A 288,358-nucleotide genomic window follows, 5' to 3' on the forward strand; every position below is an offset into this window, starting at 1 on the left:
CTTCTAAAGATAGTTTGGGAGGTATAGACACACTGATTTCATCATTATTGAAATATCCTGTTGATTCTTTAATACCTTGGTGCTCTATGGGTTTGATCACCTCACTTGAGACAAGGTGGTCAAGAAAACCATGGTAATGAATTCATCCTGAAAAATAAGGTGGTGTTACATTGTAAGAATGGGATGAGCAAATTTAATGTAATCAGGCTCCTAAGTATTATTGATGAACAACAGAAAGAAACATAAGTCAGAATCTGGTCATTTGAGCATCAGTTTTGAAAAAATAAAGGAGACAAAAAACAGAACTATCTGAATAGAAATCCAAGCTGAATAGGGGAAGTATTCATTTTAAAACTCTGCTTTTCAAATTTTTTACATGTATTCATAATCACTCATTTAAAAATTGTTTTTTTAAATACATATAACTATTAAATCCTTGACATATACAGGACTCTGTGCTAAAACATAAAGAGTCATAAATAAGAAAGAAAAAAATCATATAATTTGCTACTTTTTGATGGCTGGACAAAAGATGAACAATAAATAGTTTGATAAGTCATTATTTTAGACAGAGGGAGCCAAAGTCTGGCTGGGCACAAAATAACCAAGCCGCCACCAAGCCTTGTAGGTTCAAACAGCAACTCTTTATTCCAGCACTCTCACCAGCACTCTACACACACTTCCCCTGAATCCACTGCCTCCACCTGACTCTGTGCACCAATTCTCTCAGAACCCAGCAGGATCCGCCCTAATCCCAGCAGGATCCGCCCTAATCCCCGGAGCAGGGTCACCTTTCAACCATTCCCTCTGGCAAAAATGCCAGGCGTCATTCTGACTAAACTGTGGCTCTCAACAAGAGGGAATGAGAAACAAGTGTAAGGGTAGAGGGGGGAAGAGACAGTTTGTACTCTAGTGAACAGATCATGGAAGTAAAGACATTTATGTATACCAACATTGTAGTAATAGAATACTTTCAAAATCTATAAAATATCAAAGTGACATTTCAAAATCTATAAAATATCAAACTGACATTTTTCTCTCTTACCAGGATTTTCTCCACTTAATATTAAGATGAAATAATTAATTATTACAAGCAGCACACCTGTGGATGCCTGTACGTTTTTGTGACTTTCTGTGTGGTGTGAAACAAGAATAGAATTGTTGGGTCATAGCTTGTGTTTGACTTTGATGTAAACCGCCAGCAGTGTGTAACAGTTCTACTTGTTATAAATTCTTACTAAAACCTTGAATTTTCTTTTTTCTCTTAATTAATCTGCTAAGAGTTGAGGATATAGATAATAGAGTTGCCATAGGAATACAATTGAAGCTTTAATTTTCCCCTACTGACTAATTATGGTGAACACCTCTTTATATCTTATTGGCCATATGCATATCTTTTGTGATTAAATGCTCCATCAATATTTTTTTCCATTTTTACCATGTTACTTATTAATTACAAACATTTCTTGATATAGTCTGGATATATGTTTCTTGTTTAACATCAGAATTATGAATGATATCTGTCAGATTTTGGCTTGCTTTTTCACTATGCTCTTGACTTTTGATGAAAGGGTGTTTCATTTGAATTAAAAACCCTTTATCAGTTTATCCTTTCTAGTTGCTACATTTGGTTATTTAAATAATAAGGGCCTGTGCTGTGTCCATGAACATATTTTCATATGAAAGCTTTATTGCTATATATTTCACATATTGTCCACAATCCTTCTTGCACTGGCTTTTGTTTAAAGTTTGAGGTAAGTAATTAACTTAATTTGAACAATATTGATATTTATTTTATCCTTAATGTGTTTGCAGTGCAAACTTTTATCTTTAAGTGTGATTCCACTTTTGTGGTTTGGTGCCTCTCTTTCAATGTTTTTAATCTATTACTTTGTAATTCTTGATTGTCTACACATTGTCTTAAATTGGTAATTATACATTGACCAGTCATTTTAGACTGCACTGGAGTGAAAGAAGCAATAAGGTGGTACATGATTTAGTCTCAGTTTCTTGTTGATTGTCTTCTCATGTTGGTTGTTACCTATTTAGCAGAGATTGAAGACACTATTCTGATTCTGCTGTACCAATTTCCACACTAATTGCTTAACCTCTGGGTTAATGACATTTTTACTTATTGCTTAGCACAAATCCAGAAGAGGAAGAGGTCAACCAGTTTGTTTTTCCAAATGGGCCCTCTGTCACATCTTGTATGATTTGGGATAGCTCCTAGCTTGCTCAAGTACTAAGGAGTCTCTGCTAACCGTATTTTACGCTTAATGCATTAGTGCCATCATAGTTTTCACTATCCCGATATCTGAATATCTGAAATTATTTTCTTTATATCTTTATGGAATTGTTAAGGACACTGTTCTGTTTCTCTGCACAACTTTAAATTTATTTGTACTTTTGACATTTATTCTGTCACTTATGGAATTTTATATGAAAGATATAATACATATATATCTATACAACATACAGATATGTAAATTGTGTATGTTCATATGCATGTATGTTGTTATGGTTCTGATATAAGGTGTTCCCGAAAAACTCTTGAGTGAGCCAATGGAGGAATGTTCAGAAATGAAATGATTAGATTATGAGAGCTATGCCCTAAACAGTGGATTAATCAATCAAATTGATTAATAATTTGAAAGGACTACTCATTTGGGTGATAACTGTAGGCACATAGGTTACAGCTAGAGAAAGTAGGTCACTGGCAGAATGCCTTTGGGATTTATATTTTGTCCCTGGTTCTTCACTCTGTCTTTTCACTTCCTGGCTGCCCTGAGGTAACAGCTTTCCTCCACTGAGCCCTGTTGCCGTGGTGTTCTGTCCCACCAGAGCAATGGAGTTGGCTGACCATGGGCTAAACCTCTGAACCTCAAGCCCCAAATAAACCTTTTCTTTTTTAAGTTGTTTTTCTCAGGTAGTTTGGTCATGGTGATGCAAAGCTGACTAAAACAAAAGTTGATACCACCCACGGCGTGGGGTCATTATTGTGACTATCCTGAACATGTAGTTCAGAAGCCTTAGGAACTGGTTTGAGGGAAGAGTTTGGTAGAATTTGGAGATTCAGGCTGAAATAAAATTCCTTCTCTGTGGAGCTTAATGGGCAATTCGGGGGTGAGGTTAGAAGACCAGAATGCTACTAGAAATGAAGACAGTAAAGACTGTTGTCATGAGGTTTTAGAGTATAATGAGGACTGTGTTGGGAATTGGACTAGAGGCCATTTGTGTTTACATTATGCCAAAGAAGTTTTCTGCATTTTTCCTATGTCCTGAGAATTTGTATGTGGCTAAATTGAAAGCTTTTGAACTAATTCATCTGATGGAAAAAATTTCAAAGCAGCCAAATATTCAGGCAGTGGCTTGGGTATCACTAGATTTTTTTTTTTTTTTACATAAATAGAGTCTAATTCCTTTTTATTTTGGTTGTATAGGATGTAGAATCACACTGGTTATGTACTCATATATGTACACAGGGTAATAATGTCAGATTGATTTTACTATCCTTTCAAACTCCATACCACTCTCCTCCATGAACTCCCCTCTACCTAATCCAAAGTAGCTCCCTCCCTTGTTGTGAATTAGCACATACATAACAGAGGAAATATTTGGTCTTCGGTTTGGGGGGAATTGGCTTATTTTGCTTAGCATGATATTCTCCATCTCCATTCATTTACCTTCAAATGCTATAATTTCATTCTTTTTTTAGCTGAGTAATATTCCACTGTGTATATATACTACATTTTACTAATCCATTCATCTGCTGAAGGGCACTTAGGTTGGTTATATAATTTACATATTGTGAATTGGGATGCTATAAACATTGATGTGGCTTTGTCACTGTAGTATGCTGATTTTAAATCCTTTGGGTACAAACAGAGGAATGGGATAGCTGGGTCAAATGGTGGTTCCGTTCCAAGTTTTCTGAGGAATCTTCATATCACTTTCCATAATGGTTGTAGCGATTTTCAGTCCCACCAGCAATATATGAATGTACCTTTTTCCCTACATCCTCGCCAACATTTATTATTGCTTGTTTTCTTGATAATTGCTATTCTGACTGGAGTGAGATGAAATCTTAGTCTTGATTTTCATTTCTCTAATTGCTAGAGATGTTGAACCTTTTTTCATGTATTTGCTGATTGATTGTATTTCTTCTTTTGTGAAGTGACTGTTCAGTTCCATAGCCCATTTATTGATTGGGTTATTTGATTTTTTTGGTGTTAAGTTTTTTGAGATCTTTATATATTTCTTCTGAGAAGAAGCTTTTTAGTTTGAATACTTCCCATTTATTGATTCTTGATTTTATTTCTTGTGCTTTAGGAATTTTTTTAAGGACATCAAATCCTAAGACAACATGGTGAAGATTTGGGCCTACTTTTTCTTCTGTTAGGCATAAGGTTTCTGTTCTAGTGCTTACGTCTTTGATTCACTTTGAGTTGAGTTTCATGCAAGGTGAGAGATAGGGGTTTACTTTCATTTTGTTACAGGTGGATTTCAAATTTTCCCAGCACCATTTGTTGAATAAGCTATCTTTTCTCCAGTGAACGTTTTTAGCACCTTTGTCTAGTATGAGATAATTGTATTTATGTGAGATTTTCTCTGTGTATTCTATTCTGTACAATTGGTCTACATGTCTGTTTTGGCAATACCATGCCATTTTTGGTTACTGTGGCTCTATAGCATAGTTTAATTTCTGGTATAAAAAACATATTAAAAAGATAGTGCACCATGATCAAGTGGGGTTCATCCCAGGGATGTAAGTTTATTTCAAATGTATGGAAATCAATAAATGTAACTCATCACATCAATTGACTTAAAGAAAATAATCATATGATCATCTCAATAGATGCAGAAAAAGCATTTGATAAAATACAGAACTGCTTCATGTTGAAAACACTAGAAAAACTAGGGATAGTAGGAACATACTTCAACATTGTAAAAGCTAAAAATACCAAACCCCAGGCTAACATCATTCTAAATTCAGAAAAAATGAAAGCATTCCCTCTAAAAACTGGATCAGAAAGGATGCTCTCTTTCACCACTTTTTTTCAACAGTTGTCCTTGAAACTCTATGCAGAACAATTAGAAGAAGGAAATTAAAGGGATACAATTAGGAAAAGAAGAATTCAGGCTATCACTATTTGCTGATGACACAATCCTATATTTATAAGATCCACAATATTTCACCAGAAATTTTCTATAGCTAATAAATGAATTCAGCAAAGTATTAAGATATAAAAATCAACACCCATATATCAAACGCCTTCTTATATACATCAGTGATGAATCTACTGAAAGAAAAATTAGGAAAATTATCTCATTCACATTAACCTCAAAAAAATACAATACTTGGGAATTAAACTAACAAAACAGGTAAGAGACCTCTGCAATGAAAACTACAGAACACTAAAGAAAGAAATTGAAGAAGACCTAAGAAGATGAAAAGACCTCCCATGCTTCTGGTTAGGCAGAATTAATATTGTCAAAAATGGCCATACAGATTTAATGGAATTTCTATTGAAATCCCAATGATATTCTTCACAGAACTAGAAAAATCAATCATGAAAATGCATTTGGAAAAATAAGAGACCCAGAATAGCCAAAGCAGTTCTTAGCAAGAAGAGTAAAGCAGGAAGTATCACAATAACAGACCTTACTGGATGCTTTTGGCCAGGTTTATTGTGGTAATTAAGAGCAGAAAACAGAGAAAAAAGATTTGAAAAACTTGCAGTTTGGCTACAAAAGCATGTGTAAAATTGGGGTCAAGGAGGTCCACCACTATATAAAAGCTAAATATTCTGCATGGATACAATAGGAAAAATGGATAGAGGGCATCTCAGAAATCACCAGGTTTCAACTCCTTTGAGAAGAGATCATGGGGACACCTTGTTCACACAGAGATGCCTAGGAGTTGTTTCCCCAGGACTTATTTCACCTTGTTCAACTGCCCACCAACCACTGCAGCCATGGTAGAAGAGGGCCCCTGGCTACTGGTGTATCTGGTGGGGCAGATCTTGGTATTGTCCACAAGGTACTGGTTCAGAGGGAATGCAGGATGCTGGGGTTAGGGGGTCACAGAGGCGTCCACCAAGATTTCAAAGGAAGTCTTAGGAGGTCAAACAATGTGTAGCAATCCGAATACTTAGAGGCTTCCTCTGAGAGAGTGATGCATGAAACTGAGAATGAAGCTGAAGCTGGAATAGAGACGGTACAAAGAGACCGTACCCATCAGTAACATGGGACAGCAGTGGAGGAGAGCTGCTGGCTAGGCACAGAGTCAGTCTAAGAAAGAGACCATGTGGGTGACAGCCAACAAGACCAAAGGGGTGGGGATCATTTCTCACCACCATGTATCCTGAATACTGGATGTGGAGCTAGAGGACCTAATCTTTGCCAGACTCTGTTTTGATTTCATTTCTTCTTTCTGTGACCCTATTCTTCCTTTTGGAATGGAAAGGCTCACTCTGTGCCATTGTATATTTGTCATGCACAACTTGACTTTAATCTTTAGAGGGACTTACAGTCAGGGGTTTGTCTTGAGTCTCAGATAAGACTTTGGGCTAGGACTTTTGGGCAGTGCTGAAACTGTTGAGACTATAGGGACTCCTGGAGATGGATTAAATGAATTTTGTATTGTGAGAAGAACTTGAGCTTTGGGGGGCCTGGGGTGAAATGCTATAGTTTGGGTATGAAGTATCCTCTGATAATTCATTGTGTGAGGCGATAATGCAAAGGTACAATGATTAGAATATAAGCACTGTAAACAGTGAATTAATCCATTTGATTAAATAACTTGAAAAGATTACTGTATTGGGGAGTAGCCAAAGGTAAACAGCGTGTGGCTGGAGGATGCAAGTCACTGGAGGCTGGCTTTTGGGATTTACATTTTGTCCCTGGCTTCTCATTCTCTGTTCCTGGCTGTCGTGAACTGGACATCTTTCCTTCTTCATACCTTCTCCATGATCTGCCTCTTCTCAGGCCCAGAGCAATGGAATTGGCCAACCTTGAACTGAATCTTTAAAATCATGAGCAAAAACTTAATTTTCCTCTTCTAAGTTGTTCTTTTCATGTATTTTGATCACAGTGATGCAAAATAGACTAATGAATATGTATAGATATTTATGTGTATAAGTATATTTATACATAGACATATATATGCATGTAAATAAATATGTTTAAACATATTGTTTAGAGGACTTTGTATAGTATATAATTCTTTGTGGACAAATTAAACTAATTAGCAAATGAAATCATTTAAATTGCATAGAAACATCATTAGAAAAGTGTGTAATTAGGGTATAAGCAGAGACTACATGTATTGAATTAAGATACTGGCTTAAATGATCAATGAAATAATGTTCCAGTATTTTTAGAGAATAAAGTAATTAGAGATATTAAAGTGACCTTGAAAAATATGTATGTAGCAAAGACTGGATGGAAGTTACTGAATTTACTTTCTGTTCCAGGACACAACATTAAATGCAAAGTTTCACCCCACTTACCATATTGATTAGTTCTTTCCAATAGAAAGTTTAACAAAGTGATGTATCATTCCCTATCCAAGGCAATTAAAGTTCTCTATTTACTCTTAACTTCTCTCTCTTCACCCCTTTACTTATTTTTTGATGTAAATAATCTACAAAACCCTTCAGATCTCAGGGACTTACCAAGCCACTTAACAGTGAGTCTGTTTCACTGAACAATAGGCCATTGAAATATTCGAACCTGTTGCTGTCATCAGATGATCTACCTCATCTAATGAAATTTCAATTTAATTTATGTATTAAGCATCAATTCATTTGAAACCACCTCAATTAATACAAATTTATTCTCAATTATTAGATGTGGAATTCAGAAGATTTATTTATATTTCACCAGCATTTGATTCATTTTATAATTACTGGCTTCTTGAAATTCCTTTATCCCCCGAATTCCAGTCTAACAGACTTCTTGGCCTACATTATAGGCTGCTTCTTTTCAGACTTTTATGCTGGTACCTTTTCTTTCCTTAAATGTTAGAGTACTGCACAGGTAAGTCTTCAACATTCCTCATGGTTACGTCTGCCCTGGATGATTTCATTCAGGCCCATCTCAGATCCCTAACACCTTTGTGAGTTCTCTTCCTCTTCACATCTCCACTTGGTACTTAAGATTATAAGCAGCATATTCAAAATAGAATTTTTATTGTGGCTCAAACTATGTCTCTTTCTAGTTTTCTCCACTTTAGTTTATGGCATTACAAGAACAACTTTAAAGGAGGAAAACTTTATCTTGGCTCATGGTTTCAGAAGTTCCGTCTATGATTGACCAACTCCATAGTTCTGTGCCCAAGGTGAGGGGGAGCACCAGCGCAGAAGGGTGTGGAAAAGGAAAGCAGCTGAGGACATGGCAGCCAAGAAGCTGAAAGAGAGCTCTGATCACCAGGGACAAAACATAAACTCCACAGTCCCACCCCCATTGACCATCTCCAGCCACACCTTAACTGCTCACAGTTACCACCAAGTTAACTCACATCAGTGGATTAATCTATGAATAAAGTTCCAACTAATATAATCTAATCATTTCATCTCTGAACATTCTTACATTGTCTCACATAGGAGCTTTTGGGTACACCTCATATCTAAATCATAACACTCCTAAGATAAAAGTCATGTCTCATCTGGATTTAAGAATTTTAAGCAAGGAAGTGATATCACCTAATTTATAATTTCAAAAGACAATGAGCTTCTAGCTAATGTTTTCTTTTCTCCCTTTTGTTATTTTGGAAAATAGAGAATGAGGCTTTTTTAACAGAAGTCAAATTATATACCTTCCCAGCTTAAAAATCCACAGGTGATTATGTTTTTTTTTTAATAAACTCTAAATCTGTACTATGATGTCCATCTTCATTTCATAACATTATCTATGAACTGGTATAAAGTTATGAAAGGATGTAATAACCATTGGATGAAAGAGTTAAATTGTAATATGCTTTTATAAGTCACAACAATGGCTCATAATTTATCAGCTAGATGAAATTTAGCAAAACACGTAGGTTGAATAATGAATCAACTAATAGTTCTATCTAGGTTTATATAGTCTATAAATCCAAATAAACCTCTCCTTTTAAAAAAATTTGTGTGAATTATATTCAAAGCAAGATATAAAAATTTCTAAATCTTCTTATTATCTATATATTTTTACCCTATCATTTTATTTCTTAATGAAACCAGAACGATTGTCCTAAATTCTATAGAGATTCTACTCTATGGATTTTGATGGATTCATTTTTGTTAAATAGGATATATTTTTCTCATCTATACATAGGAGAACATAGTCAATGCTGTATTCTTTCACCAAGAGAAATACAACTGAAAGAATGAATATTTATCATTTCTCCTTGCATAAATATTAGAACATGCTCACAATTGATTTCCTGGACATTAATATTTAGAAAAGTGTCAAAAGTATTTATGATGTATTTATCTAGTTAAGAAACATTCTTATAAGTTTTCTTATGTTCCCAATATAATCTACCAACAAAAGGAAGAAATTTTCTGAGTTTATTTCATGTCCAATATGATTGGTATTTAAAAAAAAATAAAATTATTATCAAAAAATAGAGGAAGAAACTTTGTTTCATTTTTCATACCTGAACTTTTATTTTAGTTCAAATGCTTTATTATCTGAGTCATATTATTCATAAATTTTTATGGAAATGAATAATGTAAATCAGTATTTTCCAAACTTATATGATCATTAGAAAGATATGCCTTGACAAATTAAGATTCTTGGTATCCACAACAGCAATTATCAGAATCTCTAGGGAAAAGGCTTGGGGGTCTAGATTTAAAACAATTATACCAAATAACTTTTATGTAAAGGTATGTTAAGAAAACAATTGCAAACACTAAAAAGGAAAAAATAAATTTTAGAATTTATTACTTAATTACAGAGAAAGATTATAAATTGGGATTTATAATGGCCATTCTCAATTCTGTAAAGTATAAGATGGTTATTACAGCCATTTTTATAACGAGGAAACATTATAAAAATGGTGAACAAACTCCTTCAATGGAGGCACTTGGATTCAGATCTGGATACTAAATTATTAGCTTTGAATTATGGCATGTCTTTCTACACTTGTTTTTCCTTAGCTAATAATACCAATCCTTATGAATCCAATGCTTTGTGAATCAAAGACTTCACAGGAGAAGTCTATGTCACCCCTTTTTAAATAAACCCTGCTTTATATGCTTGCCTTTGGGGTGCTTCTCTAATGTTCAAACTTCAACATATGGGGAAGTAGGACTGGTCACTGATAACCAGCTGTGTCAGTATTACTAGCAATTAGGGTGATCTGAATTTTGGAGAAGTGCTGACTATGGGCACTCTCCTCATTATAGATCTGATTCTAATTATGTGATAATTGTGTAGCAGTCTACCAGAAGTGAAAGCTCTATTTATAACTACATTATCTTCCCTGTGGTTGGAATTCCAACATAATATTTTGTCAGATGTGAAAGATACATTTCACATGTTTCCAAGTAAATTATATTTTAGATGAGTTTCCTTAAAATAGTAGCAAAAACTAGGGAGGGCCTAGTTTACCTGGGTTTGGAAAATTTGGTATACCTAATTTCAGCAATCACATAAGGAATAACTTTAGTGTGATTGGTCTGATATACAGAGCATATCTTCACAGAACTAGGATTCACATCTGTAGATGGCACTCTTAATCAAGAGACCAAACCTTTAAAGAAAACAGTATGCCTTTTTTTTTCCTAATGAAATTGAACTTTGGTCTCAGCAATTATTAATTTCCTTTTCAGTCTTTCCTTTTGAAAAGTAGAATAAAATTCAGTGATATTCCAAGAATACAAACCAAATTAGTGGAATTAGATCATGACATTGACTAAAATTATAGCTTGGGTTTTATATTTCCAAGTAATGTTGATTGAACTACAATCATATATGTTCTGAAAACTTTTAATCAGTGTTCCATGATGATTATTGTGACTATGTGAAATACCTATGGAAATATAACCAAATGAATTTCATATAAAATGAAAGTGATTTGAGTTGGTCTTAAGGCAATATGGTCTTAATGCCACCAAAGAATAAAATACACGGATTTTAAAACTGAGCTTGGAAAAATTATATTGTTTTGTTTTTAAAAGTTTTATGTGCATGTTTTACTTTTTTTTTCAAGCTGTATAACTGTTATATTACTTGTTAAGTCTAGAAAGAGGCCACGCCATTCACTGGATAGTCCAACCTTTCTCTCCTTTTATGTGATACCAGGAGTCAGAAAAACCCATCTCACCCTTTGATTTTAAAAACAAAGTTTTATTGGAACACAGCCACGTTCATTTATTTGCAAAAGGATTTTATACAGCTGCTTTTGTATTAAAGAGAGAGCAAAGACTCAAAGTGTTTACAAAGACTGCATGGAAAAACAGTAAATTTTATATTATATAGCCCTTTGCTGACATGGGAGCAATGTATATAAAAGTGGTTAGAGAGAGCTAGAGAGAGAAGGCGGGCGGGGGATAAGATTAATGTTAGAAACACACAAGCACATGCACCCACGACTGGGGATTCTCATAATTTATTCTATTTCATTCATCTTGCTTACATTTTGAAATTTATGGGGAAGGTCTTTTTCCCTATTTTTTATTTTCTTTAACATAGTTGTGTCATATTCTGAATTATTAATTTATGTATTTTTAAATTTTTCTTTTCTCTTTTCTTCCATTAGTGACTTCAGTGCCACTTTTTACTTTATTGGAAAATACAAAACAAAAAATAAAGGCTGATAGGTGGCACTGGCTTTAACATAAGACAGAAATGTTTGGGTGCATATAAACAGGGATCGCTTTCTCATTCCCTAAACTAGAAGGTAGTGAACTGAAGAGGAACATAAAGGGGAAAATGTCATTATCTGATTCCACTACTTTGGATTAGACAAAGGGAAATGAAAGGAAGGGAGCAGGGGATAGGAATAGGGAAGACAGTAGAATGAATAGGACATTACTTTCCTATGTTCATATATGAAAACAGGACCAGCGTAACTCTGCATCATGATGTACAACCACAAGAATGGGAAGTTAAACTCCATGAATGTATAATATGTCAAAATATATTCTACTGTCATGTATAATTAAAAAAAAGAAAAAGAAAAGGGTAGAAAGCTTGGGGTGCAGACAGAAGAGTCTCAATTTACAACTCTTCTATGTGAGTATTCACACAAAACCATCAATCCATTCTGTTCTACCTAGCTGACCAACAGACCTGTACAATTATCTAAGTGTATATATCTAGGTAGAAGCCCATTGAACAGATGATGTGGAACATGGACACACTGAATGCCAGTGTGGATATTGAAGAGAGCTCTCTTGTTCTTGTTCAACTAAAATAATCCTGAAGAGAACATGGAGCGAATTTCCCTATATGCTGGAATGCTGTTGGACACATTGACAGAGTTATAAGTATTTTAACTTTTTTTGCTATAATTTAATTTAAATTAAAATTTTAAATATTTATTATTTTTTTACTTTTTAAGTAAACTTTCTTTCATCAAATATATTACATTATTCTTTTATTCATAATAAAATAATTTTAAAGTAATGCTTTTAAGAATCTTATTCCATGCTTAATATAAACTTAGTAGGAAACTTGAAAGATTGCAAATTTAAAATTTTGAATATGCATACCTTTCCAGCAAAGTAACTGGTGTGCTTATATATCATCTGTAAGAATCTCAAAGCTCAGTGTCTCTAGATCTTGTTAAGTGTAAAGTGCTTGGATTTCCTCCCATGGATTCTTTTATGTTAGTTTGTGATTTTAGGGAGCCTATAAATAGTGTCCCTTCATTTCCTCCTGAGTTCAAAACAAGCTGAGAGATACATCTAGGAATTGATCAGATGGGGATGAGAATTTTACTTTTAATGGACAATCATACTGAGAGTAGAGTTTGGGGTTAGCAGGTAAATGAGTTTACTCAGATCTTACTCATGAATTAGCCAGGTATTTCCAACCTGCACCTGAAGTACAGATAATCCCAGGGCTCTGCAGGAGAGAAAGCCTCTCACCAGAATTCAGGCATTTTAGAAAAAGCTGACTTCAAAGAAAGATGGTGAGCTAATGAGGATCAGTTCCTTCTCCCAAACCAATGCTGGAAATAAATCTTCCCTCCTTTCAGGAAGAATAAATGAAATGTGAGTAGTGACCACTATTGTTAATTTATTTTAAAACTTCCATGAGCAACATTTAGAATATATGAAAAGAAGTCACCTCTATCAATACAATAGTCTGTAGTTCTTTTACAATTTGAGTCAAGTAGTTACTAATATAAAACGATAACAAGACATGCACAGTTTTCTCTACTCATATTAGTCTGCAAAAATGTTGAATCATGTTTCTGTGACTCTGAAAGGTTTGACCCTATTAAATATTGTGCTAAAGTACTGTGCATTTTAATTTAACTTAGTGAGTGAGACTATTCGGCATTTTTTATTTTTTTTTAACAAGAAAAGAATGAGAAAAATCAACAAAAATTAGAGAGATTATTTTTAGATAGAAATTTATCATTATCAAAGTGGGCAATCTTAAAAAATTACATTATAAAGTAGAAGCAGACAGTGAGACAAAGATTCTAGGGAAAATAATTTATTAAGGAAACAGAAAAAGGGAAGAAAGGTAAGATGGTCAATAAAGGATGGCTGCTTCTTCATGGGATAATGAAACTTTCACACTGGAGAGAAACTCTAGGAGCCAATATAAGACATGTGCCTTCTGTTATTCCACCCAAATGCATATGGCAGGTTAGTAGGCAGCAAGTCTTTGCAGCCAGGAAGAGAGCTGCCCTTGGGGCCATTCATTCCATGCCACATCTTGTCACAGGAACTACAGAGCTGGCTCCAGCAGCAGGAGATAGCTCTCAGGTAGGGGAGTGTGCATGCTGCTCTTTGAACATTAAGCTGATTTTTACCTGATCTGTTAAGGTTCCAAAAATTAGAAAGAAAGATTTTTATGTTTCACCTTCCTGTTTGCTCTGTATTTCTGAAAATATGTGACATCAGGTCAAAAAAATTTTTCTTCTATACCTAGTTTTCTGCTATGAAAATGGATGTCAAATTTTATCAACAACTGTATTTGCATCTAGTTAAAGTATTATATATTTTTGGGTCTTTAATCTATGGATGTGGGAAAGTATAATGACTGCTTTTTGAATGTTAAACTAAACAAGCATTCTTTGTATACATGTTCTTCATTTATTATTCATTCCGTATCTTGTTGACTTTAAGGTTTTAGCTTCAGTATTCATGAGGAGAAAGACTAGTAATTTTAAATTCTCTTAATAATCTCTATATACTTAGCATAAAGTTTATGCTGGATTCATAGTACAAGTAGTCACTCTTCCCAAATTTCAATGCTCTTTAAAACTTTAACACTGACAGCATTTTTTTTAATAATTTATATAATTTATCAGTAAAGCTTTTGACAAACTTTGAAATTGAAAAATCAATACTTAAAAATAATGCTATAAGCTTTTTCTTCTTATCATAATTAGGAGGTTGAATTTTGCTAGAAAGTCATAAAATTAGTCTATTTTATTAAAATTTTAAGTAAAAATGGGCATCATTTTATACTTTATCATAATATCTACACACATTTTTTTAAAACATTTTTTTAATTTTTGACATTGAATTTCAATATTTTTGTCTTCTCTTATATTTGATTCCTCAGTCTTAAAGTGTTAAAATATTACATTAAGAAAATTTTCAGGGGCTGGGGATGTGGCTCAAGCGGTAGCGCGCTGGCCTGGCATGTGTGCGGCCCGAGTTCGATTCTCAGCACCACATACAAACAAAGATGTTGTGTCCGCCAAAAACTGAAAAATAAATGTCAAAAATTCTCTCTCTCTCTCTCTCTCTCTCTCTCTCTCTCTCTCTCTCTCGCCTCTCTCTTAAAAAAAAGAAAATTTTCAATGTATATAAAATAGCAAAATTATATCCTCCTCCCATTTACAGAAATCCCAGTATAACTAAGTGTTAATTATGATTAGTCATGTTATCTACCCCCATTCTAGTACATTTGAGTACATTTGCATAGGTCATAAATTTCATCAAAAAATTTACATTGTTTCCTTTCACTCCACAATCACCACCACACTGTAATCATTACACCGTTTTTTTTCAAATTTTTTTTTTATGATTATCCATCCTGGAATCACTGTGTGGCATGTCTCATTGCTTAAAAGGTAAACAGCAGGAATTCATGCAAGAGTGACATAGGGATACATTTTAGTCTTCCTGCACATTGCAAATCCTGAACCTAGAATTCTCAGTGCACTTATGTTACATTGTCTATACATTGGAACGCTAACTTGCCTGGTTTGATTCCAGCACTGCAGTACTAACAGTAAGCACATCAGTTATTTGTTTATTACTTTTGTTTTCTTACTGGGGATTGAACCCAGGGGTGCTTTATCATTGAGTCACATCCCCAGCCCTTTATATTTTAAATTTTGAGACAGGGTCTTGCTTAGTTGCTTAGGATCTCACTAAGTTTCTGAGGCAGGTGTTAAACTTAGGATCCTCCTACCTCAGCCTCTGGAGTCCCTGAGATTAAAAATGAGGGCCACTAGCATTATTTATTTATATTTATTTTTTTATTTCATTTTGTTTGCCTAGGCTGTCTTTGCAGCTCTCCTGCCTCAGTCTCCCGAGTCTCTAGGATTACAATATGAGTGGCTAGGATGGCTCCTAAGATAATAAATTCAAAGATAGCAGAGCAGAATCTTCTGACACAGAAAAATATATTTTGAAAGGAATAAGTTATAGTTAATGCTGAGTACTGCCTTACCAAGGCTTATCTTTTCTACTTGTTTCTTTTGTAAATTTTGGAATTCATAATTGGCAACACTGTGGCAAAATGTCTGAAGTGTAATAGTATGACTATAAGTGTAATAAAATGACTTTTTTTAGACCATAAAAATGTCCCCAAAACTATCATAAAGAAATGATGTGTATCAATTTAACCTATTTAATTTTAATGTATATTCATGAGTATTTTTGTGCATCCTAATCTTGCACCAAAAACAATTTAATAATATGTATTTAAGTTAAACTGGCACTATTTTTTTTAAAAAAGGTCTTTATATAATTGTCATAGCCCACTGTTTTGCAAAAAGATTTGGCATAAAGTATTCCACAGTAAATATAGGATGCTTCTGAAATATAATAAGAAATCATTATCATCAAAATATTTTTAATAACAACATAATATGCTTAAACTTCCAATTGACAAACTTGTCTAAGTTTTCATCTTTCTGTGTTCACTTTGATCAAATCAGGATTTAAGAAAAAGGCCCCCACATTGTATTGGGTTGTAATGTACTTCCAGTATTCTTTAGCTATAGTTTTTACTTGTCAATTATTGTCCCCTTGTACTGTACTTATTGAATATATCATGTCTTTTATTCCATTCGATATTTCTAGGTATAGGAATTTGCTCACCACCTTCTATGCTTACTTTTACCTATTTCTGTCTTTCCTTAAATTTCTTATAAACAGTAGTTAGATTTAGTGGCTTGATGAGATTAAGGACTGAAGGAATACTTCATAGCTAATTTTGAGTACTTTCTTACCAAGACTTATCTTTTCTGTTTGCGGCTTTCTGGGGATGTTGAGAAGGATGAGCTAGTTCAGTTGTCACCTGACTGCTTTAGCCACTATAAATTTTACTATTTCCATTTCATCTATAGTTTTAGTGGCCATTGGTGTTTATTGTCTATACCCATTATATTACTGCAGGTTACAAGATACTAAAGCTTTATTAGAGATTATTAACTAAATATTTTTAGACATTTATCATTGTCTTTTGGTACACAAGTCATCTCATTTTGTTAAACTTTTAAAATTATTTCTAAGTCATGTTGAGTTTTCCAGTGATTTTTGAAAATTTTCTTCACTTGGTTTTTCATAATAGGTTTTAAGTTCATTTTGTTCATATCCACCCCAATAATGAATCAGCTAATTTCCTCAGGACCTCGACTTAATTTTAGAAAATAACATAGATGCCAGTATTCTTTATGATTTTTTAATTTACTTATTTTTCTTTGGGCTGAGGTTGTGGCTCAGTGGTAGAGCACTTGCCTAACATATGTGAGGCACTGGGTTCAATTCTCAGCACTGCATATAAATAAAATAAAGGTTCATCAACAACTAAAAAAACAATTTAAAAAACCCTTATTTTTCTTTGAATTATGGCATATTTATAAGTGTCCTTAATTTGTTTTATATGAGGATATTATCATTTTCTTTTTGTTTTCTTATATAATCATATTATAACTAGGGAGCATGTTCTATATAAGAGGCTAGCAAACTATGTCCTGTTGGCCAAATCTAGCACTCTACCATTTCTGTTTTACTGAGGTATTATTGATACCTGTCGCGACCCCTTGCCCGCAAGGAAGACGCAACTCAGGAATCTTCTTTCAGCAGTTTATTCAGGCCTTGATTAAAGTATCTTCTAGTGACCCCCTTCCTCCCGAGCGCCCAAGCACAGCCTAATAAAGCCTCCCACATTCCAATCTTAAGCCGCCACGTGGATCTTTCTCATAGGGTGGCAAGGGATAGCATGCCAACTCTCCATAAAAGGCGTTGTTTACCACAGGCCACAGTGGAAGCCGGCGCCATCTTCTAATGGCGGCCACAATCTACAACAATGGCTTACCACAGATACCCAGCTATATTCTCCCACTTTTTATCCCTCCTTCCCTCCATATTGTCTACGGCTACTTCCACACTACAATGACAAAGACCATATTGCCATAAAACCTAGGATATTTACCCTCTATGTTTTACATAAAATGTTTCATAAAACGTTTGCTGAACCTTAATAGGAATTCTGATCATTGAAATGCATTATGACTTGCTTACAGCCTGATACAATCCCACTTTGAAAAAGATTTCATGTGTGTTTGAAAAGACGATGTATCTCAAAGTAGTTGGGTTCAATGCCTTGTGTGTGTCCAGTAAGTTCCATTTACTAGCGGGTTGTTTGAAACGTTTGTATACTGATGAATTTTTAATCTGGCAATTTTATCAAAAACAGAGATTTATTTAACTATCCTATTTTAGTTCTCTACTTCTGTCTTTATTGTTGATTTTTAATGTGTTTCATCATCCTTTGCTTTTTATAATAGTTGAAACATGATTCATTTGTTATTCAATTAATTATTGACAATTATTACAAGGAGGATCCTTATAAAAGTCTGCTGTTTATTGGCAGCTTCATTATCCTACTAGGAAAATGCAAATCCCTACAGCACTTTGGCTCTATTTCCTCCCCTCCTGGGAAAAATATGCACATTTTCTTGTAGTTATTTATCCATGTAGATTTTTAACAGTCACTTTTCATTTCAATTAACTTTCCATTCTTCATTGTTCTTTCTCACATTTCTAAGATTCTAAAATTAACTTTCTGGCTGAAATTACCAAACTTTTATTATTTCCTTTAATTCAGGTCTCCTGATTGTGAATCCTCAGAATTTTTTTTTTTATGAATCATATAATGTTTTTATTTTCCTCTTATCATTAAAGGGTATTTTTCAATCAGTATAGAATTCTAATGTGAAAATTATTGTCTTTTAGCATATGAAAATATATTTCTATGGTAATCTGGCTGATATTATTACTTTGGTGAAGTGAACTATCATTCTAAATGCTGCTAATTTGATGAAAAGACAAATAATACTATGCAAACATAATATTATTAGGGGTGTGTGTGTGTATCGGGGGAGACAAGGAGAGAGTGAATTTAATAAAACTGCATGTGAATTTCTTTTCTATGTCTACTTGAAACATATTGGGCTTTTTGGAACATCTTAGATCTTGCTCATCTAAATCTTTTCTAAAATATACACTAGACATCCTTGCCCTATTCTCGGTTCATTATCTTCTTACATCCATTTTTTTTTCATGTTTTCTTTATTTGCTTCTTCATTAATGATTTACTTTTAAATATGTTTTACTACACTAATATTACTTTAAATGCATTGTTATTTTTAAATTCACAATTGGGTTCTAATTTGTTCATTATATTTATTCAATTCTACCAATTTTAGTTATCCTTTTTTAAAAATATGCTATTTCATTGTTTTCTAGAGTTAGTTCTCTCCTAAAATGTTTAATTTGGTTTTACTTCCATAAACTAAAAGCTGCATCCATTAATTTCAGTACTTGAAACATGTAAGTTTTTTTTCCTCAAATTATGTTTTATGCTCATTTCCATTTATATTTCTTTGATTTTATAAATGACTCACTTTGTCTTTGTTCTATAGCTATATTTCTAAAAATATTTCTACAAATAATGTGTAGCCTATGATCTTGTTTTCCTTCAGAATGAATATCATCATATTTTGATTAATTACTTGGTGCACTAATAATGTGAGGTCATTTTAATCCATTTCAGATGTTGAGATTTCCAACATATCCTGATGATAAGAGCTGGGATTCACTACATGCTCAATATGCTTCTTGTAGTTAACTCTTACTGAAAGAGAATGATTACTTTAGTTTTTCCTGATAATAACTTCTCTTTGATTTTCAAAGCAACACCCCTGACACATATCCAACTCTTTTAATCCTACTAGCTCTGTAAATTTGATAAATTTTTTTCTCAACATCTCATTTATTTAGAAATACCTCTTGAGGAAAGTAGGGTTAAATGTAAGCCTAATTTATTTGGATTTCTCTCTAAGTGTCACCACATAAAATGATGTTTTGTACTATTAAACCAGAAGTTACATTACCATTCCTGACATGTAAACCTACATATAAGAATATCTTCAAAAATTACCACTAAAATTAGTTATTAGTAATAACTAGTTTATATCTATCTACAATATATCAATCGTCTATGGAAAATGCTTAATATAATTTCTATTCTATTCTTCTTCAATGTTTTTATTCCTACATAGGCAGAACAATTAGTGTTCAAAATAATTCATTTCCCACAGGAATTTAGTTGCTACAGAGGTTTTATATAATACTATGATTTTTATCTCTTTTGTGAACTTTGGTCTATAAAGTTGGAACTAACATTTTTTTGTTTGCTTATTCACTTGTTTCAATTATTAACAGTGGTTTTGTTTAAAGATTATATTTGTGCGCAAAGAAAAACAAGGGAAAGGCCAAGTTGAAAAAAAATATATAAACTTTTATGATAATTTGAGGATACTTGAAGGGAAAGAAATACTTCAGATTAAGCCAGTAGCTTAATTTTTACTGACTCAAAATATAATCTATAAGGGTATTTAACATTTTACAGAGTTTGAGTTTATTATTAAGGTATACTGCCAATAATACCACTACATTTCAGTCTGTGCTTTATTAAAATTTTTGATCATGATTTTTTAACAAATTGTCATTCATGGTCATGTTCTTGAAGCCTTTGTCTTAACTACACTTGGAAGTGACTGAAAAGCAATGAGGAAACCAGAGGAAATGAGCAAACACTAAGTAATTGATTTCTCTTCTGCTTCATCAATATTTTTTGCAGAGGGTTGCCTCTGCAACTGAGGATGATGCATCCAACTGTCCCCGTCTGTTGACCACCCTCCTAATGTCACATCCTCTTTCTGTAATTAAATTATGTAGAAAAATATATGTATTAGTGGGAAATATTGGGATATTTTCAGTTATTCTAGTTTTAGAATGCCAGCAGATACTTCTCTCTCTCTCTCTCTCTCTCTCTCTCTCTCTCTCTCTCTGTGAACCAATAGTTAGAAAGAGCTCTTTATTTGAATGACTATTCTCTCACTTATGTACAATTGAAAATAATGGCTTAATAATATATTATCCATGACCCATTTTTGGTCAATCATAATAATAGTTTGAATACATGAATTTTCTGTTTCTTACTTGCTGCTGTGCAGTCCCTATATTAGTCATGAATATCTGCTGAATGAAAGCATGGCTGAATGAGTAAAAATGGATTGATGGAAAGATTTATACCAATGTCCACAGTATTTGTTAGGAAATGAATACTCTTCATCCTGGTTGCTGATCAGGTTTGCTATCATTTCTCTTTCTCTCATTGTCACACTGCCTTACAATAGGGTTCCTTCATCACAGCACTATGGATCATTTGGACAGAATAATTCTTGCTGGGGTAGGTCCCAGGCATGGTAGGGTGGTTTTCCACACCCTTGGCCTATATTCAGAAGATGCCATTGGTACCCTTCCAGTTCTGCCAACCCTAAATATCTAGAAATATTGTCGAATATCTCAGGGATGAAAATATAACTCTGGTTGTAAACCATGACTCTAAAAGTAGAGCAGAAATGGTCCAATTATGGTTAAATTTCTAAGGTTTGCCAGTAACAATCACAGCCTGCTCACACCTTTTCTTCATCCATGTTTGAGGTAGCCTCAGTGAGCAGTCATTCATCATGTCTCACTAATTTAGCGCCATTGATGAACTTGCTCTCAGTACTTGAACAAACATCTGGAAAGACTGGATGTTGAAAATCAAATATCACTTGGGATTTATTGTGTCAATGCTTCTCAAATTCTCTGTGGTGAATGACCTTTTTGTTTTTCTTTTATCCAACCCACTGTGGGCTAACATTCACCAATCATACTAATTAAAAAATGAACTCATGAAAAGAAAAGCCACAAATTTGGGTATTGCCTATTGCAAGGTCAAGTTGCTAGAAAAGAATAAATAATTTGGTTTAACTCAATTTGGAAAAAAATTTTATTTAAATTTGCACAGGGTTTATTATTTGTTTTCAGTAATTTTAAGTAAAGAAGAGAATGTAAATAGTGACCAAGGTCCTTGGATTCTTGGTCTATAAGAAAACAAAATAATACTTTCAAAACAAATAGTTTTTTGTTTGTTTATTTATTTATTTAACACTACTGGATATCGAACCCAGGGAAACTCTACCAGTGATCTATATCCACAGCCCTTATTGTAAACATTTTTTTTTGTAGTAGGGTCTCAGCTAAATTGCCAATATTGACCTCAAATATGTAATCCTCCTTCCTTGGCCTTCCAAGTCACTGGAATTATAGGTGTGTACACAGGGCCCTGCTTAAAAATAATATTTTAAAACAAAAATATAAATATATTATTTCTGCAAAGGACTATCCATTATTATTCACATTTAATAACTGAGGACATTGAGCATCAGAAAATTTAAGAAAACTTTGCCAAATTCATAGAAGTTTGTGTTCACTTGTCAATACTGGGTATTGAACCGAGGGGCACTTTACCATTGAGCCACTTCCCCAGCCATTTTAATTTCTATTTTGAGACAGAGTTAGGGTCTCACCAAGTTTCTGAGGCTGGCCTCAAACTCATTATTTTTCTGCATCAGCACCTCAAGTTGCTGGGATTATAGGTGTGCCTACTAATAGAAGTATTAATTCATAAAATCAGGTTGGTAAATCAGGTCTGAAATCAAGAAGTTAGCAATTTAGTTTCAATCTTTACAAAATGCTTCATATGCTCTATTCCCAAGTCTTTCCTAAGAAACAAAAAAGTATATGTTTTAAAAAGGCAAGAAAAGAGGAAAATAAAAAAAAAAGGAGAGAAGGAGTCAATAATGTTCCACATAGTTTGCATGATGTTCTTCTCCATCTCAGAGCAGTATAGCAGAAGTGTTGTTTTTCATAACCTAGTAACCTAAATGTTGAAGCCCTGGAGTAATTATTTCATTCTCTGGGTCTCCACCACCTGTCATCCCTTCTTTTTTTCTACTGACTACATATCACAATAGTACCCATGAATTTATCCTTTAAAGAAAAATCTTATGTGGAATAGTGAGAGATTATTTTGACACTCCCATTAACAGTAGTGGAATACTTTTAGCAACTATTTTCCACTTATCTCCTTCATGAAAACAAATTATATTTAGATGCTTGAAAAGTCTTTCCATTACTTGCTATTGCCAGCTGTTCTCTGTTCAGTGACAAGAGTCGTTTGGCACTCACATTACAGATCACATTGGTTTTGAGCCATAATAGAGATGAAAATGAATATTTAAAACAAATAAAATGTACTTCAGTTTTATATTGCAAATTCTTTTTATTTTGATTTTACATTTAGCACATAAGTGTGTGAGAAATTGGAAGAGATGAGAACAATAAAAATAACATCTTATTTCTAAATATTTTATTCTGGCATTTTTCATTGAATACCAAGTATATGTAATATAGAATAAACATATATAATAGATGTTTATTACTCTGCACAGTATTAATCTATGAGCACTCAGATGGCCAATATGATAATTATTCAGAACTCCCATTGGATTGTCAAGAAAATTTGGCCTTTGCACATTATGATCTATATATAAAATTGTCAAAATCTTGCTTATCTCTGCTTTAAAGAACATAAAAAGAGAGACTATTGATTTGGAAACATAAACATCTCAAGTAACTTTATAAGCCTTGAATATAGGTAAACAGAGTCGACGTCAAGTCCTTCTCTGATGATTCCCCAGAAGACTGCAGCCATGGCTCCCACTGTCATAGAGCCATAGATCTATAAAATCAGTGTTCTGACACACCACATTCTTGTGAGCATTAGAAGTGATTTCTACATAAAATACTGAGGAAAATATGTGGTCTGTGTGTGTGTGCGCGCCGAAAACTTAAAAACAATTGTTTCCAAAAACAAAACTTTACTTCATTTGATATTAATACTCTATTATTCAGTCAGTGTTGAACAATAAATATGCAAATAAACAGTGGTTAGATGATATATATAAAACATTAGAACTCTGGCCTATAGTGTCTGAAGCAACTAGGCTTAGAAGCCAAAACAGGACTTCTACAGCCCAGAGTCAAACCTATGCAGCAATTAGCCCAGAACTGTTAAGGAGTTGACCAAAGACTGCCACTTTTCGTATGTTTTGATTGCCCATTTCAACTGAGGACCATCCTAAGAGATTCAAATATGTTCTCCAAATCAATTATATAAGAGGCCCCACTTCTATTTATTTATTTGATACTGAGGATTGAACCCAGGATTACTTAACCACTGAACTACATCCACTACCCTTTTTTTGTTTTATTGTCATACAGTCTTACTAAGTGGCTTAGGGTCTCTGTAAGTTGAAGAGGCTAGCCTCAAACTTGCGATCCTCCTGCCTGTCTCTGAAGTGACTGGGATTACAAGAATGCACTGTCATGTGCCTGCCTAAAAGGCCAAACTAGACATTTCAACTTCTATATGGCAAAAGTCCTCTCACAGCACAGCTGAAAATCTGTCCTTTTTTTCATTATGAAACTTTCCCACTATCCTGCCAACTTTTGAGTCTCAACAAAATGCAAATGATGATGGTTGATTTACTCACTTATGTATTTTAGTTAGGAAATGTTTAAAATTTAACACAATAACACCAAAGGTCTATCAGCAGCTAGGTACAGAAGAGCATGCTTATATACCAGCAACTCTGAAGCCTGAGGCAGAAGGATCTCAAGTTCAAGGTCAACCCAGGTAAGTTAGGGAGCCCCTATCTCAAAATCACAAGGACTGAGGTGTAGCTCATTAGCAGAGTGCCCCTAGGTTTAATCCCTAGTACCCTCCCCACCAAAAAATTCAATCAGCTTCTTTACCATCTGTCATGGTGTCAACCAAATAGAACCCATACATTCCCTAAATAATGAAGTGCAAGTTAAGAGCAGATTCTCATGTCACATTTCAGAAAGGACCATTGGCTATTTATGACATGATTAGGGTTGAGCTGATGCAAAGCTTCATCCACATTTATTTTAGATTTATTTGGCAGTGCAGTGATTGCCACATAAAAAGTAAATTGCATTTTGGAGAAAAACTCCAGGGTATGCTCTTCAAAATTCAGAAGAAGAATTTGAAAAAATTGTCATCCATTTTTTTATTTAGTTGTAGGGGTTCTTTCTTCCAAAAAGAATACTAATCTGAATGGTGGTTAAAGAAGTGTTCAGTAATTGAGATAAATATATTTTGAATGTTTTGTTCTGGGATTCTCTGTAGTCATTTTAGATGTTGAGGGTCTGCATTTCATGAAAATTAAATTGAAATTATTGTAAATGATGAATGGGGAGATAATAATACATTCTTTGATAATTATAAATGATTTTGGGGTGACTTCCTTATGACCTGGATTTACCTGATTGGCCAGTGTGCCCAGATCTCAATGGCTTTTGCCTGAGATGTGCAGGTTATAGATTTACTTACTTGTTCTACAACTGGAGAGACGGATTATGTAATAATAATTGTTTCTCTTTAAACATTTTTCACAAGAAGTATTAGGATTTCATTTCTAACTTGGAGAATATTCTACATCTTTAGTATTTCTTCTAAATGGTGCTAGAAATATAAATCCTGAAGATTTCTCTTTCTGTGAATTCAGTTGGAAATGTGAACATTTGGCTAGTCAGAGGCCCATTGTAATTAGGTCTTATTGTAGTTAGATCCTATAGATGGCTGGGTTAAAGCAAATTTTCAGACAGACCAGGAAACCAGTCACTGAATCATCTAGGGAACCACAGAAATAATAACAATATGGGAAACAATTCAGATATTCTCCCAGCCATCCCATGGCTTGCTTACGTTAATTCCCTTTGGAGAATATATCATTACTAAGTTTCTGCTCTCCTCTACTAAGTGGTCAAAGAGTGAGGACAGTGTTCTAAAATTTGTTCCTAAAAGAATCTTGTTCAGTGAAAGCATCATTCTATAAAGTGATGGCTTCCTACCAAACTCCATACCTGCATAGGAGATGTTCATTTATAAGATAAAAAGATTCCACTGTGTTTCCTACATCCAGGAAATTTTCATTTTGCTTTTTCCATGTTTGAAGCTCACAGGTCAGGCTGAGAAGGAAAAATTCAAAATGATCTTTTACAGGTTTAACATTTTGTTTTTCAACTATAGTATCTTCAATTCACACTAATAATTTCCATTTTAATCACAACTCTCATTAAGAATATCTCAGTTTGCTTTGAGTAGTTATTTGGAGTCATTCATTTCACAAACTATTTTTTCCTATGCTTGTGGATAAAAAACCATAATATATTTTCACAAGAAAAAAATATACATGGCAAAATATGTTTATTTATTTGTCTACTTATTCTTGATGTTGATCTATATCTGTATATTTACCTATCTTTGTTTTACCTGTCTGGTAACTGTGTAAACAAGAAATTTGCAGGATTTTTCATCATAATACAGGTAAACTAAAAAAAACAAATTTACAGAACTTAAATGACATTTTTAAATTTAAAATGACATTTTAAAGGGCTAATAGAGTTTTTTTCTTTTTACTTTTTAAAAACAAATGTTATTGCACTGGAATAGGAAAGTGATTGATACAAGCAGATTTAAAATCAGAGTTTATTATATTGATACATAGAGAAATTCAGCCCAAATTAGCTTATACAAATAACACAACACAGTCAGGCATTTGGTAACAATGGAGATGTGTTTTGAGAAATGTGTCATCGGGTGATTTAGTCACTGTTAAAAACATCACAAGTGTACTTACATAAACCCAGATGGTACAGGTCAATCACTTGACATGGCTTCTTTGTGCAATCAAGAGACATTGTAAACCCAAGATGAATGAGACTACTGCTACTACAACAGGGCGTCTTATTTTACTGTAAATTTTTTTATAAGTAGAAAACATACACACTAAAATGATGATTAGAAAACATAGTAAAACCTAAGTTAGTAAAATATTCATTATAATTATCAATTAATATGTACTTTATATAATTGTGTCTTGTATTTTATATGACTGACACACAAAAGCATCGCCACAAATGCAGAGCAATGTATAGCACTAGGCAGTAGGATGGTTGTTACTTTTTCAGGAGATGGGGATTTTTCAGCTCCATTATAATTATCTTAATGGATCATTATTGTACATGTGGTCTATCATCAACAGAAATATCATCAGGAGTACCTTATGTATATTTACCCTTATAAACAAAAACTCCAATGATATTTGATTCCAGGTACATCCAGATCATCAATGATTTCCAGCACACAACTATATAAAGATCTGGCCCATTTACACCACCCATATCTCCCCATTTCTTTCATTTAGGTTTACTTCACTGTTGAGCAGCATTGTCCTGAAACATGGTATTCCTCAGGTCCTTACAAACTTTATAGCCAGTGGTTTCAGTAGAGAGGATTTTCGTTTTGAGTATTTAAGTAAACTGTGGAATTGAGTTTCATTTTTTCTATAAAGTCATTCTGGAACACCTGAAATAGGCACAAAAAAATGTACTCAGTGACTAAGTCCAGGCTAGACACCTCACTGGAGATGAGGTTGGGTCACCTTGACCCAAAACACATGGGTATAGATGGGAAAATGTTATTTACAAAATAAAAATTGATTAGAAAAGAGCAGAATGAAATTCTGCAGGCAAAATTAGATATGCTAGATATAAGAATCAAAAGAGAAAAATAGCTTTATACTATGGAAAGAATTTGTTTAACAGGAGTTTTGATTGAAGTTGAGAGCCTATAATGAGAATGATAGAAGGTACAAAAGTATCACTTAGAAATAACAAGCGGATTAATAGCTACTAAATGTTGTAAAGTTCAGGAAAAATGATCAGAATGACCAAATGCATCATTTAGTGATTTCTTTGTTAGGAAAGAAAAATTTTTACAGTGTTGAGGCTCTGAGGGGAATAATGCTCAAACTGATAAAGTAGCTATGTTTCTTTGTTAAACAACTCTCTAGAAATGTGATTTTAGAGTGGTATTGTTTTGTTTTATTTCCACATCAAGAGATAAATTAGTAGATTCTTTTCCTGTTAAAACCTGTTCTTATTATTGTGTATGGCTGAGTGATGTCTTCACTAGATGCTTTTTATAGAAGATAAAAAAGATTTTCCATTAAAGACTAGCAGAACTTTCATAACAGAAGTGTATTTTGGTATCTATACATCAAAGTGCAACTCAAATTAGGGAGAGAAACTCTGTGCTCTGTTCTGTGAATTTCTCAGCACTGGTGAAGAACCTCACTGCCTGGTGGATCTTGGAGGAGTAATTTAGTGCACACCACCTGTGGGCCGCACAGAGTAGTATCACCAGTGAGACATGGGAGAAGACCATTGCTTGAGGAAAGAGTAAAATGTGAGATAAAGATACTTGGGACTATATTGACAAATAGAGTTATGAAAACATTCAGATTCCTTGAAAGACATGAGAAAAGTGATTACATTGCAATAAATGAAAGATCACATGGTCAAAAATGAAAATGAAAATATGAACTTTATAGTATCATTATCAATACAACCTTATTGATTAATGCTTATTGGGGTGTTTTGATCACAATATATCACTATGTTCTGTAGGGTTTCAAATACTTAATCAAGGGTGCATGATTAAATGTTGTTATAAATATAATTCCAAAATAGACTATATTGGTTTACAATACAAAAATAATAAATTTAGAAGTAATTTGTTTAGGTTTGTTTGATGCAAGAAATTTAGAAATTTAAATATATATTAAATATTTATATATGTGTGTGCATATATATACATATATATATGTAAGAGATAGAGAGGAGGAAATATATATATATATACATAAATTTTTTCCTGTCAAAATATAAGGAGATATATCTATCCCTAAGAATTGTCTTTCAGATATTGCCTTGGCATTTTGCATGTTTTTTCCTATTGTAAACATGAATCATTATTTGAAAGAAACATGTTTTTTTAAAAAAATTATTATTTTTTAGTTGGAGTTGGACACAATACTTTTAGTTTATTTATTTTTATGTTGTGCTGAGGAGGATCAAACCCAGGGCCTCACACTTGCTAGGCGAGTGCTCTACTGCTGAGCCACAACCCCAGCCCCAAGAAACATGGTTTTATATTACAATAAATATAGCTTTTTATATTTGTATAATATTAATGAATGTAAAATGTAAAATTCTAAAATTGGACAAAATGAAATGGTTTATATTATAGTGTTGTCTACAGAAATAATTTTGAAAAAGCTTTATATACTATCTAGACTAAAATTAAATGTATGATATATTTAACTGAATTTTCAGTAATAAACAAGCTTAGTGTTCCAAGGTCATTCTCAAAGAAAATAAATGGTGAAATTCTTTCCCTTTATTAAAAGTACTAAATTTATTTTAATATTTAATGAAATTCTTCACATCTTTCTCAGGAAATGATGGATTTTTAAGCCATTTACCAATATGAACTTTGAGTTTAGTAATTATTACTGAATTGTAGAGTACAACTAGTACTTTAAAGTTACATATATTTTGGAATGCCTAAACCCCAACACTACTCTTCAGTATTCATTAAATAACAATTTTTTCCCTTTAAGTAATTTGGTTAGGTAATGCACCATCTGTTGCGTCGACTGCACATTATATAATTTTGGACCATCTTTTTGTTGTATATAATTTACCTTACTTATTTTAAGTACTGCATACTTCCAGATTTTGCAGTGTGCAATATGTTTCCTTAATGATATTTTGTCCATATTGCACTTATTCATTGAGGAGCAGCTAACTCTTCCTGTTGCACAATAGTCTTGTTGTAATTTTCAACAGTGGTGGGATGATAGCAGGAAAGTAATTCCCTTTTGGTAAACTGCATTGTGTCATTATCAATTAGTTATTAATTTTAATAAAATATCTCAATGGGTTTTTTTCCTTATTCATTTTAAAATATTAGTGTGGTGTTCTTTTCCTTCATCAATTAACTCATTGGGACATTTTAAAATTGGAAATATAAGAGAATGTGAAATATTCTCTTTTAGAAAGTTTCTGTCTATCCTGGTATTTGACAGCTGTTACAAATTATACCTTATCTTTCATCTGTTACATATTGTTTATACTTATGTATATTAAGGGATACTCAAGATGATTACTATATATATATATATATATATATATATATATATATATATATATACATGTATGTGTGTGTATATAAATATATATGTGTATGTGTGTGTGTGTGTGTGCGTGTGTGTGTGTGTATACACACTTTCAAGTTTTCTGGTGTATCATGATGAGTTTTGAGATTATACATGCTTATCAGAATAGATTAATATAATGTGGATTATTGACTGTCCTATATTTCTGCTACACGGTATTAGCATGTTAGTTTTTCAAAGTTCTATGAACTAAACATTTCAGATTTCATGTACTTAGTTGAATTTTACAAAAGCAATTCAAGTGATTCACTTATTGGATTTTCCTGTCATGTATTGTATAATGAATTGTATTTTATCTCTTCTGTTTTCTTCTGAAATTATATAAGTCTTCTTTTGCTCTACAAATACAGACAAACTCCTCAGTCATAATTCCTTTGGTTTACTGTACTAAATTGTTTAATTTTGAATATGTGTTAAAGTTGTCTGGAATTGAATACCAGACATTTAACAGTTTGGGAAAACCAAACTGCTGATTATTATTATTATTTTTGATTCTATATAATTGATGCAATTTTACCACATCACGAATTAATTTGATCTCCTATTTTAATTTTGGATTATGTTTACTTTTGTTTCTTAAAACATCAACCAGAGACTTTTTATACTGCAGAGTAACGTTTCCACCCAGAAAGCTGGGTAAAATAATTTAGCAGAACAGCTGGTTGAAGGCATTTGGGAGTGTTCAAGACAGGAAAGACATGAGGCTTCAGGATCACAAAGAGAAAATATATTCACATTAGAGTGGGTAGTTATTTTCTGCTCTTTCTTACCCAGGCATTATACATTTGCAATGTGTAGATTTTATTCTTAAGGTACTCTTCAAAAACAAGCTTAAATATATTATTCTAGTATTTATCAGAGTAGATTATATTCTGAGACTAATCATGTTTGATTTTATTATTCTTTTGGCCTTCAGTTTATGTGATGAGTAGCTGCCTTTTGTGATGGGTAGGTTTTGAAACCAGACAGAGTTTGTGCACATGACATTCATTCATCTGATGATGAAGGCGTATTTGATCACTTTTGGTTATTCTACTCTTACGGGTCTTTGCATCACTTCTTATTTACTGACAACTTGGTACTGTGTTTACAGATGCAGAATTTAGAGTGAAAGAGACTGGGATTTCATTATATCAATTTTAAAGACTAGCTTTACCAAATGGGTGGATTTTTTAATATAATCCTTCTGTCAGAGTTCTCATTTATAAACAGGAAACTTACACTTTCTACAAGTAAAAGTGGGACAACATAAAAGAAGCAGAGTGAAAACTTGCTGGAAATTTTTTTTATTATAACAATTAATGCTTTAATGAAAAACATCTTAGAATAAAAACTGGTCTCAGTTGTGACAAGAAACTTAAAATGTACTTTTAATGTATAAAACATATTCCTTTACTCATTTTACTCTAATTGTAAGAATGTGGGAAATATATATTGCTCCTAGCTGTAAAAATGCCTATATTAATTCATGTAATTTTCAATATTAATTCAGAAGGCATATAGCATAAATATATTTTTCAAAAATCACTTTACAATTGTAAGAAAGAATTATTAATGAAAATGAGACTAATTCTTTCATTATAAAAGGAGTATTTGTTTTGCCTGACAGATAATAAGTCTAGATGTAAAGTATCTAGAATAAAGCATAAATTTTATAAACCTGTACAAGTTTATGTCATAATATGCACATTCATCTGTAAATAATAATTATATCCAGGCTTATTTTTGTCTTTTGCAAGTTATGAAGCCTTAGTTAAATTAGCCAAATTAACTTCCATCATTATAAAGTAAGTTTAATAATGATGTCCTAGTAATTCCCTGCATTTGATAAATTAAAGGTATTTAATTAATAAATTTTAACACAGTAATATTACAAAATCATTTCCTTCTTATTTTGGGTATTATATAAAAGTATACTAAAAGCATTAAAAATTTTAAATCATGATAGTTTTAAGCTTCAAATGAATATTTACAATTAATCTTTCAATATTTCAAGTCATATAATTTGGGAAACACATTTTGTGTTATAAAAAATTAACACTTAGAAACTAATAACTCTCTCATTTTATATATAACCTAAGTGAGATGAGTAGACCTTAAGTGTATTTTCTAGGATCACAAAGACTATTACTGATAAGTATAAGATTAAATCTCACATTACCTCATTTCTGTTCAGCGTTTTGGCTTTATAGCTGACTGTCTCTCTTAATTTATTCTCACCATTAGGAAGAAATTGAGGTAGAGCTTTGTGATCAATGGAACCTTAATATTGACTCTAAGTAAATTTCAGTTATGCTATAATTCACTACCATCATTTCAATTTTTTTAACTTCATTTCCACAGATTTTTTGAGTGTCCAATATTTTTGTTTTAATCTTTGTTGTATTTTTTATTTACTTAAACTTACATTTTATTTATTATAACTATGCATTTTAGATGTACTCTATTATTTGCCTTTAACCAGTTAAAATATGTCTCTTATCAGTGATTGAGGAGCATAAAGGAAAAATGTTTTTTTTTCCTCTGGCAGGACGATTTCTCTGTTTCTTGCCCTCTTGATACCTTCTCCCTATTAGAGAAGCATTCTCTACTATAAGAATGTGTCAGTTTAATGCTATGACAGAAAGAAAGTATTTTTAGGAGAAAGATTTATCTACATTATAAATGTTTCACTATGAAAAATCTCAACAAGTCAATTGTACTAGTTTTGAAAGATCTTGCCCACAATGTACACTGCCTCACCATTAATTATTCTATCTTAGCCTTGATATTTGAAAATATGAATCATATATATAAAGGAATTTAAAAGAAAAAAAGAGGTAGAACAAGATGATGGTAAATTTGTATATTTGGTTCTCATTCACAGTTGGCCTCTTAAAAGACCATTTCTTTAAATTCTTTTTGTACTTGAGTACATTTATAATGACTCGGAATTGATGTACTATATCTACTCCATCTTTGAGAGGTTGGATTTATACTTCAATTTAAAATTTGGAAATGTATTGTGTATTTAATATGATATTTTCATTGCCATATTCCCTGTTGCATACGTTTTCAAACAAATTAGTTCATGAATCACCTGCTATCTAGGATACCTGGTGGGTGTTCTTCTGCTAGAATGTGTTGCTTCATCTTCTGAAATTTAAATTAAGGTGGTGTGAAGGAATGAAGTGAGAGCAATGAACATTAGCTGGATAGGATAATGAGTTTTACAAATGATGAGAGAAAATTTAAAAAAAGGATTATGAAAAAAGGAGATGAATAAAGATAATAGAAAAGGTGGCTGACTTCTTATCCATAGTGTTTTGGCTTAATATGGATTTAGAGTCTAATTGATGTGAATGCTTATATTTTAAACAAATGAGTTTTATTATTTAATGTTTTTTAAAAATCTGGAATATTCACCACAAAGCAAAAACAAATGTAAGACTTACATTTAACCTCATTTACACATTGCATGCTTAATATGTATACAAAAACACTACATTACTCTACCAATATGTTTTTAGATTTTTATGCATCAATTAAAATACATTTAGTTAAGTGGAAAAAGTAAACTTGTTGGCCAATAAGATTATATTTCAACTAGAAACATTTCAATTAATTTCATTTACTATAGCACAAATATGCTAATATCTTTACACTTTCTTATAATCCTAAAAGAATACTTAGGTTCTTAGTTGCCTTTAACATATATGCAGTTAATTAGTTTACAAATCTAACTCCTGGTTTTTAGCCTTGATACTATTGAATAATATATGCAAATTAATTATTTTATAGAACAAAAGTATCAAGAGTTTGATTACTTGTCTAACAAACTGATAGCTACCTAAAAGTTTGGCTTCCACTAGCAATTTAAATTATCTGCTGTACATATGTTATAATGAAAAGGAGGATCCTGAGGTATATTATGACACATAAAGTACATTTTTTTTGACTGTGTATTGAACCCAGGGATACTTTACCACTGGGCTACAGTCCTTTTGTTTTATTTTATTTTTAGACAGGTTCTCTAAATTGCCAAGACTGACCTCAAATTTGCCATCCTTCTGTCTTAGCCTCTCTAATTGCTTTGTTAACAGGTGTGCACCACCCTGCCTGGTACAAAGGTGCTTTACTAATGTGTTGATATAAGAACCTGCTAAACAATATCTTAAGGTTATAATTCATTAGAAAAAACATGGAAATCATTAAATGCAAGTGACCTTTTGCCTCATGCTAAGTGTTACAATTAAAAATTTCTGCAAATACACCCAAAGGCCAAAAAGGCAAACAATTTACTCATTAACTCTCTTTTTGTCTATTCTCTTGATAAGCATCCAGGCCAGTGAAAGGTTTGGACAAATGTGTAATTTTCCCTTAGGCTACATAAATTAGCTATGTCAAATGTTTACAATCAGATATCCAGATAGACCTCACTTAGACATCAAAAAAAAAAAAATAAAAGAAATTCTTTGGTTCTATTACTCTTGATTGTTTTGTTATATTCTACCAACTCATGTACAAAATATATTTGTATTTATAGATGTATGTACTATTCATTCCTTGGCTCCAGTAATACAAGACGGTAATGTTTAGTGTCATGACCTTTGACAACAGGATATATGTAATATCCATTGGGCCCATCCTTCATCTTGGTTTATTATAGTCTTTCTCTAAGCCAATACCTCAAACTCAAATTTTCTCAATGTCAGAGGACAGAATCTTATAATATTATTGATGTCTTAAGTGAAAAACATTAAAAATAAATCCTGACATTTGGAAATAAAATTATCTCTATATGTCATAAACATCTAGAAAAATTGTTTTCAAAGTGATTTTGTCCTTTAAGGATAGAAAATGAGTGATAAGAAACAGGCACATTAAAAGACATTAGGTCACATTAAGGAAAAGATAGAATATTAATGTTATTGATATTAATTATGATATTCTCTTATAATTCCAGGATAATTAAGTGTCTAGTTGTAATTTCAATACATTAACATACATACCAAATTTTTGTTATGTATGCAATCATTTAAAGCATCCACATAGGTAACACAGAATTCAAATATTTTATACTAATCAACATCAAAAAGTACTGTACAAACAAAATTATTATAACATTTTATTGAGGCTTAATTTTTATTTAAACTCAATGTTAACAAATTTATCTCTGTATTAGTTTTGTATAAAATGAAGAAAAAGGTGGAAAATAGCCATGATAAACCCTTTAAGATGTAGTTTGGGCTAATGATAAAGAAAGCAGATAATGATAATGATAAAGAATATGATAAAGATAATGATAAAGAAAGCTCTTTTCTGAAAAACAAATTTTTTTTTTAAAGAGAGAGTGAGAGAGAGAGAGATAGAGAGAGAATTTTTTAATATTTATTTTTTAGCTTTCGGTGGACACATCTTTGTTTGTATGTGGTGCTGAGGTTCGAACCCGGGCCGCACGCATGCCAGGCGAGCGCGCTACCACTTGAGCCACATCCCCAGCCCCTGAAAAACAAATTAAAATATACTTATTAAAAAAGATTTTTTAAGAGCCTGTTTTGAGAGCACAGAAGGTGCCAGAAGAGAGAGGCATGTTGATGAAAGTCAAGTACACTCATGGAAGGTTGATGGTATTCAAGACCTAAATAGGTTTGAGCCTTTATCAGTCAGGGTCCACACAGGAGTAATTTGAAAATATGAAATTTAATTTAAAAAAGAATTGTTAAGTTGATAAAAGGTACTAAGTATAAAAAAGGTGTAAAAAGAGAACACTTATAGTAATTGCATGTATGGGAAGCGGCCACTGCCAATAGGTGGGGGAGAACACTCAAGAAACAAAAATCCTGAAAAAGTGCAACCTCCAATGAGACTGAGAATTAGATCTAATTGTGCGGATGTGGTTGCACACATCAGAAGGTGAAGAAGCTTATGAAGGCTGTAATTAAGGTTGGGGAGTAGATCCCTTCCTGAGTTTCTGTAGTACTCTGGGCTGCCACCAGGGAGTGGTGGTGAGGCTTCTTTGGGAGCAGTCCGCTGGTAAACTGCCTGCTGAAGTACTGGTAATACATGGAAAGATTTTCATTGGGTTGCCTGGACGAAGTCTGAGAAGTTAATAATAAGGATGTTCCCAACACAGATAAAAAAACCCAACAACAACAACAACAAAAAAAAAAACCTACTTTTTTTACTCGTGCCATATGATACTAACTGGATTTTTTTTCCCTAGATAAACCCAGAATTGTGGTTTTATGAAACACTGATATGCTGGAGAGTAATTGGTCATATGGTTTTTCTGGTTGTGAGATTAATAAATTGAGAGACATCAGAAAGCTGAGAGACTAAATACTAAGTGATATATTAAATCATCCCATTGGCATAGTTAATGATTGTCACTCTGAATAGCATACTTGTCCTGATATAGAAATGGGTCCCAGCGACACATATCTGACAGATCTAGGGTAGTTCCAATATTGATGCAGCATCTGTCTGTTCCTGAGTCCTTTACCAAAATAAGAGGAGCTCAGAGATAGTTTAACTCATGTTTCATGGGACTCTAGGTGATTACTTGTGATTGTACAAGGGGACACACACACACACACACACACACACACACATGCAAACAGCAAGTGGCAGAGTACTATGTATGATTCCCTCCGTTTTTTGTAAAAATGAAAACCCTAAAGCAAAATGGACATCTATCTATCTATATATCTGTCTATCTATCTATCTATCTATCTATCTATCAATCATCGCGTATCCATTCATAGTTCATGTGTGCATATATATCCATTGTATTTATAAACTTTGATAAAAGTTTCCTACCTAGTGAGGGCCAGGATTCTAACTTTGCTAACAGTTACTGCACAAAAATAGAATTAAACAATGACTTCAAATGCTGTTGAGAATTTATAAAAGAGAAAGAAGATTGTAGAAAAGAAATAGAGGAAATACAAATATAAAGCCTAGCCAAAGTACCTAGTTTCCCAAAGGAACCTCCAGAGAAGTCCCAAACCTGGAGAACTATTCAAAGGTGATGGAAGGACAGGATGTTGAGAACCGTGTTTGTGAATTACAGCAGTGTGATCCTGTGCCTTTCCTCCACAGAACACAGAGCTGGGAATGGTGGCCTCTGATCTTAGGTAAAGCCCAAGATTCTTTTTTAGAAGAAATTGTACTCTGAGGAAAAGTCTAAGGAAAATGTTAGTTCTTGTGTAAATAAAAAGAGAAAGAAAGAAAAAAAAACTTAACTCAGGGACTGAGAATGAAGAAGTAGGAAGGTGAGAGAGAATGTCTTTCCCTAAGTACAATAAGTTAATGTGTTCTTCTGGGACCTTCTTTACCAGAGCAGTTTTGGGACTGTTGTCAATTGCAGTTCTCTCTAGGGTTACCTGGTGTGTCAACACTCTCGTTTACCAGAGGAGCTCTTTAGAGAAGTAGAGTTGTCAGCACTGTGGAGGTAAGACACATCAGACAGCGACAAAACTGAAGCAACACTTCTCTCATAAATATGAAGTGAAAAGCAACAAGCAACATAAGCAACAGATTTGGAGAGGTGGGAAGTGTTGGGGATTGGACTCAGGGGCACTCGACCACTGAGACACATCCTCAGTCCTATTTTGTATTTTGTTTAGAGACAGGGTCTCACTGAGTTGCTTAGAACCTTGCTTTTGCTGAGGCTGGCTTTGAACTCATCATCATCCTGCCTCAGCCTCTCTAGCCACTGTGATTACAGGCATGCACCACCGTGCCTGGCAAGCAACAGATATTTAAAGAAAAGAAGGTACATGAAAAAAACAAAAAGCAACTACCTCATATGATCAAACAGGGAACTGATTTTAAGGAAATTGAGATCGTTAGAGAAAGAGGAGAGAAGAAAAAAAAATGTTTTAAAGTTTTTCTGGTATTACCAGAAAGATGGAGAAAATATTTTACAGATAAATACAATGAGGGTGTTATAAAAATAAACAAAATAGAAGGAGGAAGAGTTCTTAGAAACCGGAATATGACTACTGATATAAAAAAATCATTAGATATAATGAACAGTAAAATGTCAAAGGTTGAATATGAAATAAAACAGAAGAAAACTGAACACAGTGCCTGCAGAAAGCCTACTGAACATTTATTTAAAAAATTTTAAAAATAGAACATAAGTCTAGAAAGAACTCTGTGCATATACTGAAATTTCTGTAAAAATTAGAACCATTTAAAATGGGGTTGAAAGAAAATGAGAGAAAAATTAGGAGGAAAATTCACAGCACTGAAAATAAATAATGGTCTTCTGATTGAATCAACACTTGATAAATAAAAAAGACTCAAAGATTCAACTTTGTAAAATAGCAGATAGAAATGATAAAAGAGAAAGGACTAAAATATTTTGGTAGATTTTTTCAAGTTATAAATTTATAAACCCAGCACTTATAGGTTAAAAAAAGTATACAAAAGTTGTTATACCTGGAGAGAAAGAATGAAGATAAAAGAGAGGGAGATATCCTATTTTTTTATTATCTCATGAAGTTCTTTGAATTGTTGTATTTGTCTTTGTGCACACATTATTTCTATGGTCTAAAAAGTTTAACGTAAAAATCAAGTGCATGTGATAGTACCATCTTCATCACTGCAATTTTTTTCTTCTTAAAATATAAATAGCTTCTACAATTTGTATGTAAGTCAAGTTCACAACTTTTTATTGATATGATGGGATGTAATGTGTACAGTGGAGCTCATGACCAGCCTGTATTCTAAATATTTTAGTTTTCTCCCGAGAACTTCCAGAGTCCACTTCATTGGGGCTGAGGGCTTTTCCTGAAATTTCTAGAGGACATGTGCTCCTTGGTGGTTTGGTTTCTGTTGTGGTGAATGAACACCTCCTGGTTTCAGCTCTTGATAAATGACTCCTGAGAGCTGGTACTGGCCTCTAATATGACAGTTTCATGGTGTAGGGTTTCAGGGAGCTTAATATCACATCCTTACTGGCTGCCTTAACTTTCAGTTTTTACACTTTCCTGTTCCTCTAACTGATCTTTCTATATTTATGAGAACTCTTCCAATTCCTGCCCCAGGGTCTTTTCTATTCTGCAATGGGGGCACATGTGGGGAGAACTCAAACTTTGACTAGGTCTGTTCCCAGAAAGCCTTATTTATATAGAAAATTTTATATATACATATGTAAATTTATATAAACATGTGAATTTATATAAGTCTATAAATATAAAATTTATATATATATGATCCATTGTGGGGTTTGATGAACATCTCATGTGAAAGAACTCTTATTAAAATGAAGAAAGTTTAACACTGAATTTCAAGCCAAGAGTTTTATGTAAGATCAAATGTTATAATTTCAAATTCTTAAGAGATGTGTCTTTTTTTTCCCCCTCAGGGAAATACATCGTTAGTGAGAAGTCAAAGGGAGTAATTCACATGAGGAGAAAAGTAGTGTAAATTCCTGAATGTGTAGTCTTCATTTTAGCCAGTCCATTAACGGGCTTCTGGTCATAAATCCCATAACATTTTGAAATAATTGCTAATAGTTTTAGAAGAGCATATGTCAAGGGGCACTGCTTTAGTCAGCTTTTTTGCTGCTGTTATTACAAGACCTGAGAAGAACAACTTTAGAGGAGGAAAGTTTATTTGGGCTCACAGTTTCAGAGGTCTCAGTCCATAGTCAGCAGGTTCCATTCCTCAGGGCTCAAGGTGAAGCAGAACTTCATGGTGAAAGAGTGTGGTGGAGGGAAGCATCTCACATGATGATCAGAAAGCAGAGAGACTAAGATTTGCTCACCAAATATGTACCCCAAAGGCACACCCCAATGACCCACCTTTTCTACCACATCCTACCCATCTTCAGTTACCGATTAGTTAATCCCCTCAGGGGATAATGCATTAATTGAGTTAAGACCCTCATAACTCAATCATTAATTTCACCTCTGAATGTTCTTGCATTGTCTCACAGATGAGCTTTTTGGGGAATACCTCACAACTAAACCATAACAAGAATGCAGTAACATGTGAAGAACACGAGGATAAATAAGAACATTACAGCTAAGACAAGAACAAAGAATATTTATGTTTCTTATTACCTCGGGTAAACCTCTGACACAGCGGAGACTAGAAATGGGTATGATGATCATCCTTCCTTTTTTTTTTTCCATTTCAACGCAGAGCTGTCAGTATTTCACCATAAAAACAACAACAACAACAACAACAAAGCTTTCTGTGGATTGCCATATTATAGTAATTTTTAATATCCTAAGAAACGTTTTTCTTCATTACAAAGAGATGTTTATTATCAATTGTTTGACAACTCTTTACAATATTACATGATTTCTTTATCTGCTAATGTGTATTATATTAATTGATTTTCTAATGCAAAAACAACCTAGCACTTTGTAAGTTAAACTCAGCTTGACTGTTGGAATGAACTGTGTACAAGCAGGTGTATTAATTTTGCTAATAATAGATATTTGGGTTAGGATAGTAGTATATACATTCCCAAAAGAGGCTGATGTACTTTCTCTACTGGCCCAACGAATATCATCTAGAAACTTCTAACCCCCACTCCCCTTAGGATTACATGTTTTGTTTTGTTTTCAAATTTGATGCATTTTAAAATATGGGTAAGCTCAACTTCAGGTAACTTTAAATATATATTTTCTTGTCTCATTTGAAAGTAATGTGACTGGAATTAAAATGTCAGTTCTGAAGTAATTTTCCCTTGGAAACATTTCCCTCAGAGACATTGCTTTATAATCTTTCAGTTTCAATGTGCTACTGAGATATGTGATGCAATTTTGTTATTCTTTGGAATCATAGCAATTCATGAAAGGAGGGCAGTGTTTACTTCTAAGGAGCTGTAATATTTTACCAAATGAAAAGATTACATTGTGTGCAGAAGTTGGTATCTTTTAGAGCAGGATTAGAGATGTGTTTGGGGAGGGGGACCACAATAAGCTTCAATGTGTCTGTAATAACTTATTTCTTGCACAAAGAAATTTATCAGAAGAAAAAATAGAAATTTACTAGGTTTAATGAAGTTGAAATTATGCTCTGGATTATTTTGTGTGTATTACACACTCATATATGCATAGGTTTGTTTACATGTGTATCATTCCCTGATAACAGAAAGACAGGTACTTCTTTGTAAACTTGTTTTTTGAAACATGATTATATCAATTTGCAAGTTTTTATTCAAGTTTAGGTACAATTAGGAACATATTCAAAATAGATATTTTCAGGAGAAAATGCTCATCAGTGTGTGAATGTGTTGATGAGACAAGAAGTTATATAAGATGAAAGATTTGGGAGATTTGGTGAAAGACTGACATGCAGAAATATGTTTTTGTACCACACTTTTTTCAAGAATTTATTAAAGGTCTAAGTCTTTGTGCTTGGATATTCATTTATAAAATGAAAATATAATCTATACAGTGTATACATTTTATAGAATACATTTTCACAAGAATATGTTTCTTTTAGCATAATACTTAAGTGACAAAGAAATAAAAATTGCATAATCAGGAATAGACTGAAAAGTTTCATCATTTAGGTTTTGGTTTCTCAACTGTTGCACCTCTGTGTAACTACAAACCTCTCTCATTTAGCCTATTCTTCTTGAACATATTATGCAAAAATTAATCTGTTCTTCACATAAAATATAACAAAAAGAGGTATGTCACTGTACTCAGTAGCTTTACTTGGGAAATACTCAACAAATAGTCTGATTTCCTATATATTATTTTACCAGTAGGAGGAAAATATATTTATCTGCTGTTTTGTGATTGCAATGATCAATGTGGGTTGTCCATATACTTTGTTACTTAATGAATCTATAGTCTTCTCATTGCTATTGTTGTCTTCTAGACTGGATCTTTTAGATTTCTAGATTTTCTATTTACTTCTGAAGCTGAAATTGTATCTTTTAAAAATCTATCTTTATCTTTTTAATGGTGTGTTTATTTTTATGTAAGGTATTATAAAAGTGAAAACAGATAAGCTTTAAATATCATCATTAAGTATAACAATATTTTGGAATACATGTTTTCAGGGTTTTTTTCAATTTGTTTATTAAAGGTTTAAAACTTTCTGCTAAGATATTCATTTATAAAATGGAAAATTTTATCCTTATACATAATGAATAGATTTGTTAGAAAAAAGTTTCATGCATAATGTGTTTCCTCGAAATATTTAATTTTAGTATCATAGGTAAACTGTTTTTAAGTCAAACAAAAACATGATTCCCAATATGTGTTTTAAAATGAATCACAAAAGTAGAAATAAAGCTAGTCTCATAGGAATCAAAACTACTATAAATCTCATCAGATTTGGAAGAAGTATCAGAGGATAAGCATAAAAGCAAAATGAAAATCATGGTACCTTGTCTATATTTTCTGTTTTGATTTTTTAAATTGTGATCTGGTCATAATAAAAATGTAATATATTTTATACTTTAGATTATTTAAATTTTATTATTTAAATGATAGCTTTATTATGTGTCTTGGTGATGCTACATGTCTTTGTTCCTTTATTCCAAACTTTATTGTCACATCACAGGTAAATTTTAGAATTAGCTATTAAGTATCATAATTGCAATTATACTGAAATTAGGAAAGATTTTAGGAAGAATGGACACATTTTTTTCCAATAACAGGCTTCACATACATTAACATTAAATTTATATACTCATCAGAGACTTCTTTTACCAAATGACAGAGAGTGGCATGCTATGTTGTTTTGTGTGGGGATGTTTGCATTTAAACAAGCAAATCCTTTATGATTTAGAGAATTTAGAAAATTGAGATAGAAAATATTAACTTGCTTTACTACTTAAAGTTAGGCCCCCAATCCTCAAAAAAAAAAAATACTCTTTAGAAAGGCATAAATCCAGGACCCATTCAAGATCTGTAAGACCTGAATTTGTTTTTTTTTTTTTTTTTTTTTTTTAGTTGTAGAGGGACACAATACCTTTATTATTTATATCTGGTATTGAATATTGAACCCAGTGCCTCACATATGCAAGGCAAGTGCTCTACCCCTGAGCCACAACCCCATCCCCTGAATTTGCTTTTTTTTTTTTTTTTTTTTTGCAAAATTTAGCAATGTGATTCATTTACACATTGAATTTTGAAAGGTATTTGCCAGAAACACAGTAAGTTCTGTAGCTGGTGTTTGCACCTGGACATTCTATCTTCTGTTCTCTTTACCTTTTCCTTTTCCTTTACCAAATTCTTTTTGTACAGAATCCTAACAAATTGTCTACTTTTTGTTTTGACCCCTCCATTATTAGGGAAGTAACATCATCTCATGAGAAAACACATATCATTTTGATCAGATAAACATTATTTTATGAAACAAGAAATCAACTTTTCTCTGACTTCTATTAAATAGTATGCATTAGTTATTTTACAGTGAAAAACCAATAAATCCAATCTCTTTTAATTTCATTGACCTGTCAATATTTGAAAATAATTTCATTTTACCATTCATTTTTTCTAAGATGATAATTTTTAACCCATTCCCAGATTTTAATATTTTTTATCACTATAGCCTTCCTTCAGATATATTCTGTTTTTATCATTGTACAACCTTAACATTCTATTCATTGACTAACTTAGTCAAGACACTTTTATTAAGAATCTATTAAATGCCAGTGCTTGTTGCTTGAAGATAAAATACGAAGCAAGGTCTGCAAGTCACTGCCTTTATGGATATTGGGGATTGAACCTAGCAAAAGACACTTTAGCTTCATAATACTGCTATTTCTCTTGTTTTGAATGGTAAATATCTATTAATGGAGACAGACTTTGTCACTATATGAGTACAGGCCAGTTCTGTATCATTCAGTTTTAAGAGTAATTTTTTTTCCACATTTTCTTATTGATACATTATACTTGTACAGAATAGTGGGATTTTTTTTGGTTACATATCTGTACATACACACAATATAACAATGTAATTTGGCCAATATTTTAAAACTATTTTCAGGACTGGCAGTTTAAAAAAATGAATAAGTACTTTCTGCATACATGAAAATAATAATAGATTTTATAAAATACCTTACACATTTTCAAAATATTACATGTATAATATTTTTTAAATCACAGAACAGTCTAAAGAGGTATAAAAATACATGGAAGCTATATACCATTTTAAAAACTAAAGAAATTGCTGTTCAGAAAAAATAAATGATCTGAACAAGCTCAGATTTGGTTATTACTATCCTATCTTCAAAACCCTAATTTAAGGATATTTTTCACTTTTCTCTGCTGCCATTTTTGAAAGAACATGACTAGTTATCATTTATTGTTTTCTCTTTTTTTTTACTTCCTTTTGTTTTTTTATTATTTCTTTTATCCACAATCTTTATATTAGTAAATACTCCATGTGAATGTAACTAAACAGTGTCATTATTAGCCAAAAATAAAATCATCATTCAACCTGCCAAGAGAGACTTGATAATGGTGTGCTTTGCAAATCATATTAACAGGAACTTAGATTCCTTGATGTAACATTAGAAATTCCCCAAATCCCCATAGGTCCAATTTCAGCTATTATCATTGTAATGCTACTGTGCTTTTAGCATTATGCATTTAGCAAGCTCATTTCCATAAGTAAGCTTTATAAACATCCATTCGCAAGTCTTACACTCACCTATAATTTTAGCAAACAGAATGGTTTATGCAATGGCAAGATGAAAATGATTTCATGCTATTTTACTCAACATGGGACTCATATATAGACAAGTGTATTGAAGAGACAGTGAGGCTTTTCTATGAGGTATTTGCCATTTATTCTCTTATTTTTAATCTTAATGTAGATTTGCAGCATACTCATTGTGTTATTAATGGGCATATCATTAGGGTTCAGGAAGTGTGTGCTTTTGGAGGAACTGAGAAACCAGGTTTGTTGACAAGTTCTTGATTCAGATAGATTATCACCACAACTCAATCACATCAGTCAAGTATATGAGAAGTGAAAAGAAAAGTGTGAAGGAATTAAATACCTCACAGTACACATATTACTTCCTGATTTTAAAACACAATTAGTAAGTAATGACACAAAGGAAAATGTAATTTGATTAAGAAGTAATAAAAAAGTATATATATATATACACACACACACACACACACACACACACATATATACACATATATATATACACATACATTTAGATAAGTCTATTTATTTGTATATATATAAACATGCATGATAAAATATTGCTATAATTTGTTTCATTTTTCCGAATTTTATTACATGATTAATGTATTAGAATATATCATATGATAGAAAGACAAAGCATGAATTATCTTTGGGAAATGATGAAAACATGTATATATATACATGTGTGTGTGTGTGTGTGTGTGTGTGTGTGTGTATGTATGTATTTTAGGGGGGATGTTTAGGGATTGAACCCAGGGACACATAATCACTGAGCAACAACCCCAGCCCTTTTTTGTATTTTATTTAGAGACAGGTTCTTGCAAAGTTGCTTAAGGCCTCTCTAAATTGCTGAGGCTGGCTTTGAATTTATAATCCTCCTGCCTCAGCCTCCCAAACCTCTGGGATTACAGGCATGTGCCACACTCCCAATTGACAATAATATTTTATCAGTAATTGAGCTATTATTATTCTGCATTCTCTTACTCCTGTATTTTATATCTATGTATATATATAAACTTTATGCAAACATGTGGTTCATTGAATAGGCTGAACTCAGTGGGATTACAAAATGAAAATGGCATTTTTAAAATCAACAATCATGACCTTTGAACCAGAATATTGCTGAGTCACTTACAATGTTCATCTCTTGCTTGGGTGATCCCATAGGGCAATAGAGAGGTTTTACCCAGGTGAAAATTCCTCAGTTAAAGAAGAGTTTCAGCTGCAAAGTTGCCATTGCATGATAACCATTAAGCAAATCTGTTTCTCTTCTGAAAAATATTTTCAAAGCAAATATCAGGCTGATTAATTATTTCTAAGTATTAAAACTCTATGCAAGATAGTGGTGAAACCGAAGTTTTGAGGTGAAGCTGTATTCACTGCTTCTGCTGGCAGGAGGGGTCTGCCCTAGCTGCAGGCCTCTGCAACCCAGGAGTGCTGCAGCTCTTAAAGGCAGGCCATGCCCTGCAGTGTTGCAGAAACCCCAGCAGCTCAAAGTCAATTTCTCTTTCTTTCAATGTTCTTGTCTCTTTTTTCAATATTCTTGTCTCTAGAATTTGAAGAATAAAATCCACAGACCAGGATGAGTGAGTATAAGAAGAGTAGGGTTTACTGACTAATAGAAACAGGAAGAGAACTCTGCCAGGACACGAGGAGACTTGATAGCAAGTTTTCTCTCACAGAGTGTGCTAGTCTGAGGGTCTGTATAATATTTAGGTTACTGCTACTGGCCCAAACTTAAGCTAACTGTGGTTTGAAAAAGTAATAATGCTGTTAGTCAGCCCCGTATCCGGCTCTGTTTGCCTTTCTTTTCTTCTGTTCTGCTTGGGGAAGCAGGAGGGTCAAGTCTGGAAGTGCGCATGCGCAGTGATGTCTGGCGCTGTGTCACTGGGTGGAGTGTACTTCTGCTGCTGTCCTCACCACTCTCTGAAGGCCTAGCTGCAGTAAGGTGACGGGTTGGCTTGCTTGGCTTACCTCTGCACTGGTAGGGCTTCAGGCCTGACATAACCTTAGGCCTATCCACCCTCCATGGCAAACTCTGCATGGAAGCCTGCTTGCTTCCTGCTTTGAGCCTACTGAGGGATGCCACTCTTACCACTTCACCAAAACCCCTGCTGCTTCTCAGCAGGCACCAGTGGGCTGGCTGAGGAGCCCTGTAGTGGTTACTGAGCTTCAGACTGGACTCCCAACTAAACCTTTCCCAAGGTATGTGATGTTATTATTTTATATTGGGCTAACTCACATTATTGAAATGCACACTGTGAAACTTTTAGAAAGGGAAATGAAGTTCTTTAGACATATTTAAGAATAGATCTCAAACTTATATAGGAATAGGTATATTATACGTCTTCTTATAAATTAAAAATAAATTTTGACAGTTGATACTATTAATACTTGCAATATCAATTAAAATCACTATCTTAAGGGTCACTTTGGGAAACCATCCGGGTGTTTAATTATTTTATGGGTAAAATGTCAAGATAAATTGCTTTCTTGGTGTACAAATGCACAATGAGAGATAATAAATGTACCCTAAGTAGATAGATTAACCTTGTGAGGAGATCAGTGTTAGCTTGAGCTTTCTCTTAATAAAATTATGAAGAAATATTTTTGAGAAAAATAGCTACTGGCAATGTATGTTTTAGTAATGTTGAAGGCAGCACACAGCGACTGGCCCTGTAGTTTTCATAGTGAACTTATGTAAGTGGTATGTGCTCAAATTAGGTACTGTGTCATCAATAGCTTTCATTTTGAAAATGTAGGCACTCAAACAAAGTGAAGACCCATTTCAATATACTATGGTTTGTAGTTAAATTTTTGTAACATTTTACATTTTTAATAAATAATTTTAAATCTCTTAATACAATAAAAGAGTCATTCAAGAATATAGAGGTATAGTTTCTTTCCCAGTAATTTCTAAAATTTAGCACAGATTTTAGAATCTTAGGAGTTATACTGCTATAAACCTTGCTAAGCATCAAACCTCAATCACAGTGATTGATCAGAGGTGTGTGAAATTTTAACACACTTTGTGTTCAGATAATAAGGGCAACTAATCTTAAAATCAAAAAAAGATGAATCTAAATGAAGTAATTCATTTATCTATAAATATAGATAGAACCATATTTATAGTTTTTGAAATTAAAATGAACAAAAAAACTGAAGCAAAATTAAAAACATCCATTGTTTTCAAACACTCATGAAATACTCATAAAAATCAAGGAGGGTTATTAAAGTTTTGAAAAACCTTAATAAATTCCCCAAACAGATGAAACCTTTCTCTTTACAATTAATTTAAAATTTTAAAAAGTAAGGCCAAAAGTGAAATCAAATAATTAATGACAGAGAAGCTAAATAAATAACACTATTGCATTAAGTATCAAAGTCTCCCTAATGTGCCCAGAGTGGTAATATGAAGAAAACTGTATTGATTTAAATTCAGTACTTAACTGCAAAATGGATTAAAAAAACAAATACACCATCTTGTAACATAGGTAAATGTTCAACATATATACAGCTTTTGAAAGTGTGAGGAATTAAATGATAAAGCAGAAATGATGAAGATTGAAAACAGGCAATCAGATTCAATAACATTTTTTTAAAAGAGAGAGAGAGAGAGAGAGAGAGAGAGAGAGAGAGAATTTTAATATTCATTTTTAGTTTTCGGCGGACACAACATTTTTTTGTTTGTATGTGGTGCTGAGAATTGAACCCGGGCCGCAGGCATGCCAGGTGAGCGCGCTACCTCTTGAGCCACATCCCCAGCCCCAGATTCAATAGCATTTTACCATTTATATAATGTATAATACTTTAGAATACAAACTTTATTTGGATGAAATAAAATAATAATTGCAAATAAAGTAGATTCATAATCATAAGTTTGAGTTTGGTATGCTTATATATTAACAAACTGGAAAAATCAGGATAAACATGCTGAGATTTTAGTAAAATATCAACATAACAGATTTTAAAAAGGTAAAAGAAATATTAGAGCAAGTTAAAAGAAAACCTACACTTATTTTGAGCGTCACACCAGGGAGTTTTATAGGCAAGGAAATTAATTAGCTATGTAAATATAATAATAAACATTTATTGGGAACCTACTGTGTGCTTAATAATATGCTACATATTAGAGTTATGAGAGAGAATAAGAGAATGTGAGAGGAGTGAAAGAAGTCATACTCTTTTGAAGTTTATAAATCTAATAAGAATATATTTGAAAAATCATAATAATGAGTGTATAATTTCCAACAATGTTAGTAATTCTGAGAAAAAAATGCTATTCTTCTCAAACTTCAAAGGAAATAATCTGGCATAGAATGATGGTTTTAAAGTCACCTCTGAGGAAGTGTGATTGATAGTGAGATACAGATGTTGAACATGAATTACCTGGGCTAGGTGAAGATCAAGTATATATGGGAGGTGTATTCGCAGAGTTCCTTATCATATGTGGTTTATGATAAAAGCACATAATGATATTATTGGTATTCCATGCCATTTTTACTTTTTAAAAAACTTGTACTTTTATTTTCATGTAGTTTTTTTTTTTTACATTTCTGGGAGAATCAGCCTCTGAGAAGTGAGATGAATTCTTTGCATTAATTATCAAATAGTAATATGACAATATATGGAAATCAGTTTTTTACAAAAAAAAGTAACTAAGCTTGTCACTTAATATCTGTGCTTTCATGTAGTTGAAATATAAATTGAGATACATTGTTGCTTTGGTTTGGGAAGTGGACATCTATGGTCTTTCCCCACTTTTCAGTAACCCATACACCCATACTGTCTTGCTTTAATGGAACTTTCATAGTATTTTTTTCAGAAAGCATGATTTTAATATGATTAAAAATTAAACTCCATGATTAAGAATTAAATTCTATCTTTAATTTATTGTTGTTTCTTTTTAAATTATGTATGAAATTGCATGAAGAATTGCTAAAGAAGCCAAATAGTTTTTTTTTTTTTTTTTTTTTTCTGAAGGTGAGCATAGAGAAATATGGGAGGACAGCAAAGAGCTGTGAAATAAGAAAAGATGGAAACTGTGTGACCTCATATTTATGAGAGCTCAAAAATAAAAAGGGAGGAATATTGACAGAAGATAAATTACTTGGTAATTGCAACTAGAAATAGATTTATTTAAAATATAGTAAATAAATGTCAGACAATTCATCAAATAGTTTCAAATAGAATGAATAAAATGAAAGTTGATGTGCTAGCTTGAGGGAGGCAAGTTGATTGACATTCTTCTGAAACAGTTTTCAAAAAGAAGTGAAAAAAAGGGCAACTAGAATTTCCATTATTAGAGGAAATATCTTGATGCTTCTCTGATACCACCATGGAACAACCCAGTCTACCTCTAATCAAACTTTTATTATAGATATTGTCTCCAGTTATGGCTTACAAAATAATATTAAAATTATTTATACTATAACTGAAGCTGGTTATATATTTTTAACCAGGATATCATTCTGCTTTCCTCAAGTGGAGTCAGTTTCAGTTCTGCACTTTTATCTGGGGCTATGATCTAACCTTTTATTTTTTTATTTTTTATTTTTATTTTTTAAAGAGAGAGTGAGAGAGGAGAGAGAGAATTTTAATATTTATTTTTTAGTTATTGGTGGACACAACATCTTTGTTTGTATGTGGTGCCAAGGATTGAACCCGGGCCGCACGCATGCCAGGTGAGCGCGCCACTGCTTGAGCCACATCCCCAGCCCCTATTTTTTTAATTTTTATTTGTGGTGCTGGCGATTGAACCCAGGGTGTTGCACATGCAACAGCTGAGCTATATCTCCATCCCCAGGGATCTGTGATTTACAAGGCTGTGTAGATCTCAGCCCTGACTAGAGTGGTGGCTAGAACCAACACATATCTCACAGGAGATAGTATCTAGAATCCCAATCCTGTTCAATCCAAGATGGAATTGGAATAGGCTATAAAGTTTGTTAAAGCTAGAAGCACTTCAAAAAGTTAATTTCCTATTGAGGACATCCTTTAAACCCACCCATAATCTTTTATGGAAATTCTAACCCTAAAGTTACAAACCATTGGCTTAGAAATGAAGTTGAATCAAGGAAATTTTCACAAATGATCATCATCAGAATTGCTGTGACCAGTTCATCAACAATGAAAGATCACAAGAAGGGACAACAGGAGAATAAGAAAAACACAAAGACATTTTTAAATAAAGGCGGGGCCAGGTGGGACACTGTCCTCTGATGGAGGAACAGTGACCCAGAGCTAGCACAGCATGTGTATTATTATAGGGTCTCATGATCAGGAAGTTTATCTATAGAAGCTCTGCAAATTGCTCAAAGCCTGTGAGTTATCAAGAGGCTTCTTGGTGCACTAAAATGTCACAGTGTTTAGAACACCTTGTGGCTATCCTGCTGAACCCGGAAAACCCCTTGTACTGGAACATGTAATAACTGTTGGTGTCAGAGCAGAGAGTCAAGGGTATTTACATACATATCCTAGCCTTTTGGCAAGGAGTGTTTCCCAGGCTTGGCTTTTGCAGGTACCACAGGATCAACTGATGACCCATGGCTCACTCTTTCTCTACTCAAAATATAATTTATTTTAGAAGTTGTAGAATTCATACTCATAGTTTATTTTGTTGTTGTTGAATATTGTTTTCTCATATAGACCCAGTATTGATGGGTCCCCCAGAGCAGGGGGAAAACATTTCACATGGTTGGTTAGTGTGCAATTGATAAAACCCTCCCCTTCCCTTCTAAGAGAAAGAGTTTTGAAGTATCTTAAAGGAAAAGACAATTACCATTCTTTAGCAGCTCTTGCTAAAATATTTTAATGAATTTTTCAAAACTTATAAAGAATTGAGCAAATTTTATGGTTTTCTATAATCTGCCCTTGTGAAACACCAGATGATAACAAGGAATGTAATTTGGAAACAAAACAAACAACAGTCTTTGGAGATATTTGGGGTTTTGTAGGTTACATGCTCTGTGCCTATGCAGAGAAAAAGCATATAAAGAATGCTTAAAATGAGTCTGAATTTTTTGGCTTGACATATCCTTCCATGGGTAATTTCTATCTGTCATGATGGGGCTTATGGTAGCCCTAATAAGACCAGCCCATGTTATTCTCCGGTGAAATGTTCAAGGGGGTACTCATTGTATTCTTTGAGCCTTGCAGGTTTTTCTCCAAATTCATGTAGATAGTAAATTAGGGTCTAGAGAATGTATTAATAAATCTTCTGTGGGTCATGAGAAAAGGATTCAACTAGTATCTAAGGAGCACAGGAAGTAATGAGGGTAGCTTTATTTTAAAATGCAGAGGTTAATCTCAGATCCCAGAGATGAACATTGCTTCAGAATTATCAACAATCCCACTTTTCCTCTATTCACAGTCTTTAATAAAGTCTCCTGGTGATAGCAAATAATATTTCCTTTCTCAGAAATATGTTTCTCAGCCTTGAAAGTGCCTTTGAATAATTAGCTACAAGCTGATCCACAGAGATTCTGATTTAACTGATGTTGAGTAATACCTGAAATTTATTTTAATAGCTTATGTATTTCAAATGTCTTAAAATAATTATCTTTACAAATGTTGCTATATAGTTATATAAAGAAACAAATACATGTATACAAAGGAGTTATTCAATTGTATTTATATGTATATCATAAGATGTTTCAAATTCACAAAGAAGCACTATATAGGACTGGTATTTCTAGCCAGAGGATGAATGCCAAAGAGGCACAGTTTTTCATTATTTACTTAAAATCTCTGCTTCTTTGGTATAAAATGTGGGATGGAATTTTACAGTGTTGGAATAGAACTGCAATTGAAAATACTTTAATATTTTGCAATAGGAAGTATTGGTATATAAGGTATGTTCAATATGTCTATTTTAAATTATCTCATGAAATTCATTGTTTCAGTTCCCAGACTCAATGTGGTGGCACCTGGAATGTTGTCTAACATTTCTAAAATATTATAAAATTGCTCACATTATCAAAAGTAGAAGCAGTCTTTTAAAATTTAAGTAGCATTTATAAAATTATTCTAAGAATTGGTATAGACCCCATAGTTATCCCTATTTGACCTCCCCATGTAGTAGAATTAAATCACCACTCATAGTTGGCTAATGGGATGAAGGCATGATAAAATTTTCCCTATCATGACAGAAGCTTTAGTAATTACATAGTTTGACTTGAGAGCTTTTGCTCTTCCTCATAGTCATGAATGAGCCAATCTGTGTGTTAGAATAGGAAGGTACGTAGAATAGACCCCTAATCAATCTGCAGACTTGGAAAAGGTAACTCATCTTCAGAATGATAGCAACCTGCAGCGGAAATGTAATGTGAGTGAAATAACAGATAAACTTTGTAGTTCTAAAAGTAGTGAGAATTGATTTTTTGTTTGTTTGTTTTTGTTTGTTTGCTATTGTACAGAATTACTCTAGCAAAATTATACATGCTTATTGAAGAAACACAGAGCTGTTAATAAAATTTTTCTTAAAATTCGATAAGTATATGGCTCAAGGGCATGTCAAACACTCTTCTTTGTTGATGACATCAGGAGTGAAAATATCTTTATTTTATAATGTGTAAACCATTGAGAAAATGGAGCCTTCCAGAGAAACTAAACAAACAGAAACAAGAGATAATGAAATGATTCTAAAACTTTGAAATTAAACACAATTCCTGAACAACAATAAGAACAAATTTTAGGAAGATATCTGAAATCATTGAGATAATACAAATCATATTTATATTATAAAATAGAGACATAAAACACTTGAAGAGAATTGACCAAGATAAAAAGGCAATAGGACAAAATAAGGGAGAAAAAATTAAGGATTACAAAGCAAGTAAATTCAAAATCAAAACTAAATTTCACATTGTATATATTAAAATACAGAGCTGAGGGGCTGGTGTTGTGGCACGTGCGAGGCCCTGGGTTGATCCTTAGCACCATGTAAAAGAAATACATAAAATAAAGTTATTGTGTCCAACTTCACCTAAAAAATAAATATTTTAAAAAATACAGAGCTAATCTATGCATATTTGATCCATGATGTGTACAGAAAAAATGAGAAGTATGAGTAGAATAAAATTAAAAAATTGATGAGAGAGATAAAACCAACAGCTTACAAATACAGAACATAAAAACACATTCTGAATATTTCTGAGAAAGAAACCAGGGTTACTGAAATATGTGGAAGTTTTGAAGAAAAATATGCTAAGCTTGGAAAAAGTAACTGAGGTGATGTAATATATTCTATTAACATCCAGAAATAAAGAAAACACTTCATTAACTCAGAAGAAAAATACATCTTCCTTCTTCTCTATAGTCCTTCGATCTGGGATTGAAGTCAGATCTGAGGCAATTGTTACCACAGTCACTGGTAATTGGTTCATTTTAGTTCAATAAGACTAAAAAGCAGACTATTTTGTTTACTTAGGGAAGAAAATCTTTCCGGTCCCAAACCAACACACACATACCCCTCTGATAAGCAAGTGCCATAATTGTTGGACATCTCACAGGCACAAAAAGAATTGAAACCCAAAATTCTCTTTGCCTAGTGGAAGGATGGGAAGATACACCATTGAGGGCATTTGTCAATGACTAAGAAGTTAGCCTTACATTGTGAAATTTATCATCAGTTGAACTAATACATTGCCTTTTGATGTAAGCTACTGTTTTGAATATTCATATTATTTTCAACCAAAGTTACCCTAACTATGACCAACTCTCCAACTGTCAACGATCCATTTTCTATTTCCTATTTGCTGAGTTTCTATTTCCTATTTACTCACTTTCTCAAAAATGAGAAAGTTGTATGATATACAAAGTCATTTAAACAAGAAACTTTAAATGCTTTTGGTAAATATGGTGTTAATACAGAATACAAATAATTTAAAAATATCCTTTGAAATAAATGCACATTGTGAAAATTTTTTTAAAAAAATTATATAACTGAATAATCAATGACAAGCATAATAAATGACTACATAGAAAAGAAAACATTCATAAAATTAGACATTTAAAATACTAAAAATCAATAATATATTCTAAGAGGAATGTGACATAAGTTGTATGTGCTCGTTTTTCTCAATACATTCACTCATAATCACTCCACAAGTTTTGATTGAGTTACATGTACTTTTCAGAGTACGCCAATAAATAGAGAGATAAAAGAAAAGTGATTATATACAGCTATATATGACAGCATTAGAGAATGAATGCACAAAATTGGGGGGGGGATAGTAGAGGTTAAATATAACAGTATTTTGAAAGTTATTTATTCTGCATCAGAAAATCAAAACTTGTATGAATCTCATAATCAGAAAAAGAACAATTTAAATAAACTAAGAATAATCATCCCAATAATATGAAATTGCTGAAGTTTTCATGCACCATACTGTCAGCTCAGGGTGGTAGAGAATACTTAAATCAGGTAACTTCATATTTAATAACCTGTTTTTTTTTCTGTGAAATAAGATAAACTTAGCATTGATTTATATAAGGTTTCTCTGACTGATAGTGAACAGACAAATGATGTAGCTTGCATTTGCTGATCCTAATATGGAACTGACTTACAGAAAAAGAAAGGAATTAAAAACCTCTGAAGTTGAATGTTTTTGGTTAATATGCAGAATGCATAGTTCATAAGGACAGATTTTATCACACAGATTTCAGCCAAACTATATTTTAATCTTTAGCTTCATTGTTGACTTTCTGGATAACAAATTCTAGTTTTAGCCATCAAGAAAGAACTTTTTCAATAAGAGATCTCTGACTCTGGTTTTAAGAGATACTAATTTTAAATTAACCACAATCATTTTATATAAGATTAACCTAAAAGAATTCATACCTGTCTTATATTGACTAAATGAAAAAGTAAAAAGAGATATGTTTATTAGAAATACAAAATGACTAAAATAGATTTAAAACCAGAATCATAAATATGTCCTTAATATTTTAATGACATCTAAGCAATATACTATGAAGTCAAGACTCATGTGTCCTGAATTTACATGATTATCTATAACAATGAAATTTAATAATAGAGTACTACTGAAAAATAAACCCTTATAAGCAGAGTCTTTCCAATGATATGAGAAATATTAATATTCTCTAAAATACCTCATAATTGAGTAAATAAAAATTGTTAATGTCCAAGTTTTATATTCAGTTTTTAATATGGTTTAATTTTTCTGCCTTTACTTATTTCCTTCATAAAATAATGATGAAACCATCAAGAGTTGAAGGGATTATAGAAAATATGTGATGAGCTTGCATATGGCAGACAAACTGAAAGGTATATAAAACTAGAAATAGTAAAATCAAGGTATTTAGCAAAGTAGTAGCACTATTACTGTACTTCCTAAAAGCAATAAAGAAAAACAAAGGGAGGAAAAATAAAGGAAGCAGGAAAATGGGGAAAAAGAAAAGAGAGAAAAGAAATAAAATTGTCCATCTTTCTCTTCTGAGATTGGAGTCAGTTGTCAGGGTACAAATATCACTCTTATATATTTTTGTGGTACTAGGGATTGAACCTAGTGCCTTTCACTTGCTACTCAAGCACTCTGCCAGACCCCAGAGGAGTTAGGGTTAGCATACAAATTTCACTCTTGTCTTCTTATGTGCAGTTGCAAATTAATCATCATAGGGATTTAAAAAATTATTTTCTTGTTCAAAATGCCCTATCACTAATTGTATATAAATTCATTTCTACTTTCCTGAGCTTCTAGACCATGCCCCAAAGTCAAAAGACTTGGACTAACAATGATGAAGCAAAAGCTAAACAAAAACCAACCATACAAACAAAACCCTAAAACTGTAAATCTGTAAATGCATGAAATTAGAATATCTTTTAGTGGTTGGCCAGAATATAGCACTTGGTGGTGCGGCAGAAATGAATAAGAGGGAGGAAAAGATTAAATACTAACTACTGAAATAAGAAGGTTAATTTCTAGATCAGGAATAAAGGAAAAACATAATTCTCTGGAGTAGCATAGAGACAAAAATCAAGGAGAACAAATCAAGAAATAGAAGATATGAAATAAAAAGAAAATGTGGCTAACCTGGACTAATAACATGGCAGGTATTTCAAAGAGGTCACAATGTTGAAGGACTGAGACTCTGAGTTGCCCATTCTTCCCTTAAAGAAACTTCTACCTGAAACCTGCATCCCACAGTTATCAATAAGAAGTATTATGGTCTATCTCTGTATTTCTGTATACCACCCAATTTATTTACAAAGGGCGATATGCATGATAGACATTTGCACAAAGAAATTATACTTTAAGTATTTAGTATGCTCCAGAATCTATATGAAGTGCTGTTGTTAAAATAAGAGGTGGACAAAAAAAGAAAAGAAAATATTTGTACTGGCTGGGGATGTGGCTCAAGCGGTAGCGCGCTCACCTGGCATGCGCGGGGCACTGGGTTCCATCCTCAGCACCACATAAAAATAAAATAAAGTTGTTGTGTCCACCGAAAACTAAAAAATAAATATTAAAAAAATTTTCTCTCTCTCTCTCTCTGTCTCTCAAAAAAAATTGTACTAACAATACCAAATAAAATATCAGAGAGGAAATCATGATATAGGTCTTGGGAGATTGATGCTTTATGGAAAGACATTTTCCTGTAAGAAATTACCACTGAAATAAAGTCTTTCCGAACATTATCAAAAGACAAATAAAGGATGAGTCTTCTAGCAAATTAAGGACCTAAGTAAGGAATTCCCAGTGGCCAGGATGAGATGAATTAGTTCACAGGAATTACACTATGTGTTGAGAAAAACAGATTTAGCTGGTGGATAGTGAAAAGGTATATGATGGGCTGATCTTATTTCAAGATAGTATAAAATTACCATTAACCAAGACCCAGGACTAATTCCCAAGTATTTGTCATATAAAGCTGAAAATCTGATATTTGATACTGAGGTTCTTTTGTGTATTGACTTCAAATTATGTGTTCTGTTCATTATAATCCACAATGGCCTCTTTCATTTCAAATAGGAAAATTTATTTACTGACTCAGGATTATAGCTTTTTTTTGTCTCCTCTGAGTTTTATATTGTTATTCTCAGTAATATACTTATTTAGATATTATTTATTTTTAAGTCTACAATATTCTCAAAGAAATTTTAAACTATTCAATGTTTATTGAGTTTTAGTCTTTCATTTGATAACCATTGAATTATTTCCTGCTGTTTATTGATCACCTACTATGTAAAGATAATTACATGGGTCATATGAAGCACAGGTAAATAAATAGAAAATGGCCTGTACTAACTAAGATATTCATTCTCTTGAATAAAAGTATCATATGGTGATAAATATCTTCTAAGGAATGTAGATCATGATGAATGCATAAAAGAGGTATAAATTTACTTATTCGAGAATTCTGAGGAGGGTGATATTTCTGGCAAACTTAAAGGAACAGCAAGAACAAGACAAATTACAGTGCTTTATATGTTTCATAAAAAGTAATCTTGAGTAATGAATTTTCTAGACAAATAGTACAAAAATGTGTGTGATATACATTTAATTAATACAGACCATTAATAATGATTATTTTTAATACTAGTCTTCTTCATAAAAGGGATATTTCTCATACTTTTTATCTATATTTATGAATGTGCAAAGTCTAGTGCTGGTCGTAAAGTAGCAAATCAACAAACATGTGCTGATTGTTTATCATAGAATCAGATTTAGAAAAATACATTTTAAAAAGAAGGAAACAAATGTTCTGAACAGTACCACATGGCTTCTGAAAGTAATATTTTTCTTAAGTGGGATATTGAGAGAAGTTAGATGGTATTTTAACATATGGCGGACATCACTGATAGAATAACAACTTTATAAAAGAGTGATACGATTGGGGTAGTGAATGGTATAAAAATGGCGACATCATGAAAGGGAAAAAAGTAGACATTTTGTACAAAATTATAATTTTGTTTCTTTCTAATGTAGAATAAAAGAAAATAACAGAAACTATTCCCAACAGTTCCATGTTTAGTGGAGTATACACTCTATGGTCTTGTTTTATTTACATCTGCTTTTTTTCCTGGAATTCCTGGTAGAATCGGAGGGGAAAAGAAACAACAATTTAATAATAAGTCTGTGAAAGTCACTGAAAAGGGAAATCAAGAGTTCTCAAGTATTGCAATGCAAGTAGCTCTATCTCAGAAAGAAATAACAGCATGAAGTTTCAGTCCCTTGGGAAAAATTACACCAGGCAGCCTGAGTGAGTGAAAACTATCCAATAAACTGTTCATGGACTTTACAATCAGTGAACTGTAAAAAAGAGACTCAATTTCCTGAATTGCATGTCAAGGACTAAATTTACATGACATACCACTTCAAGTAAACATAAGCAAGCATGCTGGTACATGAACTCCTTGGGGACAAATGGGTTATCACTAAGTAACTGCCTGACCTCCTAGCCAGAATACTTTATGTGACTATAAATGAGAATTATTGCTCAGTGAATATGTATGTGTATATATATATACACATACATATATGTGTGTGTGTGTGAATATGTATATATATACACATATATATGTGTGTGTGTGTGTGTGTGTGTGTGTATATATATATATATATATATATATATATATATATATATATATATCAACTAGATAACTATTGTCTTCCGTAGATGAATTTATCTGTAAAGTTTCCTAGAAACAGAAATAATTAAAAAAAAGAGAAAGAAAAATGTGTTACAGTAGATGGGGTAGAGAGAGGTGATGGGAGGGGAGGGGAGAGGGGGATAGGAAGGGCAACAGAATACAACAGACACTAGTATGGCAGTATGTATAAACATGGCTGTATAACCAATGTGATCCTGCAATCTGTACACGTGGAAAAATAAGAATTCATACCCCATTTGAATCAAATGTATGATATGTCAAGATCATTGTAATGTTTTGAGCAACTAATAATAATAATAAAAAGAAACAGAAATAATAGTCTTCTAGTCTTCCAGTAGTGGTTGACAAGTAAATCAGATCAACCTTCCTCCAAAAGATGGCTAGAAATGGCAGTGTGTGCCATTTCTGAGCCCAGATTTCAAAGGGGTTTCAAGTTTCCTTTCCCTTTCTTGGGATTCTATGACCATGGTTGAACAAGCCCAGAACATCCTGCCAGAGGGTGATACAATACATGGAACAGGACTAGTCAGACTAACAAAGATTGCCCTAGACCAGCGAGCCTTCAGCAACTCCTCCACATAACCTCATATGCATAGGCTAAGAATAGCCAAGAACAACCACATCTGGTCTGTACAAGAAGAAGTATAAAAGCAATGCATTTGTTGTGAGAGATAACATATAGGTATTACTATAAGCACTAAGTGACTTGAAATGCCACTGAATATTTTATACCCTAGGCCATAAAAAAAAGGATTACATAGAGGTTTAGGGAAGTGAGCCCAGTATTTGGGACCAATTTTCCTTTTAATCTGTTTACCCCTTCTTGAGAATGTAGTTGAGATGAAGGGAGGTTTAATAGTTCTTTCTACAGCCTTGTAGAGTTTAAGAGATTCATATATGGCTTATGCAGATAACAGTCTCTAATAAATTCCCATACTAAGGCAAGACAAGACCAGTGTTCATGGTATAAAATTAAGACCTTGAAGGACAACACCAGAGTCATAGTAAGTCAGAGATCAAATAACCTCCTCAGATACTTCGGTTTAAAATCATCTCAATCTTTAAAATTGAGTTACTGTTATTGAATTCTGGTTAATTCATCCAGAATCCTGACAAAAATCAAAGTATAATCTCAACAATGAAAGCAATATCACTCTGGACTTCAAAATCTAAAATTTAGATCTATCTATGTATATATGTATATACATATATACGTATATATTAATTAATACCTTGCCCTTCCCCCCTCCCCAAATTAACAAAACATAACAGAGACAGGTAATAGAATCAAAATGCAGCTGAACCAGGTATGGTGGCACACACCTGTGATCCCATCAACTTGAGAGTTCAGAGTCAGCCACTTTGTAAGACCCTCAGCAACTTAGTGACCCTGTGTTTCAAAATGAAATATAAAAAGGACTTGGGGTAGAGCTCAGTAGTAAAGTACCCCTGGGTTCAATTTGTGGATGGGGGTAGGTGGTGATGTGGAAATCAGCAGAAAGCTATAGAAATACATAGAGTAGGAATTTTGATATTGGAGCTATCAGATGCATATTTAAAATAATAATGCTTACTATGTCTACCAATATAAGAGATAGGATTATGAATGTCTGTAAAAAATTGGTCAGAGAAGTTTTCTACTTGAAAAAACACAATAATTGAAATTAAAAATTCAATGGGTGATTTAGGAGAAACTAGGTACAGACAAAAAGTGAATTAGTGATCTGAGAAACTTACTTCTATGAAAATGTAGGAGACCTACTTTTCCCAATTCCTCCTACTATATATAACTAAAAACCCTGAACATATAAAAGAAGCATAATAAGACTTTGAAAGGTATAGAAAATAGCAAACTGGAAAGGCATCTTTAGACCTAAGTAGCAACATGGTGATGAGTTCCTTAAATGTCCTTTTAACTCATATGTCCAGCATTTAAAGCAGAAAAATATGGTAGCTTAGAAATGCTAATAGCACTTAATAACGTTTCTAAGACAACCCCACTCTCCTACAAAGCCTGCATTCTGTAGCTAAAAGACTATTAAAGGTACAACCAAGCAAGGCAGAAGTCTTTAGATAATAGTTGTTATAACCAAACACCAAAAAAAAAAAAAAAAAGAAAGAAAAGAAAGAAAGAAAGAAAGAAAGAAAATCTCTGACCATACTCCTAACCCCACCAGCAAAGGCTGGGCTGAAAATTGAAATTTATACACTTGCCAGGCTATAAAAAACACTCTACGCCATGCTGAAGTTGTAACAGAGAAGGTAGATATTTAGGAATTCAAGGACATCTTACCTGAACAGAAAAAAAATGTGAATGTAAGTGGTTTTCTTGTAAACAAACAGAAAGGAATAGCTAAGCATTTTCAATTGATGAAAGAAAAGAACTGTGAACACGGCTGCATATTTTTGAAAGTATCTTTCAGGAATGAAGAAGAAATTAATATGTTATCAGAAAAAAGACAATCTGTCACCAATAGACCTACTGTAAATGAATGGCTAAACACAATTCTATAAACAAAAATGAAAGTATAAACAAAGTTTTAGATTGTTAGGAATATATATATATATATTTGACAATACTCCTTCTTTCTACTGTAAGTAGAACATTTCCATGAACATATACCTGATTTCTCAAATATTCTGTGATAAACACCAATAGTTTTTTAATAAAATTATATGGAGTATATTCTGTAACCACATGAAAACAAACTATAAATTAAAGATAAAGAAAAAGGAAAGGCTCCAATAGTTTAAATAGCAAATACATAAATGACTCATAGGTTAAAGGGAAAGTTTTAAGGAAAATGAGAAAATATGTTGGTCTGAATGAAAATGAAAATAAAACATATCAATGTTTGTGGACTATAAATAAAGAAATGATGAGAGGGAAAGTTATAGCATTTATTAGGGAAAATGAAAAGATTCAAATTAATAATGTGATCTTTTATGTCAAGAATCTAGGAATGTAAGAACAAACTAAGTCCAAACTACACAGAATAAGGAAAAAATGGTAACAGCAGAAGTAAATTTAAATTAAAAATAGGACTATAATAGTGAAAATCAATAAAGAACTGGTTCTAGGTAGATCAATAAAACTTATGACTCTTCATTAAGAAAGACAGTGAAAAAAATGATTATCAACATGAAATATTAAACAAGAGATATCACTACAGATCCTGCAGAAATAAAAATAACAATAAGTAAATAGTAAGCCTATAATCATAGGTATAAGTTCAAGATGTTAGCAGTAGTATACAGATAATTTTTTAAAAATTAGCAAGCAACCAAAACTCAACAAGGATGTAATAAATAATATATCTAGCTCTGTAACTATTAAGGAAATTGCATTTGAAATTTAAAAACTTCCAAGAAAGAAATTTCCAGTCCCATATGGTTTCAGTTAAGGAATTCACCAAATGTCTAAAAATGGATAATACTAGTTTTACACATCTCTTCCAGAAGAATAGAAGAGGAGGGGATATTTTAAAATTCATTTTAAGAAGCTTAGATTACTTTGATACCAAAACTAAAAATAAAAAATGCTTACAAACCACATATTTGAAAAAAGACCACAATTTAGAATATGTAAAGAGCTTTTAAAATTCAACATTAAAGAAATTAGAAACTTGGCAAAAGATAGGAAGGCATGTTTCATCAAAGAGGCTATCCAGATGGAAAATAAGTACATAAAATATGTTAAAATCATCAGCCATCAGGGAAATAAAAATTAAAATCACAATTAGAAATTACTAGAAAGTTACCAAAATTGTGAATATTAAAAAAAAAAAGAAAAAAACACAGATGTTGGCAAGAATTCAGAGAAACTAGATAGTACTTATATCTTACTGGTAATTGGGAAGTCAAATGACAGCCACTCAGGAAAAAAAATGGCCATTTTTAAAAAACTGAACATGCATCATATGACTGAGAAATACTCTTGTGCATTTATCCCAGAGAAATCAATACTTATGTTTACACCAAATATGTTTGTAAGTATTTATAGCAGCTTTCTTTTTAACATGCAAAACTTGGAAATGGCCCAAATATCCTTTGCTGTGTGAATGGCCAGATTGCAGCGCATTTATATCACTGAATCCTAATAACTCTTCAAATGTTTGATTTATACCAAGTATATGAGTGAATGCAAATGGATCAAAAAGCCAGGTAATAAGGGGAAGATTATCCTTCCTTAAAAGGGTTTTGATTCTTATAAGAAGAATTTCTAAACTGTAAGGGTGAAAACCACTTAAATATTTAAAAATATTATTAAAATATTAATCTCTAGTAAGTTTTGTGTACATTATAACAGTCAAATTAGACTTTAAGACAAAAGCATTAATAGGGATAACAAGGGACATTCTAAAATGATAAAACTAAGCCACTTGGAAAACATATCAACTATATATTTTTTATAAACCTAAAGAAATATATATGTTAAAGACTGAAGAGCTACATTCAAGTGGACATTTTTGCAAACCTCCCTCAGTACCCACTGGCATAGCAGACCAAATTTGCTATGGGTAAAGATGATTTGAATATACTTAGTTAACTTGATATTTTGAAAAAAAAAAAGAAAAAAAATATATATATATAAAAATACACAAAAACACAAATCTGAACACCTAACAAATTCAGAACCAGTGAGTATATCCAACAATTGACTATAAAATGTAAATTATAAAAATAGTAAAATAGATGAGCTTCATCTTTTATATCATCTCAAAACCTCTAGCCCTCCTCACCAAAGTCAATAGTCCTGCCCCATATTCCAGAACCCTATTTGTACATGTTATGACTTGAATATGAAATGCTCCCCCAAAGCTCTTTTGTTGTGCAGGATGTGACATAATTAGATTATGAGAGCTTAATAATTTAAAAGGTAACTGTAGGCTGAAGGAGGTGGAGCATTAAGGCCTCCTCCCTCCCTTCCTTCGTCCCTCCCCCCTCCACCTCTGTCCCTCCCTCCTGGCCACCATGAGGTAAGCAGCTTTCCTCCACCTCCACCCTTCTGTCATGGTTTTCTGACTCACATTGGGCCCAAGGTGAGTTAGCCAACCATGGACTGAACCTCTGAAACTGTGAATCCAAAATAAACATTCCTCCTCTAAGTTGGTTTTATTCAATATTTCATTAGCAGCAACCTAAAGATAACTAATATAGTACCCAAGATTTCATTGTTAATTGTTGAGAGCCACAGCAGAAGGGGCCCCAGCAAACTTCCAGCTGCCAGCAAACTTCCAGCTGCCAGCTGATGATTGGCTCACAGTGGTCCCAGCAACTTCTAGCTGCCAATTGATTGGCTCCTCTGCAGTGATTCTCATTGGGCTGTTTCCCTGTCCTTTCAGATCAGGGAGCTGCTCATTGGGGGACTTTTTTTTGGCTCCGCCCACGTGACCCAGCCAATCGGCCTGAAGAGCAGGAGGGGGCGGGGAGGTTAAGAGGCTTGTGGGAAGCGGTGGTGGCAGTTGGACTCTGAGGGGTTTTTTTGAGGAGCTGTGTGGTGTGGTGTGTGTGTTCTAAAAGTAAAGTTTGTTTCTTTTGACAAGTGGCTCCTGAATTGTGCCCAGCCAGACTGCGGCAGTTAATAAATAGACTGCTACCTAATATAGGGCTTTTTTTTTGTAATTCTTAAATATAAACTTGTTTTGTGCTTTCATTTTTAAATGTCTGATTATTCTTAAATATCTAAAACATCTAGAAAAGAGGAAAGATTTTAAAAATCCTTAATGAGCCTTTGCTCACCCTAACTTTGGTGTAAGGGAAAGAGTATAGCTCTGGAATCTGACTCAAATCCAAATGACATATCTATACTGCAACAATTCCATAACTTAAAGAAAAGGTACTTCACTGAACCTTGTCTTCAGATGCTAAATGATTAGAGTAGTTCTTTCAATGAACACTGTTCATTATAAACAAGTCACTTTAATCTCATATTAAAGCATATTTATGGAATAATTATTAATATATAAATAGGATATGCCTTAAATTTTGATATGGAAATAATAGCGGGACCTCAAAAAGTTGAACAACTGGAATGGAAGGAACTCTTCAAAGGAACAATCATGCATCAAAACTCATATTGGTTTTTCTTGACATGTACAGTTTCATACTTTTTTCTCTAGATCTTAGAGAAAAAATAATCTTGGAGAGCACACTGACAGACCAACGTTTGGGCCATTGCTTAGCCCAAGTCCACTTCATTGTGAGAAGGAAAACAGGTCACATTTTACAAAATGACAGCTTGGTGACATCTACTGTGGGAGTGATGAGGTTAGAGAAGTTTTCCAGTATAAGCAGAGGATCCTAACTTTTCAGTGCTGCTCTGAAAATTAATATGTCTTTATCTTCTAGTAAACATTGCTAGGTACAATGATCCTTAGAAGCATTCAGATACAACTACTAGTTCTGTTTTAGTATGCTCACCTCAAATAATTCTTTGTTTTTTAATCAAATATATCTGTATATTTCATGTATCATTTATACATGCACACCATGTATACTATATATATGCACATATATGCATATCACACATGAATAGGTATCACTTAGAAGAGATTACACAATGCAAGCATATAGATTTAATCTATAAAATTTCTATTAATATTATTTAAACTTCTTTATAGGTTATTTAAAATTGGAAATAACATTTTATGTGGCTGTTTTCTTATTCTTAATATACAAGAACCATAATTATTCGATTTACCTAAACTAACCTTCATCTTCAAAGTGGATTGGAAAATTAGTTGAACAGATTGTAAAGGTTGTGTGTAATAGTCTTAAATGGTTATGTATGCAATTTGTTTTATCCTCAAAAATGCTATCTAATTGATAATGTGTTTTTGATGTTAGCTAAAATTCACAAAGAAAATTAACAGATATTCATATGAGCATATCTTTCATAAACACAATATGCCAAATGTAAAATTCATTAAATGCTAATTATTAGAAACATCATTTGGCAAGTAATCAAGCTTTATGACATTTGTGCTTTGTGATTTTTTTTTGTACTCCATAACTGTTTTTTAAAGAAGTCTTAATAAAAGGAAAATAAATTAATCAAATGTTCAAACATAGATATCACTTATATGAGATTACTCATGAAAGAATATAGATTTAATGTATAAAATTTCTATAAATATTATCTAAACTTCTTTATAGGTTATTTAAAACTAGAAATAACATTTTATGTGGGTTTTTTAAGTTTGCTTTTTTGCACCAATATTAGACATTCAGAGTGAAATATATTGGCAAATATATTTGATTCTATGTTTTGTGATTGAGATTTTAAAGCCCTTCTTAAAGTGGATTTAGTTGTTTATAAAATAGAGGAAATAATACTATATTAACATAAATGTGTAAAATAGCACCTGAATGCTTTTTTGTCTCTATTTATTTTGTATTCACATTTGTTTTGGTTAATGACCTGCATCATTATAAAACTTGATGTTGGTCATGAATCCAGATGATGCCAACACAATTGTTTAGAATTAGTGATGCTCATGGATAAGTGTTCTAAGTTGTAAATGTTTAATTTCAAATAGAAAACTAAAGTGATTTGCAAATTTAACCTCTTTGAATTAGGGATAAAGTGTCAGTAATGAGTTACAGTCATTCAACTTTTATGCTCTTTTTCCTTTTTCATGCAATTGTGAATGCATTAATGGAAGTAATGTGAAACACATAGAGGACTCAAGCAGGCTTCAAAGGGAATGTGTTTTTCTTAACCACAAAAGTAAAATTTGCTCAAATTTTGAGAGATACTTGAGGTATTGCATTGTCTAATTCCTTGATGTTTACAGACAGCAAGAGAAAATAGAATTTGTATAGATTACTGCCTTCATTTATTTTCCCTTCATTTACTTCTAGAAGAAGAGTTTGAGTAACTGAAAGAACTTTTTTTCTGTTATTTGCTACATGCTAAATTAATTTAATTGTAAATTCCTTGATGGCAGTAGTCTTGTCTTTATATCTGGGCTTATCATTGGAAATATATATCATGGTACTTTTGTTAGGAATAGTGACTCACTCAGAAGTTGTAAATTAGTTTGTCTGATTGTTTAAGTCATTGAAAGGCATTAGCCCTTCTTCTGAAATTAAAAATACTTATTAGAAGAGTGATAAGTTATCATGTAAATTGATAATTTCATTATATAGACATGTTATTCTCTGTATAAAGATAATAAATGTTTGCTAATGTAAGTGGAACTGCACACTTAGCTAGGCAGTCTGAGAACCCGTCTGTAAACCCAAACATAGAAGTGTTCCTTCATTCTCCTGATGCATGTTTAACCTCATTAGAAAGGCTTTGAAATTATCCTGAAGTGCAGAACCAAATTGTATCTTTAAAATATAATATGGTCAGATAGTCTGTAAGGGTTACTTCTGCTACTTTGCATTACATATCTGCCTTAAACTAACCTGACAGCTTAATCAGAAGAACACAAGTACATGTTGTTACAGCATAAGGATATTAGAAGTAGAAGTTGGGACCAATTGTGTACATTCATCTGAAGGTGCATGGGAAAAATGCATATAATTGGGGTATAAAGTAGGTGATTCTTAGCTCAAATTAGCTCAGCAGAAGAGGTCCTAAAAAGACATCTGAGTCAAAAGAAGTATTAGTCTACTAATTAATGACTTAACATGTTTCATGTGTTTTATTTCTAAGCCAAGATCAGTAAAATCACATACATGAACTTTAGGAGATGGTTTTTCAACTAAAAATGCAAAGTTTATATGTGCAAATATGTGTATATGTATCTATACATATATGGAATATTCTACAGAGCAACATTAAAAAGAATAATTCCCTTTTCCTTCTGTGTGAGCCATCTTAATTTTCTAAAGTTATTGATTTCATTATTTTTGATATACAGAGATTTTTTTTTGGTATTTTTTTTCCTTGAATATCTGCAGGGAGTAAAACATTGTTGATTACTAATTTCCATTAGTATTACCATTTTTCCTAAAAAGCTTATTTCAGTAGGGTATTCATTTCTAAAATATCTTAACGTTCCGATTCTTTAAATGTAATAAATGGTTGGTTTGCAAAGAGGTAACTGACTGAGTTTGCTTTGCCAACAGTTTTGGTGAAACATATGTTGTGTTTTCTTTAGGTGATTCTTTTTATAGCTTATCTTGAGAAAGCCCGTTTTTCCCTTATCTATTGCTTGCACTTGCTATATGGTCCCAGCATGAGGTGTGGATCAGTGGTCAGGCCAGCTCAATGTCCCTGTCACTTGTCATCAGACTAAGTAACCTTGGAGGCTGGGAATTAATTTTAGGCTCTGTGCCCAAAGGCTCTGGAGATTTGAAAGAGGAAGGAGGAAAGTACGAAAAAGTGATGTCTCCCTATATTGGTTTCTATAGTAACAGGAGAATTGTTCTTGCTAAGTTATGACTTGGCTCAAGCTGATTCTTAAAATTATGTTTTTCTTTCTTTTTTTTTTTTTTTTTTGAGGAAAGGGAAGTAGTTACATCATGTGGAACTGCCTATATCTGATTGTTTCATTCTTTTTTTTAAAAAAAATATTTATTTATTTTAGTTCTCCGCGGACACAACATCTTTGTTTGTATGTGGTGCTAAGGATCGAACCCGGGCCGCACGCATGCCAGACGAGCGCGCTACCGCTTGAGCCACATCCCCAGCCCTGTTTCATTCTTAATAGATAACTTTGCCATATTAGTTGGCAAGAAATGTATTGTACTGGAGACTCATTTGAGGATGACAAAGCCAGATTCATCTGTCAAGTATCATTCTGTGCTCTACTATCTTATCTCTGAATAAATAAATGTTCAAATTGGAGCTAGTTTTTAATCATCACACAGAGGTATGGCATTAATTAAAAGAAAATCTCAGAAGGTATTGGTAAAACTGTTGTACTAAGTGTTATTTTCTTAATATAGAATGAATTTAATGTGACTTCTTTTTCAAAATTATTTTAATTCCACTTTAACTAAGTTATATCACAGTTATAATAAGGGCAAAAATCTATTCACCGAAGTTCAATTTCTATTCCTATACCAGTGTAGGTGGGACATGTGATGTTCTGTCTACATAATGTACAGAGTTGAGATTTTTTTTTTTTGATTTACAATATGGACTGCCAAAGCAGTCTGTTCAAGAACTATTTAATATAGGAAAGAAGACAAAAATATATAGGTGAGATGGCCACAAAAGAATCAATATTGTTCCTAGACAGTGATGAACAGGGGTATCACAGGAAAAAGTGGAGAGATGCGTAGTGGCCTTCTGGGCACTGTGGAAGAGCTAGTGAGAAGCCAAGGCCAAGAAAGTTGACATTACAAAATACTTGTGAAACGTTCTAATTCTGTGTTGTGACCCTTCTGGGGCTATGCTTGACTCTTACAGGGAGGGGTGAGGAGCATGTCGTGGGAAATGGCATCTCCTAAGATTAGTTTGGTCAGTGCAACAAAAGGGCCCCAAGATGGGGGAGTATCCATGCATTGCAAAAGTTAGGTTCCAGAAAAAGTAAATGTATCTATTTCTGTGAAACAACTGCTACCATATCCTTTTCAGAATTGTGATAAGCAAAGTACTTTTGTTTTTTATGCATACATTACATTTATTGATCTTAAGCAAGATGACAGGATAATCTACCTATCTGAAATGGCTATTGTCGTAAATATCTACTTCTTAACTAGCAGATAATTAGACTTGAATAGATAGTGATGCTCTTTCCCTGAGAAATAAATACCAAGAATACCAAGAATAGTTGATTAGTTAAAATACAACAGGATAATGTTAAGAAAATCAGACCTTCCCAAAATCTCAGTGGATTGCCTTCCACATTTTTCTTTCCTGTGCAAATTTCTTTTAGGTTTGGTGATTCTCCAGGGTAACTGTCTTGTGGTACCTTCAGAATTCAAGTTCTTAAAATCTTGTTGCTCATCCAGTTCAGTAGTAGGTCCCTTCATTCATGTCAGAAGAGAATAGACAGCCTGGAATACATTTATCCTCTTTAATGCTTTAGCCCTGAAATGACACTTCTGTCTATAACCAACTCAACAAAACAAATAATATGGCACTGCCTTATTTCACAGAGGCAAAGAAATGAAAGATAGTACATGGAATATTTGGTGAGCATTAATATCTTTGTAAAAATGTCTAATATAATTTTAAGGAATTATGGTATTCTACTTGTTTTATCAGATACTACAACTTATCAAGCTATCATACTAGGACAAAATATTAACAATAAAATATAATAAAAACCTTAAAATAGACCTAATGCTATATGAATGTAAAGACATTAACATTCAATGTGGTAAAGTAACTTTGCAGTGTAGTAGGGAGAAATTAGGCTTTCCATAAATGTTATTAGATAACTACTTGAAAATTGACAATGAAAAAAAAAATTGACTTAGGCTTCTGCCTTACACAGCACAACAGAATCAATAGCTGGTAAATTCAGGATCTAAAACTGTAACTAATTTGGTAAATCCTTTAAAAGAAAATAGGAAAATCACTTCAAGAAATTATAGTAGGCAAATTTTTCTCAAAAAAAAAAGGATGCCAACATTTTCAAATATTTAAAGAAAGATTGAATAAATAAAAGTATAATAAAGTCAACAATTTCTGTTCTTTTAAGAGACATAATTCACAGAGTGAAAAGGCAAACTATGGTATAGGAGAGTACCTGTTATCATAAACACACCAGCAAAGGAGTAATATCCATTATATATATATATATATATTTATATTTTAATATTTTATTTTTTAGTTGTGGTTGGACACAATACCTTTTTTTAAAAAGGAATATTTTTTGGTTGTTGATGTACCTTTAAATTTTATTTATTCATAGGTGGTGCTGAGGATCAAACCCAGTGCCTCACACATGCTAGACAAGCACTCTGCTGATGAGCCACAACCCCAGCCCAATACCTTTTAATTTTTTACTTTTATGTGGTGCTGAGGATCGAACCCAGGGCCCTGCACGTGTTAGGCGAGCACTCTATCACTGAGCCACAACCCCAGCCCATCCATTATATATTTTTAGTAAAGAGAAAAGAATGAAAACTAAATAGGGAAACAGAAAAAAGACACATCATGAGGGAAGATAACTCAATGGAGAGCAAACGTATTAAAAGGTGCTAAACTTTATTAACTATTAAAGACATGCAATGTGACACCATTCATTACACACCCAACAGAACATTGCAAATGAAAAGAGACTTATCACATGGCCTGAATGAAAATATAGATCAATGGAACCCACATGCCTTGTTGATGGAAATATAAGTTGATGACATTCATTTTAGAGAACACTTTCCCAGTATCATTTAAAATTGAACACATCCAGAACTGCTTAACTATTATTCTACTCCTTGATATAAACTCTACCAAAATATATTACATTCATAAAATACATTTTCAATAATAATGTGTTAATAGTGTACAGCAGCATTATAAAAGTCCCAAACTAGAAACAAACCAACTGTCTATCATGTAGAGTGTAGATCAGAGATCATAAAATGATTTTGGTAAAAGGCTAGATAATAAATGATTTAGCCTTTGCAGACCATGTGGTGTCTGTCAAAACTACTTGATTCTAGTGTAAAAGAAACCATAGAAAATATGTAAATAAATTAGTATAGTTATGTTCCCATAAAATTCTATTCACAAAAGAAAGGTGATTTGGTCAATGAGTTATTAGATCTCTTTCTGTTTCAGGGCTTAAAGAAATTATGCTAAAGTTAAGCAAATATTTGAAATAAATGACCATAAAGAGACTACAAACACATGCATCAATTGGAATGAATCCCATGTATATTTGACTAGAAAAATCCAGACACATTGTACAAATGTGGAATTCCTCTTATTAGCCATATATCTGTGGTGTTTTAAGTCAGAAGAGTGACTTCCCTTGTTGTGTGGGGTGTCTGTGTGTGTGTATGTGGCCATGGTTTAGATGAATGAGGAAGTTATGAGCGTAGGAGAGGAGAGGATGCTGTGGGGAGCTAAAGCATATCAATATTATGTTAAATTTTAAAAATATATTATATTTCTCTGATATAAGGAGGCTGCTTCATAGTGGGGTAGGGAGAGGAAACATGGGAGGAATAGACATACTCAAGATAGGTCAGAGGGGTTGGAGGGGAAGGGAAGGGGCATGGGGTTAGAAATGATGGTAGAATGTGATGGACGTTATTATCCAAAGTACATGTATGAAGACACTAGTTGGTATGAATATATTTTGTATTCAACCAGATATATGAAAAATTGTGCTCTATATGTATAACAAGAATTGTAATGCATTCCACTGTCATATATAAAATATATATACATACACAATTTTATTAATTCCATGGGGAAAGGTTGGTCTTGCGAAATTTGATGATTCCTACCTTCTAATCTAACACAAGTTGGTATTTGTGTTTCTCATAAGCTAATTTAAATCTGTTTCACTCAAAAAATGACAAAGGATTAAATGACCTTTAAAGGGAGATCATAAAACTAATTCTGGTCAGAATTTTAAAGATATAATATTCAATCATCTGAGAACATATAAAGACTGAACATGATTTTTTTCTTAATAATATATTGAAATACATAATAGAATAGTATTAAATAAATAAAGTTCTCGGTTCTAGTGAAACTACCGTTAACTAAAAGGAATTTTGGTGTTATGTATTCTTAATATAAAATATTTTCACTGAAATTTTTCTTACTTTAAAAAATTATATGAAGAAAAAAATTACAAGTGAAAAAGCATAAAACATCTGTAATTATATGGAGTTACAATAGTCTCTCCTAACACAAAGATATTAAATATATAGATATTTTAAAAAAATCTTAAATATATCATAAGTATATAGAAAGTTTAGGTTAAAAATTCAAATTGATTTTCAGATTTAAAAGTAAATTATGATCACAGAATTATATAAAAAAAAACAATATAAACTACAGTATAAACTATAAAAACACCAGTCTACAGCTAAAACAATGGTCATTTCTAGCTGAGGCCATTTAGGTTTGCTTCTGTTATTGGGATTTTTTTCATATCTTCTAAAATGATGATGCATTTTCTTCCTATCATAAAAATGAACAGTGAAATTTGCTTTCCCTTATATCCTTCATTTTATTCTATGCTTGGAATTTAATGTATATATATATATATGATTGTCAATCAAAGCTGCATCATATGAGAGCCCAGTCTAGCAAATATTCTCTGTGTCAGTGCAACAGGGAATGCCAAGTTGCCACACACAATATTCGCCCTTGGTGCTTAACTCAACAGTCCAAATTCATTAATCCCAATTTCATTAAACCCAAATAGATGGCTTGATGAAAATATCAAAGTTGTTTTAATTATTGCTGAAATATAATTTTAAATACAGGCTTTTGTTCTTTCATATAAATTTCAAATTAGAGTTCAATTAATTGTTGAATAATTTTTAAAATTCTTTTGAAAGACCTGTTTTTCTGTATGATTATGTAAACTTACACATATATTACGTGTGATAGTTAACATTAGGTGGCACTGTTTTCCTTTTGGAAAAAAAAAAACAAAAACAGAAGCCAAAATACAAAACCTAAAATCAAACAACTATATTTGTGCTTCTTTTGTTCGTAATAGAATCTAAAGTATTTATAAGGAGGTAACATAATTAAGTTGTGGCAGATGCTTTGGAAATGTATAGTCCACTAAAAATTGTACATGCTAGGTTTTCTGTGCAGTTATGTAATATGCTATAAAAAGAGAAACATACATACTTTAAGGTTCTGTTTCCAATGAGTATACTTCATATTTTGTTTCTATATGATCATTCTGTCTGCTTTTACACAGCTTGCAAGACAGTATCTTGCAATTGAGAGCCTTTTAATGGTAAGGGGAAAAGTTTACTTCTAAACAGACACATGAAATTTAATTTAGGTATAATAGTATTGTTGATATTACATTCATGTTTGCATTGTCATTGTTATGTTTGCTGAGCATCTGAAATCAGAATATGTTTGTTCATATTGCTTACCACTATCCTTTGAAATGGTTTCAGATTTAATTTATAGATTCTATATATAATTAATATGTTGATGTGAGCAACTGGTTTTCTAATATCTTATGTGTCGATTGGCAACAGATAATGGTAAAATATACAAAATGACATCATTAACTAGTTAACCCCCTATTGAGAGACAAAGCTACTTTTTTTGATGTTCTTTCAATGTTTATCATCTGTTAGCAGCACATTTTCAAATGATGTTCCCATTTTTGTTCTTTTCAAATTAGTCTCTAATTCCATGATATCTCTTCTAAAATGTGAATTGTTTATGGCTTTTTATCCTTAAAACATGATATTTAATTACTCTTTTTAGTGATTTTTTAAATTTAATTACTCTTTCTAGTAATTTTTAAATTACTTCATTTTATAAGTTCTTTTCTTGCATTTGTTTTTTATTATATCTAAGAAATCATTGCCTAATCCAAGCAAGGTCATAAGGTCCTACTCTATGTATTCTTCTAAGTATATTATGCACTAGTCCTCTCTTATTTGAGAGGGAAGTGCTTCAGGAACCCCAGTAGATGTCTGAAACCATGAACAGTACCAACTGCAAAATTACAAGGCTTTTGCCATCCTAAATGAGCACTGATCATAAACTGCATCCATAACTTCTGCAGTGCAATAGTAAAACTGACATGCATTTCTTCTTTCTTCTAAACAATTTCATGTATGTTGATTTATTTTTACCATAGATCTTAGCCACCTCAGCATACATTTTTTTCTATTATTAAGTTGAGAACTTTAACCTTTTCACTTAAGAAAACACTTTATTGCCTCTCTTTGGCATATCCAAATTGCCACCATCACTACTCTTGTGCTTTTTAGCCTATTAAGTAAAATAATGGTTACTTGAACATTAGCACTGCCAGACAACAAAGTTGATCTGATAAATGAAAAGGCTACTAAGTGACTAATAGCTATATAGTGTGTTCAGCACAGATTCACTGAACAAAGGTATGATTCTCCAGGTAGGATGGAGAGAGATAGCACAAGACTTCATCACATCACTCGGAACAGTATGTAGTTTAAAACTTATGAAATCATATATGTGCATAGGAAAGTTATGTCCAATTCATTCTACTGTATTTCCCATTCTCATCCTCCCCTTCCATTCATTCTCATTTATCTAATCCAACAAACTTCTGTACTTCCCCTCACTAACCTTATAGGTTAGCATCCACACATCAGAGAGAATATCCAGCCTTTGATTATTTAGGATTGGCTTATTTCTTAGCATGATATTCACCAATTCCATCCACTTACTGGAAAATGCCATAATTTCATTCATCTTTATCGCTGAGTAATATTCCATGTTGTATTTATACACATTTTCTTTATTCATTTATCTGTTGAAGGGCATCTAGGTTGGTTCCATAGTTTAGCTAAATGTGAATTAGGCTGTTATAAACATTGGTGTGGATGCATCACTGTAGTATGCTGATTTTAAGTCCTTTGGGTATATGCCGAGGAATGGGATAACTGGGTCAAATGGTGGTTCTATTCCAAGTTTTCACATACTGCTTTTCAGAGTAGTTGCACCAATTTGCAGTCCCATCAGCAATGTATGAGAGAATCTTTTCCCACATCCTTGCCAATATTATTACTTGTATTCTTGATGATTGTCATTCTGACTTGAATGAGATGGAATCACAGTATAGTTTTTATTTTTATTTCTCTAATTGTTAGAGATGGTGAACATTTTTTCATATATTTCTGACCATTCATGTTTTTTTTTTCTATGAAGGACCTGTTTTTGGCTTCTTTGCCCATTTATCAATTGGGTTATTTGTTTTGTTTGGTGTTAAGCTTTTTGAGTTCTTTGTATATCCTGGAGATTAAACTGTACCTGAAGTGCAGGTTGGTAAAGATTTTCAACCACAAGAATGGGATCGAAATTGCAATGGGTTTCACTCCATTCATATAAAATATGTGAAAATACACCCCACTGTCATATATATCTAAAAATAGCAAATAAATTTTTTTTTCAAAAAGATTGAAGTGCCATCAGGGATGCAAAAAAAAAAGTCCTTATGAAGTGTTTATTTCTATAACTTTCCATTTGATATTTAGAACTGTGGCTGACTATAGATAACTAAACTGTAATGTAAAATACCAGATTGCGGGGGCTACTGTAGTTTATTTTTTACATTTAAATCTTTGATACATTTTGAGTTAATTTTCATATGTAGTACAAGATAGGGTTTCAACTTTCTTCTTTTTATATGTTATCTAATTGATTTAGAACCAAAGTTGAAAAGATTTTGTTTCCCATTAAATTGTCTTAAAATTCTTATTAAAAATTAATTGACCTTACCCTTGATCCATTAATGACATTATTGATTTCTGTTTTTCCATATGATAAAAAAACAACAACGAAGAGTCATAAGATTTTTAAAAGTGCATAAACAATAAAAAGCCACATGGGAAATGACCTATGATCTAAAACAGGTAGAACAATTAAAACTTTAAGATTATCTAAAGCAAGATACATTGTCTTGTTTCCTATAGCTTTGTAGTAAGTTTTGAAATCAGGAAGTGTTTGTTCTTTATTTTTTCTTGTTCTTTTTCAAGATTGTTTTGTCTGTTTTAGATCCCTTGAACTTCCATATAAATTTTGGTATCTTCTTGCAATTTCTGGCAATGTAATTGGAATGTTGATGAGGATTGCTTTGAATCTGTGCATCAATTTATGGAGTATTGCCATTTTCGTAAGTCCTCTGATCCATGAATATGGGTCCCTTTCCATTTATTTAGGTATTCTTCATTTCTGTAGTATTTGTGTAAGATTCAGATTATAACCTTTGCATACCTTTTGTTAAATTTATTCCTAAGTATTTAATTTTGATGTTAAATGGAAACTTTTAGTTTCATTTGTTGTTTGCTTATTATATTGTATACAAATACATTTTTGTATATTGAGTATGCATCTTGAAACCTTGGTGACTTCATTTATTAGCTCTTATCATTTTTTGTGCAATCCTTATGATTACCTATATACAAAATCATGTCATCTGCAAATAACATCTTGTTTCTTCTTTTCCATTAGGGTTTCATTTTATTTCATTTTCTTGCTTATTCAATCTGATTAGACCCTTCAGAATAATGTTGAATAGTAGTAGTGAAAAGAGACATCGTTGTCTTATTCCTGATTTTAGGAAAAAAGTGTTCACTATTAAGTTTGTTGGCTGAGCATTTTTTTTTTTAAATAGATACTCTTTTTAGATTGAGACAGTTCCTTTCTATTCCCAGGTCATAGAGTGTTTATCATTATTGTTAACATGAAGATGTGCTACATTTTATTAAATGCTTTCTGTCTTTTGATATGATTTTATGCCTTTTACTACTTATTCTATTAATATAAGACATTAATTGTGGTTGGATATAATTTTGTAGAAGTTCAATGGGAAGTAAAATAATTACTGTATCCATATCTCTATCAAAAGTAGAAAAATCAAACTGAAATAGGAACATATTTTTAAGAAAATGAGAAGAAATTGTGAATATGAGGCACATCTATTTAATTCTAAAGCCAATGATCCTAATCCTTTGATGAAGAGCTAGTGGGAGTTCACAATGAAGACTTCATTTCAGACTACATTGATTTCCTTTAGTACCTGATTAGAATTCATAGAATTAAAAAGTATGAATGGTTTAAGCAATATTTGTCATAGTACTTACTACACTATAACATTTTTCCCTTTATTTATTTGTTCTAATCAGTTATACCTGACAGTAGAAAGCTCTTTGATTCAATGTACACAAATGGAGCAGAATTTTTTACTTCTCTGGTTGTGCATGAAGTAGAGTCACACCATTCATGCAATTATACATGTACCTAGGGTGATGATGTCTGTCTCATTCCACCACCATTACTACCCCTTTGCCCCTTCCCCCTTTTACCCCATCCAAAATTCCTCCACTCATCCCATGCCCCACTCATGTGGAATACCATCCACTTATTACATGCACTTCAGATAGTGCACTAATCTCCAGGATATATAAAGAACTCAAAAAACTTAACAGCAAAAAAAATAAATAAATAAAACATAAAGAAACAAACCAACAAGTACATGAAAAAATGCTCACCATCTCTAGCAGTCAGAGAAATGCAAATCAAAACCACCCTAAGATACCATCTCACTCCAGTAAGATTGGCAGCCATTATGAAGTCGAACAATAACAAGTGCTGGCGAGGATGTGGGGAAAAGTGTACTCTTATACATTGCTGGTGGGACTGCAAAATGGTGAGGCCAATATGGAAAGCAGTATGGAGATTCCTGGGAAAGCTGGGAATGGAACCACCATTTGACCCAGCTATTGCCCTTCTCGGACTATTCCCTGAAGACCTCAAAAGAGCATACTACAGGGATACTGCCACATCGATGTTCATAGCAGCACAATTCACATTAGCTAGACTGTGGAACCAACCCCGATGCCCCTCAATAGATGAATGGATAAAAAAATGTGGCATTTATACACAATGGAGTACTACGCAGCACTAGGAAATGACAAAATCATGGAATTTGCAGGGAAATGGATGGCACTAGAGCAGATTATGCTAAGTGAAGCTAGCCAATCCCTAAAAAACAAATGCCAAATGTCTTCTTTGATATAATGAGAGCAACCAAGAACAGAGCAGGGAGGAAGAGCAGGAGGAAAAGATTAACATTAAGCAGAGTCATGAAGTGGGAGGGAAAGGGAGAGAAAAGCGAAATTGCTTGGAAATGGAAGGAGACCCTCATTGTTATACAAAATTACATATAAGAGTTTGTGAGGGGAATGGGAAAAAAATAAGGAGAGAAATGAATTACAGTAGATGGGGTAGAGAGAGAAGATGGGAGGGGAGGGGAGGGGGGATAGTAGAGGATAGGAAAGGTAGCAGAATACAACAGTTACTATTATGGTATTATGTAAAAATGTGGATGTGTAACCGATGTGATTCTGAATTCTTTGTATTGTTTTGAATAACCAATAAAAAAATAAAAAAATAAAAAAAAAGAAACAAACCAATCAATAAATGAGTTAAGGAGCTAAACAGGCACTTCTCAGAAGAAGATATATAATCATTCAACAAATATATGAAAAAAATGTTCAACATCTCTAGTAATAGAGAAATGCAAATCAAAACTACTCTAAGATTTCATCTCACTCTAGTCAGAATGGCAACTATTATGAAGACAAATACCAATAAGTATTGGTGAGGGTATGGGGAAAAAGGCACGCTCATACACTGCTGGTGGGACTGCAAATTGGTGCAGCCAATATGGAAAGCAGCATGGAAATTTCTTGGAAAATTGGGAATAGAACCACCTTTTGATCCAGCTATCCCTCTCCTCAGTCTATACCCAAAGTACTTAAAAGCAACATACTACAGTGACACAGCCACATCAATGTTTATAGCAACATAATTCACAATTGCTAAACTGTGGAAGCAATCTAGATGTCCTTTGATAGATGAATACATAAAGAAACTGTGGTATGCATACACAATGGATTATTACTCATCATAAAAAGAGAATAAAATTAATGACATTTTCTGGTAAATGGTTGGAGTTGGAGAATATCCTGCTAAGCGTAATAAGCCAATCTACACTAAAACACTTTTAAAGAAGAAATGTATACCAGAAATTTGAACCTTAATGTGGATTATTTACAATGTGATTGACCAATGAGCAAGTTAAAATGAGATTATTAGAGTGGGTTCTAATCCAGCATGACTAGTACTCCTACATAATTCGGGAATCTAGACACAGAGACAGACATACTCAGAAGAACAGAATATGGAGACAGGAAAAAAACACCTTTTATAGATAACAGAATGTCAGAATCTAGAATAGCTTCGAACAGATTCTCCCTGACAGACCTCGGAAGGAACCAAACTTGCTGATAGCTTTGGTTTTGGACCTCTAGGCTGTGAGAAAATAAATTTGTGTTGTTTAATCTACCTAGATTGTTGTTCCCTGTTAAGAAAGCCCTAGAAATATATTATAGTAGAAACTTTGTGTTAGATCCTGATAATCTTAGACCTATTCATTTAACTAATTATTCTGTAAAATGCATGGAGCCATGCATCAGGGCCCATTTCTTTCTTCTTACCACACCATTGCACATTGTCTAAGGTTGAACTTGCAATGCTTTCTCTGGACACCAGAGCCTTCTTTGTCAAAATATTGTGAAGGGGTGGAATAGATGACCTTTGTGCACATCCCTCTACTGAGTAAAGGAGACAGTAACTAAAGAAAAGTGAGAAAAGATAACTCTGGCTTATATGTTCTATTCTAGTTTTCAGAGCTCCCCAGCAGCATTAACCTCCAGTCATCCACAGTTGTAATTGGGTCAATAATGCATTATTAGCTGCCTCTTTCTCTTATTGGTGATTTCTTCCCCTCCAAATTAGTTACACTCTCAAATCTTTGTTCAGGGTAATCTTCTATAGGAACCTAAGCTAAAATAGTCCATGTTTTCTAGATATATTGATTGTATTCTGTCAGGGTCTCACGTATCCTGAGACCTTCATAATAAAATAAGACAATCTTTGCAAGGTTAACTAGATAGTATGAATGACATTAAAGAGTGAAAAAAAAAATGATGTTGTCAAGCTGTAGTATTATTAAACTTAGAATTTGGCTGGGGTTTAGATGTGGGAGAAGCAGAAAAGACTTTCTTGAGGAAGGGACTGAATAATTTGAATACAAAACAGAATATATTTCTTTCTCTCCCATATGTGTTTGTCTTTCTATTTTTCCTGCATATGGGCATAGGCAGTATGTCTCATTAAAATATTGGCCCACTGCTCCTCTGTATCCATTCTAACACTTCTGTAGTCTCAGCAGGAAAAAAAAGACTCCTTTTTTATATTCATGGTAAAGTATCACCCATTACCTGGGAAGGAGTTGGAAGCTACTGATTGACCTGGCTCAAATTGTATGTGTTAAACGAATAGTGGACACAACAAAGTCAAGATCAATAGTCTCCTATTTTTTTTTGAAATAATGTAAAAGTAATGATAGTAGAGCTTGATCTAATGCAGGAACACCTTTGTCTATTCCTTCCAGTAGAACATACTCTAATTTGCATTTTCCTTGGTTGTAAAATAGCCTGTATGGCTTTAGGTGCTACTCTCTATAAAAGACAACATAAAGTTATCACATGAATTAACATACCCATATTGTTAGCTCTCCCAGAGTGTGCTGGCTGCAGTGTATTACACCAAATGATAAATAAATAAATACAATCCGTACAGTATTTACATTATCTGGAATAATCCAAATATTAAGATCTAAAAAGAGGTATTTATTTCAGATGAAAATTCCTTTTTCAAAGTTTATGTTCTAATTTATTATTTCATTGAACTTTTATTTTCAATTATGCATTATTTGTTCTTTGGGATGAGCATGAGTATAATAATCATGAACTTTCCCCTGTAGATGTGATTGCAGGCATTTAATCTATTTCACTGTTGACTTCATTGATTCTAGGAAAACAGCTAATTACTGAAAAGTTCCCATTCACTTTTAAATTTTCTTTTAGTATTTTTTTCTACAGGAAATGACCATTTAATGTACAACCACAGGTCTAGCAGAAAGAAGAACTTATTTTCAAAAATTTACATCTGTGTTAGGATGGTAAAATCATTCTGAACCTTATTCATACATGACTTTTACTGTCACAGTCTTCAGACCTGAATTTCTAACTTTCTGTAGAATATTTAGACATCCCACAAGTACTTTGAATGAACAGCTTTGGTCCTGACTTAATTTTATTTTCCTAAGATGTATTTTGTATCATTTTACCTATAATTTCTAATATCATTAATATATATTTGGAGAAGTCTGAAACCTGAAAATCAATTTCAATTTTATCTATTCCTTCATTCCGTATAATTTCAGAAGTCCTATCGTTTAAGAAGCTGCATAATTGGTGCTTGCCAGATACTTCACTTCTGCAGTGTACTTGTCAGTTATTTTGTAGACTGTTCCTCTACTTAAGGTTACCTGATGTTTTCTCATGGAGATGGAAATTTTGCATTTTCAACAAGCATAACACACAAGTGATCTGTCCTTTAAAGTATAGCACATTGTGGTTATGTGAGGTCATTATGTCTTATCACTGCTGATGTTAACCTCACTTACTGGTTAATAAGTTCTCTGCCATGTTTCTTCACAAAAAAAATTACTTTTTTCCCAATATAATTAATTCCTATCCTGGCATAGATAGTCTGTGTCTCTGCAAATAGTCTATTTTTACTTAATATTTTGACCACTAAAGGTTGTTTTAATCAGTGGATGTTGCGTACAAATATTATTACTGTGGTGTTCTTCAGGTAATTTTCTTAAATCTCCTACTTTCTTTCTAACTTTAATAATTTAAATTGTTTGGTTAGACAGAGATATCCATTCTTTCCCATTTATTTATTGTATTATTTATTTAAAACAGAATAGACTTGTGACTTTTATTCTATGAGATATAAACCAAAACTGATATTATATTGCTATTTTTGACTAATTATCCCAGCTCTGGCTATCAGGAATTTTTTCTTTTGTTCCTGAATTAATTAATAAATGACTTAGATTTGTGAAAGTGTTTCTAAACTGACATTGCTAAAAAATGTCATTATTTTGACACTTGTCATCACATAAGTAATTACTTTTTGGTTCATTTTAAATAGCAGATTTAGAGATCAGTTTTTGGAAATATATATTTTATAGACTTTTTTTAAAAATAAAATGTTTGATGTTAAGAAGATATGGGACCATTCAATAATAATAGTGATAACAAACTATTAATCTTCCTACATTTATTCAATGCAAGTTATTAGTATACTCAATTGTCATGAAGAAATCTTTACCACTGTTCTATATGCAAGAACATGGAACTAAATTTGCTCTCCATATGGTGTGAATTATACATTTGATAATTCTCTTTGCATTGTGACTTGGTACATAAATTTATAATTATGTAGCCTCTTCTTTTCCACAGAAAAGGAAGTAATTAAAATAATATTATGTATCATCTTATGAAATAGAATGTTCAATTTAGATTGTATTTAAACTGATCTTGATAAAGTAGATCTGGAAATAAATGAAAAGTAATTAAAAATTAAGAATAGCTTAAAATTATAAATTTCACAACTGAAAAAAAATAACAAAATATATTGTCCTACATTTTAAAATATGAATAAATATTTAATAATGTTGAAGTATAATTTTGAAAGACAATATCAGATAAGAAGATATATGAAGATTTTTATATTTCAAATTGTCATTCAACAATAAAAAATCGTAAGCTAACATAAATACAAATGACAACATGTCAGAAATTCTATAAAAGTGACAGACTTTATGAAATTATGTATACAAAATACATTTTCTTGCTTTTTCTGTCTTTTGCCCAGATCCATTTACCTACAAATTTGGATGAATATGGAATAAATGCTTGCTTATTTTTCTGTTTATCCTTTGTTCTATTTTGATTGAATAGTAATGTTTATAGAAGGATATTTTTATGCATTTTACCTACAAGGAATAAAGGATTATAATTACTAAAGTCTTATTTAATGACAGCCAAGGAAGCAGGTGGATTGTGTTAATTTATTTGGTTTCTGCCTGTGCTTTCTAAGTAGTGGTCAATCTTTTAGGAAAATAATTTGATAAGTACTTTGGGAGAAACACTCATGATTAGGGCCAAAGCTGCTGTGTAAAATTAAATGGAGAAACTTTATCAGTTGGAAAACTGAGGTGAAGTAGGTTACGTAATGTGTGCAAGGTCACACAAGCAGTAATTAGAAAGGCTAGATTCTACTTCAAGTTGCTCTTTAGAGTCCAGGGTCTTGCTATTATGGCAACCTTTAGACACATAATATTAAGTGTTTAGTGATCCCCAGTTCTCCCTTCCCTGAACAGAGAATAGTACCTTAAGTAATACTATCCTCAGAGATCTAGTAAATCTAGTAGACTTGAGTCCACTTATTTTAGTCAAAAATCTCTCCTCATCATTTCTAAATTCAACTGGTATAGGTGTCCAGATTTCATTTTGGAAAGCAGGCTTTTCTTCTTGAGTAGCATTCCTAGGTATCCACTCCTGTTAATTCAGGTTTAAGCCAGATGGCAACTTTCAAAATAAAGCATTACGTCTGTTTCCACTTGAGAACTGGAAACTTCACTTATATTGGTGTGGTTTACATCCTGGATTATATAACTTCCTATCAACTCATCATCTCAGTTTTTGACCTTGTTCAGCACAAATCTCTCCTGTTATCAGTTATAGCCATTCTAATATTCCTAGAATGAATAAATTGCAATAACCAAAATCACTGGAGACCCTGCTCAGCATCTCCTGCCTTTGAAACCTAGCATTCTCTTTGTTCAAACATATTCTCCCTTGAGCATAGGAACAGATGTGAGCTATCCATGTTCAATGGACATTTCTTATTGTTATTTTTCCAGCATTCAGCCACACCCCATCTTCTTGCTACAGTGCCTTGCTTTTGTCTTCTTGAAACTATTCTTTTTATTCTAAATGCTTCAGGCTAAGCACTCCCATTCAGTGATTGGTTCAAGCATGAGATATCTACTCAACCCAATTCAGACCAGCTGGAACCAACAAAACCAATGATAAAATTTTAGAACTCTCAGGGAAGCTTGTTGTCTCTTTTCTGCCAGATACCTTTGGGGTTTTTGCAATCCTGTGAACATCACTTTTGGAGAGACATCTGAGAAGGGAGTCAGCATAGAACAAACACAAGAGGCACAGAAAGGAAAGACATGTTCTGGGATATTGTTTGCATCTTTCTCAAGCTATACCTGAGGCTGCTTATTCTTGAGCATTTTATTGAAAGCCAACAGTGAACCTATTATTAGCATATGTTAGACTTTCTGTCATTTTCTCAGAAACATACAATACTGAAGATAGTGGCATATAATATAAGCTAGCCTGAAACTGTCCAGAACAAGCATAGTAGAATCTTTTAAGCAAGCATTGTCATTTCTTGGTAATTTCTAAAACATTACCAAAGGCATGTACCATTTTATGCCTAGTAATACTTGTTTTTCTGTTTTACTTTCTGATCAAATTGAATATCACATGATTAACATCCAGAAGATAAAATATTATGTTAAGCCTTTAAAAATTATACCTTAATTTGATTTAATTTTTAATGAAACAAATATTATAAATTAAATTTCAGTTGGTACATTTTGATACAATTGATATATATGTTGATACATCAGTTGATACATATGCTGAATATCAGTATCTATAGATAACAATCTGCTAAAAATGTGACAAGACATACTGACTGAAATAGCTTAGTAAGCTGAATGTTTGCTGAGTCATCATTATGGTAGTACATTAATTTCACATTTTCCCAAGGGCGCATATAAATCTTTGTTGGCTCTGTTATTTCAGCATCCTCTGTTTTGTAATTGTGTGAGAAAAGGCAAATAAAATGGCCAGTTGAACAGTTTGAAGGTTATTCAACCATGGCCTGCTATAATATTTGAGAAACAAATGGGACATATTAAAGTAACAAAAAGTACGAAAAAAAGATTATTTCCAATGTCCTTGAATTGTTCTCGAACCCGTTCTGTATTTGAATGTTTTCACAGGAAAATTAGCAAAGGTACAGCACATCTACCAATCTGGAATTCGACTTTCACAATGAGTTCCTAGTGCACCTAAATTATTGCCACATACCCACTGACCTTAAATCATCTACATATTTATCAAAAGCAGGACCAATACAATTTCCACATGAGAATATCTGTTGATCTTTTACCTGCCCAAGACAGGAGTGTGGCAAAAGTTCTGAGGATGCTGGACTTCACTTAACAACATTGCCTTTGCCCTGCATGGTGGTGTACCTCTGTAATCTCAGCGATCAGGAGGCTGAGGTAGGAACATTGCAAGTTTGAGGTAAGCCTGGGAATACTGAGACCCTGTACCAAAATAAAACAAAACAGCCTGGGGATATAGCTCAAGGAAAAAAAAAAGCCTGTCTTTTATATATAAACATCTCCTTCCCAGGACATTTTTTATGTTGTATAAAGTGTATTTTTCATCTCTCTATAATGTGTCCTCTTAATTTCTTTATAGTTCCTTAAGATTTACTCAGGAGCTTTCAGTGCCATCTTCAGATATAATTAACAGAGAAAGTGAGAAAAATGAGATGTCTTTAGAAAATTAAAATATTCTTTTCACAAATCTGATTGAAATGAACCCTTTTTTAAAAGTGCTATGTAAATCCTCTAAGAATATATGTAGTGTATATATAATAATAGAGTATATATGTATATGTAGTCCATATGTATGTATAATGTATAATGTTTATATATAATGTAATCAACACATTAGATAACTTGAACTTAATTTAAGTTTTTTTTTTTTTTTTTTTAGTTGTTGACTGACCTTTATTTATTTACTTATTTTATTTATATGTAGTGCTGAGAATGGAACCCAGGGCCTCACACATGCTAGGCAAGGGCTCTAGCACTGAGCCACAACCCCAGCCCAAATAACTTGAACTTTTAGTAGAAATAAATTCCAAGAATATGAGCTTGTCAAAACTTACTATGGATACTTTAAAAACTTAACTTCCAAGTTAATTATATTAATGACATTTCATTTTGGTTTTGTTTAGAAGTTCTAAATATCATGAGGACAAAACTTCAGTGTAGCAGAATATATGAATAAAGTCCATCAACTCTTCATGACTAGCATTTTTATTGATAAAATAGCAGCAGTATTTATCAACTGTTATCCCTTCAGCCACAAACTTTTAACTACTGTTGTGAAAAAAATGGTTTTAAGTTATCAGGAACAAAAATCAGACACTTAACAGAGTTTTAATACATTAGAGATTGCTGTAGACTCTCATGCTGTGGAGGCTCCTCAGCTGAAGGCTTTAAATAAGTAATAGCCAATCTGCCTCTATAAAATATTTCCTAGAAGATATGGCCTCCAGTTCTGAACACAACCAAGCAAAATGAAAGCACATTCTACAGACAGACCTCTGGGTCTGAAATATGCCAAGCTCCGGTTAATAAATAAATCTGATTTATGAGCATTAAGTGTAAAGTTTATTCATGGCTGTGTAATGGATGTTTTGCAGAGACCATTTTTACATACACAATATTTTATTTTTCACAATGAGAAGAGTGGGTTCTTCATGGGAATTGAAAGGAGAATGCTGTATTTTATATGTGCTCTTCTCCCCTTTCATTTCTGAATCAGAAATATCATTTCTCTTCATTATATGTTACTGCCTTAAGTGAAGAGAAAGATGCTGACATGAAATGGAGAGAGGAATATTTATTAGCTCTACTAGGATCTCAGAGTGAGCTTGGGGTTTTTATGTTAGCATATGTGTAGACAATAATTATGTCATTGATTAATATTTATATATAAAGATAGCATACATAAACATACACAGATAAGAGTTTTACACACATGCCCCACAAAGTTCAATTAAAGGGTGATTTACCTCCACCCCCAGTTTGAATGTTAACATTAACATTTTTCTGTTTTATTATTATTTGATTCATTTAAAGTAATATATGTATAAAATATACATAGGTATAAATAAGTACTAAGATATTTCCAGTATACCTACTACCCAGAGTAAGAAATAGAACATTTCTAAATCCTTCATGATTCTTCCCATATAATATCTTTTCTTCATTTCCAATAGGTATTTTTTAATCATGAAATTTTTTATATTGTTTCTGTGCATGTGTAATATTAGTAATTATATGTTTATATAATTTAGTACAAATTATATAATATATATAATTTAATTGAATTCAAATTATATATTATATCTATAAGTTTTACTTATATATAATTATATATACACACATAAGCATTGGTAAAATTTAGCACATTTATATTTGCTTTTGGTTATATTTTATGCATGAATAATATAATTTGCATATTAATTGGACATATTTATCATTAAATGTTATGTTTCTAAGGGTCCCTCAGAATGAATGCAGCTGCCTGTCTTTTCTCTTTATACTAGTACACTGTCCACTTGACATACTGCAAATATATTTACCCTGTTTATGGTTGTATTTTTTTTTGGAGGGGAGTTCCAGAGATTGAACTCAGAGGCACTCAACTACTGAGCCACATCCCTAGGCCTAGTTTGTATTTTATTAGAAACAGTATCACTGAGTTGCTTAGCTCCTCGCTTTTGCAGAGGCTGGCTTTGAACTTGTGATCCTCCTGCCTCAGCCTCCTGAGCTGCCGGGATTACAGGCGTGTGCCTCTGTGCCCAGAAGTTGTGTGTTTCTTTTAGTTCATGGTATTATGTGCACCTCCTTTGCTGTAGCTCTCAGAGGGCTTCTGGTAGGAGCAAGGATTATATGAATTTCTTATTGATGCTGTCCAACTGTGAAGCAGAGTCTGGAACTGGGACCAAAAAGATCTGCTCTTGCCATTTCTTATTGTTAACCAATGGGATAATCAAGAGCAAGATAACCTAGGTGATGACATTCACAGAGACTAGATCCTGACAGAAGAAAACAAGATATGAATCCGGGATGAAATGTGGGCTCTGCTTTCAGAAAATAGACTACAGGTCATGTAGTTGCAGGCCTAGACAGGAAGTGGCAGAACATGAGTAGGTGTGGGCTTTTAAGGTGATAGGTCAAAGGAAATGGATGCAAAGATGTTTAAAAGACAGCTCCATGATTAAAAAAAAAAAAGATTAACATGGAATTAATATCGCATTGGACTACTGCAGGGTGATCCTATTATTTTGTTGTGATATTTCCTTGAAATTTAGATATGCAAATGATGTGCAGAAAACTAGGTGAACTTTTAGTACATCCCCAAATTTATATTTGTGAAAGATATCATTTATAAGTGGAAGTATCCAGTGCTGACAGGGTCCGTTTTGCACTGATAAGGGGAGAAAATTATTATAAAAGAGGTAATGACATTTTTTAGATACGGTTTATTTCTCTTGGATATGCAGAAACTAGTTTAAAATACGGGAAAGGGAGAAGAAAATAAGATAAAATGGGGGGGTAATTCCATCAAAATAGATGAAGATCAGTGATATAGAGGAAAGGGATTAAAGGGGATGGAGGAAGGCAGGGATAAGGAAAGAGTGGAATGAATCTGGTCTACATGAATAAACCACAGTGAATCTCACAATAATGTATACTCACAAGACACTAAAAATAACTATGAGTAAATAGCAGAAAGATCAGCAGAGGACAGGGCAGGGAACTAGAAGGGAGGAGAAGAGGGAAAGAGGAAGAACTAAGAACTGAATTAAAGCAAATTATATTCCATATTTTAATACTTATGTCAAAAATGAATCCTAATGTTATATATAAGTAAAAAAGAATCAATAAACAGATAATTCAAAGAGGTAATGAAGAATGCACAGGAAAGGCTGGCATGCTGGAGAAGTTCAGTGGTAAGTATATGATGTAGGCCACAGCTGATGGTAAGTATATGATGCTGGTCTACCTGACTCAGAAATGATAGAGACCCCATGGCAACATTTTCACCCATAGCAAGATGGCCAAAGTTCTTGCAATAGGCAGATATATATTGTCATGGTCTTTAGGAATCCTTGACAAATGAAGTGTGGCCTCCACCATACAGCCCATTCAGTTCATCCTGCTGGCTTTTGCAAAAACCAGGTAGATAATGTTGAGATCTCAACATGCAATCATAAACTTGAGAAGGTATTTTATTCAATCTTTTTATTTTATTATTTTTTAAAATTTTACTGCTGCAGAACAACACAGCCTTTGGCATTTGGTAAGCTGCTATTCATCCTCATCCCCCATGAGTAGGGCATGTCTTGGAAATTCACCATAACCTACCAAAGACAGTAGTGTCCTTTAACTATCTTGCTTCTAGGCTGTGCTAATTCTCATACTGTCTGTCATTATATGTTTCTAGGGCATTTACACCTTAGTGTGTATATAAATCTTCTGGAGATCATGTTAAAAGATTTTGATCCAAGAGTTCTGAGGTAGGATCTGAGACTTTAAATTTCTAATAGGTTGCTTGATAATAATAACACTACTCACCCAAGAGATCAACAGAGATCTTGTCTATCTTCACAAGTGGGAGAATATCATGCTGGTGCTCTAGATTAGTAATATGATGCAAAGTGAACTTGTTGAGCAAAAACCTACCAATAAACTACCTGTGCTAATAAGCCAATTGAATGCCAGAAGATGAAAAGGAAATCTTATGAAAACTTAAGTTTCCTGCCAACCCAAAGGATGTGTTTCTGTGGTTTCAGTCATTCTATTGTCATTTCTAAAATTAAAAATGGCACTGGAGCTCAGATCTGGAGAAGATCTACAGCATTTGGTTGTCTTCTTTGAATTTTAGAGATTCATTTAGTGTTCTTAGGAGTTCTACTGTAACCTATATTTCAAGTGACTTTGAAGACTGCTAGCTTCAAGTGTGGCCTAGAAGAAGAGAGGGAGGTACAACAACGCCAGCCTCTAGGATAAGCTTTTCTGAAACTTGGCCAACATGACTCACCATGATTCTGAACAGATGAAAATACTTTTTGGATATCTCTGTTCTGCTTCCTTTGAAGAGTCTCAGAAAAGATCCATATATTTCTGCAGTAAGCTCCTTGTATAGAACTAGGTTTTGTTTTGAAAAAAAATTTCAGAAAAAAACTGAGATTCGGACTGTGGGGTTCTAATTTTCTTTGTGATGTGCTCTTCTTATTGTGAGTAGTGCTCATAAAATACACTGACTCTAAAAGCTACAGGAGGATAGCAATTCATTTTAGAGTAAAAGTGATACATTCAGGATTAGGTTTGAGTATGTCTAAAATGCACAAAAGAAATTTTATGAACAAATCACCCATTTCTTAGTTCTTGTTTTGCTCCCTCAACATATATTTACAGACCTGCCTAAAATCTTCTTAGAAAACAAAGAAATAAAGGACTAGAAGCTTTTCATAGATGGTCATGAGCAAGTTGTTGATATCAACCAAAAATAGACAGCTGTGGGATTGGACACCCACCCATAGTTCCTATGAATGACAATAGTGAAAGAAAAATTTCCCAGTTTTTGGAGCAGTATAATTGTTCTAGTTTGCATGGAGGGAGAGTATCATGAAGTGTGAATCTACTTGACTTTTTTACAGTGCTGAGTAATTTAGCTAATTAACATCCTGAGAGAGAACTCCTGGTGCATGGAAGAAAGCAAAGACCATCACTATGCTGGACACCAGCAACAGGAATCCAAACACTTCCATTCATTGCATTTGGGCTTCAATTTTGTCTCAGGTTAGTGAGAAAGAAAACATATGCAAGGAATTTTATGAAGTGAGTTTATCACTGACCAATAAGCAGAAAAGGAAAAAAGAAGTCTTGGATGTGTTATAAGCTGGTCCCTTGTTGCCATTGTGGTATGGAAGTAGGATAGCTAACTAATTTCTCAGCAAAGGTACCAGCTCAATGCACACATTGTGAGAGACACTGGTGAGCTATTCTCAAAACAAACAAACAAACATATGAACTCAATCAATGTCTGGTTTAGAGACTATAATAATAGTAGCTGGAATATACTTTTCTGAGAAACATATATTCAAAGTTCACCCCTCTTACCATTTCATGGTCATCACTCCTAATGACTTATGTAGATTTTTATTTCCTTTCCCTGTGATCTTTGTTTCTTCATGATTATATGTGTCCCACAGTTGTAATGCTTTGGCCTATCTATATTTTTGTGACTTCAAAAAAAGTTGTATATAAATTTTAAAAATGTAGCAAGCAATTTAAATAATTTACCTTTTACTTTTATTATATTTTCATGATTTTACCCAAATGGCAAAATCATGTGTTAATCATTCATACCTTGATAGAGCTTACAGGATATCTTAATATTACGCCAGTCAGTAAATAAATGCATATAGGGCATATAGCCTATAATAGAAGAAAAATATAAAAATACTTATTAAATATGGATAGTTCTTACTAAATAGAGAAGTATTTGAGAATAGAGTGCACATAAAATCAATGTAATTGAAGAGAAATTCAGGCTGCTCTGAAAAAGGGACAGTAAAAATTGAAGCATTTGAGAAGGTAGGGAAACTGAAGGAAGAGGATTAATTGTGGTTTTCTTATTGTTCATACTCTAGTCTTGATGGATCTATAAATGATGGATTTTACACATAAAATTTCAGTTTCAATGTGTTAATCAAGTTTTCTGTACAAATCCTTTATAACATTTCACCTTGATATAAAAATAGTCTCACATAGAATATCATTCATGGAATAATGGTGGCTATGACACATTTTTTTTCTCTCCTTTAAATAGGCTCAGAGCTTAAGCAACTCTATTGTAATGCAAATAAGATTATTATTATAATTTTAAATGGATATTTTCAAAAGCAGTTATTGCCTGTCAATAATGTTTATGATTATCCCAAATACTTTAATGGCTCTCTTGAGATATTGACATGGAAGGGCAAATAAATAGTTTTCAGAACAGATCTTAATGGAGGAAAATAAAATCCTGTTAGCTGTTCATTTTGAAAAATTTCCTTACGTTTGTAGATTTTTAGTGTCAAATGTGTATATATTTACTAGTGTTGTTTTCAGAAATCCTTCCATCTTCTTCTTTGATCCTGACATATTTGAGTAAGAGGATTATTATATCTATTTTAAGACAGTACTTTGAAACTGTAGCTACTACTGATGTCATTAGTTGATAATACTAACACCATTACAAATGTGAAAATTCATGCTATACATGCATAATTTAATGTGGATTACCAAAATAACTATAAAAAGGTAAATCAAAAGTAGAACTTCCTGGTTATCAGTAATTCATACAAAACATATGAAATTTTAACAGTTGAGTTAAATATAATACAGAGGCATGAAAAATAATTTGTTCCTCTAAGAAATTTTTAAAATGTGTGTATTACAATGTGTTTTCATGTGCAATCACACTGAAAAACTAACCTGAATATCTGAACAAACTATAATAATAATGATGTGTTATTCTGTCAATCAGACAAATTGTTGAGAAAGTAAAAGAATGGGGATTATTTTTACATATAGCAGTTTGTATATTTGGAAATATTTCCAATGCTTTATTTGGTGACTTTATTCTTATAGTAATCCTATGACATTTTATTATCAGTTAATATTAGAAAAGCATTTTAATGATATTTTAAATTATCATTATTTGTTTCATTATTAACCTATGATCTTGTTTCCAGTATTTTGTCTCATGTTTACTCTTTTAAAAATGTTTTTCAGTGTGGCTTTTTATTAGTTGCATTTTGCTGTATTGAATTCTGCAATTTATGGATTAATAATATAAAGTACCTAGACTATTGCTTTTTATGGGTTAAATTTATGACATTATAAAGAAAGACATTAAATAAGTATTCAATAATTTATACATAAATAAGCAGAGTATTAAAGAATTACATAGTAAATTCTTATATTAAACTGAATAATATTACAAATCAAACTGTAGGATCTCACTAAATAGCATTGCTAAGATGCATACCTAAGAGAGAGATGCAAGAAGTAAATATCAGTACTGAAACCAAGGATCAAGCACTAAAATGGATTTTTCATAATGGCAAAGGGTAAATTTACATGATATGATTAAAAAAATTTAATTTCTCTTGAGATTTCTTCTTTTAGCCATGTGTTAATCTCCAACTGTATTTGTTATTATTTTCTAGTTTCATTCCCTTGTGGTCTCGGAGAAAACATGATATGATTTTTATTCTTTCAAGTTTGTTAAGGTGTATTTTGTGGCCTAGAAGTTGGTTTATCTTAGTGAATATCACATGTGAATTTGAGAAGAACATGAAATCTGCCTCCACAGGCTGTAGTGATGTCAATTATATCCTGCTGATTTATGGTGCTCTTGAGCTCAACTTTGTCCTTACTAAATTGTTGCCTATGGATCTGTCCATTTCAGATAGAGAGGCATTAGAATAGCCAACTATAATAGTAGATTTATCTGTTTTTCCTTGCAATTTTATCAGTTTTTAACTCATATAATTTGACATTCTATGAGATGCACATATTTGAACTCTGCTATCATTGAGTCTACTCTTTTATCATTCTGTATTATCACTAAATTATTTTTTTGCTCTGAAGCCTGCTGTCTGAAATTAAAATATCTATTTCCACCTTCCTTTGATTAGTGTACATGATAAATCTTTCCCCATTACTTGACTTTCAACGGACATATGCCTTTATATTTAAAGTGGGCTTCATGGAGATAACATATGGTTAGGTCTTGTTTTTGAGTCCTTTTGGGCAATCTCTGTTTTTAAAATTGATATGTTTAGAACATTCATGTTCAAGGTGATTATTGATACTGTTGTATTGATATCTACTCCTCACTCTTGTATTTGATGCTCATTTGTTTATATTTTTGTCTTCCACACTTTTTCTGCCTTCTGTGGTTTTAATTGTGCATTTTTTGGATTTCATTTGCTTTCCTTTCTTAGCAAATTAATTATACTACCTACCACTTCTTTTTTCTAACATGTTTGCAAAATTCATTTACAACTTAGTCAAGTCCACATAAAAAAACAACACAATACTACTTCATAGATAATCACATATCTTGTTTGTTTGTTTAGGTTTGATTTTTTGGTACTGGGGATTAAACCCAGGGTGCCTTAACACTGAGCTACATCCCCAGTCTTTTTATATATATATATTTTATTTTGAGGCAGGGTTTTGCTAAGTTCCTGAGACTGGTCTCAAACTTGCAATCCTCACCTCAGCCTCTGGAGTCTAGGATGTATAGGCGTGTGCCACCATGTCCAGTGCACATATGTTATAATAACAAATCATCCATTAATTTGTCCCTTCTTTCCACCCCTTGTAGCTTTGTTATTTTCTACTTAATTATATCTAAACATATATACACACTAACATATGCTTATGTATGCTTATATATTCATGTATATATTTATAATAATCTTCATATAATTTATATATGAAAATAACACACATACACACACACACACACACACACACACACACCATACATGTGACTGTCCTGGGGAATATTCTAATATCTGGCAAGACATTTCTGGGTTTGTCAGTAAGGGCATTTTCAGAAGAGATTTTTTTTTTTTTCTTTTGATACTGGGGATTGAGCCTGGGGTGCTTTACCACTGAGTTACATCCCTACCCCTTTTTATTTTTATTTTTAGGCAGGGTCTCACTAATCTGCTGAGACTAGCTTTGAAATTGCAATCTTCCTGCCTCAGCCTCCCAGGCTACTAGGATTACAGGTGTGCACCACCATGACTGGCTTTTTAAATCTGTATACAAAATAAAGATCACTTCCATCAATGCTGGTGGATTTCATCCAATCTGTTGAGGGTATGGATGAAAAAAAAAAAAAAGGCTAAAGAAGGGTAAATTTGCGTTCTCTTGAACTATAATATTCATCTTCTCCTTAACTCAGGCATCCTGGTTCCTGCCATTCTTAAACCTTTGCACTCCATGTTTTGCTCCAGTGTACACATACTTCAGCTGACTGTCATGTGTTAGTCTAGGACTGAGAATTTTAGAATTGGCTCCCCAAGTTCTCAGACCTTGGACTGAAATTATCACACTGGCTCCCTTGGTTCTCCAGGTTTAGACAGCATTTTGTGGGTCTTCTCAGTCTCCATGATGATTCAGCCAATTCTTATAAATAAATTCTTATAAAATTTCCATATGTATATATATCCATATGTATATAATATATATATATATTCCCTATTGGTTCTTTTGTCTAGAGAAGTCTGAACAATATATATGCTTATGAATATAGACATATTCATAATTGAGTGCATTATCGCTATAACATTTTGAAAAAACTATAATCTGTTAGATAAACTAAGAATAAGAAAAGAGATTTTATTATTTCATCTTTATATTTAATTTCTTATGCTATTCATTGGATACAACAGATCCCCAATGCTGATATGTAATTTATCTTCTCTGTGAAGAATTTCTTGTCACAATTTTTTTTTCAAGATATTTCTACTGGGAACAAATTCCCTCAATTTTTGTTTGTTTTAGAAAGTCTTTGTTTCTTAACTTTCGATGGAGAATACTGCAGGGTATGGAGTTCTTTGTTGGTGGGTATTTTCCTTCAAATGTTTAAACATTTTATTCTGCTCTCTTCTTGCTTTCATGATTTCTGTAAAGTCAGATGTAATTTTTATATTTTCTCTTCCATGGGTGAAGTGTTATTTATTTTAAATGTGTTCCTTGAAGCATTTTCTTTATCTTTTTTTCATTTTTTGAAGTTTTAAACAATATACCTAAGTGTAGTGTATTTTCATTTTGCTTATTCGTTTTTGGCATTTACTCTTTTTGTTCTCGGAGATTACTTGATCTGTGGTTTAGTGTCTGATATTAGTTTGGGAATGATCTTCGTCATCAAATTGTGTGTTTTTTTCTTTTTGGTATTCCAATAAAATATGTGTGTTATAAATCTTCTAGTTATCCCCTGGTTCTTGGATATTGTGTTTGGTTGTTGTTTTCAGTTTCTTTTCTTTTTTTATTTTTTATTTTTCAATTTGCTTTTCAATTTTCAAAGTTTGTATTGAGGTATCAATTCTTTTTCAGTTGTGTTCAGTCCATTAACAAATCCATTAAAGGCATTTTCCATTTCTGTGACAGTGCTTTTGGTCTCTGATTTTTTTTTTTATTATTATTCTTTCTTACAACTTTCAACACTTAACCTTGTCCATTTGTTCTTTGATGTTGTCTGCTTTCTCCATCATGCTCACCATATGAGACACCAGTTCTTGTTCAATCTCTTTAAATTATTTTGAGGGGTTTTTTTTTTGTATGTTTGTTTTCTTTTGTTTTGCCTTTTTATGTTTTTTTTTTTCTTTTGTTCAAGACACACATTATGTACTGGATAGAAGGAACAGTGGCAAATAGATCTTTAGTAATGTTAGTAAGGTGTGGATACAGGAGAAACAGTGTATTGTCCTATAATTACATCTCAATCTTTTTTGTGAGGGGGGATATTAAACCCAGGAATTTTTACCACAGAGTCACATCCCCAGCCCTTTATCTATCTATCTATCTATCTATCTATCTATCTATCTATCTATTTATTTAGAGTCAGCATCTTTCAAAGTTTCTGATGGCCTTGCTAAGTTTCTGAGGCTGGCTTTGAATTTGCAATCCTCCTGCCCCAGCCTCCGGGGCCCCCACACATCAATTTTTTGATAAACTGGACTATAAACTTTACCAGTACTTTTTTTAGGTTTTCTTTCTTCCCTTAGGTGGAACAGTATAATTGGAGAGAGCTAGAGTTTTTAGATTTTTCTTCTTTCTCCCATTTGGAAAGCTAGAGGACCTCAAATAGGTTACTTTCTATCAGGTCAGTTTGACTCATAAAAGCCAAGTAGTTCATGATCTGATAAGATAGCTTCGCCCAAGGCCTACCTTGTTAAGAACAGAATGTTCCTGGATGTGTTTAAATAGTTCCATTTCCTCTTTTCCTGCTAGAAACATGAGAGATTTTTTTCCCCCTCTGATAATCACTTTGAGGTCCTGGTAGACTCCCAGGAGGTAAAATTCACAAAAATGGGTTTGGGTTCTTCTACGATTGGAGTTTTTAACTCTCAACAGTTTTCCACATTGAGGCATTTACAATTTAATTTCCTTCCCTGGCCCTGATTCCCACAGACATTTCTATACATGGGTTTTGGTTCTGTAAAGTTGTGAATCTCTCTGATTTTGGGGGAAGCAATTATCCCAATACTTCAATTTTTTGACAGATTTAAGAAGACTTGTTGATTTTTCATTGTGCTTAGATTTTAACTTTTTGTTAGGAGGGAATGGTGATTTCTGAGTTCCTCTTACATCCTTCATGTACTTACCAAGCGATATTTGAAAATGCTGTTATGATGTTAACTAAAATTCTAAAAAAAAAAAGGTAATTAATTTGAAGAAAATTGAAAACCTTAAAATATTAAAGAACTGTATTTAGTAACACATTGCCTATTTCCATTTATGTTAGCAGCTTTTGTGTTCTTTCCTAAATTTTAAAAATATTTACTTAAATATCTTATTGATTTGTCAGTAATATTATGCTTTCCAGTTGAACCCTGAAACATTTAAAAAGTTAAATTTTATAATTGTTTACTGCTAAAATGAGAGAAAATAGATAGTTTTTTTTTCATATTTAACCTATATCAGATAGGCTCTTTGACTCAATAAGCAGAGCTTCCTTTTACTAACATTTAATGAGCAACACAAAATTCATTTTTCCTTACATTTCAAGTATAATTTATTTGGAAATACTTTTTATTGAAAGGATAAAATAACAGATATTTCCATTTCACATTATATATTTTAAAAGCATTTTGGCTATTATGTCATCCAAAATTATATATATAATATATATAATATATTTATATATATTATATATAATATCTGTATATATATATATATATATATATATATATATATATATATACACACACACAGATTAATTAAAGGGAAAACATTAAGAAATTATCTACCTTTCCTTAGTTAATTTTACAATTGGGTAACCAAATAGTATCCAAATAGTGTGTCTCTTTATAAAATATTCCAATAAAAAATGAAATAATTAGCCAGGCATGGTGGCCCACACGTGTAATGACAGTAGCTCGAGAGGCTGAGGCAGGAGCATTGCAAGTTCAGAGACAGCCTCAGCAAAAGCAAGGCACTAGTCAACTCAGTTAGAACCCTATCTCCAAATAAAACACAAAATAGGGCTGGGGATTTGTGAAATTTAATAATCATTAATAACGTTCCCTTGATATTGATAATGTGACACATGATGACTCACATTCATTTATTTACCAGCTTAATTCAATTTTGCAGTTAATAAAGCTGAATTGGAGAGACCAGTAAATTATCCAAAGCCATATGTAGAAAGTGATAGCATTAAAATTCAAACCAGTAACACTAATATTCAAAGTTGTACCTCTTAACTACTAAAAACATGCTTAATCTTAATTTTACTGTAATTTTTTTTAATTGAGGATGGATCTCAGGAATGCTTAACCATTGAGCCATATTTCCAGCCTTTTTTTTAATTTTTAATTTTTTATTTTGATGTTGGGTCTTACTCAATTGCTGAGACTGGCTTTGAACTTGTGATCCTCCAGCCTCAGGCTCTTGAGCTGCTGGGATTATGGGCATGTGCATCCATGCTGGGCCCTAAATTTTAATATAATTCTTATATGATAAAAACATATTAAGGCTGATGCCGTAAAATGGGGATTTAAATCTTAATTTGCTGTATGTTAAAAATTAAATGCTTTCTTTAATGTTACTAATTCTATCTAAGGCCCATGTAATTTCATGAGCCTTATCTATTTGTGTTTCTCAGTGTCCTATGATTTTTCATTTGGGTTTTTATTTATTTATTTTAATCACAAAGGATAGTGTGAAAAATTGAACAAAAAGATCTAGTTAGGCTTATCTTCAGCATTATGTAGCTTCAGAGCCATTCTATTTGAGTAGTAATCTTTATATGTGTATGTTTACCTAAAGTTTGTCCAAAAATAGTTTTAATCTACTTTATAATTACTTTTAGAAATTTCTAGAGTAATTATTTGTTAGATAATTAGAAAGAACACTTATATACAGAAGAAAAGTACAGAATAATGTAACTGTTTCAATATGGGGCTCACCTAGACCAAATATATTTTTCTTTTTTAAAAAGGGAAAGAAAAATATTTTTATCATATATGCTCTATTATGTGTGTGTATGCATATATATACACACATATATATATTCTGTTTATATCTACATCAATGATCTATGGGTAACTTCTGATATATTCATTCATGTATAAATATACACATATATTTACATACAAACTAGAAAAACTCTTGGGAAGTTGTTATGAAAGTGACAGGGTAATAAAATGAAGTAACTGTTATGGAACAATAATGATCACAAATAATTCTAAAAATAAGTATTTTTTATTATCACAAATAATTCTAAAAAGAACTTAGCAAAATATGTATTTTAAGTCTTAAAAAGTTTCAGCATTTGATGAAATAACAGACAAAACCCAGGAGTGACTGTTAAGCTAAGTATTTTACATTAAAACCCATACTTTTATCTGACCTGTTTTATCTTATTGGGGGTAGAAATAAAAGGAGTAGAATCTAGTCATACCATTTAGGACCATAGACTTAGGGGATTTCTCAAAAGTAGTCTATCTAGTGGAAAAAATGGGTGGAGACTGAGCCTTGGCTTAAGAGCTAAAGGTTTTCATCACCCAGTGACTTACTGTCATGTAGTATAGCAAAAGTAAAACTTATATTTACTTCTAACTGTAAATTCCCTTCACATACCAGGAGTTACAAGCTCAAGATGTTGTTTTGTTATCAGAGTATTATAGCATTTGTTCCATATGCAGAATTTTGAAGTAAGGGAAATATTTTAACCCAGTTTTCTTTTAAGTAACTTTCATTCACCTATTTCTTCTTTCAATATTCCATGATGTTAAGACCAAAAATAAATGATTTTAAAATGATAATAAGTGAGTTAAGAAAATACTTTATAAGATTGTGTGTGTGTGTGTGTGTGTGTGTGTGTGTGTATTTGTGCGCGCACGCCCCTGTGTGCGTGGAGGTACTGAAAAACCCTGATTTCAGGCTGCACTTAGGATAGATTGAACATCATGTCTAAAAATTCAGTGATGTTGGCCTGTCTTGGCTTGATTGTATGAGTTCTGCCCACATTTCCAGATGCATCCTCTCATAAAGATTTTACCCCAAACTCTGCAATGATCCTGTTCTATAAAATTTCCATCATTTCCTAGTAAACAATCAGGAATTTCTGTCCTAAGGAGTCTATGCATGCTTCTACTACTAAATTTAACATTATTCACGTTTTTGTTGATGGTATGTCTTGCCTATCAAATCATAATCTGAATATCACCTTAGCAAGACCAAACTCAACCATCCAATCCAAAGTTTTCCCTACTTGTCTCAGGGTTCTGCTTCTGTTTGTTTGTTTTCTTTAAGATAATTCTGTAGACCCTGAAATATTATTATCTATTTGTTTTCACCCTCCTTCACTACAATACAAACTCCATGATGGCACGATATTGTCTGTCTTGCACACAGTTGTCAAATGAGGCTTCAGAAGAAAAAAATCAATTTAGAATATTAAAAATGCAAGCCTTCCCATACATATCTGAATATGTCAAAAACATATTCAAGGTCATGGTAGTAATTCTGACTAAATAGGTGATATGAACATGGACTTTTTGAGTCTTACTATAGACAACATTATCTTACTGAAGCAATGAGGCTGCAAATACAGATAATTGAAGTTTTAATTACACTGTTGTAATATTTAAGGTTTATCTATCACTTAGGAAACAACTGACATTTAGATAAGGGAAATAATAAACTCTACACTGTAAGAAATAATGATTGAAATTAATTTAAGAAGTAAAACAGGAAGCAGGAAAATATAGTTGGAAATTCCAAATTGAACACAAACAAGCACTGATTGATATGCTATGTGTACAAAGGAAGCTAGGTTTTAAGATTAATTTTCAAAAGAAATCTATATGTACTTATAGATTTTGAAACTGTGGTTTGTAACTCATTCCAACTTTTTATTTTTGAATATGAGACAAAGAAGCTATGAAATTTATCTAACACAGACCATTGATTTGGGTTTGAATCTCAACTCAAGCTTTGCATTTACTGATTCTATTATCTAAGGATGTGGCTAAATATTTTAACCATCAGTCTTCTCCTCTCTCCATATTGATAATAATGCAAACTTTGAAAGGTTTCTGGGAGGATTACTTGGAGAAATGTGCTTAAAGGTTTATTGCACATATTTTTTTCCCAAATAATAGCTATTAAAATGTCGACACAAATAAGATAGTAATCATTTTATTAACATCCTCCACCTTCTTCCTGAAATATTGTTGGTGTGTTCTTGGTATCTAAACCAAGGAAGATTCTTGGGCTGCAGGTATTACGGACTTTGTTGAGTTCCTCATCACAGTTCTGAGGATCTGTTTTTTCCATTAAGTCCAAGCTTTCCTGTCATGACCCTTTTTTTCTAAAAGTAAATTCCTACTCAGTGTTGCAGTTAAAAATTTTATCCTTCTCATGCTCAAGAAGACTACCACTAAATAGGGAAGAGAGGTGGGAGGGAAAAGGAGGGAGAAGGGGAATTACACGGAAGATGGAAGGAGACCCTCATCGTTATACACAAAACATGTATGATGTTGTGAGGAGAAAAAAAAAGAAGTGTGTTACATTAGATTGGGTAGAGAGATGTGATTGGAGGGAAGGGGGGAGGGGGCTAGGAAGGACAGCAGAATAAATTAGACACTAGTATTGCTGTATGTATATACATGACTGTATGACCAACGTGATTCTGCAACCTGTACACTCAGAAAAATGAGAAATTATACTCCATTTGATTCAAATGTATGATATGTCAAGATCATTGTACTGTCATGTGTAACTAATTAAAACAAAAAAAAATTTAAAAAAAGAAAAAAAGAAAAGGAAAGTTGATTAAGAGTGATATTTCCTATTATTAAGGGACTTATTAATACCAAGCACTGAACTAACATATTATTCTATATATTAATATGTTCATAAACTATATATTGATATATATGTATCATATTATATGATATATATGTATCATATATATCATCTTCTCCTATCCTAATATTGATAACAGTGTTTATAGATGAAGATGTTGAAGCTTGGGCATTTAAATTGTAAGTTGAACTGGAAAATAAGTTACTGAGACTCAATTTGTATCCATGTCAATCTGAATCCAGTTTTGATACCTAATCTTCATAAAGAGAGTGAAAAGTTAAAAATCAAGTTCCAAATATCTATATGGTCTTAAAAAAAAGAAGTACCGCCATTAGTGTTCAGTTATAATTTGGGAATTGAGCTAATGTGGCTTTTTTAAAATTTTGCCTGTGATTGAATTAAAGTGCAATTTATTTTCCAAACTCATGAAATATTATTACTATTATTATTTCATTGAATATTATTTGAATTGTGATTATAATAAAATAGATTATAATAAAAAAATTTATCCTGATAATATATTTTTTAAAAAGACTTTTAAAAAAATTTAAACTGCCATTCATTATATTTTCTACAACTTCCTTTGAGATATAAAAAAGTATAACATATTATGAGATGAGAAGTTATATAGATAGAAGATTGATGATTAAATGGCTAGAAGCATATATAATATGACAAAATATCAGTGTATATGGTAAAACACTTATAAAATAGACACATTAATTATATCACCGTTCAGTGAAAAAACTCACCTTTTTTTCTTTTCTCATAATAATATTATGAGAAAAAATCACCTTTTCATCTCTCCTGCAATTCATGAGTTTTCCTTACTTATATATCCAAACTATTTTCTATTGTTATGAACTCATGGCTATTTATTTTATACTTTGAGTTATTTCACAATACCATATTATTTATTTTCTTGCTCATATTTTCTGACTTTTATGAGTGGAAGTTCTGTCAGTTCACTCCTATTTCACTTGATATTACCTAATCAATGCTTTTTTTAGTACTTCCTTAATTTCTGCAACTATCTTATATTTCCTGTTTGATCTCAGAATCAGCCATTTTTCCAAGAAGCTCTTTGGGTTTTTTACTGGAGAGAGTGGTATTAGAAACCAACATGTGGGTGCTAGGGGGTACTGGGATATTGTTAATTCTAGGCTATCTCAGATGACAAAGCAAGAAAATAAATGTATATCAAATGTAGATAAACAGGGCTGGGAATATAGCTCAGTGACAGAGCACTTGCCTAGCATGTGTGAGGCACTGGGTTCAATCCTTAGCACCATATAAAAACCTAAACAAATAAAGGCATGCCATCCATCTACAACTATAAAAAAATCTTTAAAATGTAGATAAACACACCTCTACCTGTTTCTATATGTAACCATCTGTATACATATAAAGCAAAACATGAGCTCATATTGATGACTGCAACTTGACCAACTACTGATGAGTTATGCTCGACCCCTTTCTCTTGTTAACCTGGAAATTCTCACTTCATCAGTGGAAACAGAGTAAACTGAGGCCCACAATCCTCCATCAATAACTTCATTGTATAATCCAAGTATACATATATAGTAGTATCAAATTGTTAATTTTTACCTGCATAGGAAAAAAAAACTTAATCAAATAGAGCACAAAGCTTATGAGCAATGTTTTTACCTGAAAGTCTTATAGCCTGTACTCATTATAGAACTTTCTAGGTTAGAACCCCCCCTCCCCTACCTTTAGTAAGAAAGTTTCATACATTTGTAATATGGTTATATTATCTTGTCATAGTCTACTTTTCATTCTAAGAGTCCCCAAACTCCTAAACTATATTTTAAATTGGCATATATTAAGGCTGACTCTTTGTGTCGTAAAATTCTAAGAGCTGAGGCAAATGCCTAAGTTATATACTCACCTGTTATACAGGTAGTTGCAGACTACCCTCTCTTCTTCCCAATTTCTGTGATTCTCCTATTTAATCGTCCTACCTTCTGTCAAAACATATGGCAATCACTAGTCTCTTCTACTGTCTTTATAATTTTGCCTTTTTCCAGAATATCCATATGATTGGATTCAGACAGGTTGTAGGATTTTTCAGACTGACTTCTTTCATACACCAAAATGCATTTAAGGTTCATTCTTCTCTTTTCTTGGCTTGATAGCTCATTTATTTTTATCATTGAGTAATATTTTATTGTATAGATACACCAGTATACCTATTGATCTATTTAGGACCTTTTAATTCCTTCTAGTTTTTAACAATTATGAATTAAGCCCCTAAAAATATTTGTGAGCAAGCTTTTGTGTGGACATAAGTTTTCAGCATATTTAGATAAACACAAGGACAGTAAATGCTGAAATATGTGGTAAAATTAAGTTTATCTTTGTGAGCAACTGCCAAAGTGTCTTCCAAAGCGGCTGCATTTTGCATCACCATCTGTTAATGACTGAGAAATCCTGTTGCTTTGCATCTGACCAGCCTTTGACATTGTAAGGTTTTATTGTTTGTGTGTTTTTAGCTATTTTAATGTTGCACAATGGCCTCTCATCTTTTTATTTATTTGCAGATTTTTAATGCCAAATGATGTTGAGAATCTTTCCATGTATTTATTTAAAATCTGCATATCTTTTTGGCAAGGTTAATTTTCAAGGCTTTCACTAATTTTTTAATGTAAATTCTAGAATTTACATAACTCAACTACAAGGAAAGAAAAAATCATATATGTGTTTAATAATATTTTCTAGGACTGGTATTTTCACTCTCTTAACAGGGTCTTTATAGAGTAGACAAATTTAATATTAGTAAACCAAACTTATGAATTATTTCTTCCATTATATATTTGGTGTTATGTTTTCTTCTAAGTTTTATTTTGGATTTCCTTCTTAGTTTTATTTTAGTAGAAGTAAAGTTTCATGAATTTGGTCTATGATTCATTTTCTTTTTTTTCTTGGCATGGTATAAAGTCTGTATCTACATTATTTTTTTTCTTTTTTTACATATGGTTATTCAATTGTTGCAACATTTGTTTAAAAAGCTATCCTTTCTTTATTGGATGGATTTTGCCACTTTATGAACAATCAGTTAAATATATTTATGCAGGCTTACTTCTAAGGCTCCCTACTGTGTCTCATTGATATGTGTCTAATCTTTTCCTAATGATATGTTTTCTTGTTTACTGTAACTTTACAGTAAGGTTGAATTCTGGTAATCAAAGGCCTGAAATTTTGTTCTTCAGTATCATGATTGCTACTTTTGGTCTTTTGTCTTTTTCATATGAACATTAGCATTAGGTCATTATCTAAAAATGGATCTCTGGAGTTTTGATTGATATTGAACTGAATGTACAGACCAAGTTGGGAAGAACTGCCATCCTAATAGTGTGTCTTCCTATTTATACAAATAGTCTTTCACTTATTTGATTTCTTTGGTGTCTTTTATTAGAGTGTTGTAGGTTTCTGTCTACAAATCATGTATGTATTTTGTTAAAATTATAGTTAAGTGTTTCATTTTTGGGTGCTATTAAAAATAAATTGTAATTTCTGTAATCCCAGCCACTTAGAAGGCTGAAGCAGGAGGATTCTGACTGTAAAGCCAGCCTCAGCAAAGTGAGGTGCTAAACAATTCAATGAGTCCCTGTCTCTAAATAAAGTAAAAAATAGGGCTGGAGATGTGGCTCAGTCATCAAGTGCCCCTGAATTCAATCCCTGGTACAAAACAATAACAACAACAACAAAAACAATGGATTGTGATATAGCATTGAAACAAAAATAGTTTTATTCCCTTTATTCCTTTCTTCCCAATCTATATACTTTCCTCCTTTCTTTATTATAGTACTTAGGTTTCTTTCATTATAATATTGAATAGGAATGATGATTGGGATATTTGTGATTTGTTTCCTATCTCAAGTAGAAAGATCCAGCTTTTTATTTTAAGTATGATGGTAGCTAAAGTTTTTTTGTAAATGATCTTTACAAAGTTTAGTAAGTTTTCCACTATTCCTACATTAATGAAAGTTTTTCATCAAGAATGAATATTGAGCTGGGCATGGTAGTACATACCTGTAATCCCAGTGGCTTGGGAGGCTGAGGCAGGAGGATGCTAAGTTTAAAGCCAGCCTCAGACAAAGTGAGGTGCTAAGCAACTCAGTGAGACCCTGTCTCTAAATCAAATACAAAATAGGACTGAGGATATGGCTCAGTGGCCAAGTGCCTCTGAATTCAATCCCTGGTACTCCCCCCGCCCCCCCCCCAAAAAAAAAAGAATCAGTATTGAATTTTGTCAAATGTTTTTCTGTGCTGGTCAAAATGATTATGTTTTTTATTTGTAAGCCTGGTGATATTGTAGGTTACATTAATTGATTCTCAAATGTTGGACCAATCTGACATACCTAAAACAAATTCAAAATGGCTATGGTAAATATTTCTTTTTACATATTTTTGTGATTAAATTTTAAATATTTTGTTGATATTTACACCTATTTGTGGGATGCTTATTGATCTATGATTTTTGTTTTATGTAATGTCATTAACCTCATAGCATGAATTATCAAGTATTTCCTTTTGCTTCTATTTTCTAGAAGAAATTGTGGGAAAGTTGTATTTCTTCCCTGGGAGTGGCGATATCTAATTTGGTCTTTACAATGTGTAGGAAAGTTTTTTTTTTTTTTTTTTAGTTTAATTTTATTTACACCTTTTGGAAAATAAAGTCTTATTAATATTATTTCTTCATGTGTGAGTTTTGGTCATTTACGTCTTTCAAGAAAATTGGCTATTTCATCTAAGTTATTAAACCTGAAGGCATTATATTATTCACGTTATTCCCCTGATATGTTGTTAATGTTCATGGGATCTGTGGTGATGATACTCTTTCATTTCTAATATCAATAATTTGTATCTTTTTCCAATAATCTTTGTTAACCTTGCTAGAAATTCATTAATTTTCTGGATTTTTTCTAAAGAATCAGGTTTTGGGTCATTGATTTTTGCTACTTTCCTAATATGAATTTCATTGATGTCTGTTCGATTTTTTTAATCCTTTTCTTTTTTTTTTTTTTCTTTTTTCCTCTTTCATTGATTCTTCCAGTAAAGTCTTATTATTCTTATTGTTGTATTTTCTCCAGACTTTATAGTATATAAATTCAAACAAAATACAGGTCAACACAATAGAATATCTACTGTTTTGGACCAGTTTTACGTTCTTTTTCACTTGCTCCAGTAGGTCATCCCTCTCCTTAGATAACCTGGTCCTCCTGGTCTCTGTGGATACCATATTTGTATCAGGCCCACACAGTTGTCCACTCCACACAGCACAGTAGCACCAAATCACAGAGGACCCCTGATCCACCAAACTCTATGTTGTGGAGAGCTAGAATTATAGGTTCAGGCCACGGATGTCTGTATAGTTTGATGTTCTTTTTGAAAGAAACAACTTCTAGACTGAAGAACTAAAACTGCCTTTTAGCACTTAGTGTAAATGCGTTTGATCTTAAATGCTGTCACCAATCAGGGCTTTTTTGTATTTCAAATGTTTGTATGTAGGCTAACTCTGTTAAAATGCTCAGATGTTGATTTACTTTGTTTTGCATATGCATGAATGTTTATTTTGTAAATGATAATACCTTCCCTGTAAGGATTTTATAATAAGAGTTTGCTCTTTAGTGCATTTTGCAGTGCATGTCATGGTAAGCAAAGCAAGGAATTTCAGGAGAACAAAATCATGTTGTCAGGTAGTTTTTATATGGAAAAATCTGATTCAAATTTCAGAAATTTAATCACAACCCAAAATACCTCTTTGAAAGGTAGAAAGCCTGAATCTGATATCATTTGATATAATTCTCTAAACAGGTATCTAAGTTCTCTACATACCCTTAAATAATCATTCATGGTAGCTTCATCAGAATATAAGAAGGAAAGCTAATGTGCTTTACAAATCTGAAATGTAGGTTTTAATCTTTATATTTTTAATATATTTATTTAAGGAATATGGTTTGTTGATTTGATATACATATGTTGTGAAATTATTATTGCAGTTAAGCAATAATAATTAGTGTATGTCTTCTCATACTACCCCTTTTTTGTTTTAAGAGTCCCTAAATACTAATTTCTTAGCAAATTTTCATTATATAGTATAGTATTACTGACCACAGTTTTTGTGCTATACATTGCATTTTAGAGCATTTTATCCTAGATAACTGAAACTTAGTTCAAAATGGGGTTCTTGATAAATACAAACATGAAAAATACTCCAGTGTGTCTGTGTTGGATGTGAAATGCATTCATTTAGAGCTAGCTACAATGATCTGTGAACGTTATAATGTTTTGAATATAAATAGAGCTGGTGACCTTCTAGGGAATTTAATACTTGTTTATTTAATTATTTAGAGATTTAGTACTAATGAGATGATAATAAGTCCTTGGTTGAAATGTCACAATTATCAACCAGCTTTGCATGAAAGAAAAAAAAAAAACTCCCAGGCATAAAATGTGCTCTTTTTCCAATACCATATTGAGGCAGAGAGGGAGAGTGAGAAAGAGAGAGAGAGAGAGAGAGAGAGAGAGAGAGAGAGAGAGAGAGAGAGAGGGAGGAAGAGCAGAGCTACGAGAGCATGGATAGTTACACAAACCAATGACCAATTATCAGCATCATATGGATTATTAAGATGTTTAAATGTGATACTGGTAATGATGAAAAGGATCACAACCATGCATGTATGCAGGTGAATCTATTTATTCATAAATTTACAAAGGAATGATATAAATGTGTTATGGTTTGGATGTGAGGTGTCCTAAAACTCACATGTGAGAGAATACAAGAAGGTTCAAAGGAGGAGTGATTGGATTGTGAGAGTCTTAACCCAGTCAGTTAATTAATTCCTGGTGGTATTAGCTGAGTGGTAACTAGAGGCAGGTGGGGTGTAGCTGGAGGAAGTGGTGAATTGGGGGCATGGCTATGGGATGTATATTTTGTATCTGGAACTGGAGTCTCGCCCATCTCTCTGCTTCATGATCACATGATGTGAGCTGCTTTCCTCTGCCATACTCTTCTGTCATCATGTTCTGCCTCACCTAGAGTACAGAGGAATGGAGCTAGCCTTCTCTGAACTAAAATTTCTGAAACCATGAGGCCTCAAATAAACTTTTCCTCCTCTATAATTGTTCTGATCAGATCCTTTAACCCCAGCAGCAAAAAAAGCTGATTAAAATAAAGTGGTAGGATATTATCATTATCAGTATTGAGATATCTGTTGGGAAGACATATTTTTGCTATTCCTTCTCGTTTTCAATACATATTTCTTGATTTATTTTTGTTGTTTTGTTTTACTTAATATTATTGGCAAATAAGAATTGCATCTATTTATGCTATACAATATGAAGCTCTGAATATACATACATACATCGTGAAATGACTAAATCAAACTAACATGTACTACTTCACATTTATTTGTGGAGAAAATATTTAAAATCTACTCTCATGGCAATTTACAAATATGTAATGTACTGTTGTTAACTATGATCATTAATAGTTTATTAACTCAGCCAGAATAAACTGGAATAGTAAATAAAATATAAGCTTAAACTATACATTACACATCTTCTTTTGTAAATATACAGCAATTATAACTACTATTTTTTAAAGGCATGTTATCATGATAGTTTATGGAATAATAATAAGATGCTTATTATGGGAGTATGGCTGTATTTAAGACATTTATATAGCAAATTTGGCTAATTGAGTGAGTGAGCAAGGAAGGAAAAAAAAAAAGAAAGACTAAAGGTAAGTGGGATTATAATGGTGCCTTAAATCTATATATGAAACACATGAGAAGGGAATTGATTTAGCGGAGAAGCATTAAGTTCAAGGTTGGATATGACAAGATTTGAGTTTCTTATGGAAGGAAGTTTCAACTGGATTTATTTAGTGCTATTTAAAATGCATGAGGAAGTTCAAAGGAAGAGGTCAGCACTGCATGGAACAAATAATTGTGCTTGAAAGGAAAACTACATTGTTTAGATTACACACATCCTCATTGTCTGATTCTGATAAGGCAGGGCTTCTTCGTCTTTCACTCTGTATTCATCCACTAGGAGTGCAATACAAAATACTACAGACTGGGTGACTTAAAGTAAAGGAATTTATTTATTCACAGTTCTAGAAGCTTTAAGTCCAAGACCAAAATTCTGGCTGATTTCATTTCCAGTGAGGGCTATCCTGCAGGCTTACAGATGGCCAACTTCTGTGTCTTCCCATGACCTTTCCTCAGTGTCTGTACCCAAAAGGGAGAAGGGGAGAGAGAGCACATGCACAAGGGCATGAGCATGAGTGGTCCGCTGTCTCTTCCAACAACGATACTAATCCTATTGCATCAGGCCTCTCATATGTGACCTCATTTAAAATCAGTTACTTCCTTAGAGGACCCACATCTAAATACAGTCACACTGGGCATTAAGGCATCAACATTACAAGTTTGGGGAGGACACAAATACTCAGTCCATAACACATTGCTTTTTAGTTATTTTACAGTTGTAGATAACTGATAGAAAGCAATATAACTTTTTTGTAAGTCATGTGCATTACTTTCCTATTGCAGCTATAATAAAGCACTACAAGTTGCGTGACTGAAAACAACACAGGTTTAATATCTCATGGTAGTGGAGGTCAGAGGACCTAAAATTAAGATTCTGGAAAGGAAGTATTCCATTTAGAGGTCCTGTGGGAGGGGATCTGTTTCCTTTCCCTTTCTAGCTTCCAGAGGCCAACTGCTTTGCTTGACTCTTGGCTTTTCTCTCCATCTTGAAAGAACACTACTCCAACTTCTGCTTTATCATTTACATTCCTACCTCTGTCTCATAAGAACCCTTGGAATTATATTGGAACCACCCGATAATCTAGGTTAATCTCCCATCTCAATGTAATCATCAAGCGCATCTCAAGATGTTTATTTTCTGGGGACATTATTCTTCTGTCTACTATATGTACAGATGCTTCTTGACTTGTAATGGGATTATTTCACAGTAAACTCTCATCAGTTGAAAGTATCACAAATTGAAAATGCATTTAACATACCTCATCTACTGAGTAACAAGGTTTGGCCAAGTCTATCTTAAATGAACTCAGAAAACTCATATTGACCTACAGTTGGACAAACTCATATAACAAACATTATTTTATTATAGAGCATTGAATATTTTGTGTGCACACATACATGGGCATTTTATAGATATTAGGGTATGTGAAAGCACGATGTCCATAAAAGTTACTGACAACACAGCATCCATTATTTACCCTTGGGATATTATGTGACTGACTGGGAATGGTGGCTTGCTGCTACTGCCTAACATCATGAGAGTTTAGTACTGCATATCAGTAGGCTGGGAAAAGATCAAAATTCAAAATACACCTGATGGTTTGTACTAAACACATATTGCTTTCTCACCATTATAAAGTTGAACAGTTATAAGTCAAACTGTCATAAACCGGTGTCCATGTCATCTCTGCGCACCACAGTGGAGATTCCATTGACTTCCAAGAAAACAGTCTCCATGTGCACACTGTATTATTCCTGATCTGCAGTTATGCATATTTTAATTGTCCTTTACACTGGTTGTAACAACTTATTGGTTCCCTCATTAGTAATCAGTCGGATAAAATTTATAAGACATGTTCATTTTATATCTTTATGAGAGTCATAATTCTTTATTCTTTAAAGATAAAGATTTAGGATTCACAAGGATCATGAAAATATGTAAAACTAAAGGAAAGGACTTTTAACACATAGTCATTTAAATGCTAAAGGAGTATTACTAAAGAATGACTTCCTGTTCAAACTTTGGGAGTTTTGTAAGTTTTGGTATACACTGTTGTCTTTACCCTAAGCTCTATGTGGATTTTAACCTCTAGTACATATAGCATACAGGCTTTTTAAGTTAAGTAAGTGATAGGAGAGTGTTTACGTCTGAGACATTATGAGGAAAAAAATCACTGAAGATCATGGCCTATTATAAATATATAAGTTTTTTGTGGGAAATATAACCAGAATAAAATTAACAGTAAAATTAATGACTGATTGTAATATGCTTATGTATTTATTTTCTCCTAATCACAAAAAGCAGCAGCCAGTTGCCTTTAGTGGTTTTTGATATCATGATATATTCATTTTCTTTATTTGTGAAGCTCAAATTTAATTAACATATTTTAATGTGAATTTAGAAAGTTAGGCAAGTATTCATACCTGACATTTTGGTTATCAGAAAACTGAGGAAAGACATTGACAAGTTCCAACCTGTGACGTTTCAGAACATTCCCCAACTAGGTGAAATTTGTCTGTGTGGAGAACAGTAGCTTATTAAGGCATATTAAATAGCCTCAGGGTGCATGCATCTGAAGCTAAAGCACAAGGCATTGTTCATCCCTCATGTTTTAGCAGCTGTTTAATGAAAAGTGCCAGCTCAGTGTGTAATCTATCTAATAATTAATACAACAGCAGCCTGGGACCAATGTAGATATAACTCCAAAGTCCTTGCTCATTTGCAAATTAACACAGAGACTTGCTTTTTACAGCCAGTTGGTTATTTAGGAAGGAGAATAGGATATTTAAAATTCTCAATTTCAGGATGTCTATTTGATCAATTTCATTTGAATATGCCACATAAAATAGAATTTGAAATGATAATGCTTAAATGTGTAATATAGAAAATTAATCTCCTTATGGTTATTAAGATACATATGTAACCCTCAAGGCTAAAAGGATACCAGTGTGTTTTAAATCCACAAAATGCTAATTTGAGAGTAAAGAGCATTCTAAAGCCCTTAATGATAGAAGCGTCCTTAATTTATCTATGTTTATAATCTAGGCAAAATTTATCTAATGTATTAAATAAATCAAATTGCTTCATAGTTTTGAAAAACCTATTTTAATTTTATTTTTTAATCCATTAGATTCTTGGTTATAAAATAGTATATGATTATGAGGTGTCATCAAGATGTTAAAAATTTGAAGTATATATGACCCTCCCCAAAACATAAAATAATGAAAGTTGAAAATAAGTAGGTGTAAGACAAAAATAGTCTATAATTATAGTTGCAACTGTGATTAATATACTAGTTGTTGTGGGATAAAAACTTAAAGAATCTCTATCTATCTAAATATCCACCACAGTTTATTCTTATGAACATATATTGTACCTATGGGAATAGTTTACCTTTATTCAGAATGTAAAAGAAGTGCTCTGTGCTCAGAAATTCCATCTTATTATTCGATATTCAACAGAATGAGACATAAATTATACTTAAATTATGTGGAATAAACCTTGAAGAAAATAATCCTTTATTTTTTTGTTTCATAGTTATAAACTGATAGATTACAATGGTAAAATGACTAGTTTCTGATAGAATAAAAGATATCTATAAATACAAATTATCTGTTCTAATAGAAAATCTATGTTGTGAATATGTCTCTAATAAGCAGTCCAATAACCCCTGAATGCTATTTTTGACAGGAAATAAATGAAAAAAGAAGTGAAATAATGATATAAAATTAATTTTGTGATCAAAAATTTTTAAAAAAGCTCATTCATGATGTGACTAACTTCTGTTTTACTGATATTCTTTGTTATGTAAATTACAAGCTAGTTGGTGAACTTATACATATGCCTCAATGTAGTCCTTCCAATGTATATAAATATATTTCAAAACAATATGGCATACACAGTAAATATACAAAACTTTTGTAAAAGTATTTTAAAAGGAAAAACATGATGCAATATCTTGTCTCCATTACTTGACACCTATTTTCTTCTCCAGTTCTTTTATTCTATGGTAATGATCTATGGAGAAGGAAAGAAACTGATAATGTCAAAAGAAGACTGGAGATTTGCTAGAGTCATCAACACAAGTAGATGAGAAATATAATTTCTACTCTACATGTGGAGAATTCAGCTTGTGAAAAAGAAAAAAATAGTTCATCTGTGACAATGGAAGGGAAGGTATAGTATAAAATATACAGTTGGGATGGTCAAAATGTTTTGGGGAGTATGTGAACATTCTTTTAGTTCTATTAATCTTTTCTGGGAAACAAGAATTAAGTTATTAGTTGAGAATGTAAATGATGGAAGTTACGTACATGTTGGGGTGAAAGTAAAGGTTTTGACATAGATGTAGATCTAATTTCTCAGTATGAGAAAATTACTGGACTATGAAAAGGTATTAAGATTGCCAGGAAGGACTAAGAATCAACCTAAATTTAGGAATGATTAATTTAATTGGGATCAATTGAATGAGTTGTATTTTTCTTCTTCGATTATATTTAACTGAAGAAGCACACATATAAAGCAGAAAGTGATTTCACTGGAGTTTGGGTTTTGTCTATTGAGAATTAAGAGAGGACAGCAAAAAATGTAAATGTTGTGTAAAGAAATGATTGCCATAATGATCAGGATGTACTAAGGATCTAACTGTATTAGGACTGAAGTGAAGTGGCAAGGAAAAGATTGTGGGATCAATGAATTTAAGGTGAGGAGGAAACTGTTGAAAGTTACTCTCGAGGAATAATCTGGAAAAACAGGAATTGTTAGCAAATTGGATACTTAAAAATAATATTAGTATTTTTCATTGAGTTTCTTTGTGAGGAGAACTCTGGGTCATTGAATGAGTCAAATAATTGAGAGAACTGGATCATGGCTGGGTATATTGAAATGGCCAAGAAATATAATAGTTATAAATGAATGAAAAGACTATTCTAGTCCAAACTGACTGGGTAACTATAGGCAGGTGGAGTGTGGATGGAGGAGGTAAGTCATTGGCATGTCCCAGAAGGGTTCATCTTCCCTAGGTGCCCCACCCCACCCACTACCTCTGCTTCCTTGCTGCCATGAGGGGAACACTTACCTCTGCCATCTGTTTCCTTTATGATTCCTACCTCACCTTGGGCTTGGAGCAATGGAGGAGACCTCCAAAACCATGAGCCCCAAATACACTTCCCCTTCTAATTTGTTCTCATCAGGTATTTTGGTTACAGCAATGCAAATTGGACTAAAACAACAGCTGAAGAAGAGTAATTTATTGTCTTTTTTCATATTTATATCAATATAATAGCTCCATAATGTGTCAACTGGTTTTGACAGTATTCATACTGAATATCCAACAATTAAACTGTATTTTTGATTATGTCCATGAGCATGTTTACAGAACAGATTAATAATGAGTGAGCATCATCCAATCTTTTAAGGGCCTACATAAAACAAAAAAAGTGGAGAAATGCTGAATTCATTCTCTGCCTGACTGCTGGAATAGGACATGGATCTTCTGTTTCCCTCAGTTCTCCTGGTTCTCAGGCTTCAGAATCCCTTAGGAATCTACAACATCAGCTTTCAAACTCAGGGACCTTTGGAACTATATCACCAGAGTATAGACATTTCCCAGGTCTCTGCTTGCAGATGGCAGCTTGTGAGACTTAGATTCCATATCACATAAGCTAAAACCATACAATGAATCTCTTTATATATTCATATCATTTTTTATCTATAACTATGTATATAATCTGTCTCTCTATGTAGATACATATATATTCTATTGGTTATATTTCTCCAGGGAATCCTAAAATTATCAACCTGCTATGTGGCAAATTAGGGTGCACTAAAAACAAAACAAAAAAAAAAAAAAACCTTGTAAACGGGAATTGCATTTTGAGAAATTATAAATGAACATCAGAACCTGTGCTACTGTCAGGCACAAGACCAAGTGAGGCCAGTGAAATTAAGAACAAAACCACGAGAAAAGAGAAGTAAAAAACATTTCAGGAGAAAAAACTGTTTAAAGAGAGCTTTAAACATTGATTGAATTTTAAATTTTACTGATTTTTAAAATCTGGAATAGACTAAAAAAGTAAAAAACTTTGAAATAGCATTATATTTTCTATACTACATATAAATAGAGACTCATAGAGAAAATTGAGTTCTACTAGAAAAATATAATTAGAATAACACATAGTTCATTTGGAATTGCCAATTTATACTTGTGATTCTGGGATAATGTAATGAAATTTATTAAGTTTACATATGTAATGAAAAGGCTATTATGTATAATTGTGCTGATTGAAAAAATTTTGACTCAAACAATTTTGACTCTTTTTTTTCATAAATATCATGAAATTCCTATATTCTAATGTAGCCTCTACTTAATAGATGTTATCCATAGTAAACAGAAATCGTATTTTCTCTTTTAAAGATATACATATTTCCAGGATTTTATCTGAGCTTGTTTTCTGACAAGTCTACTTCATATTCTTCTGGAAAACAAAACAAAATAAACAGAACAAAAAATCTGAAGTAAGAGTGAAATTAGAGCTAGCAATTAGTAATTTGTTGATTTTTGTTCACTATTTAACATTTTCATTTGAAACATTTTTTCTAATCACATAATTTTTTAAAGGCATCTAAAATACAGAAAACCATGTAATAGACACCCACTCATGACCCAGATTTTGCAAATAATGCCATTTTGTCAAATTTGCTTCACATACAGTTTTTAAAGACATGAAATCTGAGCTGATCTCCTCCATGCAGGTATCCTTCTCAGAAAAAAGCAAATACATGATAATTTGAGGATTGTGTGCATTCTTCACACATTTATTTTATACATTTATTAAATGTCTTACCAAAGTAGGAATATCTTTTTATGTTTCTCAATGAACATATATTATTTAAATTATTTTTGCTATCTGAAAAATTAATTTTAGTGTTCCAAATTCTGTGTTTCTGATTGTTCCACACTGTTAAATGCAGTTAAGTGACTGCTGGGTTCTATCACATTAGGACCACTCCAACCTCCTTTTGTCCATCACTCCAGGCCCCTCTTGGCTGTCCCTCAGGCCAGGTGATCATTATCTCAACATGTCTGTAATCTATTTAAAGCACTGTGGCTGGGAATCTCTACTTTGGGATATTTAATGAGGCAAAAAAGTAATGGGTCATAAAGTACTTTACCAAGTTATTCTCCCACTATTAGGCATTCTCGATATTGTTTCAAGAACTTGATATTCTCAGACTTATTTTTCCTCGATTTTATATGTGAAATAGTAAAGCATTGGTTATAAATTTGAATTTTCCTCAGTACTAGTGATACGAATGTCATTTAATAAACTACTTAGCCATTATTTCATCTGCTTTGAATTAAATATTTATAACTTTGCCATTTTTCTATGAGATTCTCCTTTTTTTTTTTTTTAATTGAGACACACATATTCTGGCTACTGGTTTTTTTAATTGTATATATTGTAAATCTCATCTCTCCAATTATGATTTGCATTTTCACTTAGTTTAAGGCAAGTTGTCCCTTACTACATTATTTTTTAATTTTAAAATTTTCACATGGTCTTATTGTAATTGAGGAAGCACTACAATAAGAGAGATAAGATCATGAACTATAAACCAAAACAGATTTAAATCGCCTTGCTTATTAGCAGTGTGATTTTATGTATCTCCACCTTTCTATACCCCAGTTTCATCATTTGTAATGCAGATAATAATAATCATAAAGGCTTGTCTCACTAGGCTGTTAGAAGGATTGCAAGAATGATGCATGTACATCAGTAGTGGTGGACATAATACAGGTGTAATTCTGATTATATTTGCCATTTATTTTTCTAATGATTTGTGCTTTTTATGACATTTTGCTCCTCCTGGGACACCAAAAGACATGTATTGTATTGTTTGAATGTCACCACACCATCATGAGGCCCCAATTTTGCTTTTATCATATTTAATTTTTAAAAAGTCACCCAAAACATGGAGCAGACACAAGCTTTGTGTTAGCTTACGTGGCAGGAAGGGTTTTAGTTTGTGCTGTTCATTGGAGGGAACACCGGTTGGTTCCCTCCTCTTATGCAGCAGTGCATTTTTAGCTCTCTATCTCATGGAAGTCCAAGACCACATATTCAGGGCTATAATTCCAGCCTGTAAACTACAGGACAGTTCTTCTTGTCCAGTCCCATTTATTTCTGGATTCTGGAGATTTTCCTTTCTTTGTTCTTAGCCTCTCTATAAACTTAATGTTCTTAAATAACTTGGCTATTGTCCGCATTTTGGTTTTACTAATGGAGGGTGAAGGGAAAAGAAGAGGTCTGTTAGCCTGGTCTTAAAATTTTGCTGAAGTCAGATGTCTCTATTTTTTTCCCCTTATCTTTTTCTTACTTTCTCCTTTAAAATCAAAGGTATTTTTCCCTAAACTATAGACTAGATGTATTCTGTTGTAAACATAAGTCAGAAACCTTGATAAATGAATTAATTTGATAGCATCAAAGTTGTGTGTTATATTCAGTTGAACATTATGAAAAGGCAATTTTCGTAAGTTAAAAACAGTTGAATAGTGCCAGTATCCTTGCATTTGCTGTAATAATATTAGCATGTATTTCATTAACAATATTCTTTTTAGTTACCTAGTTCACCCTTGTTTGTATTCTCCTTAGTGAAAAAAAGCACATTTTGTGTTTATAGTCATTGTTTTATGATTACTAGTTTTACTCATATGTTAAGATTACTTGCATTGTAATTAAGAATATCTCAACTGTACATATAATTAATTATGTTCATGTGTAACATAAAAATGTTTTATCAATTTTTAATATTTTTATTTAATTTTATTTTTAACTGATACATAGAATCTTAAAAATTGTACTTAAGGAGTACTTGTGATATTCTATCACATGTATAATAGTATAAGGTTTAAATCTCATCATATTTTTATGGTGTGAACATTTAAAACCCTTTCCTCTACTTTTGTGAAAAACATAGTAATTGTTTTCATCTGTCATACTGTGTGATATCACACCAGAACTCTTTACTCCTATCCAACTATAATTTAGTGCCTATTGATCAATCTCTCCCAATTCTTCCTGCTCCCTATTTTTCCCAGTCTCTAGTAACACGATTTTTGTATTCTAAACTTTTAAGAGATTAACTTTCTTATATTCTACATATTAAAAAATTCCTTTAATTTTTAAATCTTGCAATACTGGGGATGGATCCCAGGACCTCACACATTATATATAATAAGCACTTTACCACTGAATTGTATCCTAACCCTTTTTATTTTATTTTGAGACAGCATTACCCAGGCTGGTTTGAAATTATAATCTTCTTGCCTTAGCCTCCAGAGTAGCTAGGATTGCAGGTGTGGGCCGCTTTACAGTATACCATGGGGTGGTCTTGGTTAAGTTAAATTAACTGGTAACCTTTCACCTTCCTGTATCTATTTAAGTCCTTTTCTAGGTTTGGGAAGTTCTCTGTTATTATCTCTTTGAATAAGCTTTCTACTTCTTTGGCATTCTCAAGTCCTTCTTGAGCTCCAATATCCCAAATATTTGCTATTTTAATGTTGTTCCAAAGTTTTTATATACTTTCCTCATTTGTTCTCATGTTTTCTCCTCTGACTACATTTTCAAACAGCCTTTGTTCTCAGTACATCTTTCTTCTGTTTTTTTATTGTCACTTAGTGTGTTTTTTAGCTTCAGGATTTCCGTCTGGTATTTCTTAATTGTGGGTGAGCCATATGCTGCTACATTTGTGTAACTTTTGTAAAGAAAAGATTTGATCTGCTCAACCCCAATCCACAATTCTCTATTATTAAGGAAATGCAGTCTAAACTCCTCATTCTATTATATTCCAATCTTTTTTATGATCTTTGTCAAATCAATGTATTTTTTAAAAATTTAACAAGTTGACATTATTAAAAATAATAACATTATATGAAATCTAAGCTCTCTGGGAAATCTAGCACTTAGACCTATTTTTACTATACCACTCTTCACTTCTGCCTTTGATTATGAGATAATATTTTATTACTTGTGTGTTTTTTATATATGACAGCAGAATACATTACAATTCTTATTACACATATAGAGCACAGTTTTTCATATTTCTGGTTGTATACAAAGTATATTCACACCAATTCGTGTCTTTATACATGTACTTTGGATAATAATGATCATCACAAAATCAATGTATTCTTCAATTTCCTACCTTTAAACATTTGTTGGTACTAGTTATTTTTCTTAATTTTCTTCTTTTACATCTTTCCCTAGGGCCTTGTGAATTTCTTCTCCAAACTCTTGAGGTCCAGTTCAAAGTCCATTTCTTCTAAAAAGGTTTATTTATTTCTTGGAGTGTCAACGACTGTTTCTTCTGTTTTCTTAGTTCATTTCTCATATATTTACCATTTTCTACATCCTATCTAAGGTATTCATCTGAGATAAGGAGCAGCTTAGCATCTCAAAGACAGAGATTATCTTTGTACTCAGTAGGTACTCAATAAATGTTATAAAAAATGAATAAGGAAGCAGGATTTTTAAAAATGCATATCATCTGCATAGAAATATCAAACTACTTTTCAGTTTTAATACTGAGAACAATTGAAATGTTGAAATATAACCTTTTTTTCTGAAAAATAATTAAATGGTGTAGTCATCTGATTCAAACAATATTTTACTTTTTTTTCCATTTCTTTAATGTGTCTTTTCCAATATAAACCTATCAGAAATTTTAAAATGCTCTTTAAAGTTTACTTTTCTCCCCTGATGAGATTTACATAAAAACATTGGTTATTTAGAAAAGCTATGCATTGCTTTTCAACCACCTATCCAATCACATATTTTGCAAATATTCATTTATTCCCCCCTGGTCCTTGGATTTCATACAGCAGTACACTGAAAACAAACTATTTATTTTAACTAAATAGCCACCAAGGATCAAAATTGCTAGGCATCTACAAGGCTTTACCTCTTTTGTACTTTTCTGAATTTATATTGTACTTTGAGAAAGCACACAGTGGTTACCTGACATTTCTTAACTAATCCCTAATTATAGAATTATAAGAACATTAAAAGCCCAGGATAAATACAACTTCCCTTTTTGACAATTGGAAACAAACTGTATTTCCTTGTATTGCCTGTGTAAGCCCAGCCAAGGCTGTTGCTACTGACTCCCACCTTTAAACTGGCCCCTTGTCATGGATCTTTTCTCTGCATATTTTCACCTCTGATTTTAGAAGTTGGCTTCATGTTTTGGCCTTTCCTTATAATGAAATTCTGAATATGTTCACTGCAGATTAATCCACTATTTTTTTATTCTCAGGGAAAAATGCAAATGTCAGTCTGTTGGTTCTCTGTGTGATGTTTGAAAAACTGTATGTCAGGAGACTGCTCTGCACTCCACTGGTTCCAAGTTTTATGCTAATATTTCTTTTGTGAATTACACTCTTTAGGTTGTGAACTCTTGGATTAGTTTTGGTTTCTAGAATTTTTTCCCTTATTTTCTGTAAAGTAGATGTTGTCAATAAGAATCCTATATATTATTATAAAATCCACCTTTAGGAAAATCTTTACTTTTTCTTTTCTTTTTCCTATAATAGGTTACATTTCCTCTTGCACTATTGTTTTCCCATTAGCTATTAGCTGTTTGCTCTTTCTTTTTGATACAGACAGCACTTCAATGTTTTTGATTCAAGCTTGACAATAAAATTTTTATTTATCCTAAAGAAGAAAATAGACCAATAGATATGTGATGAATGATGAATCTATAACTATGTTTCTTGCATTGGGATAGACATTCTAACAAGTAGAAAAATCTGTTGTAGGCTAAAAATGTTTCCTTTATTTTGGTGTATATGAGCACATTTAGAAATCCCTGTCTGTTAACTCCTTCATTTCTCACCTCCCCAACCTGACTCCCCAACAAAGTGGCAACATCTGCTGAAAACTTATTCTATCACTCCAATCCTGGATGGATTAGCATTTTGTTTTTTGTATTCTCACAATACCATATTTATAGAACTATATTTGTATCATTATTTATAGAACTATATTTGTATCATTGTTTATAGAACTATATTTGTATCATTATTTATAGAACTATTTTATATTATTTATATAATTATATTTATATTATTTATACAACTATATTTATAGAACTATATTTCTGTTTCCTGAAATTTTGAACTTCTTTAAGACACTGGCTTTATCTAAAGTACCTTTATTTCTCCAAACTTTAGCCCAATATTGGGTGGTAGAAGAATGAATGAATTCCTACAAAATCTTGTTATTTTTAGTGCATGGTTCCGTAAACTCATGCACTAAAAAAAAAAAAAAAAAAAAAAAAAAAGCTAATGAGAGAATTAATTAGAACAATGTCATAATCAAAATACTAATAAAAAATTGCATGGTTTTATAATAGTTTGGTGATTAAGTTTGCTTTGAAAAAAATTAAAAAGCAATAATAAATTCCTAATACATAGAATGGATTAGTAAACAATGAGTTATCCTATAAAAATAAATTAAAAATTAGCCTAATGGGAGAATGTAAGATGAGTTTGAAGTTTCTCAGTTATGAATGCAAGAAAAAAATTTCTTAATTGCATAGACAGAATGAAGCAATAAGTACTATCAAAATTGATTACATGAGTAAATATTATAAAGAAAATAAAAGCTGTGTAAATTGTCATTGTGTTCAAAGTTGTATATGTCTGTCCAATACTCAGGTGTGTTAACATACTTAGCATTCATTTAAATTTTTGGAAATATCAAAGGTGAAGCATGCTAACATCTACATTATACTGATATCATCACTGTTTATTAATCACATACAAACTGACTCATGCTACAGATACATTTTCTAGAATATTAGACAAGGAAAAGGACCTTCAATAAATACAATATTTTCATTTAAAAAATCTCAAATTAATTAATTGTGAAGTTTTTATAATTTGACTGATTTTTCAAAGATTATGGTGAATTTACTTACTGCACTTGGAAGTACTATTTACAGTGACTGCTGTGCACTGCTCCTGAGATTAAAAAAAAAAAAAGGATCCTTTTTAAAGGAAATGCTACTTATCTCTCATAGGAAAACTAATAAAATTGGTATTTAAGAAGTAGTTCCAGAATCATTTAGCATAATGTTTGACAATATTTTGTCTACTATTCTAGTTGAAATACATATTTATATGTTGTGAATGTTTAATTTGAAGCTATAAGGTGAACACAGATCAGAGTTTTTAGTATACTGTTTGTAGACTGATTCATTTGAGTTTGGTCTAATATTATTATTCTTCTGGTATTTTTGAGTATTTTCATCTTTTGGCTCAGACATAAGCCCAGTAGGTAGGACAAACATCTGTACAGGTTTATTAACCTGCAAACTCTTAGAAATATGAAATCTTAAATCTGACAGAAGGGAAATATCCAGACAGCTCAAATTTAGTCAGTTTCATTCAGCAAGAATTTTTTGCATACTTGCCATATGCCAAGCACCATTAAATATCCAGAAAGATGATGATAATAAGAGAGAGACCTATTCCTCAAGGATTTCACAAAGGTTCCAGATCAGACCTTTCATTATTGTATAGATAAACTTGTGTTATGATTTTGATATGAGGAGTCCACTCCTGTGTGAAACAATGCAAGCATTTTGACAGGTGAAATGATTTGTATTATGAAATGTGTGACTTAATCAGTGGATTAATCCATTTATATGGATTAACTGAAGGTCAGTAGGGTGTAGCTGAAGGAGGGAAGTCACTGTGGGCATAGCTATGGTTCTTATATTTTGTCCCTGGTGAGCAGAGTGCTCTCTCTACTTGCTGATTGCTATGTCCTATGCTGTTTTCCTCCTCCACACCCTTCTGCCATGATATTCTGCCTCAGTCTAGGCCTAGAGCAATGGAGTCAGCTGTCTGTGCATTGAGACTTCTGAAACTGAGAATGCCAAATAATCTTCTCCTCCTCTAACATTGTTCTTGTTGGGTCTTTTTGTCACAGAGATGAAAAACTGACTAAAATAACTTGCTTATCATTCCCTGACAAAGCAGTTTTTGCTCTTTCTCTATGCTGAATGACAATGACTAATCAGGTGTTTTATTAGACATAATTTTGCAAATTTTTTTCATATGTCCCTGGGCATGAGTCCATGTTGTTTGAGCAGAGGGACCCATGTCGCAATCTCTGACTGAGAAATGTCTGTATCTATGATCTCAAGTAATTTGCTTCCCTTTCAGACCCATAATTTTCTCACTAGTAATATGAGCCCTTGGACCAGGTTACTACTATGTTTCCTTTCAACATCATAACCTAGACCTTTGTTAATCTCATTAAAGACACAACCGGAATTAGTGTGTGGAAATTAAATGCCATTAGATCACAGTTTTTTAATTTGCTAGCATTTTGAAAATAAGCAGTTTAATCAAATGCTTGAGACTGCAGAAAGATGATTTATAGTGTCAGGAAGGGGACAAGTTTTTATAACAGAAAGTTAATGATACAATTTGCTGGAGGCTGTGTACATGACTATGGCCCAGCTGGATTTCATATTGACTGCCTATTTCTTATAATGCAAATTTTAAGTACACAATTTTAGTTCCTTAATTCATACCCTAAGGCTTTCTCTCTCTCTCTCTTTTTTTTTTTTTTTTTTGGTAGTCTCTAAGCCAGATTCATATCTATTTAAGGGCCTTAATTACATCATTGGAAATAATAACAACTGTAAAATCTTTGTTGTAAAAGTTAAAAACAAAAGTAATTACAAGTTGAATGAGATCATTCAAATTCTTCCAACATCAAGATACTACATGTAGTCATTTGCAACAAAGTCAACTGTCACTAACTAAATAGATCTCATAATAGCCATACTAATTAATTTCTTGTGGATTTTATTTACCAGAAAAGAGTAAATAAAATTTAGGTCACTTTGGGCTTGAATTAAATGGGCTCCTATGTGCAGTATGTCGAGGTGTTTAATGTGAGCTTGACTATGTGGTTGTTTTTATTCTTGAATTTCAAATTTCTGGTTTTTTAAAGCTGGGTTAGATAATATATTTCAATAATTGCACTATTTTCCTAAAGATTTATGATTACCAACATACAAACCCCTATGCGTAGTTATATAATAGGTAGATAAAATAGAAGAATAAATTTATTCTCTTCTACACACTGAATGAATTACTTCCCATGAATGATCTCATTTTTATATTTATAACAAATCTATGACAATTATTACTAAAATATTTATACCAGTTTTTTAGATGAGGACATTGAAGATTAAAGAATTTAAAATAGCTTGCCTAAATTCACAGCTTGAATTTATGTTCAGTCTGGTTTACTGTGGCCTATGTGCTAACCAATATAAAGTATCTTACAAAGTAGGTCATAATATGACAACTATTATTCATTAGTTTTCATCTAGTCTTCCATAAAAATTGCTGATGTTGAAGCAGTGTCCAATCATGCTTAGGATGACTTGTGGAATATCTGTGCAAATAGTTCATGTATCTATTATAAACCAGCTAGGACAACCTCATGCTGAAGCACGTTTCACATAGTGTCCTGAGAACAAAAAGTCAGTGATGGCATTACTATTGAGCATGTACAGAAGCTTGAAAGAAATCAGAAGACTTCAAGTTCAGTTCTGATCAACAGAAGAATTTTCCAAGCCATCATAACTGACTGCCTTTTATGTTTATAAAACACTGATTTGGATTCTGAGTACCAAAGGAAGCAAATTTCTTGGCCTCAAGTTAAGGATAAAATAGTTGTTAGAGGAAAGAACATTATTGTGGAAAGAAAGATACATAAAATACAGAAAAAGCAAAAAGAGAAGATGATTAATTAGAGGAAATGTGCACTTCCCAGCAGTTCTTAGCTGAAGGTTTTAAAAAAGAGAAAAGTACTACTTGGTAAGGTGGATAACTAAAGAAACTCACAAACATCCAATATTGAACAACAAAAGAAGCCATAGAAACACAAAGTTAGAAACTTCAAACATAATATAAGAAATAATATGTTAGGGATGTGTCACCATGGCTGGTGGCAGCAGCAATGGCAGTGTCAACAACCACTGCTGCTGAGAGGAGGGGGAACGCAGGCAGACAGAGGAAAACATGCAAAAAAATGAACAAATTAAATAATTTTCAAAATTGGCTTGGGCAAACCTGTGGAATGGAGTGGAAAACTAATATTAATGGATCCAGAGTCACTGGGAAAGTTGTTGAATGAAAAGCAACCAAAATGGCTTGACCCATGAGTGGATATTTTGGTAGGAAACAGGAGTTACCAGTGTGGGGAACATCTGAGAGGGCTGCATGGCAGCAATCAGGGGTAGGAGGTAGGGATCTCATAAAGAAAGCTGCCAGCCTGAACCAACAGTCACCTATTATGGGCTGTGCCTGAACTGTGTGACTGAAATAGGCACAAAGAAAATTGTGCTTAGGGGATCAGGCTCTGGATCTCAACAACAAAGGGCTCCTTTTGTTGCTAGCAACCCCTAAGAGCTATTGGGATGCCAAAAATGGGAAGATGACCCATATCACCAGACATGCCTCTCTGCATTTTGAGTCTGATCCTGAGTACTTCATATCTGTAGCGATGAATGTAGAATCTGTGGAGCTTTAGACTATACTCCCTAAAACTGTAATTTATCTGAAGTCCCTGAGACCCAGACATTGAGCAGAGATTGGTATCTCCACAGCAACAGAGTTGGTGGATCAAATCTCAAATACCCATTGACAGAGTTTATATAATTATATAAATATATATATTTATATAATTATACCAGAATGAATTCTGCTGTAATTAAAACTAAAAACACCAATACATTTAAAACATAGTTATCTTTTTTTTTTTCATATTTCCCCTTTATGGTTTTTTAATCTAATTATTTTAGTTTTTCAAATTTCATAATATTTTATTTCACTATTTTTTTCACTCTGTGTGAGGTTGTAGGTGTAGGTATGTGAGTGTATGTGTATTCAATGTGCAGATAGGTTTGGAAATATATATGTATACATAGGTATGTATATTATATTCATAAAATTAGCCTTGGTTTGACTTAGGTGGGGTAAGATTATAATGTGTTTGAGTTGTTTTGGTCTTACATGTGTTTGTTTGTTTGTACCTTGGTTTATTTTTTCCTCTTATTGCCCCTTCTTCATTCTCTTCCTCCAGTAATAGCTAAGTGTTCCTGTTCTTTTTCCTCTCTATTTTGTTGCTTTTTGTTATGTTTTACTATTCCTTTTTTATAGCTGTAATCTGCTACCTTTTTCAGTTCTCTCTAGTCACTTTTTAAATATTGCATACTTTCTCTACCCTGTTTTCTCCTCACATATGAAATTTAATGCCAATATCTGATAGAATTATATAGTATGTAATCCCTACCCTATTCGTGTTGTTATGGTTATCAACACAGTAGATGATGCAGTAGACACTTGCTGTTCAATGCCTTATCTAGCTCACAGTTGTTTCTTATTTGAGCTGATGATGAATGCTAACCCCACCATTCCTCTAGAGGTGATAATTAGTGTTATAGATTTCAAAATAGATACCAGGTATCTACCTTAAGGCTATACATTGGTTGCTAATATTATTGCTATTCCTGGCACTCCCCTTCTTCTAAGAGGAGATGGAAAGTGATTGGGACAACTCAAGTTTACAGAGTAGATACCCTACTTCTGAGCAATACACACAACTCAGTCACCCCAAGTAACAGCAAATCTCACTCCACATGTGATCAAGCCCAACTTGCACCTCAACAGTGCTTCAGCGCATAGAATAGGAGGACACACAAAACCCAAACCAAGAGGCCCCAAGTGGGAAAAACTAGAGGGGAACCTCAGGTAATACTCTTGAACATACACTCACACATCAGAAATAGAGAGGTCCCAGAACAAAAAAATATAACTATACACTTAAAGACACATATAAAAGAGTAAGTGGAATCCATCTTAATTGAACTCTAAAACTTCTGAAAACATGAGGAAATAGGCAACAAATCTTCCTCCAAAATTCATAATACCCCAACAAGGATCTCAAACATATAAAAGTGAATGAAATTCCAGAGAAAGCTATAAAAAAATATTAAAATGCTCAGTGATCTAAAAGAAGATCTAAGGAATGAAAGAAGCAAGCAACTACAGGAGGTGAAAGACAATTTCAATAAACAAATAGAGACATTGAAAAGAAACCAGTTAGAACTCCTGGAAATACAGGACATAATGAATCAAATTTAAAATTCACTTGAGAGCATTTCAAAACAGATTAGATTATGTAGAAGACAGAACTTCAAGCCTGAAGACAGAATCTCTGGCATTAAAAACAGAGTATATGAACTTGGATACTAAGTATGCAATAAAGGCAAAAATAAAAGAACATAATCAGAATATCTAAGAACTCTGAGATAAAAAACCTGAGAGTCATTGGGACAGAAGAGAACGTGAAGATACGAGCTAAAGGCATTAAGACAAATTCAGTAAGATAGTGGCAGAAAAATTACCTCACATTAGAAATGAGATAGACAACCACATAGAGTAAGTACAAAAGACCACAAACAGAAAAAATAAAAACAGAACCTCTCCAAGACATATCATAATCAAAATGTCTAAAATAGAAAACAAGGAAAGAATATTAAAAGCTGTAAGAGAAAGTATCATATTTAGAGGCAAACCAATAAGGCTCATTTCTCTGAGCTCAACTTAGATCCTAGAATGAAGGAGGACCTGGAATGAAATATTCTAAGCTCTAAAAGAAAACAATTGACAGCCAAATTTGCTATATTCAGTAATGATATCTTTAAAAATTGATGGAAAATCAAAAACTTTCCATGACAAGAATAAAGTAAAAGAATTCATGACCATTAAGCCAGAATTGCAAAGAATACTTAAAGATATACTGCACACAGAGGAACCCCAGAATAGCCCAGAACTCCCAAATACACAAAGATTTCTAGAACAATAAACAAATAAGTGAAAATTAAGACAATTAAATATAACAATTAAATAAAAATTGCTGGAAATAAGAAACACCTAGACAAAATAATGCTAAATATAAATGACCACAATCCTCCTATTAAAGGACATAGATCAGCAGCATAGATTAAAAAATGGATTCAACTATTTTCTGTTTGTGAGAGATTCATCTTTTAGGTGAAAATAAAAGGGAAAGTAAAAGAATGGATAAATGATTCCATGCAACTGGAGATTGAATAAAATCTGCAATAGCTATTCTCATCTGACAAAGCAGATTTGAATCAAAATTAATCAGAAGAGACAAAGCCACTGGGAAAGGAAATAATCCAACAAGATATAACAATAATAAATATATATGCCCCAAATATCAGTATACCTAATTACATTAAAAATTTCTTGACAGTAAATATTAAATGGACAGACTCCACTATGATAATACTTGATTATTTCAACACACCCTGATCACCAGATGATAGGATAATCAAATATAAAATTAATAAAGATATTTCCAACCCAAATAATACTATAAATAAAATGGATAAATCTAATAGACATCCACAGAATATTTTAACCCAAAACAGCTGAATTTACTTTCTGCTCAGCAGTTCATGAAATCTTTTCCAAAAGAGACCATATGCTAGGTCAAAATGTAAGACTTAGAAAATCCAAAAGAAATGATAAAATCCTATAATCCTGTGTATTCTATCAGATTATAATGGAAAGAAACTAGAATTTGACAGCAATAAAAATAATAGAACTAATCCCAGTCTTTCTCCATTTGTTCTAGCATATTGAGATTGAACAATACTCTTTTAAATGAGGGCTGGATCATAGAAGAAATCAAGAAAATTTTAGACACAAAGGATAAAAGAGGTACATTATACCCAAATCTCCAGGTCTCTGTGAAAGAAGTTCAAAGGAAAATATTTATATCATTGAGTGCCTATATTAAAAAAAATAGAGAGATCCTAATAAATAAGCTTATGCCCCACCTCAAAGCCTTAGGAAAGGAGAACAGATTAATTTAAAAATTGATAGAAGACAGGAATTAATTAAGATCAAAGCTCAAATTAATGAAATCGAGAATAAAAAAGCAATATACAGGATCAATGTAACAAAGACTTGGTTCTTCAAAAAGATAAATAACATTGATTAAACCCTTAGGCAAACTAACCAAAAGAAAGGAAAGACCCAAATAAACAAAATCAGTGGTGAAAAAGTGGTATCAGCACAAACACTTTGGAAATAGATAGGATCATTAGAAAATGTTTTGAAAACTTATACTCCAATAAACTGGAAAATCTAAAGGACATGGAAAAATTTCTAAACACATATGACTTGCCGAAATTTAACCAGGAAGATACAGAAAACCTGAATAGACCAATATCACATAATGAAATTGAAACAGCAATTAAAAGCCTTCTAAAACAACAACAACAACAACTTCAGGACCAGATGGATTCTCAGCTGAATTCTACAAGACATTTAAGGACGAACTAATCCCAGTCTTTCTCCATTTGTTCTATGGAATTAAAAAGAGTAACATTCCCAAATAAATTCTATGAAGCCAGTATAATCCTAATTCCAAAACCAGAAAAAAGACACATCAAGGAAAGAAAACTACAGATTAACATCTCTGATAAACATGGATGCAAAAATCTTCAATAAAATATTAGCAAACTACATTCAAAAACAGATAAAGAAGATAAAACACTATAATAATTTTTTTTGTTTGTGTAGGGAAGAAAAGCTGATTCAACTTGGGCAAATGAATAAATGTAATTCACCATATAAACAGACTTAAAGACAATCACAAGATCATCTCAGTAGATGCAGAAAAAGCCTTTGATCAAACCTAGTACCCATTTATATTTAAAATGCTGGAAAAGTAGGAATAGAAGGAACTTATCTCATAAAGGCTATATTGGACAAATGAAAGCCAAAACCATACTGAGCAAAGAAAAATAGAAGCATTTTTTTTTTCTAAAATTAGGAACAAGACAAAGATGTCCACTCTCCTAACTATTATTCAATATAGTTCTCTAAGCGAGTCAGAGCAATCAGACAAGAGAAAGTAAATTAAACAGATTCAAAAAGGAAAAGAAGTCAAAAGATCTATTTTTGCTGATGACATGATTCTTTACCTAGAATACCCAGCAATTCCACCAGAAGACTTCCAAGATTCTGATAAATGAATTCAGCAAAGTAGCAGGAGACAAGATCAATACTCATATGTCAAAACTTCCCTATACTTTAATAGCAATACTGCTGAGAAAGAAATGAGGAAAACCATCCATTTCAAAATAACCTCAAAAAAAAGGGCACCATATTTGGGGATAATCTAAACAAGGAGGTGAAAAATCTTGATGATGAAAATTATAGAACATTGAACAAAGAAATCAGAGAACTTAGAAGATGGAAAGACCTCCCATATTCTTGGATAAGCAAAATTAATATTGTCAGTTAACCATATTATCAAGAACAATCTACAGATCCAATGCAATCTCCATTAAAATACCAATGACATTCTTGACAGAACTAGGAAAAAAATCCCAAAATTTATTTGGTATAATAAGAGACCCATATTAGATAAAGCAATCTTGAGCAAGAAGAGAAATACAGGAGGCATCTCAAATTATATTGTAGAGTTACAGTAACAAAACCAGCAGATTTTGGCATCAAAATTTATATGAAGACCAGTGGAATACCATATATGACACAGAGACAAACCCAGATACATGCAGTCATCTCATACTTGACAAAAGTGCCAAAAATATGTTTGAGAAGAGAGTACCTTTTTAACAAATGATGCTAGGAAAACTGGAATATATAGAAGAATGAAAATAGGTACCTATCTTTCACCCTGCACAAAAGTGAAATCAAAGCAGATCAAAGACTTAGTACTGACAGAAAGTCTGCAATTGCTAGAAGAAAACAAACGATCAACACCCCCATTATATTGGTGCAGGCACTGACTTCCTAAACAAGATCCACAAAGCTCAAGAAATTAACTTAAGTCAGTAAATTGGATAATATCAGATTAAGGAGCTTTTGAATAACAAACAAAATGATTAAAGGTGTGCAGAGATATTCTTTTCCAGTTACAATTTTGACAGGGGATTATTATCTGGAATATATAAAGAACCCAAAAAAGATTAACAATAACAACAATAAAACAAATAAACCAATCAATGAATGGGCAAAAAAAGCTAAATTTCCTTTCTTAAAGGAAGAAATACAAATGGCCAACAAATATATGAAAAATGTTTAACAGTTTTAGCAATTAGGGAATTGCAAATTGAAACTACACCAAGATTTCATCTCATTCTGGTCAAAATAGCAATTATCAAGAATACAATTAATAATAAATGCGGGTGAGGATGTGAAGGAAAAGGTACATTTATACATTGTTGGTGTGACTGCAAATTAGCACAACAACTCTGAAAAGCAGTATGGCGATGTCTCCAAACACAATGAATGGAACAACCATATGACCCAGCTATCCCAGTCCTTGGTGTTTATCCCAAGAAACTAAAATCAGCATAATGTGATACAGCCACAGCAATGTTTAATAAGCAGCACAATTCATAATAGCCAAATTGTGAAACCAGCCCAGTTCCTATCAATAGATGAATGGATGAAGAACATATACACACATACATATCCTCTCTCTGTCACACACATAAACACACAATGGAGTCTTACTTAACCATAAAGAAGAATGAAATTATTTATCATTTGCTGTTAATTGTATGGAACTGGAGAATATCATGCTAAGTGAAATAAGCCAAACTGGTAAATCAAGGGTTTAATGTCTTCTCTCATACACACACAAAAAAAGTAAAATAAAATAAAAATGGAGTGGATCCAATATCATAAATATATAAGAGAGATCAGTGGGTTAGAATAATTAAATCAAGAGGGAGGTAGGGGGGATGAGAAAAGGAAAGTTATGCAGCATAAATATAAAAAAATCCCAAACTTATATATAGATATATCACAGTGAATTCCACATTTGTGTGTGTGTGTGTGTGTGTGTGTGTGTGTGTGTACAACTTAAATCCTGTAGAGTGGAAGAAGCAAGGGAGAGAGTTGGGGACACCAGTGACTTAAATGGAACAAACTGAATTCTATGCATGTATGATTTTGTCAAAATGAATTCAACTAGTATGTATAACTATAATGCTCTACAAAAAATGTAGAAAACTACAAAAAATGTAGAAAACTACAAAAAATGTAGAAAACTCTACAAAAAAATGTAGAAAAGCTTAACTAAGTTTTGTTAATAATTCAGGAGATATCCCAACAGTGTTCTTAACTATTGTCCGTTTGATCATACAATAATAGAGGACAAGTTTTGTTAAGACTGTTTAACAATAGGTTTCTTTTCTATATGGCTCATCAGGAATCCACATTCCCTGAAGTCTTCTGAAAATTTCCATCTTATTACTTCAAATCTAACATGGAACAATTACAGGTTGCTCTTGGGCTCCTCTTTTTACCTGAACGTGAATTTCCATGATATTAATTTTATTCATGATATTATCAACATCCCAGAATTTAAATAAATGGTGTATTTTTCTCAGCTACTCATTACTTTTTCTCAAATTAAATTGAATCTTCCTGCTGGAGAGTATTTTTCTCAATCCTATCACTTTTTTAACTTTCAGACATATGGCTGTGGGCTTAAAGAAGATTCTTGTACTATCTAACTTGAATGTTGGAGTAATCATCTAAATGGTTTTCCTATTCCAATTTATATTTCCTCAATTTCCCCAACATGATGAAGCTAATTTTCTCTTAAAACATAAAAATAATCCTAGTATTATTTTGTGTGATGGCTAACATTTGTTATTAATTACTTACAGAATACAGAAAAAAATGACTTCTTGATATTTGACTTTTATTTCCAACAATATCTCCAATATTTCCTCATACAAGCTTTTAACTAGATTTTCAGATATATTTCAATATTTCAAGTTTCCTGAAAGACAACCAACACACACACACACACACACACACACACACACACACACATCTAATCTACTTAACAATTTATTGACTAAAGGAGAAATCATCACATTTTGGTTTGTATATTTTGCTTTAGTTTTTTTTTCAATGGCAAGTATAAAATTATTTTTCCTCAAAGAAAAGTGGGTTTTCAAATGTAGTCTACTAGCGCATTACCTAAAGTGTTTTGATTTGAAGACAGGTACTGAGTTACATAGTATAATTAGCCAATCATTTCTCTGACATTTTACATGACCCCTGTAGGAGGAAATTGTTCAAAGAATGTGTTCAATATAATAATGGCACATTTTCTTTTCTCTACTTCTGATGCTTTGTTAGTTTTCTCATTTCTAATAAAATCCTCAATCAAAGACTGCAGTTAATACCATAATTTGCATACTGATTAGTAATGACATTATCAAATACATTAAACCCTTTGTAGAGTACAGTATTGGAATAACTGGTAACAATAAAGAGGTCATCAAAATGTGACCTTATTAAGGTGTTTTTGATTTCCTTAATAACTGATTAGAGATTAAATTTTATCAACTTTTCACACAAGATTATCTACTATGTATAGAGCAATATTGTAAATTAATCACATGTATTTTTACTTCTCTTGCTTATTACTGTAATTGTGGAAGAACGAAATGAAATACAGGATAAAGACATGCCAGAAAGCTCTACTTGCCTTCCATCCTGATTAATCATACTTGAAATGTGAATTTGAAAATAAGAAAATACTAACAGTCAACATCAGCTTGTAAAAAGTGTCATTTAGTATTTATTTTTTAAAATTTTAAAATTTTAAATGCTTTTCAACAAGTAATAATTTATATCAGAATTCTTATATGGAGCTCATGGTCCCTAAGTGTTTCTAAAGCCCAAAGAAATTATGCAAACAATTTAATGTTTGTATACTTTTGATTTGAGGAGAGGATTCATTTACAGTCTTTTACATATTCAAAGGACATTGAAGTTAGCAATTACAGATTTATGCTAATAAGTATCACTACACTAATATTATTTGTCCTGCTAAATAGTCCTTTTCTTGACTGTATATTTTCAATGATTAATTTTTATTGAACTCAGTAGTTATACAATAATTTTGTGGAATTTGGGGTTTTCTGTTTAATTGGACTTTACTTTTATGTATCAGACAATGGTTAAGAAGGAATTACCACCAAAGAGACTTGATAGAAAACACAGGAGAGTGATTGTAGGAGGGAATAAAGGGCAAAAAACTTTATTGAGGGGCTGGGAATGTGGCTCAAGCGGTAACACGCTCCCCTGGTACGTGCAGGGCACTAGGTTCGATTCTCAGCACCACATAAAAATAAAATAAAGATGTTATATCCACCGAAAACTGAAAAATAAATATTAAAAAATTCTCTCTCTCTCTTTAAAAAAAAAAAAAAACTTTATTGACTGGTAGCTGATGTTAGGCAGGCATTGTTCTAGGTGATGACATAGGCTACATTATTTCATTCCTACAGCACTTTGGAGAAATTAAGCCACAGATTCAGAAGTAAGACAGATAACTTTAGGGTGATTTTACTGTAGGATATAGGTCTAAAACACAAATGTATATATGTGAGGAATAATATGTCCATCATCTACTTTAAGAATTTTCTTTCTTTCTTTTTTTAAATTTTATTATTATTATTATTGGTATCAGGGATTAAACACAGGGGAAATTAACCACTGTGCCACATCCTATCCTCTTTTATTCTTTATTTTGAGACAGGATCTCACCAAGTTGCTCAGAGCCTTGCTAAATTGCTGAGGCTGGCTTTGAAATCCTTGAAATCCTTCCACCTCAGCCTACCAAGCCACTGGATCAGAAGTGTATACCATCACGCCCAGGAAAGAAACTGAATTTTATTAGTGCTGTAGTGGATTGAAGGGTTCCTTTTTCCTTCTGAAGCCCTGTCCCTCTTTATAACCCTGCAGTCACAATAATGATTTTGTGCTATTCATTTCTGTCTCTCCACATAATTTTGTTCCCTAAGAAATTATATAATAGAATTTCTGTTATGTGGACTTACATAATTAAATATGTTGTTCAGCATTATTTTTTAGTTATATAGGTTATGCTTTTGGTTATAGATCATTCATATCTATACTGTAATGAATTAGCTTGTATACACTGTGTATGAATCTTCCTATTTACATGTTTCTGTCCCACTTGATTTGTGCTTTAGTAATCCCCATATTTTTCTCCTGGATCTGTTGACTATTTTTCTCTTTAATAATACAGAAAATAATTTTATACATAAGTCAGTGATTTCATTTCCAGTCTATTAACTTTTTTTCCATAAAATGGTATATATGCTTTACTTATAGCATTTATGTGAGAATAAGTAAGTAAAAATCCAATATTTATGTTATATAAAACATCATGAACACTATTGCTGAAAGAATAGTTTTTTTAAAAAAAAAATTTTTGATTTATAAGTCAATATCCTTACTCTCCCAGTCTTACCTGACTCTCAATAACCTATGGATATAAGTGTCACTATTTTAATGCTAATATAAGTCCTAACAAAGCTTATCTTTACATACATACATTTATCAGACTTTTCCCTATTTTTTACAATAAGAAACTATTTTTTAGTTCATGTATTTAATATTCAAACTCAAAAAATAGAAAGTCTGAAGAGGTTTTGAAATTATCCATTCAAGGTTCAATAGACAATGACAGTTTATCTGAGCATGAGGAATTTAATTAACATAGAGTTTGGATAATGACATAAGATTTGGAATCAGATTTGCATTTGGTAAATTAAGTGCCCAACTTTGGCTAACTTGTTTAATCTTCAGTGTCAGTTTCCTCAAATTAAAACAAAATGTAATAATGCATATACATTATTGTTGTGACAAAGATAGGAGGTGTGAAAAAATACTTTGTGTATTCCAGTGTGCTATTTAAATCCTATGTGTCACTATTAAACTGCAGATGTCAACTTGCCACATTATACATGTCAAAACAAATTTGAAGTGTTCTTGGGAATCTTACTTTTGAAACAAATTCTGGTAAATATATTTTAAAAGTAAATAATCATATTCAGATAATCCCACACATGTTAAATGTATAAACTGATATTCTTGAATAACCATCATCGTAAGATGATTCAGTTGTTCATTCATCCTAAAATTTGTTTTCATTTATATATTAGGAGCACTTCAGTTTCTGTTTAACCAGAGGGAAAGAAAGAAGAATGAATTTAATTATTAAAAGAATCTCCTGAGACCCTGAAACCAACAAATAATTAGGTGTTCATCTACTAAGCCATTTATGTGTTATGAGTATTAATTAGTATTTGTTTCACCTTGACTTAGAAATTAAGTGAAGGTTAACTGATTACTTTGAAAAGTACTTCAATTTAAGAGACAGAAAAGGTCAAAAAAAAAAAAAGCAAGTGTACAAATCAATGAATGTTTTCTGTTTTTTTTTTTTTTTTTTTTATAAGAATATATGTATACAGGCGGTAGGCAGAAGACCAGAGCCTAGCCGGGTGTGGGGGGGGTGGGGGGCCGCCAGCCATTGGCTCTGCCCACGCAGTAAGCAGAGGACCAGAGCCAAGCCAGAGGCAGAAGGGGGCCCAGCCAGCCATGGGCCCAGCCACCGGCCCATCCGACCTGGAGGAGGGGCTGTCATGGGGCGCTGGGGTCAGACCAAAGGAGGCACAGAATGCAGAAACTTGGCTTGCGGGTCACCAGACGGAGCTCTGGACAAACATAAGGTCTCCCCAACACCCCTACCTCATCAAACACGTTAGGAGAAAAACAGATGGAACCCATTTTGGAAAATCCCACCAACCCTTAAAACCCATCAACTGGTGGGCGTGGCTACCAGTACATTGTGGGAAGGATCAGGCATCTGGTTTCCATCTCAGACACTAAAAGTAGAGAGTCTACACGTGGAAGCTCAAGTCCCCTCACACTAGCTACATTCATCACCCCGAACACAGGGACTCAAACTAGGATTAGGCAAAGCCACCTACTGGAAGGGGAAATAATAATAATAATAATAAAACAAAATAGGATTTGGAGAGGCTTTTTTATCTTTCTTTCCTCACTTACTTTGTTTCTCCTCTCTCTTTTTTCCCTTTCTTTCCTTGTTATTTTTGTCTTTTTTTTCTTCTTTCCTTCTTACTCCCTCTATCCCACTTTTAACCCCCTAAATTTTACTATCTATAAGTAGGGTAATCTTCTAAATACAGATAGGAGTTTGAATCTATACATTCTTTTATTAATTACCCATCTATTGGTTAGAGTTCTCCAAAGTTGCCAAGTTAGATCAACCCCATACCCTCACTCTTTCCCCCCTAAACATAGCATCCTACATACACCTGAAGTTTAGTTTTCTTCATGCTACCAGAAATGGTAGGCCTTTTATGAAACTAAAGACTATATTTTTAAATGATAATTGAAGCTAACATCAGTAGACATAGAGCTTAGCTATAATTGTGTTAATAATGAAAACTTGTGCCTAGATGATGAACTATTGATATTGGGAACTGTTAACAATTCTTTCTCCACAAAAGAGGGACTTTTTAACTAAATAAGAGCAATATAAATATATAAGGGGAAAATCAATAACACAACAGTTTCACAAAGCTGGAAAGAAACGTGAGCAGTATGAAAAGACAAGGAAAGAAAGGACCACAAATAATGCAGGTCAGTTCAACATTAGAAGAGGTAAAAATCGCAGCAGATGGAATGTCAGATAAAGAGTTAAGGATATACGTGCTTCAGATGATCTGGAGTTTCAAGGAAGACATTAGACAGCAAATTCAGACAATGAAAGATCACTTCGACAAGGAATTACATAAACAAATCCAAGAAGCAAAAGATCAACTTTACAGGGAGATAGAGGATATTTAAAAAAAAAAAAAAAAAGAAAGGAAAAAAAAAAAGAAATCCTGGAATTGAAGGAAACAATAAACCAAATTAAAAACTCAAATGAGAGTATTACCAGCAGAGTAGAACACTTAGAAGACAGAACATCAGACAATGAAGACAAAATATTTCAACTTGAAAAGAACATAGACAGCTCAACGAGACTGTTAAGAAACCATGAGCAGAACATCCAAGAAATATGGGATAATATAAAGAGACCAAACTTAAGAGTTATTGGGTTACAGGAAGGTATAGAGGTCCAAACCAAAGGAATGAGCAATCTGTTCAATGAAATAATACTAGAAAACTTCCCAGACTTGAAGAATGAAACAGAATGCCAAATCCTAGAAGCCTACAGGGCGCCGAATGTGCAAAATCACAAGAGATCCACACCAAGACACATTATAATGAAGATGCCCAACATAGAGAATAAGGAGAGAATTTTAAAAGCTACAAGAGAAAGGAAGCAGATTACATTTAGGGGTAAACCAATTAGGTTAATGGCTGATCTCTCAACACAGACTCTGAAAGCTAGAAGATCCTGGAACAACATATTTCAGTCACTGAAAGAAAATGGGTTCCAACCAAGAATTGCGTATCCAGTGAAATTAAGCTTCAGGATTGAAGATGAAATTAAAACTTTCCATGACAAATGAAAGTTAAAAGAATTTGTAGCTAGAAAACCAGTGCTATAAAACATACTTGGCAAAACATTACAGGAAGAGAAAATGGAAAATAACAATGAAAACCAACAGTGGGAGGTAGTACAGTAAAGGAAAAACTAATCAAAGAGGAAAAACAAATCATGTTAAGTAATAAAAATAAACAAATATGGCTGGAAGTACAAATCATATTTCAATAGTAACTCTAAATGTTAACAGCTTAAACTCACCAATCAAGAGACATAGGCTAGTAGATTGGATCAAAAAAAAAAAAAAAAGATCCAACAATATGCTGCCTACAGGAGACTCATCTAATAGGAAAAGATATACATAGACTGAAGGTGAAGGGTTGAGAAAAATCATACCACTCACATGGACCTCAGAAGCAGGGAGTGTCCATACTCATATCAAATAAAATAGACTTTAAGCCAAAGTTTATCAAAAGGGGTAAAGAAGGACACTACATACTGCTCAAGGGAACCATACACCAACAAGACATAACAATCATTAATATATATGCCCCAAACAATGGTGCAACTATTTTCATCAAACAAACTCTTCTTAAGTTCAAGAGTCAAATAGACAACAACACAATTATTATGGGTGACTGCAATACACCTCTCTAACCACTGGACAGATCTTCCAAACAAAAATTGAATAAAGAAACTATAGAACTCAATAATGCAATTAATAATTTAGACTTAATTGACATATATAGAATATACCTCCCAACATCAAGCGGTTACACTTTTTTCTCAGCAGCACATGGATCCTTCTCAAAAATTGACCATATATTATGTCACAGGGCAACTCTTAGAAGTTATAAAGGAGTAGAGATAATACCATGCATCCTAACTGATCATAATGGAATGAAACTGGAAATCCACGATAAAAGAAGGAAGGAAAAATCCTATATCACTTGGAGAATGAATAATATGTTACTGAATGATCAATGGGTTACAGGAGACATCAAGGAGGAAATTAAAAAAATTTTGGAGATAAATGAAAACACATACTCAACATATCGGAATCTATGGGGCACAATGAAAGCAGTTCTGAGAGGAAAATTCATTACTTGCAGTTCATTCCTCAAAAAAAAAAAAAAAGAAAAAAAAACCAACAAATAAATGATCTTACACTTCATCTCAAAACCCTAGAAAAGAAGAGAAAAAGAAAGAATATATGTATGCAGAATGGAGTATTACTCAGCCATTAAGAAGAATGACTTTATGACATTTGAAAATAAATGGATGGATCTGGAGACTATCATGCTGGATAAAATAAGCCAATCCCCCCAAAAACAAGATATGTGAATTCTCTGATATGTGAATTATAACCTGCAATAAGTTGGGGGGAAGAGAAGAATAGAAGTTCAGCAGTGTAGACAAAGGGGAAAAGAAGGGAGGGTTGGAGGTATAGGGAAAGGAAAGACAGGGAAATGAACCTTACAGTGAATACATTACAGTGAATCTCAACATCGTGTACAAGAATGGGATCCTAATTAGAATAAGTTATATTTCATGCTTGTATTATTATATCAAAATAGATTCTACTGTTATGTATAATAAAAGAATGAGTAAAAAAAAGAATACAGGAACTGAAGGAGAGGTAAAAGAAGGTACAAAAGTATGAATTAACCATTTTTTATTACAGAAAGTCAGTGAATATTCCCTAAAACTGAAATAATGGATTTTTAAAGATGACTTCAACTTCTGATTTATTTTCATCATCATGGATACTTGAGTTAGAGTAACTGTTTAGGGAATAATATTTTATATGATAAAATATCTTGATCTGAAAATTTGTGAATTTTTTCGAGATTGTTATTTTTTATAGTATTTTGCATTGAATTAAATTTAAACATTAAACTTGAGCTCAGATTTGCTATTTCTATATTAATATTATCTAACCATGAGAAATAAATTCACACATTCCTAACAATAATAAAAATATTATACATTTCTACTGATTTTATGGAATTTTACCCAGAGAGAGTTTAAGAGAAACAGGATATCAAAACTGTATATTTCTCTTAAGTCTTCTTGGAAAACTTAGTGTTTTAGAGTAGCTGAATTACATTGTAAATATACAAATTCTTATCATTTTGGCTGGTAATTTATAATGAATGAAAATAGGCAATACAAAACAAAACAAAACAAAAACCCTAGTGCTTAGAAATGTAGTCGGGTTCAATAAATATTGGCTTATCCTGGAAGAGTGTTTAAGAATGTGACTGCTCAGGAGAAATGGCATTTGATGCCTAGCTTGTTTCCAAGAGCCTAAGTTTGATCCCTAGCAACACACACAAACACACAATAACATACATACAATCACACACACACACACACACACACACACACACACACACACACTCACTCACACAAGCATGCTTTTCTGATTTCTTCCCTGGCAATAACTTGACCAAAAAAAAAAAAAAAGGGCGGGGGTGGATTGCAGGTGGTGATCAAAGTAGTAAGCTTTCAAGATGTATTGCTGAGGGAAAGACAGCCTTTGTAAATCAGAATTTTGTTCGTGTAATCATATTACCTTCTACTTTTGCTTTGGTGTTTACTTTGCATGAAAATAAACTGAATACATATCTTAGAACAATGACAATTGGCAAGAAAGAGTATGCACAGGGCTTACATTCCTCATTGCCTATTTTAATAGATTTTATTGAATTAAAATCTAACTGCACAACAAGAAGCAACCATTAATGAGTTCCATGAGGTTTGGCAAATTGATTCACATGGAGAGCCATCATCATAGTCAAGATAAACAATAATGCCATAATTTCTTTCCCAGTTTCTCCTTTAGTTCCTTTGATCTGCTTTGTGTAACTATAGATTTGAGTTACCTTTTGAAAAATGTCTTGTGTTGGAAGCTGTATAAAATTAAGGGTTTGTTTGAGCCAACATAAGGCAGGGAAGCTGCTTTTCTGGGAACTCCTGGGTGAAATTCTCCAGTTCCAGAAAGCCCAGATCATGCCTTGGCTCACAGCCTTAGGATCAAACACAGCCCTCAGGAGATGGGCATAACCTGCCAAGCACCAAACTACCTGTTTACTGCAAGAACCCTGCCACATGGAGAAATAAGATCTCTCCCACTCTGAGACCTTATCCCTGCCTTTAAATGTACTTCCTTTTAAATAAAGAACTGGGGTCTTTTTTCAGTTGTGCAGTTTCAGCTCCTGTTGAGGCTGGAAGACCCATCAGGTGCCACACTTTTTAAATCTAGTCTCTGGCTTTGTTTTTATTACTTACTGATTATTTCAGACTTTTTGTTTTCACAGACAGTTCACACCTTCTAGCAGGAATCTGCTCTTCTGGGGTGCTGGTTACCTGTTAATGGAATTATGCAAATTGTACTCTTTTGAACTTGTCCCCTAGTATTTTGCTTGCTTTGTAATGATTTATCCTCATTGGACCATGTTTTGTACATGCCGATTTATTCTTTTCACTATTGATCTCATGTTATGAAATCATATCACACATACTACAAATCATTCCATATAACACGCTTAATTTATCAATGGATAGTGTGTGATTTCTGATTTTGGCTTTTACCAATGCAGCTGCTATAAACTTGTATGTGTGCATCTTTGTGAAGAAACACATTATGTCTTGGATAAATACCTGAGTATAATGGGTAGATTTATATGATAAGTGAGTTTTTAATTTTTCAAGAAACAGATAAACTGCTTGCCAAATTGACAGTAAGATTTTATATTCTTACCAGCAATAAGTGAGTTGTAGATGCTCCATATTTTTGCAAACATATGGTTCATCATTCTTCAATTTCACATATGCTAACGGTATGTCATGATATCTCATCATGGTCTTAAGTTGAATGTTCCAGATTAAGTTCATCTTCTTTTCTTGTTTTTAATCACTCATTTAACTCTTTTTCCATTTCATCCATTTTGATGGATTCTTTGTCTTGTAAATTTACAGGATATGTCTTGGTCTGGTTTCAGAATCAGGGTGATATTGGCCTCATAGGGAACAAATTTTTACTCCTCACACTTCAGATAGAGCCCTAATATCCAGAGTATACAAAGAAGTCAAAAAATTAAACAATAAGATAACAAATAACCCAATCAACAAATGGGCCAAGGACCTGAACAGACACTTCTCAGAGGAGGATATATAATCAATAAACAAGTACATGAAAAAATGCTCACCATCACTAGCAGTCAGAGAAATGCAAATCAAAACCACCCTAAGTTACCATCTCACTCCAGTAAGATTGGCAGCCATTATGAAGTCAAAAAACAAGTGCAGGTGAGGATGTGGGGAAAAGGGCACACTTGTTCATTGCTGGAGGGACTGCAAATTGGTGCAGCCAATTTGGAAAGCAGTATGGAGATTCCTTGGAAAGCTGGGAATGGAACCACCATTTGACCCAGCTATTCCCCTTCTTGGACTAAAAAAGACCTTAAAAGAGCATAGTATAAAGACACTGCTACAACAATGTTCATAGCAGCACAATTCACAATAGCTAGACTGTGGAACCAACCTAGATGCCCTTCAATAGATGAATGGATAAAAAATTGTGGCATTCATACACAATGGAGTATTACTCTGCACTAAAAAATGACAAAATCATGGAATTTGCAGGGAAATGGATGGCATTAGAGCAGATTATGCTAAGTGAAGCTAGCCAATCCCTAAAAAACAAATGCCAAATGTCATCTTTGATATGAGGAGAGCAACTAAGAACAGAATAGGGAGGAAGAGCTTGAGAAGAAGATCACCACTTAACAGGGACAAGAGGGGGGAGGGAAAGAGAGAGATAAGGGAAAATGCATGGTAAAGGAAGGAGACCCTCATTGTTATACAAAATTACATATAAGAGGAAGTGAGGGGAAAGGGGGAAAAACAAGAGAGAGAAATGAATTACAGTAGATGGGGTAGAGAGAGAAGATGGGAGGGGAGGGAAGGGAAGGGGAGGGGGGATAGTAGACGATAGGAAAGGCAGAGAATACAACATACACTAGTATGGCAGTAGGTAAAAAAGTGGATGTGTAACCGATGTGAATCTGCAATATGTATATAGGGTAAAAATGGGAGTTCATAATCCACTTGAATCAAATGTATGAAATATGATATGTCAAGAGCTTTGTAAAGTTTTGAACAACTAATAATAATTTTAAAAAATTACAGGATAATTTTAGGTACTATGAACATGTTCAGTGACAGACATAATGCATTTTCTACCAGAATATGGGTAATTTCTTTTATTTTTTCAACTTAAATTTTTGTCAAATTTTAAATTTTAATGTTTCAATTCCTTAATTTTTATTTTATGGTTTGTCACTTTAAAAGTCTTTGCCTACTCTACTATTGCAAAGATCAATCTTTGTTATACTTTAGAAATGTTAGAAGGATTTTTTTGTATCAGTATTTAGGTTTACAATCATTTTGACTTAATTTCATGTATAGCAAGAGAAGGTCAATCATGACTAACTAATTATTTTTCTTGTGGAGAATTAATTGTTTGGGACAATTTTTTCCATTAAAAATCTTTGCACCAGGTTGCAAATCACTTTAACTTTGTGTTGAACTCATCTGTTTCTGAATTCTGTATTCTGTTCCATTGACACATGTGTATTTTTATGTCAATATATTCTTGTCATCAATACAAATTATCTATGATAAATTTTGAAATAAGGTAGTATTAATCTTCTAACTTTTGTCTTTGTTTTCAAAATAATTTTATCTATTTTAATTTTTTATATCTCAATATAAAATTTAAACTATGCTGGCATATTGTAAAAAAAATGCACACTGAGATGTTATTTAGGATTGCAACAAATTTATAGATGCAATTTTTTAGGAAGTTGAGAGTTAACCTCTTGACCTGTATCTCATGCATGAGCATCTTATATGGCTCCATTTATTAGATTTTTTTCACTATTGCTTTAGAGTTTTCAGTACACAAGTTCTCTGTATATTTTCATTTTTTGGATTGACAAAATATTTGTATATATTTGTGAAACACAATGTAATGTTTTAATCTATGGATAGTTGTTACATTTATCATTATTTTTGATGCTATTTTAAATAGTATATTTTTTCAGTTTCAATAATTTATTGATTCATAGATTATGTAGACTTTTTTATGTATATGATCATGCTTTATGTGAATAAGGAGATTTTGCTTGTTTTTTCCCCCATCAATATGTATTCTTGTATTCATTTTATTTATTTTATGGCATGTTGTAGAATTTCCATTGTAATTTAGAATGGAATTTAATGAAATTTAAATGTAATTTAAATTAATTTAAATGTAATTCCTCCTTCTTAGGCAGGAAGCATTGCATATTTTACCACTAATTTTGATGTTTGTTATAGATTGTTTTAGCGGATTAAGAAATTTTCTATTAATAGCCTGCTGAAATTTTTGTTGTGAGATTTATAATGAGCTTGTGAAATATGTTTTGTCCCTCTATTGTGACTACAATATTTTACTCTGTTAATATGATAAATTAAATCAATTAATTTTATTTTTAGTCTTTTACATTTTTTAATTATTTTGGTACTCGGGAGTGAGCCCAGAAATGCTTTATTACTAAGCCATATCTGATCCCTTTTTGTTCTTATTTTGAGACAGCACCTGACTAAGTTGGTCAGATGTCTTAACAATAAGCCTTAATAATTGCTGAGACTAGGCTTGAACTTGTGATCTTCCTGCCTCAGTCTCCTGAGTCACTGGGATTAAAGACACCAGAGTGCCTGGTTTAGATTGATTGATTTTAAAAATGTTAGACCAACCTTGTATCTTATCACAAACTTCTTATCATAAATCCTACTTCTTAATGAATATTTGGTTTGCTAATTTGATTCAATAGTATCTTCTTAGTGATTTGATAATGTTTATATGAGATATCCATCTATATTTTTATTTTCTTATATTGTCTTTATTTAATTGTTGGCGTAAGTGCAAATTGACGTCAAAATATTAACTAGGAAATATATCTTCCTTCCATATGTAAAGTATATGAGTATATGTAAAGATGTTGCTAAATACTCCATAAAATATGGAGAAACTCAATGGTAAATAATTAAGACATGGAGTATATTTTACAGTAAAAATTATGTATACAAATATAATTTAATTGTTACACATCTATTTGTGTTTTGTTATTTTGTTATTCACTTTTGGCGATATTTGCCTTGAAAATAATTTACAATATGATTCCTTAAGTTGCAAAATATTGCTTTCATATGTAATAGAAGATCTTTATACCCCTCTCCTTCCTAATTCCAATTGCTTGTGCTATTATATTTCTACAATTTTTACAATCACACAATACCTTTTGGTCTCATTTAGTGATTGATTTAAATAAGAAAAAAATGTTTTGTATAATTTTGCATTTCTTTTTCTTTCTTTTTTTTTTTTTTTGGTACTCGAGTTGCTTATAAAGTACCATAAATCATTATATCTTTATTTTTTCTTTTCAGTCTTTTATTTTTCTATGTTTCATTTGTATTTTATATTGCTATATCATCAAGATCACTGATGTACTAATGTTATCTTCAACAATTACAAATTACAAATTCTGCATTAATATAATTCAGTGAAATTTATCTCCAACATCATATATTATTTAAAAAGTTTTAGTTGGTTCTCTATATTCCACCTTTGTTTCTATTATGTTCACATTTATATTTAAATATTTGAGCACTGAGAATATTCATAACACTTTTTTCTGCTGATTTTATCATCTTTTTCATTCCTGTGTCTGCTTTTATTGACTGATTTTTTCCTCCTGGCCATCTGTTTTTGCTTCTTCACATATGTGTTAATTTTTATTGAAGGCTGGTCATTATAAATTTCACAACCTTTACTGACTTTCTCTACACCTTACACAAATTTTTGTGTTTATCTCTGATCTTAGGTTACTCACTTTTAGAGCAATTTTATTATCTGAGACTTGATTTGTTTTCTTTTTTTTTAATTTAATGGAGTAGGCAGATATAAAGGAGTATTTATCCTAGGGTACTTTATGCCCACTTCTAAGCTATTGTGCCTCTGTGTTTGCTACCAAAAAGTCCTTGAATTTATCTTGATTTCTGCATTATGAACAGTAAGGATACTAATTATTCCTGCCATTTTGTATATTTGGGATTTTGTGGATGACGGGTCCTTCATAATTTTTCTCTCCTTGAAGTTGATCTTTGCTAGAACTTAATAGATTTTTTTTACTAAGTTTAGAGTGTTCTCTATGCTGGATTCTGAAGGCTTTGTTTTCTGTATGGTTCCACATAATCTGCCATGCATATTCTAATCTTCTTGGACTTCCCATTTCAAATTCCTCCTGCTTTGATTTTTTTCATCACTATGCTATGGTCTTGAATTTGCCTCATGTAGATGTTAGGATGATGGTAAGAATCACCTTATTTATTTCTTATTCTTAGATTAACAGTCCTAAAATCTTTATTGTACATAATATGAAAAAGGTTTGTGACTTTTTTTTCCAGATTTGTCTATTATTCACTAAAGGTCACAGTAGAAGTATGTCATTGTATTTTAGAAGGACGCACAAAGATGTTTCAGGACACAGACAATTGGTAAAGGAACCTAACTGTTGGGTAACACAGCTTTTGATGTATATGATTAGAGCTGGGCACATGGTACACACCTATAATCTTAGCACATCTGGAGGCTTAGACAGTACAAAAATAACAAGTTTAACACTAGCCTTAGCAATTTAGTGAGCCCCTCAGCAACTTAGCAAGATGCTCTCTCAAAAATAAAAAGGACTAGGGATGAGCTTAATGCTGCATCCCTGGATTTAATCTCCAGCCCTCAAAAAAAAAAAAAAAAAGACAAAAAACAACAACAAAAATAAGATGTGTGATTAGAGAAATACCACTTTTTCCTTTTTCTCTTGCCTTTGTCAGAATCCAAGAGGTTAACACCAATATAACATGGAAAACCCTTTGCTACAATCCCATTCTGCCAGTAAGCTATAAGGAACAACTGTCTCTTCCCTTTCCATACTCAGGGTCATGGGCTAAACACTTGCAATTCCATTTTATAGTGTGTCAAATCAATGGCAGGATTGACCATATCAGTATTTATGGTTGGTGAAGCCAAATCTCTTCCCTGTTATCAGTAAGAGCGGAAGTTTAAGGATTCTCATTGACTGAGAAATGCTTGTTTTAAACACTGGGTCTCAGTCATTTTTCATGGACTTTTGTAAAGCTAATTTCCCATCTAAAAATGAGATGTTTCTACAGAGACAGATGACCTGATTTTGTGACTTATGTAAAAGTAGACTAAGAGAATTTCCAAAATCCTAACATAGATTGCACCTTTATGTGTATATGAAATATCCTGGTGCATAAAGCTCGTACTACTGCACCAAATATTTATTATATTGTTTTGTGGCTTAAATTTTTTATTTGCTTCTAAAAACTCAGTTTATTAGTAATCTGTTGTTGTGTAATTTAAAGTCAAAGTAATTAACACTTTAAACCAACAAGCATCTGCCATCTCAGAGTTTCTAAGGGTCAGAAATCATGATGCAGTTTAGCTCAGTGGTACAGTTTGGATTCTCTGGCAACATTGGGGTTTAGCTATTGGCTAGTCTTTTATTCATTTTAAAGCTTGGCTCATATGGCTGTTTTGCAATAGATTGCTGTCTCTTATCAGGTAGGTTTTCTCATGGGATGGTAGCTGGCTTCCTCCAACAGGAGAAAAATCCAAAACTGAGAGTCAACAAGAAAGAAACTGCATTGTCGTTTATAAGTTAATATCAGAAGTGGCACCCTCTTGATTGAGTAGAGGAACAACTTTGATACAATGTGGAAGGGACCTACACAAGGACATTAGTACCAGGAAGCATGATCACTGGGGTCCTTTTTGGAGGCTGTCTACCATTGCCCTCCCTCTAGCACCTAGTGGTTCATATCTCTCCCATCTAGTAAATATTCTTTTGCCCATACCCAGGCAACAATGTCTCATCCCATTACATAGCATTGTCTAGAATATAGCAGAAAATAAGATTTTTTTAAAATTATCAGGGATGTAAACTTAATCCAAATTCATTAGACTATTTTTTAAAAATAGAACTTACAGAGTACTGAGAAAAAACAGTGAATTTGCAGAATTTATGGCATTGTAAATAATTTTCTCCCGTTTCTGTATAATTTATATTTTACACATTTCCTCATATTATTTAAAATGGTAATTCTTTTACCTCTAAATTTTTTTTTAATTTCCTCCTTGGTATCTTTTACAACCCATTGTTTATTCAATAGCATATTATTTAGTCTTTTATTTTTTATTTTACCACTGATTTCTTATTTCATTCCATTGTGATCTGATAGATGGCAGGTAGTATCTCTACTTTGTTGTATTTACTAAGACTTGCTTTGTGGCATAATATTTGGTCTATGTTATAGAAGGATCCATCTGCTGCTGAGAAGAAAATATATTTGCTCATTGATTGATAATATACTCTATATATGTCAGTTAGTGTAAGATATTGATTGTATTATTGCGTTCTATAGTTTTTTTGTTTAGCTTTTGTTTGGAAGATCTATCCAGTGGTGAAAGAGGTGTAATTAAAGTCACCCAGAATTATTGTATTGTGGTCTATTTGACTCTTGGGGAGAGTGTGATTGATGAACATAGATGCTTCATTTTCTGGGGCATATATTTTTATAATTGTTATGTATTGTTGATATATGGTTCCCTTAAGCAGTATAAAATGTCCATCTTTATCCCTTTTGATTAACTTTGGCTTGAAGTCTACTTTATTTGATATTAGGATGGAAACCCCTGATTATTTGCATAGACCATGTGAATGGTATATTTTATCCCAACGTTTTTCCTTCAGTCTGTGTGCATCTTTTCCTCTGAGATGAGTCCCTTGAAGGCAACATATTGACAGATTCAATGAAATCCCAATCAAAATCTCAGTGACATTCCTCATAGAAATAGAAAAAGCAATCATGAAATTCATTGGGAAAAACAAGAGACCCAGAATAGCCAAAGTAATACTTAGCAAGAAAGTGAAGCTGGTGGTATTACTATTCTAGACCTTAAACTATACTATAAAGTAATGATAACAAAAACAGCATGATATTGGCACCAATATAGACCTGTAGACCAATGGTACAGAATAGAGAACACAGAGACTAACCCACATAACTACAATTATCTTATATTAGACAAAGGCACCAAAAACATACATTGGAGAAAAGATGGTGCTGGAAAAACTTGAAATACACATGTAACAAAATGAAATTATACCTCTATCTTGAACTATGCACAAAACTCAACTCAAAGTGGAACAAGGATCTAAGAATTAAACCACAGACCTGTGTCTACTGGAAGAAAAAGTAGGCCCAAATCTCCATCATGTCAGATTAGGCTCCAATTTTCTTAGTAAGGCTACTATAGCATTAGAATTAAAATCAAGAATCAATAAATGGGATGGATTCAAACTAAAAAACTTCTCTTCAGCAAAAGAAACAATCAGTGTGGTGAATAGAGAGCTTATAGAATGAGAGCAAATCTTTACCACAAGCACATCAGATAGAGCACTAATCTCTAGGATATATAAAGCACTCAAAAACCTTAACACCAAAAAAACAAAAACAAAAAAAAAACACAAGAAAACAAAAACAAACAAACAAACAAACCCCAAAATAACCCAATCAACAAATGGGCCAAGTAACTGAACAGACACTTCTCAGAAGAGGATATACAATCAGTTGACAAACATATGAAGAAATGTTCAACATCTCTAGCAATTAGAGAAATGCAAATCAAAACTACTCTAAGATTTCATCTCACTCCAGTCAGAATGGCAACTATCAAGAATACATAAAACAAATAATGTTGGCACGGATGTGGGGGAAAAGGCACACTCATACATTGCTGGTGGGACTGCAAATTGGTGTAGCCAATCTGGAAAGCAGTATGGAGATTACTTGGAAAACTTGGAATGGAACCACCATTTGACCTAGCTATCCCACTCCTGGGTCTATACCCAAAGTACTTAAAACCAGCATACTACAGGGACACAGCAATATCAATGTTTAAGTAGCACAATTCACAACAGCTAAATTGTGGGCCAGCCCAGATGCACAGATGAATGGATAGGGAAACTTTAGCATACATACACAATGGAACATTACTCAGCATTAAAAGAGAATAAAATCATGGCATTTGCAGGTAAACGGATGTGTTGGAGAATATAATGCTAAATGAAGTAAGCCAGTCCCCAAAACAAAAGGCAGAATGATTTCTTTGATATGAAGATGCTGACTCATAATGGTAAAGGGGGGTTTGGGACATGAGAGGAATGGAAGAACTTTAGATAGGGCAAAGGGGAGAGCAGGGAAGGGAGAGGACAAAGGGATAGGAATGATGGTAAACTGAGTTAGACATCATTACCCTAAGTACATGTATGAAGACAGGAATGGTGTGAAAATACTTGTGTACAATCAGTACAATTTTTCAATTGTGCTCTATATGTGTAATATGAAATGAATTGCATTCTGCCATCATGTATAACAAATTAGAATAAATAAATAATTCAATAAAAATTACATAGATATAAAAATAAAATGGTAATTCTTTTGATAAGAATTAATAATATATTTATTCCCTAGATCAGAAATGCAAGAGCCTCAGGCACTCATATGTGTTTCTCATTCCATGAAATCATGTGTTGAATTTGAGAGAACTATCAAAAGTGTTGTGATTTTAGGAATGCTTTCAATAAAATTAGAATGACTTCTTACAAAATTATTATGAGAGCATCCATAAGGCAGATCTTTTTTAATCTAATGAGTTTTCCCCTGATGATATAATCAAAGATGTCATACTGAATAAAGAAATCTTTTATTTGATCATAGTTTTCCATACTAGTGTAGTTAAGTTTATACAATGTGTTGTATTTAATTCAAATAGAGTCTAACCAAATCTCAATAATCACTTTATATTTTCCATGAATTATTTTAGGTATTTCCAAATGTATGCAGTAGCACTCTCTCCTGTCCTTTTTATTCTTAATAAAAAACAATAAATTTCTAAAGATTAAAAACAAAGGTCTCAAAAAGTTTAGTAGATCGGAGAAGGCATCATATGATCAGATTAGGATCCAAGTTTGGATTTCCAATATCAAGAACATTTTTTCATGTTATCATCTCTGATTCTCATGATACTATGTCTAGTACTAATTATTTGTTTCTATAATTGTTTTTAAAAAATAAATAATAAAATGTTTTCACAAGAATTACCACAGTAAACTGAGATTATAGGAAATATGGAAAGAAATACATATTTTTTATAATAACAGAGATATTAATGTAAAAGTTAGCAACTGGGGATAATTGTAATAGTTTTACTATGTTGTCTTAAAATAATCAATAGAGGCATATATTTTCTTTGGTGTGCATTTTGGAAACTAAATAAACCACTGTGAAGAAAACTGTGTTACGAATTTTGACATTTTTTTGACTATTACTTATGCATACTAAATGTTAGATAATCATACCAGAGATGGGAGCACTGAAAAAATTGAACTGTGATTTGGTAAAGATTTAAGAATGTATTTTCCTAATATAAAAATATAAATTGAATTAGATTGTTTGCTTCTACTATAGAGGCATAGAATTTAACCAACAAGAAAATTATTTAAAATCTGTTTTTATGTTAAAATTCAAAAAAGTTATGAAATTTGAACATCTAATAAATAAGGAAAAAATTCACAAACCCAGTTATACATAACTGTAAGCGATGCATTTATTTAAAAAATAATTATAATTTTTATTCTTATCTAGAACAAAAATATTATTTATTTTATACATTGCCTCATGTAGAAGTTATATGTGAGTTTTATTGCATTATTCAATATCATATATTTAGGATAGATAGTAAAAGAGAGCATTTGAAAAAAACTGGATACTATTGCATGTAAGAATAATCTATTTTAACTAGCATTCTTTTTTTCCTTAGACACTGGTATATTTATCCAGCAGTATATGTAATATAAATAGGTTTTTGTATTAAGCCAGTGAGCAAAAAATTGGTGGCCTTAGGAAAAAATGCTATTAAAGTAAATCTTAAGAATTTAGTTAATTTTTTCTAATGTCTATACTTTATCTTTGGGAATTCTTCCTGTTTTACTAAATGAATCATGTTTTGGTCACTTAATATTAGGATAAAATTTATTTTTTAGAAGTAATTATTTCAATTTTTCTTATTATCATTTTGTCTTTCTTAGTGTGTGTGGGGGGGTGAAATTTAATTTTTTTGGAGTACAATTTGTCTTTAATATGAAAAATATTTTTAAAGTAGTAAACATAAGCACATTCATATGTTTTATTTCTAATTCTTATCAATATAGTTAGTTATAAGATGGTGAAAAATTTATAATTTTCTAAAACTTGTTGGTTCATTCAGTATACTTCATTTGTATGAACTCATAGCTTCTAAATAATTTTATTTAAAATCTTTTCAGAACTTAATTTTTTAAAAAAAATGGAGATTACTTTTGGCATAATTTAATTAATACAAATTAATGTGCTTTAATTCAAGAACATTTTGTTTGATCATGTACTTAAGACTCCCATTTATTTTCTCCTGTTGGATAAAAATGAATATTAATAACACTTAAATACATTGATGAAATGTTAAAACCAAATATAATGAAACCAAGTCCATTAATAGCTGCTAGATCCAAAGGCATGCCTAGCTTGGAAGTAACTGAAGAATTCCAACAGTGTTTTTCTTAAGGTCTTTACCCAGAGAAAGGTAGGAGAATCTTATGGATGAAAAATACAAGTTTCATGATCATTATTTTCTTGAAAAATGGGTATTAGTCTTAATAAATATTTGTAAAACAGCTTTTAAAAATGTGTAATATATCTTTATACACTATAATACTCAACACGATCTTAAGAATATTATATATTTGTGCATAAATGGGATAGAATCAAACTTCACAGCAAAGGAAATAATCAACGGCCTGAAGAGAGAGGCTACAGAATGGGAAAAAAATCTTTGCCACCTGCATCTCAGAGAGATCATTAATCTCAAGGACATACAAAAAATTCAAAAACCTTACCACCAAAACCACAAATAATCCAACCAATAAATGGGCAGAGGAGCTGAACAGGTACTTCATAGAAGAAGAGATATGATCAGTCAACAAATATATGAAAATATGTTCAACATCACTAGCAATTAGAGAAATGCAACTAAAACTACAGTGAGATTCCATCCCGCTCCAGTCAGAATGGCAATTACTAAGAATATAAGCAAAAATAAATATTGGTGAGGATGTGGGGGAAAAGTGATGTAATCACTATGGAAAGAAGTATGGAGATTCCTCAGAAAACTTGGAGTGGAACCACCATTTGACCAGTTATCTCAATTCTTGGTATACTCAAAGAACTTAAAATCAGCATATTATAGTGATGTGGCTACATCAATGTCCACAGCAGCTAAATTCACAATAGCTGAGCAATGGAACTGCCATAGGTGCCCTTCAACAGATGAATGGATAAAGAAACGTAATAAAATATACACAATGGGATATTAGCCATAAAAATGTCTGATAACTTTTGCTGGTAAATGGATGGATCTGGAGACCATCATGCTAGCGAAATAAGCCAATCACAAAATATCAGAGGTCAAATGTTCTCTTAGATAAGTGGATGCTAATATTCTACAAGGGGGAAGGGAAGAACAGAAATTCATTGGATTAAACAAAGGCGAATGAAAGGGAGGAAGGGGTATAGGAATACTAAAGACAGTAGAATGTATTGGACATAATTTTTAAATGTTCATATATGAATACACTGCCAGTGAAACTCACATCATGTATAGCCATAAGACTGGGGTTCTAATTAGAATAAATTATACCCCATGTGTATATTATATGTCAAAACACACTGTACTGTCATGTATCTCTACAAAGAACAAATAAAAAAAAATAAAATTTAAATCTAAAAAAGAAATATATAGAGCACTTTCTTAATCTCTTTTTCCAGGTTTACCAGAATTTTGTATGGAGTTATCAGAAACTGATAATTATAATATAATATTAATGTTATTAATACTATTTTAATAGATTAATAATAAGAATTATGGTATAACTGAATCATAATAAGGTGCTAATTTAAGTCTAACAAAATAGAATTGTAAGTAACATAGTTTTAAGACATATTATGCTCCAGGATGTCTTCATTTGAAGGATTGGACTTCTTTGTGAGTGGTACTTTCTGCTTTGAAGTTCCTGTATGATGCCTAATGGCATTCTCAGAGAATTCCAATTACACATTTTATTCAAAGTCCATCCTTGCATAAGCAAACGTACTAAAACATTCTTTCATTTCAGTGACCTGATGTGTGAACATCAGTCTTCATGTCTACACTTAGGTAAATGATAATCATGAAAGGCTGCATTTTGAATCACTGAAAAAGGTAAGTCTGCAATGTGACCACATAAGAAAGACAAAAATTATAATAATGAAATAGAAAACAAGGATGTTCACAGTATTCTCAACATCTGTTAGTTTTGTTAGTGAGAATTAAAACTGTGAGCAACTATCATGTGAAGGAGCTTATTTTGATTGATGAGTTTTTAAATTACACTACATTTCAATGATTATTTTTGCACTCATGCATAATACAAGCACATAAAACATCATCTTCACACAGTTATAGAATATAGCTAATATTCAAAAGGTTCTTGTGCACCTCTATAGCTGTAGATCAAATTTACCATCTTGGAAATTTTCAAATGAATAATAATCATATAGAATGTACTCTTAGGTGCCAGGCTTTTTATTTAAAATTAGGATGATGACTGTGAAATTCATCTTTGTTGCCAGATGAGTCAGAATTTTCTCCTAATGCTACATAATATTTTGCTAGGTGGATGTACCAGTTTACTTGACCAATCTAGTTTTTAGGAATGTTTGAACTTTTCCAGCTTGAAGTAAATGTGAGTAATGTTGCTCCATATATATTTGAAGTAGAATTTTATAAATAAATGTTTTAATTTGTATAGGGCAAATCAATGGGAGTAAATTTCTAAATTATTGTGTATAATAATTTATTGTGTATAATTATTGTATATAAGCAGAGATTAGTAGATACTGTGTAATAGATTGGTAGATTGCTTGTGTCAGTTTTTACATTTTCAACAGCAATGCAGGAGAAATCCAATTGCCCATGCATTTATCAGAACTTTTTGTTGTGTTATAAGATTAATTTTAAATATTCTGAAGGCTATTTTGGGGTGCCTTTTATGATTTTAATTTTAATTCTTTCAAGTTAACTGTTATGTTTTTTATGTTCTATTGAAAAGAACCTACCCAAGGGGTTTTGTCCATCACTTTATTACTATCTATTCTTTAATTAATTTTATAGTGTTCTTTCTATGATATATGAATTATTATTCATATCTATGCATGACCATGATTTCCTTTCAGACTGAAACACGCATTTTTTGCACTTAATATTACCTACTGATTAGCATGAATTTTAATATTAATTTAAAATTAAATTATAATATTTTAAAACATGGTTTAATGATATTTTGTCCTGTTTAATAAATCTGTGATTAAGTGCCTACAAATACTGTTACCTCTTTGTTTTCTTTTAAAAGCTATTTTACTCTATATTCTATAGTTGAATTTGTCACTGGAAATTATTTTTTTATATAAAAATTCAGAAATGGATCTAGATATGTTGTTTTGTAATGCATACCTAATTATTCTGGAACCACTGAAAAGTGCAATTCTTTCCACACAAATAAACAGTGGTGATTTTGCTGTAAATCATTTGATTGGTTTCTGGGTTCTTTCAGGACATGTTTTATTGGCCTATGTTGTGTCTTCACACTGATACTTACTATTTGATGTATATTATCTTTTAGATGCATCTTGACATTAAGTAGTGTGTGTTCTCTATCTATTTTTTTTCTTTCATGACTGCCTTTACAACTTCAATATTACCTTTCATTTCTATATAAATTCTAGGAAGAGGGTGTTAATTTCAAAAAAATTTCCTGCTGGGATTTTGATTAGAATTTCATTAAATCTATAGAACAGTCTTGGGAACTTGACATATTAATAATATTAGATCTTGTGAAGTACAGCTACAGCATAGTCTTCCATTTATTTAGGATTTCTTTAGTTTCTCAGTCTGTAATTTTCACTGTAGAGATTTTATATAACTTTCTTTAGTGTGAATTCTAGGTAATTGATGGTGTTTGGTACTGTAGTAAATATCTTTAAAATTCTGTGTCCCAATAGTTTCATATATAGAAAGATAATTGATATTTGTTTGTTTATTTATTTACTTATCAATAATGGTGGTGACTGAACCCAGAGCCTAATGCATGCTAAGCACATGCTCGGCCAGTGAATTTACAGCCCCCAGCTCATAATATTTATATATTGGCCTTGCTAGATTCACATGCTTATTTTTAGTAGTTTGTAGATGGATTTTCCAGTTATACAATTACCTTCAGTGATCAAGCTTTGCATGTGTGTGTTGTGTTTGTTGTTAAATTCAGTCAATGGGTTTTAAATATCAACAATTGCCTGTAATCCCAGCATTTTGGGAGCCTGCGGCAGGAGGATTGCAAGTTTGAGGCCACCTGCAGCAACTTAGCAAGACCCTAAGCAAATTAGTGAGACTCTGTGTCTAATCAAATATAAAAATGGCTGGGGATGTTGCTCAGTGGTTAACTGCCCCTGTGACAAAAAAATAAAATAAAATAAATAAATAAATATATATATATATATATATATATATATATATACACACACACACACACATATAAATATATATTGACATATATATTGATATATATTTATATATATTGATATTTATTTAAATATATAGCAATATATATGCATATGTATAAATATATAGCAATATATGCATATACATGTTTAAATATATATTTAAATATATATCAATATATATTTATATATATGTATATATCTATATTTATATTATATAGACTTTCCATCTCAAGTATCTATTTAATTCCTAATCTTTTCATCCATTTTTATCTTTTCCTCTATAGTATATATTGATGACATCTATTTTAATTATAACTTTTCTTTCTTCTTTACATCTAAACTAATAATTTTTAATTGTGTGTCTTATTTTGTGTATAAGAAAACTGTCATGACAGGATAGTTTTATATTTTATCATTTAAGTCTTATGTGATCACACAAGCTGTGGGCTGGTTTGGGGCCACTTTGTAGGTTTGATGAGATTTCATCTACCTCTAATTCCTTGTTCCATGAGATGCCACCTGGGTTTCATGTGCAGCGCACAGCAGCTCTCTTTCTTAGCCTTGTTCATCCTTCAGAGATTTGACCTTTACTTCTTGGTCTACCACTACTCTCTGCTCCCCATTTTTCTTTCTTTTCTTTTTCTGGAGGAGGAGGCTACATACATTCACTACAAAAGAATTTAAAAGAATAAAAAATGCACCATGGAGAAATGGGGCACATATTTCAAGATTTCCATTTCCAAGTTATTCCAAGTTACATGTCAGTACCTGTAGATGAGGTTGATATGCAGCCCACATTTAGAATTAATAAATTATCCCATGAAAGGAAACAGGTATAGACACATTTTTCATATAGGAAAAGCTCTTCTCTCTGTGAAATTTTATTTCATGTAATCCTATTTCCTTCCAACACCTTCAATGTCTTTTAAAATATGATTTGAAATATCTGTGGAATTTTTTATTTAGTGCAGTAAGAAAATGATCTATCATTATTTTTATATTACAAGCAAAACCAGATTCTCTTTTGATACTAAAATCTAATACTCTGGTTTTGTTTAAATATGTAGAGACAGACATTAATTTGGCATAAATATGGATTGCATATTAAGGAATCTTGAATGATTCTATTTGATGCATTTTATCTTAGATTCAAAATATAATAACACTTCCCCAACACGTGCGAACATGTGTTCCTAGTGTGTGAGCATAGAAATTCAAAAGTTCAGACTGATTCTAAAATTTTCAACTCCTACTTATACGAAACAGCTATTTTGAGTATGATATCTTTGCAAATTTCAATGTAAAACTTCAGTTCAAAACTAACTAAAAATCTTGGAAATGTTATTATTTATTTACAGAAGGAAAACAATTGTCAAAGAAAACCGTGATAATGTGTACCTGCCCAAATGATCAAAATCCCTCAATTAAAAGGATCCTGACACATTTTAGGGATAGAGGAGAATAACTTCAACATGCACAATAGAGTTATTATTTTTAAATGTGATATATACAGATATGATTTCAAGAGACACAAATTGGGAAAGTTGATGTGGGTGGCAATAAGCTAACCAACAAGTATCCACCAAAAATAAATGAAAGAACATTCAGACATGCATTTCATATGAAATGTATAAAATTTAGTGAGATGTAAAAAGATAGTGTTAATATAAAAGACAACCCCCATTAAATATTTTTTTCTTATGTAAGAAAATATTTTTTTAAAAAAACCTTATATATCATTTAGCCAAATTTGTTTATGGGATGAGCTTAGGTTGAAAGGAAGAAAGGCAATTTTCTTATGATTGGGCTTAATGTTGAGGACTGCAAGAACATTCTTCCACATCAAGTTTCAGTGTGGTCTTCTTCCCTAGATCTGTTTCCCACAACTGATCATAATACTGGTCTCAGTATTTCTAGTCCTGAGTGGTGAACTTAGAGCAAATATATGCAGGAAGTTTGAGCAGAGGTTGACCAAATAATATCCGAAGGTATCTACATGCCCAAGACCCTTCTAGTATATTGATACTAGATTTGAGAACTCAGAAGAGCGCTGGCAGAAAAACCAAAGCGGGAGCCCAATCTTTCTATTATATTATGTTGCAGCATAAAATTCTGAAGCATTTAAGAATTTTAGACTTAATCTTTACCTTTCAGGTGATTATAAAGACACATTTGTCTGTGTAGGATAATAAAACATGTACTATTTAGTATTTTTCTAGCTTGACATAATTTTTAAATATTTAATTTCATGAGTTTAAATGCACTAAGAAAAAGAACAAACAGAATATTTTTAAAGGAGAATTTAATGCAAGGAAAGACAAGCCATTTGTAAAGAAGCCTAGGTGGTGATTCTTTTCCTGAAGAGCTTGATTTCATGCAAAGTGCATGAAATTTAAATATTGCATTGTACATATGAAGAAATCTCTCCTACCCTAGACAGAAACAGAGGCAATGAATGGAAACTTCATGAGGTCACACACTCATCCTTCTGAGAAAAACATCTATGAGTATGTCTGTACATTTGTAGTTTTCTCATCTAATTAGTCAAACAGACCTTCATTCTCCTGAGTTCTTTTTTAAAAATGTTTTATTCATATGGAAAAATTATAAATTTTGACATTTTTTTCAAGTTTCATTACAGGCCTTCTCTCTGTGAAATGGAATGATTAAAAGTAGAAATAAGTTCCAACAATCGTGTCTATCATTTTGGCAAGTATGAACTTAGCTATTATTGCTTTGATTGATTGCCAAGAAAAATAAAATTTTCTTGTAAAGATAAATTGATTGAGAGGACTTCTTTAAAAGCCCAGGCTTAAAACAATTGCTAACCCAAGGATTGCTATTGGAATAACTAATAAAATATAAAATTGCAAGAGCTCTTTTTACTACTAAGACATTTTCTCTAGTAGACAATATATTCATGGACAGTTTGAATATAGTATCAAGGGCTTGACTCATTCTATTCCTTAGAAAAATCAACTTTACAAGCAAAAAGATGTAGATTTTCTTGGCAGAGGTGCACCTCCTCCAGCTAGGTCTTGAAAGAAATCATAGTTTATATAATTGAAGATCATAATTTGTAGTGCTTTCCATCTTTAATGTTGGTTTCATGCACAGTATTTAAAGATAAAAGTCAAATCCTTCCCCTGTGCCTTCTCATACATCTTTATTTCTGCAGTCTTCCCTGTTGGGCATTTAAATCAAGATGTCCATATATGGTAAAAACAAATATGTATAAACTTTTGTTTCCCTGCAGTATGTTTTCTTGAATCAGAAATTTTAGGAGGTTTCATGAAATAAACTCAAACATGAACTTTTACTACCTATGATTAAGAGTATTCAAATAGATCTGTAATAGTAGATCTAGAATAGTAGTTTGATCATCTATTGATTCATCCTTATGTTTAAATGTGAAAAATTATCTCTGCAAAAATGACTAGAATTTTTAAAATTATGTCATAATGCAAAAAAGGAAAACCCTTATAGCAAGAATATAGTATAGAAATGTTTAAGTAATTTCTCATTTTATTTTTAATAAGACACAAGCTGTTTACCTTTGTACCTAACATTTCATTAAAGTAGAATCATATGAGATAAATAAAGATAAATGGAAAATAAAGCATAGTAAATAAATAAGGGCCATAATGAGGGAAGTTATGAGCTTTTAGATACCATCCTCAAAAGTGAATTAATAAAAAACTGAAACCCAAGAAATCCTCACAAAATTTACAGAACAAAAAGAAGATTAATATTGCTAATAAAATCATAAAACATGCAAGTAAGATCAGGGATGGAAAGTTAATAAAAATTTGTATCCTTTTGCTGCTGAAATAATATCCATAATCTATGCCAAATTCCCTAAGTCTGATTAGGCTTTAACCAGTTCTGTGCAGGGCCATTCAGATATCACTACATCCTAAGCTTGCGCAATGCCATGAACTTTTTGCTGCTTTCCAGGACTATGGCATGGAATGCCTGGAGGGAACTCACAGGGCACTCACTTAGTGAGTTGCATATGCAACCCTGCAATTGTACTAACCGGTAGAAGATGGGAGCCAAAAACTTGCTGTTGCTTCCTTTGATTCCTCAGGCAAATAATTGTGAGACACATTCCAAAAGGCTCTTCAGAACATTCTAAGAATTCAAACCTCAGTCATCCATATCACAGGCCATATGGAGAATGCATTCTTTTTGATTTTTCCTCCACTTCGGTTCCACTATTAGCTTTTACTCCCTTGATTATTTCCTGGCCAAACCACCTGTTTGCAAATTTTTGCCTTAGGTGTTGTTCTCAGGTAGGTTTATTTACACATATGTTACAAAAATATTGACCCTTAGTATAGGATTTATAAAATGTGTCACATGACAAGTGACAATGTCCCTCATGCAGGTGACAATTGAGGGTGGTGAAAGCCCTTGGCATTACAGACATCACTATGACCTGGGATGTGCCAGTGCTACAGCACTCAGCATAGACACAATAATTAGCATAAGCAGTATGGAGAATTTTGGCCTTTTTAAAATGCTTTAAGACCCTAAAAAGACCAGGTCAGCCAAATTTCCAGTACATTCATACTATGCTGATTGGACTGCCTGAAAACAAAATAACAAGCACCCTGGATGGTCATAGCTGCATCTGCACACAGGTCAGGATCAAGTTTTAGGATTCTGCTACTGGGTAAAATATAAGAAATTTAGCAGCATGGAGCAATCTAGAATGTCTGCACTACTTAAGTGTGCAGTTTTACCTCCTGCTACTTTGAAAGACTGAATAGTACAAGATGTACCTCTTTGGAATATGCTATACATAGGAAAACACTTTTCTGGCACGTTAATTGGTGATTCTGAAATATTTCAATTCTAAGTGGGGCCCAGCACAAGCAATTGTGCTGTAGCAAATTGTTAAGTGGACCATTTTGAAACTGGAGTTTTGAGATTCAAACTTGATTCACTGCCCTTGCTGGCAGGTGGGGTCTGCACACACTGCAAGCCTCTTCATTTGAGAAGTGTTAAAGCTCTTATTGGTGGGATATGCCCTCCAGTGTTTTAGCAGCAGCTCACCATCATTCTTTCTGGGTCTTGTCATGTGAATTTGAAGAATGAATTTCAGAGACTAAAATGGGTGAGTATAAAAGTAGGATTTATTATAGTGTGCAAAGAATGACCACAGGGCAAAAGGGGACCCAACAAAGATTGCCCTCCACATGTGCTAGTCTAGGGATTTATATAGCATTTCCGTCAGTGCTATTGGTTCAAACTTATGCTAATCAAGGTTTGAAAAATGCACTAACGCTATTGCTCCCACATTATGTTAATTTGGGATTGGAAAAGTACTAATTTTATTGCTTAGACCTGAATCCTATTCAGGTTTGTCTTATTTACATTTTCTCCTTGCTTCTCAGGGAGGTTGAAGTCAGTGAATTGAGAATGCTTGGTGGTGGGTCTGGAACTAGAGCACTATAGCACTGTGTGGAGCTGCTTCCTCAGCAGGCACCCACATTGTGTGCAAGCTGGGCTGCCCTGGCATGAGCTGTTGGCTTGCCCTGGTTCACCTCCACAGGCATGAGACTCCTACCCACCCATGCCTCAGGCCCCAGCTGGCATGGTGCGCTCTGCTGGGCCAGTGCTTCTGCACACTGGGGCTGCTACACTGCCACTTCACCACTCCCCTGCTGCTTCTCAGCAGAGATCAGTGGGCTGGCTGCACATCTTGGTGGCCAGGGAGCCATATCAATTTGATACAGCAGTCATCATAGTGCTATAGGTATTCATGGTAGATAAGAATCCTGTGTAACATAGCTGCTAATTCCCATAGGAAAACTCCAGCACAGGTGTCTAGGGTTCTAGAATAAGTTCTTTTATAGTAGAAAACTTCTTTTCTCTAATAATAGTAAGAAAAGTTCCTATTATGCCACTATGATTACAGGGATCCAGTAGGATCTGAGATCCTAAAGTGGTCAGATTGAGCTAGGCATTTTTAGATAACCCAGAGTCAGACAGTCAAGCAATCTGTAGTACTTTTTTGTTCAGTGAAAGCATGTCAGCTTCCTTCAGCATCTACTATTTTTGCACTGAAAACTCTCTTTTTGCATTTGTGATGATTTTGAAGAACAAAGAAAAATATGTCAGGTCTAGTTCACAAGTGGATTACACAGTATGTTGTTATTAACTGTAAATGAGTTACTGGCACATCATTGCCACAATTAGCAATGTCCTTTTAGTTACCCCATGAGTCAAAAAGAATTAATCCCAAGAATCAGAAGTGTGAACTGTCTACTTTGTCTTTTTTTGTTTGTTTGTTTGTGATGCTGGGGATTTAACCTGGGGCCTTTTGCCTGCAAGGCAAGCACTCTACCAATTGAGCTATATCCCCAGCTATCATTCATTTGTATAGTGTCAGTCATTACCTGAGTTATGAACAAGCACAATCTAGAGAACACAGGTAAATAGTTTGGCTAGTTGATCAAATATCTGTAAAGAAAACAATTTGTTGGGATATGAGATATCTTAGTTATATATATAGTTATACAGATGGACTACTGGGCTACCACACAGCCCAGGGGAGGTTAGAAGTACTCAACAGCTACATCTTGGTTTACTAATCCCACAGCTGACAGCCATTCTCTCCACTTAGATGTCATCATGAACATAATGGTCTCATTAAAGGCCTGGCTATGGTGGCATGGGGAGAGAAGATACTTAGGCATAATGGCCCAGGTTTCCTTTCTCCAGGTTTCATCCTTTCATTACCATTATTTAATTCTTCTCTTGTTAAAGCAGGCACTTGTAACAAGCCCTCAGGAATCTGCTTCCAGTGGGAGATGAAGGAAAGGTTTTCCAAACTGGAAGTCACAACTACTTTCTGCTCAATTTGCGTTCATTATACCCATAGCTTTGGGATACTAGCAAAGCCATGGGTCGTTAACGAGGGCAAAGGTCATAGAAACTGCTAAGTAAGTTTTGTTTTCAGGAAAATTAAACAACTGCAATATAAATATGTGTTTTTCTCATGTAATATATGTAATGTATATGGTGTGTATGTATGTAAAATATTTATGTCAGAAAGGAAAGTTGTCTCCATCTACTATGTAAGAAAAGAGAAAGGTGATAAAATAAAATTAAAAATTTATATGTGGAAATTTTAATAAATGGTTTAAGTAGAGGGGAGAGACAACAGAAATTAAAGAGTCAGTGAATAATTATCCCCAAAGCATTATCAAATAATTAAAAAATGTTATTCCAGTGTTGTTGCAACCATGGTTGTATGTTGTTTCCTTGTGATGTAGTTCACTTTCATTCCAGGAAGAAATTTACAGTCATGATAAACACCTAAGAAGTTTTCATATGAACTTTAAAGAAATTAAGACTTCCTCTGGGAAAATAACTGCTCACACGCTTAGGTGAATGAGCTCAAATTCTAGTAACCTCTAGCTAGCATTCATTTTGCTTGAATTCAGTCTAAAAATGATTATATAATAATTATCTTTCTATACAAACAAAATCTCTGTAAAAAAATTCTTTCAAGTGGCCTGATAGAAATTTCTTTCTTATAGCATGAAAACTAGTAATCAAAAGTTGACACATATTCATAGCAAATTTTAAGAAATATTTTAACTTAATGGAACTATAATAACAATTTATTTAAATGGGCTAAATTCCTTGTGTCATAGAGAGACACCATCACACTGGATTTATTAATATAAATTAGCTGTCCTGTGAGATCACTTTGATGAATAAATGAAAAAATTTACATAAATGTATTTACATTGTGCTTTATTGTTACTTAAAAAAATTTACTGTTAATATCTACTGTGCTACACTAGAATACTCCTTAGACTGTATGTGCCTGTACATAGAATGTAAATACACATTCCACATATATATGTATATACATATGTATGTTTGTATATATATGTGTATATGTACATATATATGGAACCTATGTATGTGTATATATCATTTGTATTTGGTTTTGTTCAATTCAACTCATTCCATGTAAAGAAGAGGTTGGTGTCTCCTTTAGCCATTTAAAAAATTATTTCTTCTTCTAGCTTTGTAAAATATGCAAATTTGGCTAACATTGCAGTAATAATAGGAAGATATTGAGCCAGGCACATCACTAGAGATTTTCTTTCAATCAATAGTGTCTTACATTAACTTAAAACCTTTTAACTATGTTTTCACCATAATTTGATTGAAGGGCTAGTTTTCAAAGTGTTTCTGCAGTAAAAGAAACTTTGAAACTGAAGTAATACAATTCTTCAAAAATCATATTTTCCTCTAATAGTTAAAGTACTTTTAGACTGATTTCCCTTTAAGTGAGTGTTCATATAGTACAGTTTTTGCTGAAAGCCCCTTAGAGGTATGTCATGCAAAGGTGAACAGAGATGCAATGCTGTAAAACCTTTTTTATGCTTTTTATAAGTACAGAACATCTAATGCCCCTGGCGTCATTCCATGTAATTTAAAGGAAGGCGCTAACATTTGACTTGCTCATTTTGCCTGAGCAATCTTTAGTGAGAAATTGGTTCTCATTTCATATAAATAAATGATGCCATCACAAATGTCAATACTGGGAAAGTTCCCACCTGTTGAGTGCTGAGAAACTTGACTACAGCCTAGGGCAATGAGGAGGAAGTTTAGGAGTAACACTGTTGGGAATTTCTATCCAGCAATTTATTGTCAAATGCATTGATGTGAGGCCCCAAATGACTCCAAAACTGCTTGCTCCAGTGACAAGAGCGACAAAGCGCTCCTTTCCAATTATCAAGGGTTTTAAACTGTAAACTGAATTTCTCTTCTGTCAGCTGCTCAGAAACCTGGAAAGGGAAATCAGCAACATTTCAACACTAAATTGTTCAACTCTGTTGCATATGTTTATGTAGCATCCTTGGACAGCATACATAATGTTAATGTGGCATGTTTGAGCCACTGCTTCCTATATGCTAGATTTTCCTTAGAATAAAAAAAAAAAAAGTCTTTCATGGAAATCAAACATTGTATTTAGAGAAACTGAAGTATTATATAAGCAAGACTCTCCCAACACATTTAAAAAGTCATGAAAAGAATATTTTAATATGAACCTTGTTGTTAGAAAGAAAGCAATTTTTTGTAATTATAACCCACATATAGAAAAATGACCCAATTTAAATATACTTTAATTTGGTGATCTGAGAATTAACTCTGATTCTAGACTTTAGTGATTTAAATTTTTTTTAAAATTTGTTCTTATTAGTTACACACAATAATAGAATGTATTTTGACATATTATACATACATGCAGTATAACTTCTGGTTGTAGATGCTGTAGAATTACATTGGTTGTATAATTATTCATATCTATAGCTATATATATGAATGCAGGATAGTAATGTTCAATTCATTCTATTTCCTTTCCTATTCCCATTGCCCCTCCCTTCTCTTCATTCCCCTTGTCTAATCCAAATTACCTCTATTCTTCCCTTTTCCCTACCTAACCCTTATTGCAAGTTAGCATCCACATATTAGAAAACTTTCAGCCTTTGGATCAAATAGTGTTTTAGAAATTTAGGTGTGGTTAAGTTTTGGATCTTAAATGTCCCTAAAAGGATTTGTTACCAGCCTGTGGTACCACTGTGAAGTAGAGAAACCTTTGAGAGGTGAGGCCTAAGTGGAAGGAATTTAGGCTATTGTGGCCATGCCCTTGAAAAGAACATCGGGACTCTGACCCCTTTCTCTCTCTCCCTCTCTCTTTCCTGCTTGCCACAATGTGAACAGTTTCCTTTCACCCCCTAGTCCCTGCCATGATATTCTGCTTTGCCATAGGCACCTGAACAAATGGAGTCTACTGGTCCTGGACCAAAATTTCTGAAACCATGAGCCAAAATAAACCTTTTTTTTTTTTCCATTTGTTTATGTCGGCATTTTGTTTCAGTGAGGGAAAGCTGACTAATATAGGTTTACATAGGATGATATTATTGCTAGATTTGATAGAAAGCTAGGTAATGCTACCCATTTGGATCATAAACTAATATGACAGCTAAGTTACTTGTTTCTCAGGCAAAATCTGTTCTTTAATGAAGAGCTAACCATTAACTGCTCTAAAAATGTATGCATAAAATCATAGATAATCTTGGCCAGCCATGTCCTTGGTATGATGATTGAAAGAATATGCCACCCACATTTTTACATTCTTTCTAAATTGGGTATAATTTTTTTTTAACATACATAAGGAGGCATACTCAGAGAAAGCACCATGAAACAAAAAGGAAAGCATTATAATTCAAACCTGTATTCTATAGCCTGAATTTCTATGTCCTTGACAGCACAAGTAACTGAATGCTAAATGACTCTCAGTGGAAGATAAAGGTTTGAATATTTTTTTTTAGATAGAAGAGAAACGTTTGAAAATTAATTTCCTAATCATTTTGGCTTTCTTGTTATAACCATCTTTCCTTTATGAAATGACTTTGGTTCTTGATCCTGTTCCAGGAACTCATCCAGCCTACCATATTACATTTATTCATTATATCTCTTTAAACTTCTCTTGGCTCTAAGTTTCTCAAGACTTTCTTATTTGATGTCCTTGATTCTTTAATGATTACTAGCAAAATATTTTGTAGAAATCTAATGAAGATCTAACTATTTTTTTTTCCATGATTCATCTGAGGTTTGGGTTTGTAGAAGACAACAGAGGTTAAGCTCCATTTTCATCAAGTCACATCCAGGGTACACATTACCAATATGGCTTTTCTCTGTCGCTGTTGAACTTGATTACTTGGCTAAGTGCTACTTGTCAGATCTCATCCCTTTAAAGCTACTTGCTAGGTGTGGTTGCAAACACCTATAATCCCAGCATCTTGAGAGGCTGAGATTGGAGGATCACAAGTTCAAGGACAGTCTACAAAATTAGGGAGGCCCTAAGCAACTTAGTGAGATCTTGTCTCAAAATAAAAATGGCTGGGGACATAGCTCAGTGGTAAAGCATCTCTGGGTTAAATCCCCAGCACTAATAAATAAAAATAAAGTTAACTTTTTCCAAGTTTCCATATTGCATTCTTTGGAAGGAAGTCACTTATACCTTCTTCTTGAGAGTAGGATACCTGCAGAATTTATTTGGAAATATTTTGCATGAGAATTTTTTTATTCTTTCTATTTATCTATTCAACAATATTCTAATATGTATATATAAACTTACAAATATTCATTTCTTACTTAGAGTTATAGTCCAATACAACTTTACTTTGTTGCTGAAATTTTTCCAGTTTTGGGCATTGGGATCTCTTTAGGTTAGCTCCTGTGTACTTTGGACATGCTCTTTCCAACGTTTATTTTTTTAAGTCCATCCTTATTTCTTATCATTACAAGATGCTCTATACTCTCTTTGTAGATGTGTTTCCCAAGTTATATTTAACCATTTTTCTAAGTAACTCTGGTTTTATTAATTGAAAAAGCATACTAGAAACCTGTGTGCTAGGCAGCTTTCTGTTACTGTAATTAAATCCTTGAGATAAAAAGGAGAAAGGTTTGATTTTGGCTCACAAATTTGAAACTTTCAATTCATGATCAATTGACCCAGTTTCATCTTGGCTTGTGGCAAGGCAGTACATTCTGGAAGGAGTAAATGGTGCATTTACCTTATAGCAAGAAGAAAGTAAAAGTGAAAGAGGAAGGGAAGGGATTCCTTTTATCCCCTTCAAGGTCATACCCCCCAGTGAACTAAAACCTCTCTCTAGGCCTTATGTCTTAAAAGAGTTTCACCAACTTCTAAAAATGTCAAGGTGAGAATCAAGTCTTTCACATCTTGGTCACTGGGGGACTTTCCAGATCCAAACTATAGCAAAACAAAACTCGGGGCACCAAATATGCTGCTACTTGGGTGACATTTCCTTTAGAACTCTTCATCAAATAGGGCAAGGAAATGTATGCATACTAATCCTTTGATGACAACATATCCACACATATTTCCATAGGCCATCTGTAAGTCATGCTAGTCCTATGTCTGTACTGTCCTCCAGAACTAATTCATTATCACACTCTTCATTCTATTCTTCCCCCTGATTTTAGATTTTATTCATCAATTTCCACAACAGAAATGGAAAATCTGACTTCTACCATTCACCACGCATTTATTTTATTGGTCAATTCCAGTATACATGATGAACAATGTCAAAATTTTAATCCATAATTCATGAAGCACAGAGTTATCTACTAAAGCAAAATGTTTATGTACAGTTCCATCTGCCTTTATTCCTACAATCCCCACTCATTTCCAAAGCTACCCTTTTCCCCCACCCCTTCAGTGAAGTTGTTTCATGCATATGTAATTACAGATAGATTCATTTGTCACAAACTGTATTCTATCCTGAGATTTCCTGATCTCCTGAATGATTTTTTTAATTTGCATATTTCAGGTTTACTCTCAATAATGTAAAGATCCATGGGTTTGGAAAAATACATAATGTCCAGTTTCACCATAAATATCATACAGAAGGGTTTTGTTATCAAAAATATTTCATGAGCTTTACTTATTTACCTCTACTCGTAAAAGTCTGTCAATTGCTAATCTATTTATTGTCTTAATAATTTTGACTTTCTCAAAATGCCACATAATTGAAAACAAGCAGTATATTCTTGATGCAGAATGACTTCTATTTAGCAATATGAGAGCCATCAATGTCTTTTTGTTGCAAGAGCTCATTATTTTTAAATACTAAATAGTGTTCAATTGTGTAGATGTGCAACAGCTTATTTATATATTCCCCTGTTAAAAGATATGTTTGTTGCTTACAGGTCTGGTGATTACAGATAAAGCTGATGCAAACATTCATAGGCAGATTTTTATAGACTTGCACTTTCAAATGAGCTGGATAAATAATTGTGAAGATCACTACTGAGTTGTATGTAGAACTATAGCTTTGTAAAATCTTCCATCTTTCAAATTTGCTGTGCCAATTTACCTTTCCACTAGAAATTAATTCAGTTGCTAATACTTTCTTGAATATGTGCATGAAAGATATTTGTAATTTCCTTGAAATGTCTGTGTTTTTGTTATTAGAGTATACTGGTCTCAGAAAGTGAGTGAGTGTTTTTCTCTGCTTCTATTTCTAGAACAGAATGTGGAACTTTTGTGCTATTTCTTCCTTAAATTATAGGCAGAATTCACCATTGAAACCATCTGGGCCTGATATGTTCCTTCTTGGAATATAAGAATTATCCAGTCAATTTCCTTAATAGAAATATATTCTTGTAGTCTTTTTCCTTTATATGAGTTTGACTAGTTTATGTCTTTCAAACAATTAATCAATTTTATTTAGGCTATGAAATTGGTGGGTGTGGTGTTGTTCATAGTTTTTATTATCTTCTAATGTTCATGGGAACAGTTGTGATGACCTTTTTTTTTTTTTTCATACTGGTAGCTCCTGTAAATCTCTCTCTCCCCAACCTCCCCTCCTCATTAATTTTGGCTATAGATTTATTAATTTCATTGATATTTCTCAAAGAACTAGACTTCAATTTTATTAATTTTCTCTGTTTTTCCTACCTTCTGATTTCTGCTTCACTTATTTTTTCCTTTTGCTAGTGGGGATTGAACCCAGTGGTGCATTACTACTGAGTCACATCCCATTTCTTCTTATTTTTTTAATTTATTTTGAGACAAGGTATCACTAGATTGCCCAAGCTGGCTTTGAACTTGGAATTCTCCTTTCTCAGCCTCCTGAGTCCCTGGGATTACAGGCATGCACCACCATGCCTGGCTTTGCTTCACTTGTCATTGTCTTTTTTTTCCTGTTTGTTATAGACTTAACTTGCCCTCTTTTTCTAGTTGCCTAAAATGGATTTTCCCAATGATCTTTCTGTTGTTTATCTCCATTTGAATCTCTTTTTTACTTAAAAACATACATTGTGTGATTTCTATTGCTTTCAACTTATTAATGTGTCCATTGCGGCTTAAAATGTGGTAATTTTGGTTAATATTTTATGAACATATATTCTGCTCTTGTTTGGACAGAATACTATCTAATATCAATTAGATAAAGTTACTTCATAAAATTATATCCACTACATTCTTACCAATTTTCTCCCTTCTTGATGTATTAATCACTTAAACATAGTGTAAATGCCTCCATGAAAAATAATGGATTGGTTAATTCCTTTTTTCAGTTCTATCAGTTTTTGACTCACATATTTTGATGTTCTGTTAGTTGTGTACTTATTTCATTTTATTTTATTGAAAGACATAAACTAGTCAAACTCACTTATTTCTATTAGTTGTTGTACTTACTATGCAATCTTGGGGAACTAACTTCTTTATTATTATGTCATGACCCTCTTTATCTAGAATAATTTCATTATTGTGGTTGTACTGAAGTCTGTTTTGTCTAAAATTAATGTAGTACTACCCCTGATTTCTTTTGATTATGGTTAATATGATATATCTATTTCCTTCCCTTTATTTTTACACTGAGTCTAAATATTTATTGGTTTACTATGAACCACATATATTGGTTCTTTATTTTTAATCCAATCAGACACCTCTGTGATTTGATTGATATGCTTAGACCATTTACATTTAAAGAGTTTATTGATAAACTTGGATCAATATCTATCATGTCCATAACTATTGAGCATTATATTTGTTCTTTCTTTATTATTCCTTTATTTGTTTGCATTCTCTGGTTATAATTGCATATTTCCACGCTTTATCTTTTTTCTTAGCATATTAATGATACTTTAAAAAAATAGCAGTTACTCTAGAGTTTGAAATATACATTTTGACTTCTCTAAACTTACTTTCCAATGACACAATACCCCTGCATGTGTAGTGTAAATAGATTGTAAGAGTAGTCCCAATTTTTACATCCTTATTTTGCTTAGCATGATATTCTCCATCTTCCTGTGGGTTGTGACTCTGTTGTTAATTTTATTTTAAATATGTTACAGTCCCAAATCCATTGCTATCATTTATTTTTAATGTTAAAAATAAGATATATGAAGTTTCATTTTACTTTCACTTATTTTTCTCTGGTGCTCTTTCATTATATAAACTCAAGTTTCTGGCTTTTATCATTATCTTTCCTCCTGAAGAACTTATTTTATGTTTTGCCTGGCAGGTCTCCTGGAAATGAATTTTATGTATGTATCAATATTTTAAGTATGATTTAATATGCATTTCTCCTTCATTTTTTAGTTTGTTCTAATTAGTTATACATGCCAGTAGAATACATTTTGACACATACATATATGGAGTATAGCTTCTCATTCTTCTGGTTGAACATGATGTAGAATCACACCAGTCACATAATCATACATGTACATAGGGTCATAATTCTGATTCATTCTAGTATACTTTCTATTCACATAACCTCTCCTTTCCCTTCACTCATTTCTGCCTAATCCAAAGTACCACTATTCTTTCATAGCCCCTTCCCTGACCCTTACTGTTAATTATTAGCTGCATATCAGAGAAAATGTATAGCCTTTGTTTTTTGGGGGACGGGCTTGTTTTGCTTAGAATGATATTCTCCAGCTCAATCCATTTACCAGCAAATGCCATAATTTGATTCTTCTTTAAGGCCAAATAATATTCCATTATGTGTATATACCACATTATCTTATCCATTCATCTGTTGAATGGCACCTAGGTTGGTTCCATAGTTTAGCTATTGTGAATTGAGCTGCTATAAACATTGATGTGGATGTGTCACTGTAGTATGGGGATTTTAAGTCCTTTAGGTATAAACCTAAGAGTGGGATAGCTGGGTCAAGTAGTGGTTTCATTCCATATTTTCTGAGGAATCTCCATACCACTTTTTGTAATGGTTGCACAATTTGCAGTCCCAAAATATATATATTCTGTGTGTGTGTGTGTGTGTGTGTGTGTGTGGTGCTGATGATGGAACCCAGGGCCTGGTGCATACCAGGGAGGCACTTTGCCAATTGAGCTATATCCCTAGCCCCCTAATTTTTAAAATTTTTGATGCAGAGTCTTGCTAAATTGCCCAGATAACCTATGATTCTCCTGACTCAGCCTCCCAAGTCACAGGAATTATAGGCATGTACCACCACACCTAACTCCTGTTCTTACGATTTTTTTTTTTTTTTTTGGTACCGGGCATTGAACTCAGGATTGAACTCAACCACTGAGGCACAACCTCAGCCCTATTTTGTATATTTAGTTAGAGACAGGGTCTCACTGAGTTGCTTAGTACCGCACCATTGCTGAGGCTGGCTTTGAACTTGCAATCCTCAGCAGCCTCCTGAGCTGCTGGATTTACAGGCGTATACCACAGGGCCTGGCTCCTTTTTATGTATTCTTGATAGATTGCTCATAAGCTATGGCCACATTAGATTCTATGGATTGGGCCTACTATGCTGACCCCCATGTACTTTCTTTTAAAGGGCAGTTTTTATGAGACTGCTTTGGCCCTGTCTGGCTTAAATTAATAGGATATACTATATTGCTCAGCAAATAACCTGTTATCTGCAGGAGAAATGCAGACCCAATAGGCCCATCCCTGGCTATAAGAAGAATACAAGTTACCCTGAAGGGTTGGGGAGAGATTTCTGTGACCTTTACACAAACCGTATTCTAAGACTCAGAGATACACAGTAATCAGAAGCAAACCCCCCCCCCCAAAAAAAAAAAATCTGTAAGAACAAGTTCAAATTGAAACTGGCTTGCCTGGGCTAAGATGTCTCAGCATTGCCTTAGATCTTTAGCACCTCATTATAATAGTAAAAGCTCCCCTCCATGGTGTAAGACCATGTACAGTGGCGACTTGAAAAAACTGTTGCAATCCTGCTATTAGTCAAAATTGAAGATGCAGAACTAGGTGGGACTCTCTAGAAACTTCCCTGGGACCCCCAATAAAGCAGAACAGGAGGGGCATGCCATCGCTGAGAGACCCTACTACCATTCCACCTTCAGATGGTTTTCTTGTTCTCTTTTCCTATTCTGTCTAGTAAACTCCTGTCTGCTACTTTGAGTGAATCTCCTGCACTTCTTCTGGAATGATCACCAAGAACAGGTGACTGAGGACCTCCATAGTCACTCCATGGATGTCCTTGCTGAAATATTCTGACAAGAAGCCTGCTGGATTTCTAATCCCTATTTCTTATAGGTAAGTATTTTTTTTTCTTTTGCTTTCTCTTAAGATTAATTTTTGGTTTTCTGTAATTGAAGATTGCATTCATTGGTGTGTTTTCTTTTTGTTGTGGTTATTCATCTTGCTTGATGTTTGCTTTCTTGGCTCCGGGCTCTGAGGTTTGTCGTGCGTCTTAATTGTAGGACATGCTCAGCCATTATTGTGTCAAATCTTGTTCATCTCTGCACTCTCTTTTCACATTGCAATTCACTGTTCTTGGATGTTCTGTTTTATTGTTTTGTGTCTGTTTTGCCTTAGGTTTCAGTTTGTGAAGATTCTATTTACTATCTTCAACCTCACTGTTTCTTTCCTTATCTGTGTTGAGTCTACCCTGAGCTGACATAAGGCATCCTTCATTTCTGTACTGGCATTTTATTTCTAGAATTTCCTTTTGATTTCTCCTCAGAGCATCCATCTCTCTGCTCCCATTAAGCATCTGTTCTTGCACATTGTCCATTTTTTATGAGCGATTAACATTAATTTTAGTTTTTTAAAAATCCCCTTCCCACCTAATTCTAGCATCTGTGTTAAATCTCAGTCTGGTTTTAATGCTTTCTTTGTCTCTTTAGATTGTGGCTTTTCTCACCTTTCGGCATACCTTGCAACTTTTTGTTGAAAGTCAGAAATGTTTGTCTTGATAATAGGAACTGAGGCAGATAGAATATTAGTATACTTATGTTAGTGTGCTTGGGAATGAAGATCTATTTTTTTTTTTTTTCTGAACCTAAATGTACTAAAGGATTTAAATCCTTCTAGAGTTCTGGTCTTTTTCCTTTTTCTTTTTTTCCTTCCCTTCCTTTGAGTTTTTCAAAATAACTCTTTTCAGGAAGTCTGGGAATTGCATCTTTCTCAGTTGGATTCTACTCTTGTCCCTTTGATGATTTGGTAAGGTGTGCGGCAGAGATGTAGAGTTCTTTAATTTTCCAATTTAATTTCAGTCTTTCTTGGGTCAATATTTTGGTCTTATGACCTCCATAAGTTTAGACCATTAGTGGTCTAAATTTCCTTCCTGCCATCATGCCCATCCCTGGCTTCAGTATTTCCCATTTCTTTTCTTTTAAAAAACAAAAACAAACAAACAAACAACAACAACAACAACAAAAAACAACCAAAAAATTTAATCGTAGACAGACACAATACCTTTATTTTATTTATTTATTTTTATGTGGTGCTGAGGATTGAATTCAGTGCCTCATATATTCAAGGCAAGTGCTCTACCACTGAGCTACAATCCCTGCCCCCTCATTTATTTTCTTGAAGCCCTGACTCCTAGTGACTATGGCTTCCCTCTCTAGAGACAGAGAAACTAAACAAGGCTCTGGCCCTGGAGAGTAGTCTTCAGCCTCTGTCTGTGTTTCACAATGCCCATTGTACCTCTGCCTCTGGCAAAGGCACACAGACACTATTCTCAGATGCTGACCATGAGAACACTGCTGGGTTCCTGAAGACAAAGGCCACAAATGTGTGGGGGTCCCCCTAAGATTGCAGCCCCCATGAATGTCTTTTACACTAGCCCATAGTCAGCCTCCAGAAATTCATGAAAATTCCTATTTAAGTGTTCCTACCAGTTTATAGCACCAGTGGTTCTGCTCCAGCTTAGCAGAATCTAAAGACACTTAACAGATCTTGGCTCTGTCTCTGAATTTGCCTCTTTCCAGGTTTTGGGATGGTGATTTGCTCTGCAACTTCTGCTCTCTGACCCAAGAAAAGTAATTGGTTCTCAGTTTTCTCAGCTTTCTCATGTTGTAGGCTGTACATTATGACTTTTGAGTTCTTTCTATGTTGATGCTAAAACTAGAAGTTGTATATGTTGTCTTTTCAAAAACAGATATTGCCTGAAAACTAACATTCTCTTTCTCATTTCTTCTTTTACCAATTATGTAAATATATGAAATGCTATAGTTTTCATCAACTCTGATTAAATTTCCCCAACTATGAAAATATAAGAACCTATGTAAAAACAAAGAGATAAATACAAATATTGATGTTAGCAAGCTTCCTTTCATTTAAGTCTTAACATACCCTCCATCTTCTTTATTCCATTTCTTGAAGAGGTACTTTTACAATGTATTTTTATTGGTTTATTTTAAATGACAAATAAAAATTATGTACATGGGGTACAATGTGACTTGCAGTCTATTTATACATAATACAAAGATTCAATCAAATTAATTAATGTATCAATCACTTAACTACTTTATCTTTTTTTAATGGTGGTAAACATTAAAATTATATTCTTTTGGTAATGTTCTTTAAAATTATTTTTGAAATTTTGTAATGTCTCTTCTCAATTGTCAAAACAATTCAAAGGAATTAACATTTAGGGTCCAATGGTTATAAAAAATTTTAATGACTATTGTTTTTTGATGATATCTTTTTTTGCGATGAAGTATGCTGAGATTATAAAATAAATATATCAATGTGTAATATCCACTATATTAATTAAGAAAAAATTCTAAGGAAGGTGAAGAATAAAAGTATAAATGAGAAAGGTACACAGTGTACATTTTTCATTTAAGTGTTTACCAATTCATTTTAATTATTAAGTTCTCAAATCATTATCACACTAATAATTCATTAATTACTCTTGATATAGAACTCATCCATTTTATTTTAAATTATTGTCATTTAGAATGGTATAGAAATTATATACTTTGCAATTATACAATCATAATAACTTTTAAATGTCAAACTGAAAATATCTAAGAGTTATATAGTATTTTTTTAAAGTATTTACTGGGTTATAAAAGAAAGAGCAAATGTTATAAAGGATACTAGGATTTGTTAAGATTTGAATCAGAGTCTAGATTTTATACCAACAATCTGCTTTTGGAGAAGATTTTCCCTAAAAGATTCATACAGAATTGAATAAGGAATTCCCTTTCAATAATTACATTAATGTACTAGAATTAGTAAGTTGGGCTGGGCATGGTGACACATGCCTGTAATCCCAGAAGCTTTGGAGGTTGAGGCAAGAGGATCACAAGTTCAAAGCCAGCCTCAGCAATTTAGCAAGGCCCTGTCCAACTTAGTGAGACCCTGTGTCTAAATAAAATGTAAAAAGGACTGGGAATGTGGCTTAGTGGTTAAGCACCCTTGGGTTCAATCCCTAATACCAAAGGGGAAAAAAAAAACAAACAGAAACAAGAAATGGTAAGTTGGGTATTTTGTTAAGCTGGCAAGAGATATTTACAATGGACCTGAATAGCTTGAACTCAGATCACAGGCCCTGGCTTTTAAAGATTTTTATTCTAGTTCTTGTTATCACAAGTGTAATCTGAAAACCTAATAACCCTTAGGAGACTGTGAGACTCTAGGGCTCAACCCCAGTGATTTATATGCACCCGAGTTTGAAATAGAGACATTCATTGCCAAGCTTGCCAGATTATTAGAATCACCTGGAGCACTGTCAACTAATCCCAAACTGGCTCTCATACCAGACTGCCGTATTCAGACTGTTGTGTGGACTGGGTCCATTAATCTCAATTTTGAAAAATGTCTTAAGTAATTATCATAGAAAGCAAGTTCATGACTCTCTCTGTTTCTTTCTCTCTCTCTCTCCCTGCTTTATTGAGTTATAATTATGCAAAACAGCATGATTATAAGAAAGAAAGTTTTGGAAAGTATTCTAGAGGACTGAGTTCTAAATGAGGTGTGCTCATGAATTATAATGTAGACAGAAAACCAGGTTCTGAAGATGAGTGTAGAGTGCAGGAGGGAGGAACGTTCAGGCACAAGGCTGACTAAACTCATTCAATGGTTTTGTTCTTGTTTCTCTTGCTGATATTATTCTTCTTGTCTTTGAACTTACCTAGATGCTCTTTCATAAACCCTTTGAAAACTTCAGTTCTGGAACTAAATTTCTTCTCTCCACAGATGGATTATTTCCTTCATTAGAGTCTTAGCAATCAATATGTTTTTTACAGTTCTTATTCATTCAATGTTGCATTTCTTCCCCAATAGAGTAGAAATTCCTACAAAACAAGGATTGTTCATATTTAATCATGGTGTGCCACTGGGCCAGTATAAGTGCCACATCTCATCTGATCTTCAATCCCTCTCATTTATTGTCTTTTGTTCTCATTTACTCCAAATAGCCACTGTCCCCTCTTTGCATGACCCAGCCATGAGGACTTTCTACTGACTTTCTTTTCTGCCTGGTATACTCTCCTCCAGATTTCTACATGATAGACTCACTTCATTCAGGTTATAATAAATTGTTTCCTTATCAGAGAAATACTTTCTGATCATACTGTCTAAACTAGAATGCACTTCACTGTGAGCACTTGTTCTTTAATTTTTCACAAAGCAATTACAATACACAATACAAACCTACAATGACAGGTTTGACCCATTGTGACAGAGATAATCTGGTTTACACAGCCTATAATATTTACTTTCTGAGCCTTTCTACAAAAAATTATACACATCCCTGGCTCAGTCTAGCATCATGATTTATTCATTACTTTTGGAGATCTAAGAAACACATGGGATACTTAAAACATGAAATAAGAAAATCTACATGGGATTAAATACAGAGATCAGATTTAAGGTTCAATGTATATGCAAATAATTAAGTTTCACAAGTAACAGACATTTTGAAGAATTTCTACTGCTACAGAATTATGTCTGTGCCAATGGATTGTGTATATTTTCTCAGAAATTTCCCTATTGTTACTGGTAGAAATTGTCACTTAAAGCACCACACCAAAAAACAAACAAAAAATACTTCTCTTTGGACCATTTTGGAAACTGCCAACAAGTAGGAAATTGGATGTTGATTAAAAACAAAGGCAAGAATAAAACATATACTTCTTTCCAAATATACAGAAGTTCCAAGATCCTGCTTCTTGATCTTTATCATTTCTATCACATCATAGAGACCTGGCAGCTGAAATATAATATCAAATACCTAAAGAATAAAATACTAGTTATTTGCCTCAGGCACTTACTCTAGAGTAACCAACAATTTCGACTATAATGAAGGAGGGCACTCAGCCACCTCCAGCCTTCTCCAAACATTTGGATGTCAAAATGGTTATGTACTTCCATTTGTAGATGAGGTGACACAACAGAATTTTCAGGTGTTGTTTCTGTCATTTATTTCCTTCAATTAAAACAACCAGTTAATGCAGTCCATTAGGGTTACAAATTCATTCACTAATTTGAAAAGAGAATAATGTCTCTTGAAAAATGGTGATAATATAAAAATAAATTTGGAGTATTCATTGAGAAGAGAATTTTCCACAAACTTAGCATTTCTATGTGTCCAGGCATTAAAAGACAATGGGCTTTGAAACTCTATTTCTGGGAGTATTTACATAAATATACAACTCTAGGACCATAAAAATAGGAAATCTTTCTGTAAAAAATTACTTGGATTTTACATAGGTTTGACAGTAGTATCTATATATGATCCAAATTTACTAAACTTGGAGTTTGTATCCTGTAATATATCCTCTCAACCTTTTTTGAGTAGTTACCATTAGTTTCCTACCATCCATTTACTCTGAGGAATTGGGGCATGGGGAACTAGTACTACATTATTACTTTGGTCCCTGCATTTGTTTTATATAATAAACCATCTGTTTCTGACTCAGATCTCTCTCTCTCTCTCTCTCTCTCTCTCTCTCTCTCTCTATATATATATATATATATATATATATATATATATATATAAATTTTATATGTACACATGCACATATATAGTCACATATATATATATATATATATATATATATATATATATATATATGTATATAGAATTTGTGGTAGGATAACCTGTTATCTTTAAAAAAGAACTAATTTTTGGAACTTTCATAATACCTGATTTATTTAAAGTTATTTTTTTCTGATTAAAAGCATGCATATGTTCACATATTCACCAAAGAAAATCTGGTAAATCAAAAATATACAAATACAATTAAGACTTTAAGTCAAAATTTCGACAATCAGACACAATATCACATTCTGAGTATTCTTTTCTTTGGTTGTTTTGCATTCTGTTCTCTCTCTATCTAAAGAAGTATGTGCATATTCTTGCATATGTGTATATACTTAACATAGTATATAAAAACATACCATGAAATTTATATTTATAAACAATAATATAAGTGATATAATTTGACCTTTTTTATTATATGTATTTAAGGTATTTATTGTATTCATTTAAGGTATTTTATTGTATTCATTTAAGGTATAAATATGTTTTGACATTCATATATATAGTAAAGTGATTGCTATAGTCTAGAAAGTGGAAACATCATCACCTCATATAGATATCTTTCTGTGTTTGTGTGCATGTGTGTGTGTGAGAGAGAGATTTCCTAAAATAACTTTCTTCGAAAATTTTCAATACAAAATAATATTAAATGTAATCCTTATTCTAATCACATCTCAGAGACCTGGGAGCTAGAGTAGGGATTCTGAAATATAATATCAATTACCTGAAGAATAAAACACTAGAGAACTTCTACAGCTACAAAGTTATGAGGGCACAATTTTGTAGCAGTAGAAATTAGAGCTCTAGAATTATTTGTCTTATATAACTGCAACTTTGTACCATTTTATCAACATCTCTCCAATTCTCCCACTCCTGGTGACTACCATTGTATGTTTCTATATATTTGAATTTTTTAAAAATATTTCACATGTGAGATGACAGTGATATTTTTTCTGTGTCTGGGACTTATTTTAGTAACAGTAATATCTAGTTTCATTCACACTGTCACATATAATAGAATTCACTTTTTAAAAAAGACTAAATAGTACTCAGTAGTTTATTTTATACCATGTTTTCATTATTTCATTCATTTGTTGATGGCTAACATCTTGGCTATTGTTACAAATGTTACAGTGAAAATACTATTGCAGTTATATTCAAGGGAGTGATGATTTATTTTATTTATGTTCAGAATATACTCTGTAACCGGATTGCTGTGTCATATAATACTATTATTTTCATCAGTTTACTACCATACTGATTTTTTAGATGATTGTTAAATATTGTATATGATTCATCTTATTTAACCCTCTCCTTAAATGTATGAACTATGTAATCCTTTTTTAATGTTAATTTTTTAAAAAAAATTTATATATAATAGCAGAATACGTTACAATTCTTATTACATATATAGAGCACAATTTTTCATATCTCTGGTTTTAAACATAGTATATTCACACCAATTCGTATCTTTATACATGTACTTTGGATAGTAATGATCATCACATTCCACCATCATTAATTACCCCATGCCTCTCCAATCCCCTCCCACCCCTCTGCCCTACCAGCAGTGTTTTTCCCCACATCCTCGCCAACACTTATTGTTGTTTGTATTCATAATAGCTGCCATTCTGACTGGAGTGAGATGAAATCTTAGAGTGGTTTTGATTTGCATTTCTCTAATTGCTAGTGATAATGAACATTTTTTCATATATTTGTTGATTGATTGTACATCATCTTCTGAGAAGTGTCTCTTCAGGTCCTTGGCCCATTTATTGATTGGGTTATTTGGAGGGTTTTTGTGTGTGTGTGTGTGTGTGTGTGTGTGTGTGTGTGTGTGTGTGTTTAGCTTTTTGAGTCCTTTATATACCTTAGTGATTAGTGCTCTATCTGCTGTGTGAAGGGTAAAGATATTCTCCCAAGATGTAGGCTCTCCATTCACTCATAGATTGCTTGTTTTTTATTCTGAGAAGAAGCTTTTTAGTTTGAGTCCATTCTATTTATTGATTCTTGATTTTAATTCTGTGCCACAGGAGTCTTATTAAGGAAGTTGGGGCCTAATCCCACACGATGGAGATTAGGGCCTACTTTTTCTTCTATTAGACTCAGGGTCTCTGGTTGTATTCCTAAGTCCTTGATCCATTTTGAGTTGAATTTTGTGCATGGTAAGAAATAGGTGTTTAATCTCATTTGGTTGCATATGGATTTCCAATTTTCCCAACACCATTTGTTGAAGAGGCTATCTTTTTTTCAATACATGTTCTTGGCAACTTTCTCTAATATAACATAATTGTAGTTTTGTGGGTTAGTCTCTGTGTCCTCTGTTCTGTACCATTGGTCTACCAGTCTGTTTTGGTGCCAATACCATGCTGTTTTTGTTACCATTGCTCTGTAGTATAGTTTAAGTTCTGGTATAGTAATGCCACCTGCTTCACTCTTCCTGCTAAGGATTGCTTTAGCTATTCTAGTTCTCTTATTTTTCCAGATGAATTTCATGATTGTATTTACAATTACAATGAGGAATGTCATTGGAATTTTGATTGAAATTGCATTAAATCTGTATAGTGCTTTTGGAAGTATGGTCATTTTGATAATATTAATTCTGCCTATCCAAGAGCAAGGTAGATCTTGCCATTTTCTAAGGTCTTCTTTGATTTCTTTCTTTAGGGTTCTGTAATTGTCACTATATAGATCTTTCACCTCTTCTTTTTTTTTTTTTTCTTTTTGAGGCTATTGAGAATGAGGTCGTTTTCCTCATTTTTCTTTCTGAGGTTTTGTCACTACTATACAGAAATGCATTTGATTTATTTGGGTGTTGATTTTATATCCTGCTACTTTGATGAATTCATTTACTAATTCTAGGAGTTTTCTGGTGGAGCTTTTAGGGTCTTCCAGGCAAAGAATCATATAAACAGCAAATAGTGCCAATTTGAGTTCTTCTTTTCCTATGTATATCCCTTTAATTTCTTTTGTCTGTTTAATTGCTCTGGCCAGCATGTCAAAAACTCTGTTAAATAGAAGTGGTGAGAGAGGGAATCCCTGTCTTGTTCCAGTTTTTAGAAATAATGCCTTAAATTTTTCTCCATTTAGAATGATGTTGACCTGGGGCTTAGCATTGATTGTCTTTACGATGTTGAGATATGCTTCTGTTATCCCTAGTTTTTCTATTGTTTTGAACATAAAGGGGTGCTGTATTTTGTCAAATGCTTTTTCTGCCTCTATTGAGATGATCATATGATTCTTATCTCTAAGTCTATTGATGTGATGAGTTACATATTATTGATTTCTGTAAATTGAACCAACCTTAAATCACGGGATGAATCCTACTTGATCATGGTGCATGTTCTTTTTGATATATTTTTGTATTTGATTTGCCTGATATTTATTGAGAGATTTTGCATCTATGTTCATTAGAGATATTGGTCTGAAGTTTTCTTTTTTTGATGTGTTTTTTGCCTGGTTTTGGAATCAGAGTGATATTGTCCTCATATCATGAGTTTAGAAGTGCTGCCTCTTTTTCTATTTCCTGAAATAAATTGGAGAGTATTGGTATTAATTCTTCTTTAAGGTCTTCTAGAACTTGGCTGTGTATCCATCTCTTCTAAGGCTTTTCTTGGTTGGTAGACTTTTGATGGCATCTGCTATTTTGTCACTTGAAATTGATCTGTTTAAATTCTATATATCATCCTGATTCAATTTTGGCAAACCATATGACTCTAGAAACTTGATGCCTTTGGTATTTTCTATTTTATTGGAGTACAGGTTTTCAAAATAATTTCTAATTATCTTCTCTTTTTCTGTAGTGTCTGTTGTGACATTTCCTTTTTCATCACGTATGTTAGTGATTTGAGTTTTCTCTCTCCTTCTCTTTGTTAGCATGGCTAAGGGTCTGCCAATTTTATTTATTTTTTCAAAGAACCAACTTTTTGTTCTGTCAATTTTTTCAATTGTTTCTTTTGTTTCAATTTCACTGATTTCAACTCTGATTTTAATTATTTCCTGTCTTCTGCAGCTTTTGGTGTTAATTTGTTCTTCTATTTCTAGGGCTTTGAGATGTAGTTTAAGTCATTTATTTGTTGACATTTTTTCTTTTAAGGAAAGAACCTCCATGTAATGAACTTTTCTCTTAGAACTGCTTTCATAGTGTCCCAGAGATTTCAATATATTGTATCTGTGTTCTCATTCACCTCTAAAACCTTTTTAATCTCCTCCTTGAAGTCTTCTGCAACCCATTGTTCATTCAGTAGCATATTATTTAGTCTCTAGGTGTTGGAGTGAATTTTATTTCTTATTTTATCACTGATTTCTAATTTCATTCCAATATGATCTGATAGAATGCAGGGTAGTATCTCTACTTTTTTATTTGCTTAGAGTTGCTTTGTGGGATAACATATGGTCTGTTTTACAGAAGTATCCATATTCTGCTGAGAAGAAAGGATTTTCTCTTATTGAAGGTTGGAATATTCTATCTATGCCAGTTAAGTCCAAGTTGTTGATTGTATTATTGAATTCTACAGTTTCTTTGTCAGCTTTTGTTTGGAAGATCTATCTAGTGATGAAAATTATTATGTTGTGGTCTATTTGACTCTTGAAATTTAGAAGAGTTTGTCTGATGAACATAGCTGCTCCATTGTTTGGAGCATATATATATTTGTAATTGTTAAGTCTTGTTGGTGTATGATTCCCTTGAGCAGTATGTACTGTCCTTCTTTATACTTTTGGATTGACTTTAGCTTGAAGTCTACTTTATTTGATATGAGGATAGAAACCCCTGCTTGCTTCCGCAGTCCATGTGAGTGGTATGATTTTCCCCAACCCTCCACCTTCAGTCTGTTAATGTCTTTTTCTATGAGATGTGTCTCTTAGAGGCAACATATTGTTGGATCTTTTTTAAAAAAATTCAATCTGCTAGTCTATGTCTTTTGATTGGTGAGTTTAGGGCATTAACATTCAGGGTTATTATTGAGACATGATTTGTATTCCCAGCCATTTTTGTTTATTTTTGGTATTTAACGTGACTTGGTTTCTCCTCTGATTAGATTTTCTTTAGTATAATCCCTCCCTCTGCTGATTTTCTTCATTATTTTTCATTTCCTCTTCTTGGAATATTTTGTTGAGGATGTTCTGTAATGCAGGATTTCTAAATTCTTTCAACTTTTGTTTATCATGGAAATTTTTTATTTCATCATCCAATCTAAAGCTTAGTTTTGCTGAATATAATATTCTTGGTTGGCATTCATTTTTCTTTCAGAGCTTGGTATATGTTGTTCCATGATCTCCTGTCTTTGAGGGTCTGTGTTGAAAAGTTTGCTGAGATATGAATTGGTCTCCCCCTGTATGTGATCTGATTCCTCTCTCCTGTGGTTCTTAAGATTCTATCCCTATTCTGTATGTGAGGCATTTCTTTATAATGTGCCTTGGTGTAGATCTGTTGTAATTTTGTATGCTTGGTGTTGTATAAGCCTCTTATATTTGTTTGTCCAATTCATTCTTCATGCTTGGTAAATTTTCTTATGTTATCTCATTGAAGAGATTGTGCATTACTTTGGTTTGAAACTCTTTGCCTTCCTCTATCCCATAACTCTTAGATTTCATCTTTTGATACTGTCCCATAATTCTTGGAAGTTCTGTTCATGGTTTCTAACTTTCTTCACTGTGTGATCACATTTATTTTCCAGATTGTATGCTTTGGGTTCATTATTTGACATTCTTTCTTCCAAGTGATCTAGTCTGTTGGTTATGCTTTCTATTGAGTTTTTTATTCAATTTATTGTATCCTTCATTTCAAGGATTTCTGACTAGTTTTTTTTTTTTCAGGGTCTCTATCTCTTTCTTGAATTAATCTTTTGCTACCAATATTTGCTCTCTTATCTCATTGTTCAAGTGATCAATTTTTGCTTGTATTTGCTCATTTCAGTCATTCTTTAATTCACAGATTATTTTAATTATGAACCTTCTACACTCCTTTTCTGACGTTTCATCATTTCATCAACAATTTCATCCATGCGTTCTTTTATTATAGTATCCTTAATTGTTTGGGACACTTTCCACCCTTGTGTTTTCATATTGTCTATGTGTCTTCCTTTCTTGTAGTGTGTATCTGAGATATTACAGTTTCTTCCTTATACTCTTGTAGTACCTGTGCAGACTGTCTGTATCTCTCCTTGATGTTGGGCTTCCAGACCCTGCTGGTGTCCCTCAATGGATGCTACTGCATCCTGGGTTAAGGACCTGCATAAGTTGGAGTGGGTGGATCTGGGCCACTGGGCTTGACCTCCAGTGGTATTCTGCTGGTAGGAAGGGGTAGTTCTGCACCAAAGGCTTTATCAGTGTCTGCCCCACTGGAGGAGTGGTGAACTGGGCCTACTGAAATCCTGGATCCCGAGTGGGCTGTTGTGAGCCGTCTAGGCTGGATCTGGGCTCTGTCCATAGTGCACTGGTCAGAAGGAGTGGTCTTGCACCAGAGGCTAGACTGTGGCAAGTGTCTGCCCTGCCAGGAAAGGGGTGGATCAGGTGTGCTATGTGCCTGGGCCCTGCAGAGGCCTTTGTGGGTGGATCTGGGCCTCTGGCCTTGAAACTCCAATATTAATCTGTTGGTAGGAAGGGGCAGTCCTGTGCCAAAGGCTAACCTCTGGCAGTGTCTGCCCCACCAGGGGAGGGGTGAACCTGACCTACTGATATCCTAGATGTCATGTGGGCCACTGTGAGCCATCTGAACTATGTAATCTTAACAGTCTCACTTTACTGTTGGAGAAAACAACAAGAGAGTAATTAATAAATTTTATATAGCTTCTAGCCTTTTTGGAAAAGACCAACTGAAGCAAGTTTTATGAGTTCCTCAATACTGGTACCAGGAGCTAGGGCAAATATGTCATTCATTTCACTAAATCCTACTAGGCTGAGAAATAAAGAAAGAAAGAAAATATGAATTACATCAGCAATAAAAGAGGTAACATCATTGCAGACACTAAAAATATTATGGAGAAATTGAGTAAATATTATAACAAATACTGACAAATATTTATTAACTTTTAAGAAATAAGGACATTTATTAAAAGGTACAAACTACCAAGCTTAAGTCAAGGATGGATATATGAATTGTCAATTATCTATTAAAATATTGATTTTTGCAGTAACATATCATTCCCTACAAAAGATCACTAAACACTGATGTTTTTCCTATTGAATTCTAAAAAAATGATGCTACAACTGCTGTACATTCATGTGAAAAAAATCAAGCAATATTTCATTACTTCACACAAGATGCATAAATTGACTCAAAACAGGCCAGACATGTATTTCAATGATCTTTCTCTTTAAATATGTTAGCACTAAACAATTCTGGAGGAACATGTAGGACAACTTGGTTTGAGCAAATTTTTTTAGTACATAAAAATTATGGACAAAAATGATAATTAATCATCAAATTAAAAGTCAGTCTCTTCAAAAGGCATATTTAATAAAATAAAAAGAAAAAAAAACTGGAAGCAAATATCTGTATATGACATCAAGGATTTGTAGCCATAATATATATATCAAAGTTTTTAAACCTCATCATTTAGAAGTAATCTAGTTAAATAAATTGGTAAAAGATTTAAATAAAACTTTAAAATATATACAAGTTCAAAAGTCATTAATAGGAGCCTAACATATTAGAGAAACATGAATTAAAATTACAAGTATATGCTACCACAGGTCAATTAGAATTGCTAAATGTAAAAAGAAAATTTTAAAAATGGAAGTCTAATTCACAGGTGTTAGTGATGATTTGGATCAAATGGAAGTCTCAAACATTTCTTATAGGAATGAAAAATGGCACTTACTTTGGAGAACACAGTTACTTTGGAAATTATTATTATTATTATTATTATTATTATTTAACCACAGAACCAAAAATTTCAGTAAATGGAATGAATTAGGGAACATGCTGCTAAGTGAAATAATCCAGACTCAGAAAGTCAAGTCTTGAGAGTTTTCTTTATATGCAGAAAGTAGAAAGAAAAAGGGAATTTTTTTTGAAGGGGGGGAATATAAGGAAAATAGAAGGGATATTGGTAGAGTAAATGTAGGGGGTGAAGGGGAAGGAAGAAGGGAGGGAAAAAAGGAAGAACTGGGAAGTAAAATTCACCAAATTTTGCTATAAGCTCATATGATTTTATCACAATAAACCTGACTTTTATTTGTAACTGTAATGCTCCAGGTATATATATGAACAGTAGAATAGAGAAAGTGGATGGGGAGGGAGGAGAAGAGGAATAGGACTTGTACTAGGAAATGAAATGGAGCAAATGAGGTTATGTGCATACATGAATATGTCACAATGAACCCCACTATGTATAATTATAGTGTACTAATAAAGCATAAAAAACCAGAAATATCCTTCTAATATATTTACTCTATGCACAAGAGAAATTAAAGCTTATGGCCACACAAGAACTTGTACATAAATGCTCAGTTATATTTATAATAGTTAAAATATGGTATAGACCCAATTTTCCATCAAATGATGAATAAATAAATTGTGGTCTGTTCTTAAAATGGGCTATTAAAAAATAATGACACATTAATTGATATTAAAATCATTATGCTGAATGAAAAAAATCCAGAGGGAAACCACTGCTTACATAAATATTTTGATTATCTATGTCTATGTATTTTCATCTACATTTATCATCTACATTCTTTCTCTATACATACCTGATATTTCCTTGGTTTTAGAATGAACATTTTAATATATGTGAATTGATTATATCTTTAATCCATAAGACTATAATTTCATGTATTTTCTATTTTTATTTGTTCATGAAGTAAAAAATACTATAAACCCAATGGCATCTTAAATTTAATTAAATACTGTATAACAATGTATCTTTTAAAAAAATGAATCAGGTATGCTTAAATCTGTGAATGGATTGACCAGGTAGAGGTACACAGAGAAAGGTCAAAAACATGATTCCTGACATCACTTTTCTTGAAATCTGTGGGTTGCCGCTGGCTGGGCACAAAATCAGGAGCCACTCAAGCAGGAACAAACTTTATTTCCAAAACTCCCGCGAATGCCACACATGCGGCCTTCTCCTGGAACACACTACCAACAGGAAATCCCTCCTCCGGAATTCCCTCCTACCACACTTCCCCAACCAATGGGAACTCGAGAGTCCCAAGATCTCCAAAGTAGCAGGCCTAGGCAGACAGCAGGGGTGTAATCTCCAATTGAATGCACATTTTAACATAATCATTATCATCTCAATGGCTTGCTGGGGTCACCTTTCAACCAAAAATGCCATGTGTCTTTCCTACTTGGCTATGGCTCTCAGCAGTGGGTCATTATGCACCAAAAGTTATTCAAAAGATGTCCTTGGCAATATAGCCCACCAGTCTAATCATTATATAGAACAACAGTGAGTCTTGAAATTTATTCATAAAATAGTAGAAGTTTTAGCTCCCACAATCCCTTCAGGGTCACTTCTGTCCAGACATTTATTCCCCTGGCTTTGGTTGAAAACATTTAGTCCCCATTAAACTCTCAAAACACTTACATATATATATTTTTTGCAACTTAAGTTTTGGGTAATTCTCTGCCTTTACAGAGTAGATAATTGGATAATTTTACAAGATATTATTCCAAAGTGTACATCAGACAGTTAATGTCTGATGTATAACCCAAACCCACCTGAAAAAAAACATGAATTAATTTCTTGCTAAGATTAAGTTATTTAAGCAAATTTACTCTAGGCTTGGGGTTTTCAGATGTAACAAATAAGAATAAACTATACCTGGTTAAATTTGATTTGACCAGAAACAATGGATCATTTTTAGGTTAAGTATGCTCTCTGAAATATTTAGGACATATTCAAATTTAAAAAACTTTTATTTTTTATATAAAATTCAATACTGGAATCCTCTACCTAAGCTTATGATGAAGGCAGAATTTCATTCTTTAGTTATGCAAGTAGTGAAATGCATTATCCCTGATATGAACAATTCATTTCTAAGATACTTTCATTCAATAGTTGAAATCTATCCTCTTTGCGGGGAGTTAAGAATTTATTAGAAATCTCTTGGATTTTTGAAAACTACTGGGTTAGCATCTCCTTTGGAGGCTTAGTATTATCCCCAGAAGCATCCTTCAATGGTAGAGGGAAAATGATCTCAATACTCTCTCTCCCTCTGCACTCAGTTGGAATTATTCTGTGATGTGTTTGACATATTCCCTAGGGTTCTTCAGGGAGATTGCACTCCTGTTGTCCACAGTGATGTCTTGCTTGATATTAGATCTTTTATTGTCTTTCGTCTGCTTCATCTCTTTACTCATTCCACTACAAATGTCTCTTGAGAGCAGTTTCTAAATGTTCTGCTTACACCTCAATCTTCATCTCAAAGCCTGCTTGAGAGAGCAAAACCTAGATTGTTATATTTGATTTCTCATGACATTTTAAATAGAGAATCCTTGTTAATATTTTATATAGCTTGATTTGCAAATCTTGTCCTCAGTGCTTTCACATTCAAAGTTTTAAAATCAATTCAAGCATGTTTAATCAATATTTTATATTTTCAATTCAACACTAAAATATTTACTTTCTCAATAATAATTATTTTTTATGCTTTAAATTATTAAATAAAATGATATTATTATAAGTGGCTAACTTATTGTTTCTATACTACTTACTAAGTAAATCAATTTTGATAATGTCAACTTTTTCCTAAAACAAACCTGCATGTCAATTTTCTTCTAATTTTAAACTTTCTTTTACATTATATTGCCTATGTATTTCCATACAACTATCACATTATTTTAAGTATTATAGAGTATGTGTAAATTAAATCTATTTTAGAGAAATTATACTCACATAATTATCTTTTCTCTTAGAATTTTCCTGATTACATATCAGAAACAATAACAATTTCATATATTTAATGGATTACATATAGAGAAATGGTTTTCTCATAAATAAATAATGATTAGGAAATATCCTAGAAAAAATTAATCATTCTTAAGAGGAATAAAATCTCCATCTCCAATTCCCTATACTAAATTGTGCCCAATTTTGGTGTGTTTGTTTTTAGTATTCATTTAAGGAAACTAGAAAATAACTGAATTATTTCTTACTTGTTTTTGTTTGATCTCCTTTGACATGCTTTTGCTCATGTATTTTTCAACATTTATGTGTTTGTTTTAGGTATATTTCTTGCATTATAATGTTTTCCTTACCCAACCTGAACATATTTTCTTCTCTCTTTTTTTTAATGAGGTATATTTGTCATCTTAAACTAAATTGATAGATAATATACAGGCCCTTATTATGTTCAGTTTTTATACTACTAAAATTATATTAAATCTCTTGGTCTTTAAAGTGACTAATGTATATTCTCATCAACAATGTACAGGTTTTTCTGTTTTCCCTATTCATTACACCCTTGCCAATACTTTTTGTTTTTCATCTTTTTGATTACAGTAACTATGAAGTGATATCTCAGTGTAGTTTCAACATGTATTTCCTTTATAATAAATGATGATGAGCATTTTCACATAGTTTTTGGCTATTTGTACATATTCTTTGGGGAAATTTTTATTCAGTCCCTTTGCCTCTTTTTAATCATGGTATATCAAGTGTATATCTGCATTCCCATGTTCATTGCAGCAATATATTTATAATACCTGAGATGGGAAACACCCTAAGTATCCATCAAAAAGTGAGTTGGTAAAGAAAATATGGCATATATATATATATATATATATATATATATATATATATATATATAAAACAAATTCTCTCATTTGTGACTACATGAATTAACCTAGAGAACATATTATGAGACTTACTCATATAAGGAACCTGAAAATGTCAAACTCAGATGTAGAGCAGAATGGGTGTTACCAGAGACTCAGGGAAATAAAGGGGGGGGAGGGGGCAGGGAGAGGGGTATTGATGAAAGGTTTTTGTTAGAATGAAGCGCTAAGTTTCAGAAATTCATGCTACTGCATGGTGATTGTAATTATTAGTAATGTATTCTACATTTCAAAATTGCTGAATGAAAAAGAGTAGATCTTAAGTGTTGGTACCAGAAAAAAAAGAATATGAGATGACAAATATGTAAATTAACTTGATTTAATTACACAATGGGTACATGTATCAAAGCATCTCAGAATACCCCCAAAATATATGTAATAGCTGTAAATTAAAAAAAACTAGTCTTTAATTTACATATTTAAATATATTAACATCTTTAACATCTTTATTTCTTGAATTATTCCCTTTAGATGATAGCTATATTAGTCCTTAAAATAAAAAATGAGAAATTTAACCCACCACCTACTTTTTCCTATTTTCTGCCCATTGCTTTTGTTATAGAATGTTTTATTTGCCTTTTGATTTGTAATATTCTGGATCATATTTTCTTCCTCTGAAGGCATTGCAGGCATGATTTTACTATCTCCTAGAAAAAAAAAAAAAAGGTTGTTGTATAAAAGCTTTTTAGACCAATTTTGCCTGAGCAAAAAAAATATTTCTTTCCTTTTAATTTTTTTTTCATTTTCCAGGATTTTAACTTGTTTAGATCTCTTTGTTGATAATTCTTTGTTATCATTGTATCTAAGCAAATTTTCAATTTTCTGATTCATTATTTTTTTTTGAAAAGTTTAAATTCTGCCCTTTTTTTGCAATTTTCCCATTCTCTTTATCAGAAACCCTGATACATGATACTCAAACATCACAGTTAACAGCATCATTTTCTGTATACTTAGAAAAATGAGATATGATATCCCATCTGATTCAAATGTATGATATGTCAAGGTAATTGTACTGTCATGTGTAACTAATTAAAACAAATTCAAAATATAAATAAATTTTAAAAAAGCATCATTTTCTCTATAAATATTTCTTTTTTTTTAAAGAGAGAGAGAGAGAGAGAGAGAGGGAGAGAGAGAATTTTTTTAAAAAATATTTATTTCCTTTAGTTTTGGGCAGACACAACATCTTTGTTTGTATGTGGTGCTAAGGATCTAACCCAGGCTGCTCACATGCCAGGTGAGTGCGCCACTGCTTGAGCCACATCCCCAGCCCCTCTATAAATATTTCTGACAATAGAATTACCAAAACATTTCTCTCATTTTGTAAACCAACTTTCCTACCTCTGTCATTGTTTTTAGCATTATTTAGCTTCTTTAGATTGATTCCAGTGTGGAACGTTTCTGTGTTAATTCATCTTCTCTAACTTCCTCCATTGAACACTGCCAGTTCTTGCCAATACTCTTTGAGCTTACTAGTCCTATTTACATCTCCCCACATCCAGATTTTATACTGATTACATTTAGCATGACATGGAATTTAAGAATATAGATGAGATTATATTTACCCTTTTGATTATCTAAAGTTAGTGTTTAGGGGAAAAAATAAGTAATTTTCAGATACCTTAGAATCATTTATTTTATAACTGGCTATCCAGAAAGTATCTTTTATTCCCTTAATAGATTTTTCATTGATTGTCATGTTTTCCATGTAGATAACCATTTGAAAATAATGAAACATTTGGCATGATATTTTTTTACATAGTGTCTCTAAAATGCATTACAATAATTAATACTTTATCTTAAAAGGCATTAAAATAATTCACATTATATTTTAATTTTTTGATGCAGTTTCCTGGAATTCTTGGCAATTAAAATCCTCCTCTGTTTATCAGTTTTTTTTTTACATCAAATCTTCTATATTACTAATCCAATTGAACTTTCAATTTGTGCTTGTGTTTATTCTTGTCTAGAAAATATATCTTCCCCACAAAGAGTCCAGTGTATATTTATATGTGTTCAATCACTGTAATGAGAGCTGCACCATCAATAATTCATGCTTTGTGAAGAATTAGTATAATAGGATTCTGACATTTACTGTTGAAGTCTATTGTGCTTGGAAATGCCTTGCATTACATTGTGGATCAGGATGCAATGATTTCATTTTTAAGAGGAAAAATAAATAAATAAAAGCTTTCAGTTTTTTATCTGTAGCCATATAAATGGATATGCAGAGAGATTTGAAAATATGACATAGCAATGTTTCTTTCTAGGCAATTTTTAAGGCCCTTTACAAATTAAACATGCTGTATCTGACTTAGAGTGCTTCCATTTGTATTGTGGAAGAATGTGATATCCCACTTGACATGATATAAGATAGTTATATTTTTATGTAAAATTCACTACATTATCAAGGCTGTTAAAACATCCAGTGGCAGTGGTAATTTAGTTTTTTTGAACAAAGTGAATATGCTTCAATTTTTTCCTTAATGAGTTCTGAGTTTCTATTTGCTTTTTATTCATGTTTCTCAATGTCTTTTTATTACATATTGAATAAAGTATTCCTGACGAGTGTGTGTTGTAAATGCATCTTAGTTTTCCAATATATTAGTTTATCAGGAAAATATTCTGTCATAAATTAGCTAAGATTAAAGTTGTATTCTTCCCTTTAACTCTAGAAATACTAATTCAAGCTATGACACTTTGAATCTACAATTTTCAAGAAAGAAAAACCTAGTATGCATTTTCTTCAAATTTCCCTTTTCAGAAATGTTAGTATAAATGCTCGAATTGTATGGTAAGGCATAATTTTATATTCTGTGAATTGAAACAGAGTACTCAACTACTTATCAAAATTTTGTCTACTTTGAGAATGCATAATGTTTATCCGAAGGACCTCCTACAGCCTCCCTTTGGGCAGTGCATTTGCCCACTGTGGGAAGCATGATTTTTATACGCTGTTTCCACACTCTAATTTCTTGATACCTTTAAATAATTTTTTTTCTGAGTAGTTACTAGAGAAAATTCTTTTACAGATCAGGAGTTACACTTTTGGTTTTACAATGATAAAAATTGTAAAATTATTGGAAAACAATTGTAAGACGATTAGAGGGACAGATATTAATTGGACTTAATTTTTACCATTTTATAAAGAAAATATTCAAGCATGGAAAAATCAAAATAATTTTGCATTTAAACACACTTGTTTCTGTACTTAGGTATTTTAGACGTACTTAGGTATGTTTTTGTCTAAACATATTTCATTGGAAACTTCTTGCATTACATTGTACATTATGACCCAATGAAATTACTTTAATAGAAAACCAATATCAATATTTTGTTAGTCTTTTGCAAATCTTGATTTATCATGTATCTATCCATCCATTTATCTCTCTACATCTCTTTTTTCTTCTACATTTCCTAACCTGTTGGACAATAATTAAATAGAAACAGAAAATCTAGATATACATGAGGAAGAAAGTTTGTCAATGCAAGCCTATAATCCATTTAGAGTACCATATTTTCAAGTAATGATTACAAACTGATTTATAATAGCACAAGAGAGGAAAAAATAGGATGTGCTTTGGTAATGTCAGGATAGGGTAAATTTAAACCAGACTAGTCTATGGTGCCACATATCTTAGTCAGGTGAATAAAATGAGTAGGTCAGAATCATTTTCTTGAAAACATATATTTTTACAATTCCTTAATATTTTTGTCAAAAAATAATCAAAATGGATGTGAATATTTACTTCTGGATAATTTTATCCCATTCCATTGATTTATATGTTTGTCTTTACAATAGACCACATGGTTTTGATTATATTTGCTTTATGTCAAGTTTTGAAGTATATCTGATAATGAAATTCTTCTAACTTTATCTTCTTTTTAAAATAGTTTCGGTTGATCTTGATAATTTTCATTTCCATGTTAATTTTAAGAGAGCTTTTACATTTGAAAAACCTTATTTGCTAAGAATTTCATTGATTCTATAGATGAAATGTGGAGAATTATTATCCTGACATCATAAAGTTTTCCTAAACATTTTACAAAATATCTCCTTACTTGGCTATACAGCCTTTAATTTTTCCAAAATAATGTTTTATACATTTTAGTATACTATGTTTCTTTTCAATTTATTTCTAGGTGTTTTGTTCCTTTTGGTGCTATGTTAATTAAATTAATTTCATTTTTAGATTGTTCCTAATAATACAATTGATTTTTGCATATATTTTGATTCCTTAGACCCTGCCAAATTTATTTGTTTATTTTAGAGTCATTGTCTAGACTCCTTAGGACTGTTTACATAAAGAAGCATGCCATCCATAATCAATAAGAGGTTTTGCCTGTTTCATTATTTTTATGAGCATGTAAATTTGTTTTTTTATTAATTCTTTTTAGTTATACATGACAGTAAAATCTATTTTGATATATTTATACAAGCATGGAATATACCTTATTCTAATTAGGATCCCAGTCTTGTGGGTGTTCATGATGGTTTCTTATCCAGATGACTTTCACTCTTTCTCCTTCTCTCTTTTTCTCTCTCTTTCTTTCAGATTTGCATCAATTCAATAAAATATTAAAAAGAATTGTAAATGTAGAAATGTTTGCTATGTTAGTAGGGTTTCAAATTCCATCTTTTTTAAGGAAAATTCACTCAGTTCCTAACTTACTGTGACTGGATGTCTGATTTGGTCAAATGAATTTTCTGCAATTTATAAGATGATCAAGTTTCTTTTTCCTTTATTCTATTATTATGATGCATTACATGGATTTATTTTTGAATATTTATCCTGTTTGGCTTTCCTGAAATATAACACACATGCTGATTTTGGTGGAATCCTTCTATTTGATTTCTGAATTGCATCTGTTAATATATTGTTAACAATTATGCATCTATATTCACAAAGATACTGGTCTGTAGTCTGGCTGGCTTTGTTATAAAAGTGATATTGATGACATAGTATAAGATGGGAACCATTTTTTATCCTTTATTTTTTGAAAGAGTTTGTGCAGGATCATTTCCCACTCACGTCCTATGCAGGCAGTGGGAATGGGGTTCCCCTTGGTAGAATGGACTGGCTGAGAAATAAAAGCTAGGAAAAATAGAGCAGTGAACAAAATCACAGAACACAGAAAGTAGTTTTAAAAGTGGAGTCAGGGGGCTGGGGTTGTGGCTCAGTGGTAGAGCATTTGCCTAGCATGTGTGAGGCCCTGAGTTTGATCCTCATCACCACATAAAGATAAATAAAGGTATTGTGTCCATCTACAACCACAATATATATATTAAATAAAAGTGGAGGTCAGGATGAGCTTCTGACAAAATGGGGCCCACTCCTGCTTTATTTATATTGGGAGACATCAAAGAGATTCTATAGAGCTTTCTTAACCAAAAAGGTTAAAGCTGGGCTCTTTGGTTCCTAATGCATTATGCCCATATCTGGTAGCACTATAAGGAATCTTTCTAACATAGCAGAAGGAAAGGTCATGTGCATTGGGCAGTCTGTCACCCTGGGAGAGCCATAGGAAGTTCCCAGTGCCAGGCCTATCCCTTCCTGGCTTCCATGCCCAGAGAAGGCCCTCTTGTATTTCATGGATGGCTTCCTGCAATTAGTAACAATTGTTCAAGTATTTCATAAAACTCACCAGTAACATTGCCTGGCTGGCTTTTCTATGAGAGGAATTTATCTAAAATTATTACGATTCAATGTATCTACTTTTTATTCGTCTACTAGAACTCTCTATATCATCTTATTTTGTTAATTGTGTCTTTTTTGGACTCTAGCCATTTCATTTTAGTTGTATGATTTGTTGGCAAAATATTCTTCATATTATCTCATAAGCCTATTTAATTTCTGCAGCAGTTGTTTGTGATGTCACTTGTTTAAACTCCAGATTTTCATAATGTTTATTTTTCCTTTGGTAATTCTAGCTAAAAATTTATCAATGCTTTTGGTTTGTTTTTGTTTGTCCTCAGTTTTATTGAAATTTGCTCTGACAGTTATTTTCTTCTCTTGTTTTGAGTTTCATTTGCTCTTTTTTGAAGTTTATTGAATAAAAGTTTGCAGTAATTGTAAAACTTTCCTATTTTCAGATACATTTATTTTTCCAATAAGTATATTTTATATTAAAATTTCCCCTAATACATTACGTTAGCTTCATCTCATACATCTTAGTATGTCATCTTTTTATTTTAATTTAGTTAAAATAATTTTTAATATTTTTTTTCTAATTTTCATTGTGATTTTTTTTGGAACACAACATATATTCAGAAATAAGTTGCTATTATCTTTGATTATTTTGGAATAGCATAAATTTCTGTGTATTGTTTGTTTTAAGCCATTCAGGTTGCCATGCCAAAATACCATAGATGGGGAATGTTATAAATAACAATTTTGTTTTTTACACTTCTGGAGGTTGGGAAGTCCAAGACCATGGCACCAGCAGATTTGGAATTTAGTAATATCCTCTTCCTTCTCCCTGTGCTTTCACATGGTGGAAGAGGCAAATGGATTTTCAGAGTTGTTTATAAAGAAATGAATCCCATTTATAAGGGTACCTTTTAAAGGCTCCCAACTCCTAAAATCATCACCTTGAAGCACAGAATTTCAATTTATGTGTTGTGGAGGAACACAATCATTCAAACCACAGATCATTGCAATTTATATTCATTTGATAGTGACTTAATGGATATCAGTCCTTTTAAAGTTATTGAGAACTGTTCTGTGGCCTAGTATAAGTTTATTCTCATGGATGTACTAAATGAACATTGAAGGAGATAAATACAAATGGCATAAAACTATATCAGAATGTTTGACATGATTAATCACTAGGTAAATAAACACCTCCCTTCTGTTAGGATGCCGTATCAAAAATAGAGAAAGTGAGGCTGGGACTGTAGCTAATTAGCAAAGCACTTGCCTAGCATGTGTGAGGCACTGGCTCAATCCTCAGCACCACATAAAAATAAATTAATTAACAAAGATATTGTATGTCCCTCTACAACTAAAAAAATATTTTAAAAAATAGAGATAGTAAGTACTGTGAGAAATAAGAGGAATGGGAAATCTTGTATACTATTGGTGACCATGTAAAATGGCACAGCCCTCATGGAAAAACCCAATGGAGTTTCCTCAAAAAATTAAAAAAAAAATAGAACTATCAAATTTTCTAGGTCACAGTTCTTGTTGCATATCCAACAGGATTGAAATCAGGATCTCACAGATTTATTTTCACTCTCATGTTCTTTGCACCATTGCTCACAATAGCCAAGAGACGAAAACCACCCATGTGTCCGTCAGCAAATGGTTAAATATAATGTGAAATATATATATGTATATATACATATATATATGTTAGAATATTATTTAGCCTTTAAAAAAAGACATCTGACCATTTGATACAACATGAATAAAATTGAAGGACATACGTTAGTGGAATAAGGCAGGAAATAGAAAAAAACTTACATTAAGTATCTATAATACACAGACTAATAGAAGCAAAAAGTACAACAGTGATTTCTAGGAGCTGAAGCCTAGGGCAAATGGAGAATTACTGTTCAATGCATATAAGTTTCATTTATACTGGATGAATTAATTTAGAGATCTGCTGTGCAACAAGGTACCAATAGTTAATAATCCGATATTTTGCAGTTCAAAATTGTTAAGTGATCAGGTATCATGCTAGAGGTTCACACATATACACATGCACACACACAGAGAGACACACACACTACACACAACAAAGTCAAACACAAGGAGGCACAGGAAACTTTGAGAAGGGTAGAATATGTCTAAAACCTTGTTTGTGAATATAGTATAGTGTACATTTGCATCAGTCCAAACCCATCAATTTTACATGAGAGATATGTATAGTTATTTGTAATTTGAAGATACCTCTATAAAGTTATTTAAAAATCATATGTATTATTCTCTTACTGGATGCAATGTTTCTAAATATTTATTTTTCAAGTTTTTTTCTAATGTCATTTAAATATTTCATGTGTAATGAAATGAAAACTCATAAAACACATGGATACATGTATTACAAAAAATTGTAGAGGAGAGATTATAATAAATTTATTTATAATATCCCAAACCAGAACAAATACCAAGTGTCCATTACCAAATGAATGGACTAAAAGTTTCATACAATGAAAGGTTGTTTGGGACTACTAAACTCTATATTACATATTATTTATTTAACTATATGAGTGAATCTCAAAAACATCATTTTGGAAAAAGTAAGAAAAGACACAAGAGCATATGCATTTATATGAAATTTCAAGAAGGAACCAATATATGGTGATAAGAATCAAAGCTATGATAGCCTATGAAAGTTTGATTAACTAGAATGGTGTGCAGGGAATTTTCTGTGGTGACAAAAGAATTAGTATATTGTGCTTGAAGTTTTGATTAATAAAATTTACAGAAGTGCATATCTGGCAAAACTGATCAAAATATTAAATCTGTGTGTCTCACTAAAATTAACTTATTTCTACACACAGACCCACAATACACAATTACAGAGAATATTTCTTTTTCTTTGTGATGTAAAAATTTTCAAATTTTGCCCCAATGTCTACTGAATACCTGTGATGACCTGGATATAAATTTTCATATGCTGACATAGTTCATGTCAGAATTTAAGTTAGATGGAAAGACCCATAAAGGTAGGATTAAAGAGAATAAATCTTAAGAGAGCAATTAGGAACCAAAACTGATTCACCTGCTTACTTCTCTGGAAATACTGTGGTTAAGAAAAGCAATTCTTCTGAGGATACGTGCAGAGACTATAGGGTAGCTTCTGCTTCTGACAAATATCCATTTCCCATATTGCATTATCATCTACAAATAGTGTTGAGTCAAGAAACTGCTTTATTTCATCCTTCTTACATGTAGATTGCCATTTTAAATGATTATAATATAGCAGGTATTTGGCGGTAAAAATAGGGGTAAATTTGATAATAAAACTTTCCATGAGTGTGATTGTCAGACATCTTAGGTTACTGACATCAATGTTTTGACTTTAGACTTTATACTCCATGCTAAGGTAAGGTAATGTAATGGTTGTTTGATTCTATATGTCAGAAAGAATAATAATCATATCAACATTTTTCATTTGTTAGATACCAGAATGCAATTTCATGAGCAGCCTGAGTATAAAACTCAAGCTAGAAAAATAAATAATGTATTTTTTCAGTGATACTAGTGTATCACTGAAATGCAGAACCTACACATTTTAGAGTTGGATCCAAATACAGCAATAATTAGAATATTTGACATACATAGGATCATTTTGTAAATATAAATTGGATAATACTTGAATTGGATTTTCATATATGTTGAGATTTTGTTGAGGGAAAATGCTACTTTTCTAATTAGAAATATACATCATTAAAAGTTTCTCCTGCAATTAAGGAGTGGATTCCCCAAAAGTAAATTGAAGACTTTACCCCTTATGAATGAAATTCATTGATTATTTAGACATCACTTTTTCTAGATTCTATTCAACAAAAGCTTCTAAAATCTTAGGGTTTCACAATACTCCTAATGATATTTCAATGCACATTTTATTTTTCAACCAATCCATAATGGGGTTATTCACCTAAATTTTAGGGGATTTTCTTTTATTAAAAGTGTATCTTAAAAACAATTTAAATAAATACCAGGATATAAAAATTGGCATTCTCTATATGTTCAACCAGGAAAAATATTATACAAGCTAGACAAACAAAGCGGCAATTTCAATTGATTTTGTTGTTATGTTTGGCAGAGGGAGAAAATATAGCTGGCAGTAAAAGATGGTATCATTAATTTTAGACTTTTCAGAACATGTGGTATTTATCTCTGAAGAATAGCAACAGACATATCAAGTTGTGTTTGCACAAATATGGAATAGTTTACAGGCAATTATGATGAAGGATTTCTGGCCAAGTTGTTTAATAGCGTGCTTTGCATTTTATTTTTACTTATCATCCTCCAAGTCCATTCCTAAGTGACCGCCAATTGTTAGGATCATTGCTATTGCACTGATGATTTGGGGCCTCTGGGTTGGTTTGACAAACCTAATTAAACTGATCTTCTAGAAATGATGTGTGATTTGATATCTGGCCGTCACACCCCTACTTAGCACCAATCTCATATAAAGATGCTTCATGAAATACATTTTTTCAGTTAAATAAAAAAATAGTAAAAGTAACATTTTAAATACCTGGAGAACTCTCTCAGTATTGAAAGCAAGTTAAGAAATATTCCAATTCACTTAAAAAAATTCTCTTTAGGTTTATGAGGGTAGGATTTTTAAAATGCTTCACTATTTCTATCAATTTTAATTTACTATTTTATTTGCTAAAAGAATTGTATTGTGTATGGCCCTGAACACTATCTGGCAACAAGACAGTGCTCTTTCTAAAATATATGGAATAGGCAAATATTTCATCTGGAAATTTTGTAGATCTGTATTTTAATTCAGTGTAAATATTAATCTAATAGCACAAACATATTTTAAAAGGTCAAGGTTTGCAAGCTTACCATGATATATATTTACTCAATTTAATTATATAATGCAATATAATTTAATTTTTCTTACACAGACTCACCAAAGAATAATGATGATAGAAAGGGATCTGTTCTTGGAAACGAATGTATAATATGGACAAATGATGAGCTTAATGACTTTATAAATGTAAGAGGATACTGAAGAGAATATGATTTTGAAGACTGTATGTCTGTCATTGATAAGGCCTGTGAAATAAGAGACAACATTTTGAAAAACAAAATAGTTCTTTTTTTTCCAATTAGATATATGTAAAAACATATTTTCATTGTAATCAGATTCATATTTGTTTATTGCTTTTATTTGGTAGTCCAGCCCTTCTTTACTCTCTAATCATAAAATTACTAATAATAAAATGAATTAGATGAGGCTGAATTTGAAGCAGTAATGAAATTTTCAACATAACAATCTTGATTGTCATTTTTAACTTATGAAAGAGTTCATACTGAAAATATTTTTGGAAGGAACATTTTGTCCCCTTTCATTTCCAAAACAGCATTGGTAAGTTAACATAAGTTCACAGGTGTTAGATGATTAGAAAAGTGACTTATCCAAATGTTTTTCAGTTTTCTTCTAATCCAAACTCCAGAAAGTGAATGAATATATTTTAAATCGCTGAGGCCAAATCAATCTTCAAAACTGTGAACTAAATAAACTCTTTTCTTACAAAGCTAGCCTCAGGTGTTTCATTACAAACAATGGATGAATACAGCCAAAAAACAGTATGTAAGTCATGGACAGGATCCAAAGCATATACAAAATAGAGATAAAGCATTGATATAAGTGAACTGCTATTTTGAGCAGAAAATTATATTGTGGTTGATGTACAGAATTACAAAACAGAATTCTGGCTAGAGAGGTAGACAATAACCATACCACCATAAGCATAAAGGTGAAGAACTTTAAGTTTATTCTGGGGGCTGGAATACTTTTTTAAAGAGTCTCACTCAACTATCAAATGTTTTGTTTGGTTTTTGCTTTTGTTTTGGTACCAAGGGTTAAATGCAGGAGCACTTAACACTGAGCGGCACCTGCAGCCCCCTTCTTTAGTATTTTATTTTGAGACCTTGTCACTGAGTTGCTTATGGCCTCAATAAGTTGCTGAGGCTGACTTTGAACTTATAATACTTTTGCCTCAGCTTCCCCATCCACTGAGATTACAAGTGTGTGCCACTGCACCCAGCTTCAAATAAATTTTGACCAGAACAGTGGTAAACTTTAAGAATTATTCATTGCATGTTTCTATACCATATATGGTTCAACATAGTAATTTAGCGGTTCTTGACACCTGTATCTTTTCCACATGCTGATTGATTTTTTTCCTTAAGACATAGAGATAGGAAAACAATATCTTGATATTTGATAAGCTTACTAAAATGGCTACAGCTACATGAATTTTAAAAATAATTTCTATAACACTTACCAAACAAGTTAAGGAAAAGAAAAGGCAAAATTATCCAGAAAAATTTAAAATTGTCATACATGTAATAACTGGGATTTTATTCAAGGAAAGCAGAAATGGTCCTTATAGTAACACTCACTGAGTGGGATTCTCCAAATAAACAGATTTGGAAATAAAACCATATAAACATCTTCTGTGAGAACTGAATCTTTTTCTGGGGTGAGGAAGAAAAAAGGAAGTTACATTCTCTGATCCTATTAAACATAGTATAATGTCAGTCTACATCCAATAATTTAAAACAAAGAAACAAAGGGGATAAATTGTATATAGAGACTCTATATTTGTTTATATAGAAAAGCCAACAGTCCACACAAAAATGTTATTAGAACTAATAAGCACATTTACAATGTTTTCAGGGCTCAAAGTTAAATAACAAAATAATTTTAATGAATATTTAGAAACTGAAACAAACAAAACAAATAGCAAAAATATTAGCAAAAGAAAACCTGTTTATAGTTCTAACAATACATGTGGATTACTTTTATGCTTTAAGTTATCACATTGTAATAAAAGACACTGAAGAAAATCTGATGGAAGAATATGCCACATTCATGAATTGGAGGGCTAATATTGTTAAGATGTTAAATCTCCCAAAATTGATTTATAGATTAGGTGAAAACCAAATAAAAATATTTGCAGGTTTGTGTTTTTTTTTTTTTTTTTGTAAAAATCAACACAGTAATTCTAAAAGGGAAGGCACAGGTATTAAAAAATGATTTTTGTTAACAAAGAAAGTTGAAGGATTCTCACTAAATGATTTTTAGTCTTACTAATATAATGCAATAATCAGAACTGTGTGGTAGTTGCAAAGAAATAGACACAAAACTCATAGAAGATAATATAAAACCAGGAATATACCAATGCATGATCAATTGATTTTCAATGAGAATACAAGACATTCAATGATGCTGAAACAGTTGGATGTCTATATGCAAAAAACAAACAAACAAAAACCTCAAATCATGCAGCACACCATATATGACAATTAACCCAAAACATGTTATGTTTTTATATATTTAGTGGCTTAATAATACTTCTTATTTCTCATCATCTTTTCTATAAGCAGGGAGAGTTTCTTTTTTCTTTTAAATCAGTTATTAAAAAATTAAAACTTGTGTATGCCTTGATTTTTGGTGTGAGTTACACAATTGCATGCATTTATTATAACTGAGAATGGTACATTGAAAAAGATTGAATTTAATTTAAAAAGTTAATTTTTATTTAAAAAAGTCACTCATCATGCTAAGAATCAGGAAGTTATTAAGATGGAAGAAAAAGATAAAAAGTTGCCAACCAAGATGCCAACAAAGATGCTATGATTACATGGTAAATATGTTAAAGGAACAGTTAAGAAATTTATTGAGCAAACAGCTAAACAAACAAACAAACAAAAAAGTAGAATCCTGGCAAAGAAATGAAAGAAGAACCAAAAAGAAATTTTACAACTGAAAAATAAAAATAACTGCAAGAAATGTTTAGTGGGTTGGCTTAAAAGCAAAATGAAGTAATAGAGAAAAAAATATCTGTAAAATGGAATATAGAACAAAAAATTCATTCTCAAAGGAGTGAAAATATTATTATAAAACTAAAACTAAAACTAAATGAATGAAGAATATATCCTCAAGAACTTGTGGAACTGTAATGAAAATTTAACTTCCATGTCATTGGAGTTTTTCAAAGAGATGGGGAAAGGTCAGAGCTGAAGAAATACTAAAAGAAATAATGATTGCAAATTTCTCAGATTTGGTAAAAGAAAATAAAACTACAGTATAATGAAGAAGAAAAAACTTCAGACAGAATAAACCCAGTGAAATTCATGCCAACATATATCCTACCTAATTAAACTTTTGAAAACTGAAGACAAAAAAATATATTTCGAACAGCCAGACAGAATGACATTCCACCTATTGGAGATAATCAGTTTGAAGATTAGAGAATTTCTCATCAGAAACCACGCAGGTCAGAAAGAAATGGCACAGCTCTCGAGTGCTCAGAGCAAAAAACACTGAGGTCTGAGACAAAATTCAAATACAAAAAAATAATAATAATAATAAATAAAGAAAGAATACCTAGTAAATTCTCATTAGACTGTAACAAGTATTTTAGACTCTTTCTAATTTGCATAGAATTTCAACAGTGTAAAACCAGTTTTTTCTAAGACTTAAAGCTTCCAAATTTATTATTTCTCTTTGCCTGACATTCTAGATGTGCTTGATCTTTGTGATTTAGTTCAGCTTTTATTTTTATCATATGATTGTTAGATTGTGTGTATGTGGCAGTGACACTATTGGTACTTGGAGCAGGTGATTAATGAGTTATAGAGAACGGCTGATAAAGCTGAGGGAAGATGGTAAACTGGCCTTTAATGACCACCCTCCACATAGGCAGCCTTTCACTATACATGAAAGCAGGTGGTCATCTTCAGAGAATATATAAACTATGCAGGTTGTTGTCTTTGTGATCTCTGCAAAGCCCTGAAAATGAATTTCTTCATAGCCTCTCTTCTCACCTGGTCTATGTTCATTACATGTCTTTCAACTATAGATTTGCATTCAGGTTTTTTTTCTTCTAATGGAGCCAATCATGTATGAACCAATAGAAACATACTTGCTTTCTCTAAGAGATAATTGATTATCCATGTTCACTGTAGTCATTTCATAATTGTTAAGATATGGAAAGCAACTCAAATGTCATCATAGACAAATGCATAAAGAAAATGTCTTATATACATAAACTTAAATATTACACATTCTTAAATAAAAGGAAGTTCTGTCACATGTACAACACGAATGTACCTAGGAGACATTATGCTAAGCAAAGTCAGCCAGAAGCAAAATTACATAATTGCATTATTTCACTAGTGGAAAGTGTTAAAAGTCAAAATAATAAAAACAGGCTGTACAAATTTGGTACATTACCATTTAGTGGTCATAGAGCTTTAGTTCTGCAGGATAAAAATTTCTACAGCCTGTTACACCTCAAGGGGAATATAAATTACTGAATTGTTGACTTAAAATGGTTTTAAGATAGTGAAGTTAATGTTAGATTTTTTTTAACCACAATAAACATGCTTACTTTCTATAAGAGTAGTGATTCCATTGTTAATTACTTCAAATGGATTAAATTATGACTTCTGGATTTATTGTACTATTAAATGACAACCAAAATTGGCATTCTTGCCATGTATAGTTTACTTTGCTCTTAGCCTCAAATTTGGCTTATATTTACCATCAGAATGAAAATGGGGGTTTGTATTTCTGAAACCTCATATCTGGCTCCTGGCCTAACATGAAATTTCTAATAATATTACTTAGTGTTTACATTAGAATGGCTCTTGAAAGATTGAGTTAATGCATTTTAGTACAAGTTAAATGAATACTTATAAGGTAATAGGTGCTATTTTCCACACTGTAAATAAACTACATCCTAACTGAAATATTGAAGATTATTTAATAAAATCATGAGAAATAATAACGTTGACTTGGTTATAAAGAATTTAGCCTCTAGCTCCATCACAAATTGCTTTTTGCAGTCTGTGAATATATAAGTTCCCCCAATATAGACATTGTCATTTAGAAAACAGCATAAAACAAAGTATGTGAAAATGAGCCAAATGTTCTTTATTCCAAAACGGCAATGTCAGTTAGCCAGAGGCAGTATCTGACTTTGAAGAAGATAATTTCTAGAACACAGAAACATTTTAAAGGATAATGTTTATGATTACTCTTAGTAATGAATTGGTAAAGGAAAATTTTAAATATGCATTTCTGGACCAATAATAGATTTTGATATTGGTAAAAATGCTATTTGGCATATATGATATCCTCTTTCCATTGTAGGTATATTTTCTCATTTGAAAATTTTATTAAGCATATATTTCCATAGAACATTATATTCAGTTTCAATGTTACATGATATTTATATATTGTTAAAAAGAAAAAGCCCTCCTATTTATGCCCAAAACAAATTTACTAAGCCAGAATACAACAGGGAGAGCTTTGGAGCTTATGTGATGCATCTGACTTTGGGATTACTTGGAATGAGACACTCAAATGTTGATACTTAAAGGGTCTTGTGCTCTGTCCTAGAGCTCTAAGAGTGGCCCAGCACTCTTTGCTTAATTAGAGTGGTATTGCTGTAATCCCAGAAACTTCAAGTCTAACATTAATTATCTCAGCAGAGATAAACCAATGCTTATCCTATGTGGGTCATGTGTCATCTACCATGAGATCAATTTCCATATCCAGAGACACTGAGTACTTGGATTGGCATGAAACTCATATACATCCTTTTTTACTCAAATGATTATAGTTATCCTGAAAAGAAAAAAAATAGAGTTATATTCACAGAAGACAGAAATGGGATTCTGGATGAAGGGGAAAAAATAGAAGATGAAAAGAGAAACTAAATTATGCCATAAATATACATAAATGCAAAAAAGATATCATGCTATGTGATTTCCAGGGAGGCATAAGCATAAGCCCATAGTTCTCAGATATAGAGAAACTACTCAAGAGTGACACAATAAGGAAAGAAATTAGGAGGTTACTGTCATTTTAGGTGTATCTTAAAGACAAATAAGATTTCAACAGTCAGCTATGGAAAGATAATTTTAAATAGAGTGAAGTACAAAACAAGGGAAAGCTTAAAAATGTGAGGACAACTGTTTGTTGATTGTCTAGCTTGTTTGTGTTCAAGTAAGACAGAAATGGGAACAACACATCAGTTCTACATAACCTTAGCCAAATACGTTTGAAATTGCTAACTTCTGTTTTAGCCATAAGGAAGAAATTATACTTCTCCAATATAGGAAAAAAATGAGGCTTAGCTAGGAATTCAAATTAAGTTTAATATTTTAAAAATCAATAAATGTAATACCATATAAATCATTTAATAGTACAGATAGCAATGTAATTTCAAAAAGCTGCAGAAATAGTCAAACTATTGCAAACTAGTTTGTGTTAAAATAACTCAGTAAACAAGGAATAGAAAGGAAGTTATTATAAAAGACATCAAAATTTTTCTAAATCTAAGAATAAACACGTAAGGTCAATAGTACAGGACAAATTATCCAGAAACACACCCACATGTCTATGGTTATTTGCTAGTTGGCAAAGAGAACATGGTAAAAAAAATTAAAATTAAAAATTATACTTAAAAAATTTGGACATTCATGGAAACAATGGGAATATTGACCCTGCCATACCACTTACAATTTGTAATAGAATGCACACCTATATTTAAGGCATGAAATTACAGATTTTTAAAAGAAAACATTATAGAACATCTGAGATAATACCTGAAAATGATCTGTATACAAATTACAAATAAAACATATCCAAAATTTAAAACTTGTTCTTTCAAAGACAATGTTAAAAAATTAAAAACATAAGACAATATATGAGTAAAACTCAAAACGCATGTTCAGTAAAGAATTTGTTTTGGAATATATAATCAATATCCATGATATAATTAAAGGGAAAGAACTATCAAAAAAATGGAGGATGGGCTGATTGGAAGATGCTTCACCAAGAAGAGATATATGCATATCAAATAAGCATATAAAATGCTTTAAGATTATAGAACATATAGAATTCTATATGCTATATTCTATATTGTTCCAAACTAGAAGCATCCTAAATGCCTTCAACTGGAGCATGGTTGTGGTTCTTATTATGAAATACTGTTTAGTAATGAATTATAGCATTGATAAACAACAACATGACTGAATCCAGACCTAAAAGACTACTTTTTAAAAATTATTCATTTGATGTTCACTTTAGCCAAAAGCAAAGTCAACTGTAATAGAAAACAGATCTGGGATAGCTAGGACTTTGGAGTAAGGCAAAGGTAAGGGGCACAATGACACTTTAGAGAATAATGAGATAATTTCATATCACAAGAATGGGTTTAGACAACTGTTTATGTTAGCTGAGTCATCAAACTGAAATTGATTAATATTATTGTAGATAAGTTTCATTAAATTAAAGTTATTTTAAGGGCTGGGGATGTAGCTCAAGTGGTAGCGTGCCCACCTGGCATGTGTTCGGCCCGGGTTCAATCCTCAGCACCACATCCAAAGATGTTGTGTCCGCCGAAAACTAAAAAATAAATATTAAAAAAAATTCTCTCTCTCTCTCTCTCTCTCTCTCTCTCTCTAAAAAAAAAATAAAGTTATTTTAAAAATTGAAATAGCCCAATTTAAACTTAGATATATTAACTTTCTCATTGACCATATTTTTTTTCAAAAATATGTTCTGACTGCTCAATTTCAATAGATAGAAATTACATTTACTTGAATAGTCAGGTCTTATAATTATAACTTTCTTTATGACATTTCCCCTGATATTTCAGAAAGTTAGGCAATATATCATCAACAAAAAGGGGAATATTGATTTCTTCCTTTCCTATTTCTTTCATTTATTTCTCTTCATTGCTATGGTGATATGTTTGTAACAATACATTGAATAAGAGAGGGGAAAATGGACACACTTATGATCTTAGAGGACATGCTTTCAGTTTCCCCCCATTAAGCTGATTTGGTGATTGGTTTGTCATATGTATCATGAATTATGATGAGGTGTGGTCCTTGTGTACCTAAGTTATTCAGGGTCTTTATCATGAATGGCTGTTGGATTTTATTAAAGACTCTTTTTAGCATCTAATGAGATTTTCTTATTTTTATTCTAGATTATATTTATGAAATGTACATTTCTTAATTTTCCTATATTTAACTCTCCTCGAATACCTTGAATTAAATTATCTTTATTACCGGGAGCAGTGGTACATGCCTGTTATCCCACTGGCTCAGGAGGCTGAGGCAGAAAGACAATGAGTTCAAAATCATCCTCAGCAAATTATCGAGTCCCTAAGCAACTTAGTGAGACCCTCTCTTTAAATAAAATATAAAAAGGGATGTTGATGTGGCTCGGTGGTTAAGTGCCCTTGGGTTCAATCCCCAGTAACCCCTCAAATCAACATTATTGAAGCATATGATTTTTTTAATGTGATGCTGAATTCAATTTGCAAGATTTTGTTGAGAAATTTAGATTCATCGGGATATTGATTGATAGATTTCTTTTTTTGCTGTGCCCTTATCAGGTATTAATAACAGGGTGATACTACCTTCATAGTTTGGAAGGATTCCTTCCCTTTTTACTTTTTGAAATAGTTTAAGGAGCATTGGTCTATTTTAAAAGTCAAGTAAAATTATGCCATGAATCTAATCAGTTCAAGGCTTCTCTTTTTGGAGAAAATTTTGTTATTCTTTTAATCTCCTCTCTTGTTATTGATCTATTTAGGCTTCTTACACAATCTTGGCTCAATTATGGTAGGTCATATATGTCCATTAACGTATATGTTTCTCCTAGATTTTATATTTATCAGAATATCTTTTTAAAAAATAGTTCTACAATCCTTTAAGTTTAAATTGAATGCATGGAAATGTCTTCTTTTTCATCTCTAGATTTGGGTTTTCTCTATAACCGAATCTTTTGATTCACTGATTCGTTATATTGCTCTTTTAATCTCTATATCATTTTTTTTATTTCTGCAATAGTTTTTATTTTTTTTTCTTCTATAAAATTTGAGTTGAGTTTGTTCATGTATTTCTAACAGCATGCATTCTTGAGATGCATCATAAGGTTATTTATTTGAGATCTCTACTTTTTTTCTATAGGCACTCATTTCTACAAATTTCCCTATTACTACTGCTTTTGCTATATCCCACAGATTCTGGTTTGTGTTTCCATTTTTGGTTGATTGAAGAAATTCTTAAATTTCCCCTGATTTCTTTAGTGATCCATTGTTTTTCAATGATGTCTTATTCAATATCCATTTTCACATATATATGCATATAAATGTATGTATGTAATTTCTGTTGTTTTATTATATATATTTACATATACTAATATATATTATATAATAAATAAGTACAAGTACAGTGCCAAGTATTTTATTGAGAGTACCATGGGCAAGATCACAATGCCTCTGTGGCACATCGGACCTTGTCAACAGGCAATTAACATTGTGTGGGAGTGACTCATGCTAAAGATCCTCAGATTTCTGGCATCTACAACAGTTGTGTTGTTTTCTCCGCTGTTGTTGTGGGTGTGACTTTATAGGTGAAGGATTTCAGATTCTCCTTAACTGTGTCTACTTGGGTACGGTTTGTCAACAATGGATGTTTGTCCCCTTGCTGTTTAAGCTGAAGTGTCCACAAATGTTTTAATAGGACTAAGTTTTGACTATAACTAGATGTAATTTCTTTCAGCTCTAGTATGAGTGTAGCTCAGTGGCAGAGCATCCACAGAATGTGTGTAATGTCTTGGGCTTGATTCATAGCTCTGCAAGAGAAAAAAAAAAAAAAAAAGATAAAATGTAGTAAAAGCAACAACAGAAAAGAGGGAGAGGGAAAGTATACAAGAAAATAAAAGGAAAATACATTAAAATAAACAAGAGAAGGCAGGAGAAAAGTAAATGCAATAAACATAAAAAGAAGGAATTAAAAATTATAAAGAGAAGAAAATGAAGTGCATCCAACAACCAAAAAACATTAAACAAAAATTCCTCCCTACAAGGTGATTGAATGATAGGGCTGAGAGTGGATAATCAAAGCGTAAGCCAATCTAGTTTCTCTCTAGGTCTTCTTAGGCTGTGTGCCCCATAGATAGAGTAAAGGCTAAGGGTTATTCATCCCCCTTCCATTCTTTCTATTGTGGTATTCACCAGGTGATTGGCAGTAGTAATTTTTGGCTGAACCTAGTTGAAATTCCTCTCAGCTGTTTTTCACATTGGAATGTGCTAATACAGAATGTATTAATTCTGTATATGTAAATGTATATGTATATGTATATGTATATGTATATGTATATGTAAAATGTAATATTAATGTGCTAATACAGAATGTAATCAGGCAAAGATTCTCTCTGGAAATTTTTGGGATTATAAGGGTGGGGCAAGTACACTGAAGTATGTCCCCAGACACCCCTGTGGGTAGGAAAAGGGTACTGAGTTTCAAAGATCTGTGCTAGGATACACCAAGACCCATAAAATGCCCATAATTCTAATGCCACCAGTCCTGGCTCCCACATGAAATCTAAACTGCTCACTGTCCTGGATAGCAGGTTTCCAAATAACACAAACACCTTCTACTCCCCTCTGCATTACAGATCAATTACCCACTGCATAGAACTGAACTTTCATCAATGTTGTGTCAGAGTCCCTCTCTCAGGCCCAACCGACTTATTAGTATATCTATCCATCATGCCAGTACCACAAATTGCTATGGAGTCCTAGAGAAAGAAAAATCAGAGGCCAATGTCTTCCAGAACAGCAAACTTGGACAATAAGACTCTTCTAAAGATGGACCCTTGTTGTTCCAATGTGAGAATTTGCTGAGCAATATAGAAAACTTTTCCACATCCAACTTGCTATGCTGATCAAAGGTTGCTTATCTATTTAGATTATTATGTTTTCCTGGTGCTGATTTCTGCACTACTGGACCTCACTAGGATGCTTCTTCATTCACCTATATCCATTCTGAGTGCTACTCCCCTGCCCTCTGCACATTGCCCAACTACTGCTGAGGCACTCTGTTTCTACCACTATTCCTTTATCTAGAATCTCCAGGTTTCTCCAAATCTCCGTCTTCCCAGTTTTTGAGTTCCAGCACTTTTCCATGTCACCATATCCACAACAGCTACACACCTGCTGCTTTGACTCCACCTCTTGGAGAAGAAGAAGTGCTGGGTGAGCTTAATCTGCAATCTTACATCTTCATCAGCAGTGACTCCTAGGGACTTTTTTATTCTTTTTCTATAGCACCATCAACATCACCTGGAACATGGATATTTAAATAAGAGCAAAGGAGTGATTGCAGCAGAAATTACTTATCTCTTATATTTAAAAAAAAAATCAGTGAGTGAAAGTGAGAGCTCACTTGACAAAAATTTATTTTAGTACCATTTAATGTTATTCATGAAAGAGTAGCCTGAAATATTTTTTCATTGAAATTATTTATCCAAAGATTCTTAGTATCTCAAATTGCTTAAAATTATAAATAGATATGTGAGGAGATGGCAGAATTGTGATATATGCATTAAAAACTAACATTTATACAGCTCTACATCTGTATAGGATAATTTAATTTATATTTACTGTTATTGTATTATTATTAAAACAAAACTAACATATCATTTAATATAGCATGTAGAACTATGCTGACACATAACAGGATAAAAGGGTATAAATAAAAGTATTGTTATTTTCTTCACTAATGTGAAATTATATTATTTTAAGGTAGAAATGTTAATGATGTATATATATATATCAAGAGTACTACATGATATCTATATATCATGTAGTACTCTTGAAATTTAAGCACATGACAAGATTAAAATAAAAAATTAAATGTATTGATTTATGGATCTTAGACATAGAAAACTACAGAGCTATACTACCAAAAATTAAAAAACAGAAAAACAAATAGACTCCAAGACAGGATTATTACTAGAGATTAAGGAAGATTTTTTATAACTTTAAAAAGTTCAGTTTATAAAGAGAAGATAAATCTAAATGTGTTTGTACCAATTAATAGAGACTCAAAATACATGAAGCATAAAATAGACTGTACTAATGGAATGAGAAGATAAATTGACAATTATAGAAGATAATTTTAACTCCTCAAGTAATTGCAAAAATAGACAAAAAATTACAAAGTATATGGAAGATTTGAGCAACACTTTCTACCCAGTTAACTTAATTGGTATTTGCAATATGAGGAACCAAATACATTTAGAATATACATGTGCAGCCAGAGCACAATGGATATTCAATAAAATATTTCACATACTGCACCACAGAATATTGCACTAATTTTTTTAGAAAGCAAAATTATATAAACATGTTTATATGAAAACTGAATTAAATTAGAAATCAATAATAAGACACCAGAAATATTCCAAATACTTACAAATTAAGCTATACAATTCTAAAGCCCTTGATCTAAAAATATAACACAAGAGCATATTAAAAATATTTCAAAGAAGTAAAAATAACATCACAATATGCTAAATTTTGTGGAAAGCAATTAAAATGATGAACAGAGAATATTAGAAATTAAAAAGTCCATGCTAGTTACCAACAAAAGGTTAGAACCAATAATGTCAGTTTCCTTTTGAAAAAGTAGAAAAAGAAAAGCAAAAAATAAAATTAGAAGGAATAAAATTATAAAGAGAAGAAATAAGTGATAGATAAAATGGTCAAATGATAGAGAAAATTGCAAAATCAAAATTGTTTCTTAAAGAATCACATAATTTGAAAGAAAAAAAAATGTTAGCTACAACGATACAGGAATTAAAAAGGATATTGGCACACAAGTTGCCAACATCAGGAATGAAAAAGGATATATCTTTACAAATTCTAAAGGTATCAAAAGGATAACGAAGGATTGTTATGAGTAACTATGGCAATATAATTTGATAACCCATAAAATTTATGAACTCCTTGAAGACAAATCACCAAAATTTATACTGGAAGAAACAGTAAATCAGAATAGATCTGTATTTTAAAAAGTGTTGAAAACTCAATGCCAAAGTGAATTCAATGATGAATTCAAGCCAAGTTTTAGAAAAAAAAAAAAAAAACACAACACAATTTTACACAAAAGTTTAGAAAATATAAAAAGGATTAACACTTTCCAAATCATTTTATAGAGTCACATATCTCTTACATTCAAACAACAAATAAATATAAAAAAGAAAATTACTGAATAATACCTTTCATGAACATGGATTGAAAATCTCTCAAAATAATTTTTACAATTCAACACAGAAAAATATAAAAACAGGATAACCCATTATGAATAAGTAGTGTTTATCACAGGATATCATTTTGTTTAAATAGGGGAAAGTAAATGACTATTATTCAACTAATGAAGATAATTAAAGTTCTAAAACATATAATAATAACATGAGATAAAGAAAAAAAGCATTTGAAAAGATTCAGCACCCATTTTTGTGAAAAAAATAACTCATCATTTGGGTAGACTGTAAAAATAAAGACATAGTAATTGAAAAGGGATTTGCAAAAGTGGCTTTTTTCACAAGGTCCATGATTCCATAAATGGAAAATCCTAGGAAAATTAAGCATATCCTCTTATTAAATGTTATAAGATCAAAGAATAAAAAGTCAATCCTTTGTTTTTCCATCAACTAGCAAGGAATATTTAAAAAATAAATGTTAATATAATTTATATTGCATCAAAGAAATCAAATATGTGAAGTATATTTCAGGAAAGATATGTTATACTTCTAGTTTAAAAATTGTAAAACATTGATGAGAATGATTAGTAAGCATGTAAAATTGGATACGAACACCATGTTCTTGCATTGAAATAGATTAACATAAGTTAATTCTCTAAATTTTTTTCCTGAAGAAATTAACAATCTACAAAATTTATATAGAAATATTAAATACTTTAAAAACCCAAAATAACTTCATAAAGAGAAGAAAATTTTAGTACTTACACAATATGATTTCAAAACTTCAAATTGGTGTTGGTACAAAAATAGACAAATTAATAGTTCTAAGAGAGTAAAGGTAGATGTAGAGCTAAAACATCAATGCAATTCAAAAGAGAAAGAAAAGTCTTTCAAAAATCATACAGGAAAGTTGGATACATGTACATAAAAAATAAAATAAAACAAAAAGCCTTTCTTACATTATGTATAGAAAATAATTTGAGATGTGTCATGGAACTAAATATAAAATTTTGAAATATGAGGCTTCTACAATTAAACGAAGGGATGTAGAATGGGAAAATAGATTTCAGGACACAAAATCAATGGAAGACAAATTGGGAAATCACAGATTATGGAATATATATATGTATGTATATACAAAAAAGTACATATATATATATTTGAAAAATGACCCATTCATACTGATTAATAATATCCTACAACATAACATAGTAAATAGAAAATAGCCCAATAGAAATGGAGAAAATGTTTACATAGATATTTTAAAATACAAATTTATGAAGACATACATAAAAGTATGTTCAACATAACTAAGTATAAGTCAGTACAAAGTAAAAGTACAATTAGATACTCCTGTATCCTCATCAGAATAATTAAATCTTAAAAGTCTGACAATATTAAATATTGTCAATATTATTGACAAAATATTGACAATATTAAATATAGCTATTTTGTGGAAAAGCCAGAACGTTCACGCATTATTAATGGAAAGTAAAAGGATAAAAACATGTTGTAATACTTTTAAATAATTTCTTATAAAATCACACATGAATTAACCATATTATCTTGTAATTCCATCTTTAGGTATTTATCTGAAGTAGGAAAGAAGTGTTACAGGAAAGGTATCAGGTGTTTTATTCATAATAGATCCAAAATTAATACAATCCAAATGTGCATTTACCTACCAGATATGGGTAAAAAAATTATGGTATATTTACAGAGTGGAAAACTGTTCAAAAGTCTGAGACATGAATCAATCTCCAAAACATATATTATTCTGGGTAAATAAAGCCAAACATGAAAGAATAAAAGCTAAATGATTTCATTTATGTGAAGTTACAGGTTCCAGTAATTGTTAGTAAACTATTGGATAAAAAAACAAAACAAAGCAAACAAACAAACAAATAAACAAACAAAAAACAGTAGTTGTCCAGGGGACAGGTTGGTAGCAGAGGTGGAGGAGAGAAAAGGAAGAGCAGAGTAACCACCAGAGGATATATGGGCATTTGGGGGGGTAATGAAAAAAAATATATATATATACATGAACATATATATGTATATAAATATAAATTTACATATATATGATACATTTATGTCAAAATTTATTGAACAGTCAACATATGTGCATTTACCTTTATACAAATAATGTCTCAACTTTTAAAATTGAAAAATTGAATAGAAATTTAACACCTCCGAATATATAATTTATATTCTGTGTGTCTATCTGTCCCCCAAATTCTCCAGGGTTAAAAACTGTGGACTAAACTGAAGTCCATTAATAATATCATATTGCAGTAATTTCCTTTCAATACTAATTTTATTTTACGTTCTCTTTCTTGCTGATTAATTTAAATACTCCCTATATAAGATGGTGGTTATTTATTATCCATGTCATTCTTTTCATCTCTAAACCTATGAGATTTGCACTGATTAATGTTCAAAGATATTTGGATGACTTTGGACCGACCCGAGCCTATCAGTGAAGATATCCAGAGATCAGCACGATCTTTCAGCCTATAATCCATCACTTTGAAATATACAGCACACGATGCGAAGCTGATTTACTGTCACAGCCACTTCAACACTGCTTGCCATCACCTAAGTGAACCTTCTTGAAAATTGATAAAGTATATACCAATGCTTAATCTCACAAAACCAATTATTTTCAAGAAGATAAATTAACTAAATTTTTATTTTAAATCAATATGGCTAGTTTAATTTTTTTGGCAAATCATCTCAATTTGTTTGTACATTTCTCACTCAACTCATCTTTCTTTCTCTCCTTTCTCTATATATGTGGGAAAATAGTTAACACTTTTCTTTTAGAGATCAAGGAACATGTTTTTATAGTTAAGAAAACATGATGGTAAGTTGGATTATTACGTTTATATAATATGTGTAATATTAATGAACTTACTTGGCTTTCTGAACCTAAGCTCCACTGCATTTAAGGAATAGAAAAATAGTGTCTACCCCATAGGGTTATTGTGAGAAATAAATGGCAACATCCATGTCAAGCCCAGTGCCTTGTAACTTTTAAGACCATAATAAATATTAATATTTATTTTTTTCTATAGGTTTTATTTTATCATTGGCAAAAGGCTTTTCTGGAATGTAAAAACACCAATGAGAATCATAAATGTACTGAGAATGTTGATACTAAATTATATTATTCACTTAAAATAGATTAATATTTTTACTAAGGCATAAAAATGCTTGAATTAAAGTCAGTGGGGTAAGTAGATGCCATGCATTGCCTGGGCCACAATGATCATTTTTCCTTGTTCACTGATGATTCTGAACTATCAGTGTATAACAGTTAAGATATACAAGATATCTCAATGTCTGTAGATCACAATATTATATAAATAAGTATTTGGAGAAATGAATAGAGTACCCAAGAACTATACAAATATGTGTGTGCATGTATATTACATATATACATGTACACGGTGTTTGGTTTTCTTGGAATGAGACTGGTATTAATGGTAAAATTCACTAAGGTAGAACATCAGTGGGAAGATTTTGAGTTTCTTAATTTTTGTCTGTACTATTCAAATTAGCCTGCCACTGCAAAAAATTTAAAGAATTTTTGAAATAATGGAATAATCTGGATGAAAATATTATATAATTTTGTTAAAAACACATGGGTACTTTCTGAACTTTCAAAAACTTGGACCTTGATTAAAAAGGACCTGAAGCGACACTTGTCAGAAGATGATACAAAATCAATCAACAAATATATGAAAAAATGTTCATCATCACTAGCAATTAGAGAAATGCAAATCAAAACCACTCTAAAATTTCATCTCACTCCAGTCAGAATGGAAGCTATTATGAAGACAAACAACAATAAGTGTTGGTGAGGATGTGGGGAAAAAGGTACACTCATACATTGCTGGTGGGACTGCAAATTGGTGCAGCTAATATGGAAAGCAATATGGAGATTTCTTGGAAAATTGGAAGTGGAACCACCATTTGACCCAGCTATCCCTCTCCTCAGTCTATACCCCAAACACTTAAAAACAGCATACTACAGGGACACAGCAATATCAATGTTTATAGCAGCACAGTTCACAATAGCTAAACTGTGGACCCAACCTAGATGCCCTTCAATAGATGAATGGATTAAAAAAATGTGGCATATATACACAATGGAATATAACTTAGCAATAAAACAGAATAAAATCGTGGCATTTTCAGGCAAATGGATGGTGTTGGAGAAGATAATGCTAACTGAAGTTAGCCAATCCTCAAAAACCAAATGCTGAATGTTTTCTCTGGTATAAGGAGGCTGATTTATAGTGGGATAGGGAGCATGGGAGGAATAGATGAGATACGAAAAAATGTGTTCTATATAATGCATAATAAGAATTATAATGCATTCTGTCATATATAAATAAAAAAGTAAAGAAATAAAAATTGTGTAATAACATTTTTACTATTACTATAAATATGTTAACACAAACACATTTTTCCTTTAAGAAGCAACTTTAGTCGATTTGATCATCAGAATGCTATAAATATAGGGCAACAATAATTCATAAAAATATTTTATAAAGAGCCTCACAAAAGCATTGTTTAGTAGACAAAAATGAGGATGTGCTGAATTACACAGCCATTTTGGGAATTCCAAAATCAAGTCACATTTTTATCTTGTTTCCCTGGATACATGTCCACTTCTGTATGCCAAGAGCATGGAAGTCCAATATGAGGAAAACCATATTCTTCTTTTTACTTATCATCTTCCATTTTTTATTTAATTGATTATCTATTAAGTTACCCCAATGGGTATATATCCTAGATGACTTTCTCTCTATCACCAAATAATGTGGAGTAATTCCAAGCAATTTCACTTTTAATAATCTTCTGCATTTTTTCCCTTTCTATTTCCTTTTTCATCAACCTTGTTCTATGCTTCACTTTTCTTACCCAGATTACCAAAATAATTGGATAATATTTAGACTAATATTAAACTAAATGAAAGAAAAACCACACTTAAAAATTTAATAAAAACTTTTCCAAATAATGTGTAGAACTCAAGCTGCTAATACAAAAAGTACTTTTTAAGAATAAGCATGTGTGGACGGGCACACTGAAAAAAAATCTAGGAGGAAACGTATGAAACTGATTACAACAAATGGTTTTTACAGGAAAAGAGCAGAGATTTGAGACAGAGGAGACTGAAGTAATATTTCAAGAGGAAAGTTTTGTTTATGCTCTGTAAAAAGTTTTACAGTGAGGATGTACAATTCATCCCATTAACTGACCTGTAAAACAAGTCACTGGATTAGCCAATGTTCTCCTTCAATAATAATCATACTGAGTAATGGCCTCGACAATCGGAGTTCTATCTTCTGGTAGGTCAATCTTTTTGAACACAGGCTCCTCTACTCTCACATGTTGATGTATTTCCTCTCCAGCAGCCATTGTGTAAGTCAACCATCCATTTGGTGATATATAAATATATATATATATTTCTTATTTTTTTTGTACTGTTGATTAAACCCATCAAAACTTAACCACTGAGCCACATACCCAGCATTTTTTACATCCTGCTAACTTACTTGCTAAATTGCCCTGGTTCTAAACATAAGATCCTCCTGCCTCAGCCTCCTGAATTGTTGGGATTACAGGTGTGCGCCACCACACGTTGTTCCTCAATTATATATTGTTTAAAGATAAAATGTAACTGCAAAAAAAAAAGGAGTGATGCTTCTATGAAAAATAAGTTGAACACACATAAATGAAAGTAATTATGATTCAACTATCCGGGAATTTTCTGAATATATAGAAGACTGTTTTAATCTTAGCAGTAGATTTCACATATAAAAATTAAAATAGAAACACAGACTATCATGTATATGTCTTATACCAGAGATCTAAGTGGTACATTCACACAAAGCCCTGAATGTCTTTCTAAATTTTGGCAGGCAATGTGCATTTATCCTTTGAATTTAGATAAAAGGTATAATGTACTATAATGCTTATCTTGTTTTTTAAATTTACTCCTTACTGATTCTTTCAATTGATTAGAGGTCTGCCATTCCAGACCACATTTGATTAAAGGAGTTATAGAATGTATACCAACTCAGCATTTAATGTCAATCTCAAAAACATACTGATAAATAATGTGTTTATTAGTTAAGATATAAAGCGTTATAGATATCTTATTTTTAAAAATTTAATATTTTAATTCATAATCATGGCAATTTCACTGGGAGAATGTTGATCCTTGTAGTTCATGAAAATATTTTACAAAGACCTTCACAAACACATTGTGTAGTAGCATTGTTTATTTATTTATTTCCTCCTGATTCTGGAAAATATATTTGATAACTATTAAATTGTATTTTTCATTATTTACTCTTGACTTTATTGGTTTAAATACTGGAATAAATTCATATAATCTATGAATTAGTATAGAAGCTAGTCATTTTATGTGGAAGAATAAGAGAAGATACAAAATCTAAATATTTATGTTTTATTTATTTTATTTTGAGAAAATTTTAGATTCACAGAAGAGTTACAAAAATTTTCCAGAGTTCACACGTTCCTTTTGCCTAGTTTTACCCAATGTTAACTTACATAATCATCTACACATATCAATACAAAGAATGGCTCTTGTTAAAATACTATTAACTAAATTATATGCTTTATTTAATTTTCATCAGTTTTGCCACTGATTTCCTTTTACTGTGCATTGAATGATCCAACCCAGGCTACCATTTTGCATTTAGTTGTCAAGTCTCTTTTGTCCTTTCCCATCAATAACAGTCTCTTCTTCTTGACTTTCATAATCTTAATACGTTTGAAAAGATCTGTTCAGTTATTTTCTAGAATAAGATCAATCTGATACATTCTCATGATTACATTGATATTTTCACCTTAATTGTTATTTTTAAAAACACATAATAATTGTACCTACTTATGGAGTGAAGTGTGATATTTCAATGCATGCTTACCACCTCTGGTAAATACTCTTTTACTCTCTATTTCTATGGTATCAACTTAGTTAGCTTCCACATATGAGTGAGACTATGTACTGTTTGTCCTTATGTGGTGCTTATTTTACTTAATATTTATTTTTCCATAAATTATAGGATTCCATTTTTCTCTATGACCAAATGATATTTCATTGTAAATATATACCTTATTTTCTTTATATATGTTTTTAATAATACCCCACTGGACAATTTGCATAGGTTTTTAAAGTAAATCCTTACACATAGTATAACGTTTAAAAGATCATCAATCTTGTATCATACCCTTTTTCTTGTTAAACACTGCTCCATTTTATAGATACATCATATTCTCTTTATTCAATAATTTTTTAGCAGTAGGCTATTTATACTTTTTGACTCCTATGAATAATGTTGTTACAAACATTCATGTATGTTTTTGTATGGAGATGTTTTTATTTATTTTGAATGTAAATATAAGAAATGGATCATGAAATAAATCTATATTTAACATTTTGAAGAACTTTCACATTGAATCCAGTGAGGGTACACCATTTGCCATTCACATTAGAAGTGTATATATTGTATTTGAAGATTCAACACTGTTAATACATCAGTTATTTAAAACAATTGCAGTCAATATCCAAGACACCATTTTAGGTTTTGAAAATCTGATTATAAAATGTTTATGGAAAAATAAGCTAAGGTAGCAAAAACAAAGCTAAATAAAGAACAAAGTTTGAAAACTAATATTACATCATTTCAAGACTTTTTGTGAAGCAATAATAGGAAAGTATGATATTAGCAAAAGGATAGGCATAGTCTAGTAGAATGGAATAAAAAACCAATGAACAGATCAGTATGAATATAGCCAACTGATCTTTAACAAAGGTGTAAAAAAAATTCAGATAAACAATGATTTTAGATAAACAATGATTTCTTAAAAGCATGCCCATATGCAAAAATATAGTTAAATAAAATAAAAGGGAAAAATCAGCCTGTATCTCACATCTTATCCAGAATTACAAAATTTAGACCTTAAATCTAAATGCAATATATACAAATCATAAAGCTTTAAACACAAGAAAAGGAGGTCAGTTTCACTTTGTGTTTACCAGTTTTAGATACAACCCCAAAACCAACCATTCATCTCAAAAAAGAAAAAACACCCTAATACTCATATAAGTCTAAGTAGTTTTATGCTGCTGCTTCTTTTTCAATTTAAAGTAACAAACTTATAGAATTGGTGGAGGCACAGTACAAAGAGGTTCCATCTTTTAAAATTAATCATGCTAGAGTAAATAGCTATTTTAATAGTCAATCACCCCCAAATATTTTAGGATGCATTTGCTATTTAATTCTCCAAATATTACTGCTCCCTTTAGGGAGGAACAATGCTTAGCAAACTGTACTAGGAACATAGTATTTTGGAGCACTTGGTCACATCGCTCCTCCTTCTCAAACTGACATTCCACACTACTTCTTCCTGCAATGGGTTGTGACTTCCTTTGTTGTACTGACACCACATTAAAGGACATGTTGTGCCCAGTGATTTGGCTGGGACTTCACTGACCTTTATATTCAGATATCAAATTTAAATAAGATGTCTAGTAAAATTCAAATTCAGATTAACAAAAGAGTTGTTTTTTTTATTTAGTATATTCCAAATATTGCCCAAGAAATAATTATACTTAAAAATTATTATATCCTATATTTTACTCACTAAATTTGGCAACCCTATTTTCAAGTGGGTGCCTTCTCACGCAGCTTTGCCTCTTCTTTCTGCTCTGGATCACCAAGTCACGCCCCCCAAATGTAAATCAAATTATGACTATTATTGAGGTTCCCTAAGATAAATAACAGTTACCACTCATTTCAGTTGTAAGAAATTTTTATTTCTCTTTTGCAATCATTAAAAAGACTTCTGTTTTCTTATCAAAAATAGAGAATACTAAATCAACTATTAAATATTTTTCTTAGACATTGTTTTCATGTCCTGTATCTGTGTATTAATCAATATCAGATCATCAAAAAATGAGATAAAAAGTTTACATTTTAAACAATAGTAAAAAATATCAGTAGCCCTGAATCATAGTTCTGACATTATCCCATAGTTTTGTTAATGAAGTGTCAATCTACCTTTTAGCTTTCTGATACATTCATCTCAGAAAGTATGGGCAACTGAATTTCTCAGTTACTGTTATTTTCTAACCTAGACAGGAATATTCCTAGACAAGAAATGCACCCGCGTACACACACACACACACACACGCACACACACACACCCTTGCTCTTGTTCAAGTTTCAAAAGGAATGTTGTTCTTTTTTTATTTTATTTTATTTTTAGTTGTAGATGGACACAATACCTTTATTTTCTTTATTTTTTTATGTGGTGCTGAGGATTGAACCCAATGCCTTACAACTGCTAGGTGAGCGCTCTACCACTGAGTCACAACCCCAGCCCTAGGAATGTTGTTCTTTAGGTATGTTTTCCTTATATCTTTATATAGTAAATATTTACCTTATTAAAAACAATACCATGTATATAAAGTTTTAGACAGGTTATTTTAATCTAATGCAATTTAAATAATGTTTCATACTATAGATTTACAAATAAAAATTTATAAAACTAGGAATGATCTGTGCTATTAGAGGTTAGATATTCTATTAAGCACAGAAAACAAAATCTCTTAGAAGTTCCAAATTACTTTGTTTTAATTACTATATATATATATATATATATATATATATATATATATATATTATATTACATAGTAGAACTATGGATTACAACATACACACATGTATATATAAACAGGTACATTACACGGTCATTATTCACTCCTGACTTTATTAATTTGAATACTGGAATAAATTTATATAATATATGTAATCAGTATAGAAGCTACTAGTCATTTTATGTGGAAGAATAAGATACAAAACCTATATATTTATTTTTAATTTATCTTATTTTGAGAAAAATTTAGATTCACAGAAGTTACAGAAATTCTTCAGAGTTCACATGTTCCTTTTGCCTCATTTTGCCCAATGTTAACTTACATAACCCTACTATGTACTATACATATATATATATATATATATATGACTATGTTTACATATACATATATAGGACTATGTATATTAGATTCATGTTACATAAAATATAACATATATATGACATTCTTGTGGAACAGGGATACTTATATACATTTTATTAACTAGGATGAAACATAAGGCAAACATACCTTTCTTGTACCTGAATATATATGCACACACCCAAACATATGTGATCCTAAATGATATATAAATTTGGGAAATATTTATGTCAATGTTTTACATTAACTGAACAAGTAAGTGTAATAGCTTATAAATTAATATATAATTTTTTCTCTAAAGACAATCAGAGTTGTGAATGAAATATATAAAATATATGCTGGACAATTATTTAGATGACCTATTCTTTATTTTTTTAAAATTTGAATTACTTTATTACATTTGTTTTTTTTAATTTTAATTTGTTATATATGACAACAGAATGCATTACAATCCATATTACACATATAGAGGACAATTTTTTGTATCTCTGGTTGTACACAAAGTAGAGTCATATCCTTCATGTCTTCATACATGTACTTAGGGTAATAATGACTATCACATTCCACCATCTTTCCTACCCGTATGCCCCCTCCCTTTCTCTCCCTCCCCTTTTCCCCTTTGCTCTATCTAGAGTTCATTTAACCCTCCCATTCCCCCACCCCCTGCAGCATACTTTCCAACCATTTAGGTGATATTTTAAAAATGTTAACACAAGGGCTGGGGATGTGGCTCAAGCGGTAGTGCGCTCGCCTGGCGTGCGTGCGGCACAGTTCGATCCTCAACACCACATACAAACAAAGATGTTGTGTCCGCCGAAAACTGAAAAATAAATATTAAAAATTCTCTCTCTCTCTCTCTCTCTCTCTCTCACTCTCTCTTTAAAAAAAAGAAATGTTAACACAAATTTCCTGGGGAGTTAAAATTAGTTCCTTTTTATTGTTAAATGAAAAATATCATTTCTTTTTAAATAACTGATTTACATTCAGCACATTATTTTTTATAAGGAAAAATAGTACTGTATTTGAGTGATTTTGCTTTCTTGACTGATAGGTTTAAACTCTTTCAGACTACTGTATAAACACTTTACTTATACATAACCTAATGACATGTGTTTTATCATTTTGCTGAAAAATAGATTACTTACTGAAAATGACTGACCTAATATGTTTGAATTCATCTCCTATTATATCTGTAATCCTTTGGCACTTGCCCTTTATGTTGCCATTTTAATAGCATTCTGTGACTACTTATTACTTCAAAAAAACATTTTTTTTCTTTTCCAACTATTCTATGATATCCTTGAGGGAAGACTCAAAATCTGTCAACCTTTTATATCCACAAGGCCCAAAGTTAAAAATGTCTGACATTGACAATGTCCCTCCCTCAGGGGCAGCAACTGCCTTCCATATTAATAGTAATAAAAAAGAAAGAAATGAAACAAGAAAGCTCCACATGCATACAAAACAATAACCTTGCCTCATGAACTAATAACTGTGCATCCTCAGATTTTCTCAGCTTTATCTGTCTCCTAGATAGATAACATGGCTACTTAACCTACATCAGCTACTGGTTGGAACACCAGGAGTCCAGTAAGCTTCCTCCAGAGATCAACCATTGGGGAGCAGAGAATTTCTCCTGCTACCACTTTCATAGGGTCAAATTAGCCCAGTGGTTGTCAAAGAAGCCAGGTTAGAGAATTTGAAAATTGTAAAGCTAAATGTTTGTGTGGCGAATCTTCACTAATGGGAAATAGGAACGAGAGAGCAAGGTAACTGGCCCAAAAGTTCTCTCTGTGTATTTCCACAGTTCACCTGGCAGCTTGTCTTAAAGCTATAGTTACAGTGACAATGTCACCTTCTTTTGCTTCTCAGTTTTCTCCCCCTTGCTTTGTATTTCCCTCACTCTCAATTCCCTGACAAAATGTACTACCTAGTAAAACATTAATAATTTTGATTTTTCCTGAAAATCATTCTAAGCTCAGTTTCTTATGGAAGGTGGGCTAATGTATTTTAAAAGTTACAATAACTGTCCATGTTCAGGATATAATTCTATATCAGAACTGTACCTGCCATCTGTATATGCCTTCTTTTATTGACTATCAACTCAGGCTCTCTGCAGACATAAATGAGCTATATTTTGACTAGGAATTGAGTTATTAACAATCATGAATATTTTAGTACACTAATTTTCATTTAATATATTCACTCAAACCAAGCAAGTAATAATTGACCCATCATTTAAAAACTATTTTCCTTGACTGCAGCTATAACCCAATTATAAAACAACAACAATTGTTAACTCATGATTTATCAGGTACAGACAGATGTGTTATGTGTTAACAAAAGGAAACATTAGGTCTTTGACTCAGTAATAATTGTTACTGTGATTATATAAAATTAAACATGATCACAATGTTATGGTTTGAATATAAGGTAACACCCAAAAGCTCAGGAGAGAATGTCTTGATGATTAGAGGTGAAATGATTAGAATTATGAGACCTATAATTTAAACAGTTGATTAATCCACTGATGGACTAATAAGTTGAATGGACCACAGGACCAGGTGATGATTATATGCAGGTAGAATGTGGCTAGAGGAGGTAGGTCATTGGGGGCATGCCTTTGGTGTTAATATTTTGTCCCTGGTAACTTGTTTTTTCTCTGTGCTTCCTGGCCACCATGAGCAGAGCAACTTTCCTCTGCTGTGCTCTTCCAAAATGATGTTATACTTCTCCAGATTCCAAGAGCAATGGGTTCAGCTGACTATGAACTGAACCTCTACAACAGTGAGCTGAAGTAAATATTTTTCTTCTTGTCAGGTATCTCAGTCACAGCAATGAAAGCTGACTTGTGCATGAATATATTTTTTTCCTGACTCCCAATTAAATTGTGTGTTTTGTGATACAGGTTTCTCACAGTTGTATTTAAGATACAAAGGACAGTAATGTTATTTAAATTTGAGTAGTTATTTTTTTCTTGTAATCTTAGTAGCAAACTCAGTAAAATGATGAAAAGATGCAGAATAGCAAGTAAAACAATCCAATTTAATTATTATTTTAGAGTCCTTCAGGATATTAGAAAATTTTTAAAAATTAATCTTATAGAATACCAAGTATATTATACTATGTCCTTTTAAACATGTTTTTTTGATGGAAAAGATAAAATTATTTTTACAACTTTATCTTTAAGATTTTAAAAATTTTTGTTCACTTTTCCATTTTTTATAAGCAATAACAATCTTTTTTCACATGAGCTAAATCTTTTTGTTTTTAAATTGTTTTTAGCATTTTCAAAATTAATTTATTTATTCTAATTAGATATATATGGCAGCAGAATGCATTTTGATTCATTGTACACAATTGTCATACAACTTTTCATTTCTCTGGTGTACATGATGTAGCATTGCACCATATGCGCAGTCATACATGTACCTAGGGTAATGACGTCCATCTCATTCCATTATCTTTCCTGCCCCCACGTCCCTTTCCCTCCTCTGCCTCCCCTTTGCTTAAAGTTTCTCCATTTTTTTCATTCCCCCTGATTATGGATCAGCATCCAGTTATAAGAAAGAACATTCCACCTTTGGGTTTGGGGGATTAGCTTACTTTGCTTAGCATGATATTCTCCAACACCATAGTTTTACTTTAAAATGCCATAATTTTATTCTATCTTATTGCTGATTAATTTGTATATATATTTGTATATATACCACAGTTTATTTACCTATTCATCCATGGAAAGGCATCTAGATTGCTTCCACAGTTTAGCTATTGTGAATTGAGCTGCTATAAACATTGATGTGGCTGCATTACTGTAGTATGCTGATTTTATGTCCTTTGGGTATAAGACTGAGGAGTGAGATAGCAGGGTCACATGGTGGTTCCATTCCGTGTTTTCTAAGGAATCTCCATACTTCTTTCCAGATTTGTTGCACCAATTTGCAGTCCCACCAGCAATTAATGAGTGTGCCTTTTCCACCCATCCTCACCAACATTTATTATTTTCTGCATTCTTGATAACAGCCATTATGACTGGAGTGAGGTGAAATCTTAGAGTAATTTTGATTTGCATTTCTCTAATTACTAGAGATGTTGAATATTTTTTCATATTTGTTGATTGACTGTGTATCTTCTTCTGAGGAGTTCCTTAGCCCATTTATTGATTGTGTTGTTTCTTTTTGGTGTTAATTTTTTTGAGTTCTTTATATATTGTGGAGATCAGTGCTATATCTGCTGTGCATGTGCTAAAAATTTGCTCCTGTACTGTAGGCTCCCTCTTCAACTCATTGCTTTACCCCTTTGTTGAAAAAAAGCTTTTTAGTTTGAATCCATTCTACCCTTTATTTTATTTTTTTGTATTTCAGGAGGATTGTTAAGGAAGTCAGGGCCTAATCTGACATGATGAAGATTTGGTCCTATTTTTCTCTAAGGTGCAGGGTGTTTGGTCTAATTCCTAGATTCTTGATCCTCTTTGAGATGAGTTTTGAGCATGCTGAGAGACAGGGTTTTAGTTTTATTTTGTTGCATATGGATTTCCAGTTATCCCATCACCATTTGTTGAAAAGGCTATCTTTTCTTTTGTTTTTGGTGCCTCTTTCTAGTATGAGATAACTATTTATGTGCGTTTGTCTCTGTGTCTTCTATTCTGTACCATTGATCTACATGTCTATTTTGGTGCCACTACCATGCCATTTGTGTTACTATAGCTTTGTAGTATAGTTTAAGGTCTGGTATTGTGATTTCTCCTGTTTCACTCTTCTTGCTAAGGATTGCTTTGTCTATTATGGATCTTTTATTTTCCCAAATGAATTTCATGGTTGCTTTTCTATTTCTGTAAGAATGATGTTGGTATTTTAATTGGAATTGCTTTGCATGTATTTAGTGTTTGGGTAGTATGGCCATTTTGTCAATATTAATTTTTTTGTTTTGTTTTTAAAATGTTTTTATTAGTGTTTCATAGTTATACATTATAGTGTGGGTTTATTGTGACATAATCATTCAAGCATGGACTATAATTTGCTCCATTTCTGTCCCTAGTGCTTCGTTTCTCTCTCCTCCTCCCTTCCTCTATTCCCCTTCCTCTACTCCACTAATCTTCCTTATATTTATGTTATGTTTTTTAAGTTGTATGTTATAGATGTTCATGAAAGGTTAAATGCACTGTGGTATATTCATATATGTACATAGTACAAATTGGTCAATTTCATTCTGCAATTCCTCCCTTCTCCTGACCCTCCTCCTTCCCACACTATCTCCTTCCTCTGTTTAATTGATATCCCTTCTATTTTCAAGGGACCTCCTCTTTTTTCCCCCTGAAATTGCTCTAGCTTCTTCAAAGAGAGAAAACAGAATCATTGACTTTCTATATTTCACATAACATAATATTCTCCAGTTCCATCTATTTACCAGAAAATGAAATAATTTCATTCTTCTTTATGACAGAGTAAAACTCCATTGTGTATATATGCCACATTTTCTTTGTCCATTTGTCTCTTGACACACACCTGGACTGGTTCCATAACTTGACTATTGTAAAATGTGCTGTTACAAATATCAATCTGCCTGTATCACTAATCTATGCTGATAATAGTTATTCAGGATAAATGCCATGGACAGGGATACTAGGTTATACAGTAGGAGATCTTTCCATCATCTAAGGTCTTCTTCAACTTCTTTCTTTAGTGTTCTTTAGTTTTCCTCATAGAGGTCTTTCACCTCTCTCTCTCACTTGTTAGACTGGTTCCCACATTTTTTTTTTTGAGGCTATTGTGAATGGGGCAGTTTTCCTAATTTCTCGTTCAGAAGAATCATCACTGATGAATAGAAATACATTTGATTTATGGGTATTGATTTTATATCATGCTACTTTGCTGAATCCAGTTACTCATTTTGGAATTTTTTAGATCTGCTTAAGTATAGATTTATGTCAGCAGCAAATAGTGATAGTTAAAGTCCTTATTTTCCTGTTTGAATCCCTTTAATTTCTTTCATCTGTCTGATTGCTCTGGCTAGAGCTTCAAGGACTACACTGAATAGAAGTGGTGAAAGAGACCATCCTTTTCTTGTTCCAGTTTTTAGAGGGAATGCTTCAATTTTTCTCTGTTTAGAATGATGTTGGCCTTGGGTTTAGCTTTTAAAATGTTGAGGTATGTTCCTACTATCCCTAGTTTTTCTAGTGTTTTGAACATGGAAAGGCGCTGTATTTTGTCAAATTCTTTCTCTGCATCTACTGATATAATCATATGATACTTTTTTTGAATCTATTGATGTGATGAATTACATTTATTGATTTCTGTATGTTAAACCAAACTTGCATCCCTAGAATGAACCTCACTTGATCATGGTGCTCTATTTTTAAGATGTTTTTGTTTGTTATTTGCCAGAATTTTTTTTGAGAATTTTTGCATCAATGTTCATCAGGGATATTGGTCTGAAATTTTCTTTTCTTGATGAGTCTTTGCCTGGTTTTGGTATCAGGATAATACTAGCTTCATAGAATGAGTTTGATAGGGTTCCCTCCTTTTCTATTTTATGAAATAATTTGAGGAATATTGGTATTAATTCTTCTTTGTAGATCTGTAGAACTCAGCAGAGAATCCGTCTGATCCTGGGTTTTTCTCCATTGGTAGGCTCTTGATGGTATCTTCTATTTCCTTGCTTGAAATTTATCTGTTTAAATTGTGTATGTACTCTTGACTCAGTTTAAATTGATCATATGCTACTAGAAATTTGTTGGTGTCTTCAAGGTTTTCTATTTTAGTAGAGTAAAAATAGTTTCTAATTGTCTTCCATATTTCAATAGTGTCTGTTGTGATATTTTATTTTTCATCATGAATTTTAGTAATTTGAGTTTTCTCTCTCCTTTTCTTAAGGGTGGCTAAGAGTTTGTCAATTTTATTTATTTTTTTCAAAAAACAACCTTTTGTTTTGTTACTTTTTTGAATTATTTCTTTTGTTTCAATTTCGTTGATTTCTGATCTGATTTTAATTATTTTCTGTCTTCTAATACTTTTGGTGCTGATTTGTTCTTCTATCTCTAGGGCTTTCAGATATAATATCAAATTATTTATTTGCTGACTTTTTATTCTTTTAAAGAATGAGCTTAATATGATAAACTTTCCTCTTAGCACTGCCTTCATAGTGGCCCAGAGATTTTGATAAGTTGTGTCATTTTCTTGTAAGAATTTTGTTTTTTATCTCCTCCCTGATGTCTTCTGTTATCCATGCATCATTTGATAGTGCATTGTTTAGTTTCCAGGTGTTGGAGTAGCTTCTTTGTTTATTTTTATCATTGATTTCTAATTTCATTCCATTATGGTCAGATAGAATGCAAGGTACTATCTTTATTTTTTTAATATTTGCTAAGACATGCTTTGTCACATAACATATAGTCTATTTTGAAGAAGGATTTATGTACTGCTGAGAACAAAGTGTAATCTCTTGTTGAGGGATGAAATATTTTATATATGTCTGTTAAGTCTAACTTATTAATTGTTTTATTGAGTTCTGTAGTTTCTTTGTTTAGTTTTTGTTTGGAGATCTATCCAGTGGTGAGAGAGGTGTATTAAAGTCACCCAGTATTATTGTGTTGTGGTCTATTCTGTTCTGGGAGTTAAGAAGGGGTTGTTTGATATACATAGATGCCCCCATGTTTGGGGCATAGATATTTATGACTGTTATGTCTTGTTGATGTATGTATGACCCCTTTAAGCAGTAATGAAATGTCTTTCTTTATCCCTTTTCACTAGTTTGGTTTGGAGTTCACTATATCTGATATGTGGATGGAAATCTCTTCTTGTTTACATGGTTCATGTAAGTGGTACATTTTTTCCCACCCTTTCACCTTCGATCTGTGGAAGTCTTTTCCTGTGAGATGAGTCTCTTGAAGGCAGCTTATTGTTGGGTCCTTTTTGTTGTTGTTGTTGTTGTTGTTGTTGTTGTTAATCCAATCTTCCAGTCTATGTCTTTTAATTGATGAGTTTAGGCTATTCACATTTAGGGTTATCATTGAAATATTATTTGTATTCCCAGACATTTTGGGTTGTTTTTGGTTTTGAACTTAACTTTGTTTCTCCTTTGATTGATCTTTCCTTTAGTGTAGTTACTCCCTTTCTTGATTTTCATTGTTGTTTTTTATTTCCTCTTCATGGAAAATTTAGGTGAGAATGCTCTGTAGTGCTGACATTCTCACTATATATTCTTTTAACTTCTGTTTATTATAAAATGTGTTTCATTTTATATTTTATTTTATTTTATATTTGTGCTTTATCATCCATGTTTGGGAAATTTTCTGATATTATTTTATTGAAGAGATTGTACATTCCCTTGGTTTGAATCTTTGTACCTTTCTCTATCCCAGTAAATCTTATATTTGGTCTTTTGAAAACTATCCCAATATTCTTGGATGTTTTGTTCATGGTTTATTACCATTTTCACTGTGTAGTCAACTTTATTTTCAAGATTGTATATGTTGTCCTCATTATATGACATTCTGTCTTCCAAGTGATCTAGTCTGGTGATGCTTTGTATTTTCTATTTCCTTTATTGTTTCCTTCATTTCAAGGATTTCTGATTGTTTTATTTATTTATTTTTTTTCAGAATCTCTATCTCTTTCTTGAAGTAGTCTTTTGTTACCTGTATTTGCTCCCTTATCTCTTTCTTGGTTTGATCAAGGGTTGCCTGTATTTCCTTTATTTTCTCTTTGTTGGAATGATCAATTTTTGCCTGTATTTGCTCACTTAGGTCATTCTTTAATTGGCAGATCATTTTAATTATGTACATTCTGAACTCCTTCTATGACATTTCCCCAACTGCCCTGTCCATGGATTCTATTATTGTAGTATCTTGGCTTGTTTGGGGCACTTTCTTCCCTTGTTTTTTCATGTTGTCTATGTGTTTTCCTTTCTTGCGGTGAAGATCTGAGGATTATAGGTTTCTAGCCTTCCTGTCCTTGGCTGGTGTTCCATGATCTATGTTACTGCAACTAAAGGTGGTGGCAGCAATAGCAGCAGTAACTCAAGTTATCTGTAGGGGTGTCCCAAGATTGTTACAACCACCTTCAGAGATGTAGTCGAAAGGGTAGGCTGCCCATTTGGGGATATAGCTGCCTCCAGGCTCTATCTGTTGTCCCAAGCTGGAGGCTACTGTGTGGAGAGAGATATGGCAATGGCTGCAGTATCCCAAGATGGAGGTGGGCTAGGCCTGGGCTTCTGGGTGAATCCGTGAGAGTGGTCCTGGGCCAGGCCCTAGGTTCCTCCATGATTTGCAGGTCAGTGAGGTGGTCTTGAGGCTGATCTGGGCCTGGGCTTCGGCACAGGTGTGGAGGACAGTCCTGGGTCTGGACCTGGGTTCAGGAATGGGTCTCTGCAATGACATCCTTTATAAGGAAAGAAATTTTATTCTAAATTTTGGTTAACTATAATACATTTATGAATACTATATTAATAATTACTGAAGTTGACAAAATAAAATTATTGGTATTTAGCTGAAATTAATACTGAATGTTCTTTTCTTTTTGTATCCAGGAGTAGTAGTTAATTTAATATAATATGGGTTCTTCAGGCAAAGTCAAGTAAAACATGTTTCTCACTTATTTTCATAATATATTGTAGTTTGGAATGTTCCAATAAAGGGCTCACAAAAAGAAGACTTTGGATGATAAAGCATAATGATTACAAATGACTCCTAGGGCTTCTGAAACTATCAAAGGCTGATAACACTTGAAAATCTATAAGACATACTGCAAACTTTATGTGTTTTGATAGAAAATCTTTATAAATCTGTATGCTTTTGAAAACTACCTAAATTCAATGAACTCACTGCTAATTGTTTTCATTTCTTTGCTTGGCACTAGTGCCTTCTTTACTCAGGGCTTCCAAAGTAGTCATGCTACCTGTGCTGCCTGGCACAGCCTGACTGCATATGCCAAGGTTATTCTCATATGACTCACCCCTACTGTCAGCAGGCAGCTGTCAAAATATGACTAGCTCCTGGGAAGTGTCTGAAGTCAGTGGGATCAATCTAGGGTTTCTCAAATTCAACCTTAGCACTAGCAACACTTTGGGACAACAATTCTCAAGGAAAGGAGAAAGCTGTTCTATGCATTGATGGTGTTTTAGCTGCCTTTACCCACAAGATGCTAATAACACTGTCCCTTCAATTCATTAGCACTGAAATGTCTGCAAATACTGTCAGGGTTTAGGGGATAAAGTTAGATGTAAATAAGAACTTCTTGATTAAACCCATATTGTGGGGCAGGGATATCTGGCTATCATGTCATTTCAGAAAGTTTGTACTCCTCCTTATGCTTAGTACTTCAGATTCTCATTGAGCCTGGAGCTACCTAACTGTCCCTTGGCTGAGGCCCTGGAAAAATAACTGTTAAGGCAATGGGTTCTGGAATCTGAGAGATTTAAACTCAAACACTGGAAACTCCACATACTATTTTATGATCTTGGAGAAATTACTTATCTCTTTGATTCCAGATATCTTACCTTAAATGAGAGAAAAGGATAAACTCATATTTGTGTTATTATTAGAATGACTAAATTAGATACTACAGATGAAAGGCAATATCTGCATGATTTGCACTCCATAAATATTGTCTTGGTCATCTCTCTGAATCAAAATTTCATCTTAAAACTATTATCAATAGTATTTATACAAGGTCTAGTTCATGCAAAATCCTTTATTCTGCATTTCCCTTCTGCATCTCTCATATGCTTTAAAGGGAGACTCATCTCTATTTTCATATTGATACAGGTTTTGGGAGATCCCTTCTTGTGTCAGGGTGAGTGATCTTAATCCATATGTCCCATAGACATTGGCAGGAGTCATTCTTTGAATAAGATGATTATGTACAATTATGATCATATCATGAAGATTTTGTCACAAGAATTTTCTACTGTCTATTCTTATTGTAACTCACCAATTGTATTAGACATAATACCTTCTTCTTTAAATACACGTAAGCTTACTTAAACAAATGTGCATACTCTTCCATACATACATAGATGCCCACAGAGGGTAATCCAACACTAACTTCAGCTTCTGCACATGATTTTCCTTCTCCTTTCAATGGACTCACCAACATTACTCAGGGTCCAGAACATTGAAGCAAGTGCTCAATTTGTATACCTCGTTTTCTATGTAATGCACAAAGCTGTGTTTTCATGACTGCATTTGGTTTTGATGACTAAAATAGTGTCCTACTATCTGCCTCTGAAATTCATAACAATGTTTCAAATGTGTAAGAAAAAAAATAGATATTAGAAGGAGATCAAACATTCAAGCAAACAAATACATTAAAATATAGTTATTTTATTTGAGTAAATGTAGCATGTTAATATGCTTGCTTCTTTATTAGCTCATTAAATAAAGAGAACTAATTGTGGGTCTAATTACAACTGTAAATACCTCATAATATTTCAAGATACTGGCAACAGTTTTGAAATAATTAGTAAATATGTATAATTTCAGCTGGTGAAAATTATCAGATACTATTAACTACAGTGGCTTGTTGCCAACATTCATAAATGAAGGAACACTATATTAGCTTAGAAGCTAGTGAAAAAAGAGATGCTTTTTAAAGTATCAAAATTGACCTAGAACTTCAAATTTTTTGTGGATTCTATTTTTGGATTGTTTGGACCCCACGGGTAAGATCCACTGAACAAAAATATTTGATGTTGTTTCACATTGCCCTTAGGTACAAGGCATATTCTTTAAAGGGAGACGACTCATTTCTACTTTCATATTGATACAGGTCTTGGGAGATCAGGGATGGGTCCTCCTTCCCCAAGTATTGAAGATTAAACACTCTAGAAAGGCCAAGGCAAGCACAGGAAGCAAGTTTTATTTAAGAAAGTGATAGAGAGAGACTTCTCCAGAGAGAAATTGGGCCCAGAGCTGGATGCTCAGGGGAGTGGGTGTGTCTTGCTCTTTCATAGACCCCAGAAAACCCCTTTAAATTCCTGCCTTCCTTTTTTCTCTCTGTAGGTATCTAAAGGCAGGAAGGAACAGCACAGGTGGTAATTGCTAGCAAATACTTGTGCTGGGAAATGCAATTTGGATCCTGGAGGTTAGCTGTTAGCATTGCAGTGATAACCAGCCATCATCTTCTCTCAACCCCCATCATTCATTATCTACACTGACTGCCAGGGCTTTAGCCCCCTGCCTCAGTTTGTTGAGAAAAGTGACATTTCCTGTCCCCTTAGGCCAGTTGGGCTTCAGGCAGATTGCATTTTGACAAAGAAAACATGTGTGGAGTTAGTATAGTGGGCTCATTTGATAGCATTATTCCCTTAACCTTGTGTTCCCACCATCCTCATCTATTCACAACACCACTTAGAAGTAAAGCTACACTCAAATATTTTGGTTGTGCTAATTCAATCTGCTTACAGTTTAGATGAAATTTCCATTTATTCCCATTTCAATTCTCAAAAAGTTAAAGTAACGTAGATTGGGGTGTTCAGCTTCAAACCCTCTTCCTCTCTATTGTGCTCAACACTGCTGATTAGAACAATCTCCTCTCTCTGTGGAGTGAGTTGATTTTCTCAGGTTGATTGATATTTCAATAGACTGACTCCCTTTGAAGTGTTGTCTGCCCTATAGCCAGAACTTAAAAGCTAAAAATGAAGTCCACAGTAGTTACTCCAGTTTGTTTCTAGTAAAAATGTACTAAGAGAGAGCACAAAATTAAAATGGTACCAAAGAAAAAACGGGGAAAATGGTGTTATATTGTCTTTAATCTGTTGATGGGAATGACCATTTTATTGTACCACTATATATTGGAGGGTTGACTTGAAATGTTTGAAATTGTAGCATTGAATGCTTTTCATGCTGTTCAGTACTTAAAATCCTAACTTTTACCTTTAGAACTGTGTCCTTATTAGTCTTCCCTCTGCTTGCAGTAAATTAGTAGAGTTTCCAGAAATTAAGCTAGAACTAAAAGTGCTTAGTCTCTGCTTTGTCATTAAAAATATGTAAATTTAAAAAATTTGCTTAATATTTCTAGGCCTCTGCTTACATGAGGGGTGGAGAGAGATGAGCGAGGTATTTCTTTCTTGGGGCTCACAGGAGGTTATTTGCTTACTTGGCCTATTCCTAAGAACAAAAGCAAACTGGAAGACTTTTTTAAAAAGGAATAAAAACAGCTCTGAGGACATCAGAGAAAGACACCATAAAGTGAAAGGGCTTCCTACAGACAGAACTGTATCCCTTTAAAAATCTATATGTTGAAGTCCTAAGCCCCTTTGTGATGACACTTCACTTGGAGGTGGTGCCTTTGGAAAAGAACTAGGCTCAGATGAGGTCATGATAGTAGGGCCCTCATTATGTAATCAGTGCCCTTTTAAAAAAGAGTCAACACAAAGGTAGTGACTCTCTTCTCTCCTCTCTCTCTCTCTCTCACCACCCCCAAGCAAGACATTATGAGAAAGCCAATGAGAAAGCCCTGTTCCTGTCTAAAAATCAGGAACAAGGCCCTCACTAGAACAGAACCATGCTGACATCCTGATATCAGAGTTCCAATCTTCAGAACTGTGCAAAAATATATTTCTTTTGTTTAAGCCATCCAGTCCAGTCTATGGTATTTTTTTTAAGGCAGCCTGAGCATATTAAGACAGGTCTGTAATAAGAGATAGATAACAAATATAAAAATGGGGAAAAATAAAAATATTTTAAAAGACATTAATTGTCAAACTTGAGTGAAAATGTGTGCTTGTTAGATGTACAAAATGGATACACTGGTCAGGGTAGGGCTGTGCTTAGTTTTATTCTCACAAATATTTTCTATGTTCTCCTTATCATTAGGCTCACCTTTAGGTTTCCTTGTCCTTCTCCTGGAAGATAGTAACTATGTATTTATTAATTTTTGCTTTCTTAACCTTACATGTCATCCAGCATATTGTAGGAGTTTGGATAAATACTTGTTGAAATAAACTGGTGCATTGTATTTTGATTTCCTATTCTGTAAAGACGCTATACTCTGTGCTACAAATTATTAATTTTAATTCTCAAAAAATGTTTAATATTAATTCTGTATCATTCTGTCATTCCTTTCAAAATGTGAATGAAATACCACTAGGTCATAAGAATGTATTTAAATAGTAATAGAAAAGTAATTGAAATTGTATTTTATTTCATTTTTCCTGTAGAATGTGTGCAACATGTTCATTGCTCAGCATACTGTCTGTGTATTTTGCAATACCTGTAATAAAAACAATAACTAAGTTTCTTCAAAACAAAAGTCAACTTACTTTAGTAGTTGTTTCAAGAGTCATAATTCAAAATTCATGTCTGTTTTCAAGGACATCAATTTTACTTAGAGAAAGAGCAGAGAGAGCACACAGGTACTGAGTCCAAGATAAAAAGCTGATTTATTGCTATTGCTTCATTCTCTGTAGACTTTCTGCTCCCCTGAATGACAGTGTGAGCATTTAATTCAAAATGAATTCTTTAATCGATAGGGATCATCTTTAAGAGTGTCAATCTGGGTAGATACAGCAGGGTTGTCCAGTGTAATCTCAGAAGGAGTATCCTGCAGGGCTACCTGCTTATTGTTCCACTGACCTTTGGCTTCAAATTTCTTTGAGTTGAAAAGCTCCCATGCACTATCTTCCATATATCCTTAGCTTATACCTGTTGTGAATGTAAGCTGCTATGTATTGTGAAATAAATGAACTTCACTGGATACAGAGGAAGGTGAATCCTATCTAATTAGCTGACTTTCCTATATATCAACTTTGCCATCTAGTACTCTCTGTATTAACACTGTGCATCATATTTTTCTTCTGATTTAAATAAAACATTGCAATTTGCAATTTGTTAAGGTGTGCAATATGTTTCCTCAGTCACATAATTCTCATGTCCAGGCATTCTTTTATTCTTCACGTCTCCACAGATGGTCGTATAGTCACTCTCCTTGGCACCAAGTTAAAGTACCACATAGAAAAAATCCTAAGCATACTCATAATATGTGACTTAAAAATATAATGACTCCAAATTTCCCAGTGTTCTCCTCTAACTTTCTATTCTATCTGAAAAACATTGCTTTCTTGCATTTTATTTGAGACTTTATCCCTAGTTCTATTAAAGCATGTAACTTTTAGTTGGTTTTATGAATTTATATTTAATTAGGTTGTTGCAAACATGAAAACAAGAAGATATCTACCCTATATGTTTTTCAGTTTTGATTGCACATTAGAATCATTAATGGAACTTTTAAAATATGTTGCATCCCAGGATTGACAAACTGAATATGAATCTTTGTTTTTGGAACCCAGATATCCTTTTTTAAATGAAATGTGTCTTCAAGTGATTCTGATTCAATCCACAGGTTGAAAATCAATGGAATAACCAAATTTCACACACCTCTATAATATTCTTACTACTATTTATGCAGGGCTGGTAACATAATTTGTGGACTTCACTATAAAATGAAAGTGGAGGGCCTCTGTTCAAAAAAGTAGGGGGAAGATCCACTAAACATACTAAATTATACAGCCCCGTTTTTCTTCTTCTGGAGTCTCTTTGACTTGTTATGATGTTTTGCATTTGATATTTAATGATGTTTTCTTTTTCTTTCTTTCTTTTTCTTTTTTTTTTTTTTTTTGTGTGTGTGGTGCTTGGGATTGAACTTAGGACCTTGTGCATGTGAGGCAAGCCCTCTACCAACTGAGCTATATCCCCAGCTGAATGATATTTTTCAAGTAAAAAAAAAATTATTCTTAGCATGAATTTTGCCATTTATCATATTTATACAAAAATCACCAAATTGCACGATTTATATTTTGTATCTCATAGATATCATATGCCATTCTTGCATACTAGAACAGTGGAATTAATATACAAAACTAGCTCAACTATTTTTTATCTCACCTCTTCATATGCACACATTCTACTAACTCTACCTTCAGCTTACCATGAATATCAGACCGTCTATGACATCATACTTAAGAGTAAGTAGCTGGCTAATAGAGGGAGATGACTTTAAGAAAAAGCATGATATGGTTTTTCAGATATTCTTATAATTTTAGAGAGCCATTCTTTGCCTTCTTTTGTATTTAAATTAATTTTGTTTCAAATGAAAATCTTAGTGCTGACAATGCTTCTGTCTTTTCGGCTTCTGTATTTTCAGTCATAGATGTAATGCTGCTATCTGCTTTGAATCTTGTTCAACTCCCATTTACCATGAGTGTACCAGAATTCTGTGCTCATCAAACACACATGCAAGAAATGGTAGAAGGTTTACTTACTGTGTATTTCACTCAACTCATTCATTCTCCATTATTCTGTCAAGAGTTCACTTACAAAACACAAGCTTACAGAGAAATCTATAAAGTATTATGAGTTTGGCAGTAGCCAAGCATTAAACCAAGGTTAGGCCTTTTTGATCATAGATTCCTGTGTGCCTACAAAGGTCAAACACCCATGAAGCTGGTCCTGCTTTTACCTTCTGAAGTAGATTTTCCCCAGGTTAATGATCTACTATACCAAAATGTTTGCAGTGAACTCAAGTTGAAGTTCTAACATTAATTACTTTAAGTGATTTAATTTTCTAAGCCTCGGATTTTAACAAAAATAGAATACTTACATCATTTTTATAACTGGAGGAGAAGAATAAGTCATTTCCTAAAGCAATCAACCTTGCTTTTATGTCTACTTGTTTTTTGTAACTACCTTAGCTAGTTTGCAGTCCCTTTGCCTGATCTAAATATAAATATCCTAATAGCTCTAAGGATTTGATTCTTCCTCTTTCTTTGCCAAGGTATCTGGATACATCTTGTTTCTTGAGATAACAAAGCTTCTCAGCAAAGAGCCAACTCTGAAGATTGTGTCCAGGTCTTTTCTTCCATTCATAAATTCTCCTTATCAAAATTGAAAATATGTATATTATATTTTATGTATAAAACATACACATTTTATATTTACATATATATTATATATTCTGTATGTACATGTGATACACATATATATGCACATGATTATATGTAATACCCACATATATGTAAATTCATATGTGCCTATCATGTGCTAGTTTTCAGAACCATTTCTCACCCTTTTGTTTGATTTTAATTGAAGGGCTGAATTCTGCTAATTTCCAGGTTTTCTGCTGGGTTCAGCCTAGGGGAGAAGGATGGGAGTGCAATCTGCTTTATTGAGTCTACGTATTCAAATGTTGGTGTTATTCAGAAGCAGTTTTTAGACACACCCTGAATAATGATTAACAAAATAACTGGGAGCCCAGCAGCCCAACATGTGGATATATAAAATCAACCCCAATAAAGAATGCTGAATTCAAGCATCCTCTGCTCACTTGGCAGAAACCAAAGGTAGGGATACCAGCCAAGGAACCCCAATTTTGCTGCCAAAGATAACTGTCATTTGTAGTTTATTATTAAAACTTGGAATATAAAATTCAGTAGCAATCCTTTGTCACATCAGTCATCAGAGACAGACAGCAAAGTGAAGAATCTTAAATACAACACCTGTCTGTTGTTCTAGGCAGATTTTCAATTGATTTAGTTCCTCCTTCTTTTAGTTTTCCCTGATCAGTTAATTTGCCTGAAGTTTTCCTTGGTTTGGGTGGTAAGTTTAACTTTTCCTGCTCAAAACATTATTAGATATTTGAGTATCTTGCTGAGGCAATTCAACCACTAAGAACCATCCTTTCTTAGTCTCATGAATTGCTAATGACACACCTACACACCTATTTCTTGCTGTCACTACTAATTTTTTTTTTTTTTTTGCTTTTGAAAGTAAGAAATGCTTCCAATTTTAATTCTTTAGTCTGACTTTTAGAGCTTGTAGATATAGGTATCTGCAAACAAGATTAGTCTCACACTAAAAATATACTTTATAGTTAGACAGGATTAAGTCAAACTTTAACAAATCAGTCTTTTACTAGAATTCTCAATTTAGGAAATTTTAAAATATAATATTTTCTGATTAGAGCATGAAAACATTGTAAATAAAATTTTAAAACACTGTATTTAGAGCATGTAAGTAAAATCTTGAATGAATATTGTATAAAATAGTTTTAATAAATTATAATTATTGTAACAATCAATATATAAGTAAAATGATAATTATAATTTATTTTATAATTTATTAGTCACCAAATCTTTTACATTTCCCATATCTCATTAACTTTAATATTATTTCTACTTATTTTAGAGGTCATTTGTGCACTATCATAAATTAAACAGTAGGGTAACATTGCTTTGGTCTTGGGCCTGTTTAGGTTCTTCTTTAGCAATAATTACAAGTTTAACTACTGGATTCCCCCTAAATAGATATTCATGTGGAAAATAAAGGGATGGAGTACGTGATTTTATTACTTTGAAAGTCTTCACTTAATGTAAATTCAAATTTCCCTATATGGTGGGTTTACAATGCAGATTTACTTTGACCCACCAGGCCCTCTAATTTCCTCCAACAAACTAGCTGCTGCATTATCTGGGAAAATATTCTCCCGTTATAATTCCCAGGAGCTTAGCATTCTACCACTACTGATACACTCATGTCCAAGTCCTAATCTGACTTTTCTGAGCAGTCATATACTTGTTTTCTGAGAAAGGAACTGTGTATTTGTTTTTATAGAAAACTGACTTTTGTTTGTTTTCTTTTCAAAACACAACATTTGTCCCCTTAAAGAAATAACAGAATAACATGAAAGACCAAGTAGCCAAGTACTCATTTCTGGCAAGTTCTGCTTCCTGGGGAGGAGTCCTCTCTGTTTTCCATACTGAAGTATTCCTTGCCACAGTTTGGATGTAGGTGTCAAAGACATTTTATATCAAATGTACTAAGTTCCCCTAGCAGTGAACTGAAGCAACAAAAATCTAAAGAAAAGCTGCCTTGGGTGTTCGATTCCATTAATCCACCCACTCTTAAATATAGAAAACTGACTTTTGACCCTGAGGTCTACCCTTGTCTGTTAATGTATTATTAAGTTTATAATAAAACTACAGTTAGCATTAAAATTCGGTGTTATTTGGAGCATTGGATTTTAGCTCATATAACTTTGATTTTAGATCAAGTTACTTGGTCATGTAAATTTATTAAGTTTAATTTAAAACATTTTCTGAGTTGCATTTTTTCAAATTCCTGAAGAACTATAGCACAATTATTTCACACTAATGGACAATATAGGAGACATTGTGTTGATTTCTATAAATGCTATATTTCACCATTTGTACCCTTGAGCATCTTAATTTACTATATAGAAGAGAAAACTAAAAGACCAGAAAGGTAGTGACTTTCCAGGAAGGTGAACTCTGTATAAACTTTATAAATGGAAAATTTTCATCAGTATGCCTAGATTCAAAATCAGTTCAGCAAATAGAATGTGTGAATTTGATAAATTTCTTCATCTTTCTATACCTCTGTTTTTTTTTAATTATTAAGAGGTATGAAAATAATAATGCCTACTTTCATGATTTAGAATTAAATGAAAGAATAGATCTCAAATAATTAGTAGAGTACCAGGTATTTATTAAGCACTCAAGAAATGTTAAGCACTATTATCTCCACAGATCACATAGCTGGTTGGTAACAGAGTAAGAGGTTAAACCTCCTTCTGACTTGGAACAATTAATGACATTTAGGAATATATAAATAGGACTTATTTCTGCTCTCAAATGATCATGAGAAAATATGTCAAAGTTTTATAATTATAAAGTCATGTGCAAACACAATATGACTATCTAAAATGAATGTCTATAAATGTGAGTGAATTTGTCTGTAATTAAATATTTCTATTTAATAATTATTTTAACCTTGACTGTTTTCATGGATGCATGGAAGAATGTAAATTGCCACCTGTTTTAATATGAACAACTCAACATCTTTGAGTTTTCTTTGATCTTCTTGTGGATGAGACTTTCCCCACATGGTGTTTAGGTGACATAGGGGAGTGGCTGCTTTTAGTCAGGGGTTCTTTGAGCTCATATCACATTGAGTTCTGATGGTATTTCCTAAAAGGCCAAGGAAGGTTATTTTAGAGGTGGGCACTGATAGAATCTCATGAGGACAGATAAAGAAGGGAGAATAAAACCTAAGAAATTTTGTGCATGGTAAGAGATACAGGTTTAATTTCATTTTGTTGCATATGGATTTCCAGTTTTCCCATCACCATTTGTTGAAGAGGCTGTCTTTTCTCCAATGCATGTTTTTGGAACCTTTGTCTAATATAAGATAATTGTAATTTTGTGTTCTCTATTCTGTACCACTAGTCTACCAGTCAGTTTTGGTGCCGATACCATGCTGTTTTTGTTACTATTACTCTGTAGTATAGTTTAAGGTCTGGTATAGTGATGCCACCTGCTTCACTCCTCCTGCTAAGGATTGCTTTAGCTATTCTGGGTCTCTTATTTTTTTCAGATGAATTTTATGATTGCTTTTTCTATTTCTATGAGGAATGCCATTGGGATTTTGATTGGAATTGCATTAAATCTGTATAATGCTTTTGGTAGTATGGTCATTTTAATGATATTAATTCTGCCTATCCAAGAGCAAGGTAAATCTTTCCATCTTCTAAGGTGTTCTTTGACTTCTTTCATTAGGGTTCTGTAGTTTTCATTGTGTAGATCTTTCACCTCTTTTGTTGATTCCCAAGTGGTTTTCTTTTGAGGCTATTGTAAATGGAGTAGTTTTCCTCATTTCCCTCTCAGAGGATTTGTCACTGATATACAGAAATGCCTTTGATTTATGGGTGCTGATTTTATGTCCTGCTATTTTGCTGAATTCATTTACTAGTTCTAGAATTTTTCTAGTGAAGCTTTTTGGGTCTTCTAGGCATAGAATCATATCATCAGCAAATAATGCTAATTTAAGTTCTTCTTTTCCTATACATATCCCTTTAATTTCTTTCTTCTAATTGCTCTGGCCAGTGTTTCAAGAACTATGTTAAATAGAAGTGGTGAAAAGAGGGCATCCCTATTTTGTTCCGGTTTTTAGAGGGAATGCCTTCAATTTCTCTCCATTTAGAATGATGTTAACCTGGGGCTTAGCATGGATAGCCTTTACAATGTTGAGATATGCTCCTGTTATCCCTAGTTTTTCTAGTGTTTTTAACATAAAGGGGTGCCGTATTTCTTCAAATGCTTTTTCTGCATCATTGAGATGATCATATGATTCTTATCTTTGAGTCTATTGATGTGACTTATTGATTTTCTTATGTTGAACCAACCTTGCATCCCTAGGATGAATCCCACTAGATCATGGTGCATGATCTTTTTGATATGTTTTTATATTCAATTTGCCTGAGTTTTATTGAGAATTTTCACATCAATGTTCATTAGAGACATTAGGTGACTAGAGAGCCTATAGCTTGGGAGCAAATTTTTAACCCCTCACACAACAGGTAGAGCACTAATCTCTAGGGTATATAAAGAACTCAAAAAACTAAGCATCAAAAGAACAAATAACCCAATAAATAAATGGACCAAGAACCTGAACAGACACTTCTCAGAAGACGATGTACAATCAATCAACAAATATATGAAAAAAGGTTCATCATTGCTGAGAGCCATAGCCAAGTAGGAATGATGCATGGCATTTTTGGTTGAAAGGTGACCCCAGCAAGCCATTGAGATGATAATGATTATGTTAAGATCTGCATTCAACTGGAGATTAGACCCCTGCTGTCTGCATAGGCCTGCTACTTTGGAGCTCTCCCAGGACTCCCAGAGAGTACCCATTGGTTGGGGAAGTGCGGTAGGAGGTAATTCCGGAGGAGGGATTTCCTGTTGGTGTAGTGTGTCCCAGGAGAAGCTGCGTGCAAGGCATTTACGCAGGAGTTTTGGAAATAAAGTTTGTTCCTGCTTGAGTGGTTCGTGACTTTGTGCCAAGCCAGACTGCGGCATTTGGTGGCCCGTATGGGGAACGCCTGAAGCTCGGGGGTAAGTGAAATTGCTCGCCCCTAAGGGAAGGCAAGAGAATGGGTGACCATTTCAAAAAACAATGTGTTCTTTTTTTGATTTATTTTGTTTTTGTTTCAAGCTGCCCATCCCTAGAAATTTCTCAGGCAAACTGGGAAAAATGGTTGGCTCAAGGTTTGAAGTTGTTCAGCCCTGAGGAAGAGAAAATTGATAGAACGATTTTTTGTTTCGTTTTTGTTTCATTGTGTTTCGATTTTGTTTTGTGTTATCTTATTGGGTTGCGTTATCTTTAGAGTAGATTAGAAATTAGTGAAAAACAAACTGAAAGAGTGTTAAGTAAATTGTTAGAGGTTCAGACCATGGAGAAAGACATTTTAGAGCAAGCAAAAGAGAAGGTCTCTCGAGCTAGTCAGACAGAGGAAGAAAATTTAAAGGAAAAGGGGCTATTAGGGAAAAAGCTACAACATGAGGCTGCTGCTAACTCCGATCTATCACCAGAAGGCGTAATTCAACCAACAAGCTCCATCTATAGAGACCGCTCAGTGGCCCTCAACCCCCGTAGTTGATAGATGGAATCCTGAGACAGGACCTCAAAGATTAGCATGCCCTGTACTTGAGCAGGCAGGAGGGCAACGAATTCACCATGCCGTAGATTTCAAAACAGTGGAGCAGTTAAAGGAGGCTGTAAGAACCTATGGTCCCCAAGCACCCTTCACTGTAAGCATGGTTGAATCCATTACCAACTTGGACATGACGCCAGCAGATTGGGCTACCATGTGTAAATCTGTGCTAAATGGAGGACAATATTTGTTATGGAAGGTTGCCAATGAAGAACTTGGCACGGAGACAGCTAGGTGAAATGCAGCAGCCGGTTACCCTCAAAGAAATCTAGATATGTTGTTAGGAAAAGGACCTTATGAGGGTCAATGGCAACAAACTGAATATGATCCTGCTATATATGCACAAATTGCTGCAGATGCAGTTAGGGCATGGAAGACTTTACAAGGACATGGAGATTTACTAGGTCAATTATCTAAGGTAATACAGACAGCTAATGAACCTTATGCTGAATTTGTAGATAGGCTTATTCAAACAGCTGCCAGAGTTTTTGGGGATACAGAACAAGCAATGCCATTAATAAAACAACTGGCTTATGACCAAGCAAGTTATTGCTGCAGAGATGTTATTAGACCATGGAAACATGAAGATTTAAACACATATATTAAATTATGTAGAGACATTAATGAACAAGGGCAAGTCTTGGCAGCTGCAGTACAACAGGCTTTAGATGAAAGGCCAAAAACATGCTACAATTGTGAACAAACAGGACATTTTAAAAGGAATTGCCCCTTAGGAAAAGGGTTTAGCAAAACTAGGTATCAAAGGAATAGAATACTGGGTATTTGCCCATGATGCCATAGAGGGAGACATTGGGCTAATGAATGCCATTCTCAAACAACCATAGAGGGTACTCCATTATCAAAAAACGGACAAGGACCAGGTGTTTACCCATGATATCGTGGAGAAAGGCATCGAGCTCCATTGCCAAAAAATGGACAGGGGGACCCAATGCTGCGGGGCCCATGACCACAAATATATGGGGCACTGGAGGAACCCAGAAATACCATGGAGGAACCCAGAAACAACATCAGGATAGTGCCCAGGACACATTATCCATCAGATCTCTCATCAGATGAACCAGAGGGAGCGCAGGGTTGGACATCTGCGCCTCTGCCAGAGCAGTACTAACTACAGACATGGGAGTTCAAATCATTCCCACAGGAGTAAAAGGACCTCTTCCCCAAGAAACAGTAGGCTTATTGTTAGGACCCAGTTCTTCTACTCTAAAAGGACTTATGATAAGTCCCGGGGTAATTGATTTCAATTATAAAGGTGAAATAAAAATTATAGCTAGTTCTCCAAAGGGTATATCAGTAATTTCACCATGAGATAGAATAACACAGTTACTAATAATACCCAGCCTAAATGATAAATTTTCCAGTAGTAGTATAGAAAGAGGTTCCAGGGGATTAGGCTTCACAGGTGTAGATTGGGCTATGCTATCTTTAAATTTAGATTCTCGCCCAATGTTAAAACTAAATATTCAAGGACATGAATTTAATGGGCTACTTGATACAGGTGCAGACCTTAGCATAATATCTCATCAAGAATGGCCAAAACATTGGCCATTACAACAAGCCACTCAAACGCTTAGAGGCCTAGGAGTGGCAACTAATCCCCATAGAAGTGCAATGATATTAGATTGGAAGGATCCTGAAGGATGTGAAGGAACTATACAGCCATATGTATTGGATCACCTTCCTATAAATTTATGGGGACGAGATGTCCTAGATCAATTAGGTTTGACATTAACAAATAACATCAATCCAAATGTGCCCACTATTAGGGCTACACAAGGTTTCAGGAAAGAAAACCAATTAGGAGAACAAAAACAAGGTATAGCACCACCAATTCAAATAGATCAAGGAATAAATAGACATGGATTGGGTTTTCAGAAGGGGCCACTGAGACAATCAAAATTACTTAAAAATCAGAAAGACCAGTATGGGTTCGTCAGTGACCCCTGACTAAAGAAAAGATACAAGCAGCCCATGACCTGGTCAAACAACAATTAGCGGAGGGACATGTACAACCTTCCATATCTCCCTATAATACTCCCATTTTTGTCATTAAAAAGAAATCTGGTAAATGGAGATTATTGCAAGATTTAAGAGCCATTAATAATGAGATGGTTATTATGGGACCTGCTCAATCAGGGATTCCTCAATTGTCTGCTTTGTCAAAAACCTGGTATGTTTTAGCTATAGATATTAAAGATTGTTTTTTTTTTTCAATTCCAATTCATCCTGAGGATAGTCCACATTTTGCATTTACTATCCCTGCACTGAATCATGAAGGTACTGATCAGAGATAGGAATGGAAAGTACTCCCTCAAAGGATGGGTAACAGCCCAACTATGTGTCAAATTTATGTTAACAAAGCAATCCAGCCACTTAGAAATCAAAATTCTGAACTACAAATATTTCACTATATGGATGATGTATTGTTAGCACACAAAGATAAAAACACATTGCTGGAATGTTATGCCACACTTACAAATTTATTTAAAAATTATAATCTAGAGATAGCAATAGATAAAGTACAATTAAATTTTCCAATTAATTATTTAGGAGTTCTATTATCCTCAACCATGATCCGTCCACCAAAAATTCAAATACGAGTAGATCAACTCAAATCACTTAACGACTTTCAAAAGTTATTAGGAGACATAAATTGGATAAGGCCTTATCTAGGTATACCAACAGGAGAGCTAGGACCTTTATTTGATATCCTAAAAGGTCCATCAGATCCAAATTCACCCCGCATGTTAATGCCTGAAGCAAGAAAGGGATTAAAAATTATTGAAACATATATGGAAAATATGCATTTGGATAGAATTGATATGTTTCCCTTTATTATTTATTGTACTATCAACAAAAAAAATATTCCTATAGAAGTATTTTGGCAAGAAGATCCATTATTGTGGGTACATTTATCTTATTCTCCTAACACTATTCCTACTAGGTATCCTGAGGCTGTAGGACAATTAATACTCAAAGGAATAAAAGCAGCAAAGAGAGTGTTTGTAATTTCTCCCAATAAAATTATTACTCCATATACTATGGATCAAATTGATGAGTTAGCTAATGAATTAAATACTTGGGAAATAATCATGTGTAAATCTAATGTTTCATTTGATAATCACTTACCATCTAATCCTTTGTTGTCTTTTTGGTCTAAGCATCCTGTAGTTTTTCCAAAAATAACAAGAAAAACACCTATCATGAATACTCCAAATATATTCACTGATGGGTCAAATAATGGTACAGCAGCAGTAGTTACCCCTGATCAAACTCTTACATTTTTAGTACCCAAACAATCAGCACAAAAGGTAGAGCTTAATGCAGTTTTACAAGATTTTGTGATGTTTCAAGATTCTGTATTTAATTCATTTTCTGATAGTCAGTATATAGTTAATGCTATAGTATCCCTTGAAGATGCTGGTAGGATTTCCCCTTCCTCTACTGTTTTCTCTTTGTTTTCCACTATGCAAAGATTAATCTGGGACAGAAAAGATCCATTCTTTATAGGACATATCAGGGCACATACAGGATTTCCTGGAGCCCGTAGTTTGGGCAAGGATTTAGCAGATAAAATTACACATGACATACATATTTTCTCTACACTAGAAGAAGCTACAAATTTTCATAAAAGGTTCCATGTCAATGCTAATACTTTACAAAAGCATTTTAAAATAACTAAGGAACAAACTAGACAAATAATAAAACAATGTCAAAATTGTGTGACCTTTTTACCACAAGTTAATCTTGGAGTCAATCCTAGAGGATTGACTGATACCTAACCATATTTGGCAAATGGACATCACACACTTGCCAGAATTTGGAAAGTTAAAATATTTAAATGTTACAGTTGATACTTCTTCCGGATTTTTGATGAGCTCCCTTCATGCCGGAGAAAAAACTACAGATGTTATAGCTCATTGCTTACAAAATTTTGGCACTGTGGGCATTTCAAAACAGTTAAAAACAGATAATGGTCCTGGATATACCTCTACCTCTTTTAAACAATTTTGCTCATCATTTGGCATTACCCACATAACAGGAATCCCATACAATCCACAGGGACAAGGCATAGTTGAAAGAACTCATCAAACTATTAAAATGTACTTATTAAAACAAAAGGAGGGAATTGGAAAGGGGTATATATCCCCCAAAGATAAACTTAAAATAACCCTTTTTACTCTAAACTTTTTAAATTTGGATTCATCAGGGCTTAGTGCTGCGGAAAGACATTTGAATCCAAAAAATGTACATAAGCCTAAGGTACTTTGGAAGGATATTCTAACAGGACAATGGAAAGGTCCTGACCCAGTGATTGTCTGGAGTCGGGGTTTGCCTCAGTCTGGCTGGGCACAAGATCACGAGCCACTCAAGCAGGAACAAACTTTATTTTTGAAATAGCCGCCAATACCCTGTACGCGCCCGGGAAAATTGCCGATCCACCCACACGGCGTTCTCCTGGTCTCCTCCCGGAAACCCAGAGCAAGTTTCTCCCCCGGAATTCCCTTCTACTGCACTTTCCCAACCAATGGGAACTCTCCAGGAGTCCCGCAGCAGGCCGAGGTGAACAGCAGGAGTCTGGTATCCATATGAATGTAATTTTTAACATAATCATATCATCTCAATGGCTAGCTGGCATCACCTTTCAATCAAAAATGCCATGCATCATATTAATTGGCTGTGGCTCTTAGCATCTCCCCCCTTCTGATTAATTAAGCAACAAGCAATGTGGCTAGGGACCGTGCCTGTTAGGTTTGTCCAATTCAACATATGGTTCTTACCCGTCATCGGAAAACTGACCTTTAGGCGTCAGCCTCCTGTCTTAGGTTGATACCACTGCAATTGGATCATACCCGTCACTGACTACCAGTCCAGCATATAGCCATACTTGTGGATAGGCCTATGCACCCAGTGTGGGGGTGAGGTTCTTTGCCTCACCTCTGTTGGCCCCCAGATTTGGCCTTGGTGCCAGTGGGGGGGGTGAGGTTCTTTTCCTCAACTCTCTTGGCCCCCAAAATTAGACCATCACTAGTACAAGGGAGGAGGACATGGAAATGCCATGACACCAAATCAATTGACGGCTCCTTAGGAAAAATTGCATCACTGGTGACACATCAGCAAAGATACGCCAGCATTACTATAATTTGCTGCATCAACAGAAAGATCACAGTGCATACAAGTGATACATAGTCCAGGCAAGTTCTGTAAGCAGTTCAAAGCGGAGGAATCTATCAATATGTCCATTTCCTCCCAAGATAAATCGACTCATTGATTGAGCATTACTTGTTGAGTTATTATTCATTGATGTATCAGTTTATACAGTTTGTTGTGATAATTATCAAAGAAGTTGTAGTTTGGTTTCATCTTTGTCTTCACCGGCACTGGGATGAAAATAGGAATTCTAACAATGATGTTAAAAAAAAAAAAATGTAACATTTCAACAGGTACTAAGAAAATATTTTTTAGAACAATTTACATTATCCTGAACAGAATTATTAAATATAATGAAAAGGAAAAGTGAAAGTAAACAAACAGATCTGTTAACCTGCTTATTTGTACACATATTAAAACAATCTTCAACAACTGTTTACCCAATTTAAATTAAACCATTAAAATCACGTGAATAATAAAAAAATTTGAATCCATATTCATGAGCGCTCCTCATATATGATATATGGACATACGCACATACAGATATACAACACAAAACAGAAGTATGCACATGTAACATACAACACATAAGAAAATAGTAAAGGCCTTGTAGCTTTATCTAGGTGAAATCTCCATTGCAATGTTAAAAACTCCACAGTCAAAAAATAAAACTGATCAGAAAAACATTAACCTAGGTCTGTATGAGCTCAAAAATAAAATAGAACTTTATGATGTGGGAAAAAGCAATAATAAAATAGATATTGAAAAAAGCATCCTGGTTAATCACTGTCACAGATGTAAGAATAGCCAAGCTGAAGTTCTGGATATCAGCTGTTATGGATTTCAGTCAAATCATCTTCTTTTTGGTTTGTAGAAATTGTTTTAGTTAACCTCTCTGGAATCCAAATCGGCTGCTGTTCTCCCTGTGGAAAAACACAAACAGAGCCCCGACTCCAGACAATCACTGGGTCAGGACCTTTCCATTGTCCTGTTAGAATATCCTTCCAAAGTACCTTAGGCTTATGTACATTTTTTGGATTCAAATGTCTTTCCGCAGCACTAAGCCCTGATGAATCCAAATTTAAAAAGTTTAGAGTAAAAAGGGTTATTTTAAGTTTATCTTTGGGGGATATATACCCCTTTCCAATTCCCTCCTTTTGTTTTAATAAGTACATTTTAATAGTTTGATGAGCTCTTTCAACTATGCCTTGTCCCTGTGGATTGTATGGAATTCCTATTATGTGAGTAATGCCAAATGATGAGCAAAATTGTTTAAAAGAGGTAGAAGCATAACCAGGACCATTATCTGTTTTTAACTGTTTTGGAACACCCACAGTGGCAAAATTTTGTAAGCAATGAGCTATAACATCTGTAGTTTTTTCTCCGGCATGAAGGGAGCTCATCAAAAATCAGGAAGAAGTATCAACTGTAACATGCAAATATTTTAATTTTCCAAATTCTGGCAAGTGTGTGATGTCCATCTGCCAAATATGGTTAGGTATCAGTCCTCTAGAATTGACTCCAAGATTAACTTGTGGTAAAAAGGTAACATAATTTTGACATTGTTTTATTATATGTCTGGCTTGTTCTTTAGTTATTTTAAAATGCTTTTGTAAAGAATTAGCATTGACATGGAACCTTTTATGAAAATTTATAGCTTCTTCTATTGTAGAGAAAATATGTATGTCATGTGTAGATTTATCTGCTAATTCATTGCCCAAACTAAGGGCTCCAGGTAATCCTGTATGTGCCCTGATATGTCCTATAAAGAATGGATCTTTTCTTCCCAGATTAGACTTTGTATAGTGGAAAACAAAGAGAAAACAGTAGAAGAAGGGGAAATCCTACCGACATCTTCAAGGGATACTATAGCATTAACTACATACTGACTATCAGAAAATAAATTAAATACAGAATCTTTAAACATCATAAAAGCTTGTAATACTGCATTAAGCTGATTGTTTGGGTACTAAAAATGTAAAAGTTTGATCAGGGGTAACTACTGCTGCTGTACCATTATTTGACCCATCAGTGAATATATTTGGAGCATTCATGATAGGGGTCTTTCTTGTCATTTTTGGAAAAACTACAGGATGCTTAGACCAAAAAGACAACAAAGGATTAGATGGTAAGTGATTATCAAATGAAACATTAGATTTACACATGATTATTGCCCAAGTATTTAACTCATTAGCTAACTCATCAATTTGATCCATAATATATGGAGTAATAATTTTATTGGAAGAAATTACAAACACTCTCTTTGCTGCTTTTATTCCTTTGAGTATTAATTGTCCTACAGCCTCAGGATACCTAGTAAGAATAGTATTAGGAGAATAAGATAAATATATCCACAATAATGGACCTTCTTGCCAAAATACTCCTGTAGGAATATTTTTTGTTGGTAGTACAATAAATAATAAAGGCAAACTTATATCAATTCTATCCAAGTGCATATTTTCCATATATGTTTCAATGATTTTTAATGCCTTTCTTGCTTCAGGCATTAACATGCGAGGTGAATTTGGATCTGATGGACCTTTTAGGATATCAAATAAAGGTCCTAGCTCTCCTGTTGGTATGCCTAGATAAGGCCTTATCCAATTTATGTCTCCCAATAACTTTTGAAAGTCATTAAGTGATTTGAGTTGATCTACTCGTATTTGAATTTTTGGTGGACGGACCATGGTTGAGGATAACAGAACTCCTAAATAATTAATTGGAAGATTTAATTGTACTTTATCTATTGCTATCTCTAGATTATAACTTTTTAATAAATTTGTCAGTGTGGCATAACATTCTAGCAATGTGTTTTTATCTTTATGTGCCAATGACATATCATCCATATAATGAAATATTTGTAGTTCAGGATTTTGATTTCTAACTGGCTGGATTGCTTTGTTAACATAAATTTGACACATAGTTGGACTATTAGCCATCCCCTGAGGGAGTACTTTCCATTCATATCTCTGATCAGTACCTTCATGATTCAGTGCAGGGATTGTAAATGCAAAATGTGGACTATCCTCAGGATGAATTGGAATTGAAAAAAAAAATCTTTAATATCTATAGCTAAAACATACCAGGTTTTTGGTAAAGCAGACAATTGGGGAATCCCTGATTGAGCAGGTCCCATAATAACCATCTCATTATTAATGGCTCTTAAATCTTGTAATAATCTGCATTTACCAGATTTCTTTTTAATGACAAAAATGGGAGTATTATGGGGAGATATGGAAGGTTGTATATGTCCCTCCGCTAATTGTTGTTTGACCAGGTCATGGGCTACTTGTATCTTTTCTTTAGTCAGGGGCCACTGAGGAACCCACACTGGTCTGTCTGATTTCCAAGTAATTTTGATTGTCCCTGTGGCCCTTTTTGAAAACCCAATCCATGTCTATTTATTTCTTGATCTATTTGAATTGGTGCTGTCATACCTTGTTCTTGTTCTCTTAATCTTTTTTCTTTCCTAAAGCCTTGTCTAGCCCTAGTAGTGGGCACATTAGGACTGATGTTATTTGTTAATGTCAACCCTGATTGATCTAGGACATCTCTTTCCCTTAAATTTATAGGAAGATGATCCAATACATAGGGCTGTATAGTTCCTTCACATCCTTCAGGATCCTTCCAATCTAATACTATTGCACTTCTATGGGGATTAGTCGCCACTCCTAGGCCTCTAAGTGTTTGAGTGGCTTGTTGTAATGGCCAATGTTCTGGCCATTCTTGACGAGATATGATGCTGAGGTCAGCACCTGTGTCCAGCAGCCCATTGAATTCATGTCCTTGAATATTTAGTTTTAGCATGGGGTGAGAATCTAAATTTAAAGACAGCATAGCCCAATCTACACCTGTGGAGCCCAATCCCCTGGTACCTCTTTCTACAGTACAACTGGAAAATTTATCATGTAGGCTGGTACTATTAATAACTGTGCTATTCTATCTCCTGGTGAAATTACTGATATACCCTTTGGAGAACTAGCTATAATTTTTTTTTCACCTTCATAATTGGGATCAATTACCCCAGGACTTATCATAAGTCCTTTTAGTGTAGAAGAACTGCGTCCTAACAATAAGCCTACTGTTCCTTGGTGAAGAGGTCCTTTTACTCCTGTGGGAATGATTTGAACTCCCATGTCTGTAGTTAGTACTGCTCTTGCAGCGACGCAGATGTCCAACCCTGCGCTCCCACTAATTTGTCTGATGAGGGATTTAATGGATAATGTGTCCTGGGCACTACCTTGATGGTGCTGCTGGGTTCCTCCATTGCCCTGTACATTTGTGGTTTTGGGCCCCGGAGCATTGGGCCCTCCAGTTCATTTCTTGGCAATGGAGGCTGATGCCTTTCTCCACAATATCGTGGGTAAACACTTGGTCCTTGTCCGTTTTTTGATAACGGAGTGCCCTCTATGGTGGTTTGAGAACGGCATTCATTAGTCCAATGTCTCCCTCTACGGCATCATGGGCAAAACCCAGTATTCTATTCCTTTGATACCTACCTTTGTTAAACCCTCCTCCTATGGGGCAACTCCTTTTAAAATGTTCTATTTGATCACAATTGTAGCATGTTTTTGGCCTGGCATCTAAAGCCTGTTGTACTGCTGCTAAGACTTGCCTTTGTTCATTAATGTCTCTACATAATTTAATATATGTGTTTAAATCTTCATGTTTCCATGGTCTAATGACCTCTCTGCAGCAACGATTTGCTTGGTCATAAGCCAGTTGTTTTATAAATGGCATTGCCTGTTCTGTATCTCCAAATATTCTAGAAGCTGTCTGAATAAGCCTATCTACAAATTCAGCATAAGGTTCATTAGTTCCTTGTATTACCTTAGATAACTGTCCTTGTAAATCTCCATGCCCCTGTAAAGTTTTGCATGCCCAACCGCATCTACAGCAATTTGTGTGTATAGACCAGGATCATATTCAATTTGTTGCCGTCGACCCTCATAAGGTCCCTTTCCTAACAACATTTCTAGATTTCTTTGAGGGTAACCGGCTGCTGCATTTCACCTAGCTGTCAGTGCAAAATTCCTCATTGGCAACCTTGCATAACAAATATTGTCCTCCATTTAGCACAGATCGACACATGTTAGCCCAATCTGCTGGTGTCATGTCCAAGTTGGTAATAGATTCGACCAAACTTATGGTGAAGGGTGCTTGCGGGCCATAGGTTGTTACAGCCTCCTTTAATTGCATCAGTGTTTTGAAATCTAAAGCACGGTGAATTTGTTGCCCTCCTGCCTGCTCAAGTACAGGGCATGCTAATCTTTGGGATCCTGCCTCAGGATTTTGTCCATCAACTACGGGAGTTGAGGGCCGCTCAGCTGTAGGTGGAGCTGTTGGTTGAATTACACCCTCTGGTGATAGAACGGAGTTAGTAGCAGCCTCCTATTGTAATTCCCCGCCTGATGGTTGTTTTTCCTCTAAGCTTTCTTTCTTCAAATTTTCCTCTGACTAGCTCGAGAGACCTTCTCTTTTGCTTGACCTGACATGTTTTCTACCACAGTCTGGACCTCTAATAATTTACTTAACAGTCTTTCGGTTTGTTTTTTACTAGTTTCTAATCTACTATAAAGGTATCGCAACTCAATAAGATAACGTAAAGCAAAACCGAAACAGAATGAAACAAAAACGGAGCAAAGAATAGTTGTATCAATTTTCTCTTTCTCAGGGCCGAACAACTTCAAACCTTGAGCCAACCATTCTTCCCAGTTTGCCTGAGAAAATTCTAGGGATAGGCAGCTTGAAACAAAAACAAAATAAATCAAAACAACAACACATTGTTTTTTGAAATGGTCACCCATTCTGTCACCTTCCCTCAGGGGCGAGCAATTTTACTCACTTCCAAGCTTCAGGCGTTCCCCGTACGGTCCACCAATTGTCGCAGTCTGGCTGGGCACAAGATCATGAGCCACTCAAGCAGGAACAAACTTTATTTTTGAAATAGCCGCCAATACCCTGTACGTGCCCGGGAAGATTGCCGATCCACACACGCGGCGTTCTCCCAGTCTCCTCCCGGAACCCCAAAGCAAGTTCCTCCCCCGGAATTCCCTCCTACTGCACTTTCCCAACCAATGGGAACTCTCCAGGCGTCCCGCAGCAGGCCGAGGTGAACAGCAAGAGTCCGGTATCCATATGAATGTAATTTTTAACATAATCATATCATCTCAATGGCTAGCTGGCATCACCTTTCAATCAAAAATGCCATGCATCATATTAATTGGCTGTGGCTCTTAGCAGGGGTTCTGTTTGTGTGTTTCCACAGGGAGAACAACAGCCGATTTGGATTCGAGAGAGACTAACCAAAGTGATTTCTACAGACCAAAAAGAAGATGATTTGACTCAAATCCATAACAGCTGATATCCAGAGCTCCAGCTTGGCTATTCTTACATCTGTGACAGTGATTAACCAGGATGCTTTTGTCAATATCTATTTTATTATTGCCTTTTTCCACATCATAAAGTTCTATTTTATTTCTTCAGCTCATACAGACCTAGGTTAATGTTTTTCTGATCAGTTTTATTTTTTGACTGTGGAGCTTTTAAACACTGCAATGGAGATTTCACCTGTGAAAAACTGCAAGGCCTTTACTATTATGTGTTGTATATATTATGTTATGTGTGCACACTTCTGTCTGTATGTGCATATGTTCATAGATCATAAATGAAGAGCGTTCATAAAAAAATGGATCCAAATTTTTTTTTATTCACATGATTTAAATGGTTTAATTTAAATTGGCTAAAGAGCTGTTGAGGATTGTTTTAATATGTGAACAAATAAGGAGGTTTACAAATCTGTTTGTTTACTTTCACCTTTCCTTTTCATTATATTTAAAAATTCTGTTCAGGATAATGTAAATTGTTCAGAAAATTGTTTTCTTAGTACCTATTGGAATGTTACATATCTTTTTTTTAGCATCATTGCCAGAATTCCTATCTTCATCCCATTGACAGTGAAGACAAAGATAAAACCAAACTACAGCTTCTTTGATAGCTATCACAGTAAACTGTATAAACTGATGCATCAATGAATAATAACTCAACAAGTAATGCTCAATCAAGGAGTCGATTTACTTTGGGAGGAAATGGACATATTGATAGATTCCTCCACTTTGAACTGCTTGCAGAACTTGCCTGGACTATGTATCACTTGTATGCATTGTGAACTATCTGTTGGTGCAGTGAATTGTGGTAGTGGTGGCGTATCTTTGCTGATGGTGTCACCGGTGATACAATTTTTCCAAAGGAGCTGTCAATTGGCTTGGTGTCGTGGCATTTCTGTATCCTCCTCCCTTCTATTAGTGATGGTCTAAAATTTGGGGGCCAACAGAGGTGAGGCAAAGAACCTCACCCCCCCGCACTGGCATCAAGGCCAAATTTGGGGGTCAACAGAGGTGAGGCAAAGAACCTCACCCCCCACACACACTGGTGCAAAGGCCTATCCACAAGTATGGCTCTATGCTGGACTGGAAGTCAGTGACGGGTATGATCCAATTGCAGTGGTACCTCAACCTAAGACAGGAGGCTGATGCCTAGAGGTCAGCTCATTCGATGACGGATAAGAACCATATGTTGTGTTGGACAACCTAACAGGCATGGTCCCTAAGCCACATTGCTTGTTGTTTAATTAAACAGAAGGGGGGAGATGCTGAGAGCCATAGCCAAGTAGGAATGACACATGGTGTTTTTGGTTGAAAGGTGACCCCAGTAAGCCATTGAGATGATAATGATTATGTTAAGATGTATATTCAATTTGAGATTAGACCCCTGCTGTCTGCCTAGGCCTGCTACTTTGGAGCTCTGCGGGACCCCTAGAGAGTTCCCATTGGTTGGGGAAGTGCGGTAGGAGGGAATTCTGGAGGAGGGATTGCCCCAGTCTGGCTGGCTGGGCAAAATAACTGGGGGGGTGATGAGCAACTTGTGTAGATTGATATAGCAGGAGTGGGAGCCGTTTATTGTAGGAGAACAGAGGTATTTATACATTCCACACAGCTTATCTAATTAACATAAACTAGATACAGCAGTCAACCAATAAGGAATCTCCACACTTAATGGCTCACTGGCGTTACTTCACAAACCACTCCCTCTGGCATTTTGCTAGGTGCCATCCAGACTTGTTTACAGACTCTAACAAGGGATTTCCTGTTGGTGTAGTGTGTCCCGGGAGAAGGCCGCATGCATGGCATTTGCGCGGGAGTTTTGGAAATAAAGTTTGTTCCTGCTTGAGTGGCTCGTGATTTTGTGCCCAGCCAGACTGTGGCACATCATCACTAGCAATTAGAGAAATGCAAATCAAAACTTCTCTAGCATATCATCTCACTCCGGTCAGAATGGCAGCTATTAAGAATACAAACAACAATAAGTGTTGGTGAGGATGTTGGGAAAAAGGTACATTCATACATTGCTGGTGGGACTGCAAATTGGTGCAGCCAATATGGATAGCAGTATGGAGATTTCTTGGACAACTGGGAATGGAACCACCATTTGACCCAGCCATCCCTCTCCTTGATCTATACTCAGAGGACTTAAAAACAACATATTACAGGGACTCTACCTTTTTCCATTAATGACTAGTATTTTTATAATGAGTTTGGGTGCTGTTCAAGAAATATGATTTATCTATATATACTTTAAAGTTTATAATCTTTTATTTTCCAAACTGGTTTAAATTCGTCCTCTAAATCTCTTTGTTCACTGTTTGTATGTTATTATAACCCTTTATAAAGCTTCATATAGTCTTGATATTTGAAATCTCTCAAATATTTTTCCTTTCAGCATCATTATTGTTATCCTTGGAAATAGTCCCAGTTTATTTACTCATACTCCTCCTTTACAAGAGAATCTGGTTTTCAATAACCTCTAGTATATGTTGATCATCTGTCACATTGCCTTATTTAAAACTCATATTCATCTCTTGCTATTTTACCTACATTAATATTAATATTTACTTATGTTAGTAGTGCACTCAACTGTTAAAATTTGAGTGTCTGTGTGAAAAGATAGGAGAAATGTGAGTACAAATATTATATTGTGCTAGAATTAAGGTGTGTTCAGATTACGTATGCATTTATATGCACATATCTGTCATTTAGGAAGATCTCCTTAAAAAGATGCTTCCTTCTTAGCAATCTTTTGGGAGAGTCAGATACATTTCCATGTGCAGACCCAGATTTCATGTATCTAAAATGACAAATATTTACTGTAGAAGTAACCTGACTAGCCATTTGTCATGATCAAATATGCATAAAGCATACCCACTGTTCATAAGGAGCTTTGAATACAGTCCATTCTTAAGCTATGGGTGATGGATTGACTTACTTTACCAATTATTCATTGGAAAAGCCTAGATAAATGTTATTGAGATAACCATTTTTTTCACAGCCACAGTAAGGATAATGTCCCTATACAGTCACTACATGTATATTGTTTTCCTTTAGCCCTCATTTAGTGTCATTTTTCCATGTAACTAAATAGTCTCATTACTAATCTTCATGTTGAGGTCTTTCTATTCATTTGGGTTGTCTATGGCTTATTAGTAAATTTCTTTGAATTTTATGAGAACCAAATTCTCTAGCATTTTGCATGTAATCTGTGTCCTTTGTACTTGAATATCAAATTTGTTGGATCTGAAATCAGTGGCTTGCATCTTCTTTATATGACTATTGAAAATATTTTACTCAATTCTTTTCTGGTACAAAATTTATTCTGCTAAAAAATCCAGTGATACTCTATTGCCCTCTCTACAATAATGGATTATTTTTGTGGGATTTAAAAGGACAATTTTTTTCTCTTTTATAAATTCTAATCGTTTTTCTAAACCATCTCTTGGTCCTGGTCATTTGGGAATAAGATTCTCAGGTTTCAAGTAGTGCTCTTTAATATGTAACAAACTATTCTGTGTTATAATTACTTAAGGAATGTTTTCTTTGGTTATAGATTTTATTATTTGTCCTAATACATTTTAGGGATATTTGTCATATGTATTGCATATCCTCATTTTTGTCAATCTCTCTTTAATATGCTTTATCTCTTTCTCTTTTTTATTGAGTTTTTAAATTTTCCTTCATCTCATCATCTCATGTGTCATTTATTTTGAGGCATTATCATGATAATTTTATTCTACATTATTTCTTATTTCCTCTTCATTTCTGAAATTATTTTCATTTTTATTTACATTCCGTTCTGACTTCTGCTTCCTGCCTTCCAAGTTCTTCTACTTTGGAGCATTCTTTCTTTAATTCACCATATGAGGAAATACACTATCCCTCCTGCCCTTCCTTTGTTTTCCTTGTAACAAATTTTTATGAAAATTTAGTGCCATATTTTGCTATAACTTTATACATCAATTTAGCTCTCCTGGGTTTGGGGGAGGAGGCTTTGTTCTAATAGCTTTTCTAATTTCAAAAAAGTAAATTATATTTTATAATATTTAAAAGTACTGTAATTGTCATTCTCTTTTTCTTCCTCTTTGGGTATCTTTACTTCCTGAACAATTTTGTCCTAAAGTTTTAGATGAGCTCAAGAAATTAGGAAAGCTGTAGAGAGGAATGTTGGAGGCTCCGTAGGAGGAGGTTGGTATTCTTAGAGTTGGCAGTAGGATGTCAGATCCTGAAGGATAAAAAGGACTTCTTTCATGGTGTCATAGATTACATTTGTTGAAAAGGTTTAAAAAAATACTAAGAGAGTGGGTATTAGGTATTCTTACCACAATGATAAATACATGAGGTGATATATATTGTAGTTAGTCAGAACCATTTATATCTATCTATCTAATCTATATACATACACGTGTGTGTATAAAATATATATAGATATATATTATATATAGATAGATAGATAGATAGATAGATAGATATCTCATGGAAGTATATATAAACTATCAAATTCTTCTTCAAATTATCACTGTCTTCATTGACTCAGACAGCAATGTATAATATTAAATCACAACTCCTGAACAGAGTTCTTTGAAAAGATTATATATTATACTCCAAATGCTTTTTATCATATTTCTCACACTTAATACAGTAAAATAAGATGTGATTATAGGAGAATGAAATATTCATGTGGCCCTCAGCCAATCTCACATAATAGATGTTTGAAGAAAGCCTTTGGCAAAAGCAACATCCACTCATAACTGAATTCACTGTATTTATGAATTCATTATATTGTACGTCTACTTCAGTGTTTGACTGAAGTGAAACCCCCAGAGCAGTTCTTCTGTGTGATTCCGGGTAGTATATCTATCCTCCTCTCTGGTGCAGTGATTTTTAGTCCTGCCTATATAATAGCCAAGATTGTATAATATTTTTCAAGTTCATTTAACTAACCAATGTATGATCTTCTTAATTAAAAATCAATAATGGTTAAAAAATTAATAAAACTTTACTGTTTAAAGTAGTGGGAAAGATCCTTCCATCCCTATTTGACCCTCTATTGGGCAAGTATCACAAACCCTGCAGATTGTATCTATAATGGGAATAAAATAATCAAAAGAACACATCTCAAAATATGAGGTTAAGTTTTACTTTTCACAATCATTCAATCTCTTTGAAATTAGGGTCATAAAATTCTGGAAATACTAATACGTGGAACAAGTCAGACCCCAGAGAAAATAGCTACTTTATTTCTCAGAGTCAGTTGAGCTGCAATACCATTTAGTGTTCACTTTAAGTTTCTAAACAGTACACTGGTCAGCTTCTATATACTAAATAGCATTCTAGAATTTGATTCATTTTGATTCTACTAATATTGAAGCTATAAAAATTCAGAAAGCTTAGCCTCAAATTTACCATTTTTCTTGCAGGAACAACTCATTTTTCTCTTAAATGAATAGCATAAACAAGTTTGAATGTAGAAATGTCTCACCAATTTAAGGTAAAATAAAAAGTGCTTGCAAATACTTTTTTGTATAGAAGATTCCCTGTAAAATTTTTTCTAACAAGAAAATTATTAATTCTATTCAAGTTTCTAAATAGAATTGAAAGAATAAAAGATTGATTTATTTTATAGTGCTATTTAGTTCATATTCTCCATCCTTTCAGGCTAGATTCTCTCAATCATCACAAGCTAATAATATTTATAAATTATTGGTGAATCTTTGTGTGTAGCATTTTTGAGCAACTGTTATGTTTAAGAAACCAATTCAAAACAAATGCATTTTTAGCACACAACATGTTTATGTAGAATTTATCTTTAGACTACAGCTTTTATTTGTCCCTTCCAAAATAACTGCTTATATATTAGTTAGTAATAACAATTTTTCTGTGACTTCTCAGAATTCTTCAAGTAGAATATGTTGTTTAATAATGTAAGATATCTTTTTCACAGTTGTAGACAAAATGGTTACATTAGATATTATTTGTCTTTATTTTCCTTATGATATTTTACATATATTAATAGTAAAAGTAAATAAAAGTGGAATATTGCTGAATTTTAAATAACTGGTACTATAGTTATATATAATTGAATGATATATGAAATTTTTATACTTTTAAAGATAGCTTTATATTTCACTGTAATTTTTACCTGTGATATGCCATCTTTTTTTTCTTGTTAAGTGTATCTCTAACTATATACCCCCATTCTTTCACATGCTGTTGAAAATTGCAGCACATGAAAATTGAAAGTTTCAGTGTTGAAAGGTAAGAAAACTCATATATATGTGATATATATATATATTTTATATATATATATATATATATATATATAGCTGCAAAAATGTCTATGCTCTATTATCAATAATATCAATATTAATAATATCAATATTGGGCTGGGGATGTGGCTCAAGCGGTAGTGCGCTCTCCTGGCATGCGTGTGGCCTGGGTTTGATCCTCAGCACCACATACAAACAAAGATGTTGTGTCCGCCGAAAAAACTAAAAAATACATATTAAAAAATTCTCTCTCTCTCTTTAAAAAATATCAGTATTATTATCAATAATAATTTCATTTGAATTCTAGTTCCATTTTAGTTCATAAAGCAACTCCTAATTTATTTTCCGTTGAAACTAAATTTTTAATAAAGCCACTCTTTTCTTCACTGTTTAGACTCTCCAGATACCAGTTTGTTATGTGTAGACTTTGAACTCGTGATGCCAGACATAACAAAGACCCACAAAGTGACAAAGGGATATTTATGTGTCTTGATGAAAAAATTTATCATATTCTAAGATGTGTAAGATTCCTCTGCAATGAGGAAGTACCCTTCCAACTAGGATCATAAACAAGCAAGGGGATCTCAGTTTTCTCCATATGGTTCATATGTTGAGGGTAGTAAAGCTACCCTTCAGCCTCTGTAGTCAGGCTTGCTAGCATTGTCTATTTTCTCCTGAAACTCTTATGGTTAATTGTGCTAAACACCCAACAATATCACCAAATGATTAGTCAAAATAACTGTTATTCCCATTCATTGCAACAAGGGAGAATGCAATTTTAGAAATTGCTTCAGTGTCTCCAACAGAGACATCAGAAGTAGAGAAGTTACAGTTAAAGTAGTTATACTTAATAAAATTAATGCACTTAAAGGTAGTTTTAATGTGGTTTAAATGGTTTGAAATATACTTTACAAGGCAGATAAGAGACTGGACCTGGGCAAAGTTCATGATATGATAGCTTAACATAGGTGGACACAACTAAGGTAGATCATGAAGCTGATCTTCATAAGTAAAAAATTGTTATCTGCAACAAACTCTGCAACAAACTGATCTGTAAGAATTTCCAAAAGGAGAGAGTAAAGGGTCTTTTGTTGTTGTTGTTTTATTGGTACAGTCTTATCTTTCTCAGTTAAGATTTGCTTGACACAATTATAGTATAGTATAGTATAGTACAGTACAGTAGAGCACAGCATAGCATTTCATGGCATAGCATAGCATAGCATAGCATAGCATAGCATCTGGTGATCAGTGGTCCACTCTGAGCCCTAATAACATAGATGGTCTTGACTCGGAGTAGAAGTCACTATAATTCTCAGTCATGTGAGGAAGGATTCACCTGCAGTTGGTATGCTTAGAAGGAACCACAGTGCTTTGACTAAAAGGATTATAGTTGGTTATTAAAGGAAAAAAGAGAGAAAACAGACTGTGCTCTATTCTAATCACAATGAAAAGACATATTGTTTAAAAAAAATTATGGTTCAGAACATGCAGTCAATTAGAAAAAGTAAAATACAATGTCATATGAAACCACATCAAACTGTTAACATACCTGTTGGATCTCAGGGAAAAATTAATTATTATCAAAACTTTATTTTAAGCCAGGCATGGTGGCGCATGCTTGTAATTCCAGCGACTCCAGAGGCTGAGATAGGAGGATCCCGAGTTCAGAGCCAGCCTCAGCAATTTAGCAAGGCAATTGCAACTCACTGAGACCAAGTCTCTAAATAGAAAGTAAAAAAGGGCTGGGGAGGTGACTCAGTGGTTAAGCACCCCTGTGTTCAATTTCCAGTACCAAAAACAAACAAACAAAAAAATCCTTTTATTTTAAAAAATAATAAAAATCATTATAGAATATGAGCTTTATTTTTTCTTTGGGTACCAGGGATTAAACCCATGGGCATCTAACCACTGAGCCACATTCCCAGTCGATTTTTAATTTTTTAGTTAGAGACAGGGTCTCACAGAGTTGCTCAGGGTCTCAGTGAGTTGCTGAGGCTGGCATTGAATTTTCGATTCTGCTGCCTCAGCCTCCCAAGCTGCCGGAATTAAAGATGTGCACTACCATGCCTAGCAGAATATGAGCTATTTCACCCTAAAATTGGACTGATCTGAGAAGAATTTACTAATGTGATTTGTAGTGCAGATTGTAGGATAAACGTAAGGTAAATTATTAATAATATTATGAATAATAATATTTATAATATTATGATTATAATCAATGTGCTGTACAATATATCTCTTGAACTTATTCCTTCTATCTAATGGAAATTTTGTAAACTTTGTAAAATTCCCTATTATTTTTAGTTTTTATAAATACATTTAAAATATTAAAAGGATCCATTTTTCCGTTTTTGAATTCTAATGATATTTAAGATAATGTATAGCATTATTGATTATATTATTTTTATTTTTAATGGCTTGGATTACAAAGGTATAATTTGGGTTCTTTAAAAAACATATGGGTATTGTTTAACTCACTTGGAATCCAAATTGATTTTTCCTGTTTTCTTTGTCAAATAGAATTTTAAATTCTAATATTTTAATTACAAAATTTCAGCTAGATAGAAGGAATAAATTCAAGAGATCTATGGTACAGTACATTGATAATATTTAATAATAATATATTATTTTTTTCAAAAATCACTAAAAGTAAGTGTTAAGGGTTCTAACCAGAAAAAGTAGGTTGGCATGGGTGATAATGCATATGTTAATTAGTTTGATATTGCTAACATATCAGATTTTACACAATATATGCAATTTTGTCAATTAAAATTTTTAAAAAAGGTAGTTGAATGCTCTTAATGTAAATATTCTTAATTTCCTATTGTCAGGCCTAGAATCCTCTGAATTCCTATTAAATCTAAGAGTTTTGTCCTCAGGGAAATACATATACCTGCAAAGTATTGCAGGTAATTTCATGTCTTAAAGGCATTCCTGAAGTCCAGTCATTAACTTTTTTAGGGAGGATGTATGTAACAATGAAATAATAGAGATGCTATTACTAAAGATAGGGACAAAGAGAATTATGTCACCTAGTACTATTGTCACCTAATTATTAAAAATGTTCCCAGCAATAAGAAATTAAACAAGCATAAAATGTAAAAATAATTAGAGCGAGACAAAATTTCCCTTTTCAGTCATCAGTTTGGTGTACTCAGTCCCCACAGAATTCTGGATCCTGAAAAAAATAAATTATTAGAAATAATGAGTCCAGTTAACATCTAGATGCAAGTAAAATATGCAAAATTTTATGGCTTTCTCATCCTAGTTATAACCAGGGAGAAGATATAATAGGAAAGGGAAATATTATTTTTATAATATTAATGATAAATGTGAATTGCTCAAAAATTTCTAATGAGCAAGGTGTAGGAACTACATAAAGAAAACAAAGTTTCTGAGAAGTATGACGGTAGAGTTTTCATAAATGGAACAGTGGCAGTGTACTCTGGTAAAGGGAGACAAAATTGTATGAAGGTAATAATTCTTTAAAGTCTAATTAAGGCTCAATAGAATTTTAATTAAATTCCTGATGGCATCTTGTCGGAACTCGGAAATTTGTTTCTTAAATTAAAATGAGATTTTAAGTAAACTGGAAAAACTCCAAGCAAATTGAAAATAAAAGATTAATGGTTGCAGACATATTATCTGTGATAATACAACGTTTTATACAACTGTAACAATTAAAAGGGAACAGAGGGATACTGACAAATGAATCCATAAGACATCAATGATATTGAACATGTAATTTTGAAGTAAAACCTAGTACAAAATGATCAAATGTGTTCCTCGACATTTCATTAAGAAGGCTCTTATTTTACTTTTTCAAGAATTAAGAGGAAAGATCTCAATCCCAATAGTTTTGGAAAACTGATTATATGCATTAGATAAAAACTTGATCAAATATAAAAATATAGACTATAAATATCTAAAAAGGCATATAGTTAGCAACTTTCAGTAAATGGAAATATTGTTTATAAGGGACTTTCAAGATCGGTAACATACCACAGAAATTATCTTTGTATTTACATGAAATTATATATACCTATATCTATATCTCTATCTATCTATCTATCTATCTATCTATCTATCTATCTATCTACACACATCTATGCTATGCAAAATATTGCATTCCAATTGTTTTAGAAACAGATGTAGGTTTTTGAAATATCTACAAGTTATTCAGATAGGAAAGACTGATTTTAAGTCCTTTGGTTATATACTGAAGAGTGGGATGACTGGGTATTATGGTGGTTCCATTCTAAGTTTTCAAAGGAATCTCCATACTGCTTTCCAGATTGGTGGCACCAATTTACAGTTCCACCAGCAATGTATGAGTGCACCTTTTCCCCCAACATCGTCGCCAAAATTTATTGTTATTTGCATTCTTGATAATGTCATTCTGACTGAAATGAGCTGAAATCTCAGTATAGTTTTAATTTGAATTTCTCTAATTGCTAGAGATGTTATTTTACAGATTTTAAGCTGGATAATAAATTTCTAAAGATAACAATAATGGAAGAAAGAAATGAGGGGGAAATGTCCCTTTTGCATTCTTAAAATTAGAATTTTAGGGAACTGATATAACTACTAACAACATTTAAAGAAAAATAAATTAGAGGATACAATCACAAAAAATATGTAAACTAAGGGTTAGTATCTATAATCTAAAAATATGGATTTAGTAACCATGCTATTCTTACCATGATATTTATTTTAATTAAAACAATAATCCAAAGTTGATAAATTTTCTAAAGTTTTTAAAACCATTTTATAAGCTAATTTAAAATTTTGGGGTAGTAATTTAAAGACAGGTTCACCTATAATCGTTGTTGCTCACATTTTTTAAAACGCTCATTTCAGTCAGTACAGGTTACAGAAAGAACTTTTGGATTTTTCTTCTTAAGTTTCTGTGTTTAATCAGAGTATATTTGTCAATGTCTGTTATCTTTATCATCATCATCATCATCTTCGTCATCTTCATCATCATCATCTCCATATATTGACTTTCAGAACAAAACAGATAATCCCTGAACAGATTGCATATTTTATTAAAACTTTAATAATTTTATTAAGATTTAGAGGTAACTTCTACCACAGACATATAAAGGACATTTTATTTTAAATAATAGCATGGATGTTACATATAAGAAGTCAAGTTGCCCTGATTCAACCTGGCCTCTTTTTATGAGTTTAGTCTTCCTGTAGTAGTAACTTTACTAGTAGAAAAATGAGAGTTATGAAACAGATGTGTATTTTATTCTCTGCTTATGTCTTAAAATTATTTGGACTAACCGTCATGATATCTAAGAAAAGCTGGTAATTTGTCATTATGGCCATAAAGATAAGATAAAAACTTGAGTGATAATGAATAGAAATACTTAGAGTTTGATTTGAGGTGATGAATAAGCATCATATAATTTTAAATAACTAAATAAGCAATCAGGTCCCTAATTAAGTGAATAGAAATTCATCTTATAGTACCAAAATATTTAGACCATTGATTTATTGATAGATACAGTCTAAGGAACCAAGAGATAATATTCTGTCAGCTTCTAAATTATTATAGTGTTTTCTGTAAACTGAGTTGATTGCCCTACGTGATTTGCTTCTGATTTTCATTAAACATTAAGCTTCTATGATATTATACTATTGAATCTCATTATTAATTCATAAAACCTTAATTCTATCCTCTGTATTCTTGCAAACTTGTCATCAGTTTATCAAAGAGGTAAATCACTTATTTAAAAAAGTTATTTCTCTATTGGAAATTGACTACTAGTTAGTATTAGTTTAAGTTGAGCAGATCTATGCCAAGACAACATGTAAGAAATATTTTCCATAATTATAATATATTTAGGTGACTTTTGAGTCGCCTACTTTAGGAGTAGATGAAGTATTAGTTATAAAAAGCATCCATATTTTTATGTCATTGACAAATCCACCATCAAAATCCACAGATGTGTAGGGCACAGTAGCACACATTTGAACCACAGTGGCTTGGCAGGCCAAGGCAGGAGGATCACAAGTTTAAAGCCAGCCTCAACAAAAACAAGGCACTAAGCAACTCAGTGAGACTCTGTCTCTAAATAAAATGCAAAATAGGGCTGAGGATGTGACTCAGTGGTCCAGTGGCCCTGAGTTCAATCCCTGGTACCCACTCCCCCCAAAAATCCACAGATGTACAACTCCCTGTGTTTTATGAGAATTAAATTCTCATGTGATGGTTAATCTTGGTTGTCACATTGAATAGATTGAGAGACCCAATAAATGGGCAAAGCTCATTTCTGGTTGTGTCCCTGAGGGTATTTCTAGACAGTTGTTATGCAGGTCAATGAAAGGAAGGGGAAGGACCTTTGTTGAATGTGGATGGTGCTGTGCAACAAGCAGGAGGCTGGATACTACAAAAAGTGGAAGGGAGAAGCTGGCACATGCATGCATGCTCTGCTCCTCTTGAGCATGTGCAATTTTTCTCTGTTCATGCAATTTTTCATTGCCTATTACCTGTGGACATCTATTCAAGCTTCTTCACCATATAAATACAGACTTGCACCAGTGACTCTCCAAGGAATTACCAGATCTTTAATTTCAGGCTGGGGGTGCATCATTGATGCCTCTTGTTCTTGAGGATTCCAGCTTCTTGAATTGTAGCTACTGCTGTCCCCTGGATCTTCAGTGTGCAGACAACCATTGTGGGACCATACAGTTCCTAACTTTGTAAGCCAATCTAAGTTCCCTTTTCAAATTATATATGCATTCTCATGAGTCTGTCCTCTGGAGAGGCCTAAAACAATTATATACACATACATACACACACACACACATTTATATATATGTATATATTTGTGTATATATATATATAATTAACTCACATTCTTTAGTGCTTTGTAATAGCACTTTGCTACATGTACAAACTCAGTTCATCTTTACACTTTCTTATGAAGCACTTATTCTTATTTTCTTCATTTTATATTTAAGATATCTGAATCACCAAATATTAAAGTATTTCAAAATGTACACAACCAGTAAACGACAAGATATTAAAATCTGAGCCCTAGAGTTTCAAAACTTTCCCTTGAAACTGCTACACTATATTGCTTCTCAATTGAAACACACTATTTTATAAAATTTATATTGAAGAAGATTTAGGGGCTAAAGAGAAGTCATCACTAGAATATTTCATAGAAGAAATAAAACTTAGGCCTTAAACCATGAGTTCCATGGGTATATATAAGGCAAATAAAAGTATAAAAATAACACCTTGATAAAAAGCCTCAACTATGAAATCTATGGCTTCCTAATGTGTAAGCCCCATGAGGCTAAGTACTTGTTCATGCCTCTATCTCCTGTGCCTAAACATAAATGCTGGGTTATTGCCCATTGTCATTAGTCTCACACCAAAAAAAAAAGATACTAAATTTAATATTCTAAATCATAAACTAAATTGTTAGTAGTCATAAGTGTATATTCAAATGACCATTGCAAGGATACCTGCTAGACTATTTTTATATTATATTGTCTTTATTAACCATCATCTTAAAACCATATACTTTTCAAACTTACATATCCCTCCTAATTTTTTTTTTCAGAAAAATTCCATTTGTAAAGCTGTTAAAATTATGAAGGTAACATCCCAAAGGAGAATTTGATAATCTAGGTCAACAAAATTGTAATTTTAATTCAGGAATATTCACAAATGATTGAGAAGAACATACTGAGAAAAACAACTGAATTTTTATAAATATAGAAATTGATCCTAGATAAATGACTCAGAACCACAGTGAAGTTTAAGTAACAAGACAAAGGCAGTACAAAATGCATTGTTATTAAAACACATTCACCCTGATGAAAGAAAATAATTGTCAGGCAAAAATAATTCCTGCCCAGGTAATTGAGCAGAGAACTGATCAGCAAGAATGAATAGAGTCTTGTGGTTAGAATTATAGCACCATAGATTAAATGTTGCTATTGGAAATACCACACAGACAATGGTCCTGCCACATGGCATCCTTCTTAGTGAAACATTATAGTTTCCTGACATTATTCTGAGGTTTCAGGGAACTAGTAACAGCTAACAGGGAAGTGACTTTTGAAAGGTCCTGTTAAAGGTCTCCTTGCCAAAGACTTGCTCTACAGGGGAGTTACCTATTCATTCCTCTCTGGGAAGGGCTCTTCAGCATCACACAAATTATTCTTTATAGATGTGCTCAGCTGCTGATTTGTGTAGAAAAATGTCAGTGCTTCAATGATTTTGTAATGATTAATGAAAACCAAAGTAGGAATACATGAAACATGAGATGATTTTTATATTCAAAGTCATTAGTAGCCATACAGGGAGTTTTGAAAAGGCCCATTAAAATAGATTATCATAACAAGGCAAATTAATGACTTCTTCAGAGTTTAGAAAATAAACTTGATTAGTTATATGAGAAATTCATTACCAGAAATAATTTTTTATACCTGCATAACAAATTACAGGCTATGTACAACTAATTTAGATCCATTTTTGTGATGACACATTTGACCTGCCTTTGTTTATGAAATACGTGCAGCTGCTAAGTGTGTTTATATAATAACTAATTAATGTTTGATGGCCTGTCAACTTGATCTGTGAATTCTGTTGTTAAAAACTCAAATGAAACTCCAAAATTACAGGTCATGCCCTGAGTTAGTCAAGATTCTTCTAGAGAAATATTTTGAAATAATATTTTTAGTAAGGTACTTTTTGTTATATTTTACCTTAGTAGGCAAATTAAATATATCACTTTAATTTTTTTCTTTTTTTGAAAGTAAATTGATTACCAACACAATTCTTCCTCATCTCTTTCTAAAAGTAGTCTATATTAATTTTAAAACATCACTTTAAAAATAATGTAGTTAGATGTGAATAACTTTTAGAACAAGTGAAGTTAATGGAGGAAATAGTTTTCATGACAGAAAATTGCATACATAAATTGGATTTATTTATGTGGATGTTTTTTATTCAAAATAAGAATATAAAATTTAATTTTAAAATGTTTATTGAAATTATGGTTAGAGAGAAGACATTTGTCATCTCTCCCTTTTCACATCCCGTGGTTATTCAGTCAAAACTGCAAGAATGGTGAATTCATAAAACCAAACAGAAAGAATATGATGTGGTTACCAGCAGAGAAGAATTTGCAATAAATTTTTGGAAAACAGAATATCTAATGTAAGTTGGTGGATAAATATTAGAAGAGTAAGATTTTGCCCAGGCTATGTACAGCTGAATTGAAGATGCTTTGTGGTCCCTGGTACAGGAAATAGGCAAAGCAGATCAAGTTAAAAATGGAGGAATGGTCAATTGTTTAAACCACTGAACCACTATACAACCCAATAGTCTTACATACTTTCCTAAACATGAGGGCATAAAAGCATGGTTTTTGAACTCTAGTCAAAAAATAAAAGAAGCTCAGTGGTAAAATTCATGATTAACATGTACAAGGTCCTGTGTTCAATTGCCAATACTAAATAAATGAATTACTAAAGTAATAAAAAGTAACCAGATATGCACACCTATAATTCTGGCTATTTGGGAGGCTGAGGCAAGTGTGTCACAAGATTGAGGCCAGCCTGGGCAAGTTAGTGAGACTTTCTTGAAATCTGAAAAGACTAGGGATATAAGTCAGTGATAGAGAACCCCTGAATTCAGTCCCCAGCACTAAAAGCAAAACAAAACAAAACAAAACCAAAAAAAAAAAAACAAAAACAAAACAAAAAAAAAACCTGGTAGCTAATACTGTTGACACTTTAAGTTAAGTGTTCTTTTCTCTGGCATTACCATATGAGGGTACAGAAAAACCACAATAAATTGGTAGGAAAAACATGAACCAGTAACTTCATTTCTGCCCATTTGCACTCTATAAAGTAACACCAGAGCATGACAGAGACAATTCAAGGAAAGCTAAAGGAATTGTTAATTTCATAATGGAGGTAGAAAAATAATTTGAAATATAGAACAATCATCATCACTGAAGTCGTCAAATAAACCTTAAAAATAAAACAGAGCAACATCTAATTGGAATTAAAATGTAATAGGGAACTAAAAAAATAATGTTTCTTAGAAAGTTATTTCTTCAGAGCAAGGGAGATAAGTAAACATGGAAGATAACTTGAGATCTGGGGTACAGTGAATTAAAGATAGGAATTCCTGAAATGAGATTTTAGGATGAGAGCTGTGGTTCAGATCTAAAATGAAAACACATCTCCATAGAGCAGCGAGGTGATGGGTGGCAAAGGACTGGAGGAGAACAGGAGATCCAGATAAGGTGGGTTTACTGTGAGGGGACGATGATTCGATGATTCATTATTCTTTTGTCAGCAGAAAGAAGGCAATTAAAAGCCTCAGGAAACAAAATATGTGTAAGAATATCATCAACTGTTTACAAAATATGCATTATATGTGGTTTGAATTTAAGTAAATGGTAGAGAGTAGACACCAAACGCTGTGAGGATAAATGGTCAAAGAAGAGTTGGTAGCAAAGGATAGGGATTCTGAAATTTTCATGTTAAATAGTGGCACATTTAGGAAAAAAAAAAAAAAAACCTCTAAAATATTTGAGGTAAGAAGCAGAGCATTAAGCACACTATTTTATACTAATTGAATCTAAGGGAAACATACAGATAAGGCACTTCTCAATCATCATCAACTGCATGGAATAATATCCCATTACCTGGATCTACCGACATTTATTTATCCATTTATCTACTGAAGGGCATCTTGCTTGCTTCCAAGTTTTGGTGATCATGAATAAAGTTGTTGTAAATTTTATGTACAGGTTTTTGTGTTTATTTAAGTTTTCAAATCACTTGTGGAAATAGTTAGGAACTAACTGCTAGATTATACAATAAGCTTATTTTGACTTTTGTGAGAAAATGCCAAACTGTCTTCCAAAGTGGTTGTTCCATTTTACATTTTCACCAACAATGAATGTGAGAACTTCTTGCTCTCCATTCTTGCCAGCATTTGTCATGGACAGAGTTTTGGATGTTAGGCAACTTAAGAGGTGTGTAGTGGCATCTCATTATTACTTTAATTTGAAATTACCTAATGACATAAAATATTGAGCATCTTTTCTTGTATATATCTGCCATCTGTGTGTCTTCCTTGGTTAGGTGTCTTCAGATCTTTTGCCTATTTTAAGTAAGATCATTTTAAGTGTTCTTTGTATATTCTAGATAGCAGTCCTTTATCAGACATGTGTTTTGCAAATGTTCTCTCCATCTTTGCCTTGCCTTCGCCTTCTCTTGACACCTTTCAGAGAGCAGACATTTTTAATTTTAATGAAGCCCATTGTGTCTATTATTTCTTTCATAGATTGCGACAATGGTATTTTATCTAAAAAGTTACCACAATATAAAAGGTCAACTCAAACTTTTCTGATGTCCTTGTTTTAGAGTTTTGTAGTTTGTACTTAGTTGTATCATTTTGAGTTAACTTTGGTGAAAGGTGTATGTCCTTTGTCATTATTTTACATGCACTTATGTTCCTGTACCAGAACCATTCCTTGGAAAGACCATGGCTGCTCCATTGTCAAAGGTCCGTTGACTACATTTGTGTAGATATGATGTGTGACCTTTAGAAAGCTAATATATTGTGCATAATGTAACATTTTTACTATATCTCTTTGGAGATATCTTTGATTTAGTAACTGATATAGACTCGACATTAACAAGGTAAGAAAAAAATGGAAAGAGCGAGAGTTTTACAACTTAATTCTACACAAATTTACATGTCAGATTTGCACACTTATTAAAGTAATGTTCAAGATGTAAATCATATATATGATATTCTGTTATCCGTAATGATTCCTTGAATTAAATGCCCACTAGAATTGTGGTCTGAGATCCTTTACAACATGTATTTTTTTATTTTTAATTTTTTTTACCTTCTCTATCATTTTCTTTTTTTTTTTTATTGGTTGTTCAAAACATTACAAAGCTCATGACATATCATCTTTCATACATTTGATTCAAGTGGGTTATGAACTCCCATTTTTACCCCAAATACAAGTTGTAGAATCACATCAGTTACACATCCACGTTTTTACATAATGCCATATTAGTGACTGTTGTATTCTGCTACCTTTCCTATACCCTACTATCCCCCTCCCCTCCCCTCCCATCTTCCCTCTCTACCCCATCTGCTGTTATTCAATTCTCTTCCTTTTTTTTTTCCCATTTCCCTCACAACCTCTTATATGTAATTTTGTGTAACAATGAGGGTCTCCTTCCATTTCCATACAATTTCCCTTCTCTCTCCCTTTCCCTCCCACCACTCATCTTTGTTTAATGTTAGTCTTTTCCTCATGCTCTTCCTCCCTACACTGTTCTTAGTTGCTCTCCTTATATCAAAGAAGACATTTGGCATTTGTTTTTTAAGTATTGGCTAGCTTCTCTTAGCATAATCTGCTCTAATACCATCCATTTCCCTGCAAATTCCATGATTTTGTCATTTTTTTGCTGCATAATACTCCATTGTGTATAAATGCCACATTTTTTTATCCATTCATCTATTGAAGGGCATCTAGGTTGATTCCACAGTCTAGCTATTGTGAATTGTGCTGCTATGATCATTGATGTGGCAGTATCCCTATAGTATTATCTTTTAAGGTCCTCAGGGAATAGTCTGAGAAGGGCGCTAGCTGGGTCAAATGGTGGTTCCATTCCCAGCTTTCCCAGGAATCTCCATACTGCTTTCCATATTGGCTGCACCAATTTGCAGTCCCACCAGCAATGTAAAAGTGTACCCTTTTCCCCCACATCCTCGCCAGCACTTTTTGTTGTTTGACTTCAAAATGGCTGCCAATCTTACTGGAGTGAGATGGTATCTTAGGGTGGTTTTGATTTGCATTTCTCTGACTGCTAGAGATGGCGAGCTTTTTTTCATGTACTTATTGATTGATTGTATGTCCTCTTCTGAGAAGTGTTCGTTCAGGTCCTTGGCCCATTTGTTGATTGGGTTGTTTGTTATCTTATTGTTTAATTTTTTGAGTTCTTTGTATATTCTGGATATTAGGGCTCTATCTGATGTGTGAGGAGTAAATATTTGTTCCCATGATGTAGGCTCCCTATTTACTTCTCTTATTGTTTCTCTTGCTGAGAAAAAACTTTTTAGTTTAAGTAAGTCCCATTTGTTTATTCTTGTTATTAACTCTTGGGCTATGGGCCTCCTATTAAGGAATTTGGAACCCGACCCCACAATATGTAGATCGGAGCCAACTTTTTCTTCTATCAGGCGCAGAGTCTCTGATTTGATATCAAGCTCTTTGATTCATTTTGAGTTAACTTTTGTGCATGACGAGAGAAAGGGGTTCAGCTTCATTTTGTTGCATATGGATTTCCAGTTTTCCCAGCACCATTTGTTGAAGATGCTATCCTTCCTCCATTGCATGCTTTTAGCCCCTTTATCAAATATAAGAAAGTTGTAATTTTGTGGATTGGTCTCTGTGTCCTCTATTCTGTACCAATGGTCCACCTGCCTGTTTTGGTACCAGTACCATGCTGTTTTTGTTACTATTGCTCTGTAGTACAGTTTGAAATCTGGTATCGCTATACCTCCAGATTCACACTTCCTGCTTAGAATTGCTTTTGCTATTCTGGGTCTTTTGTTTTTCCATATGAATTTCATGATTGCTTTATCTATTTCTACAAGAAATGTCATTGGGATTTTGATTGGCATTGCATTAAACCTATAGAGAACTTTTGGTAATATCGCCATTTTGATGATGTTGGTTCTGCCTATCCATGAACAGGGTACATTTTTCCATCTTCTAAGATCTTCTTCTATCTCTCTCTTTAGGGTTCTGTAGTTTTTATTGTATAAATCTTTCACCTCTTTTGTTAGGTTGATTCCCAAGTATTTTATTTTTTTTTTTTGAGGATATTGTGAATGGGGTGGTTTTTTTCATTTCCATTTCAGAAGTTTTGTTGCTGATATACAGGAATGCCTTTGATATTTGCGTGTTGATTTTATATCCTGCCACTTTTCTGAATTCATTTATTAGTTCTAGTAGTTTCTTTGTAGACCCTTTTGGATCTTCTAGGTATAGAATCATGTCTTCCGCAAATAGTGATATTTTAAGTTCTTCTTTTCCTATTTTTATGCCTTTAATTTCTTTTGTCTTTCTAATTGCTCTGGCTAGTATTTCAAGAACTAAATTGAATAGAAGTGGTGAGAGAGGGCATCTCTGTCTTGTTCCAGATTTTAGAGGGAATTCCTTCAGTTTTTCTCCATTCAGAATGATGCTAGCCTGAGGCTTAGCACATATAGCTTTTACAATGTTGAGGTAAGTTCCTGTTATCCCTAGTTTTTCTAGTGTTTTGAACATAAAGGGATGCTGTACTTTGTCGAATGCTTTTTCTGCATCTATCGAGAGGATCATATAGTTCTTATCTTTAAGTCTATTGATGTGGTGAATAACATTTATTGATTTCTGTATATTGAACCAGCCTGAATCCCAGGGATGAATCCTACTTGATCATAGTGCACAATTTTTTTGATATGCTTTTGTATTTGATTCACCAGGATTTTATTGAGAATTTTTGCATCTAAGTTCATTAGAGATATTGGTCTGTAGTTTTCTTTCTTTGAAGTGTCTTTGTCTGGTTTCGGGATCAGGGTGATGTTGGCCTCATAGAATGAATTTAGAAGAGCTCCTTCTTTTTCTATTTCTTGAAATAGCTTGAAAAGTATTGGTATTAATTCTTCTTTGAAGGTTTTGTAAAACTCCGCTGTATATCTATTCGGTCCAGGGCTTTTCTTGGTTGGTAGTCTTTTGATGGCTTCTTCTATTTCTTTCTTTGTTATTGGTCTGTTTAAATTATGTGTGTCTTCCTGACTCAATCTGGGCAGATCCTATGACTTAAGAAATTTATCGATATCTTCACTATCTTCTATTTTATTAGAATATAGGGTTTTAAAATACTTTCTAATTATCTTCTGTATTTCTGTAGTGTCTGTTGTGATATTGCCTTTTTCATCCCATATGTTAGTAATTTGAATTTTCTCTATTCTTCTCTTCGTAAGCATGGCTAAGGGTCTGTCGATCTTATTTATTTTTTCAAAGTATATATAAAGCCCCTATTTTATTATCTTCCAGTTAATACTCGTACAACATACTATTTTCTCTTTTATCAACTTCAAATTTATTTTTACTGTTTTGGAGAAATAAAAGACACTGTATCTTTTTTCTTTGTTGTTCTGTTGATTTTTTTTTTCTTTTAATGGTTCTGTTGATTTTTTTTTTCTTTTAATGATACTGAGAATTGAACCCAAGGACATTTTACCACTGAACTATCTCTCCAGACTTTTTATTTTTTTTATTTTGAGATAAGGTTTCCCTAAGTTACCTAGGCTGGCCTTGAATTTGCAATCTGCCTGCTTCAACCTGCTCAGTTATTGTGATTACAGGCATGCACCAGGAAAGACTATTGATTTTTAATCTGGTTTCTGGAATGATAAAGGTTGAAGATCCAAGTACATAAAAAAACCTGAAGTAAACTGCTTTGATTTTTGTTGTTATTGTTGTTGAGTATAATTAGTGTGAGATCCTGTCACAGACTCAAATCTATGATATGTTGTATTCAAGATAAAACATTTGTATCTACATATTACCAGTGAATCAGCAGACCTCATTATTAATATCATTATAGGTAGCTTGATCCAATTAAGGTCTGATATATATTTTGTATTTACTGAAGATTCAGTAAATATTCTATTATAGAAGCACATTTATTTTCTGGAACTAAGTTTATATGCACAAATATGCATTGTAAAAATAAATTAGGAACAAATGAGAATGAATTATGATACATGCATCTCTTTTTTTAAAGAAACTGTATCAAAGTATACATTGAATATCCAAAGGGATCAGCAGTTTCATCTTTAATGGAAGGCAAGATCTTTTATGTAGAGTTCTGTGATGATTTTTTTTATCTCTACTTAAATAGCACTATTTGCTTCTCACATATGCTTTACATGTCCTTTATTCTATTAATAATTCATTGCTCAGTGTAATAGTTTCCCCAATAGAGAATCTCTCTTTATTGTTATACTAACAGCAAATAATACCTGATCCAGAAGGACTGTGATAGTGTTATTGTACATTTGATTGAAGTATGAAATAAAGGAGAGATTGAATATTTGGAAATTCCCAATATGCAAAGTGGATATATTTGTTATTTCTATATTATGTGACATTTTCTCAGACATTTTTTAGATATATATATATATATCTTCAGTTCCCAGAACAATGACCTGCCCTAAATGTTTAGTAAGGGGGGATCAGAATGGGTATGCTGTACATGCCTGTGTGTACCAACCTAACCTCCTTATATAACTTTATGATAACTTAAATAGCTCTAAAGATTAAGAAACCTGACAGTTATCAAATATAATACAATAATTAAGAATTATATCATGATGCTCTGTTTTTTTTTTGGCACATGTAAAGATGTCAAAGGTTTATTAAAACAAAAATAATAATAACAAATTAGGAGAGTCAAGCCATGGAGATGTACACCACTGTTGCATTAGATTATTTCTTCTCCTGACACAGCTTTAAAACTTTGGTTACTCCGCATATGTTATGATTCATCAAAAGACTAGGAATGGAAACATCATATGACCCAGCTATCCTATATTTATTCAAAAGAACTAAAATCAACATATGACAGTAATATAGGCACATCAAAGTTTATAGCAGTGCAATTCACCATAGTCAAGTTATTGAACCAATCCAGGTGCCCATTATAATGAATGGATAAAGAAAATGTGATATAGATACACAACAAAGTTTTACTCTGCCATAAAGAAGAATGAAATTATGGCATTTTCTGGTAAATGGATGGAACTGTAGACCACCATTCTAAGTGAAATAAACCAGATTACAAAAGCCAAAGATCTAATGTTTTCTTTCTTATTTGGAAGCTAAAGCAAATTAAGGGGAAAAAAGGGGGGGGAGGTATGTCACTTGTAAATAGAAGGTGAGTGGAGTAGGGGAAGGGAATTAAGGGGGAGGGCAGAAGGGACAGGAAGAGGAAGGAACTGTGTAATGAAATTGATCAAATTATGCTGTGTACATATGTGAATATACTACAGCCATTTTCACCTTTCTATTATCTATAAAGTACAAATTTAAAATAGCCCTAAATAAACAGAAGGAAGACCTGTAGAGTAGAGGAAGGAAAACAGGAGAGAGGGAAGGGGAGGGAAAAGAGAAATATTTGATATTGAAATGGCTTCATGCATGTGTGATTATATCAAAATGAACTACACTATTATGTATCTATCTCTAATAAACTAATAAAAACATTTTTAAAAAAATATCTCTAGACATCATCCAAATAAGAAAAATAAAAGCTTTGTTCTAATAACATGTAATACAGATTTATTCTCAGTGTGGTAAAATGAGCAAGATGGCAAAGGCTTCAAGGCTTCACAAAGCATTCATTGCTAAGTGTCTTGTTAGGATTACTAAATGCAACTGGATTTTTTTTCCAAATTATAATTTATCCACTGTTTTTACTAACTTGTTAACATGTCCTCAGGTCTGTCTCCTTATGGTATCAGCTTCCTTTTGCACTGGATCTTTATGACTCATTTATATAAAGCTGATATATTTTTTCATTCTGTAGATACCAGACATCCACTCTGTATCAGGCTCTGTGTTAAGACAGTATGTCTTTAATGATAGAAACTGCAGAGACTAAGTTGTCCATGTACCGCTTCGTTTCTGTTTCAAAGCAATCAAAGGCCTGGGTGCAATATAATGGGATATTTTTCTTCTTTATGGCATAGGCTAATGTTCAGGATTATGTACAATCTGTTCATTGATGTTCCACATGCAAAAAAATATTTACCTAATTAAGAAAACCAGCACTTTCTCTATGGTTATAATCCAATATTTATATCTTAGAAATGCCTCTTAGAGTCAAACCTATTGAAAATATAAAGTTGCTTGTATATTCCTATGGAGGAATTTAAAATGTTTTTGTGTGCAATAAATGAAGTCCAAAATGGGTACATTTTTATGACCTTTGTCTCTGATTTTACTTTACCCCTCTCTCTCTCTCTCTCTCTCTCTCTCTCTCTCTCTCACACACACACACACACACACACACAGTCATTTATTTAATGAAGTTTTTCTTTTACTTAGTGTCATTTTGCTAGAGATCCTTAAAAAAATTTCAGCAATGTAACAACTCAAATCATTTGCTTTGAGCCAAAAATTATTTAATCAGACATTGATAGAGAGCAAGAGAAGGATGGCTGCCTCACAACTAAAATTGAAATAATAAGTCACATGCATATTTGAAGAAGTAAAACTCAAGGAGAAATTGAAATAAAGGAGGTGTCTTTCTCTGGGAGAGACCACAAAAACTGCCATTTTCATTTACCTTTTATGTTAGATACGTCTGGAAAACTGACTTTCATAGTCCTTGTTCTTTTTTTTTTATTAATATTTTGACTAAGCAAATGTTGCATGGTTTCTTCCATTTATTTAAATTGTGTAACTTTTTAGCTACATTTATATTTTGTGTGCTCTAAAGCACCACAAGCAAACCCTTCCACTAAGGAAACAACAAAATCCAAATGTATGCTTTATTTTATGTCAGCTTCTGCCTGCTTATATTTTGCTTGAGTATCATGTAACAATGGCTGAATGAGTGTGTAGCAATTTTGCAGCTGTGTGAGACAGTCTGAATTAAAATATAGTCAAAATAACATATTTCAATTTCCTATGGGGCCTCTAGGAGCACTTCAGGAGACTGGTTGTTATACTCCAAGGTGACAGAATCTGGGGTATAATGAGAAGACTGCATAATATTGATCAAGAGAAAGTCCCTGCAACGTCTGACACCATAACGAGTGGTTTCAGACTGAACATCAAATCCAAAATCAAAAAGGTTAAATACTAGAATTTTAGGCATTTTGTGACCAAGGGAATAATTCTTTTTTAAAGCAATGCTGTTTCAGGCGAAGCTGCATCAATTTTCTTTTTGTAGTTTTGTTTTAGTGAAGGATGAGAATTCTCAGAATATTTTCAGGTAAGCCTGAATGTATTTTGAAAATATGGAAACATGAGCCTTTAACTCACAAACAGCATCATGAAGAGAGGGGCGCACCGGGAGCATATCTACTCTTATACTTCTAGGCATCTATCCCAAGCAATTTGGTTTGCATAGTCACAGAATTTTAAAACCTAAACTTGTTGATTTATACATAGGCTGCTGCCACTGCATTTATAGTCAACCATCTAAAGTACCAGAACATGCATTAATCATGACACTCCCAAATTCACAGTCCTTGTTGTCCAATTAATCAGTAATTGGATTTACCTTCTTATTTATTATGAGATATGTATATGTTCAGAATTCTGTTTTCAAAATATTGTTGAACTTGGTTTTAGAGAACTTTAATCATAGGAAGAATAACCTATTTTTAATTGTTGAATTATTTATTTCCTATTCCTAAATTTTATTATTAACATATTTTCACTTCCTGTTTCATTTCATTTTGTTTCATTTTATTCCATTTTCCCAGCTTAATTGTAATATATTTGATGATTAACATTTGTGTATACTGCAGGTATAACATGTGATGTTTTGAGCATGTGTTGTGAAACATTCCACAACTGTCAAGCTAATTAACATTTCCATCATCTCACATTTGTACAAAATTTTTACATTTGTTGTGGGAAACCTTTAGTTTTTGAAGAGTTCTGTTTAAAACCTCCTATGAAAATGTAAACAATATTTTAGTTTTTTAATCTATAAATTCTCTATAATTTATTAAGCTCATGTTTTCAAATAAATATTCTAAACTCTTTCTAGAAATGTAGTGTTTTTTATTTCTGGATGGATAAGTAGAAAATTTGAAGATTTTTATATTCAGTGTGTTTTCAGTTAGGAATAATTATGAGATATGACCAGATTGAACTATATATTTTCATGTCAACAATTGGTGAGTAACATCTTTGGAAAAATGTAATTACAGTGTGTAAAGAGTAGGGTTAACTATGGTATTATAGATTTTTGTCATGTGATATATTCTAGACAAATTTGAACCTAGCACATACAGAATACTTTGTGATTTTAGTAGTGTCAATTAATGTCCAAAAAGATCTCTGTTTTCAAAAATGTGCTTATCAGTAAAGAAAAACTTTTAACGTTATAATAGCCTAAGAAAAGGAAATTTAGATATATGCAATGTAAGCCCATAGTCTAGACTTACACACAAAAATGGCTCTATTGAGTTTGCTTTATTAACCACATTTTTAAAACTCTGTAAGATTGAAATTTGAAAATCTTTTAATAAAAATTGATCTGTATCATAAAATAATTCGGTACTGATTATTTAATTTTTCTTGAATGTAATTAAGAAAAGTGTGCCTTTTATTTTTGTCTTTAAATGTAGATTATCTTGAAATATTAATTTCTAATTACTGAAATAAAATCCACTTCACATTTTAAACAACTAGTAGGAGAATAGCTGATAAATTAATTGTTGAGAAATTAGATAG

Source organism: Callospermophilus lateralis, chromosome 15 (genome assembly GCF_048772815.1).
Source record: "Callospermophilus lateralis isolate mCalLat2 chromosome 15, mCalLat2.hap1, whole genome shotgun sequence".
Classification (NCBI taxonomy): Eukaryota; Metazoa; Chordata; class Mammalia; order Rodentia; family Sciuridae; genus Callospermophilus; species Callospermophilus lateralis.